The 211,561-nt window shown below is 39.2% G+C and overlaps 2 protein-coding genes and 1 long non-coding RNA gene across 4 annotated transcripts; 1 reads left to right on the top strand and 2 right to left on the bottom strand.

Annotated features, from left to right (window-relative positions):
* Positions 1 to 20,867: 20,867 nt before the first annotated feature.
* On the bottom strand, positions 20,868 to 25,462 carry LOC110368011. Its single transcript, XR_002427854.2, has 2 exons — positions 25,094 to 25,462; positions 20,868 to 21,528 (listed from the first exon to the last, which is right to left on the bottom strand). It is a non-coding gene; the product is annotated as an uncharacterized LOC110368011 (long non-coding RNA).
* gbe1b (glucan (1,4-alpha-), branching enzyme 1b) lies at positions 24,820 to 204,920 on the top strand. Its single transcript, XM_036149447.1, has 16 exons — positions 24,820 to 25,006; positions 52,937 to 53,106; positions 59,823 to 59,938; positions 67,120 to 67,245; positions 74,733 to 74,868; positions 84,000 to 84,090; positions 85,987 to 86,196; positions 117,213 to 117,328; positions 118,213 to 118,340; positions 118,609 to 118,707; positions 130,915 to 131,025; positions 131,106 to 131,277; positions 155,346 to 155,530; positions 164,888 to 165,018; positions 184,908 to 185,025; positions 204,234 to 204,920. The coding sequence occupies exons 1-16, from the start codon at positions 24,909 to 24,911 to the stop codon at positions 204,294 to 204,296; spliced, it is 2,070 nt and encodes a 689-aa protein (XP_036005340.1). The 5' UTR covers positions 24,820 to 24,908; the 3' UTR covers positions 204,297 to 204,920.
* Positions 62,143 to 64,754, bottom strand: LOC118566658 (zinc finger BED domain-containing protein 4-like). 2 transcript variants are annotated; one of them, XM_036149448.1, is made up of 4 exons: positions 64,205 to 64,754; positions 63,828 to 63,999; positions 63,153 to 63,700; positions 62,788 to 63,032 (listed from the first exon to the last, which is right to left on the bottom strand). In XM_036149448.1, exons 1-4 carry the CDS (start codon positions 64,527 to 64,529, stop codon positions 62,875 to 62,877), a joined length of 1,203 nt encoding a protein of 400 aa, XP_036005341.1. In that variant the 5' UTR covers positions 64,530 to 64,754; the 3' UTR covers positions 62,788 to 62,874. The 2 variants fall into 2 exon arrangements, 1 of the variants encoding a protein (XP_036005341.1); XR_004933189.1 differs by lacking the exons at positions 62,788 to 63,032; positions 63,153 to 63,700; positions 63,828 to 63,999 and adding an exon at positions 62,143 to 62,230 and having other exon boundaries at positions 64,205 to 64,290.
* Positions 204,921 to 211,561: the final 6,641 nt, after the last annotated feature.

Genomic DNA, 211,561 nt, shown 5'->3' on the forward strand with positions numbered 1-211,561 from the left:
CCCCCACCTTCAGCTAATAAAAGCACACTATTTAAGATTAGAATATTGCATCAGACCAATTAAAAAAAAACAATGTTTAATATCAGCTTAAAGGTTGTACTTTTCAAAAAGTACTTTTAATCTGACAAACAATCTTCTTAGAAATGCATATTCTAATTTATTGAATATGACTGTATATATGTATCTGTGTCCTAGCACCACACGTCAACTGGAGCAGTGGGGGCAGGATCGTCATAGCAGGAGCATCTGTGTTTATTTCCTTTTTTAGTCTTTAAAATACCAGAATTTGTGCTCAACTTTATATTTAGTATATTTGATTACATAATCTTTAAACAACAGATCAGATGTTATGATCTGTTACTCAGTACTTAAGGAGCCTTTTTGCCAAATACTTTTTTACCCTTACTTGACTAACTTCTAGGCAGCTTTCCCTTTGTTGGCCCCTCTTGGGCATCCTTGCTAGGGGGGTTCTTCGGGCATCTGGGGTTCTGGTTTCCCTGGCATCTGCCTCGGTGCTCTGGGTCTTTGGCACCTCACAACAGCTATAGAGCATTTTTCATATGAATAAACCTTACATACACAAGCACACTCTCACAAACACCTACAGGTGCTTGGATTCAGGTACTTACAGATTCATTTTCTTTAGCTGTCACTTTATACATTTCCTATTAAATAAATTTCTAATAATATTTTTCAGTGATTGTATCAAGGTGTTGGTTGTTTGTACATGTAATACTTTATCATTTGGTTTTGCTGTTCTTTTTATATCACTCTTTGCAAGTGTAGAAGCAGACTCAGAGCACGTTAAATTGCTCTCTCCCTTTCCTCTCCTTTCTCTTTTACCTTTTCTCCCTTTTAGTGTTTTGTCTCATCTGTTTCTCTCCTTTTCCCCCCTGCTTTTACCTTTCCGTTTCAGTGTCCATTGAACATGAAATAGTCCCAGCATAAAATCTATTGAAGCTTCACTATGGCACCATGGCGAAAGCAGTAAGGCTCCAGTTGTGAAAGTAAAATCTGTTGGGCTCTTTTTGGCATTAAGACAACAATTCTTAATGCCACATAGACAGACAGGACACAAATAATAATAATAATAATAATAATAATAATAATAATAATAATAATAAACAGTGGTAAAAGTGCCAAGATTTATTCGACTTGTTCCAATATATATCTCATATCTAAGGGCAATTTGGAGAAACCAATTAAACTCACTGTGCAATAAATACATAAAAGAAAATAAAGAAAATATTAACTGCATCTCTCTGATTGCAGCTTATCTGAAGCTAAAAATTCTTCAGGTGCTGAAAAATATTACAAATTTTAAACTCTTATACAATTATCTCATGGGGAATGAAACAGGAAGGTGAGTCTGGCTTTACAGCAGCCAAATCTCCTGCTTCTCCCACAATCAATTAGATCTGTGAAATCCATTTCTCTTTGCATGTTTGCTCTTGTTTGCAATAATTACAACCTCCACCCCAAACAGGCATGATAAACACCTCCTGATTTGGAAGTGTTTGTTCAGATCGGTGGGACCTGCTGCTTGTCTTGCTGTTTATAAACCGTGGAAATCTACGGGGATTACACAGGCTTGTCACCATCTGTGGCATTACTCCAAAACAGGTCTGCAATGAGAAGGCAGAGGCAGACTGACATATAATGAGCTGCTCTCACCTCATCTGCACAATGATGTCATCAGCATTATGCACTGTTAGCACATCTGTACAGACAAATGCATAGCAAAAAGTATCCCTATATGTACTTATTTTTGAAGATATATGACTTATTCCTATGTAGAGAGACAGGATGTTATGAAAAAACAAACCAAATGTTTCAAAACTCTGTTGTCTTTTTTTTTATCAAAACCAGTTGTTCTGTTGAAGCAACTGTCACCCAGAGGGCTTTTAAATTTAAGATGAAAATCTTTTGTTATGATCTCCAAGAGATGCTTTTTGAAGTCAAGAAAAACAACTTCGCTGCCTTCTGATTGACAGCTGAATTCGATCAGAGTCCGTAAGATTGTCAAATACTGTTGCCGCATCTGACAGTGACAGCGTCTGACAATGACTTCAGTGGTGAAATTTTTAAATGTGACAATAATATAATGTCAAAGCTCTTCAAAGTTAACCAATAGAATTTGTGTATAGCTTATATGCCCGAATGTACACTGACTAACTGGGATGGAGATGCAATCTAGATGCCACTGCAGAATTAGTACAGCAATGTGAGTGAATGCATGTATGTGATTAATTCTCGTTAAACTTTTTTGAGTACTAATATGCTGGAAGCAATAGAACAAAAGCAAGCTTAGCAAAATAAATGATTTTATTCAGCCTTTACAATAAAGTAATACTGAGTGTAAAGATGTTGCCATATGAGATACAATAGCGTTTATCAACACTCAAATATTCTGATGGGAGGAATACATTTAGTAATGTCCTACTTAGAACTTGGACCAGTTTATTAGGAGTTTTTTCCTCAGAGATTTTTTAGGTTACAATACCTGAACGCCACGTTTGTTGTCTTTCCCATTTTTAGGAGTGACTAAGAGAAATTAGCCTTTTTACCATGTTTATATCCTCTGGAAACAGGGAAGATATAGAATACTAATTAACAGTTCTGAGATGCTGACTGTGTTGTAATGCATAAACTTAGATCATGGTTCAAGTACAGTTCAGGTACAGTTATTTCTTAAAGTACTCAGATAAAATTTGGGATTTTTCTTGATCTTTTTATTTTCGGGATATTTTTCAAGGATATGTTTTCTATTACCCCGCCTCTCGCCCAGTGAACGCTGGAGATAGGCACCAGCAACCCCCGCGACCCCATGACGGATTAAGCGGATCAGGAAATGGATGGATGGATGGATGTTTGCTATTTGTTACATATAATTGTAATATCCACAGTACTGTGAGCAGATTTGTGTGAGGGTGTGTGTGCTTCACCTCTTTTGATTGCATGGTGTGACCAGCAGGTGATTCCTAGCAGCTGAAGCTCATCAAGTCCAATCAGAGAAACCTTAAAGAGAAACGGGTTCCCTGAGGCAGATGCCAGATTGTTCTTACTTATAGAGTGGTAATCAGGCTTCCTATTGTTACTTGTGTCATCTTATGTCCCTTCACTCACCACCTTGTTGTCCTCTTTGCAGAAACCCAAACCCCAAAGGTCCATGCTGGATCTCAATCTGATGCCTCGTTCTCGTCAGAGTTTATTGCCGTACTCCCTGCAATATTCTATCCCCTAATCTGTGCGCCGCTGATCTGGCTGCCCTGATTCATTGTCTATATTCCTCTATAACTCCGCCATAACCACTCACCTGCCTGTCCACCCTCCAACACTCCACTGTCAACTCCATCTTGTCCTGGAACAAAGAACAAAGAAATCCTTAACCAACACCAACTTGGCAATTTCAGCCCCTGTGGGTATACTCACCCGCTCCTTTGAGGAACAGATGGAGTTAATCAGATGATTATGGGACACATGTGAAAGCAATGATGGTTTAGAGCTGAGGGAGACGGAGAATGATAGACAAGGTGGGCAGGGAGGAAATAGAAATCTAACAGAAACAAGATACCATAGGAACAGAACAGAATCTATAAACTAATAAAAACAAACACTAAAGGGTGACAAACAAACTGAAGGACGCACGATCCCAGGAACATAAAGGGGAGTGGTGGCCTAGTGGTTAGAGCACAGAGCTTCGGTCCCAGAGGTTCAATTCCCACAAGCTTCCATTCTGGGTCCCTGAGCAAGACCCTTAACCCCCAATAGCTCCCCAGGCGCCGCACAGTGGCAGCCCACTGCTCCCCAAGGGGATGGGTTAAGATGCAGAAGTGAATTTCTCCATTGTGAGATCAATAAAGTTCAATTAAAAATTAAAGGTTAAGTCAAACAGTCCGATTCTTGGGGGCTGTGACACCCACATGTCCAATCAAAATCTCCATTTTCAAAACACCTTTTTGAAATAAAAAAAAAAAACTCTTGACCTAAATTCTATAGCATGAATTCCTTTTGTACAAGGACAGCTGGAAAAAGTATTAATAAGTTAAGTGAATGCATCAAATCTAGGATGGTACTATATTGTTTTTGTCTTTGTTTATAATAATGAGTGTGATGTTAGATAAAAATTAAAGCCTCAAATTATATTCATTACCACTTCTTTGTTGTTGAGTTCAAAGACAAATAATTGGTTAGGTTGATAAGTTCTACAAAATGTAAAACAACCTCTAAATAAAAATAAATCACAAACTGAACAGTCTATATCCCCTTTGAACCAACATTACTGTATTGCAGTTGTTTTGTATGTTTTTTTTTTTTTGTTTTTTTTTAATGTTCAAGGTCAGGAATAAACTTTAAGCAAAGGAAAAGTGGCTATGAAGATGTGAAAGTCAAAGTTAAAACAAATAAATAAAATAAAGATAATCTGAAGATGAATAAAACCTGATAATATAGAGTAAATATGAATAATTTTGAATATAAATGCTTGTTTTATTTTAGCAATTTGATTGAAAAAGATAAAACTCACATACTGTGAGTGTTTCTGTAATGTGTGATGATTGTGGTATGTTTTAAGGCAAGCTTCTGACCCACACACAGGAAATCACCAGGAGACAGTAAAAGTTCTAACTGTTTTTTATAATACAGGAGTTTGTGAACTTCTGCTCCAGGAGGGTTTTCCTTACAGCAGAGGAAGGATTCACCGTGAAAGAGGACTTGTCTCAGGTATGTGGTTCTGTGCTAAGGTGGTGCGGGGTTGTTCTTACCTTTCACCAGCAGGGTGCGGCAGGTTGACGCCAGCCGCAGGTATTTTCCATCCATGCCAATTAGGAGGAGCATTTATGGCGGCTGGAGTTGGATGGAATGTGTCGAAGCGTTAGCTTACCCAAAGCAGTACCTGACCAGATCCTAGCTCCAAATAACTCCATGGTTCCTTTTTCTCCTCAGCTAATCCTTCTTGTCCTTCTCTCAGGTACACCCTCAATTAAGTCTGGCTTCACCGTGATACCATCAGAAGATCATCCTCTTCACAAGTTTGTTCTGAGTCCCAAGAGCCTTCCTGGCACTCCAGTTGACCATTGCTCCTCTGCCCCCGCTGGCGCCCAACCACCAACAGGCCTGCCCACCCTCCAACACTGAAGATCCAACCAGCTCCAAACCACACCTCTATCCAAACCACCACCAGCAATTGCTACCTACCCCATCACCTGCGGCTCCCCACTTATCACCCTTCCAATAAGTCAGCGTCTGACACACCACCTTATGACCCTGCTTGTTGTGGTGCTGAACTATATTTTTCACTTCCCCACAATTTGCGAACAAAGCCCTTCCTGTCAGCCAGTTCCTCAGTTCCACCTTTCTATCTCTCCAGTTATTGGAGGTCTATTCCCAACACCTGGACCACCATCTTGCCCAGCTTCTTCTCCTGCTGTTGTAACCGTGCCCACTCCCCCTGCTGGCCAAGAGTCTGTGTCTCCTACCCCAGAGCCATTCTCCGGAGATCTGGAGAAATGTCATACATCTGGATTTATTTACATACTGGGACAAAATAAGAGACATATTGGAAATGTTGTGGGAAATGTATTTGTTGAGTCAGCACTGTGCTGCATATATACTACATATTAAATAGGTAGTAAATGAAAAATGCCTCACTGATATTACCAAAAACCTCACTGCGGTCTAATTGCATAATGATCCAACATTCTGAGTTATACACTTTTAAAGAAACAAGGTCAACTATTGCAGCCAAGACTTGTTCTTAAAATGTTCTTTGAGTTTTAAGATAAGCTGATGTCTTTCCATATAAAAGACACTGAAATGGCAAATCAGTGCCAACAGAATAATACTTTACTTTGAAAATAAGGGTTTGAATGTAACTGAAACTAAAGAGCACATCCTTTGCAACAAAAATTACTAGATAATGGTTTAATTAAACCTATGCCAATATGTGGAAATCATGAACTGAAGAAATCTCTGGTCAGGAACCCAAATCTGAAATTTTGTAGGTTTGATTGACCAAATAATGAGCCCTTAGTGCTACAGCAGTAAAGGTTAACTACAAGGTTTGTTTCTCAATGTAATGCAAAAATTATGACAAGTATTTCATTATGAGGCAAAAAGTGGTTTAATAATCATCCATTCATGTTCTTCTCTTGCTCTCACACTTTAAAGACCTCCTTGTGAGTTCTGAGCCTACGTTTGAAATTTGTTCAGCTGCTTTGAAAGAGGTCCATTACAAAGACTCATATATGATTATCTCCACAAGTCTTAACTTTGCAGTTTGCACAGGGTGAATCATTTGTCATTCTCTTTTTTTACACTCAGAATCACTGAACGTTGCCAAGGCCAACCACTTAAAATTTCTATGGAATGTTTGGCCTCCAGGTCTGCAGACAGTGAGTTTAATAATATACAGTGACTGTGTTTTGAATTTTTGACTTTTTAAATCAGGAAAATAAGTGGCACAAAAAGGGATGAAAATTACCTCGGTAATTCTCCTTTTGGTTTTTGTGTGCTTCATTTTTAAAGGTAAGAACGTTTTTGCAAGTGTGCTACCATATCGAAAACTAACAGTAAAATTGGTTTGTGAATTTAGGAGTAAAATAAAGCAAAATAATGTACAAAGACTTTTTTTTGGTGATTCAATATTGTTAAATAGCAAATGAGAAGAAGTTATACCAGTCCTTGTCATACTCTTAAGATATTGCTCTGTTTGTCTTGCAGTTCCCAGATTTGTGGTAGCCTACTTAACATGTCCATGGACTGTAGATATAAAATGTGTAATTTGCATGGATCAATTTTTGGACATTATTTTTGTGTATGTATTTTTTGTTGTACAGTAGCATCCTCCCTACTTACTGGCACATCTGTTAAATATGTGTAAAATGCATTAGAATAAAAGATTTGTTACGGTAGTACAATCTCACAATGAAAACCTGACCTTTTTTGGAGTGCTTTTGTTTATTTTACATATTTATCCATGAATATAGTAGGAAACCCAAAGAATGACACATTTACAAAAGAATAAACAGCCTACTCTACTGAATAAAACGGTTATTTTCTAAAGTAATGAATAAACAAGCTTTACAAATTACACAGACTTCATCTGACTTTAATGGCACATTGCAGGAAAAGATCTCCACTTAATCTAATACTACTTGGGAAAGGGAAGAGAGAAGGGGGAGAAGATGTTTTGAGGTTATCTTTTCTACATGTTGATGATCAGATGAGTAACACAGAATTTTAACCTGTAAAGTATTTAAAACTCCGCAACCTGAGGCTAACAAGGCTACAAATGGTAATATTTTACTGTTTTCTTTTTCATTAATTAACTGATTAATTTGATCTTCATTGTAAATCTCAATGACACATTAGGTTTGATGGTCAGATAGGACATCTTAAGTAAAGCTCAGGGCAACAGGATCAGTTCCCTTATTTAGGAAAACATGTTGGTAACTGAAATATTCCTTTCATCCAAACTGCAGTACAAGCTAGATTTATGGTGTCCACTACCGGCACCATCTCCAATCTAATGTAATCGGGTTTTAGCATTAAGGTTTTCCGTCATTGTTTGCAACAATGAATACGTGTGAGTGTGTACGTTTTAGACCAGGGGTCTAACTGCAGCAAGAGGTGGGTAGTAACTAGTTACGTTTACTCAGTAACATTTACTTGAGTAACTTTAAGAACAAAATATACTTTTAGGCAGTGTTGTATAAAGTACTGAAATCTGGGAGTCAAGTAAAAGTATGGGTACCTCTCCAAAATATGACTTTGGTAAAAGTCCAAGTCACTGACTAAAATGTTACTTGAGTAAAAGTCTTAAAGTATCTGAAATGTCTTGTACTTAAGTAGGAAAATTGCTGTAAAAATAGATGTACTCAAGTAATGTAATGAAAAGTATAAGTAAAAAGTAAAACAAAGCAAATGCAGTTTGAATTACATTTTTTAGATGTTGGTAAACTTTGAAAGTCAAATTTACTTGAAATAATATAAACAACCAAGTGCAGTAGAAATTTAGACCAAGTTTAGACAGAAAATACAACCTTTTTGTAAGCTTTCAGTTTTCCTTCTTCAAGTAAGATCAGTGCTATGTACTTTAAAATTGTACACAACCAAGTGCAGGCAAAGGGGGTGTATACTAAGAACATGGTTAAGTAATAAAGTGATAGTTAACCTACAGGAAGTGGTAAACTTGCTAATAGATACACCTGAGGTTGCAGGTATCATTTAGTTAAGAAAATTAGGACTCTCTGCTATTAGATGCTTTACCTATACCACAAGGTTAATTTAATCTGCTTTACTACTGAACCAGCTTCTTATCCTGTTGGTGGTGATGAACAAACCCAGGCAAGTCCCGACTTTGTCGCAGTCAATCAGTAGGTGGGGTCAAAACACTTGCGTGCGTGAGTCTCTCTCTCTCTTTTTGTAAAGAGTAACTAAACCAAACATTAAAAATGTATTGGAGTAAAAGTATACAATTAAGTTAAAAAATATAGTGAAGTAAAAGTAAAAGTTATCAAAAAATGTTGTACTCGAGAAAAGTATAAAGTACTCCAAAATATACTTAAGTACAGTAATGGAGTATTTTTACTTCATTACTATACAACACTGCTTTTAGGAGTAGTTTTACTGCACTGTACTTTTTACTTTTAATCAAGTCATATTATTGACCAAGTATTGCTACTCTTACTTGAGTAAAATTTCTGGCTACTTTACCTGCTGCAAGTAACTTCATGAATAAAGAACTGACTTGTTTTAACCAAAAATGCACTAGAGAGACAAAAAACTGGACTTTATGTTAAATTGAGACTTCTTATTTGCACATGAGCTTTGTTATTTTAATGTTATTTTCTGTCTGGTGAGCACATTGAGCCATTTGGAGGTCAAATAAACGTACAGTAAATAGATATTGTCACTGGAAGTACATTGCACTGTATAACATACTGTATATGCATTAACTGCTGTAAGTATTGCTTTCAATGTTAATGTTTGAAAAAAAAAGATTTAGGAAATTGTTTCTTCTGCCTGAATTTATTTTGGAATGATGTTATTCTTTGTATAGTTTTTCATTTTTGTTTTTAAAATTCCAGAATTTGCACAAAACTTCATATTTTATTCTGTCCGATTTCATAATCTTTAAATATTAAATCATCAGCTGGTATGATTAGTTACTGAATACTTGAGTAGCTTTCTCACTGAATCCTTTTTTTAATCTTACTTGAGTAATTTTGTGACTGACAACTTTTTTTTTTACCTTTACTTGAGTAAAAACATGTTGAAATAGTTCTACTCTTTCTTGAGTACAGTTTTGGGCTGCTGAACCCACCTCTGCCTGTAGCCCCTTTTCACATTGAAGAAATTCACTTACCGCAAACATTGTGTTGATCCATAGGTTGACTTCAAACACTATTTTATGCGGAATTAATTACACTTTAAGAAGGAAGTTTTAATCTTACATGGCGCTGTCCAAGCCGGTAATATCCACTGCAGGTACAACACTCAAGTCTTCCCTGAAATTGAAAGACTAGTGTGATTATTTTTTTCTAACCCTTTTTAGTGTCCTTGTTTCTGTTTAAAAAAAAAAAAAAAAAAAAGATTCGTGACTTCCCCTTGCTGAGCTCGAGTTGAAATTCGTCCCTTTTCACCCCCTTCCTTTTGACGATGTCCCCAGAGCCCCTTCTGCTTGATTTAAACCATTTGGCCCTTTTATATTGTGAGGTCAGGTGTTAACAATTCACTTCTTCTCAGGGGGCTGACGAGTCTAAAATTCATAAACGGGTTTTGCCAAAAAAAAAAAAAAAAAAAAAGAGAAAAAAAAATGAATCCAACAATGAGTTCTGCTTACTTCTGTGTGCCCTCAACCCGTATCAGTGAGTTTGACGTCAATGGAGACCACTTACTGGGACAATATTTCCTTTTTTTTTTAGTAGCCGCACTCACAATTTTGAGTTATTCAGATTAGTGTTTGCATATGACAGCATGATGTATAATTTGGAACGTTTAAACTCCTCAAAGTAATGCTTCACAGAATCAAAAATTATTGTCAGCGTGTGCTTTTTGTTCTGCCTGACACACCAGTATCTCTTTTGCCCTCTGTAAATGTCTCTCATTAAAGATCTCCATCCTCATGTCAGTCTCTTGTCCTTTCTGAGATCCCAGCTACGCCATGCTTGAAATTGAAGACTGGAGTGAATCTTATCGCCTCTCATTAGCTTCATTTCCATTCTCTCTGGTTCCATTTATTGCTCTGTGTTAACCTTCTCACTTGGTGGCATTCATTGAGGACTGCTGTCCACCTTTCAAAGAAACTGTGGAGATTGCAGTCTTTCAGCACACTAATGGCTGACATCTGATTTTATTACCAGCAAATGGAGACCAACATCAAAGTCACACGGCGCTATACAAAGTGCTTGTATTGCATGTCATTAAATTTTCCCCATTTTGTAACATTAAACCCACAAATTTTGATGTGGTGTTTTTTTTAGGGGAATTTTAGTTGACCATCACATTGTGCAAAATAGTTGCACAATGTGGAACCATTGTGCGATGGGTTGGAAGATGACACAGGTATATTAAAGGTAGAGCCTGTGATTTTTCCTGAAGTTTCCCCAAGTCCCTTTTTGAATAACTGTACATGCGCAAGACCGTCATCTTACCTCGCTCTTCCACTCCTCAGGGGGATCACGTGAAGAAAATCTCCAAAACCACTCTGGTCTTATTTCTTTCTGCTGAGGCCTTCCTCTTCTTCTCATAAACTTGTTTGCGATTTGCTTCTTGTGACTCTCAGCCATGTACAAAGTACACGGCTAACCGCTAAGCTAACCAGATACGTAAACACTAGAAGTGTGCATGCGCAGCCAGCAAGCAGAAACTAACAAGCAACATGCACGCACACTGGTGTTACGTGAGCGTGTCATAATGTTTGGCATGTGGGACAACCAATAGATAAGTTGATACACCCGGAACTTGAGGGACAGAGGCATAGACATTATATACATAGACGCGTCATTGGGCGGGTTCTGCCTATGCTGCGATGCGTCAGAGCGTCCGCCATCTTAAACGTGGCAGATACTCAGTCACTTAAACAGCATCAGAGGGACTTTAATCTCTGAATATACTTTGTATTCGTAGTGTTTTTGTTTTTGTAATATTACAAGTTTATTTTCGTATCCCTTTAGCTTCATTCTCCTAAATTTATTCTCCTAAAGAATAAAAATATTTAAAATAATCTAACCTGGCCCTATTACTCCAGGAGTGAAATAATTCTGCAAGCTGTGACTATTCTGGAAATGTTCCCTCTTAATTCTCATAATATGACGTTTTTCTCATAACATTATCACTTTTGTGTTTGTTTGTTTTTTTACTTTATTGATCTAGGAGTTTTTTTTCTCATATTATTAATTTTACCTCTTTAATACTCCCCCAGAAAGTCTGCTCCTAAAGGTTCACATGTGACACGGTTTTATGAAATAATGAAGACCACAATGTTTAGATTTAACAAATTGATCCTTATATTCATAACACATACACACACAAATATATATATATATATATAGCCTGTGTTGCCACTCTGCAGCTGTGTGTCCAGTTTTGCAACATGGTGCAGCCTTAGTTTATAGAAGGCAGATACAAGTAGTGAAATCAGCCAGAATACATTTCCATGCACCACAGGAATGAGGCATCTTTTCTGATTTACGTTCACTACAACAGAACTCAACTTTTTTCTGTCACATGGCGGTGACGTTGACGTGCGAACCTGCGCCCTATGACGCGTCTACGTATATGATGTCTGTGGACAGAGGGGGATGAGGGGAGGACCAACAACACAAACTTTCAGACTGAAGGGCAGGGATTTGTTAGAGTTTTTACAGACATGCAGCTCCCACAGTGATTGATTTTTTTTTTACCTCCTTTTTCTGAATACATAATGTATTAACTACTTTCAGGATGGAAAGACGATTTTATCCAGTATAACAAAAGGTGTTTCTGAACAGGATTAACAACTATAGCTTTAATGCTTTAAATACATTTATATTGTTATATAGTTTATCAATTGATCGGTCTCACATAATACTTATTAATTTATTTATCATTTGGCTAAGAATCCTTTTACCTTCATGGGGAATGATCAGTATCATCAACTAATGTATATATCAAAAATGTGTTTATATATGCTTTTTAAGATGGCACCATGAATGGCCGACTAGGTACTACTACTTTGTGTTTTTATGTGTATTTCCATTGTAATTTGCTGCTATACTACAGTCACTTTTACCAGACAGCATTTTCTAAAGACTGAGCAGTACTCTCCAGGAAGCTTGTCTCTGGTTTTCATCAATCCAGAAAGTTCCTCGCTGAAAGCCTGGCAGATTTCTGTGTGTTGTTTTGGAGACACAGAAGCGCGTAATGAGCAGGCACGGTTGTCCAGATCAGAGAGCGGGGACCGCGCACTCCTCTCCCGTTTACCCACCTGGAAAATGTCTGCTTCCTAGTGAACAATATGCACGAGCTGCTCCTTCTCAGCAGAAGAAACTCGGACTATTGTGGATCTGTCAGCTGCTGTTTCACCGATACCTGGCCCACTGAATGCATCCCGGACTGTGCACTTTTGATGCCGGGCTTACAGCAGTTTTGAGCAGTACAAAGATATTTTTGGGGGAAAGAGAGAAGGTGTAATCTGCTTTTATGTAAATGACGGTTGGTGTTCTGATGTCACAGTGTTACAGAAGACATGTGGTTCTCACTTGGAAGAATTTATGTAAAACAGCAAACTCTTTTACTCGGCGAGGGTCTTCTCTTCGTTTGTTCTGGATGGTGTTCACATCCACTACAAGCTTCCCCATCAGAAGCTGAAAAACATTCCGGCGAGCTGAAAACAGATGTGAAACAATACACCCTGACTACCTCGTACAAACTGTGTATTATTGTCTGACAGAAAAACTCAGGCAAAAATAACATCACTGCTGGATACTGTCTCCTGGTCCATGCAGGAAGCTGTTGCAGATCTGAGGAGCTCCTTCAGTGACAGACTGCTGCATCCTCGGTGCACACAAGTGCTTTATCTCAGGTCCTTCCTCCTTGCAGCAACTAGACATTATAACTATCACTGTTTCCACACTCCCTGTGGCTCTATGGTTCCCCAGGAGTGAATGCTGCTTGTCGGGACTTTGATGCAATCAACTGGTTTCCTTATATAGGACATTTTTGACCAATCTGTATAATCTGACCCAATCTGTATAATATGATTGAACTTGATTTTGTAAAGTGCCTTGAGATGACATGTTTCATGATTTGGCGCTATATAAATAAAATTGAATTGAATTGAATTGAATTGAATTGAATTGAATTGAATTGAATTAGAAAAAGTCTGTTGTACAAGTAACAATTGTCCAACTCAGTTGCACCTTCTTCTGAGTATGCTGAATCTGAGTATGCTATTTTTCAAAACTGTACCTTATTTTGTCTTATGCTGTAAATTTGACCCTACTATACAGTCTGTTATTTTTTATATTTGTTTTCAAATTTTTACCCTTGTGTGAATCTGCAAGCTTCCAATTCCTTGTCGCTTTGCTGCTGGTACAACTTAAGTTTCCCACCAAGGGACCATAAAGAATATTTCTATAGTATTCCACTCTTCTGAAATTCTTCAAAGTCGATATCTCATTAAACCAACAAATTAAATATTTAAAAAAAAAAAAACTATCATTGTAGCCATGAAAACAACCTTAGCATAAAACTCAAATCAAAAATCATTGTATGAAAGGGCATACTCATTTCAATGTGTGACATAATCACTAATAATAGCATTACTTTGCACTAACAAAGTGCAAAGTAATGCTAGAATGATTTAAACTATGTAATTTTTAATTACAAATAAAACAGGGTTTTTGTGCAAGACAGAGAAATTCTAGACACACTTTTACCAGACCTTAACGTCTCCTGCCATGCACGCACTGAATAATGAGTGCAGGGCTGGAGCGAATAATAATGCGCTACTTTGTTATCGTGTGTCACATAAAATCTCAATGAAATATATTAAGGTTTGTGCTTGTTGACAAATGAGTTAATGTTTATGGGGTATGTACTTTTTCGTACATACCTCACTGAAACCAGTGAAAAACTCTTTCATGTCATTCCACTATAAAAGGTTTGTTGCAGAAGAAAATAAGTTGTTACATGCATATTTTTTTTAGATTTTCATGCACTGTAAACATCAAACTAGTCGGAAACGTAATGAGGATTTAAGTAATACGTCCAACTGTTCCACAGCTTTTCAATTCAGAAGCAATTTGAGATACAGAGAATGAAAACTAATCATTCTGCCGGTTGTATGCAATTACGGAGCCACTTCCTTATGCTTATGTTTAGTTCGACTGATGTATTTTGTGTTGATACACATTCAGTGGCTTTTTTTTTAACAGCTCGCAAACAGAGGAGCTGACTCGACTCCTGCGTGACAGCTGGAGTCTGAAGATGTTGCGTGCTTGGAAAAGCTGCTCCCTGAATAAAATATTCAGCTGCACACATCTGGGATGGCAACTCACAGACATGCTTAAATTCTGCTCTTAGTACATATACAGTACTATACTCTTGACCTTAGAAAAAGAATAGTCAACATTTTTTAATGCAGTTCTGGGACTGGTAAAGTACTTGCAGTCCTTAGCAAAAACATTTGTATCTGTTGAGTTGTTTTGCATACGTGCCGTGTTACAACAGCAAACTTTTGTGTATTATAATGTGTTTGTAGGTGATATACCAACAAAAAGTAGTCCTTACCTATGAAACAAAGCAGAAATTTCAGTGCCTTGCTAACAGTTTGATTTAGATCTAAATGGGCCATAATGACACATAGATATGCTTTGATCTAAACCATTCCTCTGTAGGTCTGGAGGTAAGTCTAGTATTGCTGTCATGCTGGAAGGTGAAACCCTGCTTTAGTCTTTAAATATTTTTAAGCTTGTGATATAATTTCTTTTAAGATTAATTTTCCTTCAAGAGTATTTAGCTCCATTTATCTTCTCAACTTTGACCAATTTAAATGTCCCTGTTAAAAACAAGAGCATCCCCACAACAGGGGCGGTTCTAGACAGGGGCCAACAGGGGCCCATGCCCCTGTAGAAATGGTCCTGGCCCCTGTTATGGCCCCTGTACTAAAGACATGATATTAAATACACTTCTCATAATTATTTGCAATGGCAAAGAAACCATAACTGATTGGTCACTTTGACCAATATTATTATTATTATTTTTTACCTATACAGTTTTACTCTACTTAAAAAGAATTTAAAACTTATGATGTTTCATGTTTAGCTTTAGCTGTATTGAACTGGGGGCAAAGTTTTCAACTGCTAGATCAGGGCTCTGAAAACTGCAGTTCCAGAGCCACAAGTGGCTCACTTAATATTATTCCACAGTTAAATATTGCCATTTTATTGTTGTTTTTTTATGTTTTTGTTCTGTGCCCCTGTGAAAAAACACTGGCCCCACCTTGGCCCCCCTGGTAAATTTGGTCTAGAACCGCCACTGCCCCACAACATAATGTGGCCACAGGTTTTCACAGGTGGCTATGGTGCTTTCAGAGTGATGTGCAGCATGTCTGCTATGGCCATACAGGGCTTGTGGCAAATGGCAAACAAACCTATTTTGAATGTTTTTTTTATTTAATTTTCGTGAACTTTTAGTCTTCTTATTTATCCCTTTCATGTTTGTCATTTCAAAGAAAATTGCATTTTCTTGTCTACATCAAAGCATTATTACGTTGGCTTGGAAGCAGTTTTGAAAGCAGGAAATAATCTCAAGAATCACAAAGTTTCTTTTGTCACCGCGTGTTACCGTGGTGAAATGTTTTCAGGACATACCCGGAGTATGTGTGTCTTGACACACACACAACAAACAATATCTAATAAGCAATGGGTTACACAGTGAACAATACATACGTTTCTTTTTTGTTTTTTAAAGATGAGAGCTTGCAAGATAGCCTTTGTGGTCTGCTAGTGCTCACACCAAGTTCAGAAAGTCAGTCCCACCTAAACGCCATCCTTTGTGTTGGATGAATCAGTCACTTGAAGATTCTTTGATGATACATTCAAGCTTGTGCTGAATCTTTTTGCAGTGTTCTTAAACTTGGTATTCAGTACCACGCAATAAAACATTCCTGATAGTTAAGAGTGTGCAAGAGACTGTGCGTTCACAGTAGTGATATAGTAACATGTAAAGCCTGCAGTAAATACTGTGAAATATACTTAAACCTTAATATGCAGAACTGTGCAATGAAAACTGTGCAGTGAAACCTTCCTGATGGTTAAGAGTGTGCAAAAAATATGCATTCACAGTGGTGATGTTGTAACGTGTACAGACTCGGTCTTCTCAGCAAGGGTCGGTAGGCCTTACAGTTTTAGTGAATAAGCTATTTCTGATCCAGAAATGTTTGCCTGATGGGAGAGGAGCAAACCGCGCATTGCCTGGGTGGTTGAGATCCGTGGCGATGTGTCTGGCCCTTCTCTGGACTCATGTAGCATAAACCAATTCTCTGTGCTGTCCTTACCAGAGGAGCGTGTTTAGTCCTCCTGGACCTCCTGTAATCTATTATTACCTCCTTGGTCTTGCTCGTGTTCAGGATCAGGTTGTTCCTGGAGTACCACTGTGTCAGACAGTGGACTTCATCTCTGTAGTGGCACTCACCATTTTTCATCATCATCATCTTCACCACTGTGTTTGTGGGGTGGACAGCAGAACAGTCCTGGGTGAAGAGATCAGGGCTGAGGACACAACCCTGCGGCGTTCCAGTGTTGAGGATCAGTGGAGCAGATGTGCATTTCCCTATCCTCACCACCTGGGGCCTGTTGGTGAGGAAGTCACTTATCGAGGGGCAGAGAGGTGTGGATAATCCCATGTTGTGGAGCTTCAGAGCTAGCATGTCTGGGATCAGTGTTGGATGCTGAGCTGAAGTCCACAGATAACATCCTAGCACAGGTGATGGGATGCTGCAGGTGAGTCAAAGTTGAGTGCGGTGCTAACGAGACAGCGTCCTGTGGAGCGATTCTCCCCGTAGGCGAACTTCAGGCTGTCCAGGCCGGCAGGGATGGAGTCCTTGATGTGTTGCAGGAGGATTCTCTTGAAGCACTTTATAATGACGGGGGTCAGAGCGACAGGACAATAATCATAGAGGCACGTGATGGTTGTTTTTTTTGGGGACAGGCACGATGGTGGACGATTTCAGGCTAGCAGTAACCATGGAGAGCTGCAGGGAGAGGTTGAAGAAGTCCAAAAAAAAAAACTTGCTAGCTGCTAGGAACATAATTTAAGCATCTGACCTGACACCATGTCTGGACCTACAGCCGTGTTGGTGTTTACCTTCTTCTCTCACATGTAAGAAGCATTTTTTCTATAAATAGAATTACTGTCAATCGAGGATTTCCTTTGCTCACGTTTAGAAAAGGACACTTAAAATTTAACATGATAGAGTGTGGTTTGTTCTGTTAAGCATTTTTTTAAGCATAGAAAAATCAATGATTGCCATCTCAATTTCATTATTTTTTTTTGTCTGTTCTTTTGGCCGATATTTTCAGATATTATCCCTGCTGTTTTCCAAAAACAAATAATTGCTCAACTTTCCACTCTTTTAGAGTGAATTCATTTAAATACTTTATTAAAGCAAGTACTTTTTGGAAACATTTCTATCATTTATTGACATCCGCTGCTTAATCTTCTGGCAGCTATTACTTATTTGCCTTGAAGGGGTCTCATATTTGCTGAACACTCTGGAAAGTAATTCTCTCAGCTTGGGCGCACAATAATGCTTTCATAAATAATTACAGGTATTGAAGAACTAATTATATTTTCTTTATTACAAATGACACCAGTGTAGCCGGCTTGTGTACTCATGTCACTTTAGTTGAATGAGAAGGTGGATTGTGTCAGCTCCTATTAAGTCACACAGAAATGGCATTTTGGCTGTGTTTAGCATGTCTGATATGCCTCTCTCGCTGTTGCTGTGGATGTATAATTCGGTAACACAGAGTGGATGTGTTCTGAACCTACAAATCTGTTCCTACATGACATATTGGTTCTTTAGAACAGGTGAGTTAAACACCACACAGGGTTGTGAATGTTTTTTTTTGGAAAGCAATCGTTTTGTTGGTTTGAGGTCAGAGGAAATGGTGTCAAGACTTACTGGAACAACACACTGAGTTATTCCAGTCATGATGTTTCGATGTCTGCCTAATATTACCTCTGTCAGAGTCATAGGCATTGGATGTTTCAAAGTAATTCTGCAACCGCTTTCTGTAGCTCGTGTAGGCAGGAAATCAGCAAAGCATGAAACAGGACTAAATTTCATGTGAGATCTGTAGACAGCAGCTAAAATTAGGATACACATGTTTCTCTTGTCTTCTTTTATGCACCCCAATTTAATCTGGTGTTTGGTGTCTTTGTGGCAGCCAGCTGTGGGTATGTTATTTTATTTAAGTTGATCTTAGTCTGGAGTGCACAGGGGCCATTGTGGTTAACTGTGTTGCCTCACAACAAGAGGCTTGCAGGTTAAATCTAGGTTAAGCCCTGGTAGGATTGAACTGGAGTTGGACAGACGGATTGGGGCTTCATCCGCAGTAATAAGGACGCTGCTCCGGTCTGCTGTGGTGAAGAAAGAACCGAGCCTAAATGCAAAACTTTTGATTTGCCAGTCCGTCTACACTCTGACTCTCCCCTATTGTCATGAGATATGGATCATGACCGAAAGAAAGAGATTCTGGATACAAGAGGCCAAAACGGGCTTCCTCTGAAGGGTGGTTGTGCTCAGCCTTAGAGAGATACGTTGAGGAGCTCCGTCATCCTGGGTGAACTCAATAGTCCCGGTTCAACTGACTCGGCCCCACCCACTTGCAAATGTTTCAGGAGCAGTGTTTTTCTCCGGGCCAGCCCGGGTTTCTCCAGCCCTGCTCAAGAGCAGGGTCAAACCGAGCAGACTCAAGCAGAATTTTGAGTGATTGGCTGAGGGGCGGGGAGAAATAAATTGAAGCGGAGAGGGGAGACGAGGCTGTCTAAACTTGCTCCGAAGTTTGCCTCAAGGAGTTAAACTTTACAGCTTCATGAGATTTTTGCATCGGCCCTGATGGGAGCAACGGGACTACGTTTATTGCGCGAGAGATTTTTAACCGCAGTGAAATTATTTTTCTATATTGGATTTTGGCCCGAGAGGTCTTTGGTCAAAGGAGCGGTGACTTCCCGGCTGCTGTGTCAGCAGGGAAGAGCTTTCAGGCGTTCCGTTCAGCAGGCACCTCTGCAAAAGAAGCCCACTGCTCCCCCCAGCTGCTCTCAGTCTGAAAGGCAGATAGCTGCCTTCCATCGCATGAGGTGAATGGATGGACACTTCGGAGACAATACTTAACAGCTTTCAGTGTGTGTAAAATGAAAGAAAGCCAGGAAATCCATAGATCTGACACAGCATATATTTGAATTAAAGCTGAATTGTCCTTTTTCTTTTCTTCTTTTCATTCCTTCAGGCGTGGTTCATGGTTTGTAAATAGTATGATAATATTTGGTTTTGACCCACTGCATTCACATTAGTCCTTAATATTAACGTCGTCGCTCCTGTGTTTTCCCAGGAGATCCACAGAGAAAAAAACCTACTCATTTCCACCTCCCCCTCGGCCAATCGCTGAAAAGCAGTGCATTCAGTACAAACTCTGGGTTGACCCTGCTCTTGAGCAGGGCCAGAGAAACCCAGGCTGGCTCTGAAATACACTACTCCTGAAACACTCGCAAGCAGGCGGAGCTGAGTCGTGCACGGCCAAACCGAATCAGTGGAACTGGGACTATATATCTTCTCTGGCCTGGGAACGCCTTGGGAACCCCCAGAATATACCAATGGATGGATATTCAGTAAAATAGCAGTTTGTCCCACCAGTAATTAATGGCTTACGATATTATTAGGATTGTGTAGCTAATAACTTAGTCACCAATGACTTACTAGGCAATGCAGTGCTGAGGGTGGCAACAACCACATAAATCACATACGGGAAAAAGACAGTGATAGGGTGGGGCGATATGGCTCCTGTAAAATAACTATATTTAGCTGTCTAACTAAAATTGTGAAAAATCTTTCTATATCTCCACAGTATAGAATACGTTTTTTAATATCATAAATACTTCAAAATAATATTTTTTTCTTCAAAAATACACAATAAACTCTGTATTTATCGAATCAGAGAAATCCGTTCCTCTGCCAAAGCTTCCATTTATAAGTCAAATCAAGCTTGTAAAACATTTCAATCCAGCTAGACTTATTTCAAAACTTACTGAATTTAGTCACTGTTTGTTCTCCTGCCTCATAAACTCCGAGCTCTGATTGTCATTTAATGACTCTTGTTTCAGCTGCTTTCTGCGCTGCTCTCCCAGGACGCTGGGGGATATCTGTGCCCTAACCAAAATGTGCAAAATATCATAATATGACACAGCTGAAGCACCGTCTCTTTGATCACCAACGTCATAGTGAAAGATGAAAACATTTGTATTGTTAGGGAAAACCAAAATTTGATAGATGCTTGCAGAAAAATAGCCTGAAATGACTAAGGAATTATTGAAACATGGTAGCATGTCTCACAGTGGTGTGCTGACAAGATCACAGACTGTCGACCAGCCAGGTAGCTGAATTTCTTTGGGGACTCTGATCATTTTAAAACACCTTGATTGGGATCATGAACATATATCTTGGAGTTGATCAAGATATCCCTACCTATTAGTATAGTCATGAGTTGATGAAGGAATTTTTAATCCTAAAATACATTGTTGTACTGTTTTCTTTTTATTAATTTCTAAAGAACACACTAACTGTTGTAAACCTTTTGTGAAAAATAATAACCAACCAGTCTTAATATGTAGATTTTTATTAGCCCAAGATCCAACTGAAAACAGACGAGTCAAGAACAATTAGACATTGCTGTAAACAAGGACAATTTATAAAATGTACTGATTAAGTTTGAGGCTTTTGAAGACAGAAATATTTCTCATTTAAGAATTGTGGACTGTATTGTATGTAGAAAATGTACGGTTTTACATCTAAAACTAAAGGTTTAACAGAGAAATGTTTAATACAATGCAGTAACAAAATAACTAAAACTAAATAACGATAAAAATCCATCCGTTTCTTGCCACACCTCTTTGGGTTATGATCATGGTCGTCGTCCTTGGCTTCTGTGCCTACTCACATTTACTTGCAAACATTTGTTATTTAGCCGTGAATCAAAGAGACAGCATTTATTGGCACAACCTTCTGTGGCGGACAGCAACACCCTTGTTCCATCTATTACCAACAGATGGCTCTTTAGAATGACACTCACTTTGTGACCTTTAGCTGGGACGGTTTCATTTTGTGACAAGGACAACACTCCTCAGGAGCTGCTCTGCGTCTTCAGTCAGCATGCATATTTATCAGCCTCCTCCAAAAGGGATTTAATCTAAATTATTGCAAGGTTATCCGTCTTGGATTCAATAACTTTGTCATCTCCGTTCTGAAGAGGTTTGTGACTAAATCTGTTGAGGCAATAAAGAATATGATCAGAACAATTTGAACAGTCAGTCTTGGAAATGTGTGCCTAGAACAGAGATAGGAAGAAGGCCCGGCGGAGTGAGTGTTGAATATTTTAAGAACCAACATACGTTCAGCCCATTTGTTGGTGATATTCCGCAGTAAACATGCATATGTCAGCTCTGTGGTAGAGGTCACCTTATCTAAGTTACATGACGGTAAACCTTGACACTAAACAAACTTTGCTTAAAGTCAACTTTGAACAAGTCAATGTCTCCTGCTATTGATGAATAGTATCTGTTGCAAGGAATGGCTGAACACATCAAGGGAAATGTTCCCCTCATAAACCTCTCTGCAAAAGAAGCATTACATTGACTAAACTTAGAAGCAGACAGCATCACCATCTTAATAAAGAACGAGAAATTGTATTTGAAAGGTGAAAGTTGAAAAGACATCCTCTTTAAGATATCCACTGATGTCTAAATGTGGTTGAACGATGTCTAAGCAACCCTGAATTGCAAGTTTTTTTCTTAATAATAAATTTGCACAGGACATAAGAGTTAAAAAAAAAAAGTGGTTTGTGGTGTCTTTTGGGGCTAAATAAAGACAAACTAGGATTAAATACCCATGAAAAAAATGATTATCCAGTATCCATGAAGTACAGTGTTTACAGAAATGTTCACACATCACATAGACATTAATATATCCTCAGAATTTTTTTTTTGCAAAAATAATTTCAACACCAGAAGGAGATCCTATAATTGGGGAATTACAGGAATTAATTTGACACATGTAATTAAACAAAAAGGGTAAAGTGCCTCAACATGTAGTTTGTTTGGAAACTGCTTTGTAAATAACTCAAAGAAGACTTAAAGAAGAACATGCAGGGGAATTTGATTCAAATATTTAATTTCAATTCAATTCAATTTTATTTATATAGCACCTAATCATGAAACATGTCATCTCGAGGCACTGATCAATGTTGTCAAATAATTTCCTCGTTTGATCATTGATACACTTGTTTTTAAAACATGCATTCGTCAATTTTCAAACCCAAAAATTAGGCTTAGTGGAATTGATTTGACTAATTTATATAAATCTGCATATTAGATGAAGCAGAGGTCTAAACTATTGTTTCGTTGGGATTTACAGAAAACCCTAAATAGTCTTTGTACTCCATTTACCCCCAAAAGTAGCCATCAAATCACATTTCTCTGATGTAAGTGTCCAAATCTCTTTGCTAATAATCCCCATAGGTTTTCACAAAACTTTTACCTTGAAGAAAATGTGATTTAATTTAAGTTGTTCTTTGTCCCAGTTGTCAACATGGTTCCCTTACAGCAAGAGGCTCTTGGGTTTAAACCTCAGTCTGGGGTATTTCTACATTGAGTTTGCTCTTAAGGTATGCTCTCCCTGTGGATACAAGGTTTCTATAGGTTTTATATATATATATATATATATATATATATATATATATATATATATATATATATATATATATATATATATATATATACATTAGTTTCCAACAAAGTGACATATTCTAATTATTTATTTTCGTTAATTTAGATGATTAGGGATTATAGTTAAACACAAAAATCTGTTCATCGTGATATTTGAATATTACAAGACCGACAAAAAAGGATTTTAAGAACAGAAATTTCAGAGCACTGATGTTTGTCCATGTATTGCAGCCTACAGTATGGAGACAATCAGCATTTGGTACTGCCAACATGTGCAGGAAGCCTAAACTTCTTTAATAGCAGCCTTTAGCTTGGACAGTATGAATTGTTGGATATGATGTCTCATCTTCCTCATGACTATAGATACTATACTATAGATTCTCTATGGTTTTTAGCCACGCCAACTTTTGCTCAATCCAGCACTGTGATACTATGGCCATTAAACCAAGTATTAGTACATTCAGCAGTGTGGGCAAACGCCAAGTCCTGCTGGAAAATGGTTTTATCATGTCCATAAGACTGTCAGCAGAGGTACACATGACATTCTCTGAAATGTCCTCTTCAGAAACCTGCGTTGAATGCGGACTGGACAAAAACGAGATGAGATGACATGGCTCTGTGTCTCTTGGAAATTGATTTCTATATATAAAAATGCTAAATTTAATTTCATCTGATAAGAGAGATGTGGGGTGGTGGCAAGGCAGGCTAGCACTCAGAACAGCTGCTGTTGTTTTGATTCCTGGGACAATTTGCTGCATGTCTTCTGCTTCTTTTTCTGCCTTCTTTCCTGACTACAAAACCGTCAAATGAAATCGGACTTTGGAGCATTAAGAAACAGTCCCGTCTTGTTTCTCCTTGGCTCAGATGAAACACTTCTTAATTTGTCCTCTGTCCTTGAGTGGCTTAATGGAAGGAATGTTACAGTTGTAGAGCAGGTCCTGGGTATGCTTGTATGTGTTGGCACTTGAAGGACAGACTCTAGCCACTGTCAGAACCTGGAGAACCTCCTTCAAACTTTTGAATAGGCTGTGCGTCACAGACCTCTCGGAGCAGTTGCACGTGCCCCTTCTTTCTTCCACTCAACTTTCCAATACTATGCCCGAACACAGCATAGTATTCTCTCCTTGTAGAGAATGCCCTTGACTGTCAGCTGGACAACAGCTAAGTTAGTAGTCTTCCCCGTGGTTTTGCAGCTAATACATAACATTTTATTAAAACGTTTTTATTTTTTTTAGTTTGGGACTTAATTTGGGGCTTTACACTAGTAAATGTTAGTTAATTTAATATTAAATATTTCATATTTATTTTTATTAAATAAATGCTTGAAATATATAATTATGTGTTAAATAGATCTATGTGATTCATGAGTTTCGCATTTTGAAATAAATTATTGAATGGGATAATGCTATTCTGATTTATTGAGATGCACATGTAAAAAATTATTAGTTCTACTAATTTTTCCACTATTCTAAATGTTGTCATTGTGTGTGTGTGTATATATATATATATATATATATATTATAACAACATGTAATAATGTTTGACTATTAAGGATGTTATAGTTATCTGCAGCAGCTGGATGTTTAACTTTGGATTGCAAAAAAAAAAAAAAAAAAAATTGAGCAAAGTCATTGGATGTGAGTCAGTAAATCGACTTATATTCCTTTGGAGCGAATCCTTAAAGCTGCAGAGCGGCACAGCAGAAGCAGGGTCAGCTGTCAGGCTCCTGGCCGGTCGTAAACTCAGCCTGGCGCGGTGGGACGGGCTTGACGGAGGAGCAGCGTGATTCGCTGCGGGCTCCGGGTACTAAAGCCCCGGACACGGCGCACACACACACCCACCCCTCCCCTCTCCGTCCCGTCCTGCAAGTGTCACTTCCAGAGCGGTCGGTGCTCGATTGGTTTCGTCTGGCTGCAGAAACCATGGCAGACCATGAGGATATTGTCTCTATACCTGAATTCAGCAACCTTCTCCAGACGGACCCTAGCCTCAAAAAGTACGAGGGTGACATCCGGAGAAGGTAAAGGCAACCGACTCACACTGCGGTTCCGTGCACAGCTCGTCAAACGTCAGTCCCCGCTAAAGCGAGGGGGAGAACCGCGCTCACCTTGCATCCGTGTCTTGAAACACACAAAAAACCCTCCGGCACTCAAAACCCGGTCGCTGCACAACAGAAATCCTCCTTCTGATGTCCAGCTTTGAATGAGAAGGAGCGCCGAGCTCCGTTCCCTTCCACATGCACAGTTGGCTAACCTTTTCAACCCTCCCCCTCTGCATCACCCCGCAGGCGTTCACATGATGTGCGCAGCTCATAAAAACAAGAACGAAACACGCTGGAAAGAACGCAGAAAGGCTTCATTTTGCGCGACAAGTTGCAGGAAAAACAAAACAAAACAAACGCAAGTCGTCTTGACTTCCTGCGTGTGACGGCTGGAGAGTCAGACGTGTTTGTAGTCAGGTGACGTGCTGAGGCGGTGCTTTGTGTTCAGGCTGCTTCCTGCGCGTGTGTCTGATGCTGTTGTTTTAGATGTGAACGAGAGGGGAAAATATATATCTAAATATAATTAGTGTGCAGAATTTGGGGCGTGCAGCTGCAGCAGCTTGTACTGTTGTGTCATCTGCATCGCAACTGACCCCTGGTGACTGTGTTGCACAATTTGCTCGTTTTTAACCCAGAGTTGACCTTGGAACATATTTAGACTTGGACTCGTGCATGAAGTGGCAGACTGTGTTTGTGTTAAGCTCAACTGACAGGCTGTTTGGCAATATTTACCAATTATTTCGTGGCTTCAGCTACTCCTCTTTCCTCACATCATGTCTTACAGAAGGCGGCAGTTTTGACCACGTTCACTTTTTCTTTGTCACATTGCATCCTCGAATTGCACAATATTATAAAAATGCCATGTTGTATAGAAGGAAAGTCATAAATAATTTTTGTATCATTTACCAATAAGTCAGAAAGGTGTGGCTTATGTCTCCTTTTACTTTGATGGCTGTAACGTAAGTTTGAAATCGTCCGTACGTTTCTGGAAACAATTGTGCATCTTTGCTTTATACTTTGCCTTGCAAAACAATTCGTACCCCTTAAACCTCTTTACATTGTGTTATACAATCAAACCATCAGTTGTGGAGAAATCCGTGGTTAAGTTATCGATCACTGGCATGAGGACTGGTTTCCTGAAATAAAATCGTAAGAAATCCCATTAACAGTATGCCACGAGCCGTACAGTTGACCCAGCAAACGTAGAAGGAGATTTTCTCGTCAAATGAGGCCATGCTTGATCTTTCGGGCCTATATGCAAACACTGTTTAGTGAAAAACTTATCCCTGCCCATCACCCAGAAGGCACCATCCCCATGCTGAAACGGTGTTGGCAGCATCATGCTGCGAGGCCTTGCCTTGAGAGAGATGCAAGAGTTATAGTTGTAATTGTTGTGGAAGGTATTTTCAGACGGGCTGAATACAAATTCACAGAATTTATGTCTTTATTATTTTTCAAATTTCCATTTGTAAAGGCTGTATCACTCACTTTGATTCTACTTCACAATTATGCCCTACTATGTGTTGGTAAAAGAGAAATAAAATGCACTGAAATGACAAGCAGAATGTGACAAAATCGAAATATTATCATGTGTATGAATAGTTCTGGAAGGCACTTGTTGTGGCCAAAATCCTATTTCTAATCATTTAGTTTGAGCTATTTGTCTAAAAGCAGTTGTTTTTGATTAGTTTAATGCGAGGGTGTCCAAACTTTTCAACACGTGGGCCAAAATTGTCATGTCAAAAGTGGATACAAATTTAAAAAAAAATTATAAAAATTATGTTTTTCTTTTTGTTTTGTTTTTTTACTTGCTCTTCAAAATATGATTTTACAAATTATGGTCATCTTACAAATTAGTAAGAATTTTTAAAAAATCAGTGCCGATCCAGAAGCGTAAAAGGAGTTTTGCTCATTTGATTTATTAAAAGATGGTCATCCAGTTTGTAAGTTATTTTTTGCCTGGATTGAACAAACTGACTTACATTAAAATAACTGGATTTGGGTTAAATACTTGCTGTATTTAGCCAGTTTTCATAAACAAATTCAAGATTTTAATGCATTAATAAAGTCTGCATTTGAGTAAAAGTCATTGGATAGATGTAGTCATTTTTAATATGAAATTAAGGAGAATATAAATGTGCGGTTATTAAAAGATGATATTTGTACCTAACATTTGTAATTTCAAGGTTTGAACTTGTCTGTTATGATAAAAATAACAAGTTTGCGTCTACATCAGCGACCTGTACAGTTAAAGGGCCGCACAAGAGAGTACAGGGGCCACAAATGGCCCCAGTGCCACACTTTGGGCATGTGTGGTTTAAAGAAATTCAATTGTTAAAGATACTTTGGGATGACTCTACTATATTAGAAGTGATCGGTGTGCTATCACAACTGCTTGCAAGGGGTCGGTGAGGATTCAGTACTTGATGTTTCTAACAGTTTTGAAAATAAGTCAAAAGTTAGATCTGAGTTCATCTTTGGTTTGAATGTCTCATATCAGTACTGTTTCTTGAAAAGTAGACATTTTTTTTCAATTTACATGTTTGCAAAGTAAAGGAACAGAATCACAATTAATTATGGGAAAATATATATTAATCAATCAAACCAACTAATAAAAGACAAGCAAAACTCAAAATGTACTCATGTAAAACTTCCCCAATGATTTTTCATCATCCAAAAAAACAAACAAACCTGCATTTGGCTCAAGATTATAAAATTTGAGTTTGTCATTTACTTTGCCTTATCTTGCCAACTGTACGCATGTTTTTTTCTGTGCACTGTCCGGGCACTAAATAAATATTTGCACAAACTTTTACACATAAACTCGCATTGTATTTTTGCTAACTGTAACCAAACCTGTGTTTTTTAAATAAATAAAATGTATTCATAAGTGCAATGGGGTTTTGATCAACCTATAAACAAATATAGTCTTTATGGAAATCTGTTTTTCGTGTGTGAGTGTGTGTGTGTGTGTGTGTGTGTGTGTGTGTGTGTGTGTATTTTTTGGGTAAATGTTGTAAGTAGTGCTCACCATCTGTTTGTCTATCAAAACTTTCAGCTTAATTGTGGCAAAAAACGTTACCTTGTAATTCTCTGCACTTTATTATCACACTTAAAACGCTTTATTGGATAGAAATGGTTCTAACTCATTGCTCTGCATTAATGTTGTTCAACTTAATTCGCCAGTTAGTGTCAAATTACCCTCATCTCCTCGGTCTCTCTCTCTTTTCTTTTTTTTTTTTTTTTTTCTTATGTCCTGATTTTCACTCAGAAGTTAATGCTAATGGGTAGCTGCCCATTTTGGGTCATCCTGAACTAAGCTTTAAAGCTACACTGAAGGACCACATCGTTTCAGGTGTTTTCATTACCGTGTCAGATCTCTTTTTCTAATGTGGCAGGTAAGGGACCACCTGCTTTGTGCTTGAAGCCAGCGAGCAGGGCTGTAACCTCGCAGAGAGATGAGCATGTCAGTTCCATCTAAGACACAGCTTGGGATTTCTAGGCTTCGCTGCTCTCCAGACATGTCTCAAACACGTGTCCTGCTGATAAAAAGTTGCACATAAATATTTTACATATAGAATCGCTGCTGTGAGAACGTTAATTCTTGATAAGCTCCCAGTGTTCTCACCCCTAGAGACCAAACATAACAACATGAACACAAGCTGAAATCAAAATCTCTCTTTTTCTTCTTTTTTTTTTGGCTGGCAGTGACATGCTGAGTCCCAGTGCCAAGAATTTAGCGGTCTTATCAGAAGGAGACCTATGACCACAAAAATTGATTGTTTGGATTTCACCACGATTCCAGGGCTCATGGCTGCCCATTTTTTCAGGTCTAATCGACTATGTTCACGCCACGTAGAGACATTATGCACAGTAAAACTGATTCCAGCAGAACTCTTCCACCCTAATTAGTTTTTGAGCTTGCACTTTTCTCCTCTTGCTTAATTTCTCTGCCACGGCATGTTTTAAAACGGATTGTGACGCTGTTTTCAAGTCACAGCTGCAGCGTACAGAGTTCTGTTGACATGCGTCAATATTGAACTTTACCCTTGTCCAATTCTGGAGGAAGTGAAGCATAGTTTTTATTTTATTTTTTTTAAACCCAAAGACAATGTATATCCAAAATTGATTCATTAAACAGAAGAAAATGTACGTCTCTGCAGTTTATTAATCAGGACTAATACACATTATGTGGTCTTTATGAGGTTCTAAAGGTATTTAAGTCCAATTTTTAAGGGTTAAAAAATGTGCAAAAGATTTTGCTGTAAAAATGAAGCCAAAATAGAAAAACACATGTTGGAAGCAAAAAAAGTGCACTCTGAAGGTTGCACCAAGGTCTTTTGACAGTTTGCGGGTATGGAATATATACATGTGGGTTTACACAATGCCTAGAAGGAAAGGCATCAGCAATTACCTTAAAGAAGCAACTGTTGCTACTCAACAATCTGGAAAGGGTTAAAAGGCCATTCCAACATATTTGAGGTCCATCACTCTACTGCACAGTGAAAATTTTGATCAACAAGTGGATAAAGCTCAAGTTGCATCCCAATTCTCCTAAAGGGGGACATCTCAGCAAATTCACCCCAAGTACAGACAGTGTAGTGCAAAGAGAAATTGCAAAAAAACAAAAAAAAAACAATCAATAGCTCCATTATTTCTGATTGTTGGCATGTAGAAAGTCAACATTTGTTACAGTACAATTAAGAACAGGACGGAACAAGTGTAGTTGAGGGAGAAAGCTTTGTGTCTCTAAATGGAATATGGCAGGTTTGCAAAGTTGCATCTGTGTTGTGTACTGTAGCAGCTAGTCTAATAAGCAATGACAATTATTACTTAATATTACATTTATTGATGGTTTCTCAGGACACCACTTGCAATTTCTGGCTTCTTATCCAGCAGCTATTAAATCACAAATAAACAAATGATGAAAAGCAATTTCATCTTTAAAAAGCAGAATGGCGTTTATTGAGTCAGGAAAACTATTAAGTTGATAATAGTAAACTTGATGAATACAATTTTCTATGAACTACTATTCTACTTAAGAAGTGTATGTGTGTGTTTAGGGGCCATCTGAAATAACAAAGCAGGGTTTTTCCCACTATATATTATATCTGGTGGGCCACCAGGCTTTACTTGCCCAAGCGCCAGGCTTAGCGTTGTTTATTTGTTTTTAAATAGTTTCTTTAATACACCAGTAACAGGAATACCAAAGATGAGCTATAGTAGGGTTGTCAAAATATATTGATGCCTCAATATAATCAATACTGAAAAATGAATTATTCAAAGAAACAGATTTGCATCAAAATCTATATAAACTGACCCATTCCCATTGCCCAAATTGTCGCACTTCCTCGGTCAGCAGCGCCACAGCGACACTCAAACATTGACTGGGCTGTATATCAAGATTTTACAAATATTGACTATATAGTTTATATCTCCTGTTTATCTATAGCTATTTGTTAAAAAAATTGACCTTTGAGACATTTAAGATAAAGCTGTTTTTCAGAGATTCCTTTTTAATAATTGTTACGAAAATAAAAGCATATTCAGACATAGAGACGTAGAAATAGATGGTATGCTCACCTGTTGCACACAGAAAGACGTGAGATGGGAAATATGTCCTGTCTGTAAGACCATAGGGATCTTTTTAAAATAAAAGGTTAAAAAAAAGAAACACTTTGCTTTACTAAATAAAAGCTGATTGCTTTACATTGTGTGTTGTTGTTTTTAGACTTGATTTACGCTGCAAGTGATCTAAACAGAAGTCAAAATCCTTGTTTGCACCCACTGACGTGGCTAATACCCTCCGCCCTGAAAGTCTGCCAATAATGTGTGCATGCTGTTTTAGTCACAGAATATGCAATAACAGCACAGCATTAAGAAAAGTTGTGCTGCTTGAAATTTCTGTGCCATCTGATGTCAGTACAGGCAAAGTTGTTCAGCGAGGGCTCCTTTTAATCTCCCTGTTTTTGAATGAAAATTGGCATGCGATCGGTGCCAAGTTACAAAAACCCACAGATGCACAACTTTGTGCCGTGACGCCGCATTTGGCCCCCACACGGGAGCGGGGACTGCACGGTTGCCTCACTTTTGGCAGGCACACCCTCGCACCCTGTTCAATTCGTTGAGTACAAAGCTAGCTTTAGAAAGGAAATGTCCGACGACACCACTGACGGTCATAACAGAAGCTGCAACACTGGATGGCGCCATCTTTGTTGTTGTTGTTTGTGAGAGTGATGCGCATGTGGGTTACAGAGGGAGCGAAAGGTACGGCGTTATTGTTTTTTAAAAAAGCTGCCCTTTTCACACGAAAAACTAAAACTGCCGTTTTGAAATTTATCCACTGAGGGACCTGGTTTAAAAAAATTATGCATCCATGTGGACGAACAGCTTAAGTGACAAAATACCTTTGCGGAAACACCTAAAATCGTCGCTTTGGGGATGGGGCTTCAGCCAAATACAGTCAAACACAATATCAATATTGTAAGGTATTGCTGTTTTTAAAAGTGAATCTACTAGTTGTTGAATTATTTGGTCATAAAAGCTTTAACATTTTGGCTTCAGCTCTTTTTATTTAGCAGAGGATATTATGTCATGGACTTGAATCAAAATACAAGCATTTTTTTTCCCCCCTTTTTTCTACTGCAAACATGTTTTTACAATAAATGAAAGCTGAAAACTGGGTAGTAAATATTGGTCTGTTTGTAATGGTAATGCAGTGTGCTTAGAGCAAAACTGATTATCATCTTGACTGAAAACGGCTGACTGTGCTATAACTCATCACACATCAGAGGGAAGAAGCTGTTTTTATTGGTTGATTTTAAATTTGGTTTAAAAAGTGAAGGATTTCATGCTTGGACCTTTTGGATTATAGTGATTGTTTTTCCTTCCTTGACAGTAGGTGTGACTACACTTATTTTTATTGTTTTCAGGGTCGGAGCAGAAACGTTTAGCTTTCAGTCATTACCTTATGTTTACATGCTAGGCTGCTTTTTTTGCTTCATCATGCCACTCTGTCAGGGAGAGGTTATTTTAAATTAGCCTTACTATTTGGCCTGGATGTGAGCCCCCAAAGCAATCTGAGATCAAGGGCTGCACAGCTTTCTCATGTGTGTCTACGTGTGATACAGATGGACATGACACCACTGTGCTTCAGCTGTCACCATCACTCACACAACGCATCGCTACAAAACTGATCACTCTATATTTAGATTCTCACATTTTCTAGCAGTGAGTGTGTGAAAATGACACAGAGTTCAGCTGCTTCCCAAATATGGTTTAAAATTCTTTCTTTATTTTTGTCTTTGTTTTTCTTCTTTCTTTTTCACTCCCTTTTTTTTCTTTTTGTCGCTCTTTTTTTTACTTTTTCTGTCTGTCTTTCTTTATCCGTCTCTCTTTCTTCTGTCTTGCTTTCTTTCAAGCATTTTAAATACAACCTGCTTCGTCTTTAAATGTATGAATGTTATTGATTTTTTTTTGTAAGAACGCAGTACGAGATGCAGCAAGAGCTCTTAAGATTTAACATGTGTATATATAGAGTTTCTAAGCTTTGTTTGAAAGGACTAGGTATGGGAATCAAGTTTATCCCCAATTCTGTTCATAAGGTGTAAGGGTCTTTTAATTAAATGCCAGTGGATGTGCCAGAGCTTAAAGTAACACAGCCATGCAGCTCCCCTACCAGTTGCCAGGTATTCCCCTTAAATCAAAACCACAAATGCACTAAAGTATTTGGTCTAAATACATCTTACAGTTTATAAATACATTAGAAAGTGCACTTTGAAGCACTTATAGGAATAAATATATAATTTCCATCCTTTTGTTGTATTTAAAACTACAGTTTCAACCATAGCATCTGCAGCTAGTGTTTTGGCTTTTTAGTAACGTATATTAGAATGTTCAGGTCTGTCTTCAAGTTTTTATATATATATATATATATATATATATATATATATATATATATATATATATATATATATATATATATATATATATATATATATATATATATATATATATATATATATAATATATATAAGCACTTTTCAGTAATGAGACGATTCAAAGTGCTGTACATGAACAAAAAAAAAAACAGTAAAATAAAGCATTACAGAGACAGAGGGATGATCATTATAGAGGCAAGCACATTGCCTTGGAATAGTAGCATCAGGTCAGTTACTGTCTGGCAAACTTCAACATTAACAGCAAATGGGGTTAAATCGCAGGCAACCGGACTTCCGCTCAGTTCCTTCTGAAAATGTTCCAACATGTTTTCAGGAAGAACTGAGCAACAGTCCGGTTGCCTCCGATTTAAGCCCGTTTGCTGTTGCAATGATCCAGATAACAGAATTTGCACAGACACGTTGCGTTTCAACATTAACTTTTTAAAGGCAGCTCTAAACAAATAGGTTTTTAACCTTGATTTAAAGGAACTGTCATGGTTGAGTTTTGGTTTGGCTTTGTTTTTCTGTTATTTTCATTTTTTCATCTCTTTTGGGTTAGGTTTGACTTTATTTATTGTTAGTTTTCAGTCATCAGTTATTTTCTGTCATTTTTCACTTCACCTCCTCAGCAGTCAGTCACACCTGTTATCATTTACCAGTCAATTAGCCAGATCCTTGTTCCACCTGTGTAGTGCTCTATTTAAACCTCCCTCTGCCTTCAGTTCAGCACTGGGCCGTCATCATTCCACACCTCTCCATGCCAGTCCCCGGTTTGCCTTGGAAGCTTTGTTTTGCTCCTGTTGTTAAGGTTAGTCCTGTCAGTCACTCTAAAGACTGTTTGTTCACTGTTTGTTCCTGGAGAGGTTCTGCTCTGTGTCCTGGTGTCTCCAGAGAACTGCTAACTGGACTAGCCATCCTGGAAAGGCTCTGCTCTGTGCCCTGGTGTCTCTCAAGTTCTGCTAACCTGACTAGCCGCCCTGGTGAAGCTCAGCTCTGTGCCCTGGTGTCTCCAATGAACGGCTAACCTGAGTGCTATGAGGCCTGCTAGCCGAGCAGCACCTTGCAAGTGTGGACTCTCTGTCTCCGGGCCGTCAGCTCCTGCCATCACATTCATCCCTGACCTTCTGCAATCCTGAACCTCCGGTCTTCATCATTCACCACCCAGCATACTTCCTTCAATAAAGACTCAAACTTTTAGTCCCGTGTGTGCGTCCTGAGTTCATCAGTAAACAAAACCCTGACAGTACGGCCCAGTCAAAGGGTGAACTCAGGCGCCATGCGGGACTTACCTGCAGGAGTTGACGACCCGGACATCCTCGCATATCTGGAGATGTGCGAACGCCAGATGAGGGAGAGGTACGCCAAGATGGCCTCTGCCCGGGACCCTGCGCCACCGATCCGGGTCAACTCCACTTCCCCCGTGGTTCACGTGGGCGTTGTTACAGCTACCCCGGAGCCCAGTGAGAGAAGCCGCTCAGCCTCTCGTCGTCTCGGTCATCACCTCCATGACTCGCAGCTGGCCCCTCGAGTGAGGCTCATCATTCCACCTAGCAGAGCCCCACGCATCAAGGAGAGCCAGCTGTGGGAGTTCTACTACGGTGACCGAGACGACCTTCTGCCCTGCTGGCCAGCTGCCACCCCCGAGATTGCCCCAGATTCCTCATCTGTCCCCTCCCGGCGAAGACAGCAGAACCACCGGCGCGGAGGGTCCGTCAAGGCTAAAGAGGAGGATCCGCCTCCAACCTCAGCGTCCGCTGAAGCCTGTAGCCCGGCGCCGCTCTCTGAAGCCTGTAGCCCGGCGCCGCTCTCTGAAGCCTGTAGCCCGGCGCCGCTCTCTGAAGCCTGTTGCCCGTCACTGCCTGAAGTAGCCGAGGAGAGGGTTCCGCCTCCACCAGTAAGCTCCGCTCTGCCGGCCGCCGAAGGATCTGCTCTGCCGACCACTGAAGGCTCCGCTCTGCCGGCCGCCAAGAAAATAGATCCACCGGCCGACGAGAATGAGCCCGAGGCCTCCGAGGGAGCCGCTTTGCCTCAGCCCGAGGCCTCCGAGGGAGCCGCTTTGCCTCAGCCCGAGGCCTCCGAGGGAGCCGCTTTGCCTCAGCCCGAGGCCTCCGAGGGAGCCGCTTTGCCTCAGCCCGAGGCCTCCGAGGGAGCCGCTTTGCCTCAGCCCGAGGCCTCCGAGGGAGCCGCTTTGCCTCAGCCCGAGGCCTCCGAGGGAGCCGCTTTGCCTCAGCCCGAGGCCTCCGAGGGAGCCGCTTTGCCTCAGCCCGAGGCCTCCGAGGGAGCCGCTTTGCCTCAGCCCGAGGCCTCCGAGGGAGCCGCTTTGCCTCAGCCCGAGGCCTCCGAGGGAGCCGCTTTGCCTCAGCCCGAGGCCTCGAGGGAGCCGCTTTGCCTCAGCCCGAGGCCTCCGAGGGAGCCGCTTTGCCTCAGCCCGAGGCCTCCGAGGGAGCCGCTTTGCCTCAGCCCGAGGCCTCCGAGGGAGCCGCTTTGCCTCAGCCCGAGGCCTCCGAGGGAGCCGCTTTGCCTCAGCCCGAGGCCTCCGAGGGAGCCGCTTTGCCTCCGCCCGAGGCCTCCGAGGGAGCCGCTTTGCCTCCGCCCGAGGCCTCCGAGGGAGCCGCTTTGCCTCCGCCCAAGCCTCGTGAGGAGGTCCAGGAGGACCTGCCTCCGCCCAAGCCTCGTGAGGAGGTCCAGGAGGACCTGCCTCCGCCCAAGCCTCGTGAGGAGGTCCAGGAGGACCTGCCTCCGCCCAAGCCTCGTGAGGAGGTCCAGGAGGACCTGCCTCCGCCCAAGCCTCGTGAGGAGGTCCAGGAGGACCTGCCTCCGCCCACGGTTTCCGCCGAGACCGGTAGCTTGGCCCTGCCTCTGACTTCTCTGTTTGGCCGGAGCCGCAGACTGCGGACTTCGAGCCGCTCGACCCTGCCTCGTCGGGGCCGTCCACCACGGCGCCCGTCTCTGACTTTCCTGTTCGGCCGGAGCCGCCGACTGCGGTCTCCGGGCCGCTTGACTTTGCCTCGTCGGGGCCGCCCTCCTCGAGGGTTTAGTCGGGCGATGCTGCTCCGCCGCCTGCCTCGTCCAGGACGACCTCCACGAAGACTTTTTCTTTTTTGCTTAGCAGCCGTTCTTGCCTGAGCCCTTAAGGCCAGTGCCTTCTGTTATTTTTTGGGCTCGATTCCAGTTTTTGATTTACTTAGGATTTTTGGGGTTTTAGAGTTATTTAGGGGTTCTTGTTTTCTTAGAGTTCTTAGTCTCTGTTTTACTTTTGTTTTTCCTGCTCCGTTTTAGGATTCCAGGTTTTGCCTTAGTTTCCAAGCTTTGCTTTGTTTCCTCATTTATAGCCTTAGTTCTCTGGTTTTCTCGTTAGTTTACTTATTCATGTTCTAGTTTTCTTGTTTTGCCTTAATTTCTAGTTTAGCCTTAGTCTCATAGTTCTGCTTAGTATTTTGTTTTGGTTTTGCATTAGTTTTATAGTTTTTCTTGAATGTCTTGATCTTTTTCCTAGTTTTTTTTTTTGTTTTATTTTGATTTTCTAGTTTTTTGCTTCGGTTTTTCTTTTGTTATCCCTACCCTATTTCTTCTGGTTTTGTTCTATAGGTTAGTTCATGCCTGGTTTTCTAGTTTTTGGTTTAGATCTGTAGTTTCCCAGCGCTCTTTAGGTCCCAGTGCTTCTTAGTTTTGTTTTGGCCCCCTAGCTCTTAGTCCCCTGGCGTGTTTGACGCTCTCAATTCTCCGGAATTTAAACGCCCTTAGTTCCTGGTATTTTTGTTTCCTGGCGTGTTTGGACGCCCTCTGACCCCTGTAGATTTCGTGTTTTTTCTGGCGTGTTAGAACGCCCTTTGTCTCCTGGCATATTAGGATGCCCTTTGTTCCTGGTTCCCTGGTGTTTAGATTTCTAGCGTTTAGATTTAGTGTTCCCGACGTGCTTAGACGCGCTCTGTTCTCGATTCCCCGGCGTGTTAGGACGCCCTCTGTTTTCGGTTCCCCGGCGTGTTAGGACGCCCTCTGTTTTCGGTTCCCCGGCGTGTTAGGACGCCCTCTGTTTTCGGTTCCCCGGCGTGTTAGGACGCCCTCTGTTTTCGGTTCCCCGGCGTGTTAGGACGCCCTCTGTTTTCGGTTCCCCGGCGTGTTAGGACGCCCTCTGTTTTCGGTTCCCCGGCGTGTTAGGACGCCCTCTGTTTTCGGTTCCCCGGCGTGTTAGGACGCCCTCTGTTTTCGGTTCCCCGGCGTGTTAGGACGCCCTCTGTTTTCGGTTCCCCGGCGTGTTAGGACGCCCTCTGTTCTCGGTTCCCCGGCGTGTAAGTACGCCCTCCGTTCTTGTTCCTAGGTGTTTTAGATGTTCCTGCTTCCCTCATATCCCGACGTTCTCTTCCCCAGCCCCGGCGTTTTCCTCACGCCCCGGCGGGTTTCCCTTTGGCGTTAAGTACGCCCGTTCCTTCCCTTTGGCGCTGTCGTGCGCTCGTTCCTTCCCTTTGGCGCTGTCGTGCGCTCGTTCCTTCCCTCTGGCGTTGTCGTGCGCTCGTTCCTTCCCTCTGGCGTTGTCGTACGCCTGTTTCTTCCCTCTGGCGTTGTCGTACGCCTGTTTCTTCCCTCTGGCGTTGTCGTACGCCTGTTTCTTCCCTCTGGCGTTGTCGTACGCCTGTTCTGCCTTGTGGCGATGTTCGCCTGTCGTGCCCGTTTTTGCCTGGTGGCGATGTTCGCCTGTCGTGCCCGTTTTTGCCTGGTGGCGATGTTCGCCTGTCAACGTCGGTTAAACGCCTTTTGTTTTGCCTACCAGCATCTGTTAGACATCCTTTTTAGTTCGCCCTAGTGGGTAGTTTTGGTTTGATTTTAGCCCACGATTCTACTTTCCCTCCACCCACCCAGGTTAGATCAGCTTAGTTATGACTCTTGCCCGCCATCCTGCCGTCCCTCCACCCACCCTGGTTAGATCAGCTTAGTTATGACTCTTGCCCGCCATCCTGCCGTCCCTCCACCCACCCTGGTTCGGTCACTTTGTAGTTTGTTTTGTTTGATAGGCCGTCCGGAGTCCGGCCTTGAGGGGGGGGGTAATGTCATGGTTGAGTTTTGGTTTGGCTTTGTTTTTCTGTTATTTTCATTTTTTCATCTCTTTTGGGTTAGGTTTGACTTTATTTATTGTTAGTTTTCAGTCATCAGTTATTTTCTGTCATTTTTCACTTCACCTCCTCAGCAGTCAGTCACACCTGTTATCATTTACCAGTCAATTAGCCAGATCCTTGTTCCACCTGTGTAGTGCTCTATTTAAACCTCCCTCTGCCTTCAGTTCAGCACTGGGCCGTCATCATTCCACACCTCTCCATGCCAGTCCCCGGTTTGCCTTGGAAGCTTTGTTTTGCTCCTGTTGTTAAGGTTAGTCCTGTCAGTCACTCTAAAGACTGTTTGTTCACTGTTTGTTCCTGGAGAGGTTCTGCTCTGTGTCCTGGTGTCTCCAGAGAACTGCTAACTGGACTAGCCATCCTGGAAAGGCTCTGCTCTGTGCCCTGGTGTCTCTCAAGTTCTGCTAACCTGACTAGCCGCCCTGGTGAAGCTCAGCTCTGTGCCCTGGTGTCTCCAATGAACGGCTAACCTGAGTGCTATGAGGCCTGCTAGCCGAGCAGCACCTTGCAAGTGTGGACTCTCTGTCTCCGGGCCGTCAGCTCCTGCCATCACATTCATCCCTGACCTTCTGCAATCCTGAACCTCCGGTCTTCATCATTCACCACCCAGCATACTTCCTTCAATAAAGACTCAAACTTTTAGTCCCGTGTGTGCGTCCTGAGTTCATCAGTAAACAAAACCCTGACAGGAACTCAGGCTTTCAGCACTTTTACAGTCTTCTGGGACTTTGTTCCAGATGATGGAGCATGTGAACTAAATGCTGCTTCTTCTTGTTTAGTTCTGGTTCTGGTTCTGCAGAGTAGGCTGGAGCCAGAAGACCTTAGTGGTCTGAATGGTTGATACACAGATAACAAGTCTGTGATGTATTTTGGTGCTAAGCCATTCAAGGATTTATAGACTAAAAGAAGTATTTTAAAGTCTATTCTCTGAGATACAGGGAGCCAGTGTAAGGACTTCAGAACTGGGGTGTTAAAGAAAGTCAGTATTGGCCACTGAATGCCTGATCAGTGTGTCTCTAGCAGGAATAATTGGTATTTTTCTGTTTTTTTTTGTTGTTGTTGTTTATTGGAGGGATGACTGAATTTTCTAATAAGTAAATCATAGGCCTGTTACTCTGTTATCAAATGTAAGCCGGTTTGTGGCATTAAATGATCATTAAACTAAACCAATAAATGTTAGTCTGAAAAAGTATATTTCTGTTTTTAGGCTACATCAATCAATTTGAGCCTCATCCAGGTTGTTATATTTGTTTAACTCTGATGTGCAACGCTGTTTAAATTATGATATAAAGGCTTCCTAACCTTATAGTTTGGAGGGTTTTGCGAAATACATGAAAATAACTTTACCTAAGAGCATTTTCTTTCCCTTTACTGTCAGAGGTTTAATTGTGACCTGTACAGATGTTTTCATAAATAATTCGGCTCTTTCTGAACCACCCATTGCTGTCGTTGGTAAATACATGTGTCGTGTTTATTTAATTCAAAGCTCTTTTGAAATGAGCTCATTTTGTCAGTGGGGAGCTAAGCTTTTGTCCTACATTCACTTGAAGAACTGGCAGCAGACACGTTGAACCAGAAGCGGTACAAAGCCCACACGGCCAGCTTTTCTATTGAAATGTACGTAAGACGGAATCTCCAGAGAGTCAAGACAAAGAGTAATTCTCCTGCCACAAATAGTCCAGTAGAACTGCTCCACAGCCGTTGTCAAGTTCGGTAAGAGCTTGTCAATTATTTATTTATTTATTTTATTTTATTTATTTATTTTCCCAATCACCCAGACTGGATGTTTTGCTGCTTACTTTGTTGTGGACACTTGTGTTGTTCTCTAGAAGGAGAATCTTCTGGGTCTGGAGAAGATTTTAATCCTTCTGTGTTTCAATGTACTGTAGTTGAACTCTCAGTTCAAGTCTGTTATTTTTTTTTTCTCTGTTATGAAATCACTTTCTACCTGCTGGAGTCCAAAAAATAATTTTATTTTATTTTTTTTATTTTTTTTTTTATAAATCTGTTAAACACTTTCCAGCCTTGGTAGGCCATTGTCCACACTTTAAGGAACTGTTTTATGTAAATGGAATGTACTATTTAAAATCAAGTACTAGCTTGATTTTAGATTCATTAAGTGATTTGCTTTAGGTTAAATATACAGCACTTGGCATGTATTGAGGCTCCGTGCAGGCTGCCCTTCTCAAAAACTGGCCTACGTAACCTGAGAGGGTCAGATATATCACTGAATGGGTCATGTGACCTAGAGCGCCACTTTACAGCAGGCTCAGTTCCCATTAAACGAGGTGCTTCTACTTTTCTCATCCTTGAGCTTTGTCATGACCATGGTTATTATTACAAAATACAGTATATATAGTTCACAAACCTGCATGCCAGCTCTTCTCCTCTGTTGAAGTTCCTGCAGCCTTTAAGCAGATGATTGAGCCTGTGGTTTGCTCATTCTTCCTCTCCCACGGCTCCTGAAGCTGCATCTCCCTCTCTCCCTGGCTCTGCCTACTCCTCTCCCTGTTTCAACGGGAGACAATGGGTGTCCAAACTTTTCGGCAGGTGGGCCGGAATTGTCAAGTCAAAAGTACGTGAGGGCATAAAAAAACGTAAGAGTTTTTTTTATGTTGTGATTTAAAAAAAAAAAAAAAAAGAAAATTTAACCTGCTTTCCAAAATATGATTTTGAAAATGAAAAAAGTCAGATTTTCTGAAGTAAAAGGATGTGTAAATAACTGCAGATCCAAAGTTTAAAAAACAGGTTTTGCTTACTTGCTTTATTAATAGATTGCCCATTGTGCAAATTATTTTAGGTTCGGTTGAAAAAAAAAATCTGAATTCTTTTTGGTCTAGCAATATAAAGAACTGAATTTATGCCAGTATTTCTTTGAAAACACTTGCTGTATTTAGCTAATTTCAATAAATGAATTTAAAACGGGTTTTAATACACAAACGTTTGCATTTGAGTTAAGGTCCTTAGATAGATATAATCTTATTTACTATGAGATTAAAGAGAATACAAAAAGTGAGGTTATTAAAAGATAAATATCTTGTGTTTTATCTAACATTTTCTGTTATAAGATCTTAACCTGTAATAATTTTGCCCTAATAAAAATAAAAACTTTCCAGCTCCAGCAGCTATCTGTGCTGGTGGACCAAAACTTTATTGGAATGCAGTTTGGGGAGGGCCACACAAAATCAGTCCATGGGGCCGCAAATGGCCCCCGGGCCGGACTTTGGACATGCCTGCTCTAAAGGTACGTTCACACCGAACGCCTGCCGTTAGTTGCTCGACATTTTGTCTCCCTCTCACAAACAACCCATGCTGACAACAGAGCCATTTTCCACATCCGATTTCCCAAGTCATCAAATAGGAGGAGCGTCTATCCACTTGCTGGTTCCTCCTGTCTGTTCAACTCACCGTGGCGAAGATGGATTTAACAGAGGAGATTAATTTTGCTGAGCGAGTCACGGTGCTGTATGCAATGTGGAAAACCGAACAGCGCCGCCCCTGGGTCCACCAGATCCTCTGAGACACACCCGGTTCGGCTAGTACCACCACCTGTAGCTGCGTCTGGATGATGGTCGCTTCTACAGCAGCCCTTGGGGCGTCTTCAGTCAGTAAATCCATCATTGCTCAATAGAAATAGCCATATTGTACTGTCTAAATATGTAACACAAAAAAAATTGTGCTTAAATAAATGGATGAGGAGCACCCTTAATGGGACTCAAATTGACAGAAAACTTTAGATTTTTGAACTCAAGCAAAATTGGCGTACCTCTATTTGCAGTTTTCCTTCGGTCTATTTGCCCAATTTGAGCCGTTCGCAACGCTCTAAACGTGTCCTTCACATCGCGGAACATAAATCTGCTCCTGGAAGTGCCTTTTTATATCCGTATAACATGTAAATCACTCTCTAAATGTCTCGTTTGGTGTGAACGCACCTTAAGGATAATCACCTTAAGGATACAAGGTGAATGTGTCCTTGTCGTTACAAGTTACTCTATGGCTTCTCAGTCTGCTGGTAAAAAGAAGTCTATCAGTTTCCAAAACATGGAGGGGTTCATTTTGCGACAGTGCAGTGTTGCCAGGGGGCCTGAAAGTTACAGGTCTAGTGCCCCTAGTGGCTAAAGGTTACACGGTGTTGCTTTAAGTCACAAGTTGAGAATTCATTGTTGGTAATTGTGCGTAATAACAAAGAATGACAGCATAGTTCTAGATGTAGTTTAAGTGACAGAAGTTTTTTCAAGCAAGTTCAGCAATTCATTGAAGGAAAAAAAAGTTTTTTATAACAATTTCTTTGGGCCAGCTGTGGATCAGCAACAGCCACAGAGGCATCACAGTAAATTGGGCCTCATACAAATAAATGCAAAATTATGGGGGTGTTCATACAAAAAAATAAAAAAATGCCCTGAATGTACGCAAGGATCAAGGTGGGCAGCTGAAAAGCTCGCCAGGCTGCATTAAACAATGCTAACTGTGTTAGCTTGGCTACTGGCTACTCGCCTCACATACCAGTAACAACGAGCCCATTGCTGGTCAAATGGCAACAATTAAACCACATGACACAATTGTAGCATTACATTGAATCAAATCAACATAACAACACAAGTCTAATAAGACTAACATCAACAAAAACAAACATTTGACTTCATGCTGTTGCTCACCTGTCCGGAGGAGAAAAGCTAGCTCCAAGTCAAACTGGAGCAGCTTCTGCTCTCGAAATGCTCTCCATCTTGGAAAAGCAAGGCCAATGATAATCCTTGTTTTGTCTCTTTCCTTGTGGAAAGTCATACCACATTCCATCTAAAAAGATACATTTAGTTCTTAAAAAAACTATTTGTTTAGTTCTTTCTATCTAAAATAATGACTTATTGCTCCATTAACTTTTTTCATTCCACCTCAATCATGGGCTGCTTTGTGTTGAGCTCATATCAACTCTTAATATTGTACCTTTTTATATTTTGTGTTTAGTAAAATGTGAAAAAATCTCAAGTGTTAATAGTTTTGCAAGGGGCTGTAAATTCAGTGCATTTACTTAAAAATGTCATTAGGAAAATAATAAAAGTACCGGGCCTAAACTTTTATGTTGCATATAACTTTTATATTCAGTGAGTTTAAAGGCCAAACAGTGCAGTTGGCTCTAGGATAAGTCCAATTTAGCATATTTTTGGCAATCAGAGCAACAAAAAAGGTTGAAAATGATCCATTTTAATAAAAGTAGTTTATATACTTTTCAGTTAAATAAAATACAAATAAAATAACTGGGATTTGTGATGAATACAATTTATTCATCAGATAACACCTTTAGAATTAGGAATTTTGGAACTACTTGAAATTGTATTGTTGGAAATTGTGTGAATATGTGAGTGAAACACTTTCTAATTTGATATGTAGTAATTTTCATATAATTCAATTAGCCAGACAATTCTACTATCCTTCCATTCCCAGCAGTGATGCACTAACTTGTTGGATTTAAAACTACCAACTGTATGAAAAAAATCTGCAGCCATATATTTTTCTTTTATGGTCAATGTTTGTGAAATTGAATTGCCGAGTTATAGCAAAGTTTACAAAAATGAGACTGTGAGTGTGTTTGTGTGTAGTCCTCGGAAGGTAAATCGGAGTCTGTCAAAAAGGGTGTTGGCAGGTCAGACATCAAGGAAAACTAGAAATCCACATGGAGCAGTGGAAGCCTGGTTGGTGCATCTTTAGACTCATACATTTGGTTAATTTCAAAGAAAACTGATGCAATACTTTTGTCTAACTGGGCCTTTAATAAGTTATTACCTGTTTAACCATATTTTAGCACCATTCAGCTATTTGCTATTCAACAGTGTAGCAGAAAAAAGATTTTCCTAGCAGAAAGTGCACTCTTCCTCTTGTATGTTGCAACCTGAGTGCTTGTGTTCTTGTGGGAGCCAGTCTGCCATAATACTGAATGTGAGCCCCTGCTGTGCGGTACCAAGTAGGCAAACCTCAAGAGTTTTCTCCGCTTTAAAAACCATATTCTTAGACTTAAAAGCCTCATAAGAAGTGGAGGATAAGATCAGTCAGTTTTCCTGAGAAGGAGGGCTCTAAAAGCTGCGGGCTGAGGGGCCCACTTTTTTATTTTATTTTTTTTTATTCTGTTGGATTGAGATTTGCCTGCTCCAACGTGAGCGGTAAAATCTCCAGCTGTTTTCCAAAGTTGAATATGAGAGCTTTGAAAAAACTAAATTTATTAGAAAATTTATACATTGGTTCCTGTCTTATTTTTGGACTGCATTATGCTATTTAAGCCCCCCCCATGGATCATATCTTTATTTTGGAATCAGGCAGAAGGCAATGCTTGCTTTTGAAGCCATTTTAAAAGGCTAGTTTTAGAATTGAGGGTAAAAAAAAAACACTTTATAAACATATTGCTTTTCGATACAATTGTTTTGAATTATTGGTGGGGGGTAGCTCTAGATGAGGAGATGAACTAACAAAAGCCCCAACCACAGTCAGTCCGCTTATAGCAATGTAATGTGCAAGCATCCTAGTCCTTTGTAACAGTTTAGAATCCATATTTTACTCAGTTTTCACAAAAGTTAAAAGCATTTCACTTTTTCTTACTTAAAGCTTTTAATATGGCTTGAGAAATTCTAACCCAAATTTAGGATTCCTGGCATCTTCTCCCACACAAAAATGTTTAAGAAAGAACTGTAAAATTGCTCAGGCGAGGAGCTTTGGTCGAGGCATTGCTATGTTGTTCTGCAACAGGGATGTGTTATTGCACGTTTCTGCACAGTTCTGCATATCAGGTATAAGAACATTGCACAAGATTCACCACAAACCTGAATGTATCATCAAAGAAGCTACAAGTGACTGATTCATCCAACCTAATGAGTCGTGTCTAGGTGGGACTGACTTTCGGAACTCGGTGCGAGTACTAGCAGACCATAAAATCTAAAAAAACAAACAACGAAAACAACCACACAAAAAAAACCTGTACATATTGTTCACTGTTATTATGTTATTGTTTGTTTTGTGTGTCCTAAGCCGGAGTGTGCCCTGAAAATTTTTTACCACGTTATCATGCAGTGGGGAAAAAAAAAACAAAAAAAAAAAACTTCTTCTTGAATAGCACAATGTTAGCTAGCTGCTTGTGGATTTTAGTCATGAAAACACCCTTTGGGGCTGGTTGTTTATGGAAGTTTAAATAATCCTGAGCATTTTGGTCAATATTGAAATCCTGATTGTTTTAAAACAATTACTCAATTTGCAAAAACTTTGCATTTCACTTTGAAATTTGGGACTGTTTGGAGCAAAAATGGAAACTAAATGACAAATGTGATTAATTGGACAGCCTTACAAATGAACTGCCAGCACTGAGTGGCCTCAAAATATGCACTGGTTATTTTAGCCTTTTTGCCATTTTGTACCGTTTTTTGTGGTTTTATTTCTTAACCAGCATTTTAGGTAAATTATTGGACCCATTTAATTACCATGTCTCAATTTGTACCAACTAGGAAGATATTTCATACCCTGTTTTACAAACAATGATTTAAAGTCATGCCTGCTTTAAGGAAATGTGGTTTTATGATCAGCGGGTTTATCTTCGTGTTTAATAGGGGACAACTTGGCATGAGGGGTTAAACACACAAAATCTTGTGAAACAAGTGAACTAGTCTGATTTCTGTATTGAAAAGGTCTTAATCATTCTAGATCTGTAACATAAATCGGGTATCACAGGCTTGATAGGCAAGAAGAAAGGACTGGAATTTGTCTTACTTTCTTTTTTATTATTATTATTTCTTTTTTTTTAAGGCTTTACTTTTGCAAGAAATTTGCACATATACATTTGTTTTAAATGTGTATCTGCATGAAATGCTGGAACTGGTGAACCAAATTTATGCCATCCTTGAATTGTGCTTGAGGATGGCACAATTAATTTCGAGGGCCACAAATGGCCCTCAGGCAACACTTTGGACACTGTGCTCAGAGGAGTGGTTAAAATAGGAGCTCTGTATACATGGATGAATGAGTTATAACAATTCTTTGATTTTGTTTTTATGTATTTTTATTTTTTTATTTTTTTTAACTTAAAATTCCTAAATCATGTGTCACACACATTAAATATGTATACGAAAAGGTTCACATGCGGTGGAAAATATAAATGGTTCTGAAAACCTTCTTTTAGTTTCTGTTTGTACTGCCTCAATAACTCCCAGATGGTACGATAACATAAAATGTCAACACATAATAAAAATCTACAGAGTGCTGTGATGGTTTCAGGTGAATGCAGAGGGAAGAAACCAGTTATGAGGGGAGCCACAATTCTGCAGTTTTAATACCGACTTCCCTGCATTTGGAATTCAGGACCAGCATTCGAGGAGAAAAAAAAATGGGTTGCCATATGTGATAAGATGGCCGCAGCCTCTGCTCTTTGCAGCTTTATGTGTCACCGAACCAAATGCTGCCTGTGAATCTCATGTGGCGCTCCATGATTTGTATAATATTAAATCACATAATTTATCAAGACTTCAAATTAAAAAAAAAATGTACATGGAATAAATCACTGAAGTGAATTTTGTTGCGTAACTCTCAGTATATTAGTGATCTGTGTTCTGATTCCATGAGTATAAACTGAGCTTATAGTACTGTGAAAAATGGTTGCCTCCTTAAAGATTTCTGTTTATGAATTTTTTGTTTTTCTTTGTCAAACATGTTTCAGGTCATTAAACAAATATTAGTATCAGACATGGATAACCTGAGTAAATACAACAATCAATGTTAAAATATATTATTTATGAAGGGGAGAAAAGCTATCCAAAGCAACCTCTCCCTAGTGTAAATGTAATTTATATCTATTCTATTCTAACAACTAATGCTACCTTTGGTGATAACAACTGACTTGAAGTACTGCCAATGAGTTTTTTATGTCGCAGTGGAGAAATACTTGCCTTCTGTTATTTTCAGAACTGGGATTATTGGCCACATTGGAGGATTTCTGAGCAGGAAGAGCCAGTTTAAGGTTACATCAGAGCATATCAAGCTTTTTAATGCCTTCCGTTTCACATTTAAATCATATAAAATGGAACTGTTGTGCTTGGGTTAGAATTCCCTGTTATTGTTGCCCCACAGTTTTAGCTCCTGTTTTGAGGTGTGGAGAGCGAGCCGCTTTAGTTGCAGAGCGTTCCACTCCATCCTGTTTGGACATTTTTTAGTATGCTCGGGGACGTTGTAATGAATTGTGAAGGTTATTACTCCCAACAACTGAACATTTTCGCTTATCTACTTATAGTTTTGGCATGCTTCAGCTTGGACTACAGAATCTCAAAGAAATAAATGCTGCTGGTGGTCAGAGGGCCTGGTGACGCTGATGTATGGCAGCCTCACCTCTGTCAGTCTGCCCCAGGGCAGCTGTGGCGACTAACATGGCTCACCACCGTCAGGGTGTGAATGGGCGGCTGAATGGGTGAATATTTGACTATAGCGTGAAGCACTGTACAAGTACAAGCCATTTACTATTACAATTTACCAAATATAGAGGATTCATGAAATTGGTTAGCTGGAAGTCCATGACCTTGTTTAGCAGTTCTTTACCAAATACTGTGATGTTATTGTTAAAAAAAACGTAATAGACCAAACTGAACAGATTAAGAAATATGACGAAAAATTCAACTTGTCTGCATTCATAAAGACTCCAACTACACAACAAAAGGCATTTATGAGTTAAAAAATTATGATTTTATTAGTTGATATTATTTAATTTAAACCATTTGGAAGGGGACTTACTGGTGTGCTTCAAATCATCTTTCTGCACAACTCGTGTGCCTGAGCCACAAGGCACAAACTGATGGGCAGATATTTTCTGTTGGGATTTTCTGGTACACAGCAGCATTGATGGTGTCCTCACTGGTTGTCCAGACCCAAAGCGGCCTCAGACTGTCTAACTTCCTCCTCCATGAATGACTATTGGTACAATGTCTTTTTTTTCCCTGAATAGCTATTACTTTTGTGCCAGATGTAAAAGGATGCATCCAGGCCTTTGAATAGTTCTGCTTTTCTCTGATTTGGTCTACAGAATATTTTCTTAGTTTTTGGAGTCATGAAGATGGTCACTAGCATTTTTTTTGGTCAGCAGACTTTTTATTTTGGAACTCTCCCATGGGTTGATTTTGCCTGGTGTCTTATTTATTATTTATGAGCACTGACCTTATGTGTGGTAGGTGAGGTGCTTTAGCTGTTGTGCCTCATGAGTGAGTGAGTTTTCCGTTTGGATTAAGTTTGGTAGATGGCCACTCCTGGGAAGGTTCATCAGTGGTTCCTTTTCCCCCCATTTGTGGAATAATTGCTGACTAGACTTTGTAAAGTTTTCCCGACTGCAGGATATCAATGACTTTCTTTCTCATTTGATGTTGAATTCTTTTTAATTGAGAGAGCTATTCGATTATTATTCCGTCAACTGAGAAAACAGTCAACAAATTAATCAATTAACAAAATAATTGTTATATGTAGTCCTAGTTATACTGTCCACTGTTTGGCAAAAGAGGAATATACATCTTAATAATCAGACTGCCATGTTGTAAGCACTAAATTTTGTTGATTCTTTTTTACATGCAGTATTTTTAGTAGTTCAAGACACTTGTTAATTGAGATGTAAATTTGTATCTCTTTAGATTAATAGAACCCCCCGATATATTAATTGATTACGAACATTATCGATGGTTGCAACCCTTCTGTCCACAAAATTTGGCTGTTCAGTTATTTAATGATTTATGCTTTGGACAGATTTTCCTAGCCTCGTGAGACCATCCTGATCTCGCGAGCTTTCAAGGTTTCACTCGCAGATCAGTCTGGCTACTCTCCGTTAAAGAAAATTTGGAGCCGTTCACCAAACGAACGTCCAATCAGCGTTGGCTTTGAGGCGGGTTGAGGTGTGACGCAACGAGAAGCGCGACAGTTCAGTCTAAAGAACATGGCGGCAGATGAAACTAGCGTTAGCGCGGCTATCGAGCAAGTTTTATCGGAATTACAGAGTATTTATTTGCTGAGCTAACGAGCCTTTACCTGCAGCAGCAAGAGTAGCTTGGCTTGTGGTTGTGTTTTCGTCGTCGCTCGTAACAGAGCGACGACGAATCTGATTGGTTTATTTGGCCCGTCTATCACCAACATAGGCCAATCAGCTAACCAGTATTTTCGCCCCTTCCCAAAATTACTTCAACGGAAGGTTTCCAGATGGATATGCGGAGCAAATCTATCTGGCGGAGTCAGGTAAAGATTTTCCCCCAATTATTGAAATCTTAATTTCAGTTTTGTTTTGTGTAACTACTCAAGTTATCTTTGATATTTAACTTTTGTTTGATACAACAAACAAAATAAATCCTTAGATTTTTTTTTGTTTTTTTTACAGCACTGCATCCATACAGGGCTGGATTATGTTTCTGTGTCTCAACTTTTTGAAGCTCATTTAAAATCAGTGAAAGGATTTTTATGGATGTAAATACAGTTAAATTGGATCACTTTGTTCTTGGTGTATCCTTCCTCTTAGCATATTCTCAAAATTGTGACAGTGGTAAAAGAAGCATCTGGCTGCCATTGGTCAGACTTTTAAAGGTCTCCATTTGGCAACCGCTGCCTGCATCCAGCATGCTGAAGTTAGGAAGCAGCTGCTGAGAAATCATCTCTAACCCCAGGGCATTCACAGGCAAGCCTGAGCTTTGGTTCAGGGCTATAGGGGACGGAGTGCACTTAACTCCGCCGGCTGAGAGGGGCACTCTGTACCCGGGGGATCTGATATGGACACCAGCTTGCCTGCAGGAACCAAAGTGAGATAAATTGTAAACTAGTTAGTCTGTCTTTTGCAGTTGAAGGTAATAGACAGACGTTTATCTCTTAGGAAATGCCTGTAGTCACAAATTCTGAAGGCAGAGAGGCAGGTTTTCATCTCTCGGTAGAACCTCAAAAAGATAAAAAAGGTGGAGGGGAGAAAAAAAGACTCTATAGGCTGCTTATGCTGGAATATTTTTGAAATGCTTCAAGAAATGTCATAATGATAAAGCAAATCAAACTTTTCACATGCATGACTGCAGTACAGCTGCATGCTCTTGTAATCTTTCAATTGTTTGCGACACTGTGACAATTAAACAGAAATTAGGAATTGTACTTTTACTGTTGCCAACTTTTTAGGCATCCATACACTTCAGCACACAAACATTTGTGTCATGTTAGAAATACAGATTGAAATGCCTTCTTTTTTGTAATCGTTACTCAGGCAAAAATATTTGCAGTCTCTAAAAACGAGTTACATCCTGATGTTAACCACAATTCTTGACAGTCTGGGTATTTTATTTTGTCATGGCTTTTATTGATGCAGTGTTTGTAAAATATGCTTTGAATGATATGAATGTTCTACACAAGATCAGTTGAAGCATGTAAAGAGAATAAAATATATCCACCAAGTATCCTAAGTAAACCTGGTTACCAGGTTCATCTAAAAAAAATTGTGAAAATGTTGAATATAACTTTTTTTTAAATGAAAACTCATACCTTTCGAAGATTCATTGTGTAATGAATCTTCGAGCAAGATTCATTACACAATTTGAAATATTTTATGCTCTTATTTCTTGTTATTTTGATAGTTATGGCTTACATAGTTGGGAGTTGTGGCCTTGTAGTTAGAGAGCATAGCATTTGCATCCCGGAGAGGCTGCAAGGTCCCCGGTTCGACTCCCACAGACTGTCACTCTGGGCCCTTTAGCAAGACCCCAGAATGCTCCCTAGGTGCCACACAGTGGCAGTCCACTGCTCCCTGAGCAATAGGGTTGAATGCAGAGGAAATTGCATACATTGGAATGTATGTTGCAATGATAGTAAAGATGATTATTATTAAAGATAAAAAAACAACAACGTACGTGTCATGTCATCTGCATTGATGTGTCTGGTGTATCCCATCTTCCTCATCTTCTCATCTTCTCCACAGAGAGTACCCCATAGATTATCTGTAGAGTTTGGCAAATCAAGCGCCACACATACTGGTCACGGCACCTGTTCACACTGCCAAGGCTACCAAAAGCTGGTTCCAAGTCCTTCTGGGAAAGTAAATCAGCACTCTGAAGTCCACTGTGTTGACTGTGGACTTCAGGAAACCCAGTGGATCTACACCAGCAGATTATACGAAACCCCAAATCATCACCAACTATTGGTGATGATTCGAGCAACGTGGATTTTCTCTCCACTCTTCCTCCACACTCTGGACCTTTTTGATTTCCAAATGAAATGAAAACTTTACTTTCATCTTTTATCATTATGTTAAACAATCTTCCCAAAGCTGTGGTTATCCCTGTTGTTGGTGCACATTGTCCTATCATAATTTTTTTTTCTTCCGCTCAACTTTCTGTGAACAACTTGCTTTTTTAACAAATCCCTTTTGTCACTTACCCTTCTTGGAGAGGGTGTCAATGACTCTTCTCCACAAGTAAGTGGTCTTTCCCAGATTGTGTCACCTACTGACCCAGACTAAAAGACCATTTTGAGGAGACCTCTGCAGATATTTTTAGATAATCAGCTGATAAGGGTCTGACATCATGAGTTTTCAATGTGTAACATTTTCCACACTAATCAAATTTTCTGAGACCCTGTTTTTTTTATATATATATCAAAATCACAAGGAATAAGGCTGTGAAATATTTAACTTTGTGTAATGAATCTATATAATACAGTAGTTTAACTTTCTGAAGTGAATATTGTTTGCAATATCAGTTGTTTTTTTTGATGGACCTTTTTAAATATAAATACCAGTTTCTGTGTCTATACCATAGTGAGTGTACACCTTTACTTTAACTCTAAGATTTCCAAAAGGCTGACGATATTTCCCAATCCTACAATCTTCATGGCAGAGGCTAAAGAGTAGAATAAACCTTTCCGTAATACTTCTAATTATATCTGTTAAAGGCGGCATGGTTGAACAATAGTTAGCACTCTTCCTTTGCAGTAAGAATGTCCTGGGGTTCAAATGCCACCCTAAGGTCTTTTTGAGAGAAGTTTATTTGTTTTCCCTGTGCATGCTGGTACTGTCTCTTGGTACTGAGGCTTCCTCTCATCATCATCAAAAAAAAAAAAAAAGAACTGTTAGGTTAACTGGACTCATTTAATTTTCCTTAGGAGTGAATTTCTGCAGCCTGTTTTGTCCTGTATGTCTCTAAGTTGCCCTGTGATGGACTGCAACCCATCCAGGGTGTACCGAACTTCTTGCCCAATGACTGCTGGAGATAGACCCCTGTGAACCTACAAGGACAATTGTATATTAAAAATGAATGGAAGGATGGCATCTAGGTCATAGTTTCTGTTGTAGCAGCCTGCATGAACAGCAGACAGGTCTCCGTAGGAAGTCCTGTTTCCTTTTTAAATGTCATTTTGCACCTTTAGCACTTAATCCGCCTAGATTAATAAAGGCCCCACCGCCAGCAGAGACGACTAGCTTTAAGGTTTCTTCCTGCACTAACAACTTCAAGTGTAAAGAGTGTTGCTGTTTGCTCAACTTGGTAGTGCTAACTGCAAGATTTAGGCAAAAGATCAGATTTTCAACTATCTGACCGGCTGGTTACACAAAAGTTGTTAGATTGTGGTCACCAGCCAGTATTCTTTGTGGGCTTCTCGCACAGGTTCACAATGTTGGCGATGCAGTGGATGGCATATTTTCAAATGCTGGAAATGTGAACAAATTGAAACCTGAAGCAGGGAACACAATTCTTGTCATATGTAGTGGAAAACTAAAATACCGGAATTGAGCTTAGTTTTTTTTCCCCCCATTCTTGTATATTATATGACTTTGGACATATCCAAAAGAATGCATTTGATTTTGAATTTTCATTTAGTTAATTTATCTTTTTTGTTTTGGTTCAAAGGTATGATCTCCTAAAGAAGCAGCTTCTCCTGCTGGAGGAGGCGGAGGGAGGAATTGACCAGTTCACACGCAGCTACCGGAACTTCGGTGTGCAGCGTTTGCCTGACAACAGCCTCTTTTTCAAGGAATGGGCTCCAGCCGCTGAGGCCCTGTTCCTTACTGGTGAATTCAGTAAGTAGCGTGGATCATTTTTCCTTTTTTTTTTTTTTTTCCTTTTTTTTTTTTTTTTTTTACAAATTAACTTGTTTTATTTTTAAATTAGCACCAGATTTGTAGAACATTCATATTCTACTGTATTAAATTTGCAAAACCTAACGGGGATGCTGAATGATGATGATAACAACCCTCAAATATAAAAGGGTGTTGGTTTTTTTTTATGGTGCTTTGGGTATAAAACTTAAACCTCTAAAATGATTATTTGTGTAAGAAAAAGGTCAGCATATTGTACTACAAGGGCATCGTCTCTTTTCAACAGCCATCCAGGGAAAAGGAAATGTAGAAGATATTGATTACGCAGGATAATTTTGCATGTTTAAAGATTTTTCCTTCAATGTGGAGTATTTGTTAATATTGCAGTAGCTGGTTATTTCATCATTGCTTGAAAAGGGAAGAGTGCAACCAGGATGCTTTTTTTTTTTTTCCCTCTGAACTCTTTATTACGATAGTTCCTGAACTTGAAAACATGCTGAGGTTAATACTTTTGTATTTTATTTTTCGTGGATGGCCTCTGTGAGAAATAATAATTATTAAAAAAAAATAATTAGCAAGCCTGATTAGGCCAGTGCTTACTATAAGTTGTTAGAACAAATGAGCAATTTCAGGATTCAGTTATTTCTGCTGCTTTTCTGATTCTAGCCAGAGTGGCTGGAGGGCTCTTTGTCCATTTCCTTTGCTTTTTTTTTTTTTTTTTTTTTTTTACAAGACAACATTATAATCTGGAAGCTATGACAGATGGCAGAGGGTGTTACTCAACCAAGGCTGTGTTTGTGTGTGTGTGTTTTTTTTTTTTTGTATTTTTCCCCCCCCATGACCGTGGCAACTCGTGACTGCGTTCTGCGACAGAGCTGTCAAGACTTCAGCAGAACTCTGGCGTGTCAGTGCGTCGGTTGTGTCGAGCTTTGATGGCTCTGGTCATGGTCACAAAGAAAAGCAGCCAGAGCCTGTGGTGGGCCGACACATTCAGTGGTGTGCTTACACCTGGAGCAGCTTCGACGTTGCAGCTCTACAGCCGTTACGGAGTGGAGAAAAAAAAAAAAAAACCCACACGATCTAAACTGTCCAACTGCTTTAACAGACCGATATAGAACTACTTATATTATACAGTGACATACAGATGGGACAATGAGGAGAGCAGCAGAGCAAATGTCAGAGACCTTCACGATAAAATTAAATTAAACAGGTACACACAGATAAGGGTGAAAAGATGATTACTTAAAACAATAATCTCTAGAACTCTGTCTTTGACAGGGGTCCTATAGAGTTTGTAGCTCAGAAAAGGTACGGTGTTTGATAATCATTTTCCTTGCATGGATTATCTGGAAGATTAAAAAAAAAAGTCGGAATTTCTGGAAAAACAAATAGTACTTTTGTTCATTAATTCATGATTCAGAGATATAAAATGCACCCAAACAGTGAAGGAAGGCATTCTTGGTCAGGTGAGGCAAAAATGGGCCTTGATGTAAAATGTTATAAGTGAGTGACAAGTCACTGTGAACACACAGTCTCCAAGGTAAAACACGGCGGTGGTGAAGGAGTCATTCTTTGGAGATGCTTTTCTTCGGTGTGGACGTAGAAGCTGCTCAGAGCTGATGGAGAGATGGGTGGAGATAAATAAAAAGCGATCCTGGAACAAAACCTGTTAGTGTTCAAAGGGCCCAGTCAGAGCCCACCTATAAGTTGAGTGAAGTTCAGCTGCTTCGCCAAGAAGAATCTTTCCCCCTTTATGTCTCTAATCTGAGCGTTTTTTGATTTTATTTTCTGACTGACAAAAGATCTTGGATCCGAGTTTTAAGTTGGGCCATTTGTTTTATTAACTAGGCCTGGCTTAGAGGCAAAACAACAGCATTGAAGCTCTTTTCTCTTTTTCTTTTTTGGTATTTAAAATAAAAAAAAGTATAATGCAGATCACAAACTGCTTTAGAGAATCTGTAGTCAGTATAGCTTCGAGTTATGATTTCAACAATCCGAATGCAAAAAAAACCCTAAAAACATTAAAATGGACCTTTTACAAAACTGCTGATTTAGAGGTCCACATCATCATTGTGTTGTTTCATGATTTGCAGAACATGCAAATACAAAGCACAGTGAAGTGTTTGTAATTCAACAGTGTTTCTTGTTTATTTTATTGATTTATTGGGCAGGGTCAATGTACATTAATTGACCTTACTGTAGATGCACCAGAATGAGCCAATAGGCTATTTTTCATCCATTGTCCCTGGACAGATGGCAAATTTGTCTCACTAAAAACAACAGTGAAAAAAAATCATACAGTGAACAATACTAGGCTAAAATAGACTTAACTATGCAAATTCTGTTAATTAAATACAGTGAACAAACAAAGCAAGCTACATTATAAATATTTTGTAAAAGTATCAGCCGTCATCAGAACAATTTCTCAACATTTTATCAACACTACCAGCAAAATAATCTTAACATTTCAGGCTGGAAAGTGTGTAATTTTTAAATAGCAAATGTATGAGAACTGCTTTGAGTAAAGGCTTTCCAACTAGTGTTGATAGAATAATGCAGAACTGTTTTGATGCCTCTCTTTTAATTAAACACAGTTATTTTTTTCACTTTAAAACAGTCTACACCTCCTGGACTCCAAAATTTGGCATATTTTGAACCAACACAAGGAAAACAAGTCTGATTTAGAAGCAGCAAAAGATGAAGAAAGGGTGAAGGTGCATATTTTCACATCTCTAAATTACAGAAAATCAATTTAAACCTCACTTTTACACACTTTAAGCTAATTTTCATGTCATTTGATGTGGAAAAGCTGTGTGGTCTAAAGGGTTCAGATATTAATTAGTACCCTAACATCATCCTCAAAATAAAACACATCTATAGTGAATATTGGCTAATTCTGGATAAAAGTCAGACCTGAAAATAAACCTTAATTACAGTTTAACTACTTGAAATGTGAATCAACCTGAAAGAGGACTTTTTTCAGTATTAATAGAAATAAATCTCATAGAAACATGGGGTCTTCATGATCAGGAAACACCTGGTTTTCGAATTACCAAAATCTACCAATATTTATGTTTATGCTCTAATTCAATACAGTACCAAACATATTTAATGGCCACACTATGTAACATATTTAAAGATTTACAATAAATGTGTCCTTTATTGCAGTCAAACAATCCCTCACTAAATGTTTTTGGAAAAGGGAAAAAAAAAACTTTGCTCAGTGCATTTATTCAATTGGCATATTAAGGAGATCTAAAACCCTACAACAACCGAACACTTTCTGTAAAAGTAAATATAACTTAAGCAATTTTTATTCATTCTTCATGTTTCTAGAGAGTTTCTAGGAAATTCCAACTGGCACCCTATGTTTTGTTTTCCTGGGGAATGCATATACTGTTAATGAACCACTAAGCTCTGATAACGGTGAGGTGCCATCTAAATGCCATCACCATTACTAATGTAAGTATTTGACTTTTTCTCTGCTCTTCTGGGACTATAATTGCAACCGTGCACTTTGGTCAGATAAGACTAAACTGAGCTAAACCACGACAAAAAAAATAAAAAGTAAAAAAAATGTGGTAAAGTGCCTCAACTACAGTATGCCGTTTGCTGACAATTGTTATGGAAATATAATCACTTATATATAATAGTGTAGTTTAAAGTAATACAGTTGTTAACTTTAACTCAGTAACCTAATGGATGGGGATGTTTGCAGGACAAGGGGTGGAATTCAGACTTCGTTAAAGCGTGTGCCAGGCACAGGATGGAGCAAGGAAACATATGACGGCCCTGTGAGCAGATAACGCTCTTAGAGTTCCTTTCTCAAGGTTTCACTGTTGTTTCAGTTAAACTCCCAGGAACCGAGCTAAGGTAATAGATTACATCTAACTGTCAAAGGCTAGGAAACAGATGTTTTCAGCAGAAGGTTAAGGTATCCGTGCTGATATAAAACTTGTAAGTGTCTCCCACTTTGGAATTCCAAATTGTAATAAATGTATGTTAAACTGTTTTTGCCTTTGATTCATTGTCTCTCTCGCTTGCTGTCAAATCATCGACCGGGTGAAACGAGACGGGCCGTTAGGTGAACGGGCCCCCACATCAGTCTCGTCACAACCCAAACCCAATGTCCACCTGATTGATGGGTGTGGTGAGGTGCAGAGTTAAAAAGGAACCAGGACTCAGGTTGTTTTCGAGAGATACATCAAAAAAGAATAGTTAAAGATCACTTTCTGGATTCTCCAACCATGTTATAGGAGAGGAGGGCTGTCCATTCAGGGGAGGGGTACAAATAATTTTGCTACCTGTGGATTTTCTTTTTTTTTTTGTTATAAACGACTATTTGTGTTCCAGATTTTTTACCCACTGAATAAAGCTTTTAAAATTAGCAATAGGATTTTTCTAAAATTAGCAGTGGAAATTTTCTAGTGTAAAATGCTGAAATAAAAGCTGTGTACATTTATTTTAAAGCTTCCTACACATGTTAACCAGAGGTGTAAATAAATCTGTCCATCATTGTAAGTAAAAAAAAAAAAAAATGGGTTGTACAACAACCTTCCAGTGATATATTTGTTCATTGTCTTTTAAATTATAACAGGAATGAAAATCACAAAAAGTGGTAATTGTTATGCTGGTGACAATACACTTATGATGGAGCATCTGCAACATGTTTTTTTTTATAGTTGTATATATTCAACGTCTAGTCATAAATAATGTTTGTCAAAATGGAGAGAAGCAACTACAGAAACCATTTGAAATAGAATTCTCTTTGTTGAGGAAAAGTTGATGTTTTTTGTAAATCATTGATAACAAACATCACAAGCATGCATTTAACAGAGGATGAGTGTTCCAGATAGTGTTTCTGGAATACTTTTTAACTCCCGTTGGATGAGCCAAGTTCTACCCAGAAGGCTGCAGCATGGTACAACTCTCTGCTACAGTGAGAACGGTATTATTAGCATTAGCGGAAATGTTAATACCCTCGGATTGATTCGGTGTGCAAAAGTGGAAATGTGTCAATTTGTTTTTTTTTTGTTCATTTTTGTGCTAGTTAGCTCTGTGTCTGCGCTTTCCTCTCTCTGTATTCCTGCACTTCCTTTTCCTTTTTAATTATCTTCCCAGGACCTTGGGCAGCAGCTCAATTCCAACATTCAATTCTGTGAAAGATTACATTTTGACACGGCTCAGTCATATTATTTGATTTCAATTTCATAGCAAATATGGAAACAGCCCAGCAGCCCTAGTCATGAATATGGTGCAGGTTGGATGCATAATGCACTGTTTTTTTTTTTTTTTTTTTTTTTTTTTAGCAGAGTTTAGGGAGATAAATAAATAGTGAAAAAAATCTGACTCCTCCTCGTGGTAAAAAGTGCTGGGGTTGCACCCGGACACTTCTGGTGTATGTCGTGCGATTAATTCTCTATCCTTGCCTTGTTTCTACTCATGAATAGCAAGCAGATATGTATTACAGAATGAAACATCTTAAATTGACGGGGCAGGGTGGTCACTCTATATAATAAATGTTTGTGTTCTGTCGGTCTGTTGTTGCTCTAGATATGGAGTTTACGACACAGTTTGATCTTTTTTTTTTTTTTTTTTTCTCTCTCTCCCTATCTATGGATGTCGGGGACCTCTGTTTTTTCTTTTTATACTGTGTAAATAGTCACATGACCCAAAGATCAGTACAGAGATCAAACACAACAGCATGGGGTTATGTAAGAGTGCTTTTGTTGGGAGCGTGTGAAAGTGGTCATAGAAGTCAAAAAAACGTGGTACTTTTGTTTATTTTTTGTTTAAACTGGGTAGCTCAAAATTTCTCGTTTTAATTTACTTTTAGCTCAACCTTGGCTGTGTTGAAGCAAAGGGTGTACAACCTCTGTATTTGTGGGGATATTTGAGATTTTTTTTTTTCATGATTTTATTTTTCTGTTTTTTTTTTCTTACAAGTCTTTCCTATACCGTTTGAAGTTAAAAGAATACTCTGTGTCCCTGTGAATGGAATGACTCGCATAAAAAAAAAAAAAAATAATAAAAAAAAAAAAAAATTAAATGTGAATCTACCAATTTCCATTAATCAAATGGAAAACCGTTGTTGCCACTAGTTTTTGGCCCTTTGCTGACTCTGACATTTTAATGGCTATTTAATGGTTAAATATATAAAATGTTGGAAAGTAATTACTTGTATTAGATGCAAAAATAAGTTGCATTCATTAAAAAAAAAAGACAAAAAAGAAAACTGAGCAAAATGGTTATGCATTCTTGTCATTGTTGTTTCTTGGGTAATCTTTTTGTGTCCACATGTGGACAATAAACTGATTAAAAAATGTTAAAAAGTTAATTTGGCTGGACTTCAAAATGTCCACACTCTGCAATCCAAATAAAACATTTGGCTGGACTCTCAAAACTCTTCTTTTCAAGACCATAAATAGATTTTAGTGATGGAGAAAGATGGAGATGAGGAAGGAAAATGTGGGTTAATCGGAAACAATATTGTAAACCTTAACATTTTAAAAATAATCTGTTGCATGTTCTCCTAATGTGTAGAGAGGCCTACCAAAAAACAACAGTTACAAGGCTTGAATCTGTTCTTTCTTAGTAATTTATTTTACCCCTGCAGCTTTATTTTTATCTCCTGTGCAAAATGTTGTTATAAATAACCACATTATTAAAGTATTTCAATATTGTATGTTTCCCTATAGATGGCTGGGACAAATTCTCTCACCCTTACTCCAAAAAGGAGTTTGGCAAGTGGGAATTGATTCTTCCACCTAAGCCTGACAACTCTCCAGCTGTGGATCATAACACCAAGCTGAAGGTAAGGAACAGAACGTCTTCATGCTTGTTTTCACGCCCTCAGTGGGTGACGTCTGGCCGTGGCGGCGCACAGAGTTGTCACTTTCAAGCTGTCGTGTGTGGTGTCTTACGAACCGAGCGGAAACCTGGCATGTCGCCATCAACAACATGTCATAATCACAGGGCAGAAGTGAGATTACTGTATGTACACAGGCTGTACTGTGGAGAGCAGATACACCTGAACGGCCCCAACTGATGGCTTTGATTTCAGCTTCCATCTGCGCACTGTGAGGAACACCTCAGGGCTGTGCTCTTTTTTTTTTTTTTTTTTTTTTTCTGCTTGAAAATGCAGCCCGCAGTCCACGAACATGATTAGTTTTAAGCTCCAGTAAATAATTCCTCGGGGTTAAACGCAAAAGATGCACCTCCCCTCATGTATTGTCTCAGCATGCATGAGAAATAACCCAAAAAAATTGTGATGCCAGACAAGGAGAGGATGGCATCGCCATGGGCGCTCTCCTTGGGAGCGGGTCATCGCTGGCACACTCCTGCGCCCTGGATCGCCTGCCCAGCTTCCATTGTCTGCAGAGGTCAGTCTAAGGACGATAAGAAGCAGATGGAAATGCTGGCACCTGGCCTTTCCTCGTGCACCCCTGCTGCCGATGAATAGCAATCTTGCTGTGAGCCCCACTTTAGAATTAGTTCCACAACTCTCCCTCGTGGATGCAAAAGCCGAGCTCCAGTCGTTCTCGTGGAGAGCGGTCTGCCCTCCCACCCCCTTTTGTTCGAGGCCTAATTTTTCTTCCTAAACAGGCTGTGTCCTTTTTTTGAAGTTGTACCTTTTGGCTCGGAAAGGCACGTTAAATGCTGGTCAGAGGTGTAGATGCACTCGACAGTGGGACCAGTGTTCTATTCATTTCAGACTTTTGGTTTACAAGGAGGATTATACAACAACAGCAGAAGTTGAATTCCTCTAATCTGTGTGGGTTCCCAAATTGACACACACTTTGAGGAGTAGTCATGAAATATTTTTTTTCAATGCGGTAAGCTCAGCCTTAATCCTTTGCTGTATGAGTTTCCATCCTTATCCAATTTATGTTTGTTTAAAATCACTGTCCTGCTTGTACATGAAAATAGCTCCGGTGGTATATTACATAAAGGGGATGAAGTTATGAGGATGGTGAACTATCTCTAATCTTCACTTTGAACAACAACTAGATGGATGAAACTTGGACACCTTGGTGATTCAAAAGGGCAATGACCCCAAACATGCTTTAAGACTGCATTTGGGATGCATAAGGATATGCATATGTTTGAACCAGAGGTTGGTATAAAGTTGAGGTCCCTCTGTGGTGCTGCCAGCCAAATCCGCATTTTTGATGAAGGAGACCCGGGTTTGAATCCTGGTTGCAACAGGAAGGGCCTCTGGCATAACCTTGCCAAGTCTGTAATCAAGCTGTGATGACTTGCTGTGGTGACTAGGGCTGGGTATCAATCAAAAATTTTCGATACCGGTACCAATACCGATACCTTTACCTCGATATCGGTTCCTGAACGATACTTTTTTCGATACCAGTTTTATAATATCAATTCTAAGAAAAAGAAAAGTACACAACATAATAAAGTACAAATCTTAAGTTTTATTTTTAGCTCAGTTTTTTCCATTCAAAGCACTTCTCTTACATAAAAAAAATATTTTCAGTGCAAAAGAACAGTTGTAAACAACAACAAGTCAGTGTCTAATGCTCACTGTTACATTCTGAGGACCTTTTTACTTAGCAGTTTTTTTTCAGAAAAATTAACATGCTTTCTCAGGAGACAAACAAGCACGCTCCTGGCTGATGGTGTCTCCAGCAGTAGAAAATGTACGCTCCGAGGGTGTGGATGATGCTTGCACACAGAGATACCTGGTTGCCAAGTTTGATAGCATTGGCATAGTGTCCCTCACATTCCACCACCAGGTCACTGCATTCACAGAGGTTAGGGTAGACGGTAGACCTCTGTACCGCTGGATCTCTTCTTGAATCTTCTCTGTGTCGCTAAAACTGTTTTCTTGTCTTATTTCAACTGCCATGTCCTCATCAGCAAATAGCTCCTCAAGGGCAGAGAGCTTTGGCTTTTTCTGGAAACAAAAATAAAAAGAATAGATAACAATTTAATTTTTTTATGGAAAATGAAGTAATGTGGGGGAATGGGATGTCTTTGTATCGTTTTATTTTACCAGTAGTCCTACTGCAGCTCCACAGTCTTCATCAGAAGAGTTGTCATCGTGGTGACCAGCTGTCCCTTCAACCTCCTGCTTCATCTGCTGGGCCTAGAAAATAACAACTTTATTCTATCTTAAATATATTATAATGGGAGTCATATAAACACATCTACATTTGAAGAGGAATAAAAGTTATCAATGAGAAAAAACAAACACCTGTTGTGAGGTTCTACTCATGAGCTCCTCTTCTATTCTGGTCCACACTTCATCGCCTACTTTCATCTTGAATCTCGGGTCTAAGGCTGTGCCTTCCTCCAGGAACTGCCTGATTCTCTCATCCTGCAAGACAAAAGCATAGTATAGTAGTCATGATGTCTCTGAGTATAGTCTATCTAATGAAAACAACAAAAATTATGCAACATACTTGGTATCTTTTTGAGAGGTCACCCCAGATCTTTTCCTTGATAGTCTGTGTAAAGGAGGAGTCCTCATCAGTAACTGTTAAGTGATGCTGGAGCTTCCCCAAAATGGGCAGAATCTGGCCCAAAGTTGGACTCCTTTCAGCAGAGATGCAGATGGTTGAAGTATAGAGTATCTTCATAACTCTGACAAACTGTTCTGCTTTTCTAAAATCCTCATCAGAAAGTCTTTCCAGTCTAAAAGGAAATATACACATTGTTGTATTAGTTAGAGCAAAGCCCAGCAGATTGGTTTACTTTGATAAAGGAATAAGGTAATCCCACAGTCTATCCTCATCTACAACACCTGTCCTTCTCCATTGATTTTTTTAACCGAGGGTCCATGGAGGCTGCCTGGATTGCAGGAAACTGCTCCAGAAATCGCTCCACCATCAGGAACAGGCTGTTCCACCTGTTCTTCACATCTAAAATGACAGCATGTTCTGGAAGACCTATAGAAAGATGGTGTGTGTGGTTTACAAACAGGTTGTGTATTTGCTGTAATATTTCAATGATTGATCTAGCCATATAATTTTTGAACATAAGTTTAGTGTACTTTGATTTCTACTAACCGAGAAGACGCTGCTTCTCTTTAAGGATCGGTTTAGCCAAGCTGCACCGCTTTAACCACACCACTGTAGCTCGGATTCTTCCTGCCCACTTTGAGATGACTGGTATAGTGTATAGCTTTTGAGCAGCAATGTTTAGAGTATGAGCAAAACAGGCAATCTTTCTAATGTTCATTTTTTTCACTGCTACATCCATATTAGCTGCATTGTCTACAGTGATCGCAACAACTTTATCCTTTATATCGAATTTGTCAAGAATATCCCCTATCTCCTCGGCTATTACATTCCCTGTCTGTGATGTGTAGACTGCCCTGGTATGCAGGATTTTCTCCTTCATGGCCCCCTCTCTCACAAAGTGGACTGAAACAGTCAAGTAATGGTCTTGTGCCACACTGGTCCACCCATCCGCAGTCACAGCCACATCTCTGACGTCTTGCAATTCTTTCTTGACAATTTCCTTCTCTACTGCATACCATGCTGGTATAAGTGTATTTGACAGCATGTCTTTGCTGGGGGACTGGTATCTGGGGTTAAGGGCTGTTACCATCTCCCTAATTGACATTAAAAAACACAAAACATCAACAATAACATGGCTGTGTTATTTTTGCTCAAAAACCATTATCTAGGCTAAGAGATAACGGCTAAACTGGTCAACAATATAACCTACAGCTTACTTACCTCCACCATGGAGCCTCCACTATAGAAAAAGGCAGCAAACCTTTAACAACAAAGTTTGTGACTGCCCTGTGACACTGATCTTGTTTTTCTTTTGGCATCTTTGCCTTTTCTGCAAGTGTGAATGGATTTACGCTGACTGGCTTTTTCCTCCTCACATCAGAGTCAGATGCTACTGTGAGGAGAATATAAAAATAGTGAAGATAAGGTTAGCTGTTTAACCAGCTAACGCAATGGATGGCATATTTTTACAAGCTTAGCATTAGCTGTTAATGTTAGCTCTTGATTTAGCTAGCTACACAGCAATAAAATTAAGCTACACGCTAACTCAGCACGATGCACGTTCTAAATTGCCGTAACGCTAATAAACGTAAACTTACCTGTTGAAATTCCAGACACTGTGCCGTCCTCTGTCATCTCTGATGAGGCGGAGTCCGGTGGTTGACATTTTTCACTTCGCTCCGGTTTAGCACTGTCCACGGGCTGCTGAGAGGAGGACGGCTGCGCTGGCTGCGGTCCGCTCTTCTTGCAGTCAAACACCGAGCAACTTTCCGCTCTTAAATTGATCCCGTGCACGATTAGGTGCTTCATCAAATTAGTCGTGTTGCCAGCTTTAGCAACAATGTGTTTTTTGCATATATTGCATTGCGCACTATTGGCATCAATCTTAATAAAGTGAAGCCACACTTTTGACCTGGGTGGCATTTTTAAACGGTTCGACGACGCTCGCAACCAGTTCACAACAGATACACGTGAACCCCGACTGTAGGCGTGACCACGTATGTATTTTTCCTGGGTGACGCAATCACGTTAAACGTCACAGCCAATCATCGAAACTTGGCACCGAAAGACGAGGCATGTTTTGATACTCTGTAAAACTGAAGCATTTCGGTCGGTACCATAAAAGAACCGAAGGTCGGTACCCAGCCCTAGTGGTGACCCCTGGTTAACGCAGCAGGAACTCACAGGTAGGCATAATTTTGTAACCTGACCCTAGCCAGATGTATTTCGCTCCGCCTAGCTCCACTCACATCCATCTGGGACTGATCCATAGGAATTGCCTTTTTTGAAGGCTGGGCCTTATCAAAAATTCTTGCATATGATTGGATAAGCCACTTGTCTGTCATCTTTATCGACGTGCTATTTCAACCACTCACACCGAAGCCAACCCGTGACGCTGATGAGAGCGACGCAGGACAAAACAATTAAAAAAAATTTTTTTCAAATGTGTTTGCGGCTCCAGTGGCACGCGTTTTATTGACAGTGAGCTGACAGGAAGAGGGTCGAAGACAGGCGGCAAAGCGCCGCGGGTCGGAGTCGATCCCGGGCCGACCGCGTCTAGGACTAAAGGCCTCCTAATATGGATCGCGCTAACCGCGTCCGCCACGGTTGCCGTGTCCGCCACGGGCGTGCCCCGGAAAACAAAACTTGCCAAATCCGGTCGGGAGAAGGGCGAAAACATCGTTTCCACCAACAAAAGCCTTCAGAGCCGTTCTCTGATGTTCTTTTAATGAAACAATATTAGGTAGATTGGACAACACGGAAGAAATAGCAGCATCAATGTTACCGCTTGCTTCCTCGATGCGAGCCGCCATTGTTGAATCAAAACAGTTTCACGGTCGCTTCTCCACTACGTCACATCTATGAAACTCCAGCCATGCGTCCTGATTGGCTGGACAATAAAATTGGTTGGAGAAATCACTCTCTATGGAAGATGTCCCAGATCAATGTGAGTGAAGCTAGGCGGAGCTGAGCGGAGCGATATCAATCTGGCTAGGGTCAGATTAAAAATTTTGACCTTGTCAGAGAAAATGCACAATAAATTCAAAATCATGCCCTCAATTCTTGTTTTTAAAAAATCACTAAAGTGTGTTGTATCATCCATCAACACCAAAACAAAGAACTGCTAACATGCATCGTTAAAAGCTTCCTAATAACAAGAATCATACCAATAACTGTATGCAAACCTCTAACCAGCAAACATTCCTTTTAAATATTTTAACCTCACTTTATTTCTTGCCCACTGGCCAGCTCCAAGTTGTTTTTCAGGCTCAGGCACTGTTTCAGCCTGCCCAGCAGTCAAAGTTTTCTCTAATGTTCCTAATTCTGGCCAATTTGTCTGAAGGACCAGTGCTCTGTCAAGCTTTATGCCAGTCCATTTATCCAACTATCTTTTCCTAATCCTATAAACTATGGAGCATGTCATACTGGGAACCAGGCAGCTAACTCCTAGGTGGCCTGCCCATAATGAAAAAACCCCAGAGGGGAGTCTGGCTACTGGCTCACAGGCAGGTGGCATTGGAGCGGTCATTACTTCACAACAGTGGCCAGATTTACTTGAGTTCTAATGCCCGTTTCTGCAGGGGACAAAATAGGGCGAACACATACTGCGGGTAATACGTCGATTTCTTGGTGGGTTTTTTCCAACTCCCACACTGCTTTTCTCCTTTATTATTCGACAATGGGAGCAAAGTAACTTGTCAGATTTCTAAAGTGTGTTTATTTTACCCCCTTCCAAACCTCAGTTGCAGGACATAATGGATGAAAAGCAAGGGATAATGATTTAGACGTCCCGTTTTGTTTTGTTTTTTTCCTCCTCCCCCCGAAATTGCTCCCCGGCTCAAATACTTTCTCAAGATAAGCAAGTGAGTTGCTGTTAAAAACCAATCAGAGTTGCCCCATACAGGCAAATATAATGCAGCATAATCACCGCTGAGTCCAGGTTCACTCTGAGTGCTCTGGTCAATACTGTGCAGTTTGTTGCCTTGTTTTCTCCGACAAAAGACACAAAGTTATACGTTTTGCGCCTCCAAGCAGAGAGTTGGAACAGGAGTGCATTTTATGATGAAAGATTTTTTAAAAATGTTTAGTTTATTGGTTGAACAGTCTGCACATTTTCTCTGCGTAATGGAAGGAGACTAATGGCTCGGTTTTATGATGTAAGCATTTCATGGCTGAAAGGCATAAATAAATGCAGGCTGTAAAATCACAAACATTTAGAAGAAGAAATGTGCTGAGTCTCGGAGATAGAAGGCTTTAATTCTTTTCCAAGACTTTCTTTTTCTTGTGTGCGTTTCGGTGTTTAACTGTGGAAAACTCAAGTCCTGCGATACCTAAGCTCTCATTTTTGGTTTTAATTGTTTTTTTGTTGTAATTCCACCTGATCGGGGTGCAAAGTTGTTTTTTGTTCTCTAACCATATGCTAACTGACTGTAGCGGCTGTTTTTGTTTCCACCTTCTGTCACTCTTGAGTGTCCTTGCCTTAACATAACAGTCATTTATCTTATTTCCCCAGGTGGTAGTTCACACTAAGGAGGGCGAGCGCCTCTACCGGATCTCGCCTTGGGCAAAATATGTGACCAGGGAGGAGAAATCTGTCGTCTACGACTGGGTTCACTGGGATCCCCCTCAGCCTTATGTTGTAAGTTAGAATTTTTTGATTGGTTTTATTGTTTATTTACTTTGCTGCTTTCACATTTATGTCTTAAATATGTATCTCGTTTTATTTATATGGTGATGATAAGGGGTGGAACAATACATCCAGCTCACAGCACGAGATGACACGCATTATTTACAATATCAGAAGAGGATTTTGCAATATTTTGGAGACCTGTAAAAGTTTCATAAATGACAAATTGTGTTTTAAATGTTTTGGGTGCAGAATGATCCCAACCAGGTTTGACTGAAACATATGTTGCAGTTTTTATTCTTCTCTAATAATACAAAACAAAAAGCATTGAAAATGCTTCCTTGTGATCTTTTCACAAATGCAGTGCCATGAAAATTGCCAAACGGATTAGGTAAAACAGACTTCTTCAAAGATTTCTGTCATGCTTGAATGTTTAAGCTTATCAATTAAGCTTTAATATCAAACAAAGTTAAGCTGAGTAATTACTGAAATAGTCGTCAAGACAAAAACTGCTTTAGTATTTAAAAAAGAAAAAAAAAGCTATTCAATCTAACTGGGCCTTTTGTGAAAAGTGGTTGTCATTGCTTTACGTTATGAAACTGCCTTGATTAATAACATTTTTGGTTAAGTTCCACCAGCCACTACCTGGTCTGATTACTGCCTGACCCTTAATCAAATAATCCTTTAAACAGATCCCGTCTCATAACGTGAGGTTTCATACAAATCTCAAAAAGCAACACATTTTACCCCACTCTAAAAATATATATATATATATATATATATATATATATATATATATATATATATATATATATATATATATATATATATATATATATATATATATATATATATATAATATATCCGGTCTTCATTGAACATCAGTAAGAAGCGTTATACACAAACATGGAACTGTGGGAAACTTTCCCAGGGGTGTCCCGCCAGACGCTAGTGACAGACATGAGAAATAAAGACACTGACATCTATCCATCCATCCGTTTTATGACCCGCTTAATCCCTCATGGGGGTCGCGGGGGTTGCTGTTGCCTATCAGCATTCACTGGGCTAGAGGCGTCGTACACCCTGGACAGTTCGCCAGTCTGTCGCAGGCCAACTCGGAGACAAACAGGACAAACAACCGTTCACGCACACACTCACACCTAAGGACAATTTGAAGAAGCCAATTAACCCAACAGTCATGTTTTTGGACTGTGGGAGGAAGCCGGAGTACCCGGAGAGAACCCACGCATCCACAGGGAGAACATGCAAACTCCATGCAGAAAGGCCCAGGGTTGGATTTGAACCCAGAACCTTTTTGCTGCAAGGCAACAGTGCTACCCACTGCGTTACTGTGCAGCCCCTTAATGAAAAACCTTTGAATTATTTACTGTAGTTTCTCTGAGATATGTTTCTGTTACCCTGTTTTCATTGCCTTTGGACCGAACCCTTCTTGCTGCAAGGCAACAGTGACATCTGACATCTAAAAGTATGTAAAAAGGTTACCGAGCCATTTCTGAAGCTTTGGCCCTCCAGCAAACCACAGTAAAATCCATTATTCACAACAGTCCACCTTCACAAAAAACTAAACATCTTAATGATCACTGCCAAACATCAAAAGTTAATATTAACACACAAATGTGAATCTTAAAGAATTACTCGAGTTAAAATTACATTTATTTATGAAATGCTAATAGTCATGTATAAACACAAGTTTAGGGCCTCAGTGAACATTACTGTTAACTAAGGCTTGCGTTGATGTTTGTCAACTTAACATTTGAGTAAATATAAATTTATGACTCACCAACAAACTCCTCAAAATCTGGGCTCCCACTGTTTTGACAGGACAGGGACACCTCAGGGGGCCATTCAGATTTCAGCTGGGGCCCATCTGGTCCTGTCGCTGTTTCAAAAAAATGTATGGAGTGTTTTTCTTAGTATTGGTGTCAAATTTGAAATTTTACTACTATGTGGTTGAAAACTGCCTTTTGTGTTTACGCTGAGGCTGTCCGTCTGAAGCTGGATTTTGTTTGATCTTAATGACGTGTTACCAAAAGAAATGGTTTAATAAACGTTTCACAAATCGCAAATGTTCTCTCTTCAACGTGAAATTAACATGTATGGTGTCAATTGCCACCATAGGTCATCTCCAGGCATTTTACAAGACTAATGGACCCAATTATTTCCCAATTACATGGAATTCTAATCAAATTAGTGCAATTCACACCAGTACAAAAATAAATAAATTCATTTTCATAAGTTCCACTTGGGGACTGATTTAGAATCGTTTATTCTATCAGTCCAAGCATGTTATAATTTGGATAAATGGCATGCAGACTAATTAAAGAACTACAAATAGTCATTTAATTTATTGCCAAAAGGAAGCTCCGAAGCATATGCTAACTTTTAGCGCTGTTGGTGTCTAATAGTAAGCCAGTTGGGGCATGTTTTCAGTGCTCACAAATCTTTTCTACCATGTTTGTCACTGTTATGTTTCTTCTGCAGTATACCAAGAATGCTGTGAGAAAAATTATTTTAAATTGGGGGAGGCTTGAGTGTGTATTCAATGTGTTCAATTAGTGTTATTGGCTGACTTGACAAGAAGCCATTATAAGTCGACTCTGTTAACACAACAGGGCAAAACAATCATTGCTTCAAAATAACAGTCAAACACTGGCAGTGTTTAATGCAAAAAAGCTCCTCATGTGAGGTTATGATGATTTAAGCCCCTGATGAGTTAAAAAAAAAAAAGAAAAAAAATGTGATATTTGGCTAAATTTGCCCTATCTTCAAATGCCAAAGACATTTACGATCAGAATTTTCAGAATGTTTTTTTTTTTTTTTTGCTGGTGAGTACAAAAAGAAGAAATATTAGCAAGAGACAAAAAATAGTGTATGCAAATGATTGGAAACTGCATTTACATGCAGACTGTTCATCAGCAGACCAAAAGTTTAAGATCATATTTCAAAAATGTCCAAATCTGTTGAGTCTAGCTGTGCCATTTTCTGTTGGACATTGACAATGTCTTCACCCCATGATGCCAATGGCAAAAACACTGTTCTGTCTTTGAATGTGGCAGCATTAAAGATTTGAAATGGTTGGAACGTCACTGCAGAGGTTTGATACAGTAAGACAGTCAATTTTACATTTCTTAAAAGATCCAGACAAGGGTGGTACAAAGAAAGCTCTGTTATAGAACCAAACAAATATTACCTACACTGAACCAAAAGATCTGACTGGCTGTAACTGAAGATTTGGGCAGATCCTCGACAAATGAAGGCCCTTGCATGCTGACTGTAGTCTATAATCTAAAACGGTCTTCTCAAACTCTGTCGGTTGCAGCAACGTTGTGCCACGTTCTGCTGGAGGTTTCTTCCTGATGCTTAGTGTGAGGAATTGCTGCAAATACACAATACAGGCAGCAGTCCACCACATGCTCATCCAGGAGGAATGAATGCTCCAAGTCTTTGACTCAATGCAATCTGCTTTTTTTAACCATCTTGAATTATAAACGGAACATCACTGCATTGTTTGATAAGCAGGATCATTTTGGAATATATGTACCTGACTTGAAATTAATCTGTTATTTTGAATTGGCGTTTCTTTCTCTAAAGTGCCTTGAGTTGACGTGTTGTGAATTGCTGCTATATAAATAAACTGAATTGAATTACAGAGGGCATCTGTGAGAGAAGAACATAAAAAAAGGTCTTGTATCGTTCAAGTCCACATCCTGTCTGTTTAGACTTTTACAAGGGAACACCTTCAATTGGACCTTGAAAGATGGAAGAAACTTTTCCTCTCTGATGATTAAAAAAAGGCTAGATGGCCATGATGGCTTTTAACAGTACTGGCATGACAAGTAGATCCCACTGGAGATGTTTTCTGTGTGGCACAGGGGAGAAGTCTCCGTCATGATCAGGAAGCTTTTTCCTTCAATGGAACAAGGAAGCTTCAGATTGAACAGGGACATCAAACGTCAGCTGGCTATTTGGAGATGTAAGTAGCAGGCATCCCTCTTCATTTGGGGCCTTTTGTGCAGCAATGACTGGTACAAAGGGCCTCCTCTAGTAAAGCAGCAAGCCCGTGCTGGACCATCTTGCATGTTTATCTGAATCAAATCCCATCAAAAACATTTAAAGGTGGTAGTCGATGGAGGTTGCCAGATTTGGACTTCGGGTTCGCTCCATGAAACCACCTTCATCTCATTCAGCAACGTTACTGCAAGCCAACTGGAAACACTGGCATCAAGCATGCATTAATACATTTCTGGGGTGTGTAAGCTTTATTAGTCTGAGGTTAAATGTAATTTCCTCATCAGTGCCCTATTCTGCTACTTTTTCCTCCTACTCCTATTTCTTGTTTTTGCCTTTTGAAGCTCATCTTACAATTTGGCTTTTCCCCTGTTCGTAAGACTTCGATCCGGCGTGTATAACAGTAGCTAGTGTCACAAGATTAAATGTACCATGGCCATCAAAAGCTAATCTTAAATTTATAACAAGTGTCTTTTCCATTTAATTGTTAAAAGCCTTGTTATAGCATTGATAGTTTGATGCCATGTCGAAGCAAATTGCGTAGAAACTAGTTTGTGATGTGCTCCTCTTTTGTTGCATTTAATGACAGCTGTTGTTTTATTCTTAAAGTGGTTTATAGATAAAACTGGTTTTGAGAGGGTCTGAATGTGTCTCAAAGCTACTTGATGTTCTTAGCTCAAGAGTGAACAAGGGAAAAGCACCAAGAGGCTATTAACGTCCACCTTGCTTTCCTTATCGTTGGTTATTTGGCACCATTTTAATTAGAGGGCCTCTCACTGGCGTTTATATTTGTTTTATTTACAAGTGCCTCAATCATGTACTTCAACTAGAAGGTTCAAGGTCCTGTGGGCAGCTATCAGAAAATTTGGTCTATATAGAAAACAAGCCTCTCCTGTTTTATAACACGGACTGTCCTATAGATACAGTGCCTCGCAAATGTGTTTATACATCTCGTTATTTTTCACATTTTGTCAAGGTATGATCACAAAATTAAGATATTTCTTTCCGATTAGATTTATATAAAATAGTACATAGTACGCTTGTAGCGTTGCCCAAATAGCAACTTTCAGTCAAAAAAAGAGTGTCTGAATGCATATTTTCACAGATACTTAAATTGATCTAATTAACTGGGTCATTCTAACAAATACACTTTGCTCTAAACCATTCCATTAATGTTTTGCAGGTTGATCTACTGTGCTTGTATTTTTTGCCACACACTGTTTTCCATAGAGGGAAATAAGTTGAATTTTGCTCTCGTCTGACCAGAGCACCTTCAGTCACCCGTTTGCTCCATCGCCTTTATGGGTTTTTGCAAATGTCAAATGGGACTTTCTTTCAATAGTGACTTTCTTTTTGCCACTCTTCCACCTAATTCTTCCACCTGAGCTGTTGACCTCTGCAGCTTTTCAACAGTTACAAAGGCCTCTTGGCTGCTGAAGGCATTCCTGTTCTAAAACTCTCTACAACTTTATTCTTGACCCGTGTGCTGTGTCCCTTGTTCTCCATGATGCAGTTTGTTTGCAAAACTTTTAAGGCCTTCACAGAACATCTGAGGGTTGATCATGCACACATGGACTACTAATTTACTAATGTATTGCATTAGGTGACTTTTGAAGGCACACAATAGCTGATACTGGGGAGGCAATGGAACACCATAGCAACACATCTTGCAACAGGTTTAGCTCCGCTGGTTTGAAACACTCCACACCACATACAAAATTCCACAGACTTAATTTCTTTTAACATACTTAATTTCCAAAGTCAGACATTTCCAAAGTTAGGCACCTGGCACTGGCACGAGGTGTAACCATTGTTTTTTTTATGTCACCTCGTTTTTCACCTGCATTCCAACATCAGAGGCGGTGAAAGTTGATGTTGGAACATGTTGGCTTTTTTGCACTGTGTGATGCACATTGAGGAAGATGGGAGCCTCAAAACTGAGGTTTACCAAAAACCTACACACAGATCAAAATATGCATTTTGACTCTCTGTTATCAGAACACTGAGGCGGACCAGGCGGACAGCATTCCCCCTCTATTACAGGGGCAAAACACGGCAGAAACAAAAAGAGCACAAGCTCATGAGGAAATCACTGCAAGCTTGTGATTATCCTAACTGGACAATTGTCAAGTTGGTCAACAAACTAACAAAAACAACAACACTGTGTCTAACACAGAGGAGGAAAACAATGACGCGAAAACATTGCCATCTCATATGTGTCGGGAGTTTCTGAGGAACTTAGAAGAATTCTATCAAAATTTAACACTGTAAGAGAAAAACTGGTTCATCACCAAAGACAGAACACTCAAACTAAAGCTGAGCGACTTCCAATGTAGCTCAGACTGCTCAGACTCCTACACTGGAGAAACATTTTGGGGAAAGATTCAGCGGTCCTCTTGTGCCTCAAGAACTAAGGATGCACATTTGACCACCACAATGCCCAGGTTCTGGACAGCTGGAACAGATGATTTGACAGAGTGGTGAAAGAAGCCATGTGTCAAAAGAAAACCATCACTAAACAGAGGGGGAGGAATGTTTTTCCAAATCCCCGGTGTTTACAGTACAGTCCTCCAACACATTCCAAAGAGATTACATCAGCAGCATCGTCATGATGCAGGTGACCAAGTACTCCACTCACACCAAGCTATAGCTTCTAACGACCAGGACAGTGACGGGTGGGTCATTGATTTGCATCTGATATAGAATGCACCTTGGAAGATGGACCTCCATATCCTTTAAAACAGCAGTGCACCAGTTACTGGTTCTTCAAGTGCAAACCACCAAAATTGACCAAGATATTGTATCTGTCGAAACATTTCAGAAAGAACTGAACGAAAGTCCGATTGCCTCCAATTTAAGACTGCTTGCTGTTGCGATGACCCGGATAACTGAGAATTTGCATTTTGAAGCCAATTAGTTTTATGTGATTTTGGTAGGAATACTGGAACAAAGAGTGTTGACATTTTCCCATTTGTGAAGGATGATGTAGCGTTTTTTGTTTGCGACTGTGGCTTGATGGGTTGAGTAGTCGTCTTGCAATCAGAAGGTTGTGGGTTCAATTCCACTTTCCCCTTGTTACATGTCTGTGTGCAAGGCACTTAACCTCAAGTTGCCTACTGAGCTGCGTATCGGTGTATGAATATGGGTGCGTTAGCGAGAGTATCTGGGTGAATGTGGCTCTAGTGTACAGAGCTTCAAGTGGTCAGCTATATAACTTCAGTCCATTTACTTTACTATTGTGCACACTTTGCATTGGAGTATGATAAAAAAGGCAATATATTTCTTGTTGGTTTGTGGCTGGTAATTCAAGGGGTATACATATTTGTGGAAGGTAATATAAGGGGGATTATTCCTTGTAAAATGTTTGAGCAAGGATGTACACATTTATTTCATTTCATTCTTTATTTTACTCTGTAAAATGTACTGGGTTTTCTTTATTGTCTGACTGTTTAGCTTTTTTTCCTCTGCAGCACATCCATCCTCGGCCAAAGAAACCCTTGAGCTTGAGAATTTATGAAGCCCATGTTGGTATCGGGTCCCCAGAACCGAAGGTCGCCTCATACAAAAACTTCACGCACAATGTACTCCCTCGGATAAAAGATTTGGGTAAGCAACATTTCCTTTTTTGGGCCAGATAATTATTTTGTTTGGTTTATTCAGTTTAAGACCCTAAGTTGGATATAACAAAGTGGTTGTATACAGTGGTGGCTGGTGATAAAAAAATTAGATGGGGGGGGGCACTAGATGTTGGCGATAGATTCTACTTAAAAGAAATCCACCCGAGGTCACTTGTCAGCCTTTTTTTTTTCCTCCAGCAAAAGCCTCATGAAATTATTTTACAAATAAATGACCAAATTTTCTTTCGCTGTCACCATTTTCTCCTGTCTTTTTGTTGTTGTAGTCGATCTCCTCTGTTTGCATCCGTATGTTTAAGTGATATTGACATCGGCACATCTGAGCTGCCAAGGATGTAACTTTGACGGATATTATAAATTAATCTGACTGGTGGGGAAATTACACATAAAGTGCTAAATAGCAATGGGTACTGAGAGTTGGGCCACCAGGGGAATGTTTAAGTTACCAAATAAAGACCAGCATGAAGTCACATGTAAGCTAAATTACTTTGAAATCATACATACACACTTATCTGTCTTGTGTCCCTTACCATTAAAACATATGTATATAGCCCCCAAAACCCCAAAATAGAATGGGAATGTTGAAAAATAAAAAGTCAGATTCACTTTATGAGAGAGCAGATATGATAATTTACTGTCTTCACTTTTTCCTGCAATTTGATATTGGCAGCGCCCGAGCACCCCCTATTGACAAGCCACCGCTGGTTGTATAACTTCTTTCACATACACAATTTTGACCCAACTATCTGCCAAGAAAACTCAGAAATTCAAGGAATTTCCACTTTTTCTTTTTTTTTCATCCATTTTTGTTTTTTATATAAATAGCTGGCAGTGTTTCTGTCAGCAGTGGCCCATAACATAGCAGACAAGCTTTACTGCAGTGAGTGCCACTGTTCCTCCAGGAGCAGTATTTCTCTGTCGCAGACCTGTCACATTCCCTGTGCATAAGATCACCTAAGCAAGCCCACTTCCTGTGTACTGACATGACCTAAAGGGATCACTGACCATTGGGCAGTGTTTTGTAAAGAGGCATTCGAAGCTCAAGTCACAGCACACACATAAAACTGACGATTCGTTTCCATTTTTGAGATCATGGTTGAGACAGCCAACAGTGAAGATAAAAGCCCTTTTCCAACATTTTTACCTCATTCAGTGACAAATATTGCACACATTTATGTTCACATTTTGCCATAACGGACTGTGATATGTTATGTAACTAACTGTTTTAGCAATACTGATCTTGCAAACTGAAACATGCCCTTCATTAGTCATCATATTATCAAATGTGAGGCTGAGTGAATTGTTGAACTTGTGATTGAGTGTTGCTTTTTGTTCCTAATGTTGCTCCTAGTGTTCACAGTTGACTGAATTCATGGAGTTTATTCATTCGGTTTGTATTGAGTGACCTTGAATAAAAAAATATCTGTGTTTAGCATCATAAATTTAGTATAAATATACTGCTTTAATTTTCAGCTTTAGTTGTACTTGAATTAGTGATGTTCTGGTTCAGTTTAGGGATCAGATTGCGTCCTGCACTAAATTTTTTTTTTTTTTCTGGATGGGTATCAGGGTCACTGAGTACTTCTTAGCTCCTGTTTTCTTTTGTAGTTGTGAGTTAGTCCATGTTTAATGAGCATATTAACATAGTTGAGATTCAGCAAAAATGACTTCCATATACCTAGATATACAGCATCCCAGACACTTATTGGTATTGCTGATAAAGATGTGTAAAAAGCTTTCAAAGGAATTAGTCTTTTATTGCAGTCTCATGATCTCTCACTAAATCTTTGGGAAAATCCATCCTTTAAACTGAGCGCATTAATTCAGTGGGGGTGAGGGGGATCATACAGATTAAAAAAGATCAAAAATGCATTTTTTACATGTGTGTGTGTTGCAAACGTTGGCACCTCGTCTATATTTACTTTGTAAACTCCCATTTTTGCCAAGACAACAGCACTTAGTCTGAACATGTAGCATTTTAGGACTTCATAAATTCATAAATAAAGCTCATGGGCAAATTAACTCGAGCCACCCTTTTCCTGTATACTAATGAAGATTTATATCTGCCTTGCTTTAATAGCATGGTGTCTTTCCAGTTTTGAAGGGTGGCCAATAGCTCTGAGGCCTTCAGCTGCATCATATTTTTATCCCGTTGGCACTGGAAGTCATTGATCACTATTTTAAAGTTAATAGATGATGAACATAAGAAAATAAAAGTATGAATGATACTATGTTGCAGTTATTCATTACTTTCATACATAATAACTACTTTGTGAATTTTTAGGGGTCCCACTAAGTCTGGTACTGGCGGCTTTTCTATGGAATTGTTTCACATAAAAATTTTACTGAGGTTAAAGACTTAATATCGTTCTCATTTTGCTTTAGTGTGAGATTGTGCCAGCACAGTGAAAGATACATTTATATCTTTATATGTATATATGTTCTTGATGTTAACAAAACAGTCAGAATGCTCCAATATCACTGAATTAATGTGACATACTTGATGCTGAAAAGTAGTAGATATTCACACAATGTAGGTAATACACACATATGAAGGTTTTTGTTTATTATTTAACTGTTTTTCCGCTTTAAATATTCTAGTTTAACATCTGCTCAAATGTAATTGTGGTGCTGTGACGGCTTGTGTTTGGAAGTAATTGAAAATCAATGACTGTCCTTAAATGATTTGCATTGTTGCAGTAGAATGATACAATTTTATACAATCCATCCTATATGTTAGTCTCAAAAGACTGTGCAACACAGGTCAAATTAAATGTAACCAAGTACTATACACCAAATGAAAAGATCCACACTAAGATCTTTACATAAAACAATTGATACAGCAAAAAGTTTTTAAAAGTCTTCAGCATTAACAAAATAAACCTCTAAAAGCGAAGTATTAAAAGACTAAAAGGCCCTGCTCACTGTAGAGTTTAGCCTTGTACCTGTAACAACCAGGGGATTCTGAGCCTGTGATCAAAGGCAAACTTGGAGATAATCAGGAGTTTGGCCATTTACAGCTCGGCAGGTAAGTACCAGAACTTTTTAAAACAAAGTCTTAAATCTGCTGGAAGCCGGAGTCAAGAGTATGAATGTGAGAAGTCTGGCTGCTGCATTGTAAATGGTTTGGAAGTTTGAAATTGATGATTTGTCCTGAAAGGTAAGAAGGGCATTACAGTGATCTGGGCACAGGTGCAAGAATAATTGTCTTTGGATGAAAAGTGGACCATATGCTGTAAATCAGAAAAGACTCCTAAATGAAAGAAATGGGAACAATAAATGTATCTATTGTGAAGGTCGAAGCCTAAATCTGAGTCGGATAAAATTACAAGATTTCATCTCTTGAAGTTAGCTGCTGTGCAAGAAGAAAGAAAAAAAAAAACTTCCTGTTGCTCTTAGGATGCAGTTCAGCAGGAATTATGCTTTTCAGTAGGAGATGTCTTGTTGGCATTTAAAACAAGAACATTCAGGGAGAGCCAGTCCCTAATCCTGGTTAAACAATGTACCGGGATGGAGAGCCTATCTAGTTGGTGGGACTTAAAGATGAATGTGCCTTAGAAGACGGGTGCAAACACACAGCAAACGGCTGAACGCGGCACAAACGGCCAGATGTGCTGCACACACACGTATGAGTACACCTGGATGACACCTGCATACATGCGGTTGGACATATCGGAAAAAGATTGTATGCAAACGAATGAAAGCTCGTAAAAAGAATATTTACCTCAGAACTGAAACTTGCAGAATGCGACAGGTGAAAAAGGCAGAATGAGGGGAGAAATTTCAGAGCCTGACAAATCAGCTAGAACTTTTCCTGTTCAGTAAAATTATAGGGTAAGCTGTATCAAATGTTGCACTGAGATCAAGTACGAACATTCAGGAATATTTTCTTTCATCAGCAGCCATTAAAAGATCATCGTTCAAAAAGGAAAAATGCATATAAACTTTGTGTAAAAACAACCAAAAAAAAGAACACATTTTAAACTGCTGGTTTATTGTAATTTTTTAAATATTTGTTTTTAAAAAAAGTCAATAAAATCTTGAACAGTAAATAAGGGCAAACTATTCCTATTTTTGAATGTTAGTAATCATTTTCGTAATCCGATTTTATAAATGCCAGAATAATAGAGCAATATTTCTTGGAACTTTTGCATTAAATAAAGGCACACCTGTTGATGGATTTTAATCTAACACCTTAGACATATTGCATTCTTGTGTGACCTTATAAAAAAAAAGAGTAATCAGGCAAAATATCAGGAATAGAATTGTGGAAATAAACCAATCTGGTTCATCTTTGAGTACTATTACCAGATACCTGAGAATGTCACATTCATCTGGTCAAAATTTATCTAAAAGTGTAAACAGAATGGAAATATCCAGCTGTCATACTATTGTTCAGGAAGGAGATGTGTTATTTTACCTGAAGATGAAGGTGTTCTTTTTAGTGAAATGCACAAATAATACCCAGAACAAAAGACAATAAAAAAAAATTAACTGAAGCTGGTAAGGGAGTTTCATTAAATAATGTGAAACCTATACTGTGAAAACTTGGGCTTAAAGGTCATTCAACGAGGAAGATGCCATTCTCCCAAAAGCAGCATAAAGAGCCAAATTGTAGTTTGCATATGGTGTTGGGAATAAAGGACCTTCATTTTTGGGGACATGTCCTGTGGTTTGAATTTAAATTTCATGAAACTAAAATTGAGGTCTTTGGCCATAATGACATTTGTTCCATCAATAAGAAGAAGGTGGAAGCCTCCAGGTCTGACAGCACCTTCCCAGCTGTGAAATATGTGGGTGGGAACATCATGTTGTTTATATGTCTGCAGCATGTGTCACTTGTGCACATCCCAAAATGGAGGGAAGCACATTTTGTGGAAATATTGAAACGGCATCTCAAGCTATCAGCCAATGGTTCTGTCTGGAGGAATGAGACAAAATTTCCTCAATTCCTGTGAGAAGCCTGTTGAAAAATATCCAAAATGTTGGGCCCAAGTCCCAAAATGTCTACCAAAGAAAATAAATGAACATTTTTGTCTTTGAGGAAAGTTTGTCTTTGAGAAAAGAAATATTTTCCTCAATGTTTTGGTATTTAGCAAATACTGTAGAGCTCATGTTGGTAATCCTACTTAAAACACCATATTTTTCTGCCATAAGGTACACTGGATTATAAGGCGCACTAACTATTCTTCCCAAGTGTGTAATATCACTCCGCCTATCCAGAAATATGGTAGGTGTCTGAATTAATATCAAACAGTAAGAAACATGTTTGGGTCTCTTATATAGTGTAAATATGTTTTCAGCTGTGAATAGAAACCCTACAGTTTCTGTTGGCTCTTTTACCAGGCTGAACAAATAATTTGTATAAAAACTTTAAATATCAATAGTTAAAGCCACTGCTGGTATTGCTTTGCAGCTCTGCCCTGCAAAGTGTTGAATTCTTTTCTGTGTAAGCGCATACCTGCTTGCCCTCACTTCATTAAAAGGCACGGATATGACTGGTGCAGGACACCAGGAGACAAGCGATAAATGCTGTTTTCCTGCTTGTGTCATCTTGTTTAGGAGGCAAAGAAACTGCCAGATTAAATGCTGTCAAAGAAACCACCTTCAGCAGCCTAGGGATTTTGCACAATAGGATTCACTAGGAGGCTAAATTTCATTGTCTCCAGTGATGGCTGACTCTGCCTGCCATTTCATTTTCTTGACTGAGGAGGGTGTACTTATATAAATATATAAAAAAAGAAACTTCCTCTCACCCCAGTGCTTTGTCACACTCCTTCAGAGGTAAAGTTTTCTCTCTTTCTCCCTCTAGCCTGAAAAAAAAAAATATATAAATAAATGTGCTTCAGACAACAATAAAAAACCTTGGGGCCTCCCACTGGAGTGCTCCGTGGCACTTTAGAAGCCTGTTGTTCTCTTATTCGTAGACACTGTTTTTCTAGGTCTTTTTTGAAATGTCGTACATGACCTCCTAACTCTAATAGACGGTGTTTCCCTTTTGCCTGAGCTTGTACGAAGGTGCTAGAGCCCGTGTCAAAAGAGTGAAATGCCTGGAGCTCATTAGTACACTTCGACTGGCACAGGTCACATAGCGTCAGGGTTTGCGGGAAGGAAGAAAACTACGTGTTCAGATGCCTTCTGTGTTTAAATTAATGCAGCTAAATGTATCCAAAAAAGGGAAACTGTCATTGATACTCATGACACTTTCATAGTAGCTTAGCAGTGTGTGATCTTTTTTTTTTTTTTTTTTTTTTTTTTGCTCAGCCAATTTACTGCATACTTGTTTTGGAAATGATTCAAGCAGCGGGTGTCTATTAAATGAATCATAGGAAAGGAGAAGCTGACAGGACTGAGAATTTTCTCCCAGTTTTTGCATGAGAAGCAGACCATCCAAAGAGACATAATGTAAGGCTATTAGTAACAAAAAAAGAGACCAGGATATTGATCAAAAGTATTTCATGTTGTCAAACATATTCTACTTTTTTTTTATCGATTTAGCAGTTTTACTGAATAAAATGTAAGAAACGGTGCTTTGCAAACATATTCAATCTCTGTGGTCCACATTTTGTCATGTTACAACCACAAATTACAACATGGAGCATAATTATGAATTTAACTGTTTGCTCTAGATCGGGGGCCTGCAACCTTTACAGTCTAAAGAGCCATTTGGCCTACAGTCCACTTGAATGAAACTCGTTCAGAGCCGCAAATGTTGCCTGGCCTTTTGAAAAAGAAAAACCTAAAAGTTGTGATAAAGTTGTACTGTAGGAAATATGTTGTCAATCGTTAAAGAAACTCCTTTTTATGTCTATTTTGAGGTTTGAAAAAATAGGATGGACGGGATGTTATTTGTGGATAATGATGTAAAAAGAAAAATCAACATAATGAAAAAATATTGATTTAAAATTGGATATTACTGGCACTTTCAGTATCATTCTGTTGTGAAAATGAAAAGCAGTTAGTCCAAGAAAAAAATGCTAAAACCTGCGTTTATTATCATTCTAACATTTAAATACCATAATAAAAATATAATTTGTAGGCCAAAGTTATTAAGAGCCACTGTGGAAGGTCCAAAGAGCCACAGGTTGCAGACCCCTGCTCTAGATGCAACACAATATACGTGAGCCAAAACTAGCACTTCACATTAACTGGAATATCCCAAGTATGAAACAAGGTGGTAGTAACATTAAGCTGTAGGGGTGCTTTTCTTTAGCAGGGGCAGCAAAGTTTTCTGCAATTGATTGCAATGTTGATGAAAGCTACAGTCACGACTTGGGGGAAGAGCTTTGAAGAAATAACATTTTAAAGTATCAACTGACGTCATTAACTGACATTTGAAGTTGTAATTTATGTAAGCATTTGGATAGTATGACTCAGAAGCACTGCGTCTGAAGAAAAAAAGTTAAACAACTCCCAAATATAATCACCAAATAATAAATTCACACAGCCTCTCCGCAACATGAACTGAGTTTGACCTGAGTTTAAACTTTCTGTGAACTGCTGTAGGGGAGACAGCGTAAGGCAGAAAGTACCATCACATCAGCCTTTTGAAAGTGGAGACGCGGCACATTTGCGATGAGCGTGATGAGGCAGGCTTTGCTTGACTCACCTCTGTTTCAAGACCAGAAATACAAAATTATTGCTTTACTGATCCAAGATGTGTATGAAATCCGAGACCGAGGCTGCTTTATCAAACCACTGGGGGAAGAGTTTATGCAGCTAGAAATGTCTGTCAGACTGAAAATTCTGTTTGCCTGAGGATCTCCTTAGCTTTTGCCCAGCCGGGCAATAATAAAACCTGTTATCAGCATCAGAATTCGCTAAGTTATCTGAGTTGTTTCATGATGTTTTACCTTACGTTTCTTTCCTGCAATGCTTCAGATTTTTTTAATGAAGATATTTATCAAGCAAGGATAATTTTCGCTGCCAGCCCACAGCAAATTACTCTTATTCAGGATCCTCTTCCACCAGTGCAACTATCTTAAACATGCAGCCAATTCTACAGTGGATTGTTAAAATAGCCTAGTCAAAGTCCAGATCTCTAAGCTGTAAAAATTATATAATAATGTATAACTTATAAGAATTTGGCCTTTTTAAAATGTAATTAAGCCACTAATGCAATAACTGACTATTAAGTTAATGTTTTCAATCAAAAAAATATTTTAACAGTAACCAATTTATTATAAAATAATAACATAATTATTGCATTAGTAGTAACAACAAGCAAACGCATGTAGGTTAGTTAAACGTTGTTCCTCAATTCTGGTGCATTTGACTAAGTGATCTTATATCACTTCCATATCCTCCTCGCAGGAATCAAATAAATAATATTTGTCCATATATGAAATTATTAATTTACATCTCTAGGCAAATAAACAACAGATTTTTGGCTCTGGCTCTTAAAACCATAATTAAAGCAAACAAGTTCTGCATATTACACACCCTTGATTTCTGAATATGATTGACGTCAACTATGCTAACTTTTGCTGAGCATATTGAACAAAAATAGCTAAAAAAAATGTATTCCCAAGAAATGCAGTCTTGTTTATGCAGTACCATTAGCTGCAATAATTACATTTTCGTAGAATTGAACAGCAATAAAATGAACATATTGTTAGCAAATGTTTTTTTATTATTACTGACCCAAAAACTGATAAATGAAATGTAATATATTATTAAAGTATTGACTTTACTAAGTCTAAAATGGCCAAAATGATTACGTTACTGAATGCAATTATATTATTGGTTGCTACATGGTTCTACAAAGTATATTCTCAGAGGGGCTGAATACAAATACACACCACTCTTTCCTGGCTATATTTGTAAAAAAAAAAATGTTTAAGACCATGTAAATAAAAAATCATGAAGGTCTGTAGTTGTAACATTAGGTTGAGTATTTGTACAGCTCCAGCTGCATATTTTAAGTCATCCTGCTAGTTGTACCTCTACCTCAGTTTCAAGACATTTGCAGCTTCTAAAAGTTTTTTTTTTTCATGTATGCCATTAAGTTCATTTTGTACTCATTACACAACAGGAAATAGGACAAATAGAAATGCTAAAAATGATTAATGGCTTTTTAATGTCAATTTCTTGTTCATCCAGGTTACAATTGTATTCAGTTGATGGCGATCATGGAACATGCCTACTATGCAAGTTTTGGATATCAGATTACAAGTTACTTTGCTGCTTCCAGGTAAGGCTTTGTTCTAATAAATAGTTTTACTGTTGACAAACTGAATTATTCCAAGTTAAGATTTGTATTGTCTGCGCTGTTTAAACAGCAATAAACATAATATTCATTGGTTTCTTGTTTGGAAATAGGATTATATGTTCATATGTAGTGCAGAAGCTCATCCATATGCACATTTCATATCCTGCAGACAGCATTTGTGCATTAATCCAGAAATTACAATGCTGAACAACACTCCCCTGTCATATTCTGACCAAAAACTGAAAGTAAATAAAGATAAATAAATGCATTGAGATGAATCCTCTGAGCCACATTTGTTCGGCTCACACTACAGAGATCCATGACCTGCTTCAGTAACCACAGGTGTTAACAAATCAGTCGGGAGTGAACTATGAGGGATTAGAACTCAAAGGTGTATTTGTTGCAGAGTTTCCCCATTTATACAGTTCTATCCGCTCTGTAACTGCACTCTGTAGTATCTGTAACTGCACTCTGTAGTATCTGTAACTGCACTCTGTCATAAACTGAGTGAGCCGCTTCAGCACAGTCACCTCAAATCAAGGTTAGGCAGTCTGACACCATCAATAATCTCTCTGTAAACACGCTTGCTGTTAATCCATAGAGTGGGGGGATGCACAGATAAAGATGGACCAGCGCAAGTCTTTGTCATCTTTCAGTGAAGCTCGTTCTTTCCTTTTATCCAGTACTTTGAAAGAGGAGCGTATGTATTGTAATTTCACTCTTTGTTAATCTGATAGGCAAATTTAAATCCTTAGTGGTCGTATGCTGAGACAAGGGGTGAAATTGCCTGTCCTTTTTTTTCTTAGAAATTTGATTTTGTGATTGCTTGAAGGGCAGAAGGGATGATAGAGGTCAACATGAGGAGTGTATGCAGAGTATCTAAAGTCTGTTTCTGCCATAATAAATAAATAAATAATTACGCAAACAGATTCAAATGTCTTTAGAATGTTTTTGGAGGTGTCTGTGTTTTTACTGGGTGTAGATATGTTGACTTACGATGGCATTTGAATTTTTCCTACTTTTAATTATGGTAAAACGTTCATTACTGCAGAAGTATCCATTCCCCTGTGCCTGTACTTTACCCGCATGCCTTTTGACTCCACATCTTTTTGAAGTAAGCCTCTAAGAGCTTTCTATGTGGAGATGGTGTGTTAAGGGGGGCAGGGGGTGCATTTAATTTCCTACCCTACAGCATTTCCCAAAAAGTTCTGTTTTGGTTTCATCTGACCAGAGCACCTTTCTCCACATTATTCCTGTGTCTTCTATTGCTTTCCTTTGACAATGGCTTTCTTCCTGGCACCCATCCATGAGGCCAGATTTAGTCCTGTCAAAAGATTTTTCCACTTGAGCTGTGGATATCTGCTGCTCCTCCAGAGTTACCATGGGTCTTTGATACTGTTCTCCTTCCCTGGCCTGACTTTTTATCGTTTTCATGCTATAATGGCATGCTTCTCCTTGCCACGCTTCCATAAAAGGCCATGTTTGTGAAGCGCATTACTGATAGTTGTCCTCCATCTCCCACTGATGATGGTTTTCATTTATTCATTTTCTCTAACAAACCCCTGACACCTTCACACAACAGCTGCTTTTTATAATTATGTTTGCATAAAGGTGGTGTTTATCAATTAGTTGACATCCAAAGGTTCAGTGAGTAGAAATACGTTTGCAAGGAACTGCAGATGTAGATGCAGAAAAAAAGGGATGTGTGAGATGTATAGGTTCTTATGTTCTTTTATGAAAAAGATGTCGACGCTGTCTTCGACTAGTGATACAAGGGAGTTTAGGTGATGTCATGGATCAAATTTGTGTAGTGAAAAATCAATCTTTTATTAAAATAGTTTAATTCATATAAGCTATGCTTGTCTTTTATCCATGTAGTCGCTTTGGCACCCCAGATGACCTGAAGGAGCTGATTGATGTAGCTCATTCCATGGGCATTGCTGTGCTCCTGGATGTGGTGCATAGTCATGCGTCCAAGAACACAGAGGATGGCCTTAACGCCTTCGATGGGTCCGACTCGTGCTTCTTCCACTCACCACCGAGAGGAGAGCACAGTCTGTGGGGCAGCCGCCTCTTCAACTATGCCAGGTACTTTGTCATGTCACACTACTAGTAACTAATTCATCCTCATACCTAAATCTTTAATACACTGTTCAAAAAAATAAATAAAGGAACACGTTTTATTCAAAGTGTGATATCAAGTCAGTTAAACCTCTTGAATATTCATCTGGTCAGTCAAGTAGAAGAGGGGTTTGTCAATGAAAACAGTGTTGGCTGTTTTGCTCTTAATGAAATTAACAACAGGTGCACTAAAGCGGCAACAATGAGACGACCCCAAAAACAGGAATGGATTTGCAAGTGGAGGCCACAGACATTTTCCCCTCCTCGTTTCATTGACTGCTTTTCCGTAGTTTTGTATTTGACCAGGGTCGGTGTCACTACTGGTAGCTTGAAGGGAATTCTGGACCCTGCAGAGGTTGCACAGGCAGTCCTCCACCAGGATGGGACATCAATGTGTGCCATTGCCAGAAGGTGTGTTGTGTCTCCCAGTGTAGTCTCAAGAGCATGGATGAGATTCAGAAGACAGGGAGTTACTCTAGGAGAGCTAGACAGGGCCGTCTGAGGTACATAACCCATCAGCAGGGCCAGTATCTGCTCCTTCTTGCAAGGATGAACAGGGTGAATACTGCCAGAGCCCTACAAAGTGACATTCAACAGGCCAGCCTGAAGGTCTCTAACCAAACCATTAAAAACAGATGTCATGGGCGTGGCCTGAGGGCCCAACATCCTATAGTAGGCCCTGTGCTTAGTTCCCAGTACCTATGAGCTCAACTGACATTTGTCAGAAAACATCAGAATTGCCAGGAGAAACTGCTATGAACGTTGTGCTGCTTGCAACATTGTTCAGCCTGATCGGTTTGGTGTTGGTTGGTCTGGGGAGGCATATCCATGGAGGGGTGCACAGACCTGTGCAGGATGAACAATGGTGCCCCAACTGCCAAAGGTATTATGGGTGAAATCCTTAGACCCATTGTTAAACCCTCTTCTGGTGGAGTGGGTCCTGGGTTTCTCCTGTTGCATGATAATGCCTGGCCTCATGTAGCAAGAGTATGCAGGCAGTTCCTGCAGGATGAAGGAATTGATACCACTGACTGGCCTCCACTCTCCCCTGGACTAAATCCAACAGAACATCTCTCATACATTATGGTTAGGTCCATCCGACGCCACCAGGTTGTACCTCAGACTGTCCAAGAGCTCAGTGATCAAGATCAGGGAGGAGATACCCTCCATCTTATAGCAAGCATGCACCCGCATTGTCGGTGCCATTTTGAGTTGCTGCAATGACATGTTATCAACTTGGACTAGCCTGTTGCATAAGTTTTTCAGTTTCGCTTTCTCTGGGACTTCAGATTAAACGCTCTGGGTTGATATTTTTTTATAAAATGATGTGGCATCCTGTTAATCTCACCACATTAGCCTTTCTACACCTGTATGGATGTCCAGCATGATGATATTGATCCACTTTTTGTTTTCAAAGTGTCCCTTTAAGTATTTTGATCAGTGTATATAGTATACATCTGTTTGGATTAGATTCACTGGTGAAGAAAACATTGCAATCATTTGGTGTAAATAAATCTAAATTGTGAATATATAGAGTCTTTCACATGTGTTGGAATTATTTTAAAATATATGCTTGAAAGTGTTGCATCTTCTACAAAACCAAACATCAAAATAAGAGATTGCTTTTGGAGTTGACATCAATTAATTTTTATCTGAACTGAAACACAAGTTGACTTTTATTTTAGTAATTTACTTGCATAAACATATTAGAGTGAGCTTTGGAAAAAAATGTATTGTCCTGTATTTTTAAAGAGGTGAACATAATTATATATATATATATATATATATTATAGCAACAACCTAGCCTGACAAAAGTTGTTTGAAAAGAGCCCTTATACTTTGGATGTAATGGCTCTCAAAGTCTTCAGGCACTTTGCTGCCTGACCAAACAAATGTTCCTTTTTCTTTCTTTTAAATAAAACTAGGCAGAATATAAAGGGAGACTAGGGTCAAGCCCTTTTTCTGGGTGCTTTTTAGCTGCTTATAAGCAAATTTAACCTTCTATAGAATGAGTAGTAGTGTGAACTGTTATGCTGTAGTTGTTAAGCACTAGTATTGCAGCTAAAGTTAAAGGGGCAAGGCCTACGGCAAGACCTTGAAAGTTTTAAGGTCAAAGTATAATAAAATTGACTCAGACAGAATAAAATGTTATAAAGTAATTATAGTATGGTTGCACTAATTAAATAGTTATTTTACGGTTGCGATATTTGGTGTCAAATATTAAAAAAAGAAAAGTCTGGTATCCACATGTACAAGAAGTCGTTAGATGTCACTTTTTTGCACCACAAGGGAATCTTACACAAAGATGAACGGTGTTTACTAAAATGTCAAATTTTATTTTGTCCAAACTGGAGTATCTGTAGTAGAAAATAGTTATTTTAAAGATACAGAATCCTATGTCTTGTTTAACACATACAGCAACAGTCGCCAATAAACTGCCATCTTGCTGTTGCCAAACAGCAAGATGTTTTCATTCAGAGCAGTTTGATATGGTCGCAGGCTACGCTATCATGTTTACTCCGGGTTTTGATGCAACTGTTTCATAATTTAGCTCGTAAAATGCTTTATTACAGTCTCAGTATATTCTTTGTGGATAACACTTACAGGCACCTATATTCTCCTGCTTTTTAAAGGTTGCTCTTTTATTCTAAAAGTCATAAACTTTACCTACTTATTTTCAGGTGCTTTCTGTGCAACTCCCCTGTACACTGGCAGCTCTGTGAAGGCTTTGTACAAAGAGGCACATCACACAAACAGAAAACTGCAGCATCCAATACAATCTCTCTTTCACTGGGGATGCCTTCTTAGGGCTTCTTTACCAAGTGACTATAGATGCTTATTACCACACTAAGTTGAATATTATTTCACAATCAGTTATTAACTCAAAGACATAAGTTTACTGAGGCCAAGTGCATTTATTTTAAGGAAGCTTGGCAACTCAAGAAGTACAAGCTTCCACCACAGCTGCTGGTCATCTACGACCCAGCTGTTATTCTGTCTGTTCTGTGTACATCCATCACTGTGTGGTTTGATTCATCCACATAATAGGACAGGCCGAAACTGCAGCGACCATTTAGGGCTGCAGAGAGGACCATTGTGGCCGACCTGCCCTGTGTCCAGGACTTGTTCAGGTCTATGGTCAGGAAAAGGGCAGTTAACGTGTCTAAAGATCACACACATCCTGGGTGCAAACTGTTTAGAGTTTTACCTTCAGGTCGATGTTATAGAGCACCATTTCCAATATCCACCCACCAACAAAGGCTGTTTCTTTCCAACAATAATTCTTGTCAACTGTCGCACATTTGCAGTAAGAAAGCCACAAACAGCAGCTCTGAAGGGGGTCTACATGTTCTCTTTATTAAGGGTGCATTTGATTTATTTTCCAGGGACATTTAATGACTAGTAATGTTTCATATGAAGTAAAGCTGCAGAATATAAAGTTTTTCAATTGTCATCACAGTATAAATTCTTGCAATATTGCAATTGTAATATTTGATTGACTAATATATTCCACATGGCTCGCATGAAAATTTTGCACGTCATTAACATATCTGGGCCATAGGATGGGCTTCTCACGGTCTTCAATGCCCACCTTTGATAGATATTTGTAGTGCTTGTGATACCAAGCTCATGAAAATACTGGGGGCATTTTTAAGAAGAGAAAGAAAGAGAATCATGAAAAAAAGTCTTAAATGGGTCCTGTCATGCTTTTTAATGCCTTTCGTTTTAAATTTAAATCATTCTGTTGTGGTGTATATAAAGTGGAACTGCAACCCTTTGCCTGGATTCTTCATCATTGTTGCCCCACAGCCCATCTTTTGCCCCTGATCCTAAGTGCGTCTGAGAGCAACTTGTTTTGGTGCGGTCTCTTTAAATGCAAAGGAGGCACTTCACACCCCGTTTGGACATTTTTGTAGTACGCTGGGGGACGATGTAAAGAATTGTATTAATACACCCAACCACCGAACATTTTCACTTATCCACCTGTAGCTTTGGCATCCTTCAACTTGGTCTACAAAACTGCGCCGAAAAAAGATTAAAATATGTCCGCTTTTATAACAATCAGTATTGCAATTTGGTAGTCAATTAACAAAAGTATTGCAGTATTTCAGTGAAATCAATGCAACGATAACAACCTGTTCATTTTTGCTGCAAAAATAATGAGGATCACATAGTTTATTCCCTAAAGACAATGATTTTTTTACTTATAGACCACATCTGTTCTGTGCTTCAGGAAAGGCAAAAAAAAAAAAACTGTGCTATTTTCTAAATAAAATAATAATATACATTGTCACAAACATATAGTGCATAAAAATATATCTCACCACAACGCTGAATCAGTGGGAGCCCTGAACTTGTTTCTCTGCAACGAGATGCTCCCATCGAGTGGTAATGGGAGTCGATGACACCCGAAGTGTGCTGCTCATAACCTGTCTACTCCGCAATTTAGCTTTTTTTCATTGCAACGATACTTTTAAGACCGTCATTGTGCAGCCACTCCAAGAAGGTCACAGGAAAAGGTCTTCAGTAGCAGGCAGAGTTTGTTTCTCAGACTTACCGTTAGCCACTATGTAGGAAACTGCGCGAGTACATTTGTTGATGTGACCCAGATCTGTGTCAACCGTGAGTTGAAGACGGATGTAGTGGAGAGAATATAGCCGTTTTTTTCCAAATAAAACCTTGTTTAAACAGATGATAGAATAAATTACTAGCATTATTTTCATTTTTTCAGTTGAGCCCAGTAACAAATGACACAGTTCTTCCAAGGGTTGGGGACCACCGAGCTACATCACAGAGTTTTGCCAAGTTAGTTATGAAAACTTTGAAAAGATAATTTTAAAAGAGTAGCTTTAAAAATTGTTATTGACAGACTCTCGATGGTAGCTGTGGATTTAACCAGCACAGTAGGCTTCCTTTACTATTTCCCTTTCATGTTGACCTCTTATAACATTAATTTAATGGCATCCATTTTTTCTGGGCCTTTAAATGCAATATAAAAGCAAGGAAACTGTCTTTGCGTTTTCGACTCCTCAATTATGTTCTTGCTGGGGGAGATTAAGAGCAGCATCCTAATGTTACATATCACATTCCGCTCATGAGGGATACTTAAAAAACCTGCCCTGGTTACATCAGATGTATAAATGAGTGCAGTGGTTTTGCTGTGATTCATGATGTAAAATGAGCATGGGCAATATTTAAACGGGCTGAGAAATGAGGCCAAATGGGAGCTGACATACCACTCAGACTGTCTGATGCAGAATATGTTGAAGGTCAGAAGTATGAGATGAGCACAAAGATGACACGTTGCAAGTCTGAGCAAAATGCTTGCAAAATCCGGCAAACTGTCTATGCCACGCACATAGCTCACAAAGCAGACTACTATTAAGGGTGAATGTTCCAGTTACTTTGATTAGCTCTCAAACACATTACACGGCAGGTGTTGATTTTAATCTACCATGAAAAATCACGTCTAATACCATATTGGTAAAATATAACTTTTTTTTTTTATACCTCTTCTATGTTTAGTGTTCAGCTACGTCGGTGCCTGCTGTTGTTGTCGGCCCTGTTAATTAGATGTCTCTCTTGCTTTTGCACCCAGAAAATAATCCTAGCACACATTTGGGAGGAACAGGCGCTGTTGAGTCTATCAGATGCCTTTTTGAACTCGCTTTTTAATAAGTGTGTGTCACTGCGCAGCAGTTTCCAATACATTATACAATGCTTAGTGTCAACCGTGTGGGCTATAATAAGAGAACAAGGTTCTCCTTTCATTAGTTATTGAACCGTCCTCATATCAGAAGCCCTCATTAGACAGGGTGCAGACATATGCTGCGACTAGGAGGCATATGAGGAGTCATTTGTAAAAACCCAAAGGACCACTGCAATGTCATAACCAGTTCATTTGTCTTCTTTGCTTGTCAGAGGATGTTTGGACGTGTCGTTCGTGTCAAGCATTCTGTAACTCACTTTGGTGGGAAATGAACCTCAGAGGCAAACTGTGAGCCCAGCATGAAACAATGTGTTTTTAATCAAACATCCCTTCTATGAGCCATAGCACTCTGACCATGATGTTCTTATTAGGTTGACAGAGGCTGGCTGATACAGACTTTCAACCCTATATCCCTTTTTTGCTGTCTGTTCTACTCTGCCTTAGCTCTTGCATCTTCATCCAAACAACTCCTTTATTTTTCTTGTAGTCTGCGTTCCACTTTAGCTTTTCCTCATAAAACATTCAACACGGTCCTGGGAGAATGCTGTTTAGATAGATGCCTGCCATCCAATTTGTTAACTTGCGTTGCCTCTGAGTCAAATGCATTGGCATTCAGCGTTATAAACGTCTGGCTTTGCAAGCATTGGTTCCAGGCGGGAGAAATGCTAGAATTAGTTTTGCTGCTGTTGAATACTAACTTTTAGGGGAGGGATTTGAATGGCCCAAAACTTTGTTGGGACAAGTAAATATGGCTTTCTGAAACAAGATGTGGTATGTAAAGAAATAGAGATTAAAAAAAGAAAAAGTAAAACTGTTCTACCCATTTAAATTCAATTCAATTTTATTTATATAGCACCAATTTACAATACATGTAATCTCAAGGCATTTTACAAAGTCAATAATAAAATAAATTTACAAATTATAGCAGAAAATATGTTGGGTAGTTTTTGTCACCCTTGAATATTTTAGCTCATCAAACAAATTGTATTATGAGGGAAATATGACCTATATTTTTATAAAAAATCTAAAATACAGCACATAATCAAAAGAAATTCAGGAACAGATGAGAAACTAAGTAGATGATTTATAAGGCATGGTTTGGATTGGCTTTGGTATGCTCTCTGCTTAAATCCTTTCTTTGACCTGGGTCTTTTGAAATATCAATGGTATATAGCCACGTAATACGCTTAGAAATAAAGACCAAACATTGTTTGATCATGATAAGATAAAGTTATATACACCAACCCTCCTTCTTGATGGTGTTTTGATGGTCCTTTTTGAGCGGAAAAATAATTCCCTCTTGGTCGCGATTCGGAGATATAAACAGATGTGGCGACATCTAGCGACAGTATCGCAGAACTATCATAATGACGGAATGGTTAATTTATAAATCAGTTGTAAATAATGCTGAACCAAGCCTGACCCTCTGCAATGCCTTGCAATAAAGTGCAAGCTCGACGTGATCGAAGACCAACCGTTAATTAAATAAACCAATTTACGAAAACTTTAACAGCCTCATATCAGAACAATTATTCACGTCGGTCAACTCTGCGGTCACATCTGAGCCTCGGCCGGTTTAGCGTCCGCTTCAGTGAACACCGGCTTTCATACTGTATTCCCACCGACATTCCAGTCTTTTCTCCCTCGGAATCATATTTTTTATTTATTTTTTTATTTTTTTCTTGGACCTTTGTTCATTGTTTCGCTGGGAGATGCTGTTAGCTGCCATCTTTTTTTAACCCCTGCTGCGCACATGCAGTACGTACTTCCGTTAAAATCGTAAATAAACACGAAATGCTTTATTTACAAACAAACTGAACAAAACAAAGCATAAAACACCAAAATAAGAAATAATACGCCAGCAGGACATGATAATCTTTCATAAAAAACTTTGCATGCAACCAGAGTGAGCTACTGACGTATAAATAAATAAAAAGTCAATTTACGTTGCTATGCACCTTTTAACGGGTATTTGGCTTATACATCAACTGACAAACTACCAAAGTCTTTAAGTTATTAGTTACATTTGTCTTAAGGCAGTAGTCAACTCTTTGTATTTATTGTAATGGTATCTCGCTCTGTTCTGTGTAAATATGCGGGTTATTTTCACTCTGAAATCAGGATGTAGAAATTATTCAAGAACAGAATTACATGTGAACTGTGTATTTCCAGTTTTGCTCATTGTCCACCAATCACCTTAATATTAATGGTGATTAATGTCCTTTCTGGATCGCTTTAGCCTTTTTCTTAGCCCTCCGCTTCTTTAAAGTTTAGGACAAAACTAAATTAAATTGTAGACCTTGTATGGGAAGTATGATGTCTAAGACAAGGTCTCTTTAAATCTCATTCAAATTGTTACACAATGTTCATGTGATCAATGGTAATTAATTAGAAGCAGAGGTGACCACATTGTCTATGAGAGGACAATACCTATAAAAATATGGTATCACTAATATGTGTAACAGAAAACAAGACACAATGATTAACAACATAGGAAAGAGATGCATTTTAAATTGGGTTTTAGCATATTTTAGCATATTAGCATAACCAGCATCAATTCTCTGAGAGGATGAAAACTCTTACCTTGGCTAGAATTCCCAAAAGGGTGACACCATTTCCAAATCTAGGATGTTCCACAATAGACAGAGGGTGTAAGCTCAAACAGACAAGACAAAGCAGCTTCTCTGCACTCTATTTAACCTTTCTGTTTTCTGCTGAAAGTCTTTCTCACTCTGTCAGAGCCTGAATGAAACTGAGCCATGTCCCCATGGGTTGCAGAATATACATATTTCCTTTATAAATAACTTAGATCTCTTAAGCTTCTTCTGACTTTATTTTTAGGCACCTAATACATACTTTTAAAATGGCTGAGTGTCTTTATCACTCAGAAAGGGCACCCACACCGAAGAGTGTTGCCACTGATACCTGCTAAAGCTTATGTACAGCGCGTTCATCGATCGGATAAAAATCTGATTTGAGTTGACAATCGTCCAGTCAATTTGATTTCTTGCAATTAGGCAGTGGTTCTTGGCATCGACTTCTTTCAATGTAAAGGAGCTCAACTCAACTCCTAGCATCTTTGAGATGAAGGAAGTCTCACCCTATATTTAAGGCTGATTCCAGCCATCCCATGGAGGAAACTTGTTTCAACTACTTGTCTCAGGGGTTCTTTCAGTCATGATCCATATACCATGTTTTTCAGACTATAAGGCGCACCTAAAATCCCTAAATTTTCTCAAATATTTATAGTGCACCTTATAATCCGGTGTGCCTTATATATGATTACCTTTGTGGTTACTGACTGATTTTATGTGGTGAAATATGCTCAAAAATCCTTTAAAATGTGTAAGTACGACTTTGGTTAGCAATGAAGCCGCTCCACTCAATGGATATTACGCTAGCAACAATAAACCAAGTAAGTTAATTTAATATAAAAGTTACGTTTATTTTGGCCTTATGTTGGAAACAGAGCGCTGTAGTCCAACTACTCTGTCCTTCCGACAGAGATGGATAGCACTCCCTTTCAGGAGAGAGATGTGTACGCGGAGGGGCAGAGTGATATTACACACTTGAGAATAATATTTAATGTGCCTTATAATCTGGTGCGGGTTATGTGTGGACAAAGACACACATGGACACGTTAATTCACAGTGTGCCTTATAATCCGGTGTGCCTTTCCGTTTGAAAAATACAGTAGATTAATTTATTTAGGTAAAAAACTCAGAGATTAAAACCTCTTTTCCAAGAGTGACCTGGCCAGTATGGCAGCTCAAATACACATTTGAATACATAACATAGTAAAATAATCAGTTTACAAAGTGCAGTCACAACATCCAATCATACTTTGTACTCTATAAAAAGCTGCACAGTATTAGAAAATGTGCAATGATGGGTTCACTGAAAACACTGACCCATAGTCTGTCCAGCTACTACCAGAAAAGCAAGAATTTAATGCTTTATTGAAAAACCTTCTTATAGGCTAAAACCAGTTCTTATTTTCTTAACTTAACTTTTTACACACCATGGCAAACCACTCAAAAAAGGGCATTACTGCAGTTTAGACCTAATCCAGGTATCCATCACACACCCTTTCATTACATTACTCATGAGCAAGACACCAATACGTGAACTTCTCTTCTTGAGACAGGGACCCTGACCTAGATGGAGGAAGACCAGTTTCTCTCGTGTCAAGAACCAAGGCCTTAAACATGACTTATCATGTTAGCTTTACACTATTGCAATGTTTACCACTCGACGTTAAAGGCCGTGGCTTGAAGACGTCAACAGAATGATATGGTCTGCAAAAACTTGCAGAGTGTTTTGAAGTGGTCAGGTATTTGATCAGGATGCCTAATGTGTTCCTTCTAGACCAGCACAACTCTAGTTGGTCACCTATCAGGCCCGATCAAGCTTAAAATCTTAGTTTATACCCAACATAAACTTGATTGTACATTTATGAATACATTAAAAGTAGATATCTTAGAGCATGGGTCTTCAACGTTTTCCAGGCCAAGGACCCCCAAACTGATGGCGAGATGGAGCGGGGACCCCCTAATTATATATATTGTATAAAATTGTGTTACATCAAACTGGTCCTATAGTGCCATGTGTAAATGTACCTTGTTATTGTGCATTCAATACTAAGATACTGAAATAATACACGGGTTCATATATTCATGTTTTTATTTTAAACATGTGCGAGGCACAGTGAGTAGGGTGGCCATGCCACAGCCATTTATAAACATAACATAACACAATAAACTGATACCTGCCAAGATCAACAATGTCTGTCAATTGCATGTAATCATGCATAAAAGCTATTTAAGTGGACATTTTTAAAACATAAATGTGAAAAGAAAAATAAGTGATGCTTGTTAGTGCCACTGGCATGTATAAACATACCTGTTATATTGCATACAATACTGAACTATTAACATAACTGACAGATTCATGTTTTAATTTTAATTAATTAATTATTATTATTTTTTTAATTCAACCAAAACTTTCGCGACCCCATGCAGTACCTCCGCGGACCCCCTAGGGGTCGCGGACCCCCTGTTGAAGACCCCTGTCTTAGAGAACAAGCTGTGTGCGCAAGTTTGTGCCTCGCTAGTGGTTCACACTAAATTGGCCAGCTTGTCGACTTAAGCCATAAAAATTATCGGGATGTATGTATGTAGAAAGAAGTTAGAAGATATGTGCATGGTTCAGTCAAAAGCCATTTCCTTCAAAGATGGCAAAATAACCTTGACACGATGACTGGGTGAATGGAGCCTACGGTCCTCTAAGTAGGGGGTTGGCAACCAGAGGAGCTTAGCCTTTTTGGAGATCAGTGCTTTGAGTGGGGAGTACTGAGCATTCTGAGGAGCTTGATGTGGGCTTTTTCTATAATCCCCCACATCTCTGAGGATCATTTGCATCCAGTTTTCATCAATCTTTGTGTGACTTCTTAAGATATGAAAAGTAGGCCCAGGGCCAGTCTCTTTAAGATTTTTATTTTTACTCTTCATGTTCTCCCGCTGAGAGATCAGCCATGCCTTTGAGGAGCCAGTCAAAATATTTCTTTGACAAGATTTTTTAAAATGTGGACATTTTATTCCATTCAGACGTGTTAATAAGGTCTACCTCTGTCAATAAACTGATGTGAAGGCTTTATTTTGTTTCTGCCCCTAAATCTTAAACTGGTTTGAAACATGACATTGTTTTTTTTTTTCAGAGGTTAAGCTAGTTTTACAGCATGAGAGTACACGCAAAGTTGAAGAAATTATGCATTTTATTTGTAATAATGTCTTCAAAACATTAATAAATTTTGGTTTGGGCTGTAAAAATTATTCTAGAAGACAATGAAAAAGTTGTCCATTACCTTCTAAAATATAGATATTTACAGACTTTTCAGTCACTAAAGTCAAACTTTGAAAGTTAGCTCATTCCAATATCAGTCGTTTCAGGATTTGGCACATAGCATTTATTTCCTTTACACCGTCACAACACACTGAAAAAGGGGTGAAAAGTCCTCTGGTGAGCTTCATTTAATGAGCTGAGCTTAACAGTAGGTGTGAATGGTGGTTTGTTGAAGCTAATGGAAGATGCAGTTGTGCATCACCTTGGACCACCTTTGAACAATGTGGGGGAAACAGAATAAAATTGCATTGCAGGGATGTGTAAAACAATTCTCTAGCTATAGAAATTACATACCTATTAACACCTTTTAACAGTAGAGTAAATGTGTTATTTTCTGTTATAATTTTCCAAATAGGGTTGAGGTAACCTTTTACGCCGTCTCAGACTTCCTTCTGCTCAAAATACTGAGGCATAATTTGTTTGCTCAGTATTTTTAAATTAACATTTTAAACCTGTACTTAAAATTAAAACCATTACTATCTGATTCCATCTATATATTGATGGTAATAAATGGGTGCATAGTGGTCTGCAGGCTTCAGTTGTGCCCTTAACCTCTGCTCAATTTACTTGAACTCATAAAGCACCTTTCAGTGACTTGTTCTAAAAGATGAGCACAATCAAGCAATACGCTCAACAAATGAGACTCAACAATAACACAATTTCCCAAATCAGTTTAGAAACCAAAGTTATTTAAGATTTGAAGTTTACAAATATATGAAAAATTTATGCTACACAATAATTAACAATTTCAATATTGTTATCTCTTAAGATAAAACGGAAGTTTAGATTTTGAAGATGGATAGGGATAGGCTTTTATTTACGATACTGACTCAGACCTAGTTCAAGAGGACAGAACACATAAAGCTTAAGGCTTTTCCTCCAATTTTTAAAAAGGAAATTATTGGAACCATTATAGAATATAAATATAATGTATGGTCCCACAGTGGAGAAATTCAGGTGTACCAGCAGCAAAGGGATAAGGAAATGGAAGCGTTCAAATTCACTTAAATGTGGCAAACCAAAACTAAAAATTAGAATAAGACACTGTATAGTAAGGGCAAACTTACTACAGTATTAAAAATTGAAATTGCATGTTAGAACAATGGTGATTTGAAAATGTACAGAACTTGCATGTACATTTGTGCATACAAACCAACTTACAATTTACAAGTAGTTAAAAAAAAGATGCAAAAATAAGCAGGGAGGATGAACACTAGCCCTTTTTCCATCACAAGCCCCAAAATTTAAAGCCCCGTGCTTTGGTGTTCCAGGGTAAACCAAAGCCTGGGGTTATTAGATTTGACATGTTTCCATTTCCTAGTGGCTGATAAAGTTGTGAGATGAACTGCAGTACAACTCCGGCCCAGCGGGTGGCGGTAAAAAGACACCATAGGTCAAACAGACAAAGGCAGAGAAGCTCTATCCATATCCTCCTGCCACTCATCCGGAGAGCAACATGGAGAACACACAACTGGTTTTGCTGGTGGCGTTGCAGCTCATCAGCCCGTTTTACACTTACCCTGCCCTATTCCGTCTGATCAGCTCCGCTGGGCTCCACTGCATTCTACTTCTGTTGGCATAAATAAATAAAAATACAGCACAGCTACTCTCTGTCTGCAAAGGGACCACAGTGGTAGTGACTTCTAGGTCCTCAAGACTTCCTAAGGCGCTATATAAGTGCAGGCCATTTAATTAAAATTTTCAATTAAATTTTATTTGTATATCGCCAATTCATGAAACATGTCATCTCAAGTCACTTTACAAAGTAAAGTTCAATCAAATCATACAGATTGGTCAAAAAGTTTCCTATCTAAGGTAACCCAGTAGCATCAAGTCTTGACAAGCAGCATTCACTCCTCATGAAAGATCGTACAGCGACAGGGACAGTCCCTCAATTCCCTCATACCATTTCTCAGTTTCTCACATATTTCTCACATATTTTCATGTGTGACACAGTGTTTACCACACAAAAGTTAACACAGTCCGTGATTATGGGGACGCTACGTTTGGATTCTGCTGGTCAAGGTTTAGAGGACATTACAAGATGTTGCAGCATTAGCCAAGGGAGGGGCACATACTGTTATTCCGATAATGTGTAAACTCTCGCCTCATGCTAACAGCCACCAGCTCAATAGCCCTACTGCAGAGTCTTTTTGATTAAGTGTCCAAAGTTACACCATTTTTCATTCAGAGGCACAGCCAGACCACCTCTCTCTTCTTACTGCTCTCTTGGAGTCTGTCAGCCCAGAGTAAATGAAAACGGTCTGTTTGTGGGTATCCGGGGTTAGCGTGGTGAGCCATGTCTCAGTAAGAATAATAAATATGCTTTGCACTACAGTCAGTCATTCACCCATTCACACACACATTTCCACCCTGACGGTGGTGAGCTATGTTACTGCCATACATCGGCGTGTGCCCAAGGACACAACGACTGAGACGGTCGTGGTGGGAGATCGAACTCCCCAACTCCTGCGCCACCGTGTCAGGCTGCTCTCTCCATAGCTACTCCGATGCCAGGTTAACTATGCCATTTCATCCACTTTGTTGGGTGCCACGTGTCCTTCATCTCAGCTCATGGGGAATGTCAGGTCACTTGTTAGGAAGAAGCACAGCAGAGCTACCAAAAGCTAACAGCGGATCTCTGGTGTAAACATTGCTCACTCAGTGTCCGAACACAAGTGCTATTAAGTAGAAAACAAAAACAAGTTGGCATTAGGAACAACAAATGTGATACGACTTTTAAAAACACAATGTTATCCCCTTCGTCTAGGATTGCAGAAATGACACCATAAACAAGCTAGCTAATTAAAGAAGGTATACTTGAATTTATTTTTGTGTGGTTAAGAAAAATGCTGTTCATGCAATGAATTAGGAGTTAAAAGACGGAATTTGATAATAACAATTGACTAATTGATTGCAAGATCAAGTGAGTCCAGGATTTTTTATTTTTTTTTTAGTAGGATTAAGCAGCGAACTGGGGATCATCCGGGAACGACTTTTCTCTGCCAATGGCACAACAAGGTGCAAAGCCTTTTATAAACAGTAGCTCCTTCAGCGCTTGTACAACAGAGTATGTAACCAGAACAGCAAGGCATGCACGTAAGTGTTGACCGTTAACATAGGAAAATATAATTTACCCAAGACGTAGCCATTTATGTGAAAGAAAATAAAAAAAAAGTTCCCCGATGAAGCCTTGTTTCTTCTGAGGATTGTGCACGAGCTTGAGGAGCATGCTTAGTCTTGTGAATGTTGACTGGGATGAGACCAGGAGGGAGAGAAGGAGGGTTTCTCAAGGGGACAAAGTAGCTGGTTTAGTTTGAGCCTTACAGTTCCAACTAAACTTTTCTTACTCATGGTTCAAATTTGTCCAGGATCAGGAATAGTTCCTTTAACATCTCTTTTGAAACATTTTTACAGCATCCTCCACAGTCGTTGGCATTCCAGGAATGATGCGGGCCTCATTTAAACCTTTAAAATAAACGGTTGTTATCGTGTCCCCAGATTTCTAACAGTGCATTTTGGCTCTTTTTTTTACCTCCCTAATAATCCTCCTTACTTTGTGTGGTGGCAAGATAAACTTTGGTCCTCTTTCAGCCTCTGTTTCAGCTGTTTTTATTACTTCTCTGATTGTAAACATCACCAAGTTAACCTAGTAGCTACTTTATTGTAGCCATTACTTATTTTACGAAAAGCATTATGGATTATTTCAATGACATCTTCTATTGTCTTTCCTATTAGGAAGACGGGTTAAGAGAAAGAGAAATTGCTGTGTTACATATTTACACCTCAGGTGATAGACTTAAAAGTTAACTATATGGGAAAATGTTACGGGTGGAAGTAATTGCGGTATTTTTCATTTTGTTGAAATAATTATTCCCTAACATATAGAAGTGTTCTTATAAAGCTTTTTATTGTTATTTATCTGACATAACTGTTGAGAGTCCTGTGTAAGGGACCCTTTTAGCCAGATGGTTACAGTATTAAAATAACTTTATTGTTGTTTATGAGACGACAAACCTCCTGGATACTTCTGGATACTTTGTTGCTGCTAATATAAAATCCATTGGGTAACACTCCAAAAAAAAAAAAAAGAAAATGGAAAAAAAGGACAAAAGAAATGACAAGCTGCCACTGATTTCTAAAAGACAGCAAATACAAAGTGATCCTAATTACAGGTTGCCAAACATATAATTTCAGTGACAGCAGAGGATCCCTTTTAGGATGCCAAGAAAGAACAGGTAGCTGCCCTGTCAGACATTTTAAAGAATGCTAGACAAACAGCAGATATCCAACACAAAGCTTAGCAAAGCACTGCAATTTAAGTGAGAGTTTCCCTAAAGAGGAAGCCAATATTTGAGATTTATATTGTTCAAAATGTTAATGTTTCTTTAGACCAGAATACAACATTTATTTGACTTAGACAGACTGGATTGTCATTTCACAGCATATTGACAATGTCCATTTGAGTGAAATTTAGTTGCAAAACTCCGGGTAAAAACAGAAGACAAAAGGGAAACCTGATAAATGTGTGTGCAATATAAGTAATTAAAAGTATAAAATAAAATAAAAATCTAAAAAAACAGAAACTAATTAAAATATTGTTACATTTTTAAGAAATTTAGCGGCAAACCAAAATGACATTTTACATGTACGACAATATGAATAGTGGAGGTATGTGTAGTATCAGGATGTCTTGCAACAGAGAACGGACCATATGATGGTGCAGATAGTACAGTTAGTGCTGTAGAGTTCACTGGGTCCATGTACAGTGACTAGTTTTGTATGTATGGGAGGGAGGATTGTTGGGAGTTTAGCAGTCTTATAACATGTGGAATCAAGCTGTGCTGGAATCTGGTTCTGCATTTGAAGCAGCTGAACCTGTTGCTAGAGGGCAGGAGGGTAAACAGTTTATGATGGGGGTGGAAGGAGTCTTTTATGGTTGTCTGAGCCCTGGTCATGCAGTGTGTGTGTGAGCAGTGTCGTAGATGGAAGTAAACAAACCAATCAACTTTCAGTCAAAAAATGTAAACTACTTCTGTTTGAGAGGGACATCAAAGTATTTGTCCTGTATTTGTCCATGCGTCAGGAGAGGCAATTCATTTGTCCCTTTTTGTTTTAACAAATGCTCACCATCCATCACGCCTGTCATTGTGTCATTGCTTGAGTATTACACCTTCTCTTGAATTGCCTTTCTGCTTCCCAAATCTATTTAGTATCATCTGCAGCTCACCTGTGACTTTTGGTGGAAAAACAAGAACTGATTTTTTTTTAGTTTGCTGTTAGCTGCAATACTTTGCAAAATTATTGTTTTTTTCACTAATTCTTACGTCACAACCACAAACTTTAAATGATCTTTTTGAGATTAGCTCACTCAGATTGGGTGACTAGTGTTTGTAAACACCCGATTTTTTTTTTTTTTTACCACAGACTTTAAATTGCATTTAGGTCTGTACTTTGATTAGGCCATTTAAACCATTACATTGTAGTTCTGCTTATATCAGAGATTCCCAACGTGGGGCTCAGGACACCTAGGGGGGGTCACGCAATAAGATTTTAGAGAATATCCTATTTTTAATATAGCAATTGTATGCCTTAATGCCGTTGAAAACGGCAAGTATTTGTCTTTTCAACATCAGAGGACATTCAAGTTTTATTTGCACAATTGCTTCAAAGTCCTGATACTAATAATAATGTGTAATAATTACTAACAATAATTTTAACACAGGGGGAAATCTGTGCTTTGTAAGAGTTTTCATAAAATTATTCCCAAAAGGGGGTCGGCAGTCTCTGGCACTGTTATTCTGGGGGTCGCAGGCTGAAAAGTTTTGAAACCCTTGGGTTATGCGTTTATGGTTACTGTCTGTGTTTTACTGCATTTATTAGGTGTTTACCAGTATCTCTATCAACTCTGACCTGCTTTCGCGTGTCTCTGAAGAAAAGTCTCCCAACCACATGATGCTAGCACCACCGTGTTTAGCTCTGGGAAATAGTGTTTTTACCTTTATGTGCACTGTTTGTTGTCCACCACATTTAGCACTTGGCATGTGGGCCAAAATGTTGCATTTTTGGTTTTATATGATCAGTGCGCCTTCTTCCACATGTCTGCAAATTTGCCACAAACCATCTAGATAACCCAACAAACCAGGCTTCTTGTGGCTCTCTTTGAACAAAGGATTTCTTCTGGCTAATCTTTAATATCAGCCAAATTTGTGGAGTGCTCGACAAACGTTTGTTCAGTTGTCTGATTTCCACCACCCATTGTGGCTCTCTGTTAATACCAATAAGATCTGTTTAAATTATTGGCCGTGATGCTACAAAAATGTGAAAAAGGTCAAGGAGTGTGCAAAGTATGAAATCACCTCAGCTGCAAATGACGTTTTGTTTTAAATTTGAGCCACGGCTTTGGCCAGCATGGGGAGAAAATGAGATCCGTTAATGATCATGAAATATGAAGTGAGTGTAGGGAAGAAGTCTTTTTGTAAATTAACTTCAGGTATTTCTCATTACTCTGTGTGTGTGTGTGCGCGCGCATGCTTGTAGGTAAAACATTAAAACATGACGTATTATCTTATCTCTCTTTACAAGCAGCAATATTAGAGCTTTACTCTATTAGTGTTCCCTAACTAGGTTTCACTGTCACTGCTACGCTTTAATCTAAGGACACTGTAATGTGCAATTTGCTTTTATATTAACACCGCAGACCAGCTGATAACTTCATGACGCTGCATAGATAAGCGATGTGTTGCATCTGGTATAGAGATCTACCTTTCACACTGTAATTGGACCTGATGATGAATGGCATTGTGGGCCCTAATGTGGCAGTATGGTTTCATCTCGGGCCTCTGGCTCTCACTGGCTATTATCTCCATCCCGTGAGGATACATTGTGTCTGAGCCTTTGTTGGCTCTGCGCACTGAAGTGGAGGACCTAATCTATTTATCACAGGGTCTGTGTGACCACCCAGGCAGGCTACTATATGGGATCATACCAGGCTCCCTTGTTCTGCTCCTCCGGGGAAGAAGGAAGCGCAGATGTAACATGCGGCTTCACACCTGTCAAACAGTGCTGGCACTGGTCATCCCTGAGGAATGGAGCACAGGAGGGAAAACATTTAAATCTATTTTTTTGTCTTGGCTTTCTTTTTCTGAAGAGAAAAAAAAAAAGGATTTTCTCTCTTGACATACAGATTGTAATCCTCTGCAAGTGAGTGTTTGGGATGAATCGATTTTTTTATTTTCATTTTTTTCAAGAAACACCGAGAACAAGATTTGTTTAGTGTTGTTGTATTGATGGTTTTACAAATTAAGACGTTACTGAGGTTGTTAAAAACCAGTTAGCTTTTTTTCATTGCATAACTATTTTTTCATTCAGGTACATGTGAGCACCTGCATGGTATGACTTCTTATCTTTGCTATTTTGAAGAGTAACTGAGTAAAATGGTCCGATTGTTAATTTTACACAATGTGTCTTTCCAATTTCCTTTGTTCTATCGATTTTATGATTGGTCTGTTATTGGAGTATAGAACTGTTCTATTAATTTGGTCTTATTAATTTTAATATTAAAAATTAATATTTAAACTTTGGTCATGTGGGTAATCAAATAAAGCTACTATGGTATGGTGTCGCATCATTTTAATACAATAGGAAAAAAGAAAGACGTGCTTAGTACTAAAAAAGTTTTACCAATTTTTTTAAGGTGGGTTTTTGTTTTTTCCCCCTCAATAAATGTACTTTGAAGACTCTTTTTTTTTCTCGCAAATATTCTTCAATAAAAAATTATTTGTTGTAGTGTGTTTTATACATCTTCCCAGAAGAGCCAATAAGTGGTAACGGATGTTATAAACTGCTGATGAAGAGCAGAAAAAAATATATTTGACTCATGTTTAACATACAAAAATTTTCATTTTTATAATCACAATATAAATGTAAATGTATTTCTAAAAATGTTCTTTGCACTTGATAAAAATCTACAAAAAAAAAAAGAGTAAACTATGCATGATCCATAAATACTTTTTAACACATATGGGTATAACCATTGTTGGAGCTGAGAGCACACGGTAGATCTGAGTTGGGTCTTTCAGCCTCAGCAGAGGCTGCACTTCACACTTAATCAGCATCTTGAATGTGTCATTCGTCTCACATCCTTGGTGCTTTGCTTTTGCCCTACAGCGCTGCATCCGAGTACAGTGTTTCATTTGGTGCTCATTACGCGCACTGCATGGAGACGACCAAATATTGAGTTTTTGCTGACGTTTCCATGGCGACACGCCACCGAATGGGGAAGAGTTGAGGTGCGCGGTGTACTTTGCCTTGAGTGACTGTTTAGAACCGGATGACTCCTCCAGTCAGGGTAGAGGACGGAGGCCATTTATGGAATCCACCTCCTCCAGCCTGCAGCCAACAGCCACAGCACATTTGTGTGGTACGTGGCACACTGACGGCTATAAAACTATGGCGAGCTGCGTTTAACATTTAGGTAGGTTGCTGAGTTTGTGTTGTTGGGTTTTTTTTTTTTTTTTTTTTAAAGGTATTTACCTTTTTGCATGACAAACGTTCCACCCATTATACATGGAGCTGGTGAGAAATGTGCTATGCCATAAGCTGGTTGAATATGCTTATTATTATTATTAATTATAATTTGGTATTATAATTTAAATAATAAATCATTCAACTCAAAATTTCGCTATAACAAATATAGTTCAAATGGTGGTGATGTTAGCTATAAGCTTATAAGTATTTATACCACTAATGCATTAGTTAACTTGCTGTTATGAACTCATTTATGCTGGAATAAATGATCAGGTCGGACTGTTAACCGACCAGGTTTATCCAGCAGGCTGTGAGAACCCCAATGTAACTGCAATTAGAGTTTAAATCCTTATTCCTTATCACCATCCAATGATATTGTCTCTGTATTAATGTCAGATGTTAACTCCAAAGGAGGTTAGCTCTGATTTCTGAATAACCATGTAACTGTGAATTGGACTGAACACAAAACAATGTCTATTCCGCAGTGGTTGGTTTTATTGAACCAAAAGCAATTCCCTGTTACAGTAATTCTCTGATTCAAACAACTTTGGAATTCTTACTCATTACTAAACTAAAACATGCAAAATATATATGTGGAAATAAAGAACAAAACAAGAATAAACAATGGATTAAAATGAGCGGTTAGCAGATCTTAACTTAACTCAAAGTTGTTTAACACCGCCCTCGAAACACCGGCATTTCACGTATCAGCCTTGATAGACAGAACAGCTTCGGGAATCTCACTGGACGCTTTGATGTCTTACACAAAGCTAGTTCAGCTAAGCTACCTACAGTTCAGATACACGTGACCCTCCCAAGATGGCTGCTACGATGACGTATGAGGGGAGGTCCTAATGACGTAACCACGCTTACGCTGATGGGGTAATGCCTCGCTTCGAAAGGGGGCAGCTAACTGGGAGTTTAAAGCAAAGCCCGCGACTTGAGCTCGGACAAAGAGATTAAACTGATAAGGAGAAGCGAAAAGAGAGAGGGGGGGGAGCAGGGAAAAAGATGAAAAGAAATAAGGCGGTAACCCACGGCGGGGTTATTGATGAATCACAAATCAACACAGCAAATCAATTGTAAAATGCATGCACATACAAAGAAAATGTTCAGCAAAATAATTCCAACTTCGTCGTGGAATAAAAGCATTAACCAACACCTACAAAGTTCTACCGCCTGCCCAGGCACTTCTAAACACCCTGTTGGTGAAACAGAAATGAAAGGGGAAAAACCCCGTTACTTTGAGTTGCCTCGGGGCTGGTCCGGAACGCTCCGAGTGTGGCTTTCTGGACGCGCTTCAACGAGCGCAGTTGTCCACAGGCTGCAGCGGGACGGGGAAAAAAAAACTCCTTCGTTTCTTCCTCCGGGTTCGGTCGCTTTGTTGGCCAGACAAAAGCGGGGTCCTCTTCGATCAGTGGGAGATGCGGCGTCTCTCAGTCTTTTGATCAGAGGGAATTTAAAAGTACTTATTTAAGTCGACCTCCTGTTATAAAGCAGGGAATAACCGTTGCGTCGAAAAATCTCGGTCCAGCGAGCAATCGAACACGTGGCGTGGGAATCAGCTGTGCGTGTCTTCTCGGGTTGGCTAAAAGCCAGGGAAGAAGGAAGCTCATCGTGTGTGATCGGCTTTTATAGCCATCACTATAGCAACCTTATCTTGATCGGCGGCCATTTTGCCGTGTTGCGTGATGGGAGTTGGTGGCCATTTTGACCACATTGCATCATGGGTAACGCAGTCCGTTACGTCCCGAATTGATGCCGTTTCCTTGATCGGCGGCCATTTTGCCGTGTTGCGTGATGGGAGTTGGTGGCCATTTTGACCACATTGCATCATGGGTAACGTAGTCCGTTACCGCTTTCTGTCACGTCTGAACTGGCACAACATACCCCCCTTTAGCTTTGAAGAGTGGGATGCTGGTCACAGTCTTTAAAGCTACAACCAAGTCCATTCTGGCGTGACGAAAATCCGTTGTGCATGAGTGGAACAACCTAATAGTCTTTCTAGTAGTCCATTGGGATTCATGCAGTTCAGTTCATCATCCAAGAGGAGGAAAAACGAAGCATTCATTGTGCCTGGGTCAGTGACCTAGCCTGGGCAGGACTAAGCTATAGCTAGTCATTTCTATTGGCTAATAAGGCAACAATAAAGTAATAAAAAAAAAGAAATGCAAACTTCACAATCACCATTGTCAATACATTCATTGGTCATCAGGTTTGAACTTTGAACCAAAGAAAGGAGAGAGGGAAAAAGGGAAAGGAAAGAGACAGCGGTTCGTAGTCTAATCAGCTTATGGCCTTCAAGGAGCTGGTGCTACGAACCTGGGAGCGACAAAGGTGAGGGCGTCAATCCTGGTTTGCAACTGTTTGATCTGCTTGTATGCTGCATACGCCACCGCGGTAGTGATGGCCCATCCAAATACAAGGAGAACCACAATAATGGTCATAATGTGAGTGTCAGTCGACTCTGTAGCTCTGGGGAAGCGAAGCAGAGGGACCGAGCTCAACTCTGATGGAGTGAGACTGAATTTAATCAGCTGGGTGCCTGCAAGTAAAAGCTGTCTTTCAATGCCGACATCAATGCTGAAATTGTATCCCTTAAAGACATCTATTATTTCAATCTCTGAGTCGTATTTGGTTTCCACACCTGCATCTTTAAGGGTCATTCTAGCCTGACCGTTCTGTTCAGGGGATTCATTCCTTAGACCACACAGGTAATTGGTAACGTCTATGATAAATGGGTTGCTTGGGCATACCCAGTGGATGTCTTTGGTTTTGGTACACAAATCCAAATTAGGGACTAAATAAAGTTTGGGGTCAGCATCATGATAGGCCAATATTGAGGGAGTTTGTAGGTGTACGTGGGTCTCACCTTGCCAAAAACCGACATTCAATACTGATTTAAGCCTATACACGTTAGCTCTTTCAATGATGGGAAGGTTTAGCATAAATCCTATCTCCAAGTTGTCAGGATTTACAAATATCGGAATTGCACTACCTAGGCTGTACGCCAGGTGCGTTTGTGGTGGTTGCAGTGTTTCACTAGAGGCAGATTTGAGAACCTTTTCAACCAAATCTACTGGTACCAGGTACGGAGGAATCCGTCCTTCAGCAAGGCTATTTATGGATGAACTAACCTCTCGAGTGAGGTCCTGCATTAAATCTCTAACAACCTGAGTATACATCATGTCATTCTTTACCACTTCTGTGAGCGTTTCCAAAGCAATGCATGGTGTTATGGCTGAGTGTGAAATTATAGACGTGAAGTTATGTATGGACACTTGCTTTATTAGTGCATGTTTAAAGTGTCCTGATTGAACATGCACTTGTCCTATTTAATGCTATGCATTGTTCTCTTCGGCGGAGTTAGGCTCCGTTCCCTGTGAGGAGAGTTTAGTGGACGGTTTAGTTTGGTTCGCTTGAACCCATGTGTACTCTGGACTTTGCACGCTGGCTTCTAGGTTCTTTCGAGGCCACGCGAAAGTCGTTCGGAGACGGTCTTTTAAGTCAGTGACGCACTGGTGTGCAGTGTAGACGGTTGTCACACTGACGCCTTCGGGCTGGTAGATGAGATTCAGGGGAAGTGTCCTTTGTCTTCCTGTCATCATCTGGAAAAGTGTCACCCCTGTGGAGCATGGTGAGGTAGAGTGGATTAGCATTAGGACCAGGGGAAGCTTTATGTCCCGGTCCCTGTCACGGCTGCTGGCATGTTCCTTTGACATGCTGGCCACGGTGCAGTTCATTCGCTCCACCTGTCCGGATGACTGTGGGCGGTAGGTGATGTGGAATTTAACTTCCACGCCCAACATGTTGAAAAGCACGGTCATAATGTTTGACGTTAAATGCGTTCCTCTGTCCGAGTCGATGGACAGGGGAAGGCCCCACCGGCTGAAAACGTGATTTAGCAGCAGGGCTGCTGTAGTGACAGCGGTGTCTTTCGGTGCCGGCAAACATTCAACCCATTCTGTGAAACTGCCTGTTATTGTCAAAAGGTATTTGTTATCTCTTGACGATTTAGGGACTGGACCGATCCAGTCAGTCTGCAAATGTGACCACGGAAATATAACCCCCCTTTGCTGAAGCAGGGCTCGGTTTAGTGGTCGTGTGGGTTGTAACTGGCTGCAGGTTAAGCAGCCTTGTACATACTCCTGGGTGTCCTGGGCCGTTGAAGGCCGGGACGTCACCTGTTGGGGAGTTTTCAGATTAGCTTTGCAGCTTCTGTGTCCTCCTACTGGTGAGTCATGGACGTGTGTCAGTGTGATCCCAAGTTCGTTTGAATCTTTGGGCTGAATGGGCTGAAACTCATAAAACAGCTCCTTAAGTGCTGTTTCCTCTGTTTCAGTGGTCAGTGCATCAGCTTTTTCCAGCTGTTGCATGATTTCTGTTTCGAAACCAGGGCAGGGCTCAGTGGGTGAGTCCCGGTTCTCTGGTTGATTTGGTGCTGGTTCTGTTGGGTTGGTTGTTATCGCATACACCAACAGATTTCCTTTAGCTTCAAGCGTTGCACCACAATTGGATCCAGCAGGCCGAGCTTCATGTCGCCTGATTTGGATCATGTTGGAAGGAAAAGTAAACACGGTGTCTGGAGAGTCCTGTCTGCCGGTCAAGGATAAGGGCAGGTCTCCGATGACGGGAATGCTCAGCTCAAAGTCGTGGAAAGAGCTTTCGATGAGCACCCCAAGAGGTTTCTTCGCCACCACTTGGATCGGCATGCGAGTTGGATTCTCCACTAAAAGGTAAGCTGAGCGGTTGTTCAGCTCAAGCAGGGGTGTGTCAGAGGATTTGGAAATCGGCTCTGTGGAAGGCAGAAATGGTGCTAAAAGTTCTTTGGGCTCCTCGGAGCATGTCACCTGGTTGATAGGGATGGACAGTCCACTTCCAGAAGTGAGGGGCTTGGGAGTCCCCACTTGGGCCCAAAGATGACCATGATAGCAGTCAATGAGTGGGGCTAACCTGTTCAACAGGTCCTGACCCACAAGAAAAGGTTCTGTGTCCAAAGTACATATGTAGATGGGGTGCACCAGGGTCATGTCACGGAAAGTGATGTCTAACCACGCCCGTTTGGTGATGCATGACTGATCCTGAGTGTAGCTGGTGATGCCCACGTTACAGGTCTCCACCTGGAACGGTTTCCCAAAAGACACCATAGCTCTGGTCACCTCATCAAACAAATCTGAGCACATTAGACTGATCTCGGAACCCGTGTCTAAAAGAGCATTTGCAGTTACACATCCTCCGATAACTGTCGAGCAGTATAAGCGGGGTGCATTTTCATGATGGTTTAGCTCACCTAAAAACCTTAGAAAAGGGGCTTTCTGATCACCTGTTGATGGGATCTTAGAAGGTTGTTGGTGAATTTTCGGTTGGTCCCCCCCCTTAATCAGATAAACTCTGTTAGAAGGGGAAGCCTGCTCCACGCCTAGTCATGCTGGCGGGGGTTTTGGGCCTGGCTTACCTGGAGGGTCGACAGGATTGGATGGTGGCTGGTACGGCTGCGGCGCGATCTGACGCACTGTTTCGGCGAGCGACCTGCGAAAAGTCTCCTCCATCTCCTTTCTCATTGACTCCTCTATGCACAGGTTCCAGCCTTTGTGGTCATGTGTGCTTTTCGACCTTTCCGGCCTGTCAGCTTGCTTACCGTCTCGGGCTGGATCCGGCCTGTGCCATTTTTGAAACCTCTCACCTTCCATGCTGCCATGCTGACCTCTCCTATCCTGGGAAGCTTTCTTCTGCTGCGGCTCAAAACCATGTTGCTTCTTAGGACCAAATCTAGTTTTAGGTTTGAAGGGAGGCATCTCATGTCCCTCCAGACCTAAACTCTTTTCTGGTTCGGCTTGAATCTGCAGAACCTTTTTATCACTATCGGCTCCTTTGTTGGGCCGGACACGTGTTTCCCATGCCACCTGCGCATATTTCCTGATTTCCTGCATGCTAAGTTTCTTGGTTCTACAATGCATGGTAACCTCATAACGCACGCTTTCATGAAGATTATGGAGGAACAAAGATTTGAAAGTGTGGTCTTCCTCCAAGCCGGGAGCATTTCGTCCCTGAAAGTAAGCAGCCCGCAAGCGACGGTAGTACTCTTTTGGTGCTTCAGTTCTCTTTTGCTGAATTGCAAAAGCTCCAAGAGTTGCAGAAGCTGGGTCTGTAAACACAGAATATTCTTCTCTTAAAGCCTGACAAAGAGCTGAGTAACGGTCACGTGTAGCTGGGGGGAGGCTTTCTATGAAAACATGGACACTTCTGGACGTGGTTTTCCAGATAAGCTTCAACTTTTCTCGAGCTGAGGGGCTATATAAGTCTAGCAGACAGCGCTCTACCTCTCTGAGATAGTCATCAATGGTGGATTCTGTATTGCTAGGATCAAAACGCTCTATGTCTCGGGCCAGGGACTCAAGTTGACGCATCCGCAGTCCCTGTTCAGGGATCGGAGCTGGTCCATCTGAGTCCTCTCCTGACGACTCCTGCCTGCGGTAACCACGATAGGAGGGAGGCTCTAGTTCTGACCACCTACCTGGCATCGGCGGCCGTTCGTGGGACGCAGGGGGACCCCCCCCTGTCATGAACTCTTGTCTGTGGACGCAGTTCAGAGGAGTGGGGTTCACCTGTGTCCCAGGAACGGTGCTCTCGTCGCCCTGGTGGGGGGAAAAGATCACAGCGGACCGTGTCAGGGGTCAGGTGGGAAGCAGGTGTTTTCCCATGATTTACATCATGTGGATCAGTCCTGATTGCCACCCTAAGTTGTTTAGGCATTTCTTTCCGTATCACACTGCTATATCTGTCCTGACCTTCGCTTACCCTTCGCTCAGAAGGTGTCTGGGGGCCCAGTTCATCCAATGTCCTCCAGGTGTGATCTCCATGTTTTCCTTTGGAGTTCTCACACTCAGATCCTTCTGTCTGCAAGCTAATGCGATCCTCCTCTCGCTCCTCTGTGGGATGACAGCTGCCCTGAACACTTCTCTGTTCTAGCTCCCTAACTCTTTCCTCAGCTGCGATCCGTATCTCAACCTCTCTGTTACGCAGATCGGTCTCTAGCGTTAACCTTCGGTGGTATAACGCAGTTAATTCACCCAAAACATCTGCTACCAATCTATGTTTAGGTTTGCTCTGGACCTCCTCCACCAATTCCTGAATTCTCCTCTCACAGTCTTCTATGCTAAACTGATTCAGACGGGTTTGTTCGTCCGGTGTCATTTTAAGCCGTGAGCTAATGACATCCTTGGCCTCCATTCCAATGGAATGGTTTGGACCTTCAGCTCCTTTGACTGAAGAACCGCTACTATCCATTCTTTGTCAGCTATGGATAACAACACAACAGGTAACAACCTGTAGTTTAGCTCAGCGCTAAACAACAGACAACAAATAACAACGCTGTATTCTAGCTTAGCACTAAGCAACAACGCATACACTTTAGTTTAGCTCAGCGCTAAACAACAACTGCTAACACAACCGTTAAGTGGCTTCACTTTAACTGTTAACAGCAAACACGCACTATGACTCACTTTACTGCAGTAAGTGGGTTCAAATACGTGCGTTTAATTAGGCTGCGCAGGGGAGAATCAACCCTGCGACTTACAACTCCTTAGTTTTAGGAACGGTTAATATGCTTGTTTAACTTTGAGAATATTAACTTTGAGTGACATGGACCACTAACCTTTCGGCCAGTAATTAAGTGATAAAGCTGTGGCTTTGTTTGTGATGTAAGTTATTTCAGAACAGGTGCTCTACACATGTGTGGAAAATAGCAAAGTGTTTTGGAGCTTCAGAGGTGGCAAAGAATGACAGTTAAAAACCGCTAAATTGCAACCCTAGTTTCAAAATCACAGCTCAATTTTGACCACTTATGATGAGCAGAAGGGGATAAGGGAGGAAAGAAAAGAAAAATGTTCAAAATAAAATAATAGTAAAAGTAAAATAAAATAAAAATTCAAAAAGGAAAACAAAAAATTAAGATATGATAATAAGTAAAAAAAAAAAAAATGAATAAAATAAAATAAAAAAAAAAAAAAGACAAAAAGGGCGTAACCATCTGGCAAGTTTAAAGAAACTGACTTTCAAAACGGTCCCTCCGGGACACTGAGCGATCTAAGCTGTCTTTAAAACCGTGACTGCAACTACCTATCCCGGCCACCAGATGGAGGCAGGGTGCCCTTCACTTTGGGAAGACTGAGTTGTAATTACAGCTGATGGGGAGTCGTGTCCCTCTTTCAAACAATTATGCTGCAATTACAAACAACGTCCACCAGATGGAGGCAAGGTCTCTCTTTTCAAAGCAGAACACGACACAGACTCTGATTGACAAGTAGCAGACGCTGGCTGCTGTGTATTTCAATCTAGCTGACTTCCAGTCCAGAAATCAATATTCAAACCTCAGGTTAACAACCTCAAACCACCACAAACACGTATATATTTAGTAACGATACCTCCTTAATCAATTATGACTGAATAGTCCTTTTGGCAAGGTGAGCAGTCAAAATGCTGGAATATGGATTGTGTTCATTCAATTCATAAGTTGCTGGTTATTCGATTTAGTCTAAAGGAACGCCAATAAGTAGACTCCAGCCCACACCGGGAAAAGCCAATTTATGCTATGCCATAAGCTGGTTGAATATGCTTATTATTATTATTAATTATAATTTGGTATTATAATTTAAATAATAAATCATTCAACTCAAAATTTCGCTATAACAAATATAGTTCAAATGGTGGTGATGTTAGCTATAAGCTTATAAGTATTTATACCACTAATGCATTAGTTAACTTGCTGTTATGAACTCATTTATGCTGGAATAAATGATCAGGTCGGACTGTTAACCGACCAGGTTTATCCAGCAGGCTGTGAGAACCCCAATGTAACTGCAATTAGAGTTTAAATCCTTATTCCTTATCACCATCCAATGATATTGTCTCTGTATTAATGTCAGATGTTAACTCCAAAGGAGGTTAGCTCTGATTTCTGAATAACCATGTAACTGTGAATTGGACTGAACACAAAACAATGTCTATTCCGCAGTGGTTGGTTTTATTGAACCAAAAGCAATTCCCTGTTACAGTAATTCTCTGATTCAAACAACTTTGGAATTCTTACTCATTACTAAACTAAAACATGCAAAATATATATGTGGAAATAAAGAACAAAACAAGAATAAACAATGGATTAAAATGAGCGGTTAGCAGATCTTAACTTAACTCAAAGTTGTTTAACACCGCCCTCGAAACACCGGCATTTCACGTATCAGCCTTGATAGACAGAACAGCTTCGGGAATCTCACTGGACGCTTTGATGTCTTACACAAAGCTAGTTCAGCTAAGCTACCTACAGTTCAGATACACGTGACCCTCCCAAGATGGCTGCTACGATGACGTATGAGGGGAGGTCCTAATGACGTAACCACGCTTACGCTGATGGGGTAATGCCTCGCTTCGAAAGGGGGCAGCTAACTGGGAGTTTAAAGCAAAGCCCGCGACTTGAGCTCGGACAAAGAGATTAAACTGATAAGGAGAAGCGAAAAGAGAGAGGGGGGGGAGCAGGGAAAAAGATGAAAAGAAATAAGGCGGTAACCCACGGCGGGGTTATTGATGAATCACAAATCAACACAGCAAATCAATTGTAAAATGCATGCACATACAAAGAAAATGTTCAGCAAAATAATTCCAACTTCGTCGTGGAATAAAAGCATTAACCAACACCTACAAAGTTCTACCGCCTGCCCAGGCACTTCTAAACACCCTGTTGGTGAAACAGAAATGAAAGGGGAAAAACCCCGTTACTTTGAGTTGCCTCGGGGCTGGTCCGGAACGCTCCGAGTGTGGCTTTCTGGACGCGCTTCAACGAGCGCAGTTGTCCACAGGCTGCAGCGGGACGGGGAAAAAAAAAACTCCTTCGTTTCTTCCTCCGGGTTCGGTCGCTTTGTTGGCCAGACAAAAGCGGGGTCCTCTTCGATCAGTGGGAGATGCGGCGTCTCTCAGTCTTTTGATCAGAGGGAATTTAAAAGTACTTATTTAAGTCGACCTCCTGTTATAAAGCAGGGAATAACCGTTGCGTCGAAAAATCTCGGTCCAGCGAGCAATCGAACACGTGGCGTGGGAATCAGCTGTGCGTGTCTTCTCGGGTTGGCTAAAAGCCAGGGAAGAAGGAAGCTCATCGTGTGTGATCGGCTTTTATAGCCATCACTATAGCAACCTTATCTTGATCGGCGGCCATTTTGCCGTGTTGCGTGATGGGAGTTGGTGGCCATTTTGACCACATTGCATCATGGGTAACGCAGTCCGTTACGTCCCGAATTGATGCCGTTTCCTTGATCGGCGGCCATTTTGCCGTGTTGCGTGATGGGAGTTGGTGGCCATTTTGACCACATGAGTTGGTGGCCATTTTGACCACATTGCATCATGGGTAACGTAGTCCGTTACCGCTTTCTGTCACGTCTGAACTGGCACAACAAATGATTTATCCCATTTTCAAGTAAGAGGGCTAAATTCCATTGTCCAAGTGTGGTATGAAATCCCATCAATTCAAGTGCACCAGGATGCCTTCATATACATAATATTTGCACTGTGAGCTGATGGAAATCAGAAAGCCACCGATTTTTCATCATGACATCTTAATATGTGAAAGACATAGTTCTGTATATTGTTAATATTAGCACCGTCTGCTGTCACCGCCGCTCCCTCCCTGGCATAATTGAGCTTCGGTTGTCAATATGCGAATGTCCTGCTTTCGAGGGGAAATTAATCTCTGGTGACTAAAATTCATGATGAGATGTGTGAATAATTCACAGCCTCTTGTTTATCTGACCTTGAATTGTTTTTGTGTTGTGCCAATTGTGTGTGTGACCACTACTAGCTGGGAAGTGCTGCGTTTCCTGCTGTCTAACCTGCGCTGGTGGTTGGAGGAGTACCGCTTCGATGGCTTCAGGTTTGACGGCATCACCTCCATGCTGTACCATCACCATGGCATCGGTAAGTTTGGTTAACCTGTGTATACCCAGGTCAGGCTGGCTCTTTTTTGTAATTAATGGTGCAGTTTTTGAATTCTAAGAGGTGGAAAACGAATTTGGAAAATGGGCTTATCCAACATATCATTTTGGAATATTTCTACATAAAATCTCCCAGTTAAAAAAAAAGAAAGTAGTATCTGAATTTGGGCGTTATGGATGAGAAGAGTATTTATGGTACTTTGCAAGTACATATACTGGAATTTTTTGTGAAGGATCAACACAAAGTAGGACATAATTTCAGAAAAAACAGGACAGAAAATACATAGTTTCCCCTTTTTTTTTTTTTAGAACAATTTTAAAGGTATGTGTGCATTGTCTTTCAGTACCCTTCACTTTAATACCCAGAAATGAAATAAAATCCACCAGTGTATAATTTGATCTCAGCATAAATCCCACTGTTCCTTGAAGGCCTCAGAGGTTTGTTGGTGAAACCTACAAAAACCTAAAACTTCTCAGTTTGCTTTCATTTAGGGGGTATATATAAATAAATAAATAACCTTTTCAGTGAGTGAAAACAAAACATTACAGACTTGTATAATTTATCTTCTACTTCACCACTATGTGCTCCTTTGAGTCGGTCTATCCCACAAGATCTGAATAAAATGCTTTAAAGTTTGTAGTTGTTATGCAACAAATGTCGAGAGGTATGCAAACTTTTGCTAGGAACTGTAAACCAGTTCCATTGGAATTGAAAACTTTAAAGCTGCCAGAACATAATGCTTGAGGTAAAATTTGACAAACAGAGGAAGTTTAACTGGTTGCATCACTTGAAAAAAGATCTGGTCAGTTTGGAAGTTTGGGTGGAAAGCATGATGAGTGTTCCCTGTGTGGGTGTTTACGCTTCAGGCACTGGCTTCAGCGGGGACTACAATGAATACTTTGGCCTACACGTTGATGAAGAATCTTTGGTGTACCTGATGCTTTCCAATCACATCCTCCATACTCTTTATCCGGACTGCATCACTATTGCAGAGGTAAAAACACACATTAACATCTAATTTGCAAAATGTACTGCCTGTAGCTGTTATTAATTAAAAGCACTTATTAGGCAGGCATATCATTCTTATTTTTTTTTGGTTTCTGTAATTAAACGTTAATGTGAAAAAGATCTGGAGCAGTGGTATTTGGATATTTTTTTTTTAACTCTGCATACAAATCATCCAGCCTCTTGTGATGGGATTTGGGTTTACTTGGAGGGAAACACAAAAAAATGTGATGTTACACAGTAAGGCTTCTCTGCAGGATGTGTCAGGGATGCCTGCCCTTTGCAGAAGAGTGGAGGAAGGAGGACTGGGCTTCGATTATCGGCTGGCAATGGCAATTCCTGACAAATGGATTCAGGTAGGAGGATTTTGTTCGCTAAAATCTATTTAACCTTTGTTTATACAGGTTATCTAATTGAAATCCAGGATCTCATTTACAAGTGAGACTTGTCTTGACAGCAACAAAAAAGATACAAACACAGTGACACCATACTGGATTCAGATGAAATAACTGAGTAAAATATGACGTAAAACATCAGCAAGTTTCATAGCATGATTTCTCGTAATAAATGTAAATTATCCCAGGGGAATCAATGTGGAAAGTTTTAGATCCTATTGTAGTCTTCCAAGTTGATCGTGGAGAATAAGAAAATGCAAGCGTAATGTATGTGTCTGGACTGTCTAAGTGACATGTAGGAGGATAAATAAGGCAGGGACAGCCCAAGCATTGCTTTATAGATGAAAATGTACCAATGCATGAGTCTACGTGTTGATAATGATAGCCAGTTGACCTGAGAGTATAAAGTACATTGGTAAGTGAGAGATTTATAACCTGTTATGGACCATAATGTTACATAGGAGACATATAGAGAGAGGTAGCAGATGCATTCTTATAAATAACATCACAGTAATCTAACAGAAGCAGTCAGGTCATTAAGGCAAGATGTTTCCTTTCAGTGAAATAAAAGCAAGATCTATTTCTGATGAAAAAAAAACATACTTTGATCTTTAACTTCTCTACAACATTTTGAATACTGTATTTTTCGGACTATAAGGCGTACTTAAAATCCTTACATTTTCTCAAAAATTGATGGTGGGCCTTATAATCCGGTGTGCCTTCATAAATGATTACCATTATTAATTACTTACTGACCAACTTTATGTGGTACAATGCGCTCGAAAATGTGTAAGTACGACTTAAGCGACGGGGCTGCTCCACTAAATGGATATGTGGAGCATTACGGTACACTCTGTCACCACCTGCTCGGACCCCTGAGCTGTCTACAAGAATGCCTGACTGTAATGTCAAAACTAGATGTATATTCATGTAAAGACCCCCACATTCTCGGGCATAGTTCATTCCGCCGAGGTCCGCGTGTACAGGTTCATGCACAGCTCAATTTTCACGACTTCTCGGTGTCAAGAAGTCTTTACATGAAACAGTTTTATACGTGACACTGAGCTTGATACAATGAGTTGCTCCAAGCAGGCGGTTGCATGGACGAGCGACATCACAGTTCCTCTCTGTTCTCACTGACATATGTGAGTCTGCTGGAAAAGAAACGGCTCTAGGTGCTTAGCTAGCTAATGAAACATTTTATTATTTGTTCCGCCGCTTCATCCCACTGGCAGAAAGTGTGGGAATTGTAGGAATTTGCCACAAGAAATGTAGGCAACAGTACGTTGGACAATGAACGGTAAAACGTAAACGGACAGTCAGCGCGGAGTCCACCAAGCTCACAGTATGCGCACATTATGCCCAAATTTGTGGAGCCTTTAGGCAGCCCACGGCCATAGTACACGCTAGCAACAATAAACCTAGTTAGTTAATTAATTCTAAAAGTTACGTTTATTTTGGCCTTATGTTTTACACAGGCCAGTTTAGTCCAACTACTCTGTCCTCCCGACAGACATGGATAGAGAGTGCTGTACATGACGGGGCGAAGTGATATTACACACTTGGGAAAGATATTTAGTGCGCCTTATAATCCGGTGTGGCTTATGTGTGGACGACGACGCATTTAGGCGTATTGGAGTAAATGGATCACATTACAAATGCATACCAAATATTAAAAATGTTTATAAAGTATCATTTGTAAAAAAATTAAGCTTTCTTTTTTCCTTAAATTTTCACAATCTTCCACTACTTTGCAATAGTCTTTACCATAACAATTAAAAAAGATACATTAATGTTGCAGGGCAGTGGAACTGTGTCTAGGTGGCCATGCACCATTTTAAACAAATGTTGTTGGTTTTTTCAATGAAACTGATAATGAGGAATGTGTTCAAGGAGGTACATAGGTCTTGTTTTTAGTTGTTTTTGTTGTTGTTGTTGTTTTTTGGGCGGGGGGGGGGACAAGTGATGTGCAACAGTGTCTTGATCTGAATATTTCTCCTTTGGTACCTGGGCCTGCACCAAGCCGGTTATAGTGTTTGTTTGCTCTATTAAAAGCTCTGCTAATTTAGCTTTTCCTTTTTTTTTTTCTCCTGCGATTCCACCTGCTGTGCACTAACATTCTTTACCCAGCAGAGACAGAGTTATAAATAGATGACTGACACATGTAATTGTTATTAAAAAAAAATCAAAGCAGTGGAATCACACAACCATTAAGGTTATATATTTTTGAGCACTAATTTTCTTCCTTATGCGTCGGTGTAAGATGCAAAGAAGAATAAAGATAAGTTTAATTATTTTAGCATGAAGGTCACCTATTTTCTGATCCACACTGATATTTCTTTATTTGGAGCTTTGAGAAAGGCAGACCGTCATCTCATATATTAATTGCTTCACATACTGTTCAAACAAAGAGTGTTATTAATATCATATTCATCTAGTCATCTAGACTGTGTTCATAAAGATTATGATCTTTTTTCTGTGCATTCCTTCTGATGTATCAGTGTCAGTTGAGTACAAAGGAAAGAGCAAGGAATGCCAATAAAGCATTTTATTTTTGTATTGTTTATGTATTATTGTTTTTACTTTTTAAGCAGAGCAGCCTAATTATCAATACTTATTTGTTTGGTTTTCTTGAACACACATGCTAAATTTAATTTTTTTAAATTTTTTTGGTGTGAATGCCTCTATTCCTTGAAGCGTGTGACCTTTATGAAAACTTGTATTCATAAGGTAAAATAATGTGAGGAATATCATTATTAAAGAACACTGGACGAGCATATTCTAACAAAAAAAAAACAAACAACACATTTTATATTAACTTCAGGACCCTTAGTGGCAGTCTGCGTGATTTGAACCAGGTACTTGTGGCCTTCTCAGTGCACAAGAGCGCTGCTCATTTATGTAATTTATGAGACTGTTATGGTGGGGTATTTGTTTTTGTTTTGTTTTTTGTACTGAAATGTCTTCTGTTCATAATATATTACTATAGATCTTGATGTTCTACTGTTTACATTGTTTATAAGATTCTTGAAATTGTCAATCCTTTTTTGTACCACACTTTTTTTCTTCCGCTCTTCCTTTTAAAAAAATATGCTCGAGTGAATCACTCTGTGAACAGCTAGCTTCTATATGAAAGGCTTTCTTTTTGCTTTCCGTCCTTATGGAGGATGTCAATGATTATCTGCAGGACACCTCAGGTCATCAGCCTTCCTAGTGCCTGTGTAAACAATAAGACATTACTGTAAACTTTAATTGAATAGTTTTAAGCCATAGGTATAAAAATGAATAGGAATAAATGCTTGAAATATACATTATCTCTGTTCGGTGAGTCTATATAATATATGAAATTCCCCTTTTTCAAATGGAATTACTGAAATAAGGTGCATCTAAAAAAAGGTTTTACTGAAAAAGTAGATATAGAGATGTTTTGATTTCATTTAATTAGATTTTGATTAATGTCCTCTTCTTCCCTCTCAAACTTATTATTTTATACATGAGAAGAAGGTTTTTGCTGTTTTTTATTTTTTTTTTTTTAATCACCAAACAACACCGCCAGAAATGACAAGATTATCCAGCGTGTTGCCACTCAACACTGCTTCTGTCTGCAGGGGAAATCATGGGCACCAAACATTCACAAATCCTCCAGAACTGTTGAAGCACCCTTTAGTTGGACACTACAGTCCAAATTACAACTGTAAAAGTCCTTAATAGCCCACAATAAGAAAACATTGTCTCTAGCTGTTTAGTCATCAAGTCAACAACTTTGTGATTTTGAAGCAAAGGAGGGGGGGTGGGGGTTAAGATGCATACCCAATCTTTCATTCACAGATAAAGCTGTTTATCTCAAATCTTTCTCCTGCTGTTTTTAGATGAGCTTACACACTGTCACAACGCCTTTGTTCTGACGAAGGCTTTTTTTTGATAAAAATGCCACCCATTTATTGTCGCTATAAGCACCCTGTGTTATTTCTTTTTTTTTTTTTTTAATAACCAAACATTATTTTATAAAGTAAATTTGAATAAAGATAGGCAGGGAGTACGTTATCTCTGGGGACGTGCTCGTATGGCATTGGCTGCTGGATGAATGAGAATCGTTTCCGCGTGTTTGTTTGGAGAACGTAAAGGCCCTTTTGCCTTCGTTTGGAAGAAAAACGCTGTTTGCGGAATAGCTAAGCAGGTTGGCTGTTGTAAGTTTCATGTAAAGCTTTTTTTTCGGCCACGGGGCCCACGGTGAATTTTAAAGTGTATTTACTCATATTTTCGGAAAGGTTTGGTGTGTGTGTGGGGGGGGGGGATTGGTGGAGATGGAGTGTGTGACCTCGGCTCAGCTTGCCTGCGCTACAGTTTCTTGTGTTTCCCAACGGGGGGAGTCAATGCATCGTTAATCAAGTCTGTCTCTCACAGCGGTTGGTTTTACTCAGCGTGGGGGGGTGGAGGGAGGAGAAAAGGAGGTGAAAGATTTAGTCCAAGACTTGACCTTCCTCGGTGATGCTGGAGCTAGCTGTGCAGCCAGCAGAGCTTGTACCTCGGAGGTTTCACTCGATTATTCAGAGATTTCTTCTAGAGACGTTGTTTTTGCCTTTACTTGCTGCATTGCAAGCGCTCTCTCTCTCTCTCTTTTTTTTTTTTTTTTTTGGTATTTGTTTTGATGCTACTCATTGTTGCATGTTTTAATTAAATTTGCTGGCTCCCTAAGGAGATTTGATGCTGGAGGCAGAGGCAAAATGTCCTCTATATCGGCGCAGGGAAGCATTCACATGAACATGCTGTGGTATAGTCAGTGAAGTGCATTCAGGGCTAGCCTCGCCTCTCCTCGCAGAGTGTCAATTAGGGAAGGATTTGAATGGACTGAAGTGGCGCCTCCAGTGAGGTATATGTTGCAGAAAAAGGGGGAGTTAAAGCGGGAAGGGAGGGCAAGACAGGAGGAAACAGAAGGGAAGAGAAACAAAGACGCAGAGCAACAGAGCTGCAAGCTTATTTATAGATTCTCATGTGTGCACGGATGAATCTCTCTCAGTTCTTCGGCTGGGGCCCCCATGCTGCGTTTTGTCCTCAGCATGACTGATTGATATGACTCATTTACTGGCTGCAGAAGGCTGGTAGGACCAACAGACTGTGAAAAATTAAGATGTCCTAATGAGAGCGACCAGATAAGGCGCGGCGCCACAAGTTTGGATGATTCGATCTGATTATGACCATAAAATGCTGTCACTCCTAATGGATAATGTTACAAAGCCCTCTAATTTAACAAGCACCCTTCCCTCAAGCTACAATAGATTGAGATGTAATTGAAACAATTAGAGACGGAGGAGAAAGAGGGCTCCGTGGTGGCGGCTGGGAGATGAGAGGTTGATGCAGAGAATTCGCCCGGCATCCCTCCGCTTCTCTCGGCTGTTCAACTTGAATGACCTCCGAGTCAATTGTCTCAATTTTTGCTTCTGTTCCTCCATTTATTTTAATTGAATGAAAATATCAGTCTGAACAGCTCCCCCTTATTAGTTTCAGGGGAGGGAAAGGAGGGGGGAAAAAAAATCCTTTTATTCTCCGAGTCACTCCGCTCTGTCCATCATGCCAGAAACATTTTCAATTAACATGACTTAATAAAATTCAGGCTGTCGGCAAGCAATGATGGAGCTCGGCGTGTTTGCGTAAACATGCCGCGGGCTCTATCGCCAGCCTTTAGCTCCGGCCCGCTCGGCTGGTGTCGCCCTCTGCGCGCCTGCTTTTAACAGCAGCAGCATTTCAGTTTTGTCCGGCTTAATTGCACTTTGAGGCCACCTCTGCGTAGTGTTAACAGGCTTTCAGCGAGGCTTTTTATAGCAGAAACTGTGACATGACCTAAAGTGGGCCTTTTTAGCCGCGCAAAACCCACTGCGTAGATGCTTCTGTGGCAGAACCTTCATTAAACTGTGAAGTTATGTGGTTGTTTGATTGTCCTGAGGATGGAGCAGTGTGTGCTTTTTTTTTTTTTTTTTTAAAAACGTCTTTTTCCAGCCTGTTGAAATTACTTTTAATGTCATAAACCGACCAGTTTCACCAGTTGCCAAAACCAAATCGATCTAATAAGTTATCAATACAATTGAGAGTATTATTGTAAGAATGAACACGTAAAATCAGTTAGTTAATGGTTATACATTAAACACTGTATCTTAATACAAATTAATGTGGATGTTTTACTAAATAAGAGAAAATAAGACAAGCCTATATGAACACATGGCTGCAAATTTCATAACTTGTTAAATGAGGGGTAAGATTGGATGTTCTCCTCTTCTTCTGTAATGATTAAAGCTGACAAAATGCTCAAGTTATGTATCTGTTTTATTTTCAGATATTGAGTTGAAGATTATTAAGATTGTGATGTTCAAGTTGGACTTATTTCTAGTCCAAAGAAAGGAACTTAGAACAGGCGATATTAAAACATAAATTAAATGTGATCTGACCGTGTCTAATTTGTGAAAACCTCATAGGGCTTTGCTAGCTTTCTAGAAAATCCACGCAAACATAAAAGATTGTTTGGGTCCAGAACAAAGTCTAGCAGAGTCTTAGTCAAAATAGACAAGTTGGCTTTGCACGCAATTGAAAGCAAACTTTTATCACAGCCGAAGCTCAAAAGGCAGGGCAGGACCCGGTGACCTTGGTGAGGCCCACTGCTTGCTTTGGTGAAGGATTTGCTCTTTCTTAATGAGGTTCAGGTTCTAAGATCAGAAAACAAAGTTTATGATTCAATGAACCCATGTGAGGCACCTCCAAACCCAGACTGGATGTGTAAGTAACCTTTGACAGTTATGCCGATGGGTTGGAGGCAGTCTGACGTGAACAAGTAGGAGAAGGCTGTTTGTTTGTTTTCTGTAACATCAGTGTATTATGCTACTTTATCAAACATAATTGCTTTTTTTAACCTTGAACAGTCTGGTTTTCACATTTAATTTTTTTTCCAACCTGTGCTTTATGCAAAGGAAAGCATAAAAGCAGTTTCACACTCAGAATTCTGCTTGATAAACATTCATTACTGAACTTAATTTGATTAATTTTGGATTCTAATCACATTTTGTCTAAGAGTCCAATTCGGCTGCAGGTGGCTTTCATACAAACAGATCGATGCAACAGCAGTGTAGAACGTCACGAAATATTAGCAATATTTAGAGAGTCATGCTTTGGATTCGCCAAATTAAGGGTCTGTTAATTTAACAGTTATGTGAAACATAATTTGTGTTGTTGATTTCTTCTGTTATTCCTTTTAGTAACACAGTAACTCAATGGTTTAGATCATTTAACGTTTTTTTACATAGGATAGAAATGGCCAGCATAAAGAAAATGAGCTGTTTTCAATTCATGATTTCATTTATTACAAAAAAAGCTATACAAACCAACCTGCCCATGTCAAAAAGTAATTAAATCATTAATTGACTGACATATAGCCTGGCTGTACTGTATCCAGATTACTGCCAAATCTGTGTAGTTAAGAAATAATGTAAAGAGTAATAAGATCTTAAAAAGTAACAATTCACATCTCGATTGAATAAACATCAAGAACAGCTGACCATCACTGACACAAATGAGTCTGGAAAAGGGTTAAAACGCTATTTCCAAGGCCCTGTGTACATAACATTTTGGTGAAAATGGAAATGTTCTATTGAGGTTCTACTGTTTGACAACATCACACTTTTTCTTTGAAAACGGATCGATTTGAAATCATGTTTCAGATTAAAAAGATTAGAAAACATCCCGGTCTCCCTACTTTCTGTATGGGGAAACCCTGGCACATGTGTGGTTTTACTACAATCAGTACAAATTAAGCTTGTATCCATACCCATGTTGTTGATTTTCAAAAAACGTACCACCTCCTGGTGACGTGGCAGGGAAATTATGCAATTTTTATAATTTCTGCTAGCGTACTGTCCTCTGAAATCACGTTTTAAAAGTCTTGTAGATATTTGAACAGAAACTGAAAAACAATCCTATTCTTTAATGGAGTGTTGTTAATGCACAGGGCCTGAGGCTTCATTCAGAATCCCAGCGAACCACGGTTAGAGGCACTGGTAAAAAAATAGTAATGGTGGCAAAGTTTCCCAGAAAAGGGAACTCTGTTAAATTTACTCCAAGGGAATCAACGGGTCATCCAGAGGGTCACAAAATAATCCAGAACAGCATCGTCATCAATTCAGTCCTCATTTGCTTCTGTTAAGGTCTGCGTTCATGTTTCAACAATAATAATAATAACAACAACAACAACAAAAAAACTGGGCAAAAATGGCACCCATAGGAGAGTTACATGGAATTAAACACTGCTGACGCAAAAGAACTCAAAGACCAAGTTCACATTTGCCAAAAAACATGTTGATTTCCACGAATTTTCGAAAAACAGTCTGTTGACTTACAGGGTAAAAAGGGGCTAAAAATGAACAGCACTTTAGAGAAAGAACATTATACCAACAGTCATTAGTGATAATAGGCAGTCATGGGCAGCCTTACATCTCTAGAACATTTGACAACTTGCCATAACTAATGGAACAATAAATTTTGTTCTCTACCTGAAAATCCTGAAAAAAAAAAAAAAAAATGTCCAGGAATCAAATTGTGATCTTAAGCCCATGTACTGGTAGGTCATGCAGCAGGACAGTGATCCAAAGCGCACCAGCAAGTCCGACTCTGAATGGTTTGTACAAAACAAAATGAAGGTTTTGGTGTGGCCTATTCAAAGTCCAGACTAGAACCCAATTCAGTAGCTGTGGATGAACCTCAAAGCTGTTGAAGCTCGAAACCCCTCCGATGTTGCTAAATTAAAACAAAACTGCAAATAAAAAATGATCTGAAGTTCTTCCACAGAGATGGGAAAGACTTATTACCATGTATTACAGATGTATGCACACATGGCTGGATTGGTTTGAAAGTGATCATTGGAGATGAAAAGTCAAAACCTAACAGTTAATGAAACATTCACAATATAGGAGTGGCAGTGTTTGTATGATGATATGATAACATGTCAACATACAAAAAAAAAAATACGAAAAATAAAAAAAACTGATGCTCAGATCAACCCAAAAATGTAAAATAGGGTCTAAAAGCTAAACCTTTCTCTGCCATTAAATCCTTTCCAGCTCTGTGTGAGAGCCTCTTAAATCAGTCACAGCATGCCAGTGGCAGCAAAATGACCTCATCCTGCACCGCAAGACTTTTTTTTTTATTTTATTATTATTTTATTTCTGGCTCTGTCTAATTAATCTGGGCACTCTGGTTGGCTCTTGACAGCAGGCTTGTAAAGTAAGATTTGTGCACTGCTCATTATCATTGATGAAGTGGAGTGTCAGCGGTGCCAGGAAGCTCGGCTGGCCGGGGCTGATGCGGGTGAGCTGGTGGTAGGGAAGTCATCAACCCGTTCACTCCTGTCTCTGCTCCGACAGTCCCACTCCAAAATTAATTGCTCCCAGACCACTTTTGCGGTTGAATTGAATTGTAATGATTCATAAAGAAGTGTAAAATGTCTGATTGTACGTGGATGTGGAGGCAGCCTTGATGATCTCTGGTGGTACTGGTGGTTAGATTCACTTGTTTAGCTTTTATAGCTGTTGGTGAAGAGGCAAAGGCCTTGAGAGGAAGTATAATTCTCAGCTAATTATTAATTTCCAAGTTTATTTGCTGAAAGGATATTTGTTTTAAAACATTAGTGCATTTTGTCTGGGACATTGAACTGTGGCCACATAGTTATAATTGGGCGTAGGTACAATATGTTGTTATTGGATTAGGGAGCGTAATATAATGTGTTATCACAATATTAACACAGAAACATAAAAGAAATATGCGTACTATAAGCTAATTGCTTTTAATTAAATCAGCTTGTTGTACTTTGGAAACCTTGTTAATTTATTAAGAGGGACATATGGCGCTTCTCTGATTTCAAAACATAGCCTATCCAAGTTTTTTCTGTGACATAGAAACATTTCTAGACTACCAAAATGGTCATTTCTGAAAGTAACAATGGCAGTGCGCAGCAACAATGGGCGGAGGGGCATGGCTATGTTGCGTTTTGCTCCATACAGAAGACTTCAGTCACCCAGGCACTTTATCTGGAAACCTATTAAAGGTATACTATGCAACCGGGGTTGATTTTCCAGCGAGGCTCCCCCCAGAGGGCGAAAGTAAAAGTGCACTATCATAAAGATGCTCAGCTGTTCTGGTTTCTCCGTCAACCCAGGCGCGGTTGTTTTGAGCTTAGCAGAAAGGCGAACGCAACGAAAAGTGGAAAAAACGGCAGTACAAACAATGACTAACACAGTGAAGGTATGAACATCAGGGTTTCCCGCAGCGCTATCTTGGCGAGGCGGCCGCCTCGCCAAACTCAAGCTACCGCCTCGCCAACATAAAAATTAAAGGGACTTTAAACCATAAGAATGGTCTAATTTTGTATTTTTTTTTAGCAATTGTGAAACAAGTTTTTTTTTGTTTCACAATGTTTCTTTTAAAATCTTGATGCAACCGGTCCATGCCAGGTACAATCCTTTTGGCGTTCTTTAAATGACAAACAAATGGCTTTGACCAATCTGTTTAAAAAGAAAAAAATGAACACATTTTGGGGATATAGCATGCCCTATAAAAAAATAATTAATTAATTAATTGATTGTGGTGCTTTGATGGAGTTTACGCTGCAGTCATTAATTAATTTATTTGTTTTTTAGCTTCCAGGCAGCTAGTTAAGCAAAGTTCGGCCAACACTACATCCACCCCTCCAATTATCTGCTAAAAGTCTGTATCCCACACTAAGTGAATTGTAGACATATATTTAAACTGTCACAGAAAACACAGTTCCTGTTTAAATAGATGCTTACACTTCTTGTGCGTCCTCTGACTTAATTTTTAAAGCTGTTCCTGAAACAGAAAGCGGCTAAAATTTGGGTCATCTGTCGGTAACACCTTCCTCACTCATGACTATCTCCAATTTCTCAGTGTATCGCTAGTTCATTGTAATACAGGAATTCCAGTATTTGGTATAGAATTGGTTTTAAAATGAGAATCAGCGTGTTTTATAGGCTATTGAAGAAGCAGCAGAAAATATGCATCCAATTGCTGCTCCTAAGTGGGGTTTTTTTGGGTGTTTTTTTTGCTGTCTATTTTAACATAAAGCTTTCCTAAAGGCTTAGCTTGAGGATCAAAAAATGTGACAGCATTTGTGTGACAAGGAGTCAAACGCTCTGAGATTCCATTGCAAATGTAAAGGAGAAATGCTCCGCTAAAGTGTCTTTGGTGGCATTGGCAATGATTATAGCCACACAAGGCAAAGGTGAAGAAAATTGAATGTGAACAGATGGTGATATAGAGAGGCGTATTGCCTTTATTTAGGAGGACCAGTCAGTTCATCTCAGACATATTGATCGGCACAATTTACTCTCTTTACTCGGAGGATTATGGCTCTGTAGAGTAATATAAAGGTTTCCTGACGTGTCAATCAGCTGTCACTGCCAATTCCACTGAGCAGACTTCAGCCTGTCTCTGAAATGGGTTTGCAGAGTCACCCACCTCTCAGACAGCGGCATGTCAATTGGCAAGGATTCTTGGAGGACAATTCCTTTTTCCATATTCATAGTGATTCATGCGTTTTTTCTCAACTTCATAGAATTATCCTTGTTCTCGCTTCTTTTACCCCTCCCCTTCACGTTGCTGTTGTTTGGGTATGCGTCTGATGATTAGACGGGGTTCGCACAAATTTACTGCAGCACCGTCTTGAAAGACGTGCCAGGGATACATGCTTTTGTGACCTCTTGTCTTCTCCTGACCTTTTTAAAATGACTTCATTGGTAGTAAGAGAGCATGTTGACTTGCCAGCGCGGTGCAACCGGTTGGATTTATTGTTGAATCCTTCCACTGGATGAGAGGTTCTGACCTTGCCCATCTTGGGTTTGGAGAGCCGATGCCTTACTACCCATGGGCTGTAGTGCAGTTATTAAAAACTCCATTACCGCCATTTATAGGTAGACATAACTCACAGTGCGGATATAGAGATGTCAAAACAGAGATTGATCTTGGTAAGGAGTGTAACGCCGAGAAAACTTAGGGATGGTAGAAAGACTGCCAGAACTGAAATACTGAGCTGAAGGCATCAGTCAGCCTGAAAAGATCTTTCAGCTATACATCTATCATACCCTTTTTCAATAAGCCCTCTCTGTCACTCTGCAGATCCTGAAGGAGTTAAAGGATGAAGAGTGGGACATGGGCAATATTGTCTTCACGCTGACCAACAGGCGATACGGAGAGAAGTGCATAGCCTATGCAGAAAGCCACGATCAGGTACGCTTTTATTCCTGGCTCTGTGCATGCTGTCAGCATCTTTTTACCGCCGTGAATAATGAAATCACACACATTTTCAGGCTCTGGTTGGCGATAAGACCCTGGCCTTCTGGCTAATGGATAAGGAGATGTACACCAACATGAGCACCCTGATTCCCATGTCGCCCATCATCGACCGTGGAATCCAGCTGCATAAGATGATCCGCCTCCTCACTCACGGTTTAGGTGGAGAAGGATACCTGAACTTTATGGGTGAGTCATCACTGTAACATAGAGAATCTGTAGCTACAGGTGCTGATGCGTTGCTCTTTTTGCCAAGATAAAAAAAAAGGTCATTTTGTGTCACTCTTTTATTCCGCCTTGCATTTAGATGTCTTTCCGTTACCGCTGCGAACGGAGGCAACGTCCAATTAAAATGCTTGAATAATAACTGCTGATAAAGTGATTTTATTGCGGCACCATGTTATGAAGAATGAGGCCTGATTACTTTTATTTCAAAAGGCGCTCCCAGTAAACAGCATGATAATAGCTTGTCTGACATACACATTTCCTAGTGGCTTCCCATGACAAGCTACAGTACAGCTCAACCCTGCATGGCTCTTCCCCGCATGGTTTTCCATCACAGACAGTAGTTTCTCAACCTGCTCGTCTCTGGATACTCCCACTCTGTGTGAAGCGTCAGTAACACAGCTGCTTCAACTCCCTGCATGCATTGGTGTTATGATCTGGTTAGTGACGCTTGATTTGAGGGGGGGAAAAAATCCCCACCGCAATACTTTTTTAATCAATATTTTAATACCAATTATTTAACATGATTTGTCATCGAGTTTAGAAAAAACATTATTTTGCTTGTTTATAAAGAACAAAATAACTAAATACTTGCTAAATGAAATGTCTTTATAGTTTTAATCAAATTCTTTCGATTCGTTTTTTTTTGTTTGTTTTTTGCGTGAAACTCAATTTTAAATTAAAAAATTCTCGATTTTTATTCATCTTTCGTCTTGGTAATATGCATGGTACAAACTTCAACTCAAAATTACTTAGTTAAAATAAAAAGAACAGGTCAACCCAACCTATTAGGGTTTTAGAACGAAAATGTAACTATTACACACTTTTGTATCCACATTAGTATTGGTCACTGCCATCTGCTGATGTTCTCCTGTTTTAAGAAATACCGTAATCAATAGACCATTTTACAGAAGTTAAAATAATCTGAACTTCAAATACTCATTACCAGCAATGAAACTGCTTTGGATTGAAAGATTTAACCCAAGTTGTAAGTTTTTTTTGCCCATTTCCTCAACTTTAAAAAAGGCTGCAGCTTTGCCATTTTTTCAGTCAAACAATTTTGTTCAATTAATAAACTAACGCTAAATGAATTATATTATTTAAAATTATAAATTAAGCTTTTACATTTATTGCACACAGAAATTGTAGACTGGGACTTTAAAGTGTAAAAAATACATGAGGTGCCACCACCAGTGTGACTAAAACAAAAAAATGAAGCGGTAATTTCTCTATTTACAACAAAAAGCCTGGGTATTCAGAATATGATATATGCATCTCACTACAAAATAAAAAATTATGTATTTCTATGTCCCCTTTATTCTAAATTGAATAATGGAGGTTATAACTCATCTTACTCGACATAGCTCACAATGACTATATTTAATGTGTTTATAAGTTTGTCTGGTTTCATTTTAAAAATATGTAATATTTATTGTCATTATGTGTTACCATAATGGATTTTGGGTTAGACACTGGCTCAGAATGCACATGGATCACACATAACATGCAGACACAACAAGACATAATGTTTTGATTCACATTATCTGTTACAAATAGATGTGTAACCAAAGTTTACACTTTAACATATGTGGACCAAAAGTGAATTAACTTAGTTTTTGTTTAAATGTTTCCATTAAAAAAATGCGGGTGGGGGAGTGTAGTAGACAGACACATCTGACATCATGAAGACCATTCAGCAGTGACCTTTTCTTTACTGTCGGATGATCAGGACCCCTTGGTGTTGTCTCCTCGGTTGCTCATCCTGCATTTTAGTGTGTTTATCTGGGCTTTGACCTTACAGAGCATCCAAATTCCAAACTTTAAACAGACTGCGGCCAGGGGCATTCTCCTCACCCATAGTAATTTGGAATATGTCTGTAGCTGCTGTTCAGCATGTAACAAAACACAGAAGATTAATTCATGAATGATACGTTTCAACAAATAATATATATGATAATAGGATATTATTGTTGTCAAGTAATCATTTCGACTAGCCGCAGCAACCCAACCTTGGTTTCAGTGAAATATTAATGAATTATGTAAAAGTATGTTAAATGTTTATTTAAAAACAAATAGTTTTGTATGTAATTGCTTGGAATTGATGGGCTGATTATTGCAACCCTTGTTTGTATAGCTTAACGCTGAAATAAATGTGAAATTAATGAAAAAATGTATTTCCAATGTTAGTTAGATAGTAAACACTGATCACACATACAGTCATGGTAAAACTAAGGTCACTCATGTTAAAAGGCTACATAAAGAAGCCTTTTTAAGACAGCTGCCAATCTTCTCAGAATGTGAATTTGTATTAAATTTACACCAAACATCAGACTATTAGTCTCAATAAATAGTGAGACATCTCGAGCAATGGAATTTGGACACATGAGACCAAATTGGAAATATTTGGCTATCGTGCAGTACGACATATTTGGAGAAAACCAGAAACAGCATATCAGCACAAACACTTCCTACCAACCGTCAGGCCTGGTGGTTGAGCCACATTGCCTGGGCACTTTGCAGGTATTGAGCTATTGATACGTTTTTGCTGAATATTGGTCACTGACAGGACAATGATCTCAAACACAGCAAATTACATCTACAACAGAATGGCTAAAACTAAAAAAAAGAATAAAGGCAGTATTGTGGCCCACGGTCATCTCAAACTGAGGATCTGTGGCCCCGCTGACTAAAATTGCTGATTCACAATGTTGTTCTTGACAAAGAAAAACATTATAATTGGAAGAAACTGCTGCCGCCATGCTTCAACATAAGGTTGTTACCTTTTTTTTTTTCTTCAGACATCAGTTATCTTCTCTGATAACTCTGGTCAGGCAGCCAGATCTAAGGAGGGTCCCTTCTTTCATTCTTGAACCATGAAGATGAAAGGGCTATTTGAGATGTTTGCTGCCAAATTTACTGTGAACCTCTCTTCTGATCTGTACCTTTTTATAATATCTAGTTATGGAGGTTATACGGACTATACCAACTGTGCGTTCCATTCCAAATCATGTTCAGTCCACTTAATTTATATCTGGTCTCTGTAGTGAGAGCTCAACTATCATAGATGTCCTCCACTGTCGACTTCCCGGCTTTCCTTTATCCTTCCGTCACGTCGGAAAATCCGCCTCTACATCACATAACGGGGTCTTTCTGATAGGTTGACGCACCGCGTCCAGCTGCAAAAGTTCAGATTTTCCAACTCTGGTGTCTGCCGGTTCGGTCGCTCAAACTCCTGAAATCTCTAAAGTCATCGCTCCCAACGGTCAAAACGCGTCACAGCACCTCTCGACGCCCCTAGAGAAGTGTTTACCATAGACATTACCTTTAATCCTGGAAATGTTCTGCAGGTGATAGAAAGCTGACCTTGTAATTGTCTTTAGATGCTTTTGGAGGTTCAGGTCTGAGTCCATCACTGCACCCAGGTTTCGGGCCTGATCAGTGGTTTTCAAGCTGAAGTGACTGAAGCTGTGTGCTAACTTTTGATCTTTCCTCTATTGGGCCAAATATTATTACTTGTGTTTTGTTTTTATTCAATTGAAGAAAGTTTTGGCACACAGCTTTTTCAATAATCTTACTGATAAAGGGGAGGTTCGAGATGGGCCTGTAGTTCTGGAGTAGAAGTTTGTCTAAATTGTTCTTTTTCAGCAGTGGTTTGATAATTGTTGTATTAAGAACTGTTGTCTTAATGCCAAAAAGAGCCCAACAGATTTTACTTTCACAAGTGGAACCTTACTGCTTTCACCATAGTACTTCACTTGATTTATTCATGCAAGAAGCTTTATTAGATTTCATGCTGGGATTAAAAGCACCCACAAATGCTGATAACAAGAGCCTGATTTCAACAAATATGCAGTAAATTGCGCAAAATAATAACCAGAACATGTATACACCATTATAAGACATCCATGTCTGCAGTTTATAAGCGAATAAAAAAGTGGATTTTTTTTTTTGGGTGGGTGGGGGGCTTATGTCTTCTTTAAAGGTTTATAGACCTATCACTCTATTTAGATGTTTAGATTTCTTTTAAATTTTGTGATCTAAAGATAAAAGAATAATACAAAATCATAATATACATAATACATATATAATATAAAGTGTGGAGAAAGTGAATGGGTGCAAGTGTGTTATGCTTGCCCTGTATTTTGTTTTTTATCTTTTTATTTGTTGTGTGGGATGACAAAACTAATCACTCTACTGATTGTCGTCCCACCTAATTAGGTTAATGTTTTACAGTCGGGCACATATTTTTGTGGTGCAGATGGCATTGAGATTCTGAAAAGGTGATCAGGGTTATTAAATGGCAGGTTCCCCTTTTCCTTGTATTAGAACAGGTGAGGAGAATGGTTTTAGATCCCTGTCATGCACTGTAACCCAGCTGCATTTGAACGTTTGCCCTCGGGCAGACAAAATGCTCCCCTAAGTGTTCAATGAACAGATAGAAAAACACATTTACTCAACTGTCTTTCACCGGCAAACAGCTGGTTTAAGACAAGCTTCTGCACATTCAAAGGCAGACAAATTTACCTTTTTAGAAGCAATATTTTAATGGTTTTATATGGCCACTTTACATAGAATTGTTTCTTTTTGCGGGCAATGTATTTTAGTTATTATTTTAGTATTTGTCATTAGTTGTTTGTAATTCAAGATTAACTCTGATACTTATATAAATATGATTTTTTTTTCCAGTCCAGTAATGATTTAAAATAAATTGCAATAGTTTTTTTTTATTTTTTTTTTATTTGAACAAACGGCTCACTTGTCCAATTTGTTGTTTCCTTTTCATAAAATCTGCCTGTGGAGGAGCCTGCTAACAATAAGTAGGGCTGATAGCAATCACAAGAACCTTTTGAAGTTGGGTTGACCCCACTTTCCAGGACTGATTGGAGAGTGGATCCATTTGGGGAATAAAAGCAATCTATCTGATTTTTGTCACATAATTCACAATCACTGTGGAGATGCAACTCATTTGTAACTCATCATCTGAACCAGAGCATGACTTTATCAGCTCCTGCTGCTAAAGATAATAAAGTCATAATTAATTACATACAGTGGGAAGTTGACCTTGGCTGCAAGAAACGTATTTCCTTGATTGTGCCACACTCAGACTTAATGTAAATACAGCTTCGAATGGATTGAAAAAATATTCATGCACCTTGAACTTTCTGACATTTTGTCACATTACAAACAAAAGCTTATCATGTTTCCAGGTGATGTTAGGTGATAAACCGCAACCAATTAAAACGTAATTGTTTTGTGTAAAGAAAAGGGTACGTGGTTTTCAACAGATACAGATGTGAAAAGTGTGGCATACATTTGTGTTTAGGCCCCCTGAATCAATAATTAGTACAATCACCTTTTGCTACAATTATTGCAAGTACTGCAAGTATTTTAGGGTTATGTGACAAATATGTATTTTTTGCCTTTTCTTTGCAAAACAGCTCAAGTTCATTCAGATTTAATGAGGAGCCTTTGTGAAAATGAATTTTAAAATTCCCTAACAAATTCTGTATTGGATTTAGAATTGGACTTTGACTTGGCTTTTCTATTACATGAATATGAACATAGATATATAGAAAATATGAATATAAACCGTCCTGCCATTCATTCCACTGTAACTCATGTCTTTTGTTTATTGGTCTTGTCTTCCTGGAATGGTAACTCCACTCAAGTCTTTTGCGTTTTCCAGCAGGTTTTAGCTCTTTCCATCTTCCCATTATCTCTGACCTGCTTCCCCCTAAAAGTAGAATGGGAGGCAGATCATTTAGCTATCAGGCTCCTCTCCTGTGGAACCAACTCCCAGTTTTGGTCCGTGAGGCAGACTCCCTGTCTACTTTTAAGAGTAGGCTTAAAACGTTCATTTTTGATAAAGCTTATAGTTAGAGTGGCTTATATTACCCTGAGCTATCTCTGTAGTTATGCTGCTATATGCTTAGGCTGCTGGAGGACATCATGGATCTATTTCTCTCACTCTGCTGAGTTCTCCTACTGTTCTCCAATTTGCATTGTCTGTTATTTCAACTTTTTGTTCTCTCTGTCTTTTTTCTCTTTATAGTAGTTACACCTGGACCGGCGTTCTGTTAGCTGTGACAACATTCAGGAGGGCAGATCATCCTCCATTACTATATAACATAGAAAGGATTCCTGGATCAATGTGTGCTTCCGTCCTTTTGTGCCTCTGCTCTGTCTTCGCTAACCCCCAGTCGGTCGAAGGCAGATGACCATTCCCACTGAGCCAGGTTCTGGTTCTGCTAGAGGTTTTCCTCCCTGTTAAAGGGGAGTTTTCCTCTCCACTGTCACTTCATACATGCAGTATGAGGGATTGCTGCAAAGCCATCAACAATGCAGACGGCTGTCCACTGTTTCTCTACACTCTTTCAGGAGAAGTGAATGCTGCTTGGAGAGACTTGATGCAACCTGCTGGGTTTTTTAGATAGGAAACTTTTTGACCAATCTATATGATTTGAATGAGTTTGACTTTGTAAAGTGCCTTGAGATGACGTGTGTTTTGAATTGCCGCTATATAAACAAAATTGAACTGAATTGAATTGATTACCCTGACCTGTCTGACGAAAAAGCATCATATTGCCACCTCCTTGTGGCAAAGTGGGGACTGTGTGATCAGGGAGATGTTCAGTGCTTATTTTCATCCACACATAGAGTTTTGCATATAGACAAAAATGTTCAGTTTGAAGAGACCGCTCTGTTCAACATGTTTGCAGTATGCAATAAGCCATGACGGACACAAAGCAAACAGGGCTTCTCATGGTTTTCTTTCAACATTGGCTTTTCTTGATGCTATTGTATAAAGGCCACATTTGTGAACTTGGTTGTGCCGTTGTCATATTTTCCCACTTGAGCTTGGGATCTCTACAACTGCTCCAGAGTTGCCTTTGGCCTCTTGGCTATGTCTGACTTTTGGAGGCAATTGGTTGCACTGGATTTTATTGAGTGGCATCAGTGTATAGGGGGTTGAATACAAATATACCCTACATTTGTTAGATTTCAGATTTGTTTCCATCCACCTGGGGACTTAGTTCCCTGGTCAAACTCTTTAGTTCAGCAAATGAAAGCATTTTTACTTTCCACTCTGTGTCAATGATGGTGAATGTAACTGTAACATTTTTTCTGCTACATGGATAGACGCGTTTGGGTGGGGAGGGAGCACAATCAAAACAGCTTTTCTCTTTGGACAGCTCTAACCGGACAGCCTTTTAATGATTAGAATGTCAGAGGATTGACCCCATGTGGGCTGCTGAAGGACAGTTGAAAGTAATTATATCTGATTCTTTGGCTAAAGCGTTGCTGAAAGGCACTCTCTGCTGCACTCTTGGCGCTTTGACTCCTCCACGGATTTCTGTGCCAGATTCATTTTCAGCTAATCATTACCGATTCAGAATGATGAAGAGAGGATGAGTGACGAATACCTTCAAAGTTAATTTGACAACGATATTACGTCCACAGAATTTTTATAAAACAAAACAAACTCTGAAGTGGCCCCTTTTTTGGTCTAACCTCACACTTGTGCTTCATTTAATTACATTTAAAGATGCATTTAATACCATTCATGAATTTTCTAAAAAAGTGAAAAAAAATCATTGAGTCTAGTTTTATCAGGTGACAGATATGGTGTCCCTTAAAATTACACCTCAGCTTCAGAAAGTCGCAATGATATTTCTCTCAATATACAAAGGCGCATTTCATAGAGGATTTCAAAATCACAATTATTGTTTAAGAGGTTCAAAAGAACTTTTAAAGGTTTGAAATACTCTTGAAGTAAATGTCATTCCAACCCTGTCGAGACAATTGAACGATTTCCACTTACATGCTGGTAACGAGTAATCAAAGGGAGAAGCACTTTGAATCAAAGCATGCTGCCTTCATAAATCTAGCACGTTATAACGTGCATGGAAAACTAAATATTTCTGTGTCGGTTGTTTCATAACACGAACATCTTGACTCCTGTTTCAATCCTCTTATTCAACTATAATATCCAGTATTGCAGATCCGAAATTTAATTAAATATGCTGTAAATAATCAGTATACATTAGTCATTGGCTGGTACGGGATTCTTAAGGTATGATAATATTGGGGGAAAAATCCTATGGCGTCATTAACTTTAAACAAAAATCTAATAGCTTGAATTCCAAACAGAAAAGCAACAAAAGTCCTACCATTGCTAAAGTAATCACACACATTGATTGCTACAGTTATGTCAATTCATTTTAATTTTGATGCATAGGCATAAATGCTAAATATTTGTTAGCCAGAAACCTTAAAAACATTGATCAAAACTGACCTTACCATTACTTTTTTTGTCTTGAATCAGGATGTTAGGTTCATCTTTGTGGCCACAAAGCTTTTAAAATCATTAATAAGGTGCCAGTGCTTTAGGTCTCCAGGTTTTTGCTCTCAGAAAGAGCAAAAAGTTTTTGCTTTCTTCTGAGTCCCTCCTCCTCTCTTGATACAGCATCATATAAGTAACTGAAGTAAATTAATATAAACCTTTTCAAAATAGTCTATTTTAGTCTTTTCTATTTCCTAATATTGATGTTTTTTAGAAAATCTCTGGCAGAATAAGAGTCTGTTCTAAAGTGTAGAGATGTACAATGGGGGCATATAAGGGGCAATTTATTTCCTTATAAATGCATTCTGGTTTGCAAAAATGATGCAAGTACATTGCTTTGATGACATTATAGGTATCTCTTTGTGAAAGATATTAAATCTAAACACAAGAAACGTTAGTGAATGTTTAAAGACTCTCTCAAAATGTTTCCAAGTTTAGGCCATTACAAGAGCATTTGGGGGAAATACTTTAAAGGGGGAAAAAAATATAAGAAAATCTGAGATGACTTGCCATGTCAGTGGATCAATAATGGCAGAGTCATTTAGCCTGTGCTGAGCAAGAGCAAATTGTTTGAGCAAGCAAATCAATTTCAAGTGCATTGCCTAGAAAAACCATTTATTTACTCGTGACCACTAGCAAACACCACAGACCAAGAGGACAAAGGGAGCATTCGCATTCTGGGTGCTGCTGGATGGATACTGTAAAGGATGTTTGAGCTGCAACGCCATTAAAGCACCAAGTGGCGTGGCGCTAATGAAATGCTTCAGTGGGTTTATCATTACATCAACAGGGACATAATGGAAGTGTTCGCACTTCCTGACTTTCAGGGCTCACAGAGACTTAAGATAACCTTGCAGATTTACAGTGCAAGTCTCAGAGCTGAAACTTCTCCCACCTCTTTGCATTCACAGAGGACTCCACCGCAACAGGCAGCCATTATATTGCAGCCTTGAAGAGTGAATTGAAAACCAGCACTTCTTTCTCATAAATTTCAAATATATAATCCGTCTTCGAGCCGACTATTCTTTCTTGCTGGGGGATTTGGATGTGTGTGCCTATCCTACCTCTGCTGTTCAACCAATAACAGTTTTTTTTTTTTTTTTTTTTAATGTCTAAATTGAGAGTGGGAGTGATATTAACATAAGATCAAGAAATCAATTTAGAACAACTAATGATAATCTAGGTACCACCGGTGTAGCTTTTTGCAGTGCAACTAAAACCTGTTGTGACTCTTGCCCTCTCATCCGCTTATTGATCTTTCTTTGCCAGAATCCCTCCAATGGAAAACACATTGATCCTTGGCTCCTTCTTGTGCTGCTAATTACTGAGGGGACTGTGTCACTGTCAGGCGCTTAGCTGATGCAGGGCTGTGCAGACAAGTAATGGGACGTGCCAGCTGAAAAGCTGTTTCACATAACTATGTGGAACTATAGCTAGATCTACCTGTAGTCTGAGTTTTTTTTTTTCGTATTCAAACTACCACAAATCTAATTAGCATTATTGTCTAACAGGTTTGTTTTTAAAATGTTCCCTTTTTTAGAAAAACAAAAATCTACAGACTTCTGGAGACAGTTTGTAATCATTTATTGGAGATGTTGTTTTTACTGTATTATTAACCAGGATATAAAAACACCAAAATACTTGACAAAATGAAGTTTGCCTTGTCAAACCATGTTATCTAATCAATGTCGGCAGGTAATTTTGTCTAGTATAAGCGTATATCCTGAACACTTGATATAAAGGAGAGTGTAAAAAGTTCCACACCCTGTTTCAGCGAGACTATTTGTTTTAAAGTAAAATGTGAAGTAGTTATTGTGTTGTGAGTTGTAGAAAGGCTGAGTCGATTAATACTGTTTTCAAGTTTTCCCGAAAATCTGAACTCAGATTTGGGAATGACAAACATATTCACAAGCAGAGTTTTATTGAGATACAAACTGCAAGAAGCACATAAACGGCTTATATTAGAGTGATCTTTAACTGTAATTCAATTAGTGGTACAAATTTGTCCCACCAGTACAATTAGTCTGTGGAAAATAAGACATTTTCTGTTTTTAGGATGAAATTGTCACAAAGTACAATCTTCTTAACAAACAAAACATTAAGTATAACAAAGTGCCTTTTAAAAACCATGAGTTTTCTTTCTTCCGTTGTAATTTGATAGTAAGTAGTAACACAGACATCCAGTGACTTGCTCAACAGCAGATTTTCATTGCACCTGTTTATTAAATTAGGCTAAAGGCTTAACAAGTGTTTTCAAAAAGTAAACCCATGTCCAGTTCTTGTTACATTTTTCTTGTGTTTTGAATTTATACTCATTTACAGATTAACTTTCTACAAATGTTGACTACTTTGTTCTTTTATTAAAATATTGAATGTTTAGCTATTGTTGCGCAGGTAAAGGGGGGGGGGGAGTATTTATATAGTAGATTCTTGTTTCCTGCATGTACTTACAAATTGGTGATTTTGGCCCATGTGGTAAATGTTTATACACCTCTGGCTTGGTTAGTTACTAAGTTGACGTTTTAGAGTTAATTAGGTTTTATAACCTAATTAGTTTTTTTGTTTGTTCTTTTTACCTAATTAACCCTTTGCGGGAGCAGTATATTACTGCTATCATAAAAAAAAATTTCTGTTCAGACAAAGTGTGTTTTGGTTTTCAAGAGAAATACTGAATGTCATATGAGAGTTAAAATGGACAACATCACAATATCAATGTATACCATAATACTGATAAAATTTGTATGTTATCCACTGCTCTGGAAAACTACTGCATTATCAAGCTTGTACTTGGCATTGATTTTTATCACTTGAGGGTGCTATTGGATGAGGACCGGGTGTAGTTTTAAACTCTTGCCAGTACTATGACTAAACCTGGATACTGAGCATCTGAATATCCAGTGGGGCACGATCCAGTAAAAGAGTTGTGAAATTCTGCGAACAGTGGATGGAAGCTTGTTTATTTAACATGCAGTGTGGTTCGCTAAAGTTGCAAATATTTGCGCTAATTTTTTCTCATTATTTTGCGTGTCTCAAAGGTGGAACTTGGATTAGCACTGTCCACAAATGGCAGGTTTAATCACTAAGAAGAAGATGCAGGCCAAGGGGAAAGATAGATTGCCTTCTCTATTCATGTGAACATCTTTAAAGTCAAAGACGAACAAAATATTAATCAGAACCTTTTCTCCTATAATACCAGATAGAGCCACAAGTTGGATGTGGATCATTCCAATAAACCGTGGCAGCCTGTCAAACTCACCATCTATCAGACAGCCAAGATGCATCCAGCCATTGTTTTTTTTTTTTTGTTTTTTTTTTGTTTTTTTAAACAATGGAGAACTGCTCGTCTATCTTATTAAGAGTCCCACTCAAGTGGAGTGCCTCAAGGCTCCATTCTTAAACTCTTCCTCTTCTCTCTTTACCCTGTCCCATTGGGGGGTCAGTTACAAGAAAACATGGTTTAGCCTTCCATTTTCATGCAGACTGTCAGATTTTTTTGCCACTAAAAAAAGGAAAATAGTTGCTCTGCATGTAAATCTCCCTAATGCATTGCAAAAAATCATGAATGTCAACATGTGACCAAATTATGAGCATCTGAATTCAAGTGCAAGGCGACGCAGCAGCCCACCACAGTACCACTCGTTCTAAGTGGTTAAGATGGAACCAAAATAACAAGAAACACAACTATAAACTGTCCTATTGATTTTATTTGGGACATTTTGCTACGGGCAGAAGGATATTAAACGTAATGGTGCATGTTTTGAAGGCTGGATGCTGATAAGAGCCCCTGGCTCTGTGGAAATTTTTGTTGGGCAGAGGAGAAGTAGGTAAGAGCTTGAGGCACAGAAACACAGCACGTATAGTTTAGAAAAATGCGGAATTGATAAAAACAAAACTTAGAAACAGATTAAGTAGTGTTTCAGGCTGCATCTGGTTAGCAGATTTATTTTCTGATGCAACGTGCAGCATCTGAATGAAGGCTTTATAGCTGGCAGCAGCTCTGCCCTCTTACCAGTACTGCATACCGCCTTAAGCTATTTCAGCAATACGCAGTACTGGACCGTATAGGCTTACATTACCCCATGATGAGAACTTTATATTAAATGACTTAGATCTTTATTGGGGACAGACTATCTTGATTGGGTAATTCCTTTTTTAAAGGAGCATTGTGCAAGTTTTGGAGTTTTTGCAGAAGTTTGCCCCCTCTGGCGACAAGCCGAAATGACACCACTGTTGTGGACGTGCCTGAGAGAAGAGGAAAAGCATCTACCGCTGCGACAGCACGGGTCTTTTGTTTAGAGGAGTAATACCTTCTGAGGTAAGAGTGTAAATATTGGAGTTAGCCTGTGTTCTCTTGCTAATGTACCAATGGCGGCAGAGACTCAACAAAGTAGCCAGGTGAAGGAGAGCGTGCAGCACGGCACACCCACAAGCATGCCCAGAAAATACAACCCAAATCACTCTCTCGTGAACTGAGCCTATACAGTTATAGAGGCAATGGTGGTAAAAAAAGAGGAAAACTCAACAATTGCACTTGGTGCAATTGTAAGGGCATGTATGGGAAAGAAAAAAATATATAAATATTTAACTTTTAAACTTGCCCAATGCTCCTATAAAAAAACAAGATGAGTTATTCTTACACTTGAATTAGCCATGTTCACGTATCTGTGATCTTGAACATGTGAGAAAATTCTCCCTGATCCCAATGTATATCTCCCCTGACGTTGAAAGATAAATCTTGGTTGATTTTTAGCACATACAAAGACTCACACTTTTGTTATTGAATTTCGTTGTAGATAAGCTCCAGACTAAGACTTAGTATTTTGACAGAAAACACGAGTTGTCAGATATAAAGATTGAATGAGACCCTCAGGTTTGCCTGAAAACACAATGGTAAAACTGATAGCAAAACCCATCTGCATAAACATAGGGAGCAATAACTGATTTACACTTATTTCTTGTGGGAAGCTGCAACAAAGCTAGAATGATCTTTTAATGATCACAAACCATCATTTGATATCACACTAAAACACCAGGTGTTAAATGTCAGATAGGAATTCCGGTAATATCTAATGTTGGTTTTATTTATGTGTACATTGAGGGGAGAATCCATCACAGGTTTTTCCAGGACAGTATAATACACTGCTTCATTTCTGCTCTGGGCAGGCAGAAGAAGGTGATTATCACGGTGATTAATGCAGGCATATGGGAGGAACTGTGCTGTGTTATTGTAGCGAAGAGGGAAATGATTGCCTAATGGAGGTGTGTCAGATGTAGTTCTTTTAAAGCTGAAATCAAAAAAGGAGTCAAAGGCTTCCATGGGTTACCGCATCAACTTCTGAAGCAAACCAATCATCTTGGCTAGACTTCAAGAAGTACAACATCTGAAAATTGAAACAGGCAAAAGAACTTGCCGTACTCGTGCCGTTAATGAAGTGTAGCTTTTTAAAGAGCTGCTTATCAGAGCCCTGGCTTATATCTAAGCTTTGTGTCTTTTACAAAGAGCTTCTTTTTTTTCTATCTTTACCCTTTTTGTTTTTGTTCCTGAATGTGTATGTGTGTGTGGCCATATGAATCTGAATTCCCTATGGCCTTTTATGTGAGGAAAGAATATGACAAGGACTTATACTAATGAAAGAAAAATTCCCCATGCAGCCTTTTCATACTTTGAAATCCATTAGAGTGGAAAATACAACTCCTTATTTATGTTTTAAGTTACTGCATAAAAAAAAAACATAGTGAAAATATGGTGAGAGTTTGTTGTTTCATATCAGGTCTTTCAGCCAGGTGATATAAACACTGTATTGAAATATTTCAAGCCAAGCTTGGAGTAAGACCATTTTGTGTTTATTACTTAATCTTTGCAATTACCTCTGTTCGAATTTTTGCAGAAAAAAAGGATATAGAAATAGTTTTTGACAACAAACTAAGAACTAACCAAAGAGGAAAGGAGAGCTGAGAATGTGACTTTGACCTGAGTCACACTTAAGTAGATAACAAAGCCCGGCGACTTAAATAAGACATACAGTATGTTTTAAAGAATTCAAAGTTGACTCTCACATTCACTGTTAAAGTAATACGTGACTTTGACTCCTTCTAAAGACTCTACATTTGACTGACACGCTCTAAAGATTTGAGAATCATAATCATTACAACACGTATGACTCTCCTGCTGAACTTTTTGTTAAATGACTTCGGGTCGTTTTAGAACACAATAAACTTAAAGCCCCCGTGTGTAAGATTTTCACACATTACAAACGACCTTGACGCTGAGCGCGTAATAACTACGACGGAAGCCGCGGAGTATCATAAATGTAACAATGTCAACATGTCCTCCATGTATTAGCTCCTGGTAATATGGTCATCGTGTGAAATGGTTTTTGGACTGCACTGATATAGAGTCTAATTTTCTCCCGATTATTACTTCTTCTTTACTTGTTTACTTTCTCTTCCCTCTCGGTGGGTAAAGAGTACGTATGGCTCTCCATTTCAACAGAAAAGGGCAAATAGAATGATCTACGGTCATCTTTGCTTGTTTTCTACTCCTCCTGCACTGACAGTGCGTCTTCGTAAAGAAAACAGAAAGGGAAAACACGTATGGCTGACAAGTTTGTCCCCTTTCAGCTGCTCAAATCAGAAAAGGCAACGCAACACGCTGCCTCCCAGTGGATGCATCGGCACCTATGTATTTATAAACATATATACTAATTCTAAGTTAGGAGAATGCTTTCATTTTTGATGTGATGTTATTAGACTTTGTCAGAATATGTATTTATAAAAGCAATAGTTGAGATTTGCTAATTAAAAGCCAAATTAGTTACACACTGTCCATTTAACTTACCTCTCATATTATATCTTGCTGTCAAATCATTGTATTAAAATATGTGTCCTCCAGTTCTTCAAATATCAAAACATGCTCTGTTAGATGTACTTATTTTCATGATGGCAGATTCATAAAAGATGGACGTGACAAGGACTGCTTCTAACTCATTAAGAACATTTTAATTTAGCAATTCATAGTTTTGAACCTGTTTTAATATTTACACTTGCGAACAAAGGTTTTAAAGGCAAATTCAGCTAACCGTTAACATTTTTAGACTGCTATTAAGAAAATGAAAAGCCCCCAAACCCTAAACCATGCATTAAATAAACAATTGATATTAACACATGTTCAACAATTCTGTCCTTTGAACATGAGTGCACATTTATGTAATCCTCATAGCGTACAATAAAAATAATTAACAATTTTTATTGTTGAATAAAACTTATGATATATATATGTATATAAGTAATTTTATATATTTATTTATATATATATATATATATATATATATATATATATATATATATATATATATATATATATATATATATATATATATATATATATATATATATATATATATATATATATATATATGAATTACTTAATTATCCATTGTTCATGGGTAAAATTTGGGTCCAAAGACAGAATTTCTTTAGAGACTTTAGTTGGGCTTGGAAAAAATACTTCTCTAACAATTTCTCTAACCAGGTACAAAGGTACAAAGTCACTTTGGTTGACAAACAACTAATTTTCTGGACAGATTCAATGGCCTGTTCAATGTCATAAGTGATTTATGGGTCAGAAAGTGAGGAAAAAAAGAGGCTTTTGACAGTATCTTGACTTCATTTGTAATACATAGCGATAGAAGATGCACAAATCACCACTCTTCTACTACAGTTTGATTGAATTAAATTGCTGCTCTGATCACCTGTAAAATTGCTTCACCGAGCTTTTAGGCTGTGTATCGTGAACGTCAACCAGATATAATCCTACTGAAACCTTTTCAGGTGGGCTCAGTGTACTTGTGCATTAAAAAAATGGATGAGAATATCACAAAACCTTTACAGGTCAAGAGTGGCAAAACTTTTTTTTGCTCCCGAAAATGTTGCTAACAGGATTCATGTCAAGGGTAAATGAACACCTGCAGTACATTATGAACTAATTCAGCCAGGCTTTGTGGAGAAATAGCTAGACTGTAATAGAAAATTCAAACGCTACTGTCAGGGGGTTGACCAAAGTCTGTCACCTTAATATTTTAGATAATATTAATAAGCTTAATGCTTTAGCCATCTGCTAGACTGTATTTTAACTGTTTCTGTGGATAGATAGAACATTCACTCTATTAGTCATGCTGCTAGTGGGACTATAAATAAAATCACAATAAAAATGACTTGTAAAGATGCAGGGTCGCCATCATTCCTGCCTTGACATCTGGGGCTTTAACGTTTTTATAGAGAAGCCTCAATAATACATAATCTTTGATAATTTTACAATTTTGAGAGGAATTTATGTTCAGTGGTTGCTCTGAGTTTCATCACAACTGGATAGACCCAGGATGGCCTCCATATCTATGGCTGATGTTTGAATACCTGTATAATGCATCTATGCCATGCGTGTCGGTCGGTGTTTCGTCAGTGGTATGTAAAGTACAGCACGCTTTGTGCTAACTTTTTTTTGTAGTTTGAGCCGCACATCCCAGCACGATCCATTTTTCTCTCGCTCCTCCATACAAAAACAGGACAATGCCTTTGTGGTAGCTTTCCCTTCGAGATGTACCGTGTGCAACTCGGTGCAACATAGAGAGCCCTTTCCCTGGGGCATGCTGAAAGTAATACTGGGAAATGTAGGAGTTCAAACGTACTGCAGATATTTACAAGCCAGCCTGATAGAGGATACTGTAAAGTTATGAAATATGCATTAAACACCTCATATTGATGTCTGACATCTGAGTGGGGATTTTTTATTTTTTATTTTTTTTTTTTTTATTCAGGAGAGTTCCCTGAGGTGATTGTAGACTTCATTTTTAATGTAATACTCCGAGTGGAGAGTCTAGAACGGAGCTTGAAAAGATTATATTATGCCTTTCTTTGTGTTTTGGTTTATGTGAAAGTTGTCTCAGTCCATAGAAAACAATACCTCCTCTGACTGGCATTTTTCAATAACAAAAACTAGTTTATTTCATGGAATGTTATGCTTCTCTTGCTTGCATTTTCATGCTGTTTGACAGTTTAAACAGTGTCGTATTCTCTTACATCTGTTCTCTGTGTAGAAGACGAGAAAGCATCCTTATCAATTATTTTTATTTTTTTTTTACCCTTACCAGAAAAATAAAATGTATTTGATGCTATAGATCCTAGGAACAGATTTGGGGACAAAAACAGGTGATGATTGTTAGGCTTCTAGAAAATTGTAGATATCAGATTGGCGAGGGTGATCTGAAGAAATAAAATATGATAACATATGCTGGCATATTTTGCTGCTTTGATAACCGCTGCTCTACGTGCACACTTCTGGTTTGGATAAAATGGACTTTAATTTGTTATTGATCTGCCGTGTTCTGTGCTTTTCAATTACCGAGAGCTCATAAATTGCATATTTTACCACTTCTAAGCAGTCACTTTCTTTGGTAGGTTGAGAATGCTGTCAGGGATGGAAAGACCAGGACTGCATGCACTGATGAATTTTCACAGATCATAAAACAGAAGTATGTTACTCGTTATTTCTGAAAACTAGGACCATCATGATATTTCAGAAGCCAGCATCTCTTCACTGATCCTACCACTGCAGGACCACAGCAAGCCTTTTTGCTGACGAGGTTTAAGGAGGAAATATGCAGGGTAGTTACTTCATATATCAATGCCACATTTGTCTCGATTTTCGTCTGTTTGTAACCGATGAAAAATAATTCATTGATCGCAGGAATAATCCTGTTTCACTTTGGGTGCATGTTTACCTCACACCCATCTGAAGGCACAAGATGAGCAATGCTTATTGCAAGCGTAGCAGTGAGCATCACAACCAGGAGTCATATTCAAATGTGTCCGACCTTCGCAGCGACATGTCCGTACATGTGATAATCAAGACAGACAAAAAAGAAAAAAGTGTAATCAGAATCAGATATACTTTAATAATCCTAAAGGGAAATTACTGACTAAATTACCGTAACTAAAGAGTTAAACAATTATTTATGAAAAGCCTGCCATGCTGCTCCCACCATTTACCTGTCTTTGTTTTCTGAGCTGGTGCCAGTTAAGAAATTGGCTTTTTTTTTTTTTTTTTTTGTTCTGTAAAGCAGGTTTGTTTCTTCACACCTGCAGCCCACTGGAAATCTTGAGCTTGAATGACAGTAGCTTTGTCCGGAAGTATGAGCAGTGCATACACAAGAGTGACTGACACTGCTAACAACCAGACAGAGTCTGAAAGTGATCCTGGCTCTGATTGGTTGCTTCTGACTGGGAGTGGTGCATTTCTGCAAATGGCAGTAGGACTACTGGGAGGAGCCAAAGGAGCTTTATTTTTTCACCGATTATCTGTCTCATACGTTACTGTGAGGACATTGTGACGGTTTTAACAAATATGTAAAAAATATTTTTTTATACAAAAGCTACCTACTGCAGCTTTATAATAAACCTATAAGAAAGTTATCAAATAATCTAAGTTGAACGAGGTAATTATACAACTAATCCAACTAATCCGTCATACAGATGGTAATACTGTAGAACCTTGTTGGGTTTTACTAGGACAGCCTATCTGTATAACAAAATGGATGTTAACCTTTTTTATTTTGCTAACAATAAAATAAAAGATTACTATACCACCTTATTTATAATCCACTTTAAAAGCAGCAGCAAGCCTGACCAAGGTGCTGTTCAGTAAAATTGAACATAAGAGAGGCTGGTAAATAAGAGGTACACAGCACACAAAAGCTATAATAGAAAACATCAAAAACTAGTAAAGCAAGTACAAATGTAGAAACAGTGAGGTCAGAGTCAGTATCTCACAGTGCGCTAAAAGTCAGAGTAAAAATGAGATTTAAAAACGACAAGAGAACATGGCAGTCCACCAGATAAAGGCAGTGCATTCTAAAATTGTGGTGCTCCCATAGCAAATGCTCTGCCACCTTTTTGAGTTTGTTTCTCCTCTTTGAAAGGTTAAAAGCAGCTGGCCTGCAGACCTGAGGGAGCGAGAAGGCGCATATAGAAGCCGGAGTTCAGACAGATTAGAAGCAGCAAAATTATTGAGACTTGAAAACTGATGAAAGAATTTTGAAATTCATTTGGAAATGTTGCTTGGAGCCAGTGAAGCAAAGCCAAAGTTGTAGAAATGTGCTCATGTGGAAAAAAAAATAAAAATAAAAATAAAAAATCGAGCAGCCTCATCTTGCACCGATGGTATGTGAAGTATGAAACCTGACTAATACTAACAGAAAGTGCATCACGTTTTGGAAGGTTATGAAAGCATGCCTTACTATCTCAAGGTTTCTTCGAAGATTTATCCACGGTAACTGCTTCTTCCTAATGTATTTGATTTCCTCAATCACTGTACAAATATCCACTGGTTTTAAGATTTTAAACTGTGTGAGCTGACCTACTCTACTGATATCCAGGGCTGTTATGTTTCCAAAAATCAAGATGTGATGGAATCTACTGTGACCACAAAAAATGATTTTAAAACATGTGATAGATCCCCTATTATTTAAAAAAAAAAAAAAAAAAAAAAACAACCCTGATGCATCTGTTGTATTTAGATGTAAGTGAAGCCATTACCAGGCACACAAGAAAAACTAGCAGACTACATTAAACTCAGACTGATTTGAAATTCTGAGATAACCCAGTCAGGCAAAGGTTGTGCTTGCTGTGGCCGAAATGCAGCGGCCACATCAGCCATTCAGTCTATCGATATTGTAAAACTTTCTCATAGTAAGTCACCAGCCCCCCCGATGTAGCATGCCCAGCGCAGATACGCCTGATCCAACACTGGCCTACAACAATTTCCTCCACTGCCCGGGCTTGTCTGTCACAGCACAATCTGCAGCACAATCATTTCCATATAACTCGAAAGTTGTACCAAATAAATGTTGCAGGGGCAGCGAAGATCAAGCAGTGCGTATCAGCACCCGGTTCAATCCGCTCAGTTGAATATACATTAGTTGCAAAACACTTTTGAATGTGTTTTTTGTTGAACAGTACACTGGTATGACTGGTGAGCAGACAAACGGGTCCCTTGGTCTGAAAACAAAGATTCCTGCGATGGCTCGGTAGAAAAGTGAAACAAGATGCGTAAAGCTTTCTTTTCATTTATCTTTTCCTTGCACTAAATCTGCACTTACTAAGTAGGGTGTAAATATGCTTGTAATTAATAAATCTAACTCGCTTAATTCTGATTACAGCACAACCCATATTTAATGCCATTGCTGGTTTTAAAAAAAAAAGGTGTAAAAAGCCTTAAAAAATGTATGTTATTGCTGTCACATATTGTTGCACTGAATAATCACCGGGGCCAGAATAATTGGGACCCAACATTTTCCTAGAAATTTCTATAAAATAAGTACAACTAAATGTTTTTTTCTAAATTATGCAGTGCATACATTATTTTAAATTATTCAAATTTCTGGGAATTTTTTTCTAATCCCTCACCTCCTGTTTCCCTGGGGTATAATATATAGTACTATAACAATCTGCTGTCTGTTTAAATTTGCACATACTTTTATTCAATAGAAGAGCAACGATTTAAAGTTTTAAACTGCTTGAACTCTGACAAACAAAGTGAAACAAGGGTTTAAGCATATCTTGCCCCACTGCCCATTTAGGGGTAGGTGAGGAAACAAAATCTCAAAATATGAGTTTAGAGAACTGCAGCAGATTAAAATCTTGGGATCACCGACTCTTTATAGCCATTAGACAATCCCTACATGCAAGCCAGTCGTTTAATAGCCATGCATGGAAATGCGCTGTCCTACCATAACAAATTCAAATATGTATGTGGATTTTGCTAAGAGCTACTGGGTCTCTAACAGGAGTTTTTAGCTTTGGTCAGATGAGCTCAAGATTAGCTTTACACCAACAAACACTTTTTGTTTGTATTATTATCAGCCCCTGAACAAAAGCAAATGACCTGATTAAGATGGAAATATAGAATGGAATGTGTGGAAAATAGTAAATAAGTCTCATATAAACACACTTATTTCTATATGTGCTAACAGTATTGCTGGGATTGCAATTTTCTACAATATTTGTTCCACGAGAGCATCAATAACTATCAATGAATTAGAAAATGTCATTCATGACGTTACTGTGTCCTTATTTACCTTGTCCTGAAGAAGCCCGTTTCAAAATAGCTGTTCTCTAAGACCAATATTTGTGATTGTAGGGCTCTACAGTTATCATACTTTTATCATTATGGCAATAAATACAACACACTGTCATTAGTTATAGTGATTTTTGCTGGCCTTAAACTCTTTTCAATGGCGATCTAAACATCCCAATTAAAAAATAATAAGACATAAGATTATACAGTTGGGGCAAATTTACAACGTAAGAAAAAATATACTGTATATTTATCAAAAATAGCATTTTCAGACTACAAGGAATCTGCAACTGAGTAGAAGAATTGCCTGTGTGTGTGTGTGTGTGTGTGTGTGTCTGTCTGTCTGTCTGTCTGTCTGTCTGTCTGTCTGTCTGTCTGTGTGTCTGTCTGTCTGTCTGTCTGTCTGTCTGTCTGTCTGTCTGTCTGTCTGTCTGTCTGTCTGTCTGTAATGCGTTGGGCATATGAGATGCTCACGTTTTGATAATCTTCAGTAAAAGTACCACAGTTTGACAGTATGTACAGGTACACTGGAAAAAAAAATTATCTTTTCATTTGTCTAATTGCTTTATTTCTTGTAAGAAGACGTTGTTTTGATAATGCATTCTATAACATTTATTTGATGTTTATTTTATATTAATTAGTGGTATAAATAGATCTTGTGGCAAAAGACCTCACAACAGTAAAATAACACATTTTTACTAGTCCAAACCAGTATTAAGTGCTCTCTGGCAATTTCTCCCATCTTATGAAAAGGGTTAACCTTGGTTTACCGCAGCTGGCCCATACACAGTTTAATGACTGTTCTAAGAAAAGAAGCAAAATATTAAGTAGCAAAATAGTACGTAAATATCCAGAGTAACAATGGATAGTTTGGTTATTTCTGAGCTAAAGGACAAGGGGGAGAGTTGGAAAAAGCACATAAACACATTTAAGCTTGAGGTTCTTTTTATCACAACAGTTTAATTTATTCTTGGTTGTTTTTCAGGTCTTAAAAACAAAATGGAAAAGGTTGCGAATGCACTCACTCTTGCAAAACCGCTTTAATTGTTTTCAATCGGTGTTTTCCTCCAGTCCGTGTTCTCTTCTCCTTTTGACTTTAATTCCTTACTCTTTTGGCTTCTTCATCTTCCTGAAACAGTTTTAATAAACGGAATGGAAGTAAACCGCAACTTTTCACTGTTAAATAGTTTTTTTTTATTATTATTAAATAAAGCATCTAAATAAAAATTAACCAGAGTGCCGTAGTTGATTATTTATGTATGTATAGTGTATAGAGGTCTTTTGGTCTATTTCATGGGAAATAGTCACACAGGAATGTCAGACAATATGATGAACACAATCCCCTGGTGGAAAGAATGAAAAGAAGTCTGGATTTTTAGTGCCGGTATTGAGGTGTAACTCCATGTTCAGGATGTGTGGGAGGCTTTTTATTCATGCAGATGTCACAAAAAGTGGATCTCTCCCATTCCCTTACTCTCTCTTCCTCCTCATGTCTGTCTCTCCTCCTTCGCGTTTCCGCTGCCCTAATTTCGAGGTGACGGCTGCAGCGAGCTTGTTCTGTTGGCAGTCCATTTTTTTTTATTGTTTGCCACTTCCTTAACACCTTCATAATGTTTTTCATTAGAATCTGCTGTCAGTACCCGTCAGTTCCACTCCATCCGATCACTGTGTGTTTTTTATTTCATTTTTCGTTTATTTATTTAGTGCGGTTGCATCCTCCTCCGTCTATTGTCTGTTTCTTCCTCTACTGGGAATTCAATTATCTCGACCAATGTTTTATGATGTTTCATAACATTCACTGACGGATTCATTATCTCATCTCCTCGCATGACAGGGTAGTTGTGGATACTTCCGCAGTTTGCATCCAGATTTTATTAAATAATGATACAATTCCTGGAGGTTTTATTTACACGCTTAACTTTCCTTTTCCCCCTAATTACCAGACTTTTCGGAAAACCACTGCACTCCTGGGAAGTGGAAGAAAAATGTAAAATTTTCAAAAATGTCTTTTAATTAACACAAGGCTATGCTCTGTTGTCGATTTATCTTCCTCTCTGCCTATAGTTTCAACTTTAAACAGGGTTGTTCTTTAGAGCGTCTCCTAATTTGCATCACAGTTGAAGCTTAGTCGGCTTTGCAGAAATAACATCTCAGTGTTTTTTACAACATAGAAATCGGTCTTGGTTGTTTTAATCTACAGTATTTTGGAATAACTGAATCTCTAAGTGTTTCTACATGTTGTAGTTTTCCTTGTAGGCTTGAGCCACGCACAGGCGGGGTCCTGAGTTGCAGCAAGGCTGTCACATTTTCACTCTGCTTTGTTATGAGATGTGGTAACCTCTGGGGGTGACGAAAAGGTCAAAAACTTTCCGGCGTTTTTTTTGTGTGTTTTTTTTTGTTTGATCTCATCCTTTTGTATTTCTCTCTTGTTAAAATTTCACTAAACCTCAGAGGAAAAAGAACCTCATAAAGCATGACACGATAGAGTATGCTAATTCCGAGACGGCTTGCCTTTCCCTTCATTACGTGCGCTCTTTAATAACACTCTCTGTGTTGCAGGAAATGAGTTTGGCCATCCTGAGTGGCTGGATTTCCCCAGAGAAGGCAACAATCAGAGCTACCACTACGCCCGGCGGCAGTTTAACCTGCTGGATATGGATCATCTCCGCTACCATCAGCTCTACGCCTTTGACCGGGACATGAACCGCACCGAAGACAAGTACGGCTGGCTGGCGGCTCCACCTGTAAGGACATCACACACTTACCTTGCTAAAGGTTTCGTGCAGGCCTGAATAATAAAATCACAGAGCGAGAAAAACATTTAAGAGGGCATAGATCATGATTTTTTTTTTTTACGTTTCCTTTCTCTTTGCATGTTGGTGCGTATCTCAGGTTTATTTTCCAAATAATGTCCAAAGCACATGCATGAAGTAAAGGGAGGCAGCTGAAACCTGATGAAGAGTGATAATGGTACAAGACATTGAATTCAGGCGTCAATGAGGAACAGAATGTCCACCTGAAACTATTACTTTCCAAGGCTCCAACTTGAATTTTGGTTCAAAAGGTGGATGCTAACGTGGGTGTTTGTTCAGTGAGGAGGAGGAAGACAAGAGAAATGTGTGAAGCCGTTTGCTTGGAGATTTGAAAGACTGGAAACCTGTCCAGTGGTTTAGAAGCTCTGTTTAGTAAAACCAGTCTGGGTGTATTTCACCAAACCGCTTGGGACAGTTTTTTTTTCTTTTACTGAAAAAGACTGAAAATCTTGCAGAATCCAGATAGATGATGTTTTTCCTCTGATTCTGTGTGTCTAAGGCTACGTTCACACTGCAGGTCTTGACGCTCAATTCAGATTTTTTGCTGAAATCAGATTTTTTTTTTAGGTGACCGTTCATACTGTACTATTAAATGCAGCCGTCATCAGACTTGTGTCTTCTTTAATCCCCAGTTGGTTGAGGCAGATGACCGTTCATACTGAGCCTGGTTCTGCTGGAAGTTTTTCCTTCCTGTTAAAGGAAAGTTTTTCTTTCCACTGTCGCTTCATGCTTGTTCAGTATGGGGGATTGCTGCAAAGCCACCAACAATGCAGACGACTGTCCCTGTAGCTCTACGCTTCTTCAGGAGGGAATGCTGCTTGTCAAGACGTGATGCAATCAATTGGGTTTCCTTAGATAGGACATGTTTTTGGCCAACCTGTATAATCTGATCCATTACTTCCTGTTCGAGGAAGTAATGGTGACTGTAATTGTTTCTGCAAGTGTTCCAAAAAGTTTACTTTAAAACAAAACTCAAAAAGAAAAAAACAACGCAGAGACCGGGCAGCATCTCTCCTTGCTATTATTAGAAAGCTGTTGAGCAATGGGAGCCGACAATATTAAGACCACAGCATAGCAAGACGAGGTGAGGTAAGAAGAAAGCAGCACAGCTATTAACCTCGGTCTTTCGTGGAGCGCTAACTGCTAATGCTGTGTGTGGTTGTGTAGTGAGTGACGTAAAAGACAAATAAAATGCGACATGATCGTTCAGACTGTGGATGCTTTGAGAGAAATCCAATACCTATCCAAATTAGTGCCACACATGGAAAAGGCACAAATCTGCTTTTTTTTGGGAGGGAGTGGAAAGATCAGAATCGGGGCCGTTTACGCTGCCGTGAAAAAGATGATATATGTTGCATATGGGCAAAAATATTGGATTTGGGTCGCATTTCCCTGCACTGTGAATGTAGCCTAAGATCCCGCATGCATCAGTTCTCCCATTTTTTCCAGCAGCTGTGTAACCAAAATACTTTGTATTAGCAACGTATGCAGAGAATGGAAGCAGCTGAAAGTCTTATTTTCTCCACAAAACCAGTTTGTGTTTTAATCATTAAGGTTTAAGTGCAATAATGTAGCTCTGCAAAATATATTCAGAGAACACTGTCTTTCATCCCACTGTAGCGTTTTCTTTGTGGGAACTGTAAAAATTACAACCATTGTAAAACAACACATTTTCTTTCATGATAGCCCTTACGCTTCACTGCAACACCTCCATTAGATTGACGGTTTGGCTCATGACTATGTGCCTTTGTTGACTTTGCTTCTTTTGAAGCCAATATTCGGATTCTTTCAAAAATCCTGCTGCAAAAGATGTTTCAGAGACCGTTTGTGGTGGGAGAGGGCAATTCTGCCCACTTTGCCTATTTGTTTCATAAATCTCAAGATTTTTTCCTCCATAGAGCTTTGGAAAAAGTAGGAATGCTCACTCTGTTGTTTTGTGCTTTGCCAGATCATTTTGAAACATAACTATTTAGAAAGAGTGCCCCCCCCCCCCCAACCACCAAAAAGACGCAATATTTCTTTGCTTAAAACATTCTCCAATGGCACGGTGTATTTTCACATAAAACATCATCAAGCATTTATGTTACTGCCTTTTATTTTGGTGATTTGTCGCTCCTGTGATGCTTTTTGTGTTTGACAAGTGCATCTTAAAATTACTTGTGCTTTTAAAAAGTAAAAAAAAGAAACCATGTGATTTAATTTCAATTAGTTTTAGTTTTTCTGATACTACAGTGTAATAAAATCTCCACTTTAATTACACACACACACACACACACACACACACAATAAATGATTAGCTTCCATAAAAAGCTTACATTCCATTTAGAGACTAAGCCGATGAGAAAACTTGTCCAAGAACATGTATATTATTTAGATATCACACAGGGGAAGAAAGCACCAGAAAAGAAGCTCATTTTGTAAAATGGCTTGTTTTTCTGGCTGTAGCTGTAATTGAGAAGGAAAAAGGTTTTATTTCTGAAGTACTGTGTAAAAACATTTGAAGGAATAAAACAAATCAAGATCATGACTTGACAGGTTTTTGATAAGACCCATCCCATCCCCTCGAAACGGCCCCCAGATTGAACTCCACGTTCTGATTTTCCATGCTGACCTGCAGATGGATTAAAAGCAGCGGAATCTGAAAAATATCCCGCAGCATAATCATATACATGCTTGGATCAGAGGAATCCGGAATTTTGCTCCATCATTAAAAAGTGCATCTTCTTACATGCCGTAGAGGTAAATGAGACAGCGCTTTGGATGCGAGACGGAGGAAAAGGAGAGCCTTTTGGGGAAATGATACGAAATGCTGTTCCCAGAGGACGCTCCTGGCAAGGAAGACAAATATCTTTGGCACGAGTGCTGACCTGCTACACACTGGAGGCTGTTTTTCTTGGCCGTCTCTGTGCTTTTAGTGTGAAATCATACAATAATTGACAGCTCCACAATACACCTTCAAGACGTCACCATCTGTAAAATAAATCACGTGTTAAATAATTTTGTGAAATTATATAGCAGCAGTATTGTGATTATAAGTGCTTTTGTGTGTAAAGCTGTGGCGTCTGAGGGAGGGCAGGATCGTGCATCACCAGCAAAATGTCTCTTGGCCATTTTATTGACACCTCAGTTAAATGAAGGCAGTCAAAAAAGAAATTCCTGTTGATTCTTCAAACAGCGGGGCGGTTTTCAAAATCAAACTGCAAATCAAAGTGAATTTGCTTCAATTTAATGTCAACCCTTTTGCTGTTTTTTAATGTCCAGCGGGTGTTATCGGGCTGTGCGAAACTCAACGGCAGATACAATATCTTCTGTTGTTGCTAACCAGCGGCAAGCAGAGCGGGCACAGCTGGCGCTAAACATACATTGTAGGAGAACAAAGAGCAGGAACAACCTGGAAGTTGAAACCGAGCATTACAGAAACTCTTAAAAGAAACTTTAGTGAAACCTACGGCTAACTGGATCCTTTTGCTTGACAGAACATGAGCTTTGAAGCATTTCTTTCTGATTGTTAGTCCCTGTAAAGATAACCTCGCTCTGTAGGAGACATTGTCCACTAACTGATAACCAGGTGTACCAGGGTTTTAAAAAGTTCCAGTCCTAATATTAAATGTTTCAATCACACCATTTAAAGCTCTTTTAGTCAGACTTTTTATCTACTAAGCATTTTTCATCAGCTTTTTGGAATTTAGCATAATGCCAAGCTGTCCCTAACTCGCCCACACTTTCACTGCCCGTCCACCTGCCTGAAATTAGGATACTACGCTTTTCCCCAATGCCATTCGTTTCAGTTTAATTATGAAACAGTTCACAGCAAGTGTCTCAAGGCAATCATACAGAACGGTCTAATTTAGTTTAGAATGCAAATTAGTCAAAAGTTATTTATGCAAGCCAGCCAAGCCAGTTACCTCATGGCATTTACTTTGCAACTACCCGTCCTTCTGGTGACAGTGGACGAGGAATTGAGTCAATGAATTTGAAGCAATTCCTCATACTGCCGAAAACATGTAGCAAAAACAAAAATGCAAGCTGGGCTTAGGGGAGAGCCTGCTGCAAATTACTGGGATTTGAACACACAGCAAAGACAGAGTAAACACAAAACACTGGTCCAGGAGAACCTTCTATGTGAAAGAAAATTTCTGTACATGGAGTTGATGGCTGAAGTTTGTGGCGCTGTCTAGAAATGAAAAGCAGGTCAGCTGAGACTCACTGGGTCACTAGATCTATAGGATGAAAGGCAGCGAGAGTAAACATGGTTTTATTAGTGGCTCCCTCAAACGTCTCCATGCAGAAAAGATACCCGGTCAAATGCGCAATTATCGGAACAGTTGTATGCACTGCGACAAAAGAGCACTAAATTTAGAAGAAAAACAAATTTAGCTGTTTGGATATATCTACGGTTGCAAAAATATTGATAGATATGGCATGAAAACTAAACTCAATCTAATTAAGGTAATAGTTTCAACAAAAGCATGTGTGTTGAGCAGCTGAAAGCAGACTGACGACCCGAGTAGAATCAGGTTTGACCAGCTAATATCTGCTTGTTAAACTCCCAGTTAGCAAAGCAGCAATAAGATAACACGTTTTTAACAATAAGCATGTTAAAACTGCCACTAAATTTATATTAAATGCTTTGCTCAAGTCTATGTATCAAAAGTAAAATTCCATTTTGGAGAGAAATGGAGGAGAAATGGGGCTCGGTTTCACCTCTGTCTGTTATTTGACTTTAGCCATTCTATGACTGATGAAGATCAACACACCTCTGCCTTCCTTGGCTGACCTGTTCTCTTGCATGTTGTGTTTTCTAATGTGAAGAGAAATTGGCCCTTGTTTCATAATAGTCATACTTCAAGTAAATTAATAAATTAGTGATTGAAGGATTATAGATGCTCTAATCAACTTAAACAAGAAAAGTAGAAATTGAAAAGAACAGTTCATTGAATTTATTTTTTGGGATTTTTTTTTTTGTTTCGGTAGGGCATTGACTCGTTCTCACCAAGGATGTGAATTATTGTGAAGGGCACGTTGCATTTAAGCTTGGATAGTTTTATTCTGTGACATAGACACTGTAATGACTGTGCTGTAGTTCAGTATTTTATGCCCTCTAGATACTAAAACATCCTACAATAATACATCAAAAGAAGTAGATGGCTTGTTTTGAAATGTAAAAAAAAAAACAAAATCAGATCCAATCATCTTTTCATAAACTAATGCATAAAAATAAAAAAATTCAAAACACGCTATCTTCACAACTTTAGCATTGTGGCATTAAAGTTGACTCCAGGAAATGTTGCAGCAGATGCAAATAACAGACTAAAGAGCAAGCCACCGTGGAAGATAATATTTCAATTGCTGGAGCTCCTGTAACTGACCCCATGTGCCAGAGTCTGCCCAGCAGCAGCTGAGAAATGTCTCACTCATTTATTCGGGGCCTAATACGGTGTCAGAAAAAGACTTTTGTCGAACATCATTCACCGATAATGCCAATAATGTTCAGAGATCCAGCTGTAATAACCAGATAAGTCTGAATCCTCTGTAGGGCTTATCAATGACATTGCCAAGGTAATTGCATTTATTAGATACATTCTATAGCTCAGCTGGTTCAATATTTCAGCGCCGACCTGATCCAAGGACGTTTTGTAGTTGAAAGGAGGAGCACGGGATGATTTGTCAGCAGTTTTTTTTTTTTTTTTCTTGTTGTCTCAGGTGCAAATGAACTGAGAGGGAAATGGAAACACGCAGGGAGAATTTGTGATATCTGGAAACATCAGAGATGCAGAGCTTCAAAGGAGCACGCTGTGGATGCGGACTGAAGCGTCTGTCAATGCAGCAGTATAATTTCTGGATGTGTAACACGGGAAAGAAATGTCAATGCAAACCAGTACACTGTGAGCAAGGGATTGTGGCAACCACAGATGACTGGGTTGAGACCGGAATGCCTTTACTGCTCTGACAACAAACCAGAACAGCGACTCCCAAAATACTTGACGATCAAAATAGTGAGATTAATTTGTGAATCTTTGGAAGGAATGTTTGAAAAAGAGAAATTTTCTAGTTTTTTGGCTTGCCGGGTAATGATTCAGTCAGAATTCAGAGAGAGCTAATAGGTACCGGATCATTACTTTACAGACAGGGTTCCAATAGAGTCGTTTAAAAAAATGCCTGAAAGTATAATATTTTCTTCCAGCAGTTCCCAGGCCTGCAGTAGAGAAAAATACAAAATAAAAATCTCTGATTTGCAGATCTGTCTTTAGTACAGCCATTTATGCTATGATAATAAACATTTTAGGTGTGTTTCTTTGAGATTAACATTTTACTATTTTATTATTTTTGTTTTATAAAAATAACTAGATGATGGTGAGTGGCGATCTAAAAAAGTTGTAAAAGTGCATCCCAAACAATTAATAAATAAACAAATAAATAAATAAATATATATATATATATATATATATATATATATATATATATATATATATATATATATATATATATATATATATATATAATTATTTCAAGTGTTTTTGGGTTAAATTTAATGATTGCTTACAGCTAATGAAAACCGCAAATTCATTGTGAGCATGTTGCATAGAACTTAAAAAATCTTTTTGTAGAAATGATGGGCTAGTGAAGTTTAATGTACTGTACATTATATGCTTTCAGTTCTTAGTCTGGGCATGAATTGCCGCGTCAATGCAGTGTGGCATGCAGGTGATCAGGCTGTGGCTCTGCTGAGGTCTTAAGAAGCAAATGTTTTATTCGTGGCCTTCAGTTCTTCTGCGTATTCAGGTCTGGTGTCTCATCTTCCTCTTGACATTACTCTGTAGATTCTCCCTGGGATTTTGGTCAGGGCCACTTTGCTGGTCAATTGAGCGCTGTTCCTGGTCATTAAACCAGGTTTTGGTGTTTCTGGCTTTGTGGCCAGACTTCAAGTCATGCTGGAAAAGGATCTGCATCTCCGTTAATCTTGAACAGATGGAAGTATGAAGCGGCCAAGAATGTCCTGCTGGATGGCTGTGCTGAAGTTGGATTTGATAAAACAAAATGGATCAGCACAAGCAGATGAAATGCACACCCCCCCCCCAAAAAAAAAAAAAAAAAATTATTGACGACTGGAAATTTCATACAGGATCTCAAGGAATTTGGGTTCTGTACCTTACCACTCTTCCAGAGCCTGGGTTCCTGGTTTCTAAATGCATTGCAAAATGTACTTTAATCTGGAAAGAGGACTTTTTACAGTCAAGCCAATATGTTATTCTAATTTTCTCCTTATTTCAGAAAGTGTGCTTTTGATGTCATCTCTGCTTCAGGATTGACATAGCATAAGGAATTGCACAGATGTAGCTCATGCCTTCACAATTCAGTTATCCCTTTTGCTTGTGCACCTATTTCTTCCTGGTTTATCCTTCCACTCAACTTTCCAGTTGAACACTCAGCACTCTTATATAGCACTCTTATATATAGCCATATTCATTACATTTACAAAAATGCTTGAAATAAATCCTTCTGCATGTAACAAATTATTAGTTTCACCTCAAACTGAATTAGTGAATTAAGCGTTAAACATTTACACCGTGCTATGTATGATGTTTTTAGCTTGACCTACCTGCAAGCTCCAACGTTAGGATATCTAGGTTGTAATCACTAAGTTTGCCTCTTAACGTAAGAACCTGAGCTTAGATATGTAAGACATATTAGATGATTACACAACTATGACGACAATAAAAGGGTTGAGATATTATTTTGAAATAAGATTATTAAACTTATAGTGACAAAAACAAGGTTCGGATTTTATTATCCCGACATGAGGTAATGAAACGTTACTCAAAACAAATCATATTTCAAGATAATTACATAATGAAATTGTCACCATGACTACATTACCCTGAGATTTCATCCTGAGATCTCTTTATATCATGAAAATGAGATAATCAGCTCCTTTCTAGATAATTTCCTCCAAACTGTATGCATGACATTTGAGTTTTGGAAAATAAAAAAAACTCCAACTAATGCACTGTCTCTCTTATGAGTGACTATGGCTCAGGTGATCAAAATTGGCCAATTTAACAGGGCTTTTAAGGCTTTACTCCAAACGCTAAAAATAACACCAAATCACATCAAATAGTTAAGCTTGTAAAAGATATTTGGAAATTTTGTTCTGAAAAATGTCTGGAGTCTTGACTTAGAAATTTGGACTTGCAACATGGAATAAAGTTAAGATCCATATGACTGTCTTTGTTAGTAAACCGTGAACATCTGCAGATGAACAAATCGTTACAGTGATGGAAACGCAGTAGACGGAAAGGTTGTGGGCATTTTCTGAGCCATTTCTCAAAAAAAAAAAAAAAAAAAAAAGAGAAATTCTCCCTGAGAGTGCTGACTTCACAAATGGGGATTTATCCTGCTCCCTTTCCATGGCTAAGTTTGACTCAGAACTGTTCCAGGTCAGTGTAGCGCTGCAGGCAGTGACAAAAACAGAAACTTGACTGTCTCTGAGACCTAACTTCAGACTAGAATTTCTTACTTTGATATCAGGCAGCCATATGTTTGTATCTCTCATGGGGACATTGCAGTTGGTGCAGTAGAAATCTAATACATAATTTGGATCTTCCAAAAAAAAAAAAAAAAAACAAAAACAAGAGAGCCTAAGTATAATCACACATGCTCTGAATAGCGGTTTAATTTAATGCACGTGTTTTTAACATGCATGTAAAACTGGACCACACAGGTTTCTTTGACCACTACTTGTAATGGGCAGGTGAAATGTTGTTTTGCAATTCCAAAGCAGTCGCTGTGTCAGCCAGACGAAGTTGGCATTACTTCAGAGCTCTTGGAGAAATGGACCGACTCCAGACTGTCAGCTCATTTCTTAACCTCCATCCTCTCTGCCGGTCCAGTTGCAGGGGTGCTTATCATCTCGTTCAGCCGTGAATATGCTGCCCTGAAATTGGCTTGGGGAACAAGGCACCAAAAATAGGGGGTTGGGTGACATTGATAATCTCTGCTAATGACACGTTAGCCGCGGCTTGCTCCAGAGGAGAGAGAGCTGCCTTTATCACACGCAGCTGTCTAAAGCTGACAGCGTCTGCCTCACACTATCAGGGCCACTGCTTTCCGCTGATGAGAGCCACCTGAAATTTTGATGTGGGAGTGCGTCTCATTCTCTTTTGCATATCTGCGGCCCCCTGATATAATGTTACCCATTATAACTGTTTAAATCCAGTATGAGAAAGGTAATGACTATTCATGAAGAAATACTTAACTTTAATTTTCCCTTTGCTTTCCCTCCTCCAGGCCTACGTCAGTGCCAAGCATGAAGGGGACAAGGTCATTGTGTTTGATAGGGCAAATGTGCTCTTTATCTTCAACTTCCACCCCAGCAAGAGCTTCCAGGACTACAGAGTGGGCGTAGAAGCACCAGGAAAGTATCCTTTTTTATTCTGCTATGGCATGTCATGACTATCCTTTTTTAAGGTTCAGACATTGACGTTCCCTTTGCACAATGCCATGCTGCTCACGGTAATAATATCCTTCTTGTGGGAGATGGTGACTTGAGTCTGTGACTTAGTCGTGTTGCACTTTAGTCGTAAAAACAACAATTTCAGATTTGGATTTGTGCCTGAAAGACTCGAGATTTGACTTAGACATATGCTCTTAAATTTGTGCTCTTAAGACTTAGGGTTAAAATAATGCTTACACTTTAAAGACTACACATATAGCTCAAAAAAATCTGAATGGCTGGGAAAAAAAAATATTACAGAGAAGTTCAAATCTTCTTCTGATTGTGTATTTGTCTTTTTATAACCACACTTTTTTTACATTCTCTTTCATTTCATAGTAAATAGGACCACATCTATCCAAGGACGTTTACTTCAGTGCAGACTGTGACGCACCAAAACCTACTTTAAGAATCTTCATTGTCATTATGTAAGCATAATAAAATTTGTGATTAGACACTGGCTCAGAATTCACACAGATTGACAAAGACTCAAATCAGGACATGATATTCAAATAGCGGAATAAACGGACAACACTTCCTGAGAAGCTCAAAACTTAAATAGTCCTTAATCCTAATTTAGAACTATTTGTTCCCAATGTCGCAAATCTTTGCACTGAAAATTATCATAAAAACACTAAATGCTATATAATTTACTATACAGTAAAGGACCATTGGATGTTAACATTACTTACAAGAATATTTTTTCCAAAATAAAAACCTTTTCTTAAGGTTGAAGCCCAACAATAGCAGGTGTTCACCTATTTCTAATATTTCTGTTTGAATAGAAGTACAGATTTGTATTTCTAGTGGGGTAATTAATATACAGTAATAATAATTACAAATTATGTTTAAGGTATATCTTATTATTAAAGTATTTTGCCTTATTTTTGTATTCCAAATAATTGACAGCAGTTTTTGCACGTTGAATTGCATGCTTGGGATATTGAAAGACTTTAAATGTCCATGTGTCAAATTGAGCTTGATAATAATTGCAGTTCCTGAACTGCAGTAATTCAGTGTTTTTTGGCAGAAGAGAGATTTAAAGAGTTTTTTTTTTTTTTTAATCACTCACAAGATTTTGCCAGGGTAATAAGAGGAGTCAGAACTGAAAATCTGCAACTCAACAATCTACGCACAGAGATATGGGCTTTTTAACAACCCAAAATGTTATTGTACACCTAAAGAACTCTATGAGCAAGTGAGAGCTGTATGCAAGTCCCCAGATAATGATGCCTCATTATATATAATATCAATTTAAAGTAATAACCACATTCCACTCATACCAGCTGCATTGGGAAATGCTACGGAGCTACTAATGTAGTAGCTGATGAAGTCTTTACTTTTCTTATTGTCAGCACTCTCCAAGAATTGCTCACACCGACAATGTGTCAATCATTACAATTTTGTTCTTTACTGGATGCTAATACCGGTTATGAATATGTAGTTATGGGAAGAATTTTCACTGGCTTTTAGTTCTCGGTTTTATCAGGCCATTAGAAAACCAGTATACTTCTGTCTAACCTAAATTGTACAAAAAACCCAATAATTGTCATTATTTATACAATAAGAATCAAGGCAAAATGGGGGGAAAAAATCTACACACTTGCTGCACCTTGTTAAAACCTATGGATGTGGCAAAGGCACACTTAGTTAGGCAACATATAGCTGCTAATCAAATGCTATTCATGAATTGATCCTCAGCAACCTTTACCATCCCTATAAAATCACAGGTTTTGACATGTTGCTATCCTGGAGCACCCAGGTGTGTATTAACACAATGCCAAGGTGGAAAGACAACATTGACCTTAGAAAAGTAATTGTTGCTGCCCATGACTCTGGGAGGATAGGAAGGCCAGACCCATAATTTGAAGTTGTTGCCAGTCATTGCATTCCTTCTCCATTTCGTACCTTTGCAGTTTTGGTTGTTTGATATCTTTTGCAGATGTCAAACTGCCATCTACAACTGAATATGTTGATTTTCTACTTAGAGTAAGGAAATGTTATTTTGTAGTTATAAATCCCATAATTATCATGCAGCAGAAAATTCCTTATAGCGTAACTCACCCCAAAATCAGCTTTTTTAGCAGATAAACTGTTTTGGAGGGGAAACTTTAATGTCACTTTGCAATTATTTACATTTTCATGTGAACTTCTGCAATGTTTGTCTTAAAACAGTCTTAGCACTGCCCTCTTAGGGTTGAACGGTGGCTATTGCAGTTGGAATTTCCTTCTGGTTGAATCAGTACATTCTTTCGCATCATAGCTCCGGGTTCGGGTGTAAAAGCCTCTCGGTCAGACACGGCTGTGGGGATTAAGACGCAGGAGTTGGAATCATGGACATCGGGAGCATTGATCAGTAGTGTTTAGTGTCTATTACTGCTTTGAGCGTTAGCCTATGTTAGCAATGATGCTACTAACATCACTTTCAACATGCCACTTTCCGTCCCGCTTAACCCTCACCGCTCATCGGCACGCTTAGCCCTACCCCTCAGGGTCTCTTGGTAACGCCCACTTTGGAGGCCTTTTTTTCAAAATTTGCCTGTGGGCGGTGATGCTTTTACATCGTTTCACAGTAAAATGCAATCTAAAGTCTGCACATGTTGTCTTTTACTTGTAAACCCGACCGGATCCACTCTGCTGCAGTTTGTCACGAGCTGCAGGTGTGACCAATCAACAATGTGACTTTCTGCAGTTCTTTTTTGTTTTCCTCTCTCAACACCTATCACCATAGCAATGCAGAGGAGTCAACAGAACATTCTAGAAGTTTCTTAAAAAGAGATGTACAATGGAAACCAGCACTTTTATTTAACCTACTCCCATTTGCCAAAATCACAGGCTGGCCTGGCACACTGCCCACTAAAACTTATGCGAGGCAAATATGTTTCAGCTGATTCAGTCCAGATTTGCTGCGGCTCTAGTCAAACTGTGGATATACAAAGTCTGAGGCATCTACTATATTTTTATATGGGTTTTCAGTGTTTATTTAGGCGAGGCTAAGAATATTCGATTTTTCCTTGGTTTAATCACTTATAAATCGGACATAGTGACTTTTGCAATAGTCGTTCCACTTGAAAAATATTGTTTAACGCGTTAGTGTCCCACAAAAACTACATTTTACGTTTACACTTTATAAATTTGGAGCTGTACTTGATTTATATCAGATATGTAATTCCAGGCGGAAATAGCTCTTGAAACCCTTTGGGCTTAAAGGGTTAAGCAACACTGTAAAGAAGAATTGGTAAAATGTCTGAAATATATCAGAAATTGTTAATGTCATACAGAAAATTACTCCTGGGAGTTATTGCAACTAAAAGTGCTTCTAAAATGTGTTGACTAATGAAGTGCAGGTGCGTAACTAGTTTTTCACTCAGCCTTTCCATTTTGGCTTCCTCCGTATTTAACAAATGATGATTTGGTGGAATCTGTCTTGTGCTTTTGTACACTTAATGTTAAATATGACTAATTCTACGAACTTGTAAAGACCAGAACATTTGTATTCTGTTCTGAGATGTAAAAGTTGAATTTAAAGAGGGTGTACATTTTCCCATTACCATCAACCCTTCTCTTTTAAATATTTATTCTCAGAAGCAAATTCCCAGAATTGTTTTGCTCCTTTATCAGATTTGCATCATGCTTTCCTTTGATCTTCAGATTCACTCTTGATGATTTTAAAGGCTTGACTTGTCTCCTAATTAAACTCCTACATTTTGACTGGGACACAAGACATTTTAGGGTACTAAAAATGTCCCCTGAGAAGACTCTAGGCTGAGAAGTGGATCAGAGATTTAAGCACGCTGCGTGAGCCCTGTTAAAAATAAACGAGACTTGTAAAGACCCACAGTTTTAATGACTTTTTTTTTTTTTTTTTCCCTCTCCGAGGCTGGCACTTTTTGTGTCGTAATTGTTGAGGGGGAATATGAGTGGTTGTTTATTGCATTGTTGTTATGCTGTTAGAGAGAAATAATATCAGAGCCCAGTGATTCAGAAAGACACTGTTTAGCTACATTGGCTGTCAGGAATTTAATGAGTCCCCCAGTTGTGATTGCAGCAGGCCTGGTGATCAGGAATGTGGAGGGGGACAGGAAGCTGACAGATCTGTATTTTTCATCGCGGACACGGCTCCCTTATGAGGCCGGCTGCGGCTCACACCATCAGTCTCCCTGGTGGACATGAGGCTGTGCTGCTGCGTTGGTTGTGATTAAAATATAGTGATAATGAATTAGAAGGCAGTCCAAGTTTGTTTTCCTCTGGATGTTGTTAAAATCCCAATCTATTCTATGATTAATTAAGATGATGTCGCAAGTGAATGCATCTTCTTTTTTTTTTCGCTTTCTAACGATGCCATAACAAAAGCATGAGAATATATTTTAAACACAAATAAAAAATACTGTCAAAATAAATGATCTCAAGGAGACGTTGAATCCATTTTTCTCTGAAAGTTGGATTAAAGGCAATTAAGTTATTATTGTGCCATAAAGCCTAAACAGATTAAAAGCAAAATTATATTCATGAGGCTTTGGGGCTTTCACATTTTATTTACGATAAAACACCAAACTTCAATGTTTTCCATTGGGATTGTATCTAATAGATACAATCCCAATGGAACACATAATTGTAACGTGGATTAGGGTGATGATGATGTCTGTCGAACAAGAAGAGCATTTAATCAGAGAAGCTAGCAAGACGCCTATGGTTACTCTGGGAAAGCTGCGGAGATCCACAGCTCAGGTAGGAGAATCTTGGGATAGGGCAACTGTTAGTCATGCACACTGTCGTTGATCATGAAGTGGGAAGAAGACGGCCATTACTATAAGAATAATACAGTAAGTCCCATTTGCAGTTTTCAGGGGCTTTTCTTCAACATCAAGTTGGTCAGAGTTAATGGGAAGAGGGTGGAAACACCTTGCGATCTACAATAGAAGCAGAAAATAATTCGAAGACAAATGTTTGCCGCACTTTTCAGATTTTTATTAACAAAATAATTAAAGAAATCAATGTATATTGTCCTGCGATAGACTGGTGACCTGTCCAGGATGTACCCCGCCTCTCGCGCTTTGACAGCTGGAGATGGGCACTAGCACCCCTCACGACCCCACAAGGGATAGACGTGTTAGAAAATGGATGGATGGATAATTGTCCTTCCAATATACAATTATATACTACAGTATTTTCTGTTAGTCTATCGCATCGAATCTGCATAAAATCCTCTGATGTTTGTGCATATTATTACTTTTTCAAGGCACTGCATGATGCTTTAATTGTGAGTTTGTCTGATGCGAGATAATTGTACTTTTTGCCTCATGTTTTTAGCTCGATGTCGAGGGGGTGAATCTTGGGCAAAGCGCTAATAGCCAAGCTGCACAGTGTCTCTAACATCGTTTTTGAGGATTTATTTTCATTTAGATAGAACCACATCTTTTCCTCCTGGTGCTTCTTTTGATGTTTAAGGAGAGGCCTCAGACACTGGGTGTGGGTTGAGAGGAAATGCAAATAAATGTGAGGGCAAAGCTCTGGCTGTCATTATACAGAGAGGCGGTAAACACATAAAGGCAAATGTGCTGTGTGTGTGAGCAAGGTAAATGCGCGCCGCGTATGAGGAGATGCAGATCCTCCGATGGGAATGTGTGCAGAGGATCCAATTAGGGGAGAAGACAGATGAAAGTGCCACTCTGAGGCAGAGGAGGTAAACAAGACAAGCTCAAAGAGTCCAAAAGTGCTTTTTCATTACACTCAGCTGTCATATACTTAAACTTTCTTCTACCTGTGTGAGGGTCAGGATGTCGCCATGGCGCTCTGTTCTGCAGCCATATCTGGAACTACTATAATAGCCAGATGAAGCTGACCATGCTGTGCGCCGCTGAAAATTGATCCACCAAGGAATGATGTTTCCTTTGGCAATGTAGCAAGTATCGTATTATATCTGAGTGTCCCTCCAGAGTAAAAGGCAAAAAAAAAAAAAAAAAAAACATCACTGACGTTCCTTTTGTTGCTTTCTGTCACATGTTTTAAGCTGCCGGCTTTTTAACTCGTCCCCAGGTGTTATTTCTCACCTGTGTCGCTTCCATAGTAATTATTCAGCTAAATAAGCATGGTGTTGGCAAGCGCAGGGTTGTTTGATGTGTACAAGGAGTTTTTGCTTAAACAGCGCCCCACACATTTTTGGCAAGCCTGGTTAAAAAAAAAAAAAAAAAAAAAAGTGGAAAAAAGTCTTCGAATACAATAAACCTTGAATCTAGTTTTAAAAAGTTGCTGAAATGTTTAGATAAACACAACTTTTACATTTATTATATGCATTTCACAATGCATATAATATAATTTCTATATACTGATTTGAGTTGCTGAGAAACCTTTAAGTAGTGTTGCATAGCTTATATGATACAATATGATGTGACACAGGGGCTATGCCATTAAAGGTTGCCAAATGTGCATTATTTTTTATAAGTCGTGGAATGGAGACAAGTAATTGGTTCCTCTCTTAAACTCGAAAATATCTACAGTTGCAGCAATATTTAAAAGGTTTAGAACAAGGAGAATTTTGAAGGGGAAAAAAAAAGCCTGGAAAGTGTGGCCATCCCATATTGGGGAGACCCGGTGATGAACTCTAAAACCTAGAACCTTGCTGTATGTTTCCTTCCCTCTCAGCCCATTTCCTATGTGGGGAAAACACAGCAAGGGAAGTCCACAAGCAAATATATATATATATATATATATATATATTAATAAGATATTCAGAGAAAAAAGCTGACTAAGAACCCAAGTTTATGTTGCCACAAGACAGCAGATAGGACGGTAAGAGAGCTAAATAAACATCTAAAGTTTACTAGTAGGGAACTGCGGCAAATGGTTCAGTGGGAGATAATGCCACTGCAATAAAAAAATAATGTATTTAAAGGCTTTTTACTCGGGTCGTAATGAGATCTCTAGATATTAAATTGTCATGATATTTCTCATTAAAGTAAAGTCTGTGCTGTCAGTGTGACTTTCTCTAATGAAGTAAGTCTAAGTCACTGTTATGGGCCCTGTTTTACCTAAAGTTAAGCCCAAAAGTATTCATAGCTCTGTCAGTTTTAGATTTTAAATTATTTTCATTCGACGGAGAAGTTTGTTTCTGGTAGGAAATGAGGCATAAAATATATAAAAGGGGCATCTACGTAGAAAAAAAGCTTTAATAATTGCCAATAGGCTTTTGGTGTGTTTTTTTTTTTGCATGTTTCCACTGTTAATTGGACAATTTATCTTTGATGATGAAGTTCCAGTCAAGGTTGGAAGTCATCCTTGCCATGACCATATTCTTCAGCTGCCTCTCCCGATCATCCATCAAATTCAAGTCAGGTCTATGTGGAACTTATAGAAAAGAGAAGTGGTGACAATGAAGATGCAAACTATGAGAGCACCATGCCTTGCTAACCATTAGCCACTAACGAAGCCAAAGTTGTCATCTGCTTCGAACCAATCTAGTCCTCACTACACCAAAGGGCTTTTTCAGGGTTTTATTTATTCTGGACCTCATTTAATAATTCTTCTAATATCTAACAACGTAGACTGAGATTTTTTAAAACACAGTTTGGATTTATGAAATATTCATTCTTGTGATGGAAACTCAAAAAACTAGCATTTTAATCCTTAGGATTTAAAAAAATGTCAATATATGTACTAGTAAAACCTGGATTGGATTATTCACTAATTACAAATTGATACAGCTTATGTCTTTTTAAACCTGTCTTTTTTTTCTATTGGTGAAAAGAGATAGCAAAATATTGCAAAATGTTATCTTACTCATTAACCCAGTATGGTGTATTTTTCTGTTTCATGAATTCATAGTATTGTAACACACCTACCTTTAGCCCAAAGATACATACATATAAGAGTAAATCATAAAAAGGAGACTGAGATTCAGGTTTTTATTCTTTGCAAACAAGGCCAATCTTCAGACCGCAAGGGACTCAAATGAAGCACTACGCAGTCTCATGCAGTCAGCAGACGAAGGGAAGAACATTCGGGGTGATGTTGACGTCTTGTATAGACAACCTAAAGCAGAATTTCAGCTTGTGACTTACCTCTCTTTGAAAAGGAATCCTGTCTACATTATAATGATGAAGGAAGGGGTAATAAACAGGAACATCTGTGATTACAGAGGTTTTGTGTCTCAGTTTGAGGATCGAGCAAACGGATTACCGAAATGCATGTCAGGTTGAGAGTCTGAGGGGTTTTACTTCAAGCTGTAAAGTAAATGGCTCCATTGTCAGGCAAAACCTTAGCAAGGGATCATGACATCAATGCTTTCACTTGATTTAACAAATGGAAATGTGTAAACAAAAAGTTTACACATTTCCATTAAAGCCTTTACCAGGGGCTTCAGTAAGTGCTGCGGAATCCGAAACTGTAATTTTTTTTTTTTTTTAGCTCTAAAGGTACAGTCTGCGATTTTTCCAGAAGTTTCCCCAAGTCCATTTTTGAATATCCACGCATGCGCAAGACCGTTTTTCCTGATCTTGCGCTCCTCAGGTGACCTGACCCTAGCCAGATGTATTTCGCTCCGCCTAGCTCCACTCATCCATCTGGGACAGATCCATAGGAATGGCGTTTCAGAAGGCTGGGCCTCATCAAAAATCCTTGCATATGATTGGATAAGCCACTTGTCTGTCATCTTTATCGACGTGCTATTTCAACCACTCACACCAAAGCCAACCCGTGACGCTGATGAGAGCGATGCATGAAAATAACAAAACTTTTTCTTTTTCTTTTTAATGTGTTTGCGGCTGTAGTGGCACACGTTTTATTGACAGAGCTGACAGGAAGAGGGGGGAAGACAGTCGGCAAAGCGTCGCGGGTCGGAGTCAATCCCGGGCCGACCGCGTCAAGGACTAAAGGCCTCCTAATATGGTTCGTGCTAACCGCTCCACCGCGGGCGCGCCCCGGAAAGCAAAACTTGCCAAATCCGATCGGGAGAAGGGCGAAAACATCGCTTCCACCAACAAAAGCCTTCAGAGCCGTTCTCTGATGCTCTTTTAATTAAACAATATTAGGTAAATTGGACAACACGGAAGAAATAGCAGCATCAATGTTAACGCTTGCTTCCTGGATGCGAGCCGCCATTGCTATCAAAACAGTCTCACGTCACGGTCGCTTCTCCACTACGTCACATCTATGAAACTCCAGCCCTGCGTCCTGATTGGCTGGACAATAAAACTGGTTGGAGAAATCACTCTCTCCATGGGAGATGTCCCAGATGGATGTGAGTGAAGCTAGGTGGAGCGATAGCAATCTGGCTAGGGTCAGGTTACTCCTCAGGGGGGTCATGTGAAGAAAAAAATCTCCCAAATCCACCCTGGTCGTATTTATTTCTACTGAGGCCTTGCTCTTCTTGTCATAAATATGAACGTGGTTGGCTTTTTGCGACTCTCAGCCATGTGAAAAGTATACGGTGAGAACATTGGAGCTACAATGAACAGCTAACATCGAAGCTAACTGCTAAGCTAACCGGATACATAAACACTAGAAATGCACATGCCCAGCAAGGCAGAAACTAACAAGGAGCATGAGGGACTCAGAATGTTTGGCCTGTGGGACAGCAAATAGATAAGGTGATTCCCCCGGAACTTGAGGCCCAGAGGGGCGTGAGAACAGGAACAAATCTCTGACAAATCCCTGCCTTCGGACTGAACAGCACAGATTGGTTAGCATTTTTATAGGCCTGCAGCTCCCACCGAGATCACATTTTTAACCTCTTTTAATATTGTATTGACTACTTTCAGGATGGAAGGACCATTTTACCCAGTACAATGACAAAAAGTGGTTCTGAACAGGATTACTAACTATAGCTTTTAAGTATGCTGAAATTCAAAGTTGAAACTGCATTTCTATTTTAAAACGAATAAGAGGTTTGTCTTGATACCTCAGGATCGATCCTGAGTCTCACATTGTATGACTGTTTGGCCTCTTCGTACTTTCTGAAAAGCTTTCCAGTGTTTGTGTGTGTGTATGTATGTTTTTATCTTTCTCTGTGGGGGAAAAAAAGTTAAGCAAACCCCCTCAACAAAATATGTGAGTCATTAAAATGCAGGGGCTGTCGGGTTTTTTTCTTGGGCTCTCTCCCATCAGTGTTATTTATTTTCCCTCCATCTCATGGTGGACACAATCTTCAGACAGTGGTCTTTATCTGTCTGGTTAGAGTATTTGAAATCCCAGCTGGATTCCGTCATGAAAGGTGTACCTGTAGGGGCAGATTGGTCTTTGATTTACACTGTGCCAATAGGCAGTTGCGATTTTGTCAGGTTATCATTCTCCCTTTCTGTCTGAGCTTTTCCTGGGCTGCCGTGCAGAATAATTCAACTGTAGATATGGTATCACTTACTCACCAGAATTTTGATCAAAATAGGAACTGTGATATATAAGAAATGTACTCAAAAATCATGCGTCTTTAGATAATGTAAGAAAAACATTTGTGTTTATTTATTTTTTTTACTTATCCCGCAGCAGAGTGGTCTAAGGTATTGAAGTATGACTGCACTCATAACTGTAATTATCCAATAGACAACTTAAAAAAAAATTAAATAAAACTTGCTGGTTCAAGAGCTGCAAGAGGCTTTTTGGAGAAGATTTGGAGAAAATAGTTCATAGAGCTAATAACACCATGTATGGAAGTACTTTACTGACAATGGACACTGATAAAAGAGAACATTGTCTTACTTATTTAACTACCTGCCTTCAAACATACACAGATGCCTTTTTGGTGTGCCAAAAAGGCATCTGTGTATGCCTTTTTGCCTTTTCCTCAAATCCAAGATTGGTCTGTCATTTTTAAAGTATGTCTGATTCTGATTAAGGCAACAAGTGTGTCCAATTGTGCACTTGACTGATTTAGTGCGTCTTACTTTTCATTTGTCACCAGCTGGTTAAACATCTATACAGCATATTTCAATTAGAATTTCACTTTTGTCACTCGGGTTTCTTTGTACAGCATTGTGCATCAACATAATTCCAGATAGCATGGCCTTTTTTGAGGCCATGATTCCATACTTTTTTTTTACTATTTTAGAAGTAATTATCTGATTTGAAAGACACAGGAAATTTGTATTTGTGATTTAACTATGCAATATACTTTCAAGTTTGACTCTAAAATATGACATTTGACCTTTAGATATATGTACTCAAGGATGTCTGTTTTTTATCATTCTTTAATATATTAAAATGTTTAACCAATCTAGAACAGAAGCTGGTGGAGTACATGCAGTTCCAAAACACAATTATATGGAATGTAGGTTCTTGGTAAATAGAGATATGGGGGAAAAACTCTAGACAGAAATGTAGTTTATTTGTGCACAAAACCGTGGATTTTAGAGGAAAGCTGATAAAAGAAGAAAAGGCAAAGCAATAGCCTGCCAGCTGAATCTGAAGGATTTAATTGACAAGTTAGTATAGTAGAAGGCCTCAGTTATTGCAGCTTTAATGTAGTTGAACTTGTGTTTGGCCTCGGTGGTGGTGGTTGTGCTTTCTGTGCCGTTTCCCAGATGTGGAAAATAGTGAAGCTCTGTTAAAATAGTTTAGAGCTTAGAAACTTTGATAACTCCCCTAACATATATTTAATGTTATTAATGTTAAATGTTAGTTTTACATTTACAGCCCTTTTATATAATTTTAATCTTTAAAATAATTAAGATTTTGATTTAGCGGTGTGGAAAAAATAAAGTAAAATCCAACCTTTTTAAGGATTTTATTTTTAAAATGTGTTCCATTCAAGGTGTCTGACAACTTTTAAAGGTGACCTTTTATGTAATAGGACACAACAAAAACCATTCAGCTTTTTTTTTTTGGCAATAAGTAAATTTTTTATTGGTGTCTGAAAAACGAGCTGTTTCAAAAACTTCTCCATTATTTCATACGTCACAGTCGGCAGGCACTGCTCTTTTCTAGGGCTGGATGATATAGAAAGAAGCATATCGATGAAATATAAATCAGATTCATCGATATCGATAATTACCAATAAAATGTATTCATATTTTAAGTGCAGCCATGGCCATTTTTATGCTTAATGACCTATTTTTAAATAAATAACACTGAATTCAAACACAACCTGTTATTCAACAAATTTTTTACCAAAACTGTAAGTCTTAAAAAAAGGGGGAAAAAAACACATTACATGCTCTCTGAACTCTTTGACGTTTGGTGAAGGAGTTTACTTGGTTCTGCGATTCTGATTGGTTGGGAAGGTGTAATGACTGTAGTCTTAACCTACATAGGCTTAATGCAAAAGGAAGGAAAACTGCTCTTCTATTTAACTTTTTATTTACTTTTTTTTTTCTATTGAACCACACGTCTATCGATCAGTATATATATCGTAATTGAATTATCATCCAGCCCTACCCCTTACCTAGCAAGCCAAGCCCAGCTCCTCACCTAGCGACACAGTCGGAAGTAAAAATCACATCTTACATTGAACTTCTAATTGTGGTGAGGACCATAATTGGACTGAAACATTACCAGCTAATAAACTGTTAGCACTGTGAGGATCAAGTTTTAGTTTTTTTTCCCCATTCCTGTTTCATCAGACAAAAGCTGGAACATAATGTCCATGGTGAAAGATATGCAATGCTGAACATTCTAGGAGGGAATGGTTAGAGCTCTCAGTTTCTGTCCCAGTGTTGTGAAGTTTTATAGGATTAACCAAAGGTTTTGGTAAAAGTTGGTTGTATAGAGCGTTATCAGCTGGGATCCAAGTAGGTCTGACTGACATGAATTATTGTAAAAAAAATAAATAAAAAAATTCATGTCTGGTTTTCTACTGAATAAATTTACTCAAAGGTTGGATTATTCCATTGCTGGTTAAAATCTCATTTAATCATGCGTCAAACCCGCTTATGTTCTTTAAATGGTGTAGACAATTGTATCTGCATTTTGTTAGCTGTTCCCTGATCGTAAAATTATCAAAAGTCACTTCAGAAAAAGTCTGTACTTTACCATTGTACTAGCTGTCTCTTTTTTCCGTCACAGAAACATTTGTTTCTCTCCGATGTAAGTTAAATCAGAATGCATGGTGACATTGAAAAGACTAGACTTGGCATTTACAAGACTTGCAAGGCCATGCCGCATTCTTTAGATGTGTGCACAGAGCTCACTTAACTCTTGTTTACCCACGCCGGCAGGCTGTTACTTCCATACAGGTAGAAAAAAAAAAAGCAACAATGAGCTTATAGAGAAACTAAGTGGTGGCTGGGGCTGAAATTGTGGTCATGGCATGATTGTTTTCAGGTCATCAATGACTCTAATCTTCAAGCTTTTGGTCTGCCTTGTTTTCTTTCTAGTCATTGGGTTGAAACTGATTGTGTTCTTTAATCTACCTCTTTATTCACGAAGGCTGTATTGATTACAGAGCTTCACAGCTGAACTGCGAGCTGTCTCCGCAGTCGTCTGTAGCTACCAACAAAGACGTAATCGCTCAAACTCTTCCAACTACCAATTTGTGCTGGTTCTCACTTCCTTGTAGAGGGGTTTGATAGGGAACTCTAAATTACTGTAACTATGCCTCATTTCCAGGACCTTTCTGTGTAACACACACACATTCACACACACACACCCAGACAGAGACACGACTCAGCCTCAATATTAAAACCACTGACAGCTAGAATAACATTGATTATTTCATTACAGTGGCCCCTGTCAAGGGGTGGAATATTCTTTGTAGAGAGTGAACACTGAATTTGGTGAGTCGAAAGCAGGAGAGAGTGGCCTTGTGTAACAATCTCAGTGACTTTAACGGGGGGCCAAATTGAGATGGCTGGACGAGTGGATCAGAACAGCTCCAAAGCGGGCAGAACCGAGGGAACATCCCTTAATGCAGTGGTTACTTCCTGAAACGAACTAGAGAGCCAGTATTCCAATGATGGGGTCATGTGTACCCAATGCTTTTAAGAGCAAACGCTCACCAGTGTGGTCCCAGAAGTGCTGCCGTGGGACAGCTTTTTTATGTTTTTTTTTTTCTTTCTTTTTTTTAACAATAACGCAGGCAGGGAAAGAAGTAAATATCAGGACACAGGAAGCATCAGTGAGGTCCTGCTAAGTCCATGTTTCTGTTCATTTCACATGGAAACATGGTTTTGTGTCCGTTGTTGATCTGCTGGCGATATGTCTAGGGGGAAAATCACATGCTGGCACAAGGAGTGCCAAGTGAGAGCATGGTCGGTACATCTGTGGATGTTTCACCTTCCCAATCATGCAGACCACATACCTTTTCATGGCAAAGTTCGATCTAGGTTGACCCTTCACGGCAAAACCAGTTTGGATATTGCATTGGAACAAAACTCACAGTTCGCTTAATTCTAACTCACGGTGTTAATTGGCTGTCGCAATTCCCAGATCTCAGTCTCATCCAGTGTCTGTTAAGTGCTTAAACCAACCATGCAAATCTAATGCATCTCTTAAAGTCTAAAAAATGTGTAGTTGCAGCTTTTGTTATTATAATTCCTCAGACCTTCTCAGTTTTTTCGTGGAGTCTGTATCTGAATAGGACAGAAAGATAATATGGGGAGAGTTATTTAATCACTTGCCTATTTTCTTACGTTCCTCACCTTCCAAAAAATAAGCGGCCTCAAATTTCTATGGTAGCTTTACGCTTGTGTTGAAAGTCAGAATATCATCCAAAGTTTCAGAAAAGTTAAAGAATGATTAGAAATAAGTAACTGATCCCCTAAAATATAATAATCCAAGAAGTATGGCTCCTAAGAATTGGTTATGTAGGCACACAGCTCAATCAGTTATATAACTTGTCCATAGAGTCATAGTCTTTCATTCTAACCTCCCAAATTCTATATAGTTCAATTACATTTTATTTATATAGCGCCAATTCACAACACATGTCATCCCAAGGCACTTTCCAAAGTCAAATTCAATTAAATCATACAGACAGGTCAAAAAGTTTCCTATCCAAGGAAATCCAGCAGATTGCATCACATCTTGACGAGCAGCATTCACTCCTCACAGGCTAAAGCCACTTAACAAAACTTTGGGAGTTTCAAAGTTTCACCCAGGTCAAAATCATTATTGTTTTGGTCAATTTTACAGCTGCAAGCCGAGCAGATGATGTGTTTGGCTAGAGTTTGCTAGTAGCAGAAATTATGCACATGCATAAAAACAATTTTGAACAAGGAGAACACACTCAGAATGCCAGAATAGTGTTTTTTGCGAAGAGAGAAGGTGATGATTCACTCAAGCAATTAGAGCAGGGGTGTTTAAAATGCATCCCTGGGCTATTGGCAGGCCTCAAAATTATGTTGCACGACCAACAACCGCATTCAAGAATGGTACAAAGTTGACCCGCCAACACGGTCTGTTCATGCTCAGCAAACGCTTCTTTCATCCCTTAGGGTGAAATTCTCACTGATGCAGGTCAGGGGGAGAGAAATGTATTTTAATTTATTCGACTTCATCAAAACAGACTTGTAACATCCATGATGTAACAACCATAACTTGGTTAAATAAAGCAAGTGCTTTTGAAGAAAGAGTAACCCGTACCCTCCTCCTCCTCCTCCTCTGTGCTGGGCGAGTTTGTTGCCTTGGGCTTGTGCTGGCGCCTGACTGCCAGAGTTCTGGGCTAGACCCGTGCTGGGGGACTCGCAGGCAGCGGGTTAGGGTAGGGGGGTTTGGTACCCCGCATCTCTCCCTATGCCTCTCTGGCCTGATGGCTGCTGCTCCTTCGCCTCGCTGCCGACGTGCCCCCATGTCGGACGTATGGCTACTCTGTGGGGGTGGCTCGGTATCTGCTGGCCTGGGGCTGCTGTGGCCTCTGGGAGCTTAGGCTACCTGCCCCTTGCCGCTCTTGGGCGTGGAGTGCTGCTAGGTGACTACTTTTCTCATCAGTGTAAGATTTTCGCAATTCCGGGTGACAAAACTAGCACACAGGTTCACAGTCCTGCATCCATAGGGTATTACAAACGGGTTCATATTTAATTAAGGCAACCTGTCCACATTGATTCCAGATACAAGCAGATAATTTTATAAAGTCAGCCAAGGAGTTAGGATAGCATCGGCAGATATCCTTGTTGTTGAGCAAAGCTGTCCTGGCACATGTAGGTAAAACACTTCTCCATGTGGTATGCCTGCTATGACATGCAAGGACATCTGAAAAAAAGAATTTAAAAATTAGAGTACTATGCATGTCTGGTGACCTTTTTTTATAGTTTAAATCCTTGAATCCTAATTTACTTTTTGCATGTTAATTGTTTTTTACGTTATATTGTAAGGGGAGACTATGACTGTCAATAGTTTCTAAACAGGTGGAACAAGGCTAAAGTGTCCCGTTCAGAAGTTTAAAGGTAAAATAAACAATTAAAATTTTGGTCAAAGGTGCACTTGTTGGCATTTTAGGCTTTTAGTTTCCTGCATATTTTCTCTGACATTAATGCCAGCCCTTTAACTGACTCTGACACCCGTAATTTTTCCTCTAAGACATAAAAATGTGTACTCCACTTAACGTCAGGCACGCTCACGTTACGAATGGGTTTTCTAAAAAATGTCCCTGAAAAGTAGCTCTTCCAGCTAGGTTGTACGAGCCTGCTGAAGGACAGAATTGGGCTCTCTTAAGAAAGGTGGCTACATCCCAGAGCCTCCAACACAGCATATGGCTGGATTTACATATTTTATGCCGTGTCTTTCTATTGTGGTCCCCTTTTCAGAATACACACAATTCATGGGAGCCTCATAATGGGAGCTGCCATCAGTCTGCTGTTCAGTATCTCTGCATCCTCATTCAGATGCACAGAGGAGAGACAGTACGGGGGGAAAAAAGTGACAGTATGTGGGATTGCCTTCCTCCCCCTTCCTCATATACAGTACATAAAGCTTCTCAACACCTGATCAAAGGCATCTCATTTTCTCTTGATTTTCAACTGTCTCATTTCTGGAAACTTCCACAGCTCCTAAAGCTCTTCCTGACACAAAAGAGCTGATAATTAAATGCCAAATATATTTAAAAAAAATCACTCCCCAAAAACATTAGCAGAACAGGTTTCATTTGACAAAACGTTAAGTGTTCGTGTGAGGGATTATAGGAATGGATGTGGTGTTTAGATCCATAAAACTGATACAGTACTTGTTTGGATAATATCAAACTAAAGCATAAGGATGCCTTCAAGTACGGTTGTCCTTTGAAGTTAGCAGATCTTCATCTTTCTGTATAAATATTACTTCAAACAGTGCAATCTTTTCACTCGAGTAATGAAAAAAAAATACAAACTCAAGACGCATAAGCAAAAGGAAAAAAAAAAGGATATTAATTGTTCATCTGTTGTGAAAACTGAGCCAATATAGCATGCCTTATCAACCTACTGGGCTTGTTGTTCTTTCACAAATCAGAAGATCAGACTTCAGTTTCATATTTAAAAAAAATAATTATTAGTGACTAACTTGCAAAGATATGAAGCATCTTTTTCCTGAAACAGAAAAAAATCTGGTGCCTTGAATCCTATTTATGCACAAAAAGGATATTTAAATGACCACTTTCTTCAGAATGCTTATGGAAGAAGAATGTCTCAGCATTAAGAACATTGCTAGTTAGAAGTTTACACGCACTGTGGGAATATATTCAATATAGTTTTTATTTTGTTCTTTTACAGGCTCATTTGAACTGTTGTTTTTCAGCAGTGGAGCAGTTCTACAACAAATAGCTTCAATGAATTCATTTTTCTTTTTAATTTTTCACACAAACCTAACGGTATACACACAACCTCACTAACGTCTGAATAAATATAATTTAGCTAGTACCTTGACAACGTGGTTTTTGTTGCCATCATCAAATTTCTGGAAAAATGTTGGTCGATTTTTGATCACATTCTTATGTCATTCCCATACGCTTAATAATCAAGGCCCGCCTTATCCATTGCAAAACAACTTTGAATTTGTGTCCTCTTGGAAAACTCAACTGTCAACTATGTCCAAGCTGCAACCATCTGACCCAAGTTGTCACCTTCATTGTCACCATGTTTAACATCAATGACAGGTTTAAATGGTGCTGATCAGTGAAGAAGTGCCTGCTGTTTTGTCAAAATGTCTCTCTCTACGTAGAGAAGTCTTGTGCCTATTGGACTTTTATAATGAGTTGAGATGAGACTGCGCTATTGGCCACAATGGCAAGAAGAATGTCTCCATAACTCAAGGTGAGAACTTGAAACTGTCAAGTACGGTGGTGGCCGCAAAGTGAATGACACGATGAATAATTAGTATTACTTCAACTTTACCTCAAATCAACAGCTGGCCAGTTGAAAGTTGGAAACTTCTAACAATTGTGATGTCACCCCTGTTGAATATTCATGAGCATTTATGCCTCAAAGCAGGGTCGGTGCCCAGAAATCAACCAACTTAAAGGCATACTATGCAACAATTTTCAGTTAATTAATGTGTTCCATACCGTTTTGGATGATTAAATGAGTCATTTCAGGTCGAACAAATGTTTTCTCGGCCGCCCTGGTGGTCTGTGGGGGAAATACCGCACTTGCAATTGCAAGAGCCCTCGGCCCGCACCCACAGGCTCAGAAGTCTCGTGCAAGACCGCGAGAGTCGGTCTTGCTTTACGTCGAGAACTCCATGTGTTTTTGCCCTGCCATTCACTATATCCACGCGCGAAAGCAACAACAAAGAACCGCGTGTTAACGTCAAATAAACATGCAAGTGCTTTTTTATTATTATTATTTTATTTTTTTTGGAATGTTGGCGAAGTGGTAGCGTGAGTTTGACGAGGCGGCCGCCTTGCCAAGATAGCGCTGCGGGAAACCCTGATGTTCATACTTTCACTGTGTTAGTCATTGTTTGTACTGCCATTTTTTCCACTTTTCGTTGCGTTCGCCTGTCTGCTAAGCTCAAAACAACCACGCCTGGCTTGACGGAGAAAACAGAACAGCTGAGCATTATGACAGTGCACTTTTACTTTCGCCCTCTGGGGGGAGCCTCGCTGGAAAATCAACCCCGGTTGCATAGTATACCTTTAAATTACCTCTATCGTTTCTTCTCTGAAAAGTGGTCATACATTGAGCTAGAAATGTTTTTTCTACCTTTCTTTGTTTTAATGTATAGCGCGTTGGTCACCCATGCGGTTTTGAAAATGTGCTTTAGAAATAAAGCTGATTGATAGAGTTGTGCCAGGGCCTTATAGATGGCAGGGATGTATGCATTGTTTATCCTCAACTTGCTAAAGATTAGTGAGGTCTGTGTGGGTATTTGTGTCTGCATATATCGTTTTAAGTTTCTGTGGATTAGAGAAAAAAAAATCATCCAAACCGGCATGCACAACTTCTTTTATAAAATCAAACCTGTCTAATCATTTCACCCTGAAAAAAGAGCAGTCCAAACAAGTCTAGAAAAATCCTAATTTATTTCTGTTAATCCTAATGATGAGTGTATGTAATTATTTGACTCATAATTTTGTGGAGATAGAAGTAATTATGCCCTATATTTATAAAAAGTGCTTTCTAGTGTTGTAAAAAAGAAAGTAAACATCTGTTGCCGCTCATTCGAATTCATCATTTACTATTTATCCAGCCTGTTAGATCAAATAATATGACTGAATGGTTAAACTCCAACTGAATTAAATTAATTGGTTCATTTAAGTCAGCATTTTCTTAGTGTTTCGGTTCCTCGCCGTCACATTTTAGTGCTTTAAGGGGATAAATGCTAATGGATGGAAGGATTTCATGGAAGTATACACCACCTGAGCACTGCTAAATCGAGTCTGCACCGGTGATAAACCCTTCTCTTTTTTATCTTCCTTTGTCTTGAAGCTCTTAAGCTAGTTTCCCACCGTTATTGCACTTTAACCCTGATCTTTGTCAGATACAAAATCAAGCTGGATTCAGACGGGGTTCAGTATGGAGGGCACGGACGGCTCGACCACAACACTGATTTCTTCACTGAGCCCCAACCCTTCAACGGACGCTCCAATTCGATGCTGGTAAATATTTCCAACACGACACTTTTGACTCACCAGAGGTCACCTTTTTTGTTGAATGTCACCGAGTCCTAGCTTTGGAGCACACTACAATTACAGATTCAGGGCTGCTGTTGTGGAGTCTAGGCCACTTTTCTCATAACCAGTGCTGTATCAACATCATATTCTGCATACTAATTCGAGCGTGATTTGGAGGCTGTTGTATATTCACACTGAAGAAGAGGCAAAAATGAAGCAGGCTCAAAAATGTCAGCATGCATACTAAATGAAGATGGAGTGTGCTGTTGATAGACACTATTGTCCCACAAAGCTGTAAACAAATGTGGGCTTTTTTTTTGAGGAGTTGGTCACAGCTGGAAAGCATCAAAAGGAATTGTGGGCGGCGATGAGACAGCTCTAGAATTTGCCAGAGAAACATTTAATATGATCTAACAAACTTTGGATTAATAATTTCTTGTTCCAAATTTGCATTCTGTGTTTAAAAAGTCACATGCCGTTCTCCTACCTTTACAAATGATAGTTTCTGGTCTCTTTCGAAGTACCTTGGATTTGATTAAACATAATATTAATTAAAGCTCCTTACTAAACTAGTCATAAACCTTGTGAGACAGAGAGAAAGTCTTTATAGTGCAATATTCTTAGCACTTTAATTAGTGTTGAAATCTTGTGCTTTAGATCTGTTTTTCTTTAGGTGGTTTTCTGTTTCTTTAGCTTTATTAACTGATTGGCAAACAGCTCTTTGTTGGATTAATATGTAATTCTTGATTATATTTATTACCAATTCTCTTTGTTTAGTTTTTTACTTTTGATCTTTAATACATTTTAATCATGAGAAATATACAGATATCACCTTCTCCTTTTTATTTGAAACAAAAATTCCTCCAGGCTAAGGTCAAAAATCCCTTTTTTCAGATTGATTTTGAGTATACAAGACTGACTAATCTTTAGTTGTATTACTGGTTTATAAACAGTAATATAGTTTAGGATAGCCTAATCATGCTATATTAATCTCAGGGATAAAGACTGGTAGCTGTTTGTACTGGGTTTTAATGAGGTGTGTCAGACCAAATGAGGCTGAATACCAAAGCCTGGCCACACATTTTAGATATTCTGATAAAATTAATCGAAAATCTTTCGGCTGCAGAAGATTTGCAGCTTTGTGTTCGTCTTTCATATAAAAACGGTTCATAGCAGTTTCAGTGGGAACGGTCGCAGTTACCGGGCAGTGCACGTGTAATTGTTTGAAGGGTGTGTAAATTGCTGGATCCTATATGGAATAGTCCCAGTTCACCACATTATTGATGCTGGATCCTGACTTCAGCATCTCGAATGTAGATCACCGCCATCACCTGCATGCATCTTTGTATTCCCAGAGGTGTAAAAGACCCACTTTTATGTACCTCCACTTTTGAAACCCCTTAAAGCAGCATCTGAATGAAAAGACAGATTGATTTTTTTTTAACTTAAATACACAGTATGTTGATGATTTGAGCTCTTTTGTTCATTTTCCATCCCTCACAGTTTCTGACAGATGTGTCTACCCTTTCATTAGTCATTGGATGAATACTGAATAATGCCACATTGACACCAGAATGTCTTTTTTTTTTTTTTTTAGGACTGTCACTATATTAATTTTACTTCATTCAGTGACATGCTGTAAAATTTGCTGCATCCTAAAGTATTTTCTAAAAGATATATGTACTAACCTGACATCCTCATGATCCAACTTTTTATGTGATTGTTGTATCATGGAGGATGGATTGTTTTGTTTTTTTTACCTTTTTTTAAAAGAATTTCACTGCAGCAATAATGAGCAATGTTTAAAAAAGTGTGGCTTTAATTGACGACAGCTGTTATTGATATTCATCATCATCTGTTTCTTTTTCTTCTTTTGCTCAACAAATCAAAAATACTTTTAATGACGGGGTTTATTTTTATGCAGTTTAAGCCTGCATGTGAGTGCTGGCGGATGTTGACTGCGAGAAGTCTGTCTACATTATCTGGCTTTCTTGGCAGCAGTTGTTTTTTTTTTCTTGGCAGGAGAAAAGTAGCTTGCTTTTTCGTTTCTCAAACATGTATGCATTCACCCCGCCCTCACTAAGCGGATATGCATCTCTTTAACTGTTTTACCCTTGCAGTTTTACCGTTGCAAAGTAATTTTGTAAGTGCTGGCAGAAGAAACAAAGTCTGATGAAATGGCTGTCAGCGCATTAATGTTTTCTCCTTTTTTTTTATGTTGAATGTTTGATTTCTCAAATCAGTTTAATTGGCCTGAAATGGGGTTTGTAGTGAGAGAATGTTTTAAAGCCATTCTAATGAGGTTTAAGTGTGCTGGCATGAAAAAGGGGGCTGCTTTCTTGGCAAAGTGCCACCATCTCCCTGGCCTGGGACTCTCAGCTTAACAACAGCCCCATAATTTACCGGCTTCCTCCTAAGCTTTTAATTTAAGATAAAGAAATGATCAAACATGGCTACATGCATCAAGGCTAGATCCATCCAACGGCCACGACGATGGAAAGTATTGTGTGGAGTCTCCATAGCATTAGGTTTTGTTTGTGAATACCATATTTGCTTTCTCTGCATTTTCTTTTGCACGAGCTTGGCAGTTATCCTGAAGATATTAGGCATCATGGGGATTACGATATATATACGCCCCTCCACCACCCCAGTAAACAATGTGCATTATTCATGGCGTCAGAACTTGCCTTTTTCATGTGCATGTCTTTTAAACCTGCATGGCACCATGTAGGGATGTAAACTACCTGCAACACTAACCCGCTGGTCCTTCATCATGAGAACCTCTTAAGGCTCAGATGAGCAAGTAATGTTGGCCCTAAAAATGGGAATATCTATGCTTAAGGAGATGTTACATGTTTGCTCCACTGCTACCCAAATGTACTCGGGTTGTTGGCTTCTTTTAGGTTTAATCAAACTTACCTTTAAGGGTGGTGAAGTGATCTTTAGTGGGGGGGGGGGGGGGGGTTATGTTTGAGTTGTTGTTTTTCTTACGAAATACTTTTACGGCTGTTATCCAAGTTATTTAAAGGGATAGTTCTGAATTTTTAAGTGGAAGTTCTGTGAAAAAGGTTATAAGCAGTTAATATCCTATACTTGCAGTGCATAACTATTTGCGTCTTCATTAGGAATAACTTTGGAGTTTGAAGTCGAGGAGATTGACCAGTGCCAAATTGGACTCCATAAATCCAGTTTTCAAAACGTAATAGTGTTGTGTGAGAAAGCTATTTCTAATCCTTCACATTATTATCACATTTCTATTCAAAGATTGATTACAGAAAAGCTATACGTCTCTACATTTTCTGTCTTACTCTGAAATTGGATTATATGAGCTCCCAGTCCAAAATACAAGAACCTTCACAAAGTTTTCCTTTAAATTCTGACTAGCAAAGCCTGAGCTCACTGGGCGTGAGTTCAAAATCCAATATGGCTACCATGCATAAAAAAGTGAGTGAAAGATGCGAATAATGTCGTTTTTGCACTTCTGAGTAGTTGTATCCCATCAAACCATTTGGCAATCATAGTTCTGACAACTACAATCAGTTAATGTGTTTGTTTAAAACATAAAGTGGAGAAAAATACAAACTTGCTTGTATTGTTAATAGTGCAGCAGTAAAAAAATAAAAAAAAACTTTTTATCTAAAGCTTGTTCTTCTCCTGGTGTTCCCCATGTATTCTTGCTGGACTTTTACGTAAAATATTTCCAAATTATTATTGTTTTTATGACCTCGTTTTTAAGTTCAAAAGGTTTTATCTGAATGCCCATCAATTTTTCCTTGTAAAGATTCTCAGTCATCCAGGATGTGGCAATTTCAAAAAAGGTTACAAAACAAAAAACAACCGGGCTGCAGTTTTTGTCCTTCATTCGAAGGGCTTTTTCAATTTAAAACTCATTCGTTGAGCCGGGCCAGCACACCAGCATTGTGGTGACGAGTCCCTCTAACCACAAGCGATTTTCCCCAACAGCTACGCTTTTATGGTTTACTCAAGTACATCTCGTATATTGGGTTGTTTAAATGTTGAAAAATCTCCAAAGAGATTTTAACTTTTTTTTTTTCATTTTCAAATTACTGCGCAGTCTTCTTATTGCATCACCCATCCATTGGGTTTGCCAGCATATCCTTTATGAATAAATAAAATATCACACCAAATACTTCTATAGTGGCTACTTTTTATTTGTTTGTAATGATTGAAGTGAACTGAAGCATACCAAACTGGTACCATTACACCTCTAACCTATGCTAAATAAAGGCACTAACTGTTAATATCAACATGATATGATTTGTTATTGGAGCTGTTGTTGTGAATGGGTGGAAGATATACTTCAGCACCAGGTGTTGGACAGCGAACTTCAAACTGCTTTGAATTTGTTCCGCAAACTTCAGCCATTACGAAACCCATCAGTCCAAGTTTATTTAGTATTTTGTTCCTTTTTTCGTGCTCTGATCCTCACCAGACACTGATCCTCCATCGTATTAACTTGGGTTTCATCAGTTAATGACACCGTTTCCACAATCTGGTAACTTTTTTTTTTTTTTTTTTTCCTGAGTCTTATTAATTTAAACACAAGTGCTTCTGCCATGTCCCTCCTGGCCAAAATGTGAAGTTTAGTTAGCTAGTCATCTGCTAATTTTGGCACTCGTGCAAATTAATGGGGAGAATGAGAGGAAGTGAGAGGGAAGGAGCCGACAGGGAGAAAAGGATGGAGGCAAGCGAGGACCCTTCTGCGCACAGGGTACCAAATCTCCTTTAAAGGCTGCTTTATAGAGATTTGACAGTAAGAATAGTCGTGCACGAAGCTGCTTTTTCTCCTCCTCTTCACACCTACCGGGTAATGACTAGAATAATCAGACAAAAGCCACTGCTGGGGATGCAGAAAGGTGCCTACACCATCCATGTTTTATTTAACAACTAATGCTTTCAAAGTCTGCAAAAACTTCTTTTCTCCCACCTTTTTAATGTGTCTGACTTTTCTCAAGCTTCCTCGTTACTGAGCGATAACAAACTCTATATCTTTCAAGAACGTATCACACTGCAGCCTGTGAGTGCTCATAATTAGATCAAGGCAACAAAGTCAGGAGCAGCGCTGTATCCTGGTAGGCTCTGGAGAACACTATGTAACCCTGACACCCGGTGTTTGCAAATCTGGTCAGGGCTTACTGTAATCTATTTAGCCCTGTCTGCAGGATCCTTTTCTGTATTATCAAAGAAATCAATAAAGATAAAACAGATCCACCTCCTCAAAACAAACAAAGACAAAAAAAAAAAAAAAAACACAGCGTGGATCTGAAAAGATCTGAAGAATTGAATAGCAAGTGTATTTCAAAAGTATTTATAGTCCTTGAACTTTTCCACATTTTGAAAGGTTACAGCCACAGAACTTAATGTATTTTATTGTGATTTTTTTCCCCTTCAAATAAACGACCAACAAAATGTAGATCATCATTGCGAATTGGAAAGAAAAAGAAAACATGTTCTTTTCCTTTAATACTTTGACCAGTAAAAATCTGAAAAGTGTGGTGTGTCTTTGCATTCAGCCCCCTTCTTAATACTAATAAGAAGTTTAATTTGCAGTTTTCTGTGAGCCATTTACAGGCATGGACAAAAACGACAAAAATTACTGAATGAAAATCAGATATTGCTTTTCAATTATGGTTCAAAACAACCATTTTAAGAATAAACAAATGAAACAGGACAAAAATGATGGTACCACTAGAAAAGCTTTAAAATAATTTGACCATAGGGACATGTTTGTCCTTTAATTAGCAGCTTGTCCTCAAGCTTGTAACCAATCAGTTTGTATATTTAAAGGGTTACAAGTAGTCGCTGTGCTGTCTGGTGACATGGTGTGTACCACACTGAACATGGACCCCATGAACGCAAAGGTGAGAGTTATCTTAGAAGATTAGAAAGAGCATTATAGATAAACATGGTATAGGCTCTAAAGAACATCTTCAAATAGCTTCATGTTCCTGTGACTACAGTTGCACATATTATTCTGAAGTTTAAGGTCCACAGGCCTCTAGCCCACCTCCCTGGAAGGGACAGCAGGAGGCAAATGGATGACAAATTGAAGAGAAGGATAATATAAATGGTAACAAAGGACTGTCAGATTGCACCATCCGTCACTGTTGGAGCAAAAATGGACTTCATGGGAGTCACCACAGTTGAAAGCTGATCATGAATCCACAAATCTAGAATTTACCACAATGCATATTTGTAAAGCCACAAACCTTCTGGGAGAGTTCCCTTTGGACGGATGAGACAAAACAAATCTTTTTGGAAAGGCACACCAGCCTCATGTTCACAGGCGCAAAAATAAAGCTCACCTAGACAGCTACAGAAATGGTTTGAATGCAGTGATTGCCTCAAAAGTTTGGACCACAAAATATTAAGTTACATGTACCGTCATTTCTGTCAAGGACTGTTTCAATAGTTTTTTTGTTTTTGTTTTTTGTTTTTTTATGATTTTGTAGAACCCCAATTCAAAAGCAGTGTCTAGTTCTCAATCTTTTCGGTATGACACTCAAAATAATATTGGGAGAGACTTGGGACCCCAAATATTTGCTGAGTATACAAGCATTTTCTACAAAGTTGAATAAAGGGTGCCCTGTGACAATACAAACAGCCTCAGCAGCCATTAAATTGGCCAGTATGTTGCTTTTATCTATTTGGAAGTGCAGCTTTTTGTCTCGACCAACATTTATAGCAGAATAATGCTTTACCATCACACGCTCTCCCCACCATGAAACATGGCAGTGGCAGCATGATGCTGTGTGGTTGCTTCTCTTTAGTTGGGACATGGAATCTGGATAGAGTTAATGGGAAGCTTGATGGAGGTTGATACTGGGGGACCAAGGGAGAAAATATGTTAGAGGCTGGAACGACTTCAGACTGGGGCACAGGTTCACCCTCCAATTTAGATTATTTTCTTATTTAAAGTCCAGACCTAAAGCAAATTTAAAATCTGTTGCAAGAGTTTATGTTCAGACTCTGTCCATCCAATCTCCATTATTGGACTTTCTTTTGCAAGAATAATAGACAACATTTTAGTCCCTAGATCTGCAAATCTAGTATACTGGGGGGTAAATATAAATCAACACCAAAACTTTTTATCACTATTTGTTAAAAAACAAAGAACAAGTATCATTTCCTTTCTTCTTATTTTTTTTTATCTGTTTTGTATTGGTTTATCTCATTGAATTACAATAGCATACATTGAAAGGTGTGGTTTTGACAAATCTAAAAAAAAAGTAGGGGATAGTGCCAGCTGTAAATGTTTTTAAATTAACAGATTTTTTTAGGGGGAAATCACAAAAACTACATTTGAAGCAGATACATAAAAAAGATAACCAATAAGCTATTAAAGCTGCCGGGCCACCAGAATGCATCTGAAATTCCCGTAGCGGCTCTTGTGAAGGAATGAATAATAATTAAAGACAAAATCTGTATTATGAAAAAAAGATTTTAGTAAGCAAAATGTGGAATGAAACTCCGGTTCACTTGAAAAAGTCCCTTTAAACCTTTGTAGCAAAAGGGCATTTCTCTGATTGGACAAATAAAGGGCAAGATTCCCTCTTTGCAAAAGGGGAAAGGCGTTTGAACCAATTTCTGCTTTCTGGTCGAAGAAATAGCGAAGCAAATTAAAACGCATTATCTAAAATTACTAGGCCATCTTGTAGAAACCCCTTCGCCTCTTAAATTAACAATCAAGGATTTAATTAGAGGTCAAAAAGTGCCATTATAATCAGCCACTCTCTAAGATCCTCACAACAAATTTGTGAAAAAGGTACAAAGAAACGAGGTTTCTAGAAACGACTGTCAAGCTGTTGTTTGTGCTAGACAATGTTTTTCTTTATAAAAAAAAAGTCATGACAGTTTGGATTACAGAAATCAGACTGCACACTCATTAAAAAATTCACCATTGTGATCTTGACATTGGTGAACAGTCAAGAATCCCTCCGATAGTGAAACGTTTCATATTTGTAAAGGTTGCAAAGGAACCCAAAGGAACTGATATAACTGATCCTTGCAGAGATTGTGTGTTGAAGGTGGACGACTGTAAAGAAAAGGAAATAACAAGACCATGGAATTTGTTTGAATGAGAAACGTATTGCTTAATTAAAGGCCTAAAGAGTTCGCACAACCCACATTTCTTAGCCCTCGATGCGCTGGAACTTTTGACACACGTCTTCCCCCTTTGTTTCAACCCTATTTCTTCTCAGTCCAGGAATTATTCACTTATTTCTTTTTTTCTTTTTTTGTAAAAGGTGTGTGGACACCTTTTTTTACATGCATAACATTGACATCTAAAGCACCTATAATTCCATCCATCTATCCATTATGCATCCCCCACCTATCCTTGTATCGCTGCGTGGTGGGCTGGTGTGGTGCCTATCTCCAGTGGTCAGTGAGCAAGAGGCAGGGTACAACCTAGACAGATCACCAGTTCATCACGGGGCTAACGCACATTTAACAAATGCATGTAATAACATGTTTAAAAAATAAGTGCAATTATGTTTTTGTATAAATTATGTTAATGGGTGTTTTTAATAGCAAAGGGACGCCTGTTTACCTTATTTATTGGTGATATGTAAAAGATGATTGTTTTAAACAGATCACTATAAAACTGAGTTAAATGCGCTTATTCTCTTTAGATAAAAATGCTTCAACCTTCTATTTCTAAGCGCGCTGACAGCTTGATCTCCTATGGGGGAGCCCTTTTATGAGGCTTTTGTACATCAAGAACCGCTATTGAACGATTACAGTTTATTAATTTAACTTGACAGAAACTTTTGAGTGCTCTGAGAATAAATACTCCCTCAGTGAGGAAATTTTAGGTTATCCTTCTTGGAGTTTGTGTCACGTGTACAGTTTTGTTTGAGTGTTATAATGTCAAAGATGTAATGCTAAGAAAGTGTGAAGAATAATTAGCTGCTCCGAAACCTTTTGATAAACTTTGCATGCATCAAAGGGGGTTGTCTCCTGTGACAGTTTCTCAAAAAGAAATTAATCTGAAATAAGAAGGAGAAAGAAAGTGAAGAGAAATGTAGCGGGCTTGTGGCAAATGATCAAAAGACGTTCATTTCCATGGCACAGATCTAAGACCTGACGTTGATGAGGAGGTATGAACTAACAGAATAAAACTGTGACAGCAAGAAAAGGACTTTCCCCGTACTGTTACATACATATATAATATCCTACACTCATACTGTGCACACCTTTTTTACAGAGCATTGCAAATGTAAGTGAACGTTTTCACGTTTTATCAAATTGCAGTTACAAACACCCAGGGGTGAAAGTAAGCCGGTACGGTCCGGTACTGCGTACCGCTAAAAGAGCTTAAGGCGGAGAGCGGCTGCCAGCTGTAAAGCGTTCATTCAGAACCATCCACGGCGGGACGTTGGATCAGAAAATAGATCCGCGATCCTGATGCAGTCTAAAATACCACTTAATTGTTTATAAGCTTCTTATTTATTAATTTCCAATTGTTTCTGAACAATGTGGGCTGGGTTTCAGCGCCTCGACGCGTTGACCTACTGCTGGGGCTCTTATCAGCCTTCAAAACATGCTCCAAAACGTTCAATGTCCTTCCGCCCGTAGCAAAATGTCGCAAATGAAATCAGTAGGCGAGTTAGTAGTTGTGATTCATGCTATTTTGTTCAGTCTTAATGACATAGAACGAGCGGTGCTGCGGTGGAGTTGCTGCGTCGCCTTGCATTTTAATTCATGTGAGCATGAATTAGTCATACGTAAATCAGATGCATACTTTTAAGGCACATTTTAGGGACTTGTAACATCTGGGGCTTCAGTTGAGACTCCTCGTTCCCTCTTCCCTCTAAAGGGGCAATTTACAGTCTTTTTTTATGCATTTTTTTCCCCACTGTTGATACCTTGCACGCAGCGCACCAATGGAAAAAGAAAAAAGATCCGCCCACCTCACCACCTCAACCCGGTATCATTGAGACGTGTGCTCGGAGAACAACTTCATACACATCCTTCGGCTTGCGTAATTACGCACCGGCTCGCCCGGCGCAATAGAGGAGATTTGTCTGGTCAGGGCGGAGCTTGAGATGACGAACCTGCCGCTGGGAAAGGTGAAGAAAAAGGTTATAAACTGTAACAGTCTGGAAGTGCACGGAGCAGAAAAGAGGGGGAACATCGGCAGTTTATTATGTGTAAAAACGCAGCGTGGACCCCTGTGTGCTTCAAGGGTTGCAGCTGAGGGGAAGATGTCGGACCATAGGGAGGCTTGATGAATCTCCGCCTCAGTCACAGATGAGGTGATAGACTTACCTTGATAAACAAACCCCTTGATTAATGATAATCGGGTGTGTTTTTGTTCCCTGGATGTGAATCTGATCATTCCGATTGTTCCTTTTTATAATCCACTACAGTAGTTTCTGCCTGCAAACCAATCCTATTGCCCCCTTTTAAAAAACTATTAATATTCTCAACTCAGCATTATTTACATAGCACATTAGAATAAAACTCAGTTGCCCTGGGTGCTTTATATACTCCAAAAACTAGTAATACAAAACAGAATAGAAAGTTAAGTACTTAAGCTGGCAAGTACAATAAAATGTACAGTAAAATGCAGATACAGAGAAACAAACATAAAAAACTTCAAAAGCTTACGTCTTAAACTGGGTTAAAACCCACTAAGAAGAAGTGTGTTTTAAAGAGAACATTTAAAAACAGTAAGTGAGTCGGCCTGCCTAATATGTAAAGCTTCTTCAGTCCAGATTTTTGATGCAACAACGAGAAAGTGCGGTTACCTCTTTGCACTCTTTGTTTTTCGAATGACTAATAAAAACTGATCCGCCAACCTGAGCAAACAAGAGGGAGTGTGCATATGAAGCAGGTCTGACACATACTGGAAAACAAATAAGATAATTTTAAAATCAATCCGAATGTGAACCAGTAGCCAATGGATTGCTGCTAAAAGTGGAGAAATGTGCTCTCGTTTTCTGGTAGCAGTTAAAAGAAGAGCAGCAGCATTTTGGACCAGCCGCAATCAAGCCACTAGAGTTTTATTAAGCCCAGAGTAAAGTGCAGTGCAGTAATCTAAGCAAATTGTAATTAAAAGATAGATTAAAATCTTTAGTCAGCTGTCTCAGTTTTAAAAGGCTGGACTGAACCACAGATTTTAACTGAGCATCAAAGTTAAGAATATTTTACATTTTTTGCACCCAGGTCTGTAGCAGCATGTGTCAGACACTGACCTGAAAGGTCCCAGGTCACCACTGATGTTAGAGACGTCAGTGCACCCAAACAACTCAGTCTCTTTAGGGTTCTGGTGTAAGAGGTTTGTTGACATCCCTTCATTTCAGCATTGCATTTGAAAGGTTTATTCGCAGAGCAACTATTTTCCTTTTTAAGTGCCATAAAAGTCTGACAGTCTGCATAAAAATGGAAGGCTAAACCATGTTTTCTTATAACTGACCCCAATGGAATGGTGAGAAGAGGAAGGGGCCAAGAATGGAGCCTTCAGGCACTCTACCTGAGTGGGACTCTTTAATAAAATAATTTAAAAAAGCAGTTCTCCACTCTTAAAAAAATGGTTTGGTGTGTCCTGGCCGTCTGATGCCTTCAACAGGCTGCCACGGTTTATTGGAAAGATCCAGAAGTTCCTCCCTCTTGTTTGTGGCTCAAAGTGATAAAGGTTTGTATAGAATTTAAAGCTGTTCACATGAAAAGAGATGGTATTTTCTCCTTCATTGTGATTAAACCTGCCATTTGTGGGCAGTGCTAATCCAAGTTCCACTTTGGTGCATGCAAAATAATGACAAATAATGAGCGTAAATAGTGGTGGGGGGATTATTAATAGTACCTGCAAGAATTTAAAACTGTGTTCACCCCTTGCTGCAAACACCACTGTGTTCTAATGTGGTTTTATGTGAAAGACCAACACTGAGTGGTGAAGAAATAAAAAAAATATATAAAGAGCTGTAAAGTTCATTTGTATTCAGCCCGCCTGAGTCTGTACTTTAGTAGACCCATTTTGGCTGATATTGCAGGCACAAGTCTTTAGATGTGGAAAGCTGGTCTAGACATAACCACCAAAGACCAAAAAAAAATTGCACATTTATCTTAACAAAATATCTCAGGCTCCATCGGATTGGATGTGAACATCAGTTTTCAACTTCTTCCACAGCTTTTCAGTTGAATTTAGATCAGGACTTTGACTAGGACTAGAAACCAGTGGTTCTCAAACTTTGTATCACTAGTACCATTACAGTAGACATCTGATTTTCCAAGTAAGACCATAATGCTGACATTTTAAAATGATTTTACATCAGGATGTAGACTTTCCAACTTAATACTTGTCACTAAAACATCCATCTGTCCTCTACCTGGTTAGTACGTGTAGTTATATGCGCCTTCCCTCGACTGTCAGTAGGCAGAATAAACCCTGGAGCAATCGCTGGATTTGTTTTTTTTTTTTCTTTTTTGTAACTCACACTGCAAAGTAAAAACTAAGTTTTGGAGCTCTGGATAAAAAAAGAAATTGTTAGAAAGCAGTACTTTACCTATGTGTGAATCGAAAAAATGAATCGGAGTGAAAGATGTTTATTGTAACAATCTATACAAATGGATATAATCCTCTAATTACAAAGCTTAGTCAACCTCCAGGGCAGGTTTTTGAATTGTTACCCTGCCAGGTTGTCTGTCTGCCTAACATATTGTGCGGACTACATGTTGTCTGCAGAAGTGCTTACAGTGGGCTGGTTCTTGTTAAGTGAGTAATGGAGCCAAACAGAGACATGTCTGGAGAGTTAAAGTGCAAAGATAGTCAAGGCAATGCGATCACAAGCAGCTCGGGTCTGGAGAGAGGAGAGTGGATGTTCCAGCGCAGCGCCTCATGAATCCTTTATCAGTGTGTTTGAACATTGATCAGATTGAGTATTAGCCCAAAGGCTGGACTGAGCTCTTGAGGGGAAGTACAAAATCCAAATTCCCATTCCCCATTGAGGCAACAAAAGAACATCCGAGAGACAAAAGGAGGCAAAAAAAAAAGGACAAAGTGTGTCGGCAAACTTTCTGCTAATCCAATATTTAAAAGGAAAATCTATTTTGCTTCCCTCTCATCTCATTAAGTTTTGCACCTGTGACGGAGTAAATTGGAGATAAGCTTTTTTTTGTTCTACAGTAAATGCTGCCTGATCTGACGTTTAGAAGAGCCTGCTGTTGCCTAGATATAAGATGTTCCTTATGAGTGTGGGAATGAAAAGTGCTTTGAGAGCTGCTGAAGTAGTAAACACCTACTCCTAATGAGTAATCAGAGGCAGCAGAGGCTTTGCAGACACATTCAAACAAATCCCAGAGGACAGTTTGCCCTGACGAAAAAAACTGTACTGCAGTGAAGAGAATTAGGTCCAATATTTCTGAGTAATTCATTTGAATATGTAGTGAGTGGATGAGAATGATGATTCATAAATTCCCCCCACATGATTTAACCGCCGATGAGAAGTCATTAGCACGCGGATATCAGCGGGGTTAACACAGATGATGTGACTGTGAAACCGTTTCACGCAGACTAAATGTCTACTGTTATTTAGTGGCACAAAACAAATTTATTATATCATATCAGTAACCCGTTCTTTGTGCTTGGACAGCGGTGTGCAGCTTTTGCAATCCAAAAGCGACAATTGTCATTTCGTTCCTGGAAAATAAAATCTCTCTAATGTTGCAAAATGGGCTTAACCTGTTGAAAAAAGGATTGTTGCGTTATTTTGCTATATTTTTGATAAATACGTAGCATAGACTTTGTGTAATAGTTTCTTTAGACATCTTTAGACTTCGAAAACAAAGAAAAACATGACAGGACAAAGAATATTTTTGTTTTTGTACAGAAAGATCAGAGGACTTGTTTCTATATTTGAAGAAAACAAATAAAAACGGGTCCTCCAGCCTTATGGTTTAATCATTGAACCAAAAATGTTCTTTATGCTATTGGTTTGCTTCTGTTGTGGAAATTTGATGCATAAATAATATATTACATATAAACAGCAGGATGAACTGCCGCACTTACCTTTTCCTGTTGCCTGTATTTCCTATTTTCTACATGAGTTCTGGTTAAAGTTATTGAGACACATTTTGGAGGGCTCTTCAGAATTAGGTTGAAATCCCCCTGCTCTAGAACCATAGACTGTAGATGACGAGTGATTATGATCATTTGTCATCAGTTAATTTGGTTAAATCTGTAAAAAATAAAAAGTTAGACTACTGAATTATGTATAAAGCTTATTTGCGGTTCCAAAATTCCTGGTTCTTGAACTGTGGTACATGTATCACTGGCAGTACCCAGAAGAAATTCTGGTATGAACTATTTATAAGGTAAACACAAAGTAAATTATCTATTAAAGCCCAACTAATAAGCAAAAGCAGCCAAAAACGTTACTTGTTCTAGCCGATTGATCGTTGCTTCAGTCAAAAATGACCCTAAAGATCCTCAGCGGAAACTGGAGTGGCTGCATTATGCTGATGTTCTCTTTAGCAAGGCACTTAACACCAAGTAACCAATCAATTTACAAAAGTTTGAGAATGTGCCTTGGAAAGTAAAATATGTTGTTAATCATAGACAAAAAAAATGCTAAATTAATTTCACTTCACATACCATTTATAAAAAGACCTATGGAACGCGCCTCCATTTTACCCCCAGAAAAACCCGGGTATGAAACGAGCTAAATTAAACGATGATGGGGATGAAAATGGCGAAGGGGTGAGATGCCCAGAGCCCATTTTTTTTAAAATCTCTTTCATTGTGATGGCTCTCGGAAAGCCTAGAGTTTGAGGATGTTTTACTTGTCATGAAAAAGTTTGAGAACCGCTGCAGTCGATAATAAAGTGAAGGCATGATGCATCTCTCAGGTCCTGTCAGGTCTCGGCTGGATTCTCTCCTTATATCTAACTGTGTCTGTCAAATAACCTTCATCTGCTGCAGATTCTTTTTTTAGACCTGACAAAGAAAACGCACGCCGCATAAGACACAGGGATGGTTAAGTATCCAGACTTTAAAACATCTTCCAAAAGAAAAAAAAAAAGAAAAACACTGACGTTTGTAACAAAGGGTGTCCTTTCAAAAATGGAATATAAAGAAATAAGAAGTAATTGAAAACATTTTCATGGTATTGTAGCTGCTTTATGAAGCCTATGAGGTGCATATTGACAAATTGCAGCAGTTTTATGGTCAGTTTAACTAGAGGAAATGCCTATTGTTGGTGCAGATTATTTTTTCTTAAAGCAAAACGGAGAACTTTAACATTAAAAAATTAAGGGGATCCTTTAACATTTGGGTTATGTCAGCAGATGAAGTTCTGTTGCTGTATTTATAACGTGTGTGTGTGTGTGTTTGGAGTAATGTTAGAATATATTCCACTCTCTGGGATATCCGCTTCTCTACGTTTCCAGCTCCATTCAGAATTCGTCACTGTTTGTCACACTATCCGTTTAGTGGAAATAAAAGCTGTTGACATACTCCAGGTTTGGCGCAGTGGTAGCTTTTGTCTGAACAGGTGCAGCGAGTCATTTTGGCTTTTCTTCCCTCCGTGGTGCCTTTGCATGCAGACTTCCCCACTGTGACTGTTTAATTAGGCACCAATGTCTGTGTCAGTGTTTCAACGGCGGGCTGCTCAACTCCCTCAATGACAAACTGTTGCCAAAGAAACGCATCCGCGGCGAGCTCAGATCTACCGATGCCGAGGGGCGGCAGGGAGAGTTCAGCGGGGTGATTGAACTGTTTACAACTCTGCTCACTTTTTTTTTTTTTTTAGTTTTCTGTTGGGGAAATATCACATCATTTATGTCTGTCTTGCTTTTCCTTTGGCATGAATCTGAAGTGACTAATGATACACGATGGCTTCTCGCCTCTAAATGACACTGTGAATATCAAAAGGATTGATCAAAGGCTTTATTAGCCACACGGCTTGAAAATGAGGCCCTTACCAGGCTGATTCTTTGTACTGTATATATGTATGTAGGCAGCCTGACATTTGCAGCCTCTGTTTGTTTTTCCTGCCTAGTCCACAGAACTTATTTTAGATCAGCTTATGCCCAGTGGCGGCTTATGCTTCTTCGCACACAGACCCATATTTGTAGTAGACACACAGCCAATATTTGGAAATAATGAGAAACAGTTATTGCGCTGATTGGAGAATGTGGAAATCACAAATGTTTTGCAAGACGGGATAAAAAATTTCCGTTTTGGAGGAGGCAAAAGCTTTGAATTAAAAAAAAAAAGCAGACGTGTATTAAATGAACTCAACAGTTGGAAGCGTTACAGGACCTCCAACGCTAGAATGCCGTTCGTAAGTTGTATAAAAGCAATGGATACAGTCGTATTCAATAAATTGGAATGTTACTGAAAAGTTAATTTATTTCAGCAACCTATTTCACTAAGGGAGACACATTATATAGATTACCGCAGACTAATGAGGTTTTAAAGCTGTTATTTTTTTTTCCCCCCACACCCAGCTATTAAAAGCACACATCATTTACAATTAGAATATTGCATCAGACTGATACAAACGCAACATTATTCATGCAAAAATGGGAGTATAATGACAAGTATGTTTAATATCGGTTTAAAGGTTGTTGGGTGTTTTTCAAAAGGTACTTTTAATCTGAAAAAAAAAGCCTCGTAGAAATTCATGTTCTAATTGATTGAATATGACTCTAAAATGCTACAAAATCAGCACTTCAGATCTGAATAAACATATAACAAATGTTTTTCACCTGCTAAATGATGTTTTAACAGGCCTCTAATTGTAGAAATAAAGTTGTTTTTATGTTTTTGTAAGTTTTAATAAGTTTGCAACCTTGGAGCTACCAGATTCTCTGTAGCCCCCTGGAAGTACATAGCATGATGCATGATCAATCATACAGTGATTTTCACCATCCATTAATAAAGAAATCAATACAAAAATTCACAATACATATTTACTATGTTTATTTTCAATGCCTTGAGATGAACTTTTGGCCTGGTGACTCTCATCATGTGAGATCGGTCTCTTCTGAACATTCAGGGTCCCTAGATTAATTTGCACTCAGCCCTGCAGTGGTAGGTCTTAAAACAGCTGGCCACCTTTTATGGCGCTGTGTGCACCACCCTGTGGGAGGTGTCCAATCTTTGCTTTGCATACATCCACTGGGGGTTAATCTGATGATCTATTGAACTCCTGAGAATGGTATCTTCTGAGGATTCAGAGCTGCTCCCCATCAGTGAGAATGCATGAATCTTTTCGATGTTGTTTTCACCTGAATTGGATTAAAACTAAATCAATAAGGATTCATGGCCAAACTACTACAAGCCTTAAAGCCCAGTTTTGGAGAACTAGAAAATGCCCATATAGATGAAAACTACAATCAAGTTCTTTAAGTGTTGTCTAAACGAAATTAATATTAACAATTGAATGTACAAATAAGTTACTGAGAAACATGAACATCTTTATATTTCTGAAACTTTTCTGCCCATAAATCAACATATTTGGTGGGTGACAGTGTAAGGTGTAAAGTGCAAAAAATGCTGTATTGGATGATGCTGTTGGATGTCTGCCATCAGCACTTATAATACATCCAGCTGAGGTTGTATAAAAGGTTGTGTAGGGGTTTCTATGAAGTAGGTCAAAAACAAAAGCAAAGCCTCGTCCTTACCAGTAGCTTTCAGTGCTACATTTGCAGCTGTAAAGAAAATAAAATCCATCTTCTTATCTAACAGAAGAGCATAATGAGGGAAAGGGTGGTGTGGTTGTTTAACGTTCAAAGCGCTACCTAGGTAGCAGCTCTGTTGTCAACTCTCCTCCTTCATAATAAATTATACACACCGATTGACCACTTTATTATGTATACCTACTCAACTGCTTGTAGCAACAAATCAGCCAGTCACTTAGCAGCAACTCATTGCATTTACGCATCTAGACACGATGAAGATGAGTTGCTTAGGTGGCCGGCGAGTGTATGATCTTCCTTAGAGTAAACTTTCATAGTCTATTATCCAACAAATGCCTATGTCGTAGTGTGGAGCAAAAAGAAGAAAGAGAAAAAAGGCTTTCACCTAGAGCAAGAGAACACGCTGTGAATTTCCAAACCTCCCTAATCCTCTTTAAATTGCTTTGAGTAAAAAAAATAAGAAATTGTGAAGAATTTACACAAAGAAGCTTCCATGTACACTTAAGGCCAAAAAAAAAAAAAAGAAAAACACGCTTATCTTCACAAACTATACTTGCACCAGTTCATTTGTGACTGAAATGTGAAAGCCATAAATAACGCACATTTCACTACTCAACCCATTTCTGAGAACTGCTTCGAACGAGCCATAAGTCACAGGAATAACAACTAAGCGACACACATACTAATTTCGGTTGCCCTTTCAAAAATGGTGCTTCTGCATCTATCGGCAGCTTAGCAGGTGGACCATCTTCTTGTGTTTTTGGCTCCCACATTCTCCCCCCCTCATTTGTCTTAATGCTATGGTGTAGTCATCATCTTTACCTATAAAATCTTTGTATATTTCCTCATAATGTTTTAGACGTCTACTCCCCAATCTCATTGTCTTCGTTGCGGAAACCCAAATGGTTGTTGGGTTTTTTATTCTCGGCCTGCAACCCCAACGCAACATAATCGGAAACTTTGGCAACCCTTGGCCATCATGTGAATTTTGTTTTATTTATTTTTAATTTTTCTGGAAGTTTACGTATCATATTATCCAGCCAAAAATACCTCATGTATTGTAGAGGGGATCATAGTAGTGGAACAAGGGCTTTTAATACCCTTTTGCTGAGTTTGCTGACTCTAGTGCCACCCAGAGGCCAAGAAGCTGCAACACTGTCACGTTGATTATACCTCTCTAACCTTGATGGTTCACTTTGATCAAAGCTGTAGCGTTTGTCTCCTATCAGGAGTTTTTTTTTTTTCTTTCTCACGTGTGAATAAACCTCCTACACCCTTCTTTGTCTTTTTCCTCCTCCCCATCCTTCCCTAGCTGACACATCGACCTTGGTTTAAAAGGGTGGTGGTGGGGGGGGGGGGTGCCCATGGCTTACCATGAGGCTCTTCCAAGTGTCTGCGTGTCACTTCTATAAAATAGAATAAAATAAACCTGAAGATTCAGTAATCTTCAAATTGGTGATCTTGTTAACATCATTAATCTTCAATCGTCTCACTCTTCTTTCTATCTCTTTGCCTTTCTTCCTCAGGTCTACATCCCCTGCAGAACAGCCATTGTCCTGGCCAACGAGGAGATAGATTACTGTTATTAGAGGATGATTGTCTGCCGAGAGACCGGGATTGAGAACAGATTCCAAGCTCAAACTGAGTGTTAACCATCACCTTCATCTTTAAGTGTAAACCTTGCACACCAGGCAAAAACCTATTTTTTTTGTCTCCTAAGCCTTTTTCCTGAATGAAGGGGGTGAAAGAAAGGCGTCGTAAAATTGTGTGCTTTCAAAATACCATCTGTAACCTTAGACAGTGTGTAACCCCATTTACTTCAGATTGGTCCATTTGGGAAGCGTCCAACCTATCCAAGCAGCTAGATGCTAAAAAAATCAAAAACCCTGCCGAGTCCATCCGACACTAGCCAGCAGCTATTTCTCGGCTTGGTTGCATTTGGCCTGTCATCTGAAAAACACGACCAGAAAGGGTAACGGAGCCAGCACTCGTTTATTCGAGCATAAAAGATCAAAGAAAATAAGAGCGTCTTAGATTGTTAGTTGTGTTGAAACAGGAGTGATTTGTTTAGATTAATTTTGTATTTGGATAAAATACAGAAAGAAACGTAGAATATTAACTTGAACACATTAACATCACATGTCCATGTATGTAACCGCCTGGGACCCGTCTGTGTTCGTTGTTGTGTACCAATAAAGAATCACTTACACTAAGATTGAGTTGATCATATTTTGATATTATCTCACATTTGTTTTTTTTTTTAGGTATAAACCTTTTTGCATAAGTTTTCATACATACTAAGTCATGTTACAAAAAAACAACAACAACATGTATTTTGTGGAAATTTGAATTTAGACCAACACAATGTATGGAATAATTCTGAAGTGACAGAAAAAAATATAATCTTTTTTTCAAAATTCTATAATTTTTCATAATCTTCCAATACATCATTAGCCTCCCTAAGTCAATACTTTGTTGAATCAAACTGGGCAGTAATTATATTTGACCTTTTTCTTTTTTAAACTAACTCAATCGGAATCAGATTTTGAAATGTCATTGAAAAACAATTTAGAATTTTTACTAGAGGTTCTCAGAAGGATTTAGATCTGGACTTTGACTGAGCCACCCAAACACGTAATTAAGGTGTGGTCCGAACCATCCCTTTATTATGTGCTTAGAGTCTTCGTCTTGCTGGAAACTAGTCTTTTTCAGAATCCAGCATGTTTGCTTTCAAAATTGCCATCTTTTTTAGCTACATCCACGTAGATTACCTTTCCTTGCGTATTTAAAGCACCCACACAGCATTGATGCTGCCACTGCCATTTGGACTCATCTGACCAGAGCATCTTCTTACATGTTTGCTGTGTCCCTAAACGGTAAACAGGATGTTTTATATTGCTTTTTCTAACAATGGCGCTATTCCTGCGGCTCTTCCATAAAGTCTCATTAGAGTACACAGTTAATAGTTGTTATAGCCACAAATTTTCCCACGTGAGCATCTGACCTCTATAGCTCCTCCAGAGGGCTTCTTGGCTGCTTCTCCATACCCCCCTACCCCCCCACCCTCTTTCATTTTTAGACGCTGAATTGAAGCGTGCTCAGTGGGATTGTTCAGAGCCGTTTCACACATACACCATGTTGTGCTGATTTCTTGGCTGCTAGATATAAAGCTAGTCATTAATTTGCTGTTTTAAAATCCAACAATTTGTTAAATCCCTGTGCAATATGCAGGCAACGCTTGAGCCGAAATTACCCCATTTTCCCCCCTTTGCATAAAGTTTTTCTGCTGCCATTTCACTTTCAAATTCTCAAACTCAATTTCTCTACAAAACATTGACGCTGACTCTCAGTACGTCCTTTCATGAGGCAGAAGACAGTATTACACGTGTTACTCACACACTTGACTACCTTAAGAAGCTGTGTGTGATTTATGTACGCCGTGCTCATTAGGTGCTGTCGCCTTCCCCTGGGATCGTTCCCGGGAAGAAAAAAAAAAAAAAAACACAGCCGAAATCCACACAGAGAGCGACATGTGCCTCTTTCAATTAGTTCTGACTTTTGTGACTTTTGTCTCAACTTGCTTGATTATCGAACATCTCTGAGAGCGCTGCAGTGCTGTTGAGTGAGAAGGTTATTGATTAACTTAAATGAACCGAGAAACATCACTGACGCTAACTGACTGCTGAACTCACACGCTCCCAAAATGTCATTAAATATTGTGTTTTGAAAATAACTGTGATAAAATAGCTGTATGTTCTGCTGGTTTTGATTCTCTTTGGCGTCCCTTGTTGCTTTTGGAGAGTTTTGAGCATCCTCCAAGTCAAAAACGGATGAATAGAGTTAACAAAAAAAAACAAAAAAACGAGAAATTATTTATTTGCCGATAAATGCAAATCTCCTGCTTGTTATGATCCACACCTTCTGAATTGGTCCAGACTCTGTCATTTAAGGTGTATTCTGTAGCATATGGCGGGTTTTGATCTGCCTCCCCCGCAGCTAACGAAAGCACATTCATATTCAACACCATTTTCCCGTGTTTAGTCAGAAGTATCATGAACATGTCATTGCTTCTGTTTAAGTATTCAAAAAGAAAAGGCCTTTCTCCACCTCTCAAATCGCTCAGAGAGGATCACTCCGCATACATTATAAGCAACAAGGTTGTGCACCTGAATTAGAGCCTTTAATCACCCTTTATCTGACCCGGTGTCACTGTCATTTTGCCGCTGCCACAATCAGTTGTCCGCTTTTGTTCTCCGCAGAACTTCAGATGTCTGATAGACTGTAACTGTTTCACTGTATTTCTTTCATCACTATTAAAGACAATAAATCAGAGTCTGTCAAACCAAAGCAATGTGCATGAACTCAGTGTGATGTCTTGACTTCTGATAATGTGAGGACTTTAATATCTCCTACACTGCACACATGTTGGGGTGTTAAAATGTTGCCACGCTGATGGAGCTGAAACGCTACAGTTCAACGATAATTCTGAGTAAAACACTACGATTTTACAATAGCATATTCACCAACCGTATAGGATGGACCTAACTGCAGTTATGTAGAAATTTTAAAGCAACCATTATTAATTCTGCTGCAAAAATAATCAAAAATGGATTATTAAAGTTTTGATAATTCAAATAAAATATATAATGGTTTCCAAGGTAATGTGATTACTGTTCATACCATTTTTTTCCCCTCCTATTTCCAAACAGTTTAATGGTGCTTCACACCGAACGCGTTTTTCAACGACAACGCCTCCAGATTTGCGTACTTTTGCTCGCCTGACATATCGGCAGCAATTTGCACGGCGGGCAACAAGCCAGAAATACAGTAGTAAGGCAAGGCAAATTTATTTGGATAGCACATTTCAGTACAAACATATTACAAAGTACAAAGATGATTAAAACATAGGGAAGCAAAAACAGAATAAAAGCAAGTTGGAATACAACTAGGACTCCAAACTTGAACTAATGATGTTTCAGTAAAACAGCATTAGTTCACACCGCCACAATCAGCTTGTCTGCCATGTTGAATGAAAACGGCTCCGTCTCCGCTGCAGTCCTTCACCCCACGCGGCAGCCACATCTAGTTCTTTGATTTGTTGTCGCGACAATACACAAAAGTTGTGATTTTTCAACTCCGACTGTCGCTTCGCATCCATCGCAGGTGTCACGTTGCTGTAGCTTCGCTGTGATCGGAAAAATCGCGCCTGTCACATCGCTATAGACGCATGTGTTGCACCGCTTTGCGTTACGTCGCTCCTGTGTTGCACTTGTACGCAGGGATTACATGGAAATCGGTCGCTCCGGTCGCCGAAAACGTGTTCGGTGTGAACGAACCATTTGCGTGGTTGGTGGTACTTCTTAAATTTCATACCTGACACTGTTTCTTTAACTGGAAGGAAAACTGTTGTGACGTCCTGTCAGCCATGTAGACTGGCAGTTCACAGCAATTGTTGAAGCATTGGTAGGGCTGCTGAGAACATTCCAGCACTTTCTCTGGCTTCCCAAAAAAGGTACATTTTAGCTCTTTGAAACATTGGCATACCAGTAACTGGCCCACGCCTATTACAGTTTGAGACTTTTTTAAATTTAGACCTGTATTTTTTTTGTCATTAAAATATGATGCAGTTTCATTGAAGTTCAAGTTGGGCGTAAAAACTGTTTCCCCTTTGTCTTTCCAGTTAAAGCTTATTACAGATTATTATTATTAGTCTGCATGTCATAATTAGCTATTAATATTTAATTAGCTATTTAAAATATTATGCATGTTTGATTCCACAGAGGAGTTCTAAGAACACTGAACAATTGTATGTTTTGGTGTCAACGTAATGCAGCGGTGAATCAGGTTCCAGACGTACCTTTTCCATCAAAATGTCACCATAGATGGATGGCAGGTTTGTTTTGTGCCCTAGGATTTTGCCGCCGACTGCAGGAAAAGCCCTGAAATCTCTCAGACGACAAAGGGAGGAATCTACTCCGCTCTGCTGAATATAAAACTTTCATTTTCCATTTGGTGACAAGAGGAGCTGTGAAATGCCGCCATGTGAATACACGGAAGAAATCACCGCAAGTGATTCCCTGCAACATGATGCAAGGAGGATGAAAGACAGCTCATCAGACTGTAATATTTTAATTTCCATTTCCTGGGCCCCCACACTTTGTTCTACTTACACCAGATTATGAGTCTTTGTGTGTAAGCCTCTTAATAGCAGCTGTAGCATGAATAGCAGTGAAGGGAAGATCACAATAGGTTTTGTTGAGGCTGCCTCACAAAGGTGTGGATTCAATTCTTTGGGGGATGTTTTATTGTTTTCTGTATTGTTTTCTTTTTTATTGTTAACTCTTTTCTATAGCTTTTTTTTCTTCCCCATTTCCCTATCCATCTCGTTTCTGTCTTGAAGATTCAGCTGTTGGATCATACGACGTCTCCAGAGCGGTATTTGGTTTTGATTCTTTTCAAAGTAGCGTCACGGGTCTCACCCAAATGTTCACTGTCTGCTCTGTCAAGTGTTTTATAAAGGCCATTGACTAATATTTAGGATAACACAACCTCAAAGCTACACGTCCCCTGCTAAATTAGTGTGTTTATACATAGTTTCCAGCTATGTACAATATGTGTCTGTCTGTCTTCACGTTGTCACATTACAGATCACCACAACTTCACTATGTCCTCAGCCTTCCTGAACCCATATTTCGTCACCGTTTGGGGTGTGTCTCTACCAGCGTTCTACATCCAGAGATCAAAGGTTTGGCCCATTTTCTCTTTGCAAAATAACTCAAGCTCCATCAGACTTGATAGAAAGCATTTGCGAACAACAGTTTTTAGGTTTTGCCACATCTTCTGAATTGGATTTAGATCCGGACTTTGGATCGCTCAAACAGATAACTATGCCTTGATCTGATCCATCGCGTTGTAGCTCTGGTTGAGTGTTTAGGGTTGTCCTGCTGGAAGGTGAACTTCCACTCCACACTCGAGTCTTTTGCAGCCTCTGACGGGTTTTCTGCCAGGCATCTTCTGGTCTCCATCATCGACTATGGCCAGTTTCTTTATACCTGCTAATGAAAAGCACCCCCGCAGCATGATGCTGCCACCACCGTGTATCAGATTGGTTAATGTTTTGTTCAGGGCGATGTGCGGTTTGCAGTTTTGTGCCGAACATAGCGTTTTGCCTGTGGACCGGTAGATTACATTTTGATCTCTTCTGACCGGGGCACCCTCTTATAAGTTTTTTTTTCCCGCTCTTATGTGGCTTGGGGCTTTACAGAATTTATTTTTAAAACATTTTGAAAACCACTTTTATTTTTAGTCATTTTTTTTAAAGACTTTAAAAACTTTAAAGTCTGTATGAGATTAGGCCCCCAGTCGGTCGAGGCAGATGAGCGTTCACACTGAGCCCGGTTCTGCTGGAGGTTTTTCCTTCCCGTTAAGGGGAAGTTTTCCTCCCCACTGTCGCGCCATGCTTGCTCAGTATGAAGGATCGCTGCAAAGCCATGGACAATGCAAATGACTGTCCCTGTGGCTCTACGCTCTTTCAGGAGGAGTGAATACTGCTTGTCAAGACTTAATGCAATCTACTGGGTTTCCTTAGAGAGGACACTTTTTGACCAATCTGTATAATCTGATCCAATCTGTATAATCTGATTGAATTTGACTTTGGAAAGTGCCTTGAGATGACATGTGTCATGAATTGGCGCTATATAAATAAAATGTATTTGAATTGTAGTTGTAATGTGATGGTATGTGAAAAAGGTTTAAGGGGTTTGAGTATTTTCGCAAAGCACTGCATGTTTGGCCAGTACGGATGCTGGAACACGTGTCCACAGTGTAGACAATGCTCCAAACATACTGCAAAGAAAACACATCAATACCGCAAGGTATGGCCTCAAAGCCTACTTGTGAGCAATAACCACCTTTCTGAAACACTGAATTTTACAAGTGTTCACGTTATTGACTGCACTCCCTGTAGGTATCTGCGTCATGAAAAATGCATGCTGTACAGTATAAACTATGCAGTACAGTACATGAGAAGACTTTTGCACAGGAGGCTGTAGCGGGGGCTCTGTGTTGTAACACTTTGTTGAATTGCATTCCTTATTTGCCCTCATGAATATAAATTTCTAAGCAGGAGTCACGTCGTCAAAACTGGGAGGTGTGACAGACGCGGAGGGGATGGTGTCTGCCGAACCCATCAGACGGCACCAGTCAGCGAGGGTTTTTCACTGTGCAAACTGCCGCTGCTCAAATGCAGTTTCATCCAATGGCAGATGTCACCGAATGCAGTGATGAAAGGGGTTTGCTCTTTGTACGCTATCCTACAGCTCCCCTTTCTTTGCAGGATAATACAGTCCAAGCAGCAGGGAACAGCGGAGCCTGAAAAACCAGCTTAAAAGCAGTCTACTTCCTCCAGAGCATTTCTAAATGCCAGCTTGTCAAATCTGTTTAGGTTTAAATAACTGTTAACAAAAATCAGTCAGCTGCCCTCAGAAAAACCATCATCGAAAATTAAGACTCACGTGTGTGTGTGTGTGTGTGTGTGTGTGGATAGTTAGTTTACTCACAAACTAGGAATGTATAAATTTTAGAACATGTGCATATTTGCACCTTCGTCTGACAGAACGAAAAACATTCTGCTTTGCTATTTGAAGGAACGGTACATGGTGTGCAGGAACAATAAGCTCCTGCAGCTTTGAACACCTGTTACACGCAGCGTGCAGTCTGATTCCATTTAGACTAACAATGTTACGTGTGTATGCATGTGTACACACATATATATATATATATATATATATATATATATATATATATATATATATATATATATATATATATATATATATAATCCTTAATCCCATAC

This window comes from Fundulus heteroclitus, chromosome 18, assembly GCF_011125445.2.
Source record: "Fundulus heteroclitus isolate FHET01 chromosome 18, MU-UCD_Fhet_4.1, whole genome shotgun sequence".
NCBI classification, from domain to species: Eukaryota; Metazoa; Chordata; class Actinopteri; order Cyprinodontiformes; family Fundulidae; genus Fundulus; species Fundulus heteroclitus.

Coding starts and splice junctions, on each gene's coding strand:
- LOC118566658 (XM_036149448.1), bottom strand. CDS start 64,529: ATGCCACCCAGGTCAAAAGTGTGGCTTCACTTTATTAAGATTGATGCC. Junction 63,701..63,827: donor GTGGAGGCTCCATGGTGGAG/GTAAGTAAGCTG, acceptor AATGTCAATTAG/GGAGATGGTAACAGCCCTTA. Junction 63,033..63,152: donor AGAGAAGCAGCGTCTTCTCG/GTTAGTAGAAAT, acceptor ATCTTTCTATAG/GTCTTCCAGAACATGCTGTC.
- gbe1b (XM_036149447.1), top strand. CDS start 24,909: ATGGCAGACCATGAGGATATTGTCTCTATACCTGAATTCAGCAACCTT. Junction 25,007..52,936: donor GAGGGTGACATCCGGAGAAG/GTAAAGGCAACC, acceptor TTTGGTTCAAAG/GTATGATCTCCTAAAGAAGC. Junction 131,278..155,345: donor AGGATACCTGAACTTTATGG/GTGAGTCATCAC, acceptor TCTGTGTTGCAG/GAAATGAGTTTGGCCATCCT.